This window comes from Myxocyprinus asiaticus, chromosome 17 (genome assembly GCF_019703515.2).
Source record: "Myxocyprinus asiaticus isolate MX2 ecotype Aquarium Trade chromosome 17, UBuf_Myxa_2, whole genome shotgun sequence".
Lineage (NCBI taxonomy): Eukaryota > Metazoa > Chordata > Actinopteri > Cypriniformes > Catostomidae > Myxocyprinus > Myxocyprinus asiaticus.
The window spans coordinates 25594684-25816374 of record NC_059360.1 but is presented as its reverse complement, the minus strand read 5'-3'; the positions used below and the strand labels follow the sequence as shown (position 1 = coordinate 25816374).

The 221691-nt window shown below is 37.5% G+C and overlaps 4 protein-coding genes across 4 annotated transcripts; all 4 read right to left on the bottom strand.

Moving 5' to 3' along the window:
- Positions 1 to 95143: 95143 nt before the first annotated feature.
- LOC127455083 (forkhead box protein G1-like) lies at positions 95144 to 107382 on the bottom strand. The gene is made up of 2 exons (XM_051722664.1): positions 105980 to 107382; positions 95144 to 95363 (listed from the first exon to the last, which is right to left on the bottom strand). The coding sequence occupies exon 1, from the start codon at positions 107253 to 107255 to the stop codon at positions 106002 to 106004; it is 1254 nt and encodes a 417-aa protein (XP_051578624.1). The 5' UTR covers positions 107256 to 107382; the 3' UTR covers positions 95144 to 95363; positions 105980 to 106001.
- Positions 107383 to 111460: 4078 nt separating this feature from the next.
- sptbn5 (spectrin, beta, non-erythrocytic 5) lies at positions 111461 to 164264 on the bottom strand. Its single transcript, XM_051722491.1, has 70 exons — positions 164142 to 164264; positions 158831 to 158998; positions 158489 to 158605; positions 157890 to 158047; positions 157446 to 157674; positions 151254 to 151888; positions 150166 to 150304; positions 149758 to 149981; positions 149254 to 149407; positions 148904 to 149104; positions 148600 to 148806; positions 147796 to 147937; positions 147562 to 147698; positions 147244 to 147447; positions 146983 to 147135; positions 146642 to 146772; positions 146230 to 146481; positions 145723 to 146010; positions 145406 to 145649; positions 145135 to 145274; positions 144907 to 145006; positions 144548 to 144718; positions 141489 to 141653; positions 141094 to 141320; positions 140724 to 140910; positions 140018 to 140218; positions 139791 to 139904; positions 139550 to 139707; positions 139139 to 139271; positions 138681 to 138826; positions 138382 to 138496; positions 137012 to 137122; positions 134304 to 134483; positions 133933 to 134136; positions 131962 to 132111; positions 131465 to 131569; positions 131189 to 131380; positions 130958 to 131113; positions 130629 to 130820; positions 130293 to 130382; positions 129705 to 129823; positions 129472 to 129586; positions 129072 to 129185; positions 128070 to 128191; positions 127702 to 127864; positions 127362 to 127550; positions 127155 to 127232; positions 126870 to 127042; positions 126692 to 126782; positions 126419 to 126565; positions 126137 to 126274; positions 125680 to 125936; positions 125284 to 125470; positions 123813 to 124025; positions 123470 to 123666; positions 123031 to 123235; positions 121961 to 122137; positions 121559 to 121714; positions 121174 to 121391; positions 120894 to 121083; positions 120024 to 120200; positions 119095 to 119202; positions 117629 to 118408; positions 117481 to 117546; positions 117253 to 117336; positions 112958 to 113049; positions 112730 to 112843; positions 112487 to 112590; positions 112279 to 112386; positions 111461 to 112034 (listed from the first exon to the last, which is right to left on the bottom strand). Exons 1-70 carry the CDS (start codon positions 164262 to 164264, stop codon positions 111889 to 111891), a joined length of 12171 nt encoding a protein of 4056 aa, XP_051578451.1. The 3' UTR covers positions 111461 to 111888.
- A 798-nt stretch (positions 164265 to 165062) lies between these two features.
- LOC127455468 (EH domain-containing protein 4-like) lies at positions 165063 to 196347 on the bottom strand. Its single transcript, XM_051723396.1, has 6 exons — positions 195929 to 196347; positions 191844 to 192020; positions 189889 to 189986; positions 175280 to 175692; positions 171720 to 171884; positions 165063 to 169290 (listed from the first exon to the last, which is right to left on the bottom strand). Exons 1-6 carry the CDS (start codon positions 196156 to 196158, stop codon positions 168733 to 168735), a joined length of 1641 nt encoding a protein of 546 aa, XP_051579356.1. The 5' UTR covers positions 196159 to 196347; the 3' UTR covers positions 165063 to 168732.
- Positions 196348 to 197263: 916 nt separating this feature from the next.
- On the bottom strand, positions 197264 to 221082 carry LOC127455466 (TNF receptor-associated factor 3-like). Its single transcript, XM_051723390.1, has 11 exons — positions 220804 to 221082; positions 205067 to 205323; positions 204040 to 204091; positions 203771 to 203875; positions 203075 to 203239; positions 202572 to 202652; positions 202332 to 202406; positions 201268 to 201360; positions 200888 to 201028; positions 199283 to 199466; positions 197264 to 198919 (listed from the first exon to the last, which is right to left on the bottom strand). Exons 2-11 carry the CDS (start codon positions 205318 to 205320, stop codon positions 198348 to 198350), a joined length of 1722 nt encoding a protein of 573 aa, XP_051579350.1. The 5' UTR covers positions 205321 to 205323; positions 220804 to 221082; the 3' UTR covers positions 197264 to 198347.
- Positions 221083 to 221691: the final 609 nt, after the last annotated feature.

The window sequence follows — 221691 nt, the reverse complement described above, 5'->3', positions numbered from 1 at the left end:
GTGTAGCCAAATATTTAATAGCCTAGTGAAAACATTTATTGCGGGTTTATATATATATATAACTTGTTTATTGAGATATATATTGTTGCTTGTATTGTGTAAAATATCTTGTAACTTGAATCAGAAATGTGTCGTTCTACAGTATGAGTGATTTAAAGAGGCGCGAGAACAGATCTTGACTAGCGCGTGGCAGGTATAGCTGTCTGGAAAATGTGCACGTGCAGGTAGTTGTGTGCTGCTGTACGCGCACCGTAGCCTCCCCACGAACACCAACACTCAGACATCCTCTGCTCCAGCAACAATCTTTTGGAAATTAAGCTAATGATGAGGCCTCATCATGTAAGAAAGAAATAGCTATTTTTATATTTAAATTCTGTCTCTTAAAAAAGAACAAAAATGTCTGATTATAGCCTAGCCCTGGACATAAAAATGAGAAAATCATTTCACCTCACTCAAAACTAAAGCGTTGTTTACTTGAAAACAGAAACAAAATTTACATCAACATTAATAAGCTGCTAATAAGACACATGAAATAATATGTACTGATGAAATAGCCAAAATGTAAAAAAGGGTGTTATACAGTTGTTATAATGACCATGTTAAAATAAAACATTGGCCTTGATCTAAATAACAAATGCAATGCTCGATTTGTATCTACCTTTAAGGAAAAATAGTATAAAGTAAAAAAAAAAAAAAAAAAAAAAAAAAAAAAGGAAATGACCAGTTAAATTTGAGTTTCAAGACATTTTATTACAGATTTTTGCAGGTTTTAACAATATTTACATTGGAGCGCTAGGGGGCGCTAAAACAGAGCATGATTCAGATCAGACACAGGCTATTTGACAAGCCTGACCAGGTGTAATATATGGAAAGAGTAGGCCTATATAATTAATTAATGCATGAAAATTAATCACAATTTTTTTATATTTTTTAAATCAATAAAGATATATTATATGTCTATTTTATGTAACGTAAAATAATAATTCTAAGAATATATCTGCATTAATCATTCATCTAAGACATACCGTATATGTTCATACATATTGTATATTACACAATTTATTTTGTGTCTAGTTATCAAATGAGATTTAAAGAAATAGAATGGGCCTATTTAAGTCATGTAAAATAATCATTATAATTACAATCAATTTAGAGTCAATGTCATATTACATAACTGTATTTTGTGTCTAGTTAAAACTGAGCAATATGTGAACTAAATGCTCCGATATTTTATTGGACGAATCCTGTGAAGCAAGCAAAGTTTAAGTCCTGTACCCTATTTCACACCTTTGGTGAAGTCCTCTGAAACTTTTTCAGGGAACTTACACACCACATCAACATGGCACTCTCATGGACTGATTGTTAAAGCCCCATTTCTTCGTTGTATCATTTTGCCTAAAAACTTTCATTTCATTTAAAATATATGCTCCTGTTCTGAATTTCTTCATTGGGAAGTTGTTCAGCTGACAAATTAGACTAGCTAAATATTATGATAACCTTTTCCATCCTAATTTGTACTGCAGCCTGCACACATGCTAGGTTCAACATCAATTACAGTGCAGCATTTCAAGTGCATGGTTCAGAGAAATGTCAGGGAGTTAGTGAAGGGCAATGTAGGAGTCTAGGTATTCGTGTCCAACGTTCTCCAATGTGCAACTCTGTGAATTCCTTACATAACTTAAGTAGGCCCAACCCTAGGGATCTCCTACTCAAAGCTTGAACATGGTGAGGATTTTGTTTAAAACCTGGTTATGCTTTCATGTTTTTGTTTGTCATTTCAGGCAGAGTTGTTTGGGCAACAGTGCAGATAAGAAGCTCATGCAGATTTTTGCACAGATGGGTCACCCAGCAGTGTTAAATGTTTTCTCTAGCTTAGCGAAAAAACAAAAATAGATGTATTCCACCACACCCAAAGTGTTGCTAATTTAGGTTATTCTGGGTTGACAGATCCCGCTGCCTGGACCACTGAGAAGTCCCTCTGTGGTGGTAATCCAATTGTTGGCACAGGCACGCACGCTCTTGCCTTGCACGCAAAGGTCTTATAGCGGAAGTGGAGTGATGGTCGGGTCCACTTCCGCTCACTGAAACCCATCCTCCAAACAAATTACCACCCTTTCATAGTAAAGGAGGCAAACGCTGTCAGATAGGGCACGCTCTGCTGGGATTGGGCCGAACGGGTGCACAGGGATTCTCTGCGTGTTTTCGTGCTATGTGGTGGAGATTAGTGGGATTACAGACTTGGCAGAGGGTGGTGGTGGGGAGATTAGAAGCCTTCCACTGCACAGCAGGGCAAATTTAGTACAGCTTCAGCAGGTGAGATTGGCCAGTCTTAAATGTAACATGAAATATCTCTGGTGTGCAGATGACTGCGGTATAGAAACCATGTGCAAGGCCTACATTTAGTAAAACAAACTATGCATCCATGCAAGTCTGCATGTAAATATAGGTCAACCACTGATGGTTACAGTGTTATTTAAATGCATTCTTTGACATTTTTCTCATATGCAATGGTAGGTTAATTCACTATAAATCTAGCAATGCAATGCTGCAACTGAGCACGTTAAAAGAGAACTATAAATGCGCCATTTTGCTTAAACATTTGCACCTGACCCTATTCCTTATTAGTGACAACCTACTTAGGCTAGTTGAGAGGATGTAATTATGTAATGTTTTTGGGTCTTGACATTAGTTGGAATTAACTATGGTACGAGCCAGGACTATTTACTCAGATACGCCTGACTGTAAAGTATCATGATGATAATACTCTACTAATTATGCCCAAAAAATAATACAACTGACCATGTAGATTCACATCTGCAGTTTTCAGTTCCAAAGGACTGCTATTCTCCTTTGTTCAACAAGTATTCACGCCTGATATTTACAGATGTATTTTGAAGACATAATGGCCATAGAAAGTGGACAAAGTTTAGGTAGCAGGAGGACACATTCCATAAAAGAGTTCTGAGATTTGTATACCCCAAACCGTTCTCAGTGGACCTCTGCTAATTCACATACATTATATACCCATAAATAACAAAGAAAATATAATTTGCAGAGTTAACCATTATGGTTAGCTTTGGGTGAAAGTTAATGTAACCCACTTGAATCAACACAATCACACATTTAGATTTACCAGTCTTCTTGCTTTGTTTGGATTTGTTTGGATTTCTTTCTTTAAAAGTTGGACTGGTGTTTGGCGCAGTGTGTTTTTTTTATATTGCTTTGTTTGGATTGACACACTTGCTAGATACATGGGGAGAAAAATCAATTTAGAATTGGCTGGCAAGAAACATTAATGCCATTTATCATCACAGATTATTTAAGGATAAAGGTTTAAACTTTAAGCATTAAACAACAATCCGTGCATCATACAATGTAAACCTACATGTAAATGTACAGTAGGTCAACCACTGATGGTTAATACTGTATATAATTTCAATGCATTCTTTTTGCAATGAATATTCTCATATGCCATGGTAAATTGATTTACTTTAAACCTACCCAAACAATACTTCAGCTGAGCACAGAGAAAGGCATTCCTTTGCCTAAACATTTGCACCTTGACCCTTTTGTTATAAGTAACAAGCTTTTTAGTCTATTGTGAGCATATAATTATATAATGTTGTTGGGTCTTAATGTTAGTCAGAAGTAACTATGACACCATGAGTATGTAAATGATAATATTAAAGTGATATTATCCTATTTTATAATATTTATTTTATTTGACCCGCATGTCTGCAAATTCTGTACAATAAACAAGACAACTGAACATGTAGTTTTAAAACATCTGCAGTTTTTGTTTCAAGGGCTATGATTCTCTTTTGTTCAACAAGAATGAACAAACATTCACATCTGATATGCATAGATGCATTTTGAGGAAAATTGCAAAAAATTGGGTGAAGAAAATGGACAAGGGTTCTATACTTCTTTTTGAAATATAACACCAATAAAGTTTTGGCTGGATCTTTAAATAATTTGTGTTGATATATAGTACAAATGTTTCTTGCCAGCTAACCGTAATCTATAAACATAGTTAGTAGATATAAACTATACACCCAAGATTAATTTAGAAACAAAACAAAATGAAGAAGAAAAAAACACACACACAACAAAACTAGATATAGGGAGAAAAGTCAGAGCACAGCTATGCATCAGTGGGCTTTCAATAATGGTTTACAGAATTGAATTGGCTTGCAAGAAACATTAATGCTATTTATAGTCACAGACTATTTACAGATAAAAGGCAAAATAATTCATATTAAAAGAGTGAGAGAAATCTGTTTAAAAAAAAAAAGTTTGTTCGCTAATTACATTTAATGTAGGTTGCAGTGAAGCTTGGCTTTGTAAAATAATACAAAATCAACTAAAGTGCTAAACCTTGTGGTATTTTGACACAAATTATTACACTTCATAACACTCAGAATTTGGGAAATTTATAAGAGTGTTTATTTGTAGAGGGACATGGCCTTCCAGATTAAATAAGTAAATGCAGAACGCAGAAGCTTTAAGGCAACATACAATTCATTTATTCGTTTATTTTTGGGTTGTAAGAGAACTGAAGCATCTCCAGCAATGTTGCTTACAAACTTGCAAACGTGCAAATGTCTCTAGTGACGTTATTTACACCCGTTGCATATGTTTTTAACAGCAAATCATTTGTTCATATTTAGAACACATTGATAAAAAGCGAGCTGGCACAGTGAATAAATGCTTGTATTATGCAAACTAATCACGGCAACTTTTCATACTTTTTATGCATATTGCATAAAAGCAGACAAGTGAATCACTGAATAATTTTTCAAATGTACAGCATGAAAAAAATTGTGATGATGTGACAAATGCACTCCTCTCTAAGAAAATTAATCTATTGCTTTTTGCAGGTATCATGTACAGTTGCAATAGCTGGATGCCATTTGTCATTCTGCATGTTACTGGCTATGTGTAGTCTTTTTGCATTGACCGACGGCTAGTCTTTTTTTTTTTTTCCAGTCTTTGTTCTGTCAGGTTTGTCTAAAGTCTAAAAGTTCTAAAACCTCTATTTAATCATTTGGCACATCAAGGAGTTGGGTTTTTTGAGGCAGTATTTCATTTCTTTTCTACTCTCTGTAACATTTCTCTCAGTGCCCTATTGTTTTGTCATTCACTGTCCACAGTTAAAATAATGCACCTGACAAGCAATCCAACCACTCGGACCAAATTAGACATAATTTTTCACAGAGACAAAAAGCCTTTCTTTCTAGGCTCAAAATGTCTAACTCATTTTTAGCTTTTGTTGGTTTGGTCAGTGTGTGTTTTTTATCCTAAAGACACATAGACTATAGTGTTTCCACACCTAAAAAGCTTTGCTTTAAGACAGTATAGTAATAAAATATTGCATCCTCCTGGTTTCTTGCATTACGTTCTTGAAGGATCATCATTTCTGATCAAATCAAGCAAAGTTTTTCTATTTATTACAGATGTACACTCAGGCCCTTTCAACAACAATCTCTGGTCTCAAATCATCTTGTTGGGGCTGCATGAAAACAGTAAATCCTATAAAATTCAGTAAACAGTTATCAAATCTGTCACTTAATACCTACAAATGTACAACACAAAACTATTTAAGTTACAAGCAACATGACTGCACTCACTTTCCTTTAGCATATCTTCTCAAAAGGACAAAGATCTTGAAAGTCATAATGAAGGGTATGTGCAGTGGTTGATTTGAAGAATTAGTAATTGTGCAAGCATCTCTCCAGACACTGGCTGTTTTAATGAGTAAATATTAACAGTAATGGCATGCAATTTCTTATGGTGGTGCTCACCTTGCACTTGGTTATTCACTCCAGTGACATTTGCTTTGTTTAGCCGAAGCTGTACCTTACATCACCTTGGTAACCATAATCATAAAAGCCCCCCTAAGTGCGAAGGAGAAAATTAGAGTCCAAGATTTAATAAGGGGTCTTATGACAAACCAATGTTCTAAGGGATAAAATGAGAGGACATTTTTTCCTCTCTCTCTCTCTCTCTGCAGATATGAACATCATTTTAATGGTAGTGAGAGAAATTCAAAAACTGTCCATTAGTAAGATCCAAGGATAGCTCAAATTTGATAGGAAAAGAAAATAAGAAAGTCTATTGATTGTTTTTTCTCTCTCTCTTCCCCTTTCTCTTCCTCCCTCTTGCTCGTTTTAGCCTTTGCAATATGCAATATAGTCCATATCTCCATAATAAACAGTTTTAAGCGGAATTTTAATGGAAAAGGACATGATTTCTGTCTGTCTTTGCTCTCTGTTATATTAGATAAGGTGAGAAAAATAGACTTTTTGCATCTGTGCTCTTAACATGCAAACAATCTCTGCTGAAGTTCTATATGACAATGTGCCAACTGAAGTGCCCCACGAGAAAATGGCATCATCTCTGTTATGTCTTTAAAGCTGTTTTAAGGACTTTTTTTCACATCTCAGTCCTAAGCAACTCCCGTTATACTGTGTGAGAGTCTTATTTTGATATTTCCCAAAGGTCAAAAGCCTACAGATATAGAACCACGCAATGACAGCAAAGTGAAAGGAAGAAATTATTTTTGGTTACTAAATATCATGGCTGTCAGCGCCCATACATTCTTACTTTAATTGTCTTACCAACCAGTCTCCAGTGGATAAAACTGTCAGACAGGTTTCATACTGGACTCTCAGTTTGACCAGAGCTCCCCTGAAAACCATCACGGCCTCCCAATCAATGTGTGATGTATTCACTAACTTTATTCTTCTCTGTGGCATTATGAGCGAGCCACACAGTGTGAGGCCAAGTGCTTGGCAAGAAAGAAGAGGAGCGAAAGGAGGAGGAAGAGAGCAAAGTTTACCTTCCACTTCAGTAGCTTTGTAAAGGACTGAAGATGAAAGGTGCTATTTGGTTAGAGGGACAAACTGAACTGATTATGCAATGAATAGAGCTCTTCATAGCCCTGTACACAGCTCAACACTTGTCTTAATGGGACAATTGTATTTCACATCAGAAGTTTATAGGTATTGGATCCAACTGGGCATGCACACAGAATAAATGTTTATTACTGTCAAAAAAGAATTGTTGAGCAAACTTAAAAAATCAAGGTAACATGATGCAGTAAGATTTTTGATTTCTCTCAACAACTGTTTAATAATTGTCTTCAGTAACATTGCTTTGTTTAGTCAATGAGAATTCTCATTTAGAGAACTACAAATTTCTTGTGCAGCCAACTATCAATTCACAATATGAGAATTTTCATTTGGTAGCCGTTTAAATATTTTTTTTTTACATGAAATTAACTGCAATATTTCCCTTTGAAGAGAGGTATGTCTAGCAAGACAATATGCAAAATGTGTTCACACAATTGACCTCAACCCTTAACACACAAACCTCACTAACGGTGACAATCAACAAACCTCATTAAGTTAAAAGATGAGCTATTAACATTACTACACAACAACTGACTAACAAATAACAACAATAACAGCATAAATAATGTCAATAAACAGCACAAAATAAACCTATTACACTAACTGCATAATTTATTTGTGTTGCAATGCATGCTGGGAACTCGCAAATCAGGAAAATTGTTTAACATGAAAGTGTTCGTTCAGACAACTCTGTTAGGCTAGTTAGGACAATATTTGGGGTAATGTTGTCTAACATGTGTTGTTATGTAGGTGAAAGTAATTCACATTTCATAGTATCTGTCACATTAATTACTCACGTAGTAGTATCCGGAAATACATTTGCGTTTACACCTTCTTCGAATGTGGTCAGAATCCGTCCCTACCCACCTCCGAATGTTGGTTTCAGTGATCCAATGACGATCCGATCAAAATATTTTTTGGGTGCATTTACAACTGCCATTTAATGTGGTCAAGTTCTATCAGATAGTGTTTTCTGATCACCGAAAACTCATGTTAATGCAAGGTGTAAATGATGCCAGTTGTTCAGTGCTAAAAACAATACAAGTTCTTGCACAAACACATGTCCCTCATGCACTCAAGAATGTGCAACGATTTTTACTGAAAAATTACTTCAATTTTGGGTTATTTTAAAGTTAGTTGCTATCAACTGCAATTGTTTTGAAAAGATGAACTGGTAGATTCATTTAAATATCTTCTTTTGTATGCCTTCAGTAAGAGTAAAGTAAATAAATTATGAAAGAATTGTCTATCTATCTATCTATCTATCTATCTATCTGTCTGTCTGTCTGTCTGTTGTTCTTCTGTCTGTCTGTCCGTACATCCATCCATCCATCATCCATCCGTCCATCTATCTATCTATCTGTCTGTCTGTCTGTCATTCTTCTGTCTGTCTGTCCGTACATCCATCTATCATCCATCCGTCCATCTATCTATCTGTCTGTCTGTCTGTTGTTCTTCTGTCTGTCTGTCTGTCGTTCTTCTGTCTGTCTGTCCGTACATCCATCCATCATCCATCCGTCCATCTATCTATCTATCTATCTGTCTATCTATCTATCTATCATCTACCTATCTGTCTGTCTGTCGTTCTTCTGTCTGTCTGTCTGTCGTTTTTCTGTCTGTCTGTCCGTACATCCATCCATCATCCATCCGTCCGTCTATCTATCTATCTGTCTGTCATTCTTCTGGCTGGCTGTCTATCGTTCTTCTGTCTGTCTGTCTGTACATCCATCCATCATCCATCCATCCGTCCATCCATCCATCTGTCCATCTATCTATCTATCTGTCTGTTGTTCTTCTGTCTGTCTGTCTGTCTGTCTATCGTTCTTCTGTCTGTCTGTCTGTACATCCATCCATCATCCATCCGTCCATCTATCTATCTATCTGTCTGTCTGTCTGTCGTTCTTCTGTCTGTCTGTCTGTCCGTACATCCATCCATCATCCATCCGTCTATCTATCTATCTATCTATCTATCTATCTATCTATCTATCTGTCTGTCTGTCTGTCTGTCTGTCTGTCTGTCTGTCTGTCTGTCATTCTTCTGTCTGTCTGTCTGTCATTTTTTCTGTCTGGCTGTCCATACATCCATCCATCATCCATCCGTCTGTCCATCTATCTATCTATCTATCTATCATCTATCTATCTGTCTGTCTGTCGTTCTTCTGTCTGTCTGTCTGTCGTTTTTCTGTCTGTCTGTCCGTACATCCATCCATCATCCATCCGTCCGTCTATCTATCTATCTGTCTGTCGTTCTTCTGGCTGTCTGTCTATCGTTCTTCTGTCTGTCTGTACATCCATCCATCATCCATCCATCCGTCCATCCATCCATCTGTCCATCTATCTATCTATCTGTCTGTTGTTCTTCTGTCTGTCTGTCTGTCTGTCTATCGTTCTTCTGTCTGTCTGTCCGTACATCCATCCATCATCCATCCGTCTATCTATCTATCTATCTATCTATCTGTCTGTCTGTCTGTCTGTCTGTCTGTCTGTCTGTCATTCTTCTGTCTGTCTGTCTGTCATTTTTTCTGTCTGGCTGTCCATACATCCATCCATCATCCATCCGTCTGTCCATCTATCTATCTATCTATCTATCATCTATCTATCTGTCTGTCTGTCGTTCTTCTGTCTGTCTGTCTGTCGTTTTTCTGTCTGTCTGTCCGTACATCCATCCATCATCCATCCGTCCGTCTATCTATCTATCTGTCTGTCGTTCTTCTGGCTGTCTGTCTATCGTTCTTCTGTCTGTCTGTACATCCATCCATCATCCATCCGTCTATCCATCCATCTGTCCATCTATCTATCTATCTGTCTGTCTGTCGTTCTTCTGTCTGTCTGTCTGTCGTTTTTCTGTCTGTCTGTACATCCATCCATCATCCATCCGTCCATCCATCCACTGGCCATCTATCTATCTATCTATCTGTCTGTCTGTCTGTCTATCGTTCTTCTGTCTGTCTGTTTGTACATCCATCCATCATCCATCCATCCGTCCATCTATCTGTCTGTCGTTCTTCTGTCTATCTGTCTGTCGTTTTTCTGTCTGTCTGTCCATGCATCCATTCATCATCCATCCGTCCATCTATCTATCTATCTATCTATCTGTCATTCTTCTGTCTGTCTGTCTATCATTCTTCTGTCTGTCTGTACATCCATCCATCATCCATCTGTCTATCTGTCTAGCTAGCTAGCCATCTATCTGTCTGTCTGTCAGTCTGTCTGTCTGTCGTGGCTAAGTACGCTGGTCAGTAAAGTTGTGCTTAGTATTTACATTAAACACATTCTTTTTCCACCATGCGTCACAAATAGTTTGCCTTCCTGACATCAGTCTTGGCATAAAGACTCTAATTAGAAAGTCACATGAAGTGAGCCACTGTGTTTCCAGCTTTAAGGACTGTCACATGGCTGAAAAATAGCTGCTGTTTCCGCAGTGTGACTGGGGGGATTTTACCTGTATTTCGGCATAATAAACACCTTTTCAAACCGCTGCTTTGACAAGTTCCTTGGCTGGCGCCCTGGCTGAAGTGCCCCTGGCAGTAGCTGTGTATAAACAGGATTCATTGGTTAATAAATTAGGGTGACCATACGTCCTCTTTTTCCCGGACATGTCCTCTTTTTCGGACCTTAAAAAAGCGTCCGGCCGGGATTTCTAAATTTGCAAAAATGTCCGGGATTCGGCTTTAGTTGCATTATGATGTGCATCTGGTCTAATACTTAATTGTGAGTGCGCGCATATTTGCATTGCTTTAATCCTCTCTTTGTAAGTCCCGCCTTCTCGCACTGCAGCAACTACTGGCCAAATTCCTGCCTGTCAATCTCTCCGCGAACGCGCGAAGCGCTGTTGTGTTCGGCATCAAACAGTTGCTTGACAGTAGCAGCAAATGACAGCTAAGTGGAAACAATGCCCAAACGAAAGTGCAAATTTACAGAAGATTTGCAAATTCCCATGCTTTCGTCCGGGTCGAGATCCGTGGGAAGCAGAATGTATGACATGTAAAGCTGGCACTTATGTGTCACTTATTTATTGCTAATAAATAGAGAATTAGAAGCACACGTTAGCTCTGCGAAGCATAAAGGTTCAGCAAAAGGTGAAAGTTCATCAGGTAAATTAACGGACTACTTTTTGCGATCAGGTAAAATTGTTATCACATTGCTTCATTTTCCATGGCCATTCAAAATAATAGTAATAGTAAATGAAGATACACTCATGGCATCAAATATTTTATTTTAGTACATGGACGTTCAAAAGAATGTTGGAAATTTTTATTTATTTATATATATATTTATGTTATGCTAATAGAGTGTCTTTTTCACTGTATTAAAGTTTGCATTCATAGTAACACTGTTTTAAACCCTATTATCGATTGAACCCTGTTTCGCTGAACATCACTTGTTTCGTGCCGCCAGTTGTGCAGATGTTAGTCAGTGGAGGATGCCAGATGCTCGCGCCATAAACGCGCACAGACGGGCACTACGCTTCTCGTTCCGCATCAGTTCAGTATCGTGCTCCCATGCTAAATTACCTGACCCTTCACTCCTTTCATTCCAAATCTGCTACTGTCCTAGTGAGTAACACTATCGGTCCCTGTGCTATAGCTTACTTCTATGCCCATCGGCTCAAATGCACCTGTCTGTTTGAAAAGCATTACAAAAGAATGGAATTACAAAAGAAAAAATGATCCACAATCCTTTCTTCAACTTTTATTCATTTTATTTTTTTAAGCAGTTAAGGGACACAGGACACCAACGTTTCAGCCTCACGGCCTTCCTCAGTGTGGAATTAAAATATTTTGGAATTTACTTTCAGTTTTGGCTGAGATTTCAGTGGCTGAGCTAAATACGTGAACATGTACACGCACACTTTAGTGCACTTAACTGAAAAGTATCAAATGCTTTCATTCTCACAGGCAGTCTGTCTGTACCATCCTTGAACCTGAAACATATCGTACCTGACAATTTGTATAATATCTGGCATCAAACGTAATGTGACCTGTCATGCAGTTAATGCATGTTTACAAATATCCCATTGGCTAAGGTTGCCTTGCTCAGCGATGTTTACACCAGAGATCCCAAAGTATTAATCTCCGGTCACTGAAAGAAATCTGAATAGACAGCTTGCATGTAAGAAAGTATAAACAAACCTACAGTGGCTTCATGCTTTTAAAATAAGTCCTGAGGACAAGAACTGTCAGACACTATCTGGAACTGTCCCCATTTTCACTGAGACCTCTGCGCTATTAGGTACGTTTCTGTGGTATGACACACTATGTAGTGAAATTAAAAGTGTGACAACTAGTCCCAGTCTCCGCTATAACATACTGCATGCTGAGCAAAATTTTAATGAAGAGAAATTTGGACAATTTTATAAAGAGGTGTTGGGATCATAGGTCACTTTAGGTGAAGAGTATTTCTGCAGTATTTGCTGATGAGCAAGTAAAAGAGTATTTCACATTCAAAAATGATTCTGCTTAACTGCTTTTTTATTTATCATTATAAAACAATGAACAACTCAAAATGATCCCCACAAATACAGCTTGATACATTATAAATCCTGTGAAATTGTCTACTTATGATAAAAGAGCATTAGTTGCTTTTTTCAATTTTAACAGCACAAAAGAAACAAACAGCATGAAATTTCAGGACACTCATAAGCTATGTAGACATTTGAAATGATTGCAGCTGGATAACTGCCATTTTCAATATTTCACTCTCTCTTTGTCTTTGAGGTTTTAGCCAATCAGGAACAATCACAGCTCATCAATGTGGTGCTTCAGATAGACTGACCAGTGTTTAAACTCTTACAAGACAATTTATGTGTGTGAGAGAGTCTATGTGTAATATGGGATGCTTGTGTGTTTATGTGTGGTTGGGTACTGGGGGCTCAACTAACTTAAAAAAAAAAAAAAGAATAATAATAATAATAATAATAATATATATGTATATATATATATATATATATATATATATATATATATATATATATATATATATATATATATATATATATATATATATATATATATATACATATATATATATATAGATAGATAGATAGATAGATATAGATATAGATATATTTGATCAATTCTTTCAATATATAAGTGCTTTTTAAGAAAGAAAGAAATAAATAATAGTTTATTTTACAACACAGTGGTTCATTTAAATATGCCCTGAAATATAAATAATATAAATAACATTACATTTTAAAATTTAAGAATTTGCTCCATTTCAATTCATGAGCTGGAATTTTAACTGAATTGGCCACATGATGTTTAATTTAATTTGAACTGAAATGACAGGGAGAGGAATTTACTGAATTGCATTTTAAAGAATTTGAATAGGCACCATTTTGTAGAAACCATTTTAAAATTAATATTTGAAGACATGATTGAAAATTTCATACTTTCTATGTTATTACATCTCTAGCCAACATTTGAGCATTTGACTTTCCTGTGCTGGTATTTCTTGAGCATTATCCACATTCTGCGTATTTTAATGATTGATGATATTACCTATTTTTTAAATTATATTATTTTATTACTGTATATATACACTACCGGTCAAAAGTTTTGGAACACTTGACTGAAATGTTTCTCATGATCTTAAAAATCTTTTGATCTGAAGGCGTATGCTTAAATGTTTGAAATTAGTTTTGTAGACAAAAATATAATTGTGCCACCATATTAATTAATTTCATTATATAACTTAAATGTAATTAAAAAAAATAAAACGTTTTTGAAATGGATGATTGGACCAAATAATAAAGAAAAGCAGCCAATAAGTGCCCAACATAGATGGGAACTCCTTCAATACTGTTTAAAAAGCATCCCAGGGTGATACCTGAAGAAGTTGGTTGAGAAAATGTCAAGAGTACATGTCTGCAAATTCTAGGTCGAATGGTGAGTACTTTGAAGATGCTAAAATATAACACAGTTTTGATTTATTTTGGATTTTGTTTAGTCACAACATAATTCCCATATTTCCATTTATGTTATTCCATAGTTTTAATGACTTTACTATTATTCTAAAATGTGAAGAAAATGGTTTTTTTTAATAAAGAATGAGTAAGTGTTTCAAAACGTTTGACCGGTAGTGTGTGTGTGTGTGTATATATATATATATATATATATACAGCACACACACACACACACACACACACACACACACACACACACACACACACACACACACACACTGTATATTTTATTATATTAAATTATATTATATTCTTATTAGGCAGCAATTAAATACCCCTTAACTTGTCAAATGTAAGCCATCTAACAAGAAAGAGAACTACCTAGGTGTTTTCCTTGACAGAGCATTACATATTTGACGTTACTTTTAAAGACTACGGTTAAGGTTAGGGTTAGCAACAAATAAAATTAAAGTGTATAGCACATATGCATTTGATTGCTTGCAAATTTCACTCCACAAACTAACAATTTCAAGGATTAAATTTCAAACACAATGAAAGACAAAATAGCCACACATCTATGATGGACTTCTGATATGCAACATAAACACCATGACTACCACAAAGTTGTGGCTTCTTCTGAGCCATTTCCATGCTACGTGAGCATATCCACCATTAACTCATCCGCTCCTCTTTGCTATTAAGTTAACACCTTGGCCCCTTTTAAAGAGAACTGTTAAAATCCACTAACTATGTCTTCTTCAGATGCACTATCCTTTTCTGACAGAAGAATTTTCCTAACTTAAAAATCACATTTTTTGTTAAATAATTACAACCACTCTCATAAGCAATTATTATTATCATTATTATTTTGTATAAATAATTATACCACTTATGGCTCTTATGACCATAATAGCTGAACAGTAATAGATGCATCACGATTTACTAAATGATATAGTTCTGATATTGCTTTGGAGAATGGTATGGATTTTTAAGCAAACCCAGAGCACAAACACAAAACAAGTATATAATCAATCTTCTCCTTTTAGCACCTTAACAAAAATAAACAGTCCTGGGCGAATAACTGAAATAGATACTCAGTCACTGAAGTGCAACATTAGGTGTGCACAAGTGAGGGTGACATGTCAGAAAAGTTTATTTTGAAGACGAGGCCTACACATTCCTCCTCAGCTCCATCATCACATATTGTCCTAGTATACTCCTAAATTCACTGAAAGGCAGGATTAATCCCAAATTTAAAAGCCTTCTCTAAGCAGAAATCTGTACAATTTGTTTACCAAACAAATTATTAAAATGCCGTACTATGCCGTTATATTAGGTATTATTAGTAATTTTAGTCTTATCTTTATTAGTTATCTAAACTGTTCTTCACTCACACACCTTCTGTGGTTATCAATTTGTTAGTATTGTTTATAAGTTACCAATTTGAAAATTATAAATCTGAATAAGTAAACAGCACTAAGGTGTCAAAATTGCACTCAGTGTATTTCTCTTTCACAGTTGGGTTTGTATGAGGGGCTGTTATGTGGCCTTTTGCAGTGGCCTACATAAGAATTATTTATGTTTGTGTTCCACACCTATCTGTAAGTGCATTTTGGAACAAACAGGTATTTACGGTTCATATTAACCCGGCGTGCACCACATCGTTTGTACCCTGGGAAAGGCCCATCTCCCAGAGGGCTTGCTGGGCCAATCTGGTGGTGTTGTTCCTAATCCTGGGAATCCTTGTCCACATTGTGCACACAGTGAGAAAGGTAATCTGGACGGATGGTCTCCATGAATCACCGCCACATTAAGAGCCTCAGCCCTCTCATTATCCCACACCACATTTCCCCCAGGGGGCCAGTACTGTGCCTGCCTCACCACATACAGCCGCTCATTACCAATCTGTCAGCCGAGGCCCAGCTCGGCCAGAGTCCCTGGTCTTGCACAGGTAAGGGGCCTGGTTCCTTTCTCCACCTCCATACAACATTTATAGACTCAAGGGTGAACAGAAACAGCATACCTTTCAAAGGTGCTGCAGGTGTCACCATCCCAGAATCCACCAGCAAAGCTCCTCCCCTCATGTTTGCTGTCAGGCAACACAGAGGCGGATGGGAGAGAAGAGGAGAGACAGGAATAATGGTGCGGTAAGTGTTTGCCTTGCTCGCACATATTCCCTCATGAGAATTTATATTCCCACAATTTCAAGATACTGATATTGGTGGGAGAGTTTGGGCTAAACGGCACTCTACCAATTAGGCTTTTTTCTCAAGGATGTTTCCCAAGTCAGAGATGATTGTCATGGCATAACCAAATATTAGGTCTTTGAAAATAAAATTATGAAGCCTCTTCCTGCAAAAGAGCATGTTAAAAAAAAAAAAAAAAAAAAAAAATTAAGAAGATATATTCAAAAATTCAGATTTTTTTTATTTTATCATCTAACATCTAACTCTTAAAAAAAAACAGTAAACATGAATTCAGAACAATTGAAAACTGGCAGTAATGATTATCCTTGTAATTAAATGTCCATTTGTGTGCATAAATAAACATCCCTTTAATGATGTACAGTATGTTGTTATAAATACTGAAAATAGATTATCAACAATAAGCAAATTGTTTACCTCAAATTTAAACCTATAGAGCTTCAGTAACGACAAACGATTTCGTTAGATTTGGAAGATGAAAGAGTTTTAGAAACATTTAAAGCACAAGGCACATTCATAAGCATAACCTTAAAAGAATAGTTCACCCAAAAATAAAACTTCTGTCATAATTTACTCAACCTCATGTCATTCCAATCCTGTATGACTTTCTTTGTTCTGTGGAACACATAAGGAAAAATACACATGAATATTCTAGTCCGTCTTTTCAATACAATGGCAGTTCATAGTGACTAACTTTAAAGCCTAAAAAGGACCCAAAATTATCATGAAAGCAGTCTAAGCAACTCGCGCATCATATTCCAAGTCTTCTGAAGGTATACGATACCCAAAAATGTAAGTAATTTTTCAATGAAAACCTTGACATCCGCTGCGTGTTCATGAGCATTATGAGAGAAGCTCATTCAAAATGGCATGCGTGCTCATGCGAGAAATTGCTTTCTTTAGTCAATTATGAAAGGAGTTTTATTTTTAGGTGAACTATTTCTTTTAATGCAAATCAGTAGAACTGATGGGTTCTATACTATGTGTTCCTCACTGAATTTAGCAGAGATGCATTTGAAATGCTTGGGATTCATGTTTGTTTCCAAACACATGGCATTGTTCAGGTGAAACTAGATATCGACATGCCAGCTGAGTAAATGCGTGGGTTTTGCAGCTGCCACTAATCCAATGTCTTCTGTTCCAAAGCTGAGTTTACCTGCACGGTCACCACTCATTGTCTACAACAGCCTCTACGCATACTTTGTCACTTCACCTGACACAAAGGCATGCATGGCTTTCCCAGGCCCTCACTGCTCCAATCCAATACTCCCTCGAGTGCTTTTTATAAAGTTCACTTAAGTTCTTCTGTCTACTCTACACTGCATTACTTAGCAGCACATACAAGAGGACACTCAAACAAAATAAAATATCCCTGACAATCTCACCCGGAGACACTACAACAGACTTAGCCAACATAAAATATATAAGATTGATTTTATTAGATCGGAAAAAGTTCTGATTTAAATTTAATCGAGAAACTTGATTGAGTACAGTGCAGAGCCAAAGCATCGTCAGCCGTCCAATAGGCAGAAAATCCTTATAATTACAAGTGATTACTCAAACTCTTCAGGTCATCCCATGAAATCTGAACAATTGGCCAGCCTATAGGTGTTCGATTGTTCTCATCAAATGAGATTAAAGGGATTGTTCTCCTAAAAATAAAAATTCTCTCATCATTTACTCTCCCTCATGCCATCCCAGATGTGTATGACTTTCTTTCTTCTGTTGAACACAAAGATTTTTTTAGAAGAATTTCTCATCTCTGTAGGTCAATACAATGCAAAGTGAATGGTAGCCAGAACTTTGAAGGTCCAAAAAGAATATAAAAGTAATTACATAATTACATAAAAGTAATCCATACGACTCCAGTGGTTGAATGCATATCTTCAAAAGTAGTATGATAAGCGTGGGTGAGAAACAGATCAATATTTAAGCCCTTTTTTACTTTAAATATCCACTTTCATTTACACATTCTTCTTCTTTTGTTTTTGGCGATTCACATTCTTTGTGCATATCATCACCTACTGGGCAGGGAGGAGAATTTATAGTAACAAAAGGACTTAAATATTGATATGTTACTCACCTACACCTATCATATCACTTCTGAAGACATGAATTTAACCACTGGAGTCATTTGGATTACTTTTATGCTGCATTTATATGCTTTTTGAACCTTCAAAATTCTGGCCACCACTCACTTGCACTGTATGGACCTACAGAACTGAGATATTCCTCTAAAAATCTTTGTTTGTATTCAGCAGAAGAAAGAAAGTTATACACATCTGGGAGGGTGAATAAATGATGAAATAAGTTAAATTTTTGGGTGAACTATCCCTTTAAAAATATTGCTCACATCAACCACAAATAACAGGATACCTAAGAGTTAATCAATGACAATCTCTCATCAGGTTATTATGCCATTAATTTCAGTGAATAAGCTGTCTGATGAACTCATGCTACTGTTAAACACTCACTTCTCAGGGTCTAGAGGTCTCAGGGGATATGCCCACCACAGAGTGGACTAATGATGTGTTTGAGCCAGCTGCTTACATGTTATGTGAATTTCATGATTTCTTCCGCTTATAAATAACAAGACCACTTAATTTTGTAGAGTTAAACAGTAGGTATAAAATTGCTGACCCTGAAATGTAAGCATTAGTCTTTTCAATGTGAAACTACATGCTTATACCTTAATTTTAATCTGCACAGTTATCCAGGGTGCCTTTAAAATCCTCAGCGTATATAAATCGGTCTTCTGTCTTGAATACTATATGCTAATAAATTGCAGTGAAGAGTAAGATTAGCTATTTTTTCTCCATCCATTTACCAAGTAATGTATGGAGTGCCAAGTGTTAATTTAGTCGAATAGTATCACGCTGGCAGTGATAAACATGCATCAGGGCAAAACAAGTATCTTCATTTCTTGACTGACAGATGGCTGTCAAATCAGATGAGAGTGATAAGTGCCTTGCCGTTTTGAAAAAAACAACTTCCTCTTGACGACCCCTTGACCCTTGACCTCTAACCTGACTCTTGTTCCGTTTTCTTAGCTCACAGAGGGGATTCTCCACAGGTGCAGGGCCAAGAGGTCACAGAAGTGACCACCAGTTGATGCCACTCCCAAACAAGCAAAGAGCAACAGGGATCTAACCCATGGGCTTTGTCTATGTTCCATGTCACATGTGAGCAAGAAGGTTGGTGAGATTGAAGGACTACAAGGAGAAAACAGCCCAAACCCAAGCAAACATCCAAGCTACTACCTTGCACTAAAGCAAAGGTGAATGCGCAAGAACCTATTTAAAGAAATAAACAAACACTGTTCTACAGCAATTCTGCATCAGAAATAATTACTGCCCATTTACTTTATATTGTGTAGGATGATTTAATTTGAATTGTTAGCTTCTCAGTTAATGTGTTTGCTTTCATTTTTACTGCACTTATTACTCTCCTCCACTATCTATGGAATCTTGTCTGTGCAGTTCTGTATTCACTTACTCTCTCACACACCCACTTACACATTCACTTAAGCATGTATGCGTTCATACAGTCAAGTCAAGATGCTTAGACTCCTTGTCTTTAGATTTCTCTTGCATCTAAACTACCAAAACATCATCTGATAGCTAATACATGGCTTGTGAGTTATCTGTATATTCTTGGGTCTTAAGACTGCTACAGTATGTGTGTCTCCAGCAACCGTTTTTCCCTGCATGTGATATTTGCATTCCATTCACTCACCTTCAACTCACGCATAAATAGGCTATGTTTATTCCTTCGTAAAGTCTCTCCCCATGGTGGACCTCGGAAAGATACAGAAAGATGAGAAAGAATGTAACATATCTACAGCAAAGTCATTACTAGAAAGTAGAATGTTGTTTCACAGTCACAACATTTCTTCTTTACTCATGTTGACACAACTGAAATAGGTAGCTTGACAACTCAGAGGTCGATAGTTTAGTAGTAGTGCAGTTCCTTGTTCTGACAAGTCGGTAATTAATTCTTGGGGTTAGGCTATTTCTTTGCATCTTTCAGCTGGTAACATGCAAAAACTGGAAAATGGAACATTGGATGACTGAATTTATTGTCGGCCAAATTTTCCTAGATTGGTAGGTGGGTTGTAGTGGGGTTTTTAGAAAACGTTTGAACACAAGGGCGTAGATTTGGCTTGAACATTGGGGGGGGGGCGGTGTTGCAGCATGAAGCATTTACATGTTTCCATTGATCATGGTATAAATCATAGGGGGTATGGGGGGGGTGTACTTGCTTGTTTTGATTATTGGGGGGTTACCTCGCCCCCATCCACCCCGGAATCTATGTCCCATTTGCACATGATCACTGCTCAATCAAGGTGTTGCTTACCTGCTCAAGTGGTGTATTCAAAGCCTCCGTCCCCCTTCAGTGAGACAAATTAATGAGTGCATGTTAAAACAGGCATGATCAAGCCATTTAAGATGTGTGAGCCACACTTCAACCACATCAAAGCAAATAACAACAATTATTTCTCTTTCAAACCCCGGCGATTATTTGTACTTATAGAGGTGTAATGAATAATAGCAGTTTACTAGAGGAGGGGAGGGCTCCCTCTCCCACCAGAGAGGAAGAATGAATTAATAGGCATCACACCACTCAGCACAGTGCGTGGTAGAGGAACAGCATGATTACAGTATGCTATCAAGAAAATTAGTTGTTTCATTTGAGTATATCCCCAGCATGCCGAAGCAACATAACAACTTGCTTTTGTTTACAGAATGCTTCATTATGTAAAGACAAGCTCAAGATTCCAAACACCTGCTCCCACCAAATCACATATTCAATTATTGTGCTTGCTTAAGATCATCCAAATATTTTGTCCACTTACCAAGAGCAAAAACAGTACTAAAGTGATTATGGCTGTGGAGCAGTGTAGCAGCAAACCTTAGAGAAATTGACTCATGTATATCTCCAGAGAAATCGTGCATATCTCCAGAGGTCATCTAGTGGGGTTAGAGGTCAAAACCTGTGGTCAATTTCACCCATAAAGTACTTTGATGAGTAATGTGACACTTTGTCGACAAGGTTTTTAGATAATTGTCCCAACAAAATACTGTGATTAAGTTACTCCCGGACAGCACAACATTTTGATAGAGGCATGTATTTAAGACAAATACTCTCAGGATTTTATTCTTTACAATCATTTTACATATATCCATTTCCACATCAACACGTGATGTAGGCTTATTTACAGGCAACTGAGGAGTTCACATGCACGAATAATCAGCAAGTGTGATATCGGTAAATGGGCTTGACTTGCTGCCGATAATAGACCTTTTTCAGAGTAGTGCCATATTTAATTTTTGATGGGAATGAAGTGAGGCTGTGAGAGATGGACTTACAAGTCTCTTACATGTATGAAGCTGTATAAAAGTCCTTGTGTTTTCTAGAGTTTCTGTCTACTGGAAGATGGTTTTTCAATGTTTTGTCAGTGTAACGATTAAAAACAATTAAAACAACAATACAACCCATTGGAAAACTGTAAATCTGTGCCTCACTGCCTCGCTTTCATTCTCATCAAGAGTTATATATGGCACTACTCTCAATAGATCTGATCAGCCATGACGCCAATTTGTAGGTGAACCCTGAAGGTTAATTCATGGGTTCCCTCTGAATTTTCACATGGGTTTTTGTAATGTGGTTTTAAAATGATATGCTAACATTTTGTTCTACAACATAAATTACAGACTTTCATACAACAAGCTTGAATTTTTAATCCTTATTGAATTGCATGCTTTTTGTAAAACACACGTTGGCTTCAAAATTCACATTTGAGGGTATGAAAGTGTGTAATTCATGTTGTAGAACAAAACATCCACGTATCGTCAAGCAATGTTTACCACAGACCTTATTTTACACATAAGCTGAAAACCCCCATTATAAAAACTCATAGGAAAATACCAAGGGAACCCATGGCGAATTCTCTTTTGGGTTTTTGACTACAACATGAGCAGCTCTATAAGGTCCAGAACCCTTCAACTAAGGTGAGCCTATAAGCTTAGCATAAAATAGCATAATGCGGCGGCCCCATAGATATTCTATAAACAGCTCATAACTTAATGAACTGACCACCTGTCCACTAATCTTCTACATATTTTACACTAAACAATCCTTTTGAAATGCACTATTTGTGGAGTTTACTATGATAAAATTGCTGTTTTGTAAGAGAAGAAGCAGACAGGCTCTCCCCATTCATTCGTATGGTATCTGCAAACGGTGACTTACTGTCAAGTTGACCAATACGCTCTCTCCTACAAAAGAGCTGCGTAGGTTGTTATCTCTATAAATAAAAGAATCTCTGATAAGGTCCATGGAGGACCAGGATTAGGTAAATTACTTTTAAAAGTGATCTACTACAAATTACTAATTATTTCTCTAAAATTGTAATCAGACAACTTTACGAATTACTTAATTGAAAAAGTAATCACATTACTACTTTACTTTTAAGTTAAATTCTAAAACTTTTCTGCTCAACAAATTCAAAATAATGTCTATATTTCTTTCTTGTTCATTGTTACACACAAGTCGTACACTCAGCACCTCACATTTCTCCTCCACGGGGCCATTATTCATGTATTCTACAAATAAGCATAACCCTATAATGTACCCTAAAAGTAATTAAATTAACTGAAAGTCAGTCACTGTAATCTGATTACAAGAATTTAAAATGTAATGCATTACACTACTTTTCTGATTAAAAAGTAATTAGATTACAGTAACAAATTATTTTGTACCTGTTGTACTTCCAACACTGATGAAGAACTAAGGGTCCGTTCAGACCAATTGCTAAAATAAAGCATCTAGACTCCAATTATGTCATTATATAAAATATGAACATCATTTTCTTGTCGAAACCCAAATATTATGCAACATCATAAAAATCAATCAGTAACTGAATGAACACCCTGCCAACATTAATAAAGCCATACTGAGGCTTAGGTCTAAATATAGTGACATTCATGTAAAGGTCTTGCTCAAATAAAAGCAATCAAAAACACATTGGTGTTGGTTTCTTTGTTTTTAAATCAAGCTTCTTCATTCAGAGAGAGCAAGGTGCTCATCAATCAATGTGCCCATGTCAACTGGTGTCTGTTTCACATTAACTGGTTGGTTAATAGTGTTATTCTGTCTACAGATTGGATGTAGCGCATGTGAACTGTGGTTTCGCTGGCAATGTGTTGGCCAGCCACCCGTGGATCAGGATTGCTACTGCCCTGCCTGCCTGTAGCAATGTTTTTAATTGTTCCACGTTGCAAGAATAAAATTGCAAGTGAAATGGGTTACATCTGTGTGCAGTCTTTTTCTATGTGTGTTCAGTTGGTTCACCCAGGGAAAAAAAACAGTTCTGTGGTAATGGAGCTTGACTAAAATGGTTTCAGCAGATTATCACGTTGACTATAGCATTGTTTTCAGTGCTAAGAGGCTGCGGGGGAAAGTGGTAAATGACATGTCACACAAAATTATTCCATAAAATAACTGGCCATGGCAAGGTGTTTTTGATTGCCTTTATTTGAGCAAGACCTTTTTGATGGGGTTGTCAACTGTCATTGACATCTCCTTTTAAAGTCTGCACAAATATAGTCTGAATGGTCTGGTACAAATGGCTACACTGTTAGACAAATTAACATAATGCATACCTAGATGACAAACCATGTCATCAAATGTTAAAAATTTAGTAAACTGTTTGACAATGGGTAATTTTGGCTACTTGTTTTTCTGATCTTATGATGCTGAGCTAAATTAATGTCACTATATTTAGACCTAAGCCTACTGAGCAAGTCCGCACTAATAACAAACAAACTCAGTATGGCTTTATTAATGTTGGCAGGGTGTTCATTCAATTACTGATTGATTTTTATGATGTTGCATAATATTTGGGTTTCGACGAGAAAATGACGTTCATATTACATATAATGTCATAATCAGACAAGACCATCATATTATGAACGTGAGGCACAAGTTAACATGGACACATCTGGATAATTCACACAGAACACACACTGATTTGAAAACAAAGATGCTCTTATCTCTTATCGCCATCTAGTAGTTCAGCTTGACAATGTACTGTGCTGATCGTATTATTGATGAGTGAGTTTGAATTTCCTGCCTCGGTGAGTTTTTATTAGATTTTTTTATCTTGCGTACTTCTGCCGTTCGATCTAATAATACAACTTATTTTAATCTGTACAGTGAAGCCAGCATCATTTAGTAAGTTTCCATTTAATGGAGTGCAATATATTGAGTCAGGAACATGATTTTCTAAATCAACTAATCTGCTGCCGGTCTTTCACATCTGGTGCAAAATGGAAGAAGTCACCAGTTAACATGAAAACCAGTTGAACCGTAACACCTGTTCTACGTTGCGTTATTGCGAGTGGCGTCAACACAGTATGCAAGCTTCACATTAATTTCACTGACTTCGTATAGACTCAATACGGGGTTTTGCAGAGGAGGCCAGTTTTTTTTTGTTTTTTTTTAACTGTGCTATTATGTGGAGATGGAGGGCACTGTCGAGAGATCTGCCATGGTTGCCTTGTGTGTTTTTTGACAGACAGGAGGCCTGCGGAAATGGGCTGAGATTGGGGGAAAGGCATTGCAATGGGAACTACACTCAAGATTTGAATTGCCTTCTCCACTCCAATCAGCTTGGTGCAAGTTAAATGAAGTGCCTTTCCCTCTCCCCCTCCATCCCTCTCACTCCCCTTCTGCAGAAAGAGCCCATGCAGGAGGCTGACAGTGCTACAATCAGTTTGCCATTCACCACTGCCCCTATTTTAACTTGTATGTCTGGAAATGGCATTGATTGTTAACTCAGACCTCGGCAATTAGAGCGAAGAGAAATATTTGAAATTGTCAAAGAGTTTCAAATGGAGCCTTGCGAGTGTTTTAAAGACAGTTCAGTTAAGCATTTATGAAAGGCAAACACTGTATTTGTTTTCATCCATCCTGTCTGTGCAATCACATGGAGGCTCCGCATTGTTTTCAAGTTCGATGATGAAGTCTCACCAAAATAAATGATGCGACTGGGGGTGTCTTCAAGATGATGAAACGTGTGTCTTGCCTGTGTTGAGGGGGATTGTGTGGGAGCCTGTGACTGAGTCTGGTATTAGAAGATGTACAAGGAAAATGGACTACTTAAACAAATACTTCCCATCGACTGCACACACAAACACATGCAAATGCATTGACACTCTACAATAGATAACTCAGGCTCAGTGTAGGAACAGGAGGTGCTGACTGAAGTATTTGTTTAAATGAATCGGCGGCATGAAAAAACAGATGCAGCAATTAGGAGCCCCATTGCCGCACACCGGAGACATGACAAGAGTGCATGACAGTGGCTTTCACCCTCACACCCCCTTGTCTTCAACATGAGTCCTCTAACAATCCCTGTCAAGAAAACTCTTTGAGAAGTGCTTGCACCAGACAATGGCTCTTCACCCTTATTTTGTGCTCTAAGTAGTGCTGCAGAATGCTGGAAGGAGCTGAAAACAGGCAGTAATGTGAGAAAGACAGGCAGCCATTGTGGGAAGTGTGAAAACCAGAAGGACCTCTTTTCAGAGGCTCGCCTGAAAATGCTATGAAGACCTTTAGTCCTTTGCTCTCCCTGAATCCCCAATTAGACAAACATTAACATCAATTAAGCCTTTATAGGACACAGGTTCCATATAATTACCTTAATGGGTTGACGCTTTCTTTAGCAGCAATTTCTTAAACAAACTTGAGCCTTTGTGTGATGGGCTAAGAAAATTTTCAGCAGGGAGTATTTGCTTTTGTCAGGCTTTCTAAAGAGACAGACGAATTGTTCTATTTAACAACAAACACCTTCAGAGAGGAGCCTCAAGCAGGCCCAGTTCCCACCACATCTGACTCGAATGTTCCAAGCTGATTATCCAGCGGAGACAAAAAATCTGACCAGCCGGGAGAGCGAGGACACATGCGGTGAGGGGCAGCACACAAAAGGGCCCAGTGAGCCCAGCCCAGCTATGTGAGCAGAGCACCAGAGAAAGAGCCCCTCCACTTGAATTAGCTCTCTATTTAATGTCCCAAAGAGCCAGATCCGTTCCCTGTCTGAGAAACAAAGGGAAAGAATTAGAAAAACAGGATCTCTCTTCATAAAACAAGGCAAATTCTCGTTGACCAATCATAAAGGAGGTGCAGTTAATTAAACACAGACCCCATTTTGTTTGTCCCCTTCCTGTCCCGCTGCCTATTATCTATTATCTAATGAGGCAGGTTCTGGTTAGATTAAAAAAAACATATATCAATCATAACCTTTTATCTGTAATTTGATAGAACTAACAGAAAAGAAATTCCCACAAACACATTTACTGAATTATAAATATCACAGAAATGCAAGTATACTCAAATGTACTTCTGACAGAGAAAGGACCGCTTTGACAAGGTGTTCTTGAAGGAGAATTGGTATGTTATTCTACTGGCACTCAGTGTCTCTAAAGCAAGAAGATTTTTAAATTTTGCTATACTGTACATTCACTTTTGATAGATCAGCCCATGACATTTTGGCACTATAAAATAATCTTTTTTATCACCACGATCACTGATCTGGAAAACTGAAACAATATACTTTTATTTTGGACATACAAGCTTAGTCCTTGTGAAACAGGTGTGGGTGTATGATCCATCATTAATGAGAGTGGGATATTAGATGGCAATTGTCCTCTAGAGGGCAATGGTTCCATAGCCCACTCAGTCAACCAACACCAGGCATCACATGTACAGTATCTGCCCCTAATATGACAAGGGCTAAATATGTAAATCATGCTATTTGGCATCTATAATTGGACATACCTTTAAAAACCCTGTCTAAATATGGAAAGGTTTGTTAACCATCACAGAGAAGTTAGGTTCTCAGAGATATTAGCATATCTAGCTAAACATTAGCATATAGATATTTGGAGCAAGCAAATGATTCTCATCTTCATTGAAAATAAACTGAGAGCCTTTATAATAATTTTGATGTGTGTGAAACCTTGCTAATGGGAAGTTATTCATTATATTGCCTCCAGTCTTCAAAAATCACAGTCCAGAGGGTGGTTTTGTTATTTGTCTCACACCTTAACAGTTGATGGAGTTGCAGAATGAAATACAAAACTGCTAGCATATAAAAAAATAAAAAAATAAATAAAATAGAAATAATGTAAAACTAGCTTTTTTTCAGAGCAACAAGAATTAAACGTGGATATTTGCATTTAACAACCCTTGATGATAAATATTTTTTATTTCTTTTTTAAAAATATATATTTTTTATATATAACTAGACATTTCCAGTTTCTGTAAACTTTTTAAAAAATGTACTTCACAAAACAAGACTGAAGCCAAAAATACGTTGCACTACTTCTGCCGTCACACATACTGCTGGGGTTTTGTTTATGATCATTTCTGTGTGTTCTGAGATCTAGCACGAGTTTGGACACAAACTGAGAAGCATTCAACACACAATTATGTCTTAGTACAGTGCTGTTTCTGTGACTGAGAATTCTTAATTCAAAACAAAAGCTTTTCAGCCAAAATTGTGACGTTGCCAGCCAATAAAAATTAAAATATTTTGCAATGTAAAATAAAACAGAGCTACTGATCTGAAAAACAAACATATAAAAAATTATGCTGGGCGTATAAAATATTTTACAGTCTTAATTTTAAAATCTTACATAGAGGAAAAGGAAACAAAGAAGATACTATTTAGCTATAAGTTCAGGATGGATTTATGTCTTGAATCTGAATATATTTCTTTAAAAAAGCACCTCATGATCTTCCAGAATCTTGATGAAAGTACATGCTCTGTACGTTTATTCCAATATGTCCAATTGTCCAGTAATGCCATTTATATTTATTTCCAAACTATGCTGCTGCTCTGAAGATTTTTGAAATTCACTTTAGGTTTCAAATTCATTTTTATTTCTTCGTTTTGCTCTTTTTCTCAATTATTACATTTATCTAGGTGTAGTTATATATTTGATAGCTATACAATGATGGGCACACAGCAATACCGTCTTTGTAAAAGCAACAGATGTCACATTTGAAACTTGGGTTGAAATCTTTCGACCAACAAGAGTTTATTATACTAGCACTAATCATTCTTGCCAGGTTTTTTAGAGAATTATCACTCATATTTGTTAAAAATCAAATTTGTTAGCAATTAATGTATATTTTGATTATGTTAACGAGTGTACTACTTCTAGAGTGGTTAAGCTGGTGGTAATAGGCTAGGTGAATTGACAGATCAATTGGAAATCCCAGCATGATCAGTCCATTTATTCAATCTCACAGTAAATAGCATTTTTAGATCTGTAAAATAAGGTCCTAATAATTACCCACTGCCATATTCTCTCAACTAATCTGTATGAATTTGTGCCTTAATTCAATATGCCCTTTTGTTCTAACCAGTAAAATGGGGACCAAATGGATGTGGTTATTAGCTCTTGCTCAATTATTACTTAAATAATTGCATCAAGAGAATAATCAGCAGTTAAATAGCTTTATCTAATGGATTTTTCTGGTTATATGGGTTCTTCTGCTTTTGCATGTGGCATCCCCAGGCCCCCATGCTTTAGCCCTGGAACATGCTCTAAATCACAGCTTGTCCAATCAAACCTGCTTTGGGCAAGCTGCAGTATTACCTTTCCTACACTGTTAGTCTAACGAATGAATACACATGCACTTAGATGACAAACACACTTTCATTAATGTTAAAATCTCCTGGACAATATTAATTTGCAGCCCATCTCTTTCTCAGTCGGATACACAGGGTGATAATAGCCGCCACCTTTAAAAGTCATGCTCCAAGGCTTAATCTTTACGAGCTGTAAGTGGCTACATGTCCTACAAATGCGCTGAGGTGATTTTTATCTAGGAGAAGAATGCCACTTGTGTTCAGCTGCTAAAGTAGTTACAGAGACTGGAATTACAGGGAGAAACAATCGTCAGCTCTGTGTCTGTGCTTCTCCACTCCACTCAGTGGCAAAGCCTGTGATTGGAGCCGTTTAATCAATGTATTTTAGATACATTCAAATGTTTAATGAGGAACGCCCGGATATCACACTTCATAGCTATTGTACAATGTACCAAACATGTACTATTTCTATGAACACATTTGTACAATTTACACTGACATTTGTAGAAATGATAAGATAGTATTCAACCTACACACTTGGAAAGTGATGTCCAAATTCTGTCATATTTTATATTTAATTCTAGTATATATTTTAAAGAATGTAGTTATCGCTGATTTCCATACAATAGCAGTTAATAGTGACTCACTTTAAAGCTTAAAAAGCATTAAAAATTTTCACAAAGGCAGTCCATGATGATTTGTGCATATGATTTGTCATATTCAAAGACTTCTGAAGGCATACAATCATGAACAGAAAATGTAAGTAGTTATTTACTATCATATAATTGATCAGCTCATGTATAGCCTATATTATATATGGTGACAATAAAAAATAAAATAAAATAAAAAATCTTTTTTTTTTTATGTAAATCAGTGATTGTGATGTACTTACAGTCATAGGAGTCTGGAACAATATGAGAGTGAGTAAGTAACATAATTTGTCATTTTTGGGTGAACTACCCCTCATTATTGTCCATCAGCTTAGGAAAAACATATGGATATTGATATGTAACCAATGACAAAATAAAATTTTCAGTGCTCTTCCTATCTAGTCAAGGGGATGATTGATGTCGCCTCATTTCTGTTGGTGACCGAGTTAATACGCAACATAAATAAAGCTTGAAAACAGTTCCCGTCCACATTTGCTCAACTAAATAAACACATCAGCACAATCTGTCAAGTCCTCAAATAGTCATCGTGGTTGACTTGCCAAAAAAGGGCTGGAAGCGTGGGGCTCTTTTTTTGCAGAGTGTCGGGTGTGCTTCTTTTGGAAGTGTTCAAACATGGCACCTCACTATCTCCATTCACACCCTCTCCTCCTCATCACCTGAACTGTCTGATGCCTGTCAATCTGGAGCCGTGGGAGGATTTGAAAGACGGCTTCGAGTTGTGGTGGCGTTGATGGGGAAGGGATGGAGAATAGCACACCAGTGGTGCCAGCAAGAGAAATGGTGCGGATTCCTCATTCTTCCCCATCAGCACCCAGGGCACTGTGAGGCTCTTTTAAAAGGCCAGATTGACTACCTCTGCCCCCCTCTTGAATGAAACCCCAGCTCTGAGCAGATGTCAGAGATGGTAGCCAGAGACAAGGCCGCTGAGCCGGCCGCGAGGTGTGAGGCTTTGTGACAGGTCCGCTGCTAAAGGACCAGACACAGCAGGGTTTTTAGCACATCCATTGGATAGCTGAAGTCCCTCAGAAATGGATGGAAGGGCTTTCAGGGGGGGTGGGAGTGGGGGGTGTTTCATTGTGAGAACCCCACCGGTTTCATTTAGCCAATGTTTACAGATGTATCCTGGGCCGCAGGAGAGCAGTTCAGCATCATGTCAAAACGATGATCGGTTTTCAGAATTGCCACTGACGGGATGGACAGAGAGTTACTTGGAGGTTAAGAAAATGATCCGTTTCCAAACAGACCAAGGGTAACCCAAAAGACTGACACTTAATGCGGATAATCTTGTGAATAAACAAACCTCAGCGAGTGTCCCCTTCTGAGCTGCAGTCTTACACTTACCTTGCCAAAACTTACACTGTCTCATGTATCCTTAAGAAACTAAAGCTCTAAAGAATTTGTTAAAATAGACTAAAATTGACCACAACTGAAGCTCTTAATATGAGCATGTGTGCCTCTCTAGAGATTGTCTGGTGGATGACTTACAAGCAGAAAGCATTCAACATGGCACTTCGTTTTACCAACTGATGGCAGGGACAGAATGTCTGTTATCGTTTGTGTATTCATGGTTGATTCTGTAAATGCAAGGGCTGAGAACAAACGCAATGCTGTGCGATAGATGTGTGTACTAACCGAGTGGGATACTGATGATCATTTGATTTCATATCAGAGTTTACTAATCACTTGAGGTGACGGGACTCAGAATTATTGCACTCCATCTGGAGTTCGACAACAGCAGATTTTGCTGCCCGCATGTTAGGACTACTATCTTAAAGGATTGGAGCAGTATGGATCTTTGTGAATGTTTGTGTGTGTTTGTGTGTGTGTTCCTTGTGGAATTACGTACCCCCCGAGGTGCTCCATCTCAGACAATACCTATCCATATCCCTTTTCTGGCGCATGAAGAGGCCCAGATGGTTTACTATTCACTTCTCTGCCAAGCAGATGGACCTGCAATGTACTTCAATGGTCTCAATTATACTGTATATGCTCACGACTACCAAGAAGGAAACCAGAACCAGAGAAGTTTAGGACCATGATTTCTCATATTGGCCACCCACCAAGCTTGGAGACCTCAGTGATGTAAGTGTGTTCTAATGTTATGTGTAATTAATAGAAAAATGTACACCCCACAAGTGCTGGTTTTCTTTATTCAAATGACACAAAAAATGTTCGCCAACAGAGATATTTTGTAAATTCAAAGTATGAGCAAATTTTTTAACAAACCAAGAATAGGGCCATGTAGTGCGCGCTGAAACAACTCAAAAAGCTATAAGTGCTACAGAAGAAAACAAAGCTGAAATGCTGTTAAACGAAAAACCCAAAATGCTCTGTGCGGTACTTCACAGCCATTACGTTTTGGACAGACTTGCTCTAGCCTTGTGGACATAATAAAGGGTATCTATGTTTTTGTTATGCTTGGTTCTCAGCTTCTTCAAGTGTAAATACTGGCCAAACTGATGTAAACACTTTCTGTTTTAATAGAGACTGGACAGGCCCCATCTAATTGGCCACTGTTGATGGACAATCCCCAAACGGAGAAACCTGAGAGACATGTGGAGGCTTTTCTCACCCCTCGCGTTCAGACACTGTGACTGTTTGTCTACTATATTTGTTGAGAAAGTTTCTTCATCCGAATGAAAGATAATCCTAATAAATGAAGGGTTTTTCTTTTTGTTAAATAGATTTGCTTGTAGCAGTGTTCAAAATCCATGTGTAATTTCGAGCATCACTCTGCAGTTTTATTTTGATAAGAACATAATGAGGCCACAGTGACAGCTTTTTAAACACGTAATTAAAAGCTGTATTTTGTGCACTCCCTTAAACATAGTTAACAGTTGTACCTTTTCAATCAGCTAAGCAATTAAACCATGTCATGTTAAAAATACAGGCATAATTCCCCAAAATGGACAGCCTATGCAAGACAAATAAGTGTTAGCATTGCTACTTATTGTTACATTTGAGTAGACTTGAAATTTCACAGTAAAATCTTGTCAAATGGAACTTCAGTATTTTTGGTTAAACAAATTCTCAGATGGGCTTCGCTTAGATGACACATAGTTTTCTATAGCTGAATTCTGCATAATGAAAACAAAAAGTATTCCATCATAAATGTAATTTAAGGAATAAATATTGTCTATGCAGCTGTCAGATACTTATAAAAGTATTTAATTCTTTTATTCACCTTCAAACACACTTGAGTTTTGTAAATTCCAAAAGCAGCTTTGGTTCTAGCTGCAACTGCAAACAGTTGACGGGTCAGTGGACTCTCTGCGCTAACCTCTTGAAGGCATGCATCAGGCACTGTGTAATTAGATGACTGTAATTACTACTATGCCATTTCAAATGTCCAGAATTCCTGCATTATAATCAACAAACACCCAAATCCACATGGAGAGGTCAGTGTGCAATTACTAAAAAGAGAAAAACTTCTAATGACAAATGAAATGTTTTTCAGGCTTTGACTAGTTATTCTTGTCATTGCTCAGCATTATGGTGAGGGAACATCATTTCTTGACTTTATGTCATACAGTTTGGCCAGCTAATCTGAGTTTAGCTGATCAACTAAATGATATACAACCTCTAAATATATCAACCTCTGCAGTCTAATACGCTCATATTTCATCAAATGACCTTGTGAGCGGTACCTGTCACTGAGTGTGATCCTGTATGCCTCAGTTATGAATTCTCCCTGAGACACTTTAAAGGGATTGTTCTCCCAAAATATACAATTTCTTACATCATTTACTCACCTTTATGTTGTTCTTCAATCCTATGACTTTCTCTCCTCTGTGGAGCACAAAAGGAGATGTTAGGCAGAATGTTATCCTTAGTCACCATTCACGTTCATTGCATCTTTTTTTCCTTAAAGTGAAAGAGAGTGGTAACTGAGGCTGTCATTCTGCTTAGCATCTCCTTTTGTGTTCCATGAATGAAAAAAAGTCATGTGGGTTGAGACACAACATGATGGTGAGAAAATTACAGCAGAATTATCCCTTTAATGAAACTGTGGACTGATCTAAATTAATGAGCTGTAGATTGTTATATTCTTTTATATTGTGACATGAAAGAACATGAAAGAGTGTGAAATCATTTTAGTTAGAATCTCTCTTCTAACTGAAACATGCTCTTAAAATATGATTGGACGTGGCGTGAATACATTTAGCAAATTACTGTCTTTTTTGTTTTACCACATTTATGTTGTTGTTGTTGTTATTTGTTGTCTCTTGCAGTTATTGAGCATGAAGTGATTGTTCAGAGCTCATCTTTTAGCTTAATGTGTTTAACTAAATATGTATAACTTTTACTCTCAAAGAGAAAAATAAATGAACCAACAGATATTGTAATTAATATTGTACGTTTTTTCCCCCCAAGTTTAACCCCTAAGCCAAATGTAAACATCTGGTTTATGAACAAGTGTTCTTAAGATTTTTCCTAAGTTTAACCCCTAACCCGAACCTCAAAGAGTCTCTCACACACTTTCACTCTCACGTTCTTTCACATGCTGAAAGTGAAAGTGGAGATTTATAGTAAAAAAGGATTAAAATATTGATGTTTGTCACCCAAATTAATTTTGTCATGGAAAATTTTTAGCTTTATGAAGGCAATATTTTTCTAACCATATAAAACATAAATGTGTCTCATTCGTTTAGTTTAATCAATTTATTAATACAAATTCAGATTTATTAAAGGAATATTCCGGGTTCAATACAAGTTAAGCTCAATCAACAGCATTTGTGGCATAATGTTGATTACCACAAAAAATTATATATAAAGTCAATGAGGCCAATCCGTAAATGATAAAATACTCACTGTTTCAAAGTATAGCCACAAGACATAAACAATATGCATGTTAACAGGATTTTATTGTGATAAAAATTGCTTTCTAACATTTTCTGTGTAAAGTTATAGTCCAATTTTACAACTTCCTTGCCATGACAATATAATGTCAACAAACCCTAAAATTACTGTAAAAATTAAACAACTTTACAGCTCAAATAATACATGAGTTTTAACAGAAGAATTCATGTACGGTAAGTGCTTTTATAAAATTATAAGCTTCATGTTTCTGCTTTTAAACTCCCATTCACTTTCATTGTAAGTGCCTCACTGTATCTTCGATTTTACTTTTTTAAAGAAAAGGAGGAACGAGTCGAAATTACTTTTTGTGGTTATCAACATTGTGCCACAAATCCTGTTGAATGAGCTTAACTTGTATTGAACCCGGAATATTCCTTTAATACAAGTTTCAAGAATTCTCAAAATTGAGAATTTATTACCTCTTTCTCATATTTAATGTGATTATTCTGTATGTATATGTAGGACGATAATAGAATATTAATGTCTCTATCAGATATTACAAATAAAAAACAGAATCATTTTTTGCCCACACCCTTTGAATTTCAGGGGCATTTTTGTCACTAGGTGGCATTTATGCCACGAACCCCCCTTAATTTCTGACCCTGGTATTCAGTGTAGTCTTAATTAAGATCAAGTTGATTGAACTAAGAAATTGTGTTTAAAAAGATACTATGCTCATTTAACAAGTTACATTTGTTTAAGTCATCTTTGTGCTCGGTTTAAACAACTATCTCAAGTTGCATGGAAATGTTATTTAAGTTGAATCGACTTTTTATTACAGTGTAGAAACCATTGTACTGTTGCAACAGAAATACATATTAGATTTTATAAACTAGATTCAGATTATGCAAGAAAATTAAGATGTTTTCCAGCAGCAGGCATAAGCTTTGTGACACCAAAATCAAGCTGAGGCTTAGTCATTCGTATGACTGCATAGCTCACCATTACGTCTGCACCCTTTTTATAAGTGTTTGCTGAATGAGCTCCTGCGTCTGATTCCAGCTACGACTTCCTCGTCAAGCGTTTGCTTCAGCACACACATCAGCACCCTGCTGTACCATTGTGGCCTGTATTCTCATATCAACACTGGGCATTCCAACTACATTTGGGCCATTACAATGGTGGCCCAGCATGTTTTCGCTTCAGTTCAGCTCAGCCCCTTCAGACTCTCCCATTCCTGTCCCTACATATTTTCTTTGACATCACATATAATCTTTAGTTATTTACAAGTATTTTAAGGAACTAAATAACCAGAGATATGATGGAGGTCTAGAGAGAACTGTCATATGTTGGCTGAGTGTCCTCAAACATCTCAGAAAATTATCACATTTCTTGTCGCTCCATGTGAGCAGGCATCTAAGGTTCTCAGTCACCTTGGACAGAATTACTGTTCGGCATCTTTTTGTGTGTGTGTGTGTGGAAATTTAAAGTTGCTTATAGCATAGCTAATCATCAGTCTATGGGAATGTTTTTTTAGGAGATGCATTTGAATAGAGCTTCAGGTATTTATGGTCTAGGATAGAGTTGCTGCCATGCATGCAGTTCAGTGACAGCCATGGAGTGGGACTCTGTGGGACTCAGCAGCATGAACAACACACCAGGCCCTCAGATAATGGATTCGCTGAATGTCCACCATCTGGTGTTTGTTTAATACACAGAGAGGGTCAAACGGCCAGCGATCCTTTTCTGCTCTTCTGCATTCAGTTCTTAGATTGGGGAAATCATTAATTTTGCCCCTCTACCGGATGATCTTTGTGTGTCGGAGCTCAGTATGACAATGACAACAACCTTATTGCTTAAAACAGCACTCTGTTGGACTGAAACAACCTGGATTCATCTAGCCAAGTGAATGCTCAGTGGTGTGTCTTTGCTTTGAATGAGGACCCCAGACACAAATTCACCTCATGTCTTCATACATTTTGGAAGGCTTGAATTATCGGACATTCATTTGCTATGATCTCTTTTGCTTATCCATAGTGGCTGGGTGCTTTAGAGCTTGACACAAATAAATCAAAGTGTTATATTACATTTTTCGGGCATTCCATATATAGTATTTTTTATATTGAACATCAGTAGGTTTATATTGCACGCATGCACACAAAGTAAATCTGCACAGAAATGTCCTTTCCACAACACATTATAGGACCTTGTGGTATTAAAAGAGTGAATGGATGCTCATTGCCTCTTTCAGTATTATTCATGAGGCACTCGGCTGCATCGTGTACCCAGGCGCGTTTGTTGGTGTCCTCATCGGTGGAAGTTACACATGCTAATGATCTCTTAAGTGCTAGACTGGAGAGTAAACCATGACTAACTGCAGAGCTGAGAGAGAACAGGACACGTGCACAGTCTCATTTGGCAACAAGACAGGCTTTCCTCTCGAATGTGAAGCAACTAAATACACTTCATTGGGAGTGAGTGGACATAGAGGACAAGGGTGAGGAATACAAGCTGTAACTTGGATTTACTTGATTACGAAAACAAGTTTAAGGACTGTTCTTTTTACGGTTGTTAATGAGAGATTTAATTTCGTGCTAATGAGATGGAAATATATTGTTACAACAGGACCTAAACAGAAATAGAGCTCCTCTTCACAAAGGATTAAATGAATCCTTTTACTACTACATAGAAGATTATTATGTGATGGCTTCTTCATAAAACTTCCAGGGGTTTTTTTGTGTGTGTGTGTGTGTGTGTGTGTGTGTGTGTGTGTGTGTGTGTGTGTGTGTGTGTGTGTGTGTGCTGATTTCTTTCATTGCACAGAAGACCGATGGAGTTATCAGTTATGTTTTATCTGAGAATCTTGTCTGGGATGTTTAATCTAAATTGCCTTAGGAGAAAGAAAAATAGATGAAAATGTGACAATTATTGACATACAGTGAAAGTATAGGGCTATACAATCAATAGTATAGCCCAGTTAATTTGCTTTTGCAAGAATTTGATGAGAAGTGTTTCATATTGAGTTCATATTGAAATCTCTGACTTTTGAGAGTGCAGTCTTTGGTATTTTGGCAAATCTGAGCACAAATGAGGCATTGCTGAGATCTCTTTTGAAACTCTAGAGGAGTCAGGGGAAACATCTAAGAAGAAGATGACTGAAGTAAAAGTCTCAATTTGCTCTCCATTTCATCTCATTGCTGTCTAGGAGAAATGGAGACATTAAAGAGATCTCAACTGGGATTTTTCCATTCTGTGGGTTGCTTAAAAAACTAAAGGTGCTTTAAAAAAAAAAAAAAAAAAAAAAAAAAAGTTCTAACAGAGTTTATTTCAACCTGTTCTCACAGAATCACATTACTATGTCAAAAATGTTTATGTGCCTCCTCCATTTGTATCAGATGCAGCTTTTAAGGTTAATGCTCTGTTATCTCAGGTTTGATTTTTTTATGACACTATTGGTTAGGTTTCGGTTAAAGGTTTAGGTTAGGGTGGTAGATTTTGTCCATTTAAAAAATTATCTTTTTGTGACCAAATTTAACTTGCTTCTAGCGCACCTCAGTGGACATTTCACCTCGAAACTGCAGCAATATGTAGGGGAGAGCAGGACACAAATTAACACTTTTTGATTTTCTTAAGTTTTGTAAATGCACTTGGGGTTCAAAGTATTTTTCATTTTTCACATTAATTTTACACGTCTGGTACCAATATCGGCTCTTGTTTCATGAATACTGCGTATACTTTTTCGCCATGTACATGGAAAGAAAGAAAGTGAAATGTTACAACGTGCCCCTCTAACAACTGTATCTGATCTAATTAAAATAAATGGAAGATAAACTAAAAGTTTATGTAAATAAAAGCCATGTATTTACTTTGTTATATATAATATAGCAATAATTTTGCACTTGACAGTGAATACACAACAAAGACACAGCACTGGCCAAAATAATGCATGGATTGGGGAATTATGTAATAATTGCAAATAGTTTGTTCCAGTTGGGGCACATTGTAACACAGTGCATTTACACATTTGGCAGAGCTTTTATCCAAAGCAAATTACAGTGCCCTTATTACAGGGACAATCCCCATGGAGCAACCTGGAGTTAAGTGCCTTGCTCAAGGACACAATGGTGGTGGCTGTGGGAATTGAACCAACAACCTTTTGCTTACTAGTTCAATGTTTTAGTCCACTACACCACCACCACTCACAGTGTTATTTAAACCTGGCTAGTCACTTCTACTATGCAAGACCTAGCTAACAGATTGGAGATTTAAAAAAATTCTGTGATTTTAATGGTAAAAGACTGTAAAAATGCTTCAGAAATTTTTTTTAATTGGTTAACGGGTAGTTTAAAATATACGGTAAAACATTTAAATACATTTAACAAACAATACATGTAATTAACATGTAAAATTATGTTTTTTTAGATGTAAAAATTATCATTTTACCATATATTTAATGGTAAAAATGTATTTATATATATATATATATATATATATATATATATATGTTTAACAAGAGAGTACATGTACTTTTTATGGTAAATTACTGTTAAAAATTACAGTAAAAAACAATAATCTGCCGTTCCCAGAACTCCCTGCGTGACCCATTACATTTCATTATATTTTATGGGAATAATTATGTTTCATCTTATTTTTAATATCAGTTATGTACTTTGGGGTGTTCCATGTTATATTTTATGTCATTTATTTAATGTTTACTGCATTATTTTAATTTCACATGTGTTACCCTCATGGCCTCTACATGTGTATTTATTGCACCTGGAAGGGCCACTCTTGATGAACTTTCATGTGCCTTGCTGAAATTACTGTAGTGATTAACAATACATTATAAAGTGAAAAGCAGATTTTTATAGTTCCAGAATGTATCAAGTTTATATAATTTAATAATATAAATGGTAATGTACCGTAAAATATACATGCATCAAAATGACATCCTGTAAATCCTGAAACATGGTCACCGTATTTTTTACGGTAAATGTTTGGCAACCACAGCTGCCGGTAATTTACCGTAAGTTTTACGGAATTTTTTATACAGTGCAAGTTTGCCTTGCGTGTGAATTTGTGCTGCTGTTAAATGAAATTTTGGCAATATTTTCCAACCTTTTTTGTTTTATTTATTTTTGCCGCAGTTTTTCTTTACCCAGTGTTGATAAGGCAACAAGTAAAAAAAAAGTTTTTCATGCCAGTGTGTGTGAAAAGTTTAAACCATGTGTGTTGCAACTAGCCCTGTATTAGTTTGTGCCCTGCTCTCCCCTTTAATATACCACCTAATTTCATTTAGCAAAAATGTTGCCATAGTCACGTCATTTTCATGAGATCGAGCTGGTTAATTTGCATGATTTTCTTTTTATAACATAAAAAGATTGTAGGGGTTCAGAAGACTTGGAATATAGTGCATTAGTTGTATCAATTACGTTTATTGTGGTTTTATAGTTTATAGGGCTTTTTTGAGCTTGGCAGACTGTACACTAGAATCACAATATTCTCTTGAATTATATGGCAAATAAACCCTCTAAAGCCTTTAAAAAGTCACGTTTTGTGTTCCAAGGAAGAAAAAAGTTGGTTTTGGAGCAACGTTATGGTAAGTAAATAATGACAGAATTTTCATTTTTGGGTGAACCATCCCTAGAAAGATGATATAAAGATTATTAACACATTGGCACCTGTGCATCCAGTTTCTAATCTAAGACCCTAAGCTGCCTCATAGCACTGGCCTCCTCAGGAGGGAAACAATGCTGCTCATTAGAATGGGTAGGGCTCCTCAGAAGCACACCATGCTTACAACCTTCACAAGCAGGAAACAACTTTGAGCCCATTCCCAGGAGGTCAGTAGAAAAAGTGGCAAAATCATTTAAATCTCCTTAATGAACTGTTAATAGGTCAGGTGTCAGTTTGTCCAGCCTATTTGTGCCCAGTCTGAACCCACCCTGCCCCCTTCAGTCCTTGAGTTCCTGTATCAGTCTTCTGGATCTGCTGGGGGGGGGGGGGGCTGGTCAGAAAGTTGCACTTAAACCTGTTACAATGGAAATAAATGCTTGTATATATGCTTTTTATACATTGAAAGTGTTTTAGAATTCTGACACAAGAAGTGTAGCTGAGAAAATTACAATGTTAGACATGTTTTTATCTCTTTTGAAACAAAAGTGAATAGAAAGCTACAAGCGATAACACCATGGTGATCTAAATGGAGGAGGGTGCGTGAATACAATGCATGATTTTTATTTAAGTTTTTTGGCACTGTAGTAGAGGCATACATGCTGGATATGTCACGGATCATGGCTGTGTGTTTGGTCATTTGCTTTGCTATGTTAGTACATTAATTTGTCAATAATAAGAAGGTCAAACAGACTATTTTAATAGTGCTGTGAAGTAGTTGGTTGGTGCTGTGGACTGTAAAATCAGCTTAATAATTTACTATAGAAAGAGGCTGCCATGAAAGAGATATTTGTTTTTTACAAGTATAGTGTTTTCAGTCTTAAGCCAACATTAACTTATATGGATTGTATTGTGTGAAATTCAGATGAAGCCTTTGGGGGATTTAATTATTTAATCAAGCAAGTTCTGTCTAGAATCTTTGGACTGTTTTCCTCAGAGCTTATTCAAATTCAATACAATTCATTTGATGAAACTCATACTGCAATATTGTGCATCATGGGATCTAGCACTTAGTTCCCAAATGAACTGACTTCATAAATATTATCTACCATTGTTACCATACGATTACTAGCTGTAATATAAAGCAATATGAATGCAACTACACAGTGAAGTCACTATCTTGTTAATGGATTGAAACACAGCATCAATTGAGCATTATTTTTGTTCATCTTGGGCATCAGCTGAAGAGGTTTTGAAATTCTTATTCAAGGTCTAGTTCAATTAATTATTCAAAGATTTTAACATTTTTACAATATTCAAGGAGAAACCATTAGCCATTTGTAAGTATTTTTTATTTTATTTGAGTTTGTACTGTGGAAACATTTGATGAATTTTAAGAGGGCTGGGGATTTAATGTTGTCCCACTGGGAGGAATTATTTGATTCCAAAAAGACACCTCTTAATGGAAAATGTGGAATAAAGGAGATTGCAATAGATTGCTGTAATTCAGACTCTTTTGCAAATGTCTTAAATCCTTGCAAGCTCCAATCCCAACCTTCAAAGAAACGCTTGACTACAGTGAGAACCACTGTACCACTTTTCACCACAGGTAGCGATATAATGCAGCCAATGATTTATTTTAATTAAACACATTTTGGAAAATGATATTGAATGTTTGAACCCCTGGTGCTTTAATTACTTTATTGCCTCTCAGCTCTAACACTGAAATGCTTTGGCTGGATGACATACTGGAATATATCCTGAAAAAAAAACCCCTCACAGCTGGCATGCAGAGAGCTTCTGATTTCTATAGTGCATTTGCTATAAGGGTGATACAATCTGAATATGTTGGAAATTAATACCACTAAATGCTAATTTGCTAGCAGCCTAAAAGCTGTTTTAAATTTGTTGTGAAATTAAAGAGAACATCTAAACTGTTGTCAGACAGCTGATGTTATTTGCGTTATCCTTAAATATTTACAACAATGACAGAAGTGGTGCTCCCCAACTAGTAGGGAACGCTGTAACAATTTTATCTAACTTTCAGTAAAGGTTAGGAATAAATGTTAAAAATAACGTTAATGGAACATCCTTGTGATATTTTTTTATTCCAAGTACAGCATTGGTCGTATATCCTTTAAACTAGATTTATTACATTTTTTTTTTTTTTTTTTTTTTTGAGAGTCATAACTGCTAAAGAAGCTTGCAAATTAAGTTTTCAGGATGTTTTTACATTTTCATGAATGTTCTGCTAGCTTTTATCTAGCAGAACACGTGTTCCGGTCATTTTGACCAGGATTTCTTTTTTTTCTTTTTATGAATTACCTTTTACTTCATTTAATTGGAATAAAATTTTTGACTTTGTTCACATATGGTATCTGAAAACACAAAAATTTGGACCATTTTCTTTACATTTTATTGGTTTTATTTCACTTTGTTACAGCTGTTGTGTTCCCAATCAAAAATGGCCGGCCACTGGAAATGAATGGATTAGACTACAAAATAAAAAATATTAAATGTTCAGGAGCATCCCGATCCATAAGATGACCACATATTTTATGTGGATGTATGTTTGCACACACAAACTCCTCAGGCTTGTGCACACACACACACACACACACACACACACACACACACACACACACACAACATGTGTTGAGCACCCTTTTGTGCATTGTCTTTCCATGCACACTCTTTGAGAAATATTTCAAGATCTACTTATCATATTATGTTGTGTTTGGACTTGTTTGAATTGGGATTGTCTGCTGTAAGTTATGATGTATCATTGTCTGTGTTATATGTATGTTTCAGTAAGTAATAATGATAAACATGACAAAAAGACACTCTTGTTTCTTATATTTATGTCAGTGTCAGTGGAAATTTCATACACTAATACTCACTACAGTTTGAGTGAAACAAATTTGCTCATTAAATTTTACTAATTGAGACCTTTCAAGTGATATACAACACATGGCTATGTGATCTTTTTAGGTTTTTACCAACTCTAAATATAATTGTTGAGAACAAAAAAGTTCTTATTTTTCAGCAAATTAAAAAGCATTATTTAAGAACTGGTAGGATCAGCTATATGTATTGCAAAGTAACAATTAATAAACGAACACAACACAAGGGTTGAATAACATTCTACTCACATTAAGTAAATTGGCAATTTTCACATTCCTACAACAACAACGTAACATTTGGAAAGCGTTGTATAAACATAAATTTGTTATCTGGGTCACAACTACTGCATCGCCTCAGAAGGTATTTAACTTTGCTTAGCGTTGTCATACCACTTCTCCCATTACACGTGGTGGACAGCTGGAGAAAGTGAAACATCCTCCAGAAACTTGGGTTAAGACACACCTTAAGTGTGGTTAAGAAGGTAAGGAGAGGCCAGCACTCCAGAAGCTTGAGTTTGGTCCTCATGAGTCTAATGACCTGACAAAAGTCAGGATTATTGAATGTGCAGAGAGACAAATGACATCTACAAAGAGTCTGGGCCTAAGCCTCTTGAAGATCCTCTACCCAAACAAGACAATTCCACCAAGCCCCTTTCCTATCCTTTGTCTATGGGCAGAGAAGTTGAAACCATTCAATGGGAGGATTACCCCCACTTGAGCTGTTCTGAGAGAGATGAACTGATAAGTTCCTGTTGGGGTTAAACCAGGTGGTAGCAGCAATGCAGATGCTTTTTGTAAGCCGGTCTACAATGGTCAAAGAGGAAGTTGTTTCACCATAGGGGAGCTGTTTGTAGTTTTGGAAGTATGCCATCTAACGACAGTTGGAGATGTCTTCCTGGCCATCAATAGGCAAAACTGAATAATGCATACGCCAGCTCAGCAAAATTAATTCCCAAGTCAAAATGGATTATAGTAATGTATGAAGATGGATTATGTGTCATGAGTTTTCCATGTTTAAAAACTTTTTAATCTGTTTAACAATTATTGCTTGTACCATGTATTATCTGGATGCCTCAAATGTTTGTCTTTACCTGGTTGTTGGAACAGCATTTTCCTATCGCACACTGATACACTGGTGTGTATCAAAAGAGATTTCCGTAAACTTAGACGTGCCGGTCTGAAAAGGCCATGGGCAATGGAACCAGAAGCTGATAAGATCTTCATACTTGGCTAGAGCTGGAGAGGCAGTAAAGAGTTAGACAAGGAAGGCAATACATCAAACCTTGCTCCATGGCTACCATTAAGAAAAGAGTGTAATAGACAGGTTCTCAGGGTGCCTCTCAAAGCCCAATTAGACAGACTTGCACTTAATACCTCATTTACTGGTGATATTTGTTTATTTATTTATTTATTTTGTGTAGGGTGTATATTTTGTATGACTTCCTATACTCGTCTCATAGGTCTTAAGAAATGTTTTTCTTTTCAACTTCAGTAGATTTAGTATTTTACCAAGTTTTGAGCTCCAGTGACATTATGTTTGATGACTAGACAACATTATATTTGCTGGTCCTGTATTACGTATGCAGATTCACACAATAATAAGATTCACACACACACACACACACACACACACACACACACACACACACACACACACACACACACACACACACACACACAAAACAAAACAAAACAAAAAAAGGTTTTTTTAATTTGACATTTTGGTAAAAGCTTTTTGTCCTTTGTCTCTTGGACAGCATTAGTACTATTACTGTATGTTAATAATAGGACTTTACATTAATAGTGATATGACATGCTATACTCCATCTAAAACAATTTCAAACAGCATTTGCTAATTCTTTTGTAATTATTATGCATGTAGCTGTTTTGAACTCATATTAATTGAGAGATTATTGGCATATTTGTATCGCACTACAGGAATCAGGACAATTTAAAATAAATTAATATTGAAGGCAAAAGGGTGATTAAAATGTATTTAAAGGGATAGTTCAACCCAAATTGAAAGTTCTGTCATCATTTACCCACCCTCATGTTGTTCCAAATTCTTTTTACACATGTCTTATGACACAAAAGGAGATATTTAGGTTAGTATTTAGGTCTCAGTCACCATTCACTTAATTGCATCTTTTTTTTCCATACATTGAAAGTGAATGGTGACTGAAGCTTACATTCTTCCTAAGGCTGAAACGATTAGTCGATAACGTCGACAATAAAAAAAATTGTTGACAAAAATGTTCATTGTTGAACAGTAGTTTGATCTAATTTAACATGAACAGGAACATGAGATCATGTGAAACTCTAATGATGGTGTGTGAGAGCAGCACTTTAGCTTGTGCCTGATTGAGGAGAGGAAGAAAACACAGCTTACAGTCCAGACACACTCCAAACTTTCCAAACAGCCTGAAAGGTGATGTAGCTCACAAAGTATTAGGGAATTATAATGCAAAAATACAAAATAAAGAAATACAGAAGCAGTGTCATTGTGAAATAAAGCGGAGCCGGATCTGGCATTCCACGTAAGCAAAACTTAAATGTCAGAACGTCTAAAAAGGAAACTCCCTGGCGTTATATCTTTAATGCATCCTTTATTAAAGTTCAAATAATAAGGAAGCGGGTTATGTAAATAAATTCAGAAACTTTCTCTGTGCAGTCAGCACCGCATCTATGAGTCGCGTGAAATGACCCAATTTGACGCTGAGACGCTTGTCCCTCGCGGGTGTTTGCTGCAGCTAGATTATAACGTGATGGCTCGAACGTATTGAATCATAATATACTGAATGTGTCTCTGTGTGTATATTATTGTGAAGAAAATCAGCGATATGCAGCTCTATTAAGAAGAGAGAGTTTGTTTTTTGTGAGTTAAAGATGGATCGAAGTTAATAAAATGTTGAGAGAGTGTAGTCTTATCCCATTATACACTGCTACAAAACAAATTTTTGATTAGTCTTTTTTGGCTTATTTTCCAAAATAATATCTAAAACTTCTTTACAACAATGTACATTTACTTTAGACACTATACTGCAGAAGAAAAAATTGCTATTGGAGAATTTTGGAAACAATATTTAATATTTAAATATTTTTAAATATCTAAAAATCCTTAAAACAAAAGAAGCAACATATAAGTTATTTAGACTTGCTTGTAGAGAACATATTGTGAATATGAGTATATTTTTTCTTTAATGCACTGGCAGAAGTATGAGCAAGTGAAAGACTTATATACAAAATACACTTATATTGAAGATACATTCTCTTAAATCAAGTCTAAATATCTTATATGTTGCTTATCAAGTAAATGTATCTTGTTTTAAGAATTGTAGATAATTTTAAATGGAAAACAAGACAAAAACTCTTGATTACAATAGTATTTTTTGCAGTGAATGTTTGACTGAATTAAACTTGTAATTCCTTATAATTCTGTGAATGTCATTTTGAGGTATTTTAAAAGATGATTTTGTTCTCTTTATTGTTAGTAAGCACGTTTAAATTTAATTCAAGGCACAAGCTGAATAGTCGGTTAAGAGCTAATGATTAATCATAGCAATAATTGCCTGAATAGTCAAATAATCTTTCTAATGATCATTAGATTAGTCGATTATCAAAATAATCATTAGTTACAGCCATAATTCTGCCTGACATCCCCTTTTGTATTCCACGAAAGAAAGAAAGTCATACTGGTTTTTGGGTAAACTATCCCTTTAAGAGCTTTAAAGAAATGACCAGTTACCGGCCATAAGATATACACTTTCCCTTATATATTCATATACATTTTAACCTAAAATCCTAAAGTTGATAAAAAAATAAATTAAAAAAATAAAAAAAACTTAATGAACACATTATGTGTCAACTAATCATAAATAAATAAACCCTGTAAAAAAAAAAAAAAAAAAAAAAAGGATGTAAAGAATGTTTCACCACAAGCTAGTATAGAATGGAGTTTGGAATGGCATACTACCATACTACTCTTACTATTTCTGCCATAGACATATATGGTAGAAGTAGTAAGGGTAGTATGCCATTCCAAACTCAGCAAATGTCTTCGGTGTTAGCCCTTCAACAGCAAAAGGCACAGACAGAGACTGAAGGTATTGATCGGCTTAAACAGCCCTGTCTTTAATAAATACTACATTATGATGGTGAGGTTCTGTTGGCGTGTTGGCTGATGAAGGCATGCCTCTCAACGTCGGTAATCAGAGGAAGTTTGGGGGAAAGATAATCTTTCACTGCTAGCATCCTCAGAGACGCAGACCAAGCAATCAGGGGATAGCGGTGATTGCTTGGGTTGCACTTGTGAAATCACAGCCTGCATCGGTCCCAGACCTGAAGGAGATGCTAAAATCGACCTCTTCTAAGTTTCTCTTTTCAAGTAAATACTGATTGGAGCCTCCATAAACCAGCTACCACCTTCTTCTCTTCTGACATCTTGGGGATTCTCACATACAGTCTGTCATAAACAACAATAGGAGTAATTTATTGCACTTCAAATACAAATGTATGGCGACTGATGATGTGGCTTTCCATAGCTCAGCCATTTATTTGGAGCAAATACAAATACATGTAGCTTTGCTCGATTTAAGATTAAATTAATGCAATGTCTATGAAGCATAAATTAAATATAAATTCCTGATATTTTACACCATCAGTTACATGTGAAAAAATGGGGAGAAAACATGTAAAGCATGTTCCATGTGTAGGTGTAAAATTGGCAAGTAGACAAGAAGAAAAACAAGGACCTGCTCCAAGATGGGTTGTGTTAAGATTTCACACATGCTGAAAAAGCCAATAAACAAATAGCCATCCCTTGATGGCCTGAAATCAGATGCTAAATGAAGTCACATGGGATGGAGCCGACAAATGTAGCCAAGGATCAGAGAGCATCTCCGACTTGGTTGTTTTCTTCTGACCCGACCCCTTAAAAAGCCTTTCCCTGTTTCATACTTCTATGATTGAATTCAATAGGATCATGTATCCCAAAGAAAAGGCAATTAGTAGATGACACTGAAATGGCACAGGAAACAAGCTTTAAACACGGCAGAAGACAGCTGTCCAGATATTACCAGTCGCCAGAGCAAACTGCACCCGATTAAAGTTTAATGTGGCTTTTAAGCGTGGATTTTGCTTATCAGTGCGATGGGGTCTGAGGGAAAATATTGTTATTGATTCCATCATTTTAGACGTAACCGATCCTTTAAGTAATTTCTCTGGGTTCCTGTGTGTCAGTTTTTAAGTGTCTGCTTGGGTTGGATCACTGAAGCCCAAGTTCATTTAGAATTCAGGGCTTAATGCACAAAGTGTTCCCAATACGATTTCAGTCACATCTGTTGGAGGATAACACATTTATTTCACTGGAGGACCAGCAAAAACATTGACTACAGTTCAAGTCAGGGCAGCTAAATTATGAAAATTAAGTGCTGTTCAGAGGCATCTTAATTGATCAATCAGAGAGAGAACATTTTAAAATATTGATACACCACTTTGTTAAAAGAGCCTTACACAAAGTGAGTTATTTATATGAATTCACTTTACCATATAATTAAAAAAATGTAGTGCTCTGTATTTTTCTCATGTACTTAGTATTTTTCTCATAATATCTGTTTAATTAGTATTTCTCTTTTTCTCTTACCAGATCATGAAAAGTGAGCTAACATAGATGTTAACATATTTTTAACATATCTGTTGTTTTGTTCACAACTTAACATATATTTTTTTTAATTATGCCTCTAATATTTTATTTTGGTAATCCAATTTACATATAAGCTGTTCATGTTTAGGACAAATAATAATACAATTGTCATGTTAGGAACTTGGCTATTTTGTTGTTATTTTTATAAATATGTAATTTATCTTAAGCTTATTGCCACACATTGTAATGCACTGACAGTGCAAAAATATTCCAAACATATCTTTCCTTGATCGTGTTGAATTGTATTTGACGTCGAAAGATCCAAATATCAACTTTAGCTGAACTTGTTATAAAAGTTCAGTTAAAAATAAAATATATATAGCTGATCTAAAACCCTGAAACCTGCTGATTACATACAAATGCTGTTTAAAAATGGAGCGAAAGAGACTCGACAAAGTTTGGCTCATTGTTCGTGTCTGTCCACTCCGCATGAACAGTCTGCAGCGATATACAATAGCCCAGCTCAGGGATGGAGGTGTGGGCTAATTTGTCCATCTCCTGCAGCAACCCCACTGCTGTAAGAGAAGAAAGACCACATTCAGACCTCAACTGGATTAGACAGGCCTAAAAGAGCAGGATGTTGAAAGAATGGGAAGCTTTTGTTACATTCCCTTTCAGATCATATAAGATTTTGATTAAAGAACAGTGGTTTTAATGCATATTGGTCGATTCAAATCCAATCTGAACTTTTTAGACATTAACCTACAAACCGACAACAGTAATCCGAGCTTAAGTAGTACATCTTTGGCACATTAAGGGTTCTTCAAGAAAGGAAACCAAAGACAGAATATATAGGTTCAGGTTTCAGGCTTCAGCCAGTGTGAAAATATCATCAATTTGATCAGAAATTTATAATGCAACTTTCCAGGTCTTAAATTTCCTTCATCTGCACTTGAAATGGGCACTTGTTTCCCCATTATGGCTTTTTTAATCTATTTATGTCCGACTTGTCTTGCTTAAAGATCACTCCACCGTATTGGATGTTCAGTATCTTAGGTGTGTGTTCCTTTGCCGGGCCTGATGAAATAACACAACAGTTTACATATTTCTAAACCCGATCTGCAGACCGATTGAAAAATCCATACCGACAATCAAATTTCCCTGAAAATATATACACACAAGTCTGCTTTGAGGTGACTGAAATGAGGCAAATTTGGTTTCAGGAGACAGGAAGAGAGTCAGGCCTAAGAAGAACAGATCAGGCGGTAAATGGCTACTCATTGCGACCAGGAACGAAACTCATCCATCCCAAGAGACACTTAGAGAAGGGTGAGAGAGGCAAGCGGTGAGGAAGGAAGAATATGCGCTGCTCTCTCTTCCTTGCAGCTGGTATGAATTATTCAGCTAGGGGGAGGGATCGCCTTACATTAGCCATCTTGTTTCTTGTGCCTTTAATGACAGTTGTTGTAAACATACACAGACAAACACCATTCCCGCTCCTACACATCCCGTCTCTCCTCTCACTGAGAGAAATATTTGAATTCCTTCAATTGTACCATCAATTGTCTGGTCCCATTCTTTCTTCTTTCATCGTTAGGTCCCTCTCCGAGACCATTGGTCTCATTCAGCTCGGCATCACTTTAATGTTCTGATGTGTGTTTTCGAAAGTCGGATGGGAGGGAGGGTCTCCGTACGAAACTGTCATCACCACCATTTTCCATCAGGCATAAAATCAGGGTGGTGAATGACAAGTAAGTGTTTGTATGTCCCCCAGCTTGAATTTGCAAGGTCAAGGGTAGACATTTGGCCCCCGCTAAGAACTAAAGCCCCTGGTATTCAAAACATTTACCCATTCATGTTTAAGAGATGTCTTGCTAAATAAATGATGACTGTTTACATTAAAGCTTAAGTGTCTACCTTTTCACGTGGAGGAAAAACATTTGGTCTCACATGAGTTCATATAACCATAGGGGTATCACAAACTTCACACAAAGTGTTGTTAATGTATAGGGAGAAAGAGTTAAAATGGGCTTGAGTATCAGTGTATCCCTGGCCTTGAGGCCTTTTAGAGAGATATTGTAGAAGGGGGACGTATGTTTTACTTCCTATCTACACCTTTGGTTTCCCTTGTGCTTTAATTGTTAATGCTTATTTCAAGATCAAGAGACGATACAGGATATTTGAGAAGTCCAAGATATTAATCTTGTCTACTGCAAACTTCAACAGTGCTGACGGCTGGACTGAATACTCATCACAAACAAAAACAGGACCTCAAGTCTCCTCAGGTACTACTCGAATTAATAAAATACAGTCCTACTACAGTAGTAATACTAAATAATATAAAGAAAAGGTTTGTTTATACAGATATCACAGTGAGCTTAAAGGAATGGTTTACCCCAAAATGAAAATTCTGCCATCATTTACTGACTTACTTTCTTCCGTGTAAGTATGTTAATCTCAGACACCATTCACTTTCATTACATCTTTTTTCCATACAAAAAAATCGAATGGAGACTGAGGCTGTTATTCTGTCTGTAATCTCCTTTAGTGTTCCACTGAAGAAAGAAAGTCATATGGCTTTGGAACAACGTGGGGGTGAGTAAATGATGACAGAATTGTTATTTTTGGGTGAACTAATAGGAGATATTCCCACATTTATAATTGGTGGTGCCTTCAAATATTCTCATGTGGAGAAAAGAGAAGTAACTTCCAGGCATTTGGTCTGTGGGCACTTGAGGTAGGCGTCTGTCAGCAGCCAGACTTGAGTAAGAGCACTGAGGCTGCTTTGTCCCAATCTGCCCTTCGCACTCAAGCAGACCAGAGGAATGTCAGGTCTCTGAGGTGAGATTGTGTGGATAGCTTCAGCTGATCACTTGAGGAAGTCCCACGTGTTAAATTGAGCCTCGGAGGCACCTTCGAGCAGCTTAGGTGAATTGTCATACTGATATATGATGAAAACCGGGGGCCCGGCAATCTCTCCTTAATCCTATAATGCAATGCTGCGCCATGGATTTGGTTATCGGCCGGTTCTCCAGTGTCGCTCGCAGAGGCGTATCTGTGTGACCTGACATGGTGACCACGATCGCTGACTGCCTATTCAACTTGATTCGCTCGCTTAGATCTAGAGTTTCCCTTTCTCCCTCTTGCTCTCTCTCTCCTGTTTCTATCCGAGTCCACACAGCAATGTTCCTACACCACATCTTCATTTGTTTGTGCTGTGTGTTTCAGGAAATGGAAACAGAGAGTCTGAAATTATCTTGCATTATTCAAATGCTTTGTCAACTAGTGCAAGCTATTTTATCTCGATTTACTCCCAGACCCTAGATCAGAAGTTAAGTGGCATATGTATATCCATTAGCTGTACGATTGAAGCTCACTCTCACACGCCACCGTTTTCATAATTAACCCGTCCCTGCTAAATGTCAGATTCTGCTGCTGTGTATCCATCCGACAGGCCCTTGGCAGCATATGCTAACTCCTAAACAACACTGATATGGCTAAGTGTTTCAGGAAGCGAGGCCTCAGTTCCAAGGGGTTACGTAATGGAGCCGGCTCCTTCATTAAAGGCTTCCTGCTTTGCAGTTGAGTGTGCCTCAGGTCCCTTGGCTCCTAGCATTGCGATTCATGCTGCCCACATGCAAACAAATATTAATTTTACCCCAGCACAAACAATAACATAAGCAGATGTCAGTCAAACACTCTTGAGCCTGACGGTGACCTGCAGTCTTGGGGAGGATTGGCTGGGCGGGACTTTGCAGGCCGGCTCTACAGAGGCTTGGTTATGTGTAAGAAAACAGTAGGCGGAGATTCTCCGGAGAAATCTGGGTCTGGTTTTGCTGTGTGCCATCTCCACCATTAGGTGGAGTGCATGCTGTCAGTGGAAATGAGTGATCTCACGTCTCACATCAACATTTATTATGATGGCTCCCTATGTTATTCAAATGAAAATGCACAGATACAGGAGCAAAATTATTAGCTGATATGTGTGCTGTAAATGGTTATTTATAATCATGTGCCAAAAGATAAAATGTAACTTAATTTAGCAATTTGTTTAGATTTAAAATGATATATATATATGATATATATATATATATTATTTTAAATATTATGACTATATAATATTAGATTTAGATTTCAATATTATGTTAGGTTTTTAAATTATTCTATATTAATTGGCATAATATACAATGAGCCAGTCAAAATCTCAAAATAAACCCTGGTATCATCCTGTAGGGTTTTCTTTTGCGATAATAACTGGCCGACTGTACACTATCCCACTTATTACATGACTAATTACCAAATAATTAAATAAATGGATTTGAGTTTAAATAATTGTATTATGTGAGAAGGAAGTGGCTGCAGAATAATAGGAGAGATGCGAAACTAGCACAGTTTAGGAGACTGGTTGCCAGGGACAACAGTATACAGTTTAAAGGGACAACATACAGTTTAAAGGAATAGTTCACCCAAAAATGAAAATTGTCTCATTATTTACTCACCCTCATGCCATCCCAGATGTCTATGACTGTCTTTCAACAACAGAACACAAACTGAGGTTTTTAGAAGATTATTTCAGCTCTGTAGGTCCATACAATGCACGTGAATGGGTGCCATATATTTTAAGCTCCAAAAAGCACATAAAGCCATCATAAAAGTAATCCATACGACTCCAGTGGATTAATTAATGTCTTCTGAAGCAAAACGCTACGTGTGTGTAAGAAATAGATCAATATTTAAAACTTTTTTTACTTAAAAAGTTTGCTTCCGTCCAGCTCGTTGACGAGGGTGGAGTTCAAACTGCCTCACACTTGGCATAAGCCTCCTCTGCATAGATATTCATTCGTATTAGCAGCTGTTCCTATGGGCCGTGATACTGTTTCCACACAAAAGCAGTTTAAGAAGTGGTCTTAGCAAGGAGCTCGGTCTGAGGCATCTCCTCCATTCACTTGCATTCAAACCGATTCAAACAGCTCTCCTTGTTGACCGCTCCAAGAAGGTGCTGCAGTTGACGTATTCAAACCAGCCAAATGAGGCATGTATGTATGAATATCTATGCTCCTCTGTTATAAACAACACTGCACTTCCATATTTTTTCATATTTCATGCGTCAGAATTTGCCAAGGCGCTTGAGGCTGCGTGACCTCGACCCTTCGGAATTTTTTGTAAAAAAAAGTTTTAAATGTTGATCTATTCTTTACACACACCTATCGTTTAGCTTTAGAAGACATTAATTAATCCACTTGAGTCATATGGATTACTTTTATGATGGCTATATGTGCTTTTTGAAGCTTCAAAAATTTGGCACCCATTCACTTGCATTTTATGGACCTACAGAGATGAAAAATACTTCCAAAAATCTTCGTTCTTGCTGAAGAAAGACAGTCATGCACATCTGGGATGGCATGAGGGTGAGTAAATGATGAGAGAATTTTAATTTTTGGGTGAACTATCCATTGAATGGTCATTATTTAGATATATTTGACTGCAGAGTGCTACAACTAACCACTCAGAATCAAGTATTCCATAGAGCTGTGTTATAAATGGCATAATGTTCATTTTGCATAATTGTGTTACATTCATTCTCTTTGATCATGTACGATTGAACATCTACAAGCAAGAGAGATGTTGCTTACAAACTGGTAGCATTGTCAGCAGTACTGGACTGTAGCAGGACTGAATCGCTTCTTTGCAAACTTGGCCCAGTAAACATGCAAAGACAGAACTGTAGACTGAATTGTCTTTGCATAACGCATCTATGGCCTTTCTTGTCTGCAGGTCAACATCTTGTTTTTTGTGTCCTCACTTTAGAGCTCATGCATGCTTGTAAGAAGATATCCGAGTACTAGAAAGACGTTTGGTATGACCAATACATCGCAAATACGGTTTGCATGACTGTTTGTTCGAGAGATAGAAGGCTTTGAGGAAAATTCCCTCCCCTCTTTTGGAAGAGAAAACGATTCAGCAATTGTGAGGTTGCGATAGATCTCTAAGGTGCTGATGCACAGAGTGGGGATTCGCTGCCCTGACGCTTGACAAAATATTTTGGTAGGAAATAAGTCATTACCAGAGCCAATAACAGGCGGACGATGAGTCTGGCATTGATCGGCGGTGGAGGGGGTGATGATCTGTCCATGCTTGCAAGTAACTCCATAGGGCACCACTCTCTCAGATTTCCAATCTCTGTCCCCATAACCAAGAAATGGCCTGTGAAAAAAACAACTATCGGGAAAAAAACCACTCCCCCCCCCCCCCCCCCCCCAGGCTTTGTGCAATTAAACACTCCATCTGTCTGAGAGGCTGAGAAGCCTCCAGGAACATTCGCAGCCTCATCTAATTGCAATTCTTATTAGAAATCAAGCAGCACACTGAAGACAATGCATGCATTTTGACATCCCCTCTGCAAAAAGAGACATAGACAAAAAAAATCAAGCGACTTGATGATTGACCCATAAGATGCTGATCTGCATAACTGCGCCTATCCCACTAGGGTTTCATTTAAGCCTGATTATGATGCCATATATCAGCTTACATTGTGCTTAATTCAGAAAAAAGCTGGGCAGACTCACTCGCAAAAACATACGCGCACGTATTCTTTATTTATAATGTATGTGACTTTGTTTCTGCACAGCACAAAGTGTGTGCATCTTTTTGATGTGTTTCTTTGGGTGAAGTGTGAATTAAGGAAGGCTGGCGGCCAGATGGGACTGCTGGATCAGGTTACTTGTTAAAACTGCGCATCTGCCCCTGCAGTCAATCTAGCTGATGTCTGTGACAGGTCGATGGAGCCTGTGCAGGAAGAGCTAACGCACAGGATGGGAAGAGTGAACTGGGACAGGTCGCTGACCATTAACCTCCCCCTCTGGTGTTTCACTGGACTGGGCAGGAATTCTGTCAGGCCACTCGGTGCACTGAAGTCAGTGGGACAGAGGGACAAAGGCAGAGTTCAGTTACACAGGGGCCAGGATAGCGGCACCCAGTCAATACAAAATAGATTTACAGAGTCTCTTACATGAGTTTTTGAAATGCCACAGGCTTCTCAGTCCCCTCTTTGTCTGCAAACATGGTGTTGAGTATTATGGCAGATTCGCTCACAGAATGGCCTTAGGGAAGATGAGACCTTTCCTATTCTGTTAACATTTGCTCACATAAATAAGAGCTCCAAAACAATATTAAATACTTCGCTTTACGTTACATGTTCTTTTTAATCACATTTAAAAAATTTGTTTATGACAATTCCTGTCTTTTTTTATTATTACGCATTTAAACATTATTGTATAAATACCTCTGCACTTACAATGGAACGTTTCAAAGGCTAGGTGGAATTATCCATAAAGCATTTCTCCTGTCACTCACATAAAGGTAAAAGATTGATCCTTGCTCTTGGAACATTTCAAGCAAGAAAGGGGCCCTAACCCCATCCCTGGCCTTACTTTTCTATTTTTGATATTCCGCTTATAAGTGATTCAAAAATTGAATGTGAGCAGACGGTCTGAATCTTTCCTGTCAGCTACTTTAAGGGTAAATAGATAGCCTCATGAATTATGCATTGGAGACAATTTTCTCTCAGTCACTGAGTCATCAATCAGTAAGCTTTCTGAGGACCCCAGAATCAGTGAGCCCAGCTACATTCAAAGCGCTAATATACGGGGGTGGTATGGGCGGCATTTATGAAATTCCTCACTTAAAACAGCAGCAGTTTGAAAAATTATTCTTTCTCGCCAACGATTGCATTGCAAGTCACCTAGCTTTCCAATGTGATGTTGTTGTTGTTGTTGTTTTTTATTATTATTATTTAAAATGCACAAACCACAGGTGAAAAATCATATTTGCACGTTTTGTCTTTTTTCTGTTGTTGCTAACAAAGACACGTGGCTGAAAGGACCCTCCAGAGTAGCTATTTGATCTATGATTGCATGCATTTACCCTTGTAATTGAAATAATGAGAGATGATTGCTTTGAGCTATTAGTCATAAGTTCCTGATCTTTTTGTTTAATCCTGGCATCAGCTGTCACTGTGCTGGTAGGAGCTTTGGGGAAGAGACATTAAGGATATCATTTGCATCACCTCAGACTGTAATTTTTCCCCTCTTTTGTTTTTTTGTTTTTTTGTTTTTTGTTTTTTTTTTTGGTTTTTAATCTCTCCCTTTGTTTATATGTCTTTTAAGTTGATGTTCTTAATTCTCTGTAGCTTTCGAGATGTTTTGATGGGAACACAGTAAGCTCTAGCCTAAATATGGTACTCTTAGCCAGGATGTTGTTAGCCGTAAGCAAAATAAAAGTCTTGGCAGCAGGTGTAAGGAAGGTGTAATTCTTCCACAGAGGCCATTTTGCCCTAATGGGGACACACTCTATAACAGCCTGTAACACAAGGTGTTTTGTATCACTCCACCAATGACAAACCCTCACAGCATTTTACAAATGAAGTAATAATTCCCCATTGTATCAGGACCAGCTGTCTGTGAATATCAAAACAACAAAAGAAAAGAAGCAGGGGGAAAAAATAGATAGAACAGCAATTAATCACAACCATTATCTTCAAGCCAAATCAAAAGGTGTCAAGCTGTTTTCTAAATATTACTGTGCCAGCAATATTTGATTATGAGTTTGACACAAGACAACTACAGCAGGTTTCATAAACATCTGGTAATTATACAGAGACAAAACATTCGCCTTGTTTATATCAGCTGCGGCAGGCAGGCTTGTTTAATTGACTTGCTTTTTATTGTTAGGCTCCAATTTCCATCTTGTTTAAAAACACATATGTGTGTGTTCACGTGGTTGGTAGAATGATGTTACTAATAAGGGTCGTTGTGACTACCAGCATAAAGTTAGGTGTTAACACATTGCATGTTGGTTTGAAACTATTTTTTTTTTATTCACAAAATACAATTTGTTTGTTGTGGATTTGCAATCATCAAAAGAACTATTCTGATGGGTATTCCAGAAAGCAAAGTTAACTTACCAGGACATAAACCCTGAACTCTCCGTTGATTAACCCAAAACTTCCTTACTCATGTTATGTGGGTTCCAGAACACCTGCACGGGGTTAGTTCACTCAACCGTAAGTTTGAAACTCGGAGTTTGTGCGCGTTCACACCTTCATGGTGAAGTTTTACTGTCAGTGGCGGAGCTAGGGGGTGGCCAGGTTTCGGTCCATGGTGGCCACGGCCACCCCATTGGCCACCCCACTCGCAATTGGCATTTTGGTAATTTTTTGTCTCAGGCACAAGTTAGTTTTTTTGAGGTGGAACCGTCTCTATGCAACCGCAACACACAAGAGACTTAACATGTGTGCACACCAAGGTCGCCGCACCTCTCCGTCCCGGCTGTCAGTGTATCCACTCCCCTCTGTTTTTGTATCCACGTGCCACCGCTTTCTACACCAAGGCTGATTAAACGTGTAATTTAGAGAAGGACCATAGCTTCTTATGGAGTAGAGGAGGCTGAGCATCAGAAAGACATCTTTTCATTGAATCACATGACCACCTGCTAAAGGAGGGCACTGTAGGTTACTCTCTAAGACAGCATGCCACATTTATATTTTCAGATAATAAAGAGAGTACACTGAACAAGTCTGGAAATGTGTGCATCTATATGTACAGTACATGAATTAAAGTGATAAGGAATCACATCTCTAACCTGCTACATCTGTGGTCTGTGAAATGATCACATATTATCTAGTTAGTGAAGAAGAAGAATGAGTGATTAATTGGTTAAGCTTTGAATTGGCAGACATTACCAGCATATTGATACTATGGAATGTAATGTTATAAATAACATGAATATTCATTGACTGAAGGAACTGTAAAAAGAATGTGGGTGCTATAATAATTGTATTCTTTGATATTCTCATTATCGATATGTTCATTAAATGAATAACATGAAATAAAATTATTTATTAGAAAGGCTAATATAAATACATAAAGCCTTTTCTTTACAGTGAATAGTGTGGAGGCCTTTCCAATTTGTTCTATGTTAAAATATTACATGATTAAAAACTTCCCATTAAAAGAAAAAGCACAATGTACACAATTTGTTCACTTCTGAATGCAAATCTGCGGTGTGAGACTGGAAATGCAGGAGAAGAAAATTTGTAAGGGTAAAGTAAAGATTGCATTTTACCATGATAATGCTTTAAAAGTATAATATTGTGCATAATCTGAGTTTCCATGCTCATTATGTCGCAATCAAAAGGGCACGCATGCGCTGACAACCTCTGAAACGTACTGACATCTACCTGAAATAAACGAACTCTGGAACATAACCTACTCTGGAGCAAGTTATGTTCAGAGAGTAAGTTGCTATGGCGACTTACATACCCTGAAAGTTAACCCTCAGTGTTTGGAACCGAAAGTTGAGGTTATCCACTTACTCTGAGTAAATTTACCTGTGTAAGTCGCTTAACCTGCTTTTTGGAATACCCCCCTGAGCTTTTTCTTTGAACTTTTGTTATTGCTTAGACTTAATGGCATTTGCTTATCATTATGTTCTCTTTGAAGACACATATTCTATCAGTAACTAAAACATTAAACCTTGCTAAACTAATACTTTTTTTTTTTTTAAACAAGTTTATTTTTCTTTAAAAGATAAAAAATAATAATATAATTAAAAAAATAATAATAATAGCCCACCAGCAAAGTGAAGTTATCACATCCCTCTTAATCTGGAAGCACTGCTGGCTTTTTTACACAGACATTAGATCCCTTGCTTTTACGGATAAAGCTTATGAATGCTTTGCCAGTTTTTTTTTTTTTTCCTGAATCTCTTGTGTTTTTGAGCAGGAGAGATAGTGCATTAGACAGAGTGACAATTCCTGCAGGTGAAATGTGTGTCAATTCTCCGATGAATGCTCGTGTGTCTCCCTTCACCCTCTATCCTCTCTTCAACCCCTTTCCCAAAGGTAACAGGTAAGAGATCTCTACATATTCCCCTGTAGGCTTTGCTTTAAAGTGCATCCTCTTCAAACACCTCTCCTCTTCAGCCAAATCTTTCATCTAAAGCATCCACTGCAGGCTATTATGAACTTGACACTTACAAAAGATTTTTTTTTCTTATCACATCCACCTGTGTGTCAAAGAAATGTGACACACATTAGGGACTGCATCTCTCTCCAAATGTGGGTGCCTGTCTCAAAGGGTGAAGGGAACACTTAGGCAGAATTCAGTGGCGAATTTTGCGAGGCCTGGATGATTCATTGCTATTCTGAAAGCGCTGCTGTTTGTCGGAGGGTTAGTTTCATTTCCTTCCGAATCTTATTCCTTCTGTCAGCAAGTCTGTGAGTGTAGGCAGGTACACACATAACCAAGGTCACCTCAAAACTCTCAGAATGTATGAAATCTCTCTACTTTCTGGCAATTTAGTGTTCTTTTCTTTTTTTGTTGCAGAGAATGTGAGATCCATAACACAATATGAAATACAGTCTGCGGTCACTTGCCTGAACTCTCGCATTCCAGGTGGCCCCTACGTGCTTTTCGGCTCAGCGGTACAAGGTTTTTAGAGGCATCATCTTCCCCCAGACACAGTTTCAATGTACAAAGCATTATGAAGAGGCATGAGTGAGATCTCACTGTTATCGCCTAACACTCTTGCTACCGTAATTAAATAGAAACGCAAAGCACAGAGCAATTTGGGCCCCAGTGAAGGCTGGATAGCCTATTTCCTTTAACAGTTACAATTTAATTGGACCATATCAATTTATTTCACATTTTAAAATGTCATAGCTTTGCAAGAACTAACAAAATTTGCATCCCGCACAGAATGTTATTGCACAAGAGCGAAATAAATATATAAGTCTAAATGCCAGTGTAAATGCCAAGTATTTCGAAAGCCGCTAAAGTAGGCTTGTAAAAGCACAGCATCCTCTCTCCTGTGTCTGCTCTCTGCAAAGTTTGCCAAATGCTTTCAGTGCAAGCAGTCGAGCTGGCTTAAAAGGATAGCAAACTGTGTCATGCCATTGTTAATGTTTTGACATCTGTTTTCAAACTCAAAGAATTACTCATCCACACAAGCAAGGAGCTACAACTTTGACACACAGCCAATGAGGACAAAGGACTACCAGTTTGTCACATAACAAATTATAAAATACACCAGAATCAACACTGTAAATTAGCCAAGGTCTTTACATGGCTCTCCAATAATGAGATAAAATGTGCTGGAGTAATTTAAAGAGGATTTTATATCATATGCTTTCCATTGCTGTCATTACACTATGACCCCTTGTGTGTGTTTAAACAGAATTCTCTGTTACAAACTGTTAAACATTTCGGCAGTCTTTCTCAGTAACTTCCACTTAAAAATTTTTATCTTAATCCTCTACATGTTTATTTGCTTATCAATAATTCAGGTAACCTAAATAAATTATAATAATTTTAGATTAACCGGTTTTATGCAAGCAAAAAAAAAAAAAAAAAAATTTGTTTTCACATTGATGTCCAATTCCCAATGCACTCTAAGTCCTCGTGGTGGCGTAGTGACTCAATCCGTGTGGCGGAGGACGAATCTCAGTTGCCTCTGCGTCTGAGACCGTTAATCTTATTACGTAGCTTGTTGAGTGTTACCGCGGAGACGCAGCACATGTGGAGGCCCACGCTATTCTCTGCGGCATCTACGCACAACTCGCCACGTGCCTCACAGAGAGCGAGACCCACACATTATAGCGACCACGAGGAGGTTACCTCATGTGACTCTACCCTCCCTAGCAACCGGGCCAATTTGGTTGCTTAGGAGACCTGGCTGGAGTCACTCAGCATGCCCTGGATTCGAACTCGCGACTCCAGGGGTGGTAGTCAGCGTCAGTACTCAGCGAGTTTCCCAGGCCCCAATGTTTAACATTTCTGATTAACCTGTCTACATTAGGTTACACAAACAAAACGTCTTGGTCGTAACCTCCGCTCCCTGATGGAGGGAACGAGACGTTGTGTCGATGTAGTGACACTAGGGGTCGCTCTTTGGAGCCCCAAACACCACTGATCATTGATAAAAGGCCAATGAGAATTGGCGAGTGGAATTTGCATGCCACTCCCCCAGACATACGGGTATAAAAGGAGCTGGCTCGCAACCACTCATTCAGGTTTTGTGCTGAGGAGCCGAGACAGGGTCCTGGACATTCTAACGGGTAGTACAGCATTGTGGCAAGAGGGACACAACGTCTCATTCCCTACATCAGGGAACGGAGGTAACGACAGTAACCAAGATGTTCCCCTTCTGTCACTCACTCGACGTTGTGTCGATGTAGTGACACTAGGGGTCCCTATGCCAAAACACAACAACAGCTGAACTGTGTTACGTGAACTGCCGATGCAGGTGCAAGTAAGCTGCTGCGTGCGTAATAGCAGGTGTGCTAGCCGCGGCCTTTTCTCTCTCTGTTTTCTCTCCACAGAGTATTAGATTCAGCTGGGGCCATCTAACGCTATTATTCGCACCAGGGAAGGTGTTCTTTTCCTTTCCTATTCTTTCAGGGGGAAAAGACCCCACGGAGACCACATCCTGCCCGACAGGGAGGTAACATATGGCAATATGTCACGTTGGCTTACCAGCCACACATGGAAGAGGTGCGGTGGTAGGTCCTGCCTCGAAGGGGAGGAGCTCTACAAACACAGCGACCGGGGGCAGAGAGAGCACTACCCAAGGGAGACATGGATCTGCCGACAGGGAGACTGTACAGCGGAAAATACATCACAGGGGGTTACCGGAGTAACCGGCACCTGTGGAGCACTTATCCCAGTACAGGGCATATTAGCACACGTACTGGGTCCGGCTGCGAATTCCTCCACTGAATTCATGAGCCACAGGGCTAGGGAGGAAGGACATCCAGGGTTCACAGATTCTTGAACTCGCATGGGAGAAGAGCGCACGTCTTCGCTTCATGGAGGGGAAAGGCGCTATATGCAAGTGATACACCCGGCCAGCTGTTCCGTATTCCCCAACTAACCTGTTCGTACCTGACAAAACACAGAGCGAAACCGGCTCAACCCGGAGACTGTAAAATCTCGCAAAGGTATTGGATGTTGCCCAGCCCGCTGCTCTGCAGATGTCTGCTAGAGAGGTGCCATTGGCCAGTGCCCACGAAGATGCCACACTCCTTGTAGAGTGTTCTCGTATTCCCAAAGGAGCAGGCACGGCCTGGGCCTGGTATGCCAGAGTGATGGCATCCATTATCCAGTGGGCCACGGAGAGATCCCATGAGGGGAAGAGGCGTGGCCTAGGAGGATTCAGCCTCCGGGTGCCTCTGAGGAACCTGATGATCAGGTCGTGCTTCCCTAGGGACTTACCCTCCACTGCTTCGTGGTGTGCTACTATGGCGGCCACATACACCTTCAAGGTGGAGGGGTATTGGAAGCTGTATTTCTTCCATCTGCTTCTTCACTGGCGAGAACTGCTTGGCAAAGTCCTCGATGGTGTTGCCGAATAGGCCAATCTGGGAGACGGGCGCGTTGAGAAAGCGAACCTTGTCGGCGTCCCTCATCTCTACCAGATTCAGCCATAGGTGATGCTCCTGGACCACCAAGGTGGACATCACCTGCCCGAGTGCTCACGCCGTGACCTTCATCACCCGGAAGGCGAGGTCGGTCGCCAAGCACAGCTCCTGCATCACATCAGGATCAGGACTACCCACGTGCAGTTCTTTCAGTGCCTTGGCCTGGTGGACTTGCAGGAGGGCCATGGCATGCAGGGTGGAGGCGGCCTGTCCAGCAGAACTGTAGGCTTTGGTTCCCAGAGACGACGTAGTCCTACAGGCCCTGGAGGGGAGTGCCGGACGATCCCGCCAGGTGGCGGCATTTTGCGGGCACTTATCCACCTGAGGGATCTCCGCATACCCGTGGGCCGCCCCGCCATCGAGGGTAGTGAGAGCAGACTAATTGGGAAGTCAGATTCGGGAAGAAAAATGTGTCCTCCACGACCCCGTCAGCTCGTCGTGCACTTCCGAGAAGAAAGGGACTGGACTGGATGGGAGGGGGGGTTTGCCCGAACCCAGGAACCAATCATCTAGCCATGAGGGCTCAGGGGAGGGTGGAGGGTTCCAGTCCAACCCGACACTCGCGGTGGCCCGGGCAAGCATCAGCTCTGCGTCAGACTCAGACTGGGCGGGCAGACCAGAAGGTGGCAGCCCAGTCGAGTCCTCGGCGTCCGACATCGCCAGCACGCTCTCCAATGCAGTGATCGAGGACTCATCCTGCTCACGAGCCCCGAAAGAGACGTCAAGCTGGCCGTGAGGCAAGCTGGTCTCATCTTGGAACTCAACAGGGGCAAATGAGCGTGCTGGGGAATGGGAGGTCTGCGGGGATTTACCCGGCGAGTCCGCGCCCATTGGAATCCCCAAATTGCCTCCAGCGCCAGCCGGGCTGGCCTCGTACCTGTAGATAGAAGGCCCAGTGCGGGGGGCGGCTGCAGTGGCTTTCCCCTGGAGGAAGGAAAGCCGCGACCGCAACGTTACCATGGTCATGTTCTCGCGATGAGTACGTGAACCATCCACGAATGCTGTCTCAGTGTGATCGTGGCCCAGACACGTGAGGCAGCACCCATGGCCATCAGAAGCGGAGAGATAACGACTGCATCCAGGAATCACACAAAGACGGAAAGGCATCTATAAAAAGATGCGTCTTTAAAAAGGTGTTCATGTCAATGTGTTGCTCTAATAGAGAAAATATACTCTTTGCAGGAATATATACTCTTTTTAGCGCTGTCGAACCACCCAGGGGCGTACTCTGCACTAATCATGCAGAAGGACACACAACCGCTCGGCTCCAAAGAAAAAATCTGAATGAGTGGTTGCGAGCCAGCTCCTTTTATACCTGTATGTCCGGGGGAGTGGCATGCAAATTCCACTTGCCAATTCTCATTGGCCTTTTCTCAAAGATCAGAGGTGTTTGGGGCTCCCAAGAGCGACCCCTAGTGTCACTACATTGACACAACGTCGAATGAGTGACAGAAAGGGAACTAATATTTAAGGGTTAGTTCCAGTAGATGTAGCTCCTTGAAGCGATAGTTCACCCAAAATGAAAATTCTCTCAGAGATGTGATAAGTGTTTTGGTGAGAAACAGAATTCATTTTCACTTTCAGAATGCAAAAGTGAAAATGGAGATTTATATAAAAAAAAAAGGACTTAAATATTGATCTGTTTCTCACCCACACCTATCATATCACTTCTGAAGATATGGATTAAAACAGTGGAGTCTTATGGATTAATTTTTATGCTGTCTGTAACGGGTAAAAGATGGGCAAGAAAGAGGCGGGAACAGGCAGAACAGTCAACATAACTTTAATTATATAACTGAACTTAAACAAAACAAAAAACACCTGGATCCTCTTTATCCCTCTCCCGCTGATTGGGCTGATTCATCATTACGGCCCGGCCAACCTGTGAGAGACGAGGGGTGGGAGAGGGGAAAGAGCAATGAGGAGACACAGAGAGAGAGAGAGAGAGAGAGAGAGAGAGAGAGAGAGAGAGAGAGAGAGAGAGAGAGAGAGAAACCCCCGGATACGCCATCGCCTGGTCCTCAGCCATTTCTCCGTCCTCTGGCAGACGACAGCCGCTCCTCCCCTGGCGGACAGCAGCGAGTCCTCCGACCCCTGGCGGATGGAATGGCTCCTCCCTTTCCAGGCAGACGGCAGCAACTCCTCCGTCCCATGGCGGATGGCCACGGCTCCTCCCCTTCCCAGCAAATGGCAGCGGTGAGGACTCCACGACAGCGCAACCCTTCTCCATCCCGTAATGGGTATATTATGGGCAAGGAGAAGGCGGGAACTGGCAAAATAGTCAACATAACTTTAATTACATAACTGAACTTAAACATAACATAAAACACACAGACAGCGAATGGGAAGCAAACTTATATAGAGTCAGCAATTACCAACAGGTGAGGACGATTACATCACGACAGAAGTTCCAGATTGGCTAACAAGCATATCAGTTTTTTTAAACTTCATGTAAAGCTTAAAATATAGTCAAAAAGAATAATCCCATCACACATAGCAAGAAAGACACAATTAAAAAAATCATACAACCGCGTTGCACTGCAGAGGTGCATATGAGTGACGTATGTAAAATGTCATATTTCATTGAAAAAGAAGGGAAAACTGATGGGAAATGACTCCAAACAGCTTTTTGGGGTCAAATAGTTGCTTTTTGTGAGCTGTTTCATGAAGTTTGCACAGATCTGTGTGGACATTCAGAATTATTCATTAAAACATTTGTTTATCTCTTATAATGTATGAAAACATGTTGTTGTGATGCATTCTGACTTGTAATGCTCTCTTTTGCAATGTATAGCTTCATTTGAGTGATGACATGTTTAATTGAAAAAGAAGTTAATTCTGATGAGAAGTGACTACAAACAGCTTTCTGAGTGAAATAGTTGCTTTAGGTTCCGTTGTTAGCTGTTTTATGATGTTTGCACAGTTCTGTGTGGACAGTAAGAATTTACAACATAATTGTGAAATTTCAATATGAACATTTGAACTCATGCGCCATCATTTGTTCAAGACACCCAATAAAACAATTCAAAGACAGACATTAGCATTAATTAATGATATCCACAATACAACAAAAAATTTTAAGCATTCGCCATCATTAATTTAAGACGTACAAAACAGCAGAAAACAGTTTAATTCAAAATCCACATTTAAGCCATGAGGTACCAGAGTTTTAACATATGTATACAAAAGGCTTCTAGTTTTAGTAAGATTTGATCTAAATCTTGTTAAAATTATTTTTACTCTTTTAAAAAAAAAAAAAAGTAATGTACTTACAATGGAAGTGAATTGGGCCAGTCCATAAACATTCAAATGCATACTGTTACAAATGTATGGCCATAAGATGTAAACATTATACGTGTTAACATGATTTTAGTGTGAAAAAATCAGGGATATACCAGCATTTACCATATTACTTTACAAGGTTTATGGCGGTACGCCATCATGACGGGTTGTATTGTTGGATATAACTTTACACATATAAGATTTGTAAGCAATTTTATCACACTAAAATCATGTTAACCTGTATAACATTTACGTCTTGTGGCTATACTTTTGAAATAGTGTTTATTGTAAGGTTAATGGACTGGCCCCATCCACTTCCATTGTAAGTGCCTTACTGTTACCGCAGTGTTTACTGTTTTTTAAATAAGCAAGGGACTAGTCGAAATTATTTTTATGGTGATTAATATTATGCCACAAATGCTGTTGATTGAGCTTAACTTGTATTGAACCTGGAACAGGATCTGGAACTAGTTTGTTGGAACATTTTGCCTTTAATCCCCTTATGGTGTCTTTTTTTTTTAGATTGATTATGAATCCAGATTAATTTATTTCAGTCCCGACTATTTTAAATGGGTTAAATGTGTCACATCGGCATACTCCACCAGAGCAGACAAGGAGGTAAACCTGCCTGGGAAAAAAACTGCCTGTTCAATGAGGCCTCAAATTCCAAAACAATTTATCACCAGATTAAATATCCCTGAAGAGGAGAAGGACTTGTCCATGGGCTGTTTGTAATTCAATGCAGCAGCAACATTGTCAAGTGCCAAGGCTGAACTAAGAGACTTATTACTCCTCTGTGACAAGTTTAGCCCCCGGGTGTCTGCAGAAAGCCTCTTGTTTCGTGTAAAAAAGTACCCCCCTTGTAAAAGTGTTGTCTGTGAGTATTTAAAGTCATTATCGTGCAGTATTTACAAAACATCTCATCAGAACAGTTTGACATTTGACCAGCTATTTTGCTGATTGTGTACAATAGAGGTGTCATGGCTCTCAAAAATGCTCTTTGGAATGTGTACAAACTTTGGGAAAAGTTTAGGTTATCATGTAGCACTCAACAGAAATGAAGACGTGCTAAAAGAGAGATAAGACAGAAAGCAAGTACATTCTCTCCCACATTCCTTACCTGCACCTTGTGGTAAGGAACCAGTTCACTGACACATGATGAATTAGCTAGCTCATTACTAAGGACAGAGGTTTTCCTTTCCAAACAGAGGAAAGGGCTCAGAGCATCAGTTTTTCAGGCCTTTGTCACTGGCGTAATGACTCTGTTGAGATGTGGAAGTACATACTGGTAAAAAACAAATAAGCTAGCACAGGCAACAAAGTACCAATAAGAATGAAATCCCATGTTATTTTTTTGCATTTCAGCATCATATTAATGTGTGTATATGTGTGTGTTTAGATGTGAGTATATACACACTATGGCCTCAAAAAGTATTTGGACACTTATGACTTTTATCAAACAGAGTGATATTAAAGAAGCACACTTTTCAACCAAAACAAAGTTTATTAGGTTTTAAATTATAAAACAATAGATATACTGTGCAAAATGAAGGCAAAAAAAAAAGTAATTAGTAAACATTAGTAGAACAAAATATGGTCCACAAAATATCAACATGATCTTTTCAAATATCTAATTAATAGTCTCCTTGGTCTTCTATAAGTCTGTAGAGTCTTCTTGCCTATAATTCGGTACATAAAACTCTTGATGCCTTTACATTTAAACAACAATTACATATGCCCGATGTGCAGAATAAAATCCCAAACTCTTCAGTTTAATCAGTAAAACGTAATCACAAAAAGAAGAAAAAGGAAAGTATGATAACAGCGAGTAAGGATATTTGTCTTCATTTGAAACAAATCTTTCTGTAGACTTCAGACTGAACTGTTTTATAAGAGACTGCACGATACCTATGAATGGAACCCATTGTCTTGAATAATGGCAAATAACACTCGCAACACAGCATCTTATCAGTTTTGGTAGTCATCTCAAAGCCGTGTTTAGCAAAAATGGTGTGTCAGGATCATGCAAGAAAAGAAGAAACAGTTCAAATATACCCTGCATCTGTGAAATCCATCTGTTTAGAATTAGGCTTGGGATTTAGGAGGCAGTCAGTCATAATATTTGGCTATCTTGGACCTTTTTCACTGGAAGACCTCCCCCGCTCTGTCCTGGGAATCGCCCTCCATTTGCTACTACAAATAAACTTTGGATTCATTCACCAAGTTTGGTGACAATTGGATGTAAACTGTTTTCATCACTTTGAAAGAGAGATTTGCCTCCTCGCTCTCTAGTGAAAACACCTTTTGACTTGAACCAACAGTGCAAATTATCAAGGAAAAACAAACAATCTGGGAGGGAGCCGACCTCTTTGTTTTGCGGATAGTTACGGATGAAAAGCCCCTGTTTTGGCAGATAAAGGGATGTGGTCACGGACACGGTGTACACACCTGTTATTCCGTCTCTCATCCATTATGAACACCTTCACGTCAACAAAGCTGCTCCGAGCAAAAGACACCGCCCATTCTTTCGTCCACTGTAGTGTTTTCTCTACAAGACTGAATAAACCCCATTAGCACCTTTAGCGTAATTATATCCTATCAGGTGTCGTTTAATGCCTCCACTTGACAGGTTTTCAAGTCTCGCTGTCAAGTTTTGGAAGGTCAAAACCCCTCATCTGACGTCAAAGGATGGGGCATTTGCATTTCGATGAGAAAGATATAAAAATAATAGTGACAGCAATAATAATTTCAGTGTTTTAAATTGTTTTAATTTGGGTGCAGCCAAGGAACACATGTATTATCATACGCACACTTACACAGACATGCACATACATTGTGAACCTGATCCCAGTCCTTGTTGTTGTCTTTGTTTCCCTCTCTCTGACAAAGAGCTCCTACAAACCATGTTTCACCTCCAGAAACACAATGTAAACAAGCGACTGATGTCTTCTAATAATGAATGTAAAGAGCCATTGTTCTGTGTGGAGTCATTGCCTCATGTAAAGATTTAGTGTCATGCCTCAGGGTAGCTTGTCTCACTTTTCCTCATAAACATCAAAGAGAGGTTGTCTTCAAAAGTCACAATAAAGCATATAGCTAGAGCCCCTGAATTTGCAGTGCTCATTCATCAGACACCCACTCATGTCATTGTGCCGATGGGTAGATATCTTAGATGTCAGGGGATGCCCTGCATGGTTTGCTTGAAACAAACTCTTGAGCAATGTCAAATCCCTACAGGACAAGAAAAGGTTGTGTGTTTGTTGATGCATGGAGGGCTTTGTAGAGGTAATTATCCAGTGTACAAACAAACTCTTTCAGGTGCTGTTTGAACACAGATGTGTGTTTTGTGTGCATCTTATTGATGAATATACCAGTATGTAAGGATTTCCGAAAGAAAGACCAAGACACAGGCCTGAAGTTCAGAAGTTCATGATTTTAAAAGGTTACTGTAACCTTACACTTTTGCTCTGTATTAGTTCTCCTAATTATAGATAAACACACAATTTTATCATCATGGTTAATTTTGGTGCACTACACGGTCATGTTTAAGTGAATAGATTATATTTATAGGGTTTTCTTCTCCCTTTATAGAGAATGGGTGCAGACTTTAAATGCTGGGGAGGTAAAAACTGAGGTTGTGAGAGCTCACCTCTAATATGTGCTTTTGAGGACAGTAGGCTGTGGGGGCTACTGGTTTCCATGGCAACCACTGATAAGGATCATTAGTGGGGTCACTGGTTACTAAGGAAACCCATGAGGTTGTCAGCAGGCAGGGGGCAATTGGTCAGATTCATGCTTCGGGAGCAAAGCACATCCTGCAAGAGGTTAACCATGGCAGAGAATGTGGTTGTTGGGGGTCAGAGATACTGTCAGTGGTGAAACTGCACCCCTCTTTGCAAGAGTGCCAAAAGCAAAGCTCTGATAAGTAAGCCCCAACAAGCAGCACACTTGATACCACTCTTTGTGGTGGTCTGTACCTGTCCAGGCATGTAGATCACAACAGGGGTCTGATGCTAACTCATGAGCAACCTTGAAAGTTAGCACGAGTTAGCATAGAAAGAAGTCCCTCTTTAAGGAAAATATCTAAATCAAAACAATTTTAAGACAGGTTCCTGTTAGGTTACCTGCATAAAGGACATTTATAAATTTGTATATCCTATTGTGCAGGTCATCACTGGGGCTTATACAGCAGACATTTTCATATTTCTTAAAGAGGTTTTAACTTAATCTCCCTTAATTTAATCAATACTTAAAGGGATAGTTCACCCAAAATTTAAAATGATCTTATGTCATCCCAATATGGGGGGGGGGTGGGGGTGTTTGGGGTATGTAAATAATGAGAGGATTTTCATTTTTGGGTGAAATCTTTTTTTTTTTTAATGACCCCATAAAATAAAAGTTACAGTTGTGTGTCTTTTAGTGTGTTTGCTTTGAGAAAATTACCTTGAGCTGAATTTACAGTCTCACAGTCTTTATGTATGAATAATGTTGCACTGAACAGAATTTTGTCCAATCAAATGCTATCTAGTATAAGAAGATCCAGTGTTCAAACTGAGGGGGGCTGGAGGATTTACAAGTTACAAGTTGTGCCCTGACACAACGCAAAATCTGTCCTGGTTTTCATAAGTAATTGGAGTTAGATTTTTTCCAACAGAAAATTCTAAACACGCCGGTTTAAAGTGCTCAGACACAATTCGAACACTGAGAATATCCCTCCCTGACCCTAATAGACAATCAAGTAGTAAATCAAGGTTCATGGCTGTGATGAAACTAAAGACAATTGGCTGATTTTAAAAAGGGATGATCCCTTCGATATGTCCCACCAAAACTTCCTGTTTCAATAGAAAGCATGTCAACACAGGGCAGAAAACTGTGTTTGTCAAGTCATTTTATGGGCTTTTTTAAATTCACAGCAATACCTATATTATATAGAGGAAATATTAGCATAATTATTGTTATACCACTGCTTTAATGTAATATCACTTTATTTCTGTGTAAATAATTGCTATTTTACTGTTAATGTAAAAATGGAAGATGTGAGGTTTTGTGCAGAACTCAAACTCAGGGAGGACAACATTTTTTGCACATGTACAGAATATTGTCTCAACATTTAATACTCTGTACTAACAATGATGTACTACCAGTGCTGTAGTTTTTGTCAGTGTGAAAAAGCATTCATCAAACATTCTAGGCCCTTTTTTCTATTAATTTGAACCTTAAATGGATTTTCTCATGACACAGAGCATGCAAAGTTTCCATGGTGACGGAAGCCACTGCTCAGCATCTCCTTAGTAAAAAGCCACCGTGATTGACATGCGGTGAATACTACTAGAATATGCACATAGCATTTACCCTGTGACAGCTCCCTGATGTGTTAAACCACAATTTGCTTCAAGTTGGGAAAGAAACAGACTATGTTTTTAAAACATGCACCCACCAAACTAGCCATACGTGATAAGAAAACTGATTAAACATATTTAAGCCCCTGTTTAGAATAACTACACTCCACCAGGACATTTGAAAGCTTTTGGAAGCACACATTACAATGCAGCAGCTAATAATAATTTATATTCATTGTTGACAAATAGATGTGAAGTGTTTGAACTGACAGCATTATTATAGATCTGTGACACTCCTTCAGAGGATTTGTAATGGATTGCATTGTGAATAGTGTTATGTGCTATTGTGAATAGCGGGAAATGCAGATAGTCAGTTTGTATACCGTAGATGTAGAATAAATCCCGGAGCTTTGTGCAATCACTATCATGACAACACCAGAGCATGTGGCCATGATGGAGAAATTGCCCCTGCTGACTGCCATCTTGTCTTTTTTCCTGGGGGACAAAGACTGTTGTAACTTTCAAGGGTGATTTTACATATATCCCGTTTCACCAAGAGCTCTCTCCCACCCATTTGTAAAGCCAAAGATCATTTGCCTCTTAAATTACGTTCCTCCTTTGCTACGGTTTTCAACAACCCAGTTTTTCTCCTCTCGATGACACCTAGACAAATTAAAACATACTGCAAATGAGATGCTGTCTCACCATCCACACCTTCTTGTAGTGTTTATTTTCATTCAATAGCAGGGATTATTCTGAGGTCTCTTTCTCAGGCAATCTTTTAAATGGTTGCTTGTCTTTCAAATCCGGTTTGATATAGTTCTCTGAAATGCCACCCACGTAAGGAAACAGTATCAGCGTTTGAGTGATCTGTAAACAATGTTGAGTTGTAAACAATGTTGCATTGATATATTAGATAAGAACCCATTTGATTACAGGCAGTGTAGTTTAGGCGTGATACTTCATGAAACGGTAGCTAAACTAAAGATTTCAAATTGTCAAATGCAGGGCTGTTGCCAAAACATAACATGACCAAAACAATGTCCACACCTCAATAAAAGACAACAACTCTAATAAAACATCTCTGGACACCAAAACGCCATACAAACAAGATGGTCCTGCCTTCAATAACTGCGATAAATTAACAAATTACACCACAGTCCATTTGAATTTATGTAAGTCTTTACACTTCATAAACATGAATCGCCACATCTAAAGCTCTTCAATTCCAACAACATAATAATAAAACAACAATAACCAAGGGGGAAAAAACTATAAAATCAACACCGCTATTGTTAGTATTCGTGATAGCATGCCCACATGCTGCTCTGTCAATGAGTGTGTTTACATGCACGTTCTTACACCGACTATGCTTAATAAGTCCACAACGCGTGTGGTCATGTAAACGCAATAAACAGCGTTCCTTTATCGGTGTAAGGTCATAAACGCCGTAAGAATAAACCGGTCAACACGCGTAGATTTCTGTCCATTACACCAATTTCGTGTGGCATGTAAACACCTTTACCGGTGTTCTCACCACCTTATCCAATGTGCGCACTTGTTGAGTGCATGTCACGGTTTGACGTCAAAAGCAGAGATAACGCGATTATTCCAAATCTCATGTAAACACGTTTTTTTTTTTTTTTTGCTTTTATCAGATTTTTGGGAGCAATCAGCATATTGGTGTGCATGTAAACGTGCTCAATGACGATGTTTTGAGTCTCGTTAGGCCTATTCCCTCCTCCTACCGCCATGTCTCCACTCTGATTCGCACTCTGTCGATGCTGGTTGAAGTTGATGATGACTCTTTAAACCACTATCTAATATCCATGCTGCTGCTACTCTGGGGTGCATTTCTCAAAAGCATCGTTAACCAACAATGGTTGCAAGTTCCATCGTTACCAATATAGTTTAACGATTTGGTGTTTCCCGAAACCGTAGTTCCAACGAACATTCACAAACAACAGTTACCAGTGGTTAGCAGCATAGTTCCTTGTTAGTTTGTTGAGTGGACATCATTTCACTTCACTGAGGTTTCTATATCTTTCATTACATATATATGTATTTCATTCTGTCAAGACTTTGACCACGTTTACATGCATGTTTGCAGAAAGTGGCGTTCTAAAATGTCATAACTCGAGTGCAGCCTTTTAAGGGATTAAAGGCTGTTAAGAGAAAGCGCTTTATCATACCCAGTTTCTGTCAGAGAACACAGCTATTAGTGCTTATGTTAACACATAAGTGGCGTTAATATGATTTTGAAAAGTGTGCGTGTGCATACAGGAACACCAAAGTCTAATATCCAAGGGTCTAAGGGAAAGCCCTCTATTGCAGCGCAATGCATCTGTCGCATTACAAAGTGCATGCCACTTTCATGTCTTCAGCAGCATGAAAATGCTTTCTGGTGTACGTTTCGATGAGCTAATATAATTTAATATTTGCGGAAGTTATTACTCCAGTCCCTGAGTAACGTCATTAACGACAGCTCAACCAATGTAATTCGAACAAAGGATGTGCAACATAGTTACTAAGGTTTCGGGAAACATTCGTGAAAAGCTAGTTAATTTCTACAATGATGCATCATACTATGGTGATCACGCAGTGAGTTACATTGTTGTACGGCAGACGCACCCCAGAATCATTGCACAGCATGGCCAAAAGTAGATTTTGAGACTGCAGCTCACACAGAAATCACATGTTACATAAGGTTTCGACAGGAAATAAAAATATTGTAAGGCCTGCTGCTGTTGATTATGCTTTGGGGCTAGCCACTGGCTGTTGTATTTGAATCATTAATGAGGCAGGTCTGTGCAAGGTTTGGGGACTGTTTGGGAAATATATTAATTGTCATTTATAAGTAATTTGTCAAGTTCCATTTAATGTTAAATATTCCATTTTATGTTAAATGACAATGTGTTATTTTAAGTTACCCTTGGGGAGATCAGTGTTCCTTTGAGTTACGTGTAATGCTGTTGCTGCAAAATGAATGCATAATCTGTAAATATTAGCATGTCAAAGCAAAGAGAGGAAAAAGCTTCCAAAGACTAACTTGTCAATTGATAATTTCTTGTTTTGGGCATGGTGTCACCTGGGGTGAGAGGGCACTGCACCTATTGCCCGCCCAGTTGGCAATGGGCCTGGTCACATTCTTTTTACTGTTTTTCTGCGAGTATTCAAATCAAATCAAATCAAATCAAATCACTTTATTGTCACACAGCCATATACACAAGTGCAATGGTGTGTGAAATTCTTGGGTGCAGTTCCGATCAACATAGCAGTCGTGACAGTGATGAGACAGTACCAATTTACAATAACATCAAATTAACACAACACAATTTAAACATCTGATATACACATAATTACACTCAACAATATACAAATAATAGCATACACTGTACAGTATACAATATGCTGTTTTTTTTTGTTTTTTTTTTACTATATAGATACACATTATTCAATAAAAAATTTAAATAAAAATATATAAAAAAAAGTATATATATATATATATATATATATATATATAGAATGTACAGTATTGTACTGTATTGACATTCAGGCTGTCGGTTGATAGTCAGTTGTTAAGAGAGAACATAATATAATAATAATAATATAATTTATAACAGTCCGGTGTGAGATATAAGAGTAAGAGTATTTGCACAAAGCCTAATGTGTGAGTCTATAAAGTCAAAATTAACTAACTATTATTAGCTACTCCATGTTATATTTATGACCATAATTCTCTAGGATTATTTTTTTGTTTCTTCGATTTGCTGCATTTTTATTTGGTGAAACTTTCTCTTCTAATGTTAGCAGTAAACAGATATTTTGTAAATTAGAATGACTGAGGACTTGTCCACACTAATACATTTTGGTTTGAATATGCATTGATTTAGCTGCATTTACTCCTCTTATCCACACTAGAATGGCGTTTTGCTCCACTGAAAATGGAGACATTTGAATAAGCCGAAAATAAATAAATAAATAAATAAAGTTGGGCAGCTCTTTTCAACTGCAAGGTATATATATACAGGTGCATCTCAATAAATTAGAATGTTGTGGAAAAGTTCATTTATTTCAGTAATTCAACTCAAATTGTGAAACTCGTGTATTAAATAAATTCAGTGCACACAGACTGAAGTAGTTTAAGTCTTTGGTTCTTTTAATTGTGATGATTTTGGCTCACATTTAACAAAAACCCACCAATTCACTATCTCAAAAAATTAGAATACATCATAAGACCAATAAAAAAAAACATTTTTAGTGAATTGTTGGCCTTCTGGAAAGTATGTTCATTTACTGTATATGTACTCAATACTTGGTAGGGGCTCCTTTTGCTTTAATTACTGCCTCAATTCGGCGTGGCATGGAGGTGATCAGTTTGTGGCACTGCTGAGGTTGTATGGAAGCCCAGGTTTCTTTGACAGTGGCCTTCAGCTCATCTGCATTTTTTGGTCTCTTGTTTCTCATTTTCCTCTTAACAATACCCCATAGATTCTCTATGGGGTTCAGGTCTGGTGAGTTTGCTGGCCAGTCAAGCACACCAACACCATGGTCATTTAACCAACTTTTGGTGCTTTTGGCAGTGTGGGCAGGTGCCAAATCCTGCTGGAAAATGAAATCAGCATCTTTAAAAAGCTGGTCAGCAGAAGGAAGCATGAAGTGCTCCAAAATTTCTTGGTAACGGGTGCAGTGACTTTGGTTTTCAAAAAACACAATGGACCTACACCAGCAGATGACATTGCACCCCAAATCATCACAGACTGTGGAAACTTAACACTGGACTTCAAGCAACTAGGGTTATGAGCTTCTCCACCCTTCCTCCAGACTCTAGGACCTTGGTTTCCAAATGAAATACAAAACTTGCTCTCATCTGAAAAGAGGACTTTGGAACACTGGGCAACAGTCCAGTTCTTCTTCTCCTTAACCCAGGTAAGACGCCTCTGACGTTGTCTGTGGTTCAGGAGTGGCTTAACAAGAGGAATACGACAACTGTAGCCAAATTTCTTGACATGTCTGTGTGTGGTGGCTCTTGATGCCTTGACCCCAGCCTCTGTCCATTCCTTGTGAAGTTCACCCAAATTCTTGAATCGATTTTGCTTGACAATCATAAGGCTGCGGTTCTCTCGGTTGGTTGTGCATCTTTTTCTTCCACACTTTTTCCTTCCACTCAACTTTCTGTTAACATGCTTGGATACAGCACTCTGTGAACAGCCAGCTTCTTTTGCAATGAATGTTTGTGGCTTACCCTCCTTGTGAAGGGTGTCAATGATTGTCTTCTGGACAACTGTCAGATCAGCAGTCTTCCCCATGATTGTGTAGCCTAGTGAACCAAACTGAGAGACCATTTTGAAGGCTCAGGAAACCTTTGCAGGTGTTTTGAGTTGATTAGCTGATGGGCATGTCACCATATTCTAATTTTTTGAGATAGTGAATTGGTGGGTTTTTGTTAAATGTGAGCCAGAATCATCACAATTAAAAGAACCAAAGACTTAAACTACTTCAGTCTGTGTGCATTGAATTTATTTAATACACGAGTTTCACAATTTGAGTTGAATTACTGAAATAAATGAACTTTTCCACGACATTCTAATTTATTGAGATGCACCTGTATATATATATATATATATATATATATATATATATATATATATATATATATATATATACCAAGAAAGTAGTTCCTTGTGATTAAATTGTACTTGTTTAAAAAAACAAAACAAAAAACAGAGTCAATTAATTGTGTGGTTATTACTAAGTCATATATTTGGGTCACGGGACAATGCCCACGTTCCCGCATGAACTATGTCCAGGAAATAATAGGACATAAAGAAGCATATTCTTCATCAAATGCAGTGCATACTCTGACAGTACGCAAATTCAGACACAACTTTGGTCTGCCTTGTAATGTCCAGCCTTAATGTGATATAAGTGAGATTCAAACCTGCTGTATGTGCTGCTGTAAATCGCTGCATTGCTTTAGCTCCCATGCGTCCATCTATAGACCAAACTATTGCTGTAATTTTTTTAATCATACCAATTTAGGTCTTTCATTTCACAGAGGTGCAGTTCAATTAGTGACTTGATTCGCCCATAGAGTAGCCATTTATACTTATTGACTGTGCCTGTGCCAGTCCTAGGGTCAAGTTGTTTTTAGTAGGTGGTGCCAAGGCAGGTGCTAAAGATTAGTGCCGCTAGGTTTCTGTACCTTGAAGAGGCAGTGTTTTATTTGCAAACTGAATTGTACTAAGACTTATTCAACACAAACAGTCAGACACTGCAGTAATACTAAGAGGAATTTTTTGTTTATATTTAAAGCCATAATCTGGACCAATATGAAACCAGCCGTAGCTGTGAAATCATTGTGCTTTTCAAAACAAAAACTAAAATAACATGATGGATGCAAACAATCATTTAAGCTTTGTAAAACTACATGAGAAATGATTTGCCGCTAATCATAAATTGCATGTACTTATTTGCTGTGATTTTAAGTTCTTGAATAAAAACAAACAATGCAAGATAATTTTTCTTATGAGGAATATGAGGACCTAAGGTAGACTGAGGTAAAATGTAAAAATGTAAATAAATTACCAAGTGGCATATTCTCAGAACTAACTTGACTTTTCTTATTTTCACTTTCTGTTAACTAACTGATCTATATATAATTTTTAGCGGATAAACAGTATGGATCCAGACCCCTCAAGTTCCCACAGGTGTCCTAACAAAATAACAACACGTGTAGTTCATCACATTAATAATGGACATTTTCCACAAATTTTGATAACCAAAATGAGTCCAAATAAAAAAACTATATATTGTTTCATAATTAGAAACATAACAAACTTCTTTTTTCGAAATGTTTTTCTTTTTGTTTCTTTTTGAAACGCAAAGACCTTTACATATAATTGTGTGGCCTATGTGTCCACATACTTTTTGGGGCCACTGTGTGTACATTTCAACTACAACATAAAACGCCACTTCACCTCACTGAGTTTGTGGGCTCTCTAGGGTAGAGAGGGAGCCAGGTGTTCTCCTCTGATCAGATACTGTATTTCTCAGTGAGACCTGAGGGAATTAGGCTAGCCTTTGACTCTCCACATGGGACAATTATAATGAGCAGCCAGTTATGTTCTCTTGAGGGTACAACATCTTTCTTGTCTTTATTCTGCTGATTTGTGATGTCTAAAGTAGTTGTGTCAGTCACTGCTGTATCCAATAATCACCTGTATATTGTGGACAGACACTCTGATGTTCCCCCACGTGGCGATTATTTAAGCTTTCTACAATCTGTTCATTTCTTTGTTAATGCAGCTGTACACATGCACTGACTAATAAAAACAAGATCTCATTATAAGGCCAGTGTTTAATGAAATCAGAGAGCTATGATTAAAATGCCATTTGCTTATTAGTGTGATTTTCTGTTCTGTATTTTGTCAATAAATTATATTAAAATTAAAGGACTACAATGAAATAAAAGTTAATATAAAAATGTGCTTCATGTGGTAACATCTAAATGAATTGGTCAAAAATAGTTTTACCATGTCTGAATCAACCTGACTGCATAAGGTTACACAGACAAAACTAATTTTAGGATAGATCAGGTAATAAATGTCTCCTAAAGGTAAAAATTAAAGGTATAGTTCACCCAAAAATGAAAATTCTTTCGTAATTTACTCTCCCTCATGCCATCCCAGATGTGTACGACTTTCTTTCTTCTGCTGAACACAAATGAAAATTTTTAGAAGAATATCTCAGTTCTGTAGGACCATACAATGCAAGTGAATGGTGGCCAGAACTTTGAAGGTCCAAAAAGCACATAAAGGCAGCATAAAAGTAATCCATATGACTCCAGTGTTTAAATCCATATCTTCAGTAGCGATATGATAGGTGTGGATGAGAAACAGATCAATATTTAAGCCCTTTTTTACAATAAATCTCCACTTTCACATTCTTCTTCTTTTGTTTTTGGCAGTTCACATTATTTGTACATGTCACCACTTACTGGGCAGGGAGGAGAATTTATAGTTTAAAAAAAAAAAAAAAAGGGGCTTAAATATTGATCCGTTTCTCAATCACATTTATCATACCGCTTCTGAAGATACGGATTTAACCACTGGAGTCATATGGATTAATTTTATGCTGCCTTTATGAGCTTTTTGGACCTTCAAAGTTCTGGCCACCATTCACTTGCATTGTATGGACCTACAGAACTGAGATATTCTTCTAAAAATCTTCATTTGTGTTCAGCAGAAAAAGAAATTCATACACATCCAAGTAAATTTTTGGGGTGAACTATCCCTTAGTTACCACTTACCACTCACCCCATACAGAGTAGTTTATTAATGCATCTTATTAATAATTGCAAGTTATTAAATGGAAAGTTCACTTAAAAATTTATTTCTATCATCATTTCCTCACACACATGTTTTTCCAAACCCTTATGACTTTCTTCCTTCCGTGAAACACCAAAGGAGATCTTTGGTAGTTTTGGTCACCATCCACTTTTATTGCATCTTTTTCCATATAAAAGTAAAAGGTGACTTATACTGTAGGTTTGTGTTTACTGTTGTAATCTCCTTTTGAAATCCACACAAGAATGAAAGTCATACAGATTAGGAATAACATTAGGGTGAGTAAATGAAGGCAGAATTTTCATTTGTTGGTGAACAAAACCTTTGAGAGAAACTTTAGCCCTTGCACTGTTTATTGTCATCCTTTTCTTTTTCTTTTTTTAAGTTCTTCGCACTTTTGAGAGAATGACCCATTCTATCACATGCCTAAAGGATCTGTGGGATTTGCCATCATGGTTTTGCTAATGAGCACAGAAGGAACTGAAAAGTGAGAGCCATAGATAGGGCTAGTGCCCTCAAGCCATTCTGTAGAGGTGGGGGGAAAGACTGCCTCCTTGGGGGAAGTGTGTGCTCATTGGAGTAAATCCATCCTTAGCTCTCGCTGTCCTTTCACCCACACTCAGGGTAGACAGGCTCAGACCTCGGCTGCTTCATGGCCCTGAATGACAGTGTCCCTCTCACTCTCACAAAGCCAACAAAGCTCCCGTCTGCCCTTACCACCCCTCCTGACCTAGACAATTCAGGTACGGAAAACGTCACACATTCATCGGGCCAGCCTTTACTCCCGTAGGTCAAGCCCTCTTAAGCCACATGTTCCTCCTGTGTTAACAGCAATTAACTAGAAATGAACCAATTTACAAACAAAATGGACTGATCGTAAAGGAAATGTCCTATCGGAGTGCAAAGGGTTGGTAGTTTGGTTCACGCCACCATCCCACCTCTTTGCACTCACTTTCCTCAAAAAGAAAGGAATCCTCAAGCTGTAGAGGAGTGTAAATTAGTTTTCTCTTTCTCCTTCCTGGTTTCTTCAAAAAGCCAACAGAACACCTCTCACCCCATTCCTGCTGTAATGAGGCAGGCTATACAAAAGCTTTCAAAGTCTGTAAAGGTGCCATGTGCTATGTAATAGAATTTTATTTTTTTTTTTTTTATATCACAATTTTGTGTGTTTTAATTTTAATTAATTATTTAAAAATAGTAAACTTATTATAAATCTATTTTATCCTGTTGTAAATCTAATCACAACTGACTAAATTAAATAATTAACTGCTTACTGTACATTATATTCTGGCTCTTCAATGTGTTTTTTTTTAAGAGATAAACATTTCTGTGTTGGATAAGCTCTGAGGATTTATACTGGTAAATACATAACCCATCAAACTGATAATTAAGTCACATTGCTTAAAAAACTGCATTTAATAACTTTTTTTTTTTTTTTTAAAGTCTACATAACAACAATTAAATGCAATCACAGAAAACAGACACATCTACATTATGGTATGCACATATTTAATAAAAATATAAAATAAAATAAAGTGCATATTTTGTGTCACAACACCTGCTTTGCTTCACATTTATGCACCGAAATATCTTTAATTGTTGTCACCTTTTCTGAATCAGTGTTCATGTGTTGTAGAGATTCTGCTCTCAAAAGAGTAATCTGTTTCTTTCTTTTGTGTGTTTTATTGAACAATTTCCATCTTGTCTTTATCCCAGAGGGGGGATCCATACAACTAGCATCAGGGGTGTTGCCGAAACACCTATCTAGATTGACAGGTAAAACAAGTGAGGCAAGCGACTTGATGCAGTGACCGGAAAGATGTGTTGAAGGGAGAAAGAGTGGGTGATGTCTTTAAAGGGAGAAAGTGTGGACTGTGGAAAATAGAGAGAGAAGGCCTAGATCCTGACTTTGAAAAATCTGAAGTGTGAATGTGATCTTGGCTCAAGTTGTAAGGCAGTTCACTGATGTCATATTCAGATGCTAACCACTAAATAACTCCAGCTTGTTATGGTAAGGGGACATCTCCAGAGAGGCTATTAATTTTGTACCTCCTGGTTTCCCCTGTCAGCAGGGCTGAATATAGCATATGCAACAGAAATGTTCACTTTATAAGAGTTAAGAGGCTAATTATTTGATTTTGAATGTCATTCAAATAAACCACTATTTCATTTTCCATGGAGTAAGACACATATTGAAGCAAAAAACTCTGTTAATGATGCATAAAATTAGGACATGATAATGCCCGTTCATCTCATGTTTGTAACTCACTCAGCCCAATATGTCTTGCAAAAATCATGTTAGCATTAAAACCAATATATGTTTCCCTAAAATAGGTAGCTGTTCATGATGTAAAGTTAACTTATCATCAACTGATTAAACAAAGGAAATTGCCCTGTGGAACTTATTCACACACCAAGAATGATGATGCTTTTCTGCATTAATTTAGTAGTGTAAATCTAGCAAACTTTTTTATTTTCAAATGTTTTCTTAATTATTTTATGTAATTTATAACATTATTCTTTGTGTTGTTTTACCCTGGCATTATTTAAAAAAAGAAAGAAAGAAAAAAACTAGTCAACACTTCTGCAGTCGGTTTTCTCATAACAATTCGTAGTATGTGATGGCGACATCATAGGAAATCGTATCAGTTGGCTCATACAAAAATGTAAATCCACCAAATGTATTAACGAACCAGTGAACAATTTTATTACAATTTTTCCTAAGTTTAACCCTTAACCCAAACCTAAACCTAACCCTAAATTCTAACCCCTGACCCAAACCCTAAAACTAACCAGGAAAATCACTGTTGTGTACAATGGAAAAATTAGAAACATCAAAGTTTTGACTGAGCCTTCTTATAATTTGTCATAAGATTATCCCAAACCCGAACCCCAAACCTAAAACCTAACCAGTATTTTAACAGAAAAATAACTTTTGTGTACCACGGGGGAAAAAAACAAGACAAGGGAAGGTTTTTGACATGCATTTGTCATTTGCATTGCATAAATATGGAATTAGTTACACAGATGCAGATTTGTTCACAGATGTTTCCTTTCTTAAAATACAGCGTTGGATAGGAGGATAGTTCAAATTTGATGACTGTATTGTATTGAATTTAAATTCATTTTGTTGATTAGGTGGTCACTATGGGGATAAAAGACGTACCTTTTTGTATGAGCTATAAGTCGTGCTATATTATTTGATTTCGCCATCTTTTCATGAGTTTTCATGAGACTATGTTGGCATCTTTCTCTATTCTAACTGCCACTTTTTATTTTTGCTCTCATTTGGAAAGTCATGGTAACGTAATAGTGGAAATTTCTATAGTTCCCCACTATAGTTTAGTACAACGCTTCAAATCCAGAAATGCGAAAAGGGTCCATTCTTGTGTTTGTGCAACTTTCTAGAACATTTGGATTGGGAATATTAGTGTGTAATATCGGATAGTTAACCTCTTAAAAATAGCAATATTGTTGAAAATGTAATATTCTGTCATAATCAAATTCTGTCGTTAGCAATACAACTTTTCAAACACTCTGCTGGGAAGCACCTTCAGAACAACTAGATAACAGTTTCATCCCTGTCATTCCGAATGTGTGCGTGCAAAATGGGGATAGTTATTTTCAGGATAAAAAAATGTGTGCAAATATTAAAAATGGAAAATGACACACATTCATCCTTCCAGCTCCCATGGGGGCAGGGTGATATTGGGCACACCACTCTGGTGTCAATTAATGCAGTCCATGCTTCTGTTGCATCAATTCATTACGATGATTCACACTGCTGAAATGCTGTAAGGAAAGAGACATAGTGCAACAGGGAAACATTAATGACATGTGACTTCATTGTCCATACTCTAAAAGACGCCCAAAGTAGAGCATGTTTTACAATTAGACAGATGTCTTAAATGAATACAAAGAGACAAATAATGATTGTAAGGTGTTTGTGCGTATCATAACCCATTTATAGGCTCCATAATGACCTTTAATACAATATTTTACAAATTTACTGGTTTGCTTTAGACTAGACATTCAGCTGTCCGCAGGGATTGCTCAGTAAAAGGTAAACAGTGCTGGGGAAATCAATACAAAACCATTTGAAAAGAGTTCATAAAAGAGGAGTTTCTCAGAATACAGTGGAGAATCTAATTAAAACCTAATAAACACAGTGTCTCAAAGCCCACCACAAAGAGAGCAATGCAAATGGAGCTAGAATTCATACTAACCACTCAGACCAATGAGCTCTGATCAATGAAAACAAACATCAGGAGGAGTCATTAGCTTAGCAATATCTCAGCTTCAGATAAAAAGCCCAAGACACCATCTAACCCAAGTATTTTAGCCATTTGTCCATTTACAGTTTGTTTTGCAATCTGATCAGGTTACAGTCTTTGCTCATTTTCTTTTTTATGTGGTAGCAGTGCTGCATTTTTAGTTGTTTTCTTTGGTTGACTAACAAAAATGTATGTGCATGAGCAACATTTTTTGTAAGCCTTGTGCGACCCTGCGTACACATGCGTGGACGTTGTATTTTGGCTTCGCTACACGCAACACATAATTTAAATTCATCTAAACTGACTGATCTCAGTTCAGAAGAGTAAACTTTCGGTGTACAGAGTCATGTGACAAAACAACATGGCGCTGATCACAGCGGAGTTTGTCTTTGGGAGAAACGCCAACAAAACTACATCTGGTAAGAAACCTAATTAAGTCTTTACATTGAAACTTGTTTGAGTCAAAAGATTAGAGTCTCTAATTATTTCAATGTGCCTTTTTTTTTATTTGAGCAATTTATCACGAAACGCCACACTGCTAAACACAATGTACACTAAAGCTTAGAAGTCCTACTTTGCATTATTACATTGAGAATCAATGGGTTCATCCAAAAGCTGAAATGGAGTTTCAGCTTTCAGAAGCTTTATATGGAGTTGGGATAGAATAAGGTGCATGTGAACTGTTCTGAGATTAGTACAGACAGACAGCACACTGGAGGCTGAGTCATTCACTAAATTGGGAGCAAGGGAGCATCCTAGAGCTTTCTTATGCAGCTACTGTAAGTGCATTCACTCCAAAAATCTGACCAAAAGTTCAGTTTCAGGCTAAAGATGATTTTTGGACCACTCAACATGTTTGGCAGACATGGGACAATGGTAATCAGTACATACATTTAGAATATATAATATTCAATTTTATTTTATAATGGTTGGCAGTGATTGGATGATGCTGGCCATTACTTTGAATCAGAAATAAAATAATTATGCTAATTTCTGATGTAATATCTGTAAAGTCTCAAAAATATTTACATAACATAACCAACACCTCTGGAAACATAATAAACAATTTGATTAAAACAAATCTGACTTTTGATAGCTTGGTATTATTAAAATTTCAAAACTTTGTCTCGTTGTCCACAAATGTTGCCATAAATTTTTTTTATTATATATATATATATATATATATATATATATATATATATATATATATATATATAATGTTTATTTGGAGCTAGTTGTTACAAACCAAAAAGGGAAATGAAAAATGCACACAGCAGTCACGCTCGGGTCTCAGGAGGCTAGAGAGAGAAATTTCTCACGTTAGTTGATGGGTCCTTAAGATGTCTTTGAGACTATGTTCTCTCTGACCAAGTCTCAGGAAGTGTTTGTCCTTGGCGAAATTGGTGTGGTGTCATCATAATTGCGAATAATTGCCTAAATATTTTTCTCCTGATCTCAGAATAGTCTGTGACTTAACTCTCTTGACCCTGTCTTCCTCATTCATTACTTTATCACAAGTAACAATGTTTTGCAATGTTTGGTATCATCCTTCTTCTGTTGCATGATAAATTCCTCCCCAGGGATTTCAAGCTAATACTCTCAAGCACCAGTCCACTCCCCAGCCTGCTCTTCTCTATCAACAGCCACTTGTTCAAATAATTAGAGAGTAATATCTCACTTTACCTCCATCTTCTCTTTCAAAATGTCTGTTGTTCAGTGTCAGTCTAAAGTCCAAGCCCTGCATTGGCCTAAGTGTGCCCACCCGGTGTTTCTTTCATTAGTGTTTATGCTAAAAGTGCACGTTGAGGACAGGATGGTTAGCAACACTGTCTCTGGTCTCTCTGTGATGTTTAATCCCAAAAAGTCTGTCATAAGTACTAATACTATTGGAAACAATAAGAGCTCAAAATCTGACCATCATCCTAAATATGTCATCCTATGACTTCAACACAGGTCTCTCAATATTTCTTTTAAAAAAGAATGGAAGAAATAAATAAATAAAGAAAGAGGACTGTTAAGGTGTCATCCAACTGGAATTTCTCTCCAACTCTGTGTTCTTGCTGGACTTTGCACCCTCACACTCTTCACCTCTCCAATCAGCCAAACCAATTGCTCATTGCCTTGTATATAACATCTGGCTTCTAAGGCTAGAGTTGATAACCATCAATTGTACTGAGGTCCAATCTATGTTTAGAAGTGAAACTTAGCGGAATAATTCTTTGAATGCAAGAAGCATATTTGTTTTTTTGGCATTCTGTTGAAAAGTTAAGGAGTTTTTAGTCACAAATCCAAGGCCCATCCAAAATAATAAAAAATATCCTTTCTTGACTGGATGCACATTTTAGTCTGTAGAAGATCTATTTATGTCCACTAGATTAGTCCAAGTATACTTAGTGTACTTAGTATACTTTAATTTTAAGAATAATTTACATCATTACTTTGACATTATATCAGCATAGTCAGCAATGATCAGTAAGGACATTTGCCCTGAAGAAGAGGCTTTAGAAATATACAGTAATATTTAAGAGCCACAACAACAAATATTATACTGACATTTAACCATAACAACCTGAAAAGATGAGTCATAAAGGGCTACAGTCTTTTTAAAAATCTATATGGAATTATTCAAATACATTTTTACAATGGACTGAACATTACAAAACACTCCACATCATATCTGCATGATAATGTTATGTATGTTTCACTGCTCACAGCCGTTTCCCCCTGGAAAATACAGAAAAAACATCAACCACAAACAATCCTTTAGCACTTTAAGAAATTAAGTAAATCTGTTCCACTTAAACTGCTTGATTGTTCAACTACCACTATTGTCCTAATACTTGTAGGCTTAATTCTGCACCGGTTAACTGTGTACCATTTCAGATCTTTGACTTCTAAAACATTGTAAAATGACATCTTTCAACAACTGTACGAGAGAATTTCTCATCTCTCTCCTACAGAGATTCCTGACAGTTTTAAAAGCTTTAATGATGTTAATGTATGCCCTCCCTCACCATCTGAAACCTATAAAATGGAATGTTACAAAGCAAAATGTCTTTAACAGTGCTCTAAAATAACAAAACATATTACGCTCACAGAGGATTCTCACAGTACTTCCGAATTAAGAATAATGACTCACATCACATTTTTCCTAGTAAAAGAATCTCTGAAGCTACTAGGAGACACTTGTTCTTGCAAAATCTCTCAGAGCTGATGTATATGTAAAACAAGTAGATTTTTCATCATCGTGTGTTATTTTGTGGTGAAAATAGCAGAAAAGATACATTCTACATTTAATAAGTTTAAGCATGATACTTGAAAATATTAAGTAAATTCTACATTCAAACATGTAAAAATGTATGCTCTAGCTTATTAATAAATATTATTTATGATTGTTTGCTGTCTTTACAATGTGTCATTATGTATCAATCCTAAAGTGAAAAAAATGGTCATATTTATTTGCTAATTTGAGGAAATTTCACTGGTAATTTAAATAAGTACATTTTACTTAAATTGCATGGTTACACTGATGCAAGTTTATTTCCATCGTTTTTATTGTTAATTTTGTTGTTAGGTTTGGTAACTTCTTGTTTTGTGCAGTCGAAAGTCCATTTTCTACTCAAATTTGTTCATGACCAAAAAAATTATCAGTTGATTGTCAACGTCATCGTGTTTTGTGCACCAAGTGTTGAGGTCTGCGTGAGCAGCTCTGAATCTTGTTTCCATCACCAGTAATGCAAGGTGATGTTGTCTCATTGACTACATAGCATGAATTAAGCTTCCCTGTAGGAGGCTTCTGTGTGTCATGTGTTTTATAATTAAACATGATTGTAAGAAAAGTTCAAAATGTGACCAAATTTTACTGTTTATTTAAGAACCATGTAAATCATATTTGTAAGTAAAAGTTAATGTATTTACTAAAATGTTTAAGTAAAATGTACACACTTTAATCAATATTATGTCATGTTAAGTAGATTTTACTTAATTTTATACCATTAAGATTTACTTAGAAAAAATGTGTGCAGAAACGTAACAATTAAGTAAATCGTACTTTTTTCAGTGTCCTTTATATTTTTTGTTTGAACAAAAGCATATTACATAAATCTTCAACATGACTCCCACTAACTCTTAATCTCACAATCTCTCTCAAGCATTGTTTGCTTCAATACCTGGTGGATTACACTAATGGACAAAGCAATCTGTCAGTGATATCTTTATCTCACAGCTGTTCCCAGGTCAGTCAGGGCACCCAGTCGAGTGGTCAGTGATACACCATTCATGCAAGCTGCAAGAGACATGAGGACATGAGACTCATGCCCCAGGACATGAGTCCTAAAACTGTGTAAGGCTCAAATATCACCCTTTCCAACCACCTTATTGGATACAAAAGTGTATGAATTTGGATGCACATCTGTTTGTGTCCTTTTGCAGTTTAGCTGTCGCTTTGAGGTCTTTGCGACATTACTGAAGCAGGCTGCATGGCCGTCACCTTGTTTGTAACTGAATGCTAACCTATGGAATGCCTCAGTAATGCACAATATTAATTAAGCTTAGTTTGCAGTTGATTTACATAGCAAAAAGTAAGTAAATAAACAGACACATCACATTCAACAGTTGCAATACATTCTATTTTATTGCATAACAACACAGAGATGCATAACTGTACTTTCAAGGTGGGTTCCAGAAAGGTTGAAACAGATGAAAACAAATGTTAATCTAAATTGCACCTTTAGTAGGAACTGAGCTGATATAGTGATACTGACTAGAAATTTACCTTAATTAACAAATTTATGTCAAGACCAGGTAAATTGTGTGGGTATAGACATTTATTCATCATTATTAATTTAATTAAAAATATACATTTGCTGTTGTTTTCAGTCTGGATGAAGAAAAAGGGGTTTTATGCATGACTTTTGGTCAACTGAAGAAACAAAATCCACATCCCATAAAGAAAATAATCACCTATGCTGCCCTATAAAGCCAATATGCAGTACATTGAAACTAAGAAAAATGTCACTTTTTGTCAGTAGTTTTCTCTGACTCTGAGCATAGTTGAGCCAAATCCATCTGTCACAGGACAGAGACTTGATTTCTGTCATAACTCAATTTTGACAAAAATGTAGTGTATATTTACTGAAAATCGAGAACCTCACAATCCTTTATTTTAATGTACTGTATGTTATTTTAACCTCAAACATGTTGTACAACTTTTAAAGTACTCTGTCTGAAGACAAGCCCTGCTATTATTTGATAGCCCATTTTAGATTTTCTTTTTTTTTTTTTTTTTGCAATTACAGGCTATTGTTGCTTATTTGGTCTGTTTTTTCTGAACTTTTGGTAATAGCAGACCTAAGTGTAACTGTCAATGTTGTCTTCAGTTTTCATAAATATTCTTATCCTCAGAATAGACACTCATGGTAAAACTTTTGCCCTCACAATTTCAGTTACACCTCCAAGATGTCAGGTATATATTAATCTGTCACATTTGGCTTAGAAGGTCCCTTAATTACTCTCTAATCAGATGTATTTCAGTGGGTGAATGACAGATGTACACTATTCTTACTGATGTTATTCCATTAGTGGTCTTTGTGACATACTGGTCCCTCCCTCCATTACATGCGCTAAATGATTGTCATTGCATGATAACCGAACAGGTGCTTTGCTGCAACAGCGCAGGTGCTTCTTGTAACAATCAGCTAGGGCTTTGTAAAAATTGTTGACTGTTGACAACACAGCATCAGTTCACATATACATACTGTAAAATGTATTCTACATTCATAAAAGCAAAGCTTACTGAAATGAAGAACTTTTGATAACGTTCCACAGTTTGACAATGTTCCACCGGCCACATGTCTTCTATCCGTGCCAACCCACACCCCCTGAATAGATCTCCCCCTCATGACCTCACAAAAACTCACTTGATTCATTATTTGTCTCTCCTGTTCACAGATTAGCTGTCAGAAAACAGAAACACGTTAAAATGGGATTGTGTATTCCAGCACATCTGTTTTGAATAAAGACTTCTCCTGTGGTCTTGCCCTTACTTAGCAAGACTCTCTGGTTGAATCCAAGTCTAATTTTCTGTATGACACCCTGAGGTATCGCTTACCAGGCTTCAGTGGTGCAGCGGCAGCTCTGTGTGGCCAGCAGGTCGATATATGAGAGTGTTCCTGCTGGAGCTGGGCACAGGTGAAAGCAGTAGATTAAGATAATGAGAAGAGTGAGGCTAGTCTTTGTGTCCCCTGTACACATTCTGTGGAGAGAGCACGTGAGAAGATGGTATGTGTAGTTTAGCTGTTCTGTCAGAAAGATGTAACATGGGAACAGATCAACATGTACATCTGCAGGAGATGAAGAGATAGGAAAGATTTAGTGTGAGAGGAAAGAGTATTACCAGGCCTACACTGTAAAAAATGTGTCACTTTAATGGTAAAAGACTGTAAAAATATTACAGAAATAAAACATTAATTGATTAACGAATATTAACTGTAAACTATTCAGTACATTTTTTTATATATATTTTAAAAGACAATACACAAAAGACAGTAAAATGATGTAAAAATTACATTTTTTAGATGTAAAAAGTATGATTTTCCTGTATAATTAATGTTTAACAAGAGAGTACATGTACTTGTTACAGTAAATTATTGTTAAAATTACAGTAAAAAACAATAATCGGGCGTTCCCACAATTCCCTGCATGACCCATTATATTTCATTATATTTTATGGGAATAGTTATGTTTCTTCTTATTTTTAATATCAGTTATGTACATTGGGGTGTTCTGTGTTATATTTGATGTAGTTTAGTTAATGTTTACTGCATTATTTAAATTTCATATGTGTTACTCTGATGGTGTTTATTGTTTGTGTGTCTCTACATGTTTATTGGTCATTGCTCCTAAAAGAGCCACTGTTGGTGAACTTCATGTCATCATGTGCTCTTCTGTCATTTTTACGGTGATTAACAATACATTATAAAGTAAAAAGTACATTTTTACAGTTTCAGAAGGTTAATATCAAATGTATTATTATTATTATTATTTATTTAACAGATTTCTTTATTTTATTGTTTTACAGTGCCAGCGTGGTCATGTAAATTACAACAGTTTTAAACTGTAAAATGTACATGTTGCTCTGCAAAGTTGTTTACATTTTTACTGTATTTATTTACATAATTATTCTGGCAACCACAGCTGCCAGTTGTTTATTTGTTTTTTGTAAAAACAACAGGATTTTTATTTATTTATTTATTACAGTGTATGGAGAGCCAATTGAGGATAGCATGACGGCCTTATATATGGATATCAGATATTAGCCTACATGAGGGTCCATTTTACCACATCAAAAATACACTCAATTTCAAATGTATTTGATTTTCTCTAATATCCAGTTTGGTTAAAAGGTATAAACCCCCTTTTATGCACAACTGACTCAAACTCCGCCAATAGCAACACCTGATGCGTCAACCAGGTTCGACTGTTGTCAGTGTAGGCTACTTCTCGCCATCTGAAATAGCAGCGCTGAAAGGCAATTTCTATTTCAGCCGAGCACGACGAAAGCCAGTGGAGAGCAGCTCTCCCTCGTTTTCCATGAGTCGACAATCATCGGAATTGCACGCAACTTCGAAAGTGATGGGCTGCCAGCTGCGGCGACGGGTAAGAGCAGGTTGCCATGGCAGCCGCGTTCGGAGGAGAGCTGCAGATTGGCAGGCAAAAGCGTGTCAACAATTGCCATGTTGCAGTGCGAGAGAGGAGCCGCTTCGTAGCCCTACACTCCTAACACGGCCTCGCGCCTCAGCCACCCCATGCTGTTCGATGTGATCGATATTGGACTGTGTGGTAAAGATCAACAGACAGAGACTTTCCATTTTCTTTCCTCAAAATTCTCCAAACAAACATAACTGCCGCAATTAGTAAACAAAGGTCTGCCTCTGGCTATGAAAGCGATTATAACAGATATTTTAAACTGTGTGTGTGTGTATGTGTGTGTGTGTGTGTGTGTGTGTATGTGTGTGTGTGTGTGTGTGTGTTTACCACGTGCCTAGACTATCTTAAATAATATAAAATAGTATCAAATATAAAGAACTGTGTCTGACATATTAGGTAACAAATATGGGTTATTTTATCGACTTTTGAATCGAAATTATCCCGCCTTTTTCAGAGTAGCGCCATATTTAATTTTTGACGGAAATGAAAGCGAGGCTGTGCTCTGTAGTAAATAAAGCTGTTTATCAACTGAATTTTTTTTTTTGTTTTTTTTTTTTTTTTGAAAGATATTTTGCAATGTTCAATTTAAAGTTTCAATTCATTTCAGTTGATTACCACAAATTATACTTGTCCCTCCTTTCAAATCTGGGTTAAAGTAAGGCATAAATAAATAAATAAATAAATAAATAAAAATAGCCACAAGACGTAAACAATATGCGTTAACATAATATGTGGAAAAAATGGCTTACAGCTTCTCTGTGTAAAGTTATATCCAATTTTACAACTTCGCTGCCGCATGCCGACATAATGCCGTAAACCCTGTAATCCTGGTAAACGACGATTTTAAATAACGTTACAGCTTAAATAATACATGAGTTTTAACAAAATAATTCATGTAAGTGCTTTTATAAAATTATAAGCTTCACATTTCTGCCTTTAAACTCTCCAAAAAATTGCCACATTCACTTCTATTGTAAATGCCTCAATGCCTGGATTTAGCCTTTTTTTTTTTTTTTTTTTTTTAAGAAAATGAGGGACTATTTAAAATTATTTTGTGGTAATGAACATTATGCCACAAATGCTTTGGATTGAGCTTAACTTGTTTTGAACCTGGAATATTCTTTTAAACATTAAATAGACTGTAAGTCTATCCCTCACAGTTTCCATTCCTGTCAAAATTAAATATGTCACTACTCTAAATAAGATAGTCGATTTAAGAAGATACTGAAATTAAGTGACGAGCAGGCTTATAAATGAGGCTCTAAATATTGTCTTGATCCATTGATCGATCTGCTTGTATTTTCACAATATGTTTTTTTGTGTCCACATTGTCCCCGGTTGTACTTGCTTGTTTAGATTATTAGAGGGGTTATCTCCCCCATCCCCCCCTCGAAATCTACGCCCCTGTCTACAATCATTCCGGATTTTAACACCTTATAAACAAATTTGACGGGGGATTTGTCCATTGTGTGCAGACAAGTGCGACTTATTTGCCATACACCTCGTCTCTTCCTGAACACTCTCGGATGAAACTGTGAATTTGCTGTCATCGGTCTAATCACGGTGGCATTGATTTTGCGGGCTCTGGAGCCATATAGGCAATGCCCTAACAGCCGCACAAGTGCAATTGGCTGTGGTCTGAGTATGACAGACTGCTGGGGGGTTTTTTTAAGGTAAAAGAGTATGAATCATAATTGCATAAACTGTTCGGGTGAGTAATTAAGACTAAGAAGATGGCATAGACAGAGCAAACACCTGTTTTAAGACACAAAAATAATCGATACATATAGGTGATGAGAGTGTAGGCAGTGTGATCATCTATGGCGCTTTGTGATGTAGAATTGATCTGTGCCGCAGCCTGAGAGGGACGCAGCGGGGCTGCTGTTTGTTTAGTAAACTCCTATGAATCCAAGTAGATAATTGCTCTGTGAAATTTGTGGCAATGGCAGCTTGGGTTCCGTGTTCCGCCCATCGAGAGTGGCGAATGCTGTTTGCATCTCTTTATTTTCTAAATTTGTCAAAAACCATCGCAGCATGGGTAGAAGGAGAGAGGTGTTTTAATGTGTTGCATGAGGAAGGCCGTTGTGTTGAAACTGGGACTCCCCTCTTCCACATTGTTAGGGCTTGGACATCAACAACGATTTTGGGAAGAAGTTACTGATGATGATGCAACTGTGTGATTTAAGACTTTAGTTTAGGTACAACACATGGGCTACAAATGATTATGTCATCAATTATTCAGAAAATCATCTTCAGAGCGTTTCATACTTTGTTGGTTTGTTTGAATTAATCATGCAGGACTAGTGATTTCCCTTTTAAAAATGTATTTAATAACTTTCCCCCCCAGCCTACTTATTTTAATAGTTTTTATAGTCTTACAGGGCTGTTGAATCTTCAGTGCTTATTATTTGTTTAGATCAATAAAAATGTGGTGTTAATATCCTGTAAACAGTTGCATTGGTATTAACAATGTCAAAATATTATATGTCAAAGCAATATGTTCATTTCATATTGTATATATATAATTTACATTTTAAGACATGACTTTTTTTTTTCTCCATCATCTCCATTATAATGTTTTCTCATCTAAGAAAGCAACGAAAAGCTCTCATTTTTTCTTCCATGATGTATTTGATGTCTTTGAAAGAGACATGTGTTGTTTACTTTCAAAACTGTAGACAATAAAAGACACCCTCAAGATGATATCTCTGGAGACCTGTAATGTCTACAGTTAGTCAAGCCTTTGGGTGTTGAAAGTGTGCTAGCTCAAACCTCTCATATCACATAGGGAAAATGTGTCATGGCTGGATACACTTTTCTTTTTCTAAATAAATACACAAGATCTCACATTAAGATAGCTGCTGTGAAATTGATCCACTGCATCTCCTGTGTGTGTTTGTATATGTCTATGGACACATTTGTTCAAGGTTTCCTTTAGTTCACAAGCTGCCACAAACCCACACACACACACACACACACAAATCAGACATTATTTACGCAGCAGTCTCACTTCTATCAGCAAACTGGCCAAATATTGGGAATCATTTCAAGAAATACAGAAAGAAGCTTTATGGTCATGCAAAGACTTTCCTCCACTAAGAAATCAATAAAAACAGATACATTTTAATCTCTCAAAGTAAAGTTTTGTGTCACAGTAATTCAACATGTTTTCTCCTTTACAGCAAAAACATTAGCAAAAAGGGAATACTGTCTCAGCATCAAACAAAATGTCACAAAACATTGCTTGTAAAATATAGAAAATATACAGATCTTCGTATGCAGAGCAAATTGTTGCACAAACACAATGCCAAGGTATTCATGTTTAATTTAAATTATAAGACTGTCTAAAGGGAGAAAAATAAAGGGATGCAAAATAACAGTCTTGTTTTTGTTCAATGCCTCTGTTTTCTTTTTTCTTTCTTTTTTGTACTGACAGCAATTTAATCAAACTGTGACTTCATACCCTACTATTTGCAAATTGTATAGCACCTCTAAAACATAAAGGCAAAACATTTCACAAACAAGTTACATGGACCTTGATTACAACTGTAAACATTCTCAGCATGGGTGAGTAACGCATCACAGGGTGGATTCAGGCTACTGCAGCACACACTGCCAGACATCTAGGAGGAAGACAATGACAAATTTAAGACTGTTATTTCTTTTTTCAATTTATGCACATCCCTCTATCTCCCTCCCCCCTCCCTCTTTGGCACTAAAAGAAATGGTGACACAGTAACACTAACAGATGCCAGATCATTCATCATAAGGCAAAATAACAGTAATATTGCTGCATTTGCCATATATATTTAAAAAAAAGGAAAAGCATATGCCACTAAAACTAGAATGATAGCATAGTGATAATAGCAAGCAACAGCAAAACATCTTTAATATTTAACATCTGTAAAGTAGGATCACAATGCAAATTAAATTGGACATTTATTTTGTATTAAAAAAATATACAAAATATTTTGTATTCAGAAATCAACAGGACATTTACTAGCTTTGCTATATTTTCAATAGATTTAATGCAATTTCATTAACTCTATTCTGGCATTATTCTGTCTGTCTCCTATAACTGAAATGGATATAAGGACATTGTACAATCAATCTCCTTTCTTTGTATTATTTAAAAATATATATTTATTATTTTGTCTTTCAATAAGCAGGTCTGATTACCTTGAATATGTGATGGAGACCTTGCCATGGACACATCCTAATTGTTTTCAGAATGCAAGTCTGCCTTGCATTATAAAAGACTATATAAATTCTCAGTTAATTCTAAACTAGTAACAATTGCTAATTTTTTAATTAATATTGCATCATTTTGAAATATTGATCCATTTCTTTGATGATGCACAAGAAATATTTGCACACCATAAAGCACCAAAAATATCTGACCTGTTGATAGTTTAATAAGGTTATGTCTTTCACTATTTCAGATACATTGGAGATTAGCCGACATTATATTACCAAAAAGTAGATACATAAATAGAATAGGCTTGTATCATTTGTCACAGATTTTATATATATATATATATATATATATATATATATATATATATATATATATATATAAAACAATAAGGCTTGGTGGCCTGTATGCAACATTTTCTGGTTACACTGAAATTTTTGTCTAATTAATACATGATAAAGCTGTCTACATAAAAAAAATTTAAAAAAAAAACTCTTGCAAATATACTGAATTACACTACATTTCCACCATATGCCATAATCTTCATGACAACAACATCTTCATAATAGTCACATCCAAATAATGAGTGTGACTTAATCTCTGTCCTCCTCCCTTCCTTTGGTCCTCCTTGAAGTGTATTCAATCTGACGAGGATGAATAGTGAAAACTATTCAGCGTGTCACGGGCTTGTGCACAGAGCATCAGAGGGACAGAGTTGAGGTCAGTAGGAGGCACCTTAAACACCCTTATTTCCTCCAAGCCTTAAAATCCCAGACTCATGGGCTCAGACTTGGATAACCTGAATTATGTAAAACTCTTCACACATCTCAATGCAGATTACAACTTTGTCCTACCAGACATAAAAAGTTAAACTTAAGCACATATTTGCTCACCTTCCCCATATTTCATCTTTCTTTGCTAAATTTTCATTCATTTAAAAACCTCAGCATGCAATACAGGCATTATTGTTTCTTCAAAAGAAGATCTCTTGCACCTCAAATCAAAAAGCCAGATTTTCTCACAATATCAATACTCTCATTTCCCCCACCTTTATTTAACCTGGGAAAACTCTTAGAGAACAGTTTCTCTTTTGCGGCAGTGCCCTGGATGGAGAAGGGGTTAAGGGGACCAGAGTAACATGATGCAGCACTCAACTTGGGGTTAAGTGCTTTGCTCAGGTGCACAATGGCAGTACTATACACTAGGACCCTTCTGTTACCCATTCATTCTCTTTGGTGCCCCACTAGGGAATCAAACCCACAGACCCCCAGTTTGTAGTTGGTAGCCCTGCGTGCTCAACTAGCTACCCTATATAGACAAGCATGCTCCCTCAGATCTCAGCATCTTGCCTCGCAATCCATCCTGCCGGATTCCTCCTTGATCTCAGTCAACAATGCCTCCCGAATTAGAGCGCCATTGGTTTGCAATCTCATCTCAAGTCCTTGTGCCCAAATGCTTTGGGCATGTCTCTGTAACATCCTCAAACAATCAGACATCTTAACACATCTTCCTGTATGCAATCTCCTGCAGGCTGGCAGTAGAAAAGTTTGGCTTGTTTGTTGAGCAGCCAAAGTCTGGCTCAGAAACCGATGCACTGATGAGATAGTCTATGGGCATGAATGACACACATCTATCTACTATCTTTGGAATGATGCCACAACCACCATTTGGGGTATTGTCCATTCATAGTATTTCACAGGTGTAAGGGTGATCATCAAGAGCAGTATTACAACACATTTGCATACCAATCAATTAGGATATCAAACACACACATATCAAAGAAACCCGAAAAGAAAAATGTTTGTAGACACTAATTGTTTTTATTGGTTAAGTTTGTTTGTCTTCATTTTTGTTTGTGACATTTGTTTTTTAGAATCAATGAAAATGAATGAAAATGATCAACAAAGAAGAGTTGGACATTTATATTTTATGGTTACCATCTGCTTTACAATCAATAAGCAAGGCCCTCTCAATTCAGATGTTAACTCTATAAACTATGATAGGAAAACTAAACACAATAAACGGACAGGTCGACATGCAGACCTGTATCAAAATGTGTAATCCAACTTAATTTCTTAAGTTATCTAAACACTATAATTTGTGTTGCTTGGCGATACATTTGCGTGTCGTTTGTTCATATTTATGGATATCATACGAATTAGCCCAATTTAGAAAGGTCCTGACGATTTAGCATTGAGAGTGTGTTGCCAAAGCATGTGTTGCGCGCCACATGGGTTGGCACCTGTTTGTTTCATATAGACTTATAGCTATCAGTGTAATATATGTGCGTATATGTGTTCAAATGAAATACGCTGGGGGAAAAAATTGTTACTTGTGCAAATGTTGTCAAATTTAATGTCTCTAACAAATGCACAATCATTTGCATCTGAGATGATGCCCTATTAACAAAGGAATCAAATTAGTCAGTGCAACATTTTCCTCTCTGGCTAAGTTGGCCGTCTGTCAGCAGCACCGTGTTCAAGAGGTGGGCCGTGCAGGGTTGTATGAATGAATCTGTGCGACACCACTGCAGACGAATAGTTGTACAAGATCAGAAAGTAATCTTGATATGTTTAACAAGCAGCCCAAAGCGAAGCCTGATAAATAATAAAGAAGCTTTTAGTGGATCCAATATATGAAACATTAACTGGAGGGGCATAATGGAGTAATTAGTTTTATCTCACGTCGGATGTTATTGGACACTGCCACACTGAATGACAACTTTATTTTCTGGCCTAACTGTAAAGACAACGGGGAGTAATTTTCTGCACCGGGAGAGAAGGGTGGTCTCTTATGCTTCTGGTGAGATCTGGATGTTCAGGTACAACACAGTGTTTATGTAGCACTCCCAAAAGTGTATCAAAGTTCGGATCCATGGAAATAAAAGAAATGTCAAACAAAACAAGCATCAGACTGCATAAAATAAAGTATGGACAAGGGAAACAGGTGAGGCTTTGTTTAGGTGGCTGAGGTAGATCAATATCTCGGCTTGCAGGCCAGGAATCTTGCCCGTTTTCCTCTAGCACTCTTCAGATCAGCTTACGGCATGTAGACAGACTGTCGCCTATACCTCACTGACAGACAACCTGCCTCACCCCAAAAGATGGAATAGGGGAGACGTCTTCATTCTTTATGGAAAGCGCTGGTGGAATTAGCGCGTCATTCAAAATAATTAAGAAATGTACAATAATCGAGAGAAATAAACAAAAAACATAACCTGGACGTGCCTTCATCGTAGCTTATTCCAACCTACGCCTGTTTTGACGGGCCATCTTCATGGCACGGCCCATCTTCCTCCGCCTCCCACATAGCATCTTCAATATTTGCTAAATGTTTAGTTTTAAAATAACAAACATGTGAGTTATACGTATTGATATACAATTTCATTCAAGACACCATGTCATGTAATGGTGTAGCTACACTTGTCTGGGCGGAAGTCTAAGGAATCGATGCATTTGTGCTCAACTGACCAAACTGACAGAAAAAGATGCTCGCTCTTTATTTCTTTCTTTCTTTTGACCTGATTTAATATTTACATATATAACATGAATAATAATAATGATAATAATAATAATAATAGTATTCGTATTATTGTTGTTTGTTTTATATTGATTACCATCTTATTCATCGCCCTTCTGCCTTACCATCACTATTTTTGCTCATTAGTTGTTTTTGCTGCACGTTAACAATTCCATTAAGTTTTAGAACGATGAAAACGGAATTGACACTATGATTTAATAGATCTACAGTGGCTTCAGAAAACCACAAGGGTGTACCCTACTTGTTTACTTTGAGAATCGGGATCGCTCGTGAAATCTCTAAATAACAATAGATCTAATTCAGCACTATTGCTATTGCATAATAATGTGAAGCACAGTTACATATTAGTAACGTTATTACACACATGTATATGTACATAAAAATAGAGTCTAGTCTACCAGTCGTTTCAGGCGCTTGTTGGTTCCGTTTCGGACACCCAACCCGCATTGGGAGTTTGCAATCTGATAGCACGAAGGCTGTGATTCCAGGTTTGTCTCGAGGCTGTTTTTGATAGATAGTCCTTTACAACTGAAGGAGTGATGTCAGCCAACAAGAATAATTTTAGCACCTTTTAGTAACGTTTAAGCCTAAAGAAAACTGTTTATTAAATAACAGAGTGGAAAAAAAACAACTAAAAAACAGGCATAAATAAATAAACAAAAAACACAGGCCTCGTATTTACATACAGAATAATAACTCAATAATAATAATTATTAGTAGTAGTAGTACAGTATAGTTTTTGTTCATTAGCCTGAATGAAAGTTATTAATATCATGCATCCCAGGTGGTGTCTCCTTCTTGAGACTAAATACACCAGACTAAACATATTGGTTAAGCGCATGTCTTTTATGTGTCACTCAACTCTCCAAAATTTGGGGTCTGCTATAAGGTCAAACTATCTTAATTTATTTAAATTATTTATTTAGTTGGTTAAAGTTCAGAATGATAGATAGACAGATAAATAAATAAATAAATATTTTTCCCCGAGGGAAAATGCAGGTGCAAAAGAGCAGTAACGTTAAACATGAAATGCATGATGCGAAACATACAACGGAGTAGCTAAATGTCCTGGGGCATTTTTAACACTTTTTGTAGTACCAGGAAATCTGGCAAATATATAAATGCATAAATAAATGCATAAATAAATAAGTATCACCACTGATATCACAGGTACATCACCCAAACGTCTATATGTGTGTTTACGTCTGGAAGACGTATTTTTTTAGGTTGTTTGATCATCTGCAATGCGTCTGTAGACGCTTCCTCTCGGATGTCAATACGACATTCAGTAGATGTCTTTGAGACGTTTCTGATTTAAATGTGTGGGAAATCTGATCTTTTTAAGATATTTAGCAGATTTTCCAGATGAAACGCTCTTAAACAGACATCTCGGAGATGTGCGTGTGCTATCTGGGATGCAGCTGATCAGAAATGGACTTCACCCATCAAAAGACGAGAACGTGCAGTGAAATGACCGCGCATAACCGACTGAACATTTTTTTCTTGCATTATTTCATTTTTTTTCTTTATAAGCTGTGACACTAATAAACTAGTGAATTTGTTCATGGTCACCATATCACGCGCAACGGGGGGGAGAGAGAGAGAGAGAGAGAGAGAGAGAGAGAGAGAGAGAGGTGAATAAAAGGAAACATTTCATAATTTTACATAAGCTAAACATGTATGGCATCCTGTGTTTATTTTTGGTAGAATTCTCCTTCGGGGTTACCGTCCATATGGCCTGGGGGGGGGGGGGGGGGGGGGGGGGGGGTATCTCAGAGGAGAGGCCTTTGTCACATTATTTTATCACTTCATTGAGTTTAAAAAAAAAAAAAAAAACAAGAAGACATTTTAGACCAAATAATTAGAAACAATTATTTAAAAAGGACTGATATTGCTCTTCTTAATATGGGCACCTGTGCCATAAGCAACACCAGTCACATTTTTCGTCCCAATACTTAACATAAGCACCAGTATGATATATCATATTTGATATATCAATCTGATAATAGTATACTATTTTAATTCTTAACATGTAAAAAGTGGCTAATTAGTCTAATTATAGATTTTTTTTCCTCCACCAATAATTAAATAGGCCTATAGACTTTATTCATAAAGAAGCTTAAGTATTTTCTATTTTAATTTGCGCTATTGTGTCGGCGCGTATAGGCTATGTTATAAAAAAGGCTGCTTTATGACTGCTTGTCATACAAACCTACATACACCTTTTAACAGTATGGTAAGGCCTACTTTTAAGTAATTGAAAAAACTGGAATTCCATATATGAAATATAGATTTTCAGAAAGACCATAGTTCAAAAGAATTACACAACTGTGCTCTGAAACAATCAAATTTCGTGACGATACAGGTTGTTTGTTTAACCCAGCAGCTCCCTTCACTAAATCGGGTGCGTTACACACTCTCATTAAAACGATTATTCACGATCTGTCAAATGTTTTCTTTCATTAGCAAATATTTTACTATACAGTATAGGCAGGGGACGGCACTATATTACAACCCCTTTTCAAAACATCCTTTTGACCCAAAGACAAAGAAGATAACTTGGGCTAAAGCATTTGTTATGGTTTTTGAAGCAGGTACATTGAAGAAGTCTTTTTCGATTTCAAAACATTTTATGCCCATTTTATGTTAAAAGTAACAGTGTTACTGGTGTTAAAAATATTTATTAATAACATTATTATGATAATGAATTTGCAACCATGAAATAACATCAACAACAACAATAATAATAATAATAAAATAGTCGTTTATTCCACATTGCTTCATGCAGTTATATATATATATATATATATATATATATATATATATATATATATATATATATATATATATATATATATTATGAGGCAGTATAATGGTTTAGTGGCAGCAACCTTCTGTATTATTGCTTGAGATATGTATATATCACAGCTTGTAAAGGATATTACAGTTCTACTTGCCACGGGGAAAACTAAGTATCCGAGTGGCCATGTATTTTATAAAGATATGAAGTTAATGCATACAGTTCTGCGTCATTCTAGCGCCCTCACTCTGCCTGGCTCATATTACTTTCAGAGAGGAAACGTCTTTGCATTTAATGGTTCAAACGTGGATCAGCTTTGTTAATGCTTCGTTTTACCTTATCATGGCAACAGTTATTTCTAAAAAAAAAAAAAATGACCCTAGTCATAAAATCATGCCAAGAAGTTGATTTATCCGTCATTTGGCGAGAGAGAATGAGCATTATAACACTGATTTAGATCACTTATTCTGACTTGACCTCTTCATAGGGCTGTAGTCACATATTTGATAAGACAACTGATAGCAAGCAGCAAGATTAGGCTACATACGCAAGACTGTCATAGGTCCCATGGCAGGACCCTAAGATTTTTAACATGCGTGTTTCATGTGCAAACAGCACAAAAAAAAAAAAAAAAAATGAACAAATGTCGCACGCTAGACATGCAAAAGAAATTTGACCATTTGTTAGTAGGCCTGCTATAGGCCAACAGCTTAGATATTTTATAGTTCATGTAGACCAAATAATTATTTCAGTGCCATTCCGTTAACATATAAAAACACTTTATTCTAAATTATTGTCTTAATTATCAGTTATATAATAATTATAGCCTACTCGAAACCAAATACTATACGATGCTTTATACATTATTCCTTTTGTAGGCTACACGTTTTTATTGAACATACAATTGGAGAAATACACTAATTGTATCAATTTACAACTGTAATATTATAACTACGATGTGCTTGTTTAACTCTCCTGAAATATATACGTTATTAATTCGCATAAACTCCATTGATTCTTGTGATTTGGTATCTCTGCGGCTGAAACACACACTCCCTGTGCCTCGGGGTAATAACCACGCCTTTTGTAGCTAAACCCTGCTTGTAAGATCTTGTGAAAAGACAAAAAGGAAAAATAACTATAATTTGCATAGCTTTATTAACGCTGCATTAATGTCTGTGAAATTCAATACACTCGTTTCGTGTTAACTATGAGTCCACGGCGTCGAATCGAAAAAGGTTTCTAAGCAAATTTCAATGACCAGTGCGATTCAAGGCCTTGTTTTTTGATTCGGGTATTGTTAATCGTTGTGCATTGAAAACTGTAGACCGGAAGTACAATTAAATAAGCACAAAGCAAACAATCACTGCCCGAAACGATAATCATTTTGCTGGCTCAGAATCGCTATGAAAAAATAAATAAATGCATCATGAAGCTACTCACGTTTACAATCCACCACATGATTGTACTGCTTTCGAAATTCAATCTATTAGTATCAATTATTTTATTGTGTGGGTCTTCAGCCAAACAGCTGAATAAAGTAGAAGCATAGAAATTTAAAGTACAAAAATGGCACATGATATATACATATACATTTAAATGAAAAGTCAAAATTTCAGTTGAAATATTTCTGCGTACAATACGTCTCTGTTTTAATTCTATTGTATATAAATTATTATAGGCTAATTATTTTGCATCCGTACGTATGCATATATATATACCCAATATATATATATATATCTGTATCTATCTATATATCTATCTATCTATATATCTATCTATATATATATATAGATATACCCAATCTATATATATCTGTATATTATATATATATATATATATATATATATAGGCGACCATATATGTAGGTGGGCAGAAAATACAGTAGCTCCATTAAAGATTAAGACATCTCCACATGTAGGCTACACCAAAAAAAAATTTGTTTTAAATGTTACATTTTTATTATTTTTACTTTTAATAAAATATCTTTCTTCTAAATTCTAAATGCTCTTTTTGCTTTTGTTTTTGAGTGGTCACCCCGTTTAACATTTGAGCGATAGCATCTTGCGAGGAGATATTGAGTTCCACTGGTCTATTGTATATAGTACAGAGGTTATTGCATCACGGTTGGACACAATTACCACAAAGTCTACTTAAAAAAATAATAAAAAAAGAACAAATTACTGAACTTAAAGTGTTGAAAGCTATTTTGTTGCTATGCACTGCAAATAATGACTATTGTTGGCCGAAAAACAAGAGCTGATAGTGATTATCAGGCGTTATGCATTGGTGTTTAGGGCCTCTACAACCAGTAGACGTTCGTAATAAATGTGTAATAGCTAAGCTACAGCAAAATATTTCAGAATTATTTTTGTAATTTTTTTTAACACAAAACAAGGTAACAGATTAACCCACTGAAACGATCACAGTACAAGGGAGAATTGAATTTTCAGCCATATGTCGGTTAAAGCCTTTGATAGGAATACCATTGTACAATGTCGAATGCATTTTTATTATTATTATTATTATTATTATTATTATTATTAATTGTTTACTACTAAAGTAGTAAGTACCCCAAAATATTGTTTTGTGTGTCTCTGTTTATGTCTGTTAATTCACCCTCCAAAGATCAATTTGTAAGTTTAGGTTTGCAAAACATTGGAAGGGCCTTCATATACCCGCAAACTGTCGCTTACATGTTTTGATAAACATAAACATACACTCATAATCAATATATTTTCAGACAGCTAAATGACAGTTCTTCAAAAAAGACAAAATGTTCTTAATCAATGTACTTAACCTACTTTTTTTTATTTTGTTCGGTGAACAGTTTAAGCGACAAAATCACAACCATGGAATTTAAAGACGACATAAACAATCACTCAATATTTTATGAGGCATTTACTCAACACGGGTTACATGTTCGCAAAGTTAACCTATAAGTACAACAGGTATTGACATTTCACTAATTACAAAAAAAATGTGACCTGCATGGTGGTGACACAAGCTAAAAGCATTCATTACGTCTGTCCCCTTCAGAACTGTCTGTAAAGTTATGAATACTGGAAAAAACAAAACAAAAAAAACAAAAACAACAACAACAAAAAAATAAAACTATATTTTGTTATTTGATACCCATTCTTTGGTCTACAAAGAAACTTGTTAATATAAATGCATTATAAATGGATTTATACAGTCTGTATTATTAAAATAACAAAATAACAAGGAGTCACGGATTTGAACGGGTATTGTGCACTTATAGAACATATTTATTTAAAAATGAAAATCAATTTGTGAAGAAAATCTCACCCCATATGTGCGCTCATGACAAGTGATAATACTGCAAACATGATGCCTGGTGGTTGTTTTGTAATGGTATTAGATATTTTAACATTTAAAATTAGACAAAACTGCAACCACTATTTAAATAAACATTCTAAAGTAATCATACAACCTTATAAAACCCCTATACTTCATCCTTTTTTACTCTGGTCACATTGCACGTTGTTGACAGTGGAACAGTTCCCCGACACTTGACGCTTGTATACAGAAATAAATGCACGATAATAATAATAATAATAATAATAATAATAATAATAATAATACAAAACACCTGGAATTCGGCTTGAATTGTCCTTTCTTTCTCATTTTTTTTTCTCATTTATATATATTACAGTGTAAATTGGTGTAAATTGTTCACTTACAGTCTGATCCTGTGGATGTTAGTTAGTGTATAAGTGGATTTGATGTTGACCCTTGATTCTGATGTGTAAAGTAGTCAGAAAGTCCGCTAGAAAGTCCGGAGGAGAAACTGGGTAGGGAAGGCCTTAACGAGTCACACTGGAGAGAGGAGGCCGTTTGCGGGGAGGAGGAAGAAACAGCCCGGGAGCTCATGGACGTGGTGCTCTGGGAGCTCATGGATGGGTGAGGAACGTGGGGGAAGAAATAACTGGTCTGGCCCGCGAGCAGGTTCACTGAACACGGATTCAAAGAGTAAGTCCCGGAGCAGGGTACGGAGAGCCCACATGGCACTGAAGCGGCCAAAGCGGCCGCTGTGAGGTGGTGTGTGGCGTAAGGAATCTCTCCATTCACAAGTCTGTCAACACTCAAGCCATTGGAGGCTGGGAACGAGTGATTGTTAGCCAAACTGTTTTGAGTCAACATTGTGCTATAGGACATTGGGTGACTAGGGTAACCCGACGATGTGCCGTTGTAACTCAACGCGCTGCTCGCCCTTGGATGGTGCAGTGAGAGGAAAGGCGACATGGGCCAATATAAAGAGCCAGCTCTATCCATAAACGTCAGCCCAGTGGAAGTTAGCCGTGCGCCCCTTTTAAAAGCCAGTTTTGCCCTAGAGGTGGTCGATCTCCGCCGAAGTTTGCCCGTCGTACCGCCAATAAACACATCATCACTAGAGGGGTCAAGCATCCAGTAGTTCCCCTTCCCGGGGTCATCGTAATGCCGGGGCACTTTAACAAAACATTTGTTCAGACTCAAGTTGTGTCTGATGGAATTCTGCCATCCCTGTTTGTTTTCCCGGTAATACGGGAAATTTTTCATAATGAACTCGTAAATGCCGTTAAGGGTTAATCGTTTCTCCGGACTCTGCCGGATCGCCATCATAATCAAAGCATTATAGCTAAAAGGCGGTTTCTCGTACTTGCCGTTTTTCTTTTCGCCTTCTTTGCCGCCTTCTCCTTCTTTGGAGTCCCCTTTCTCTTCCTGTTTCTCCTTCTCATCCGCGCACGAAGAGTCGTGGGATGAATTCTCACTTTTCGCGCAAGTGTTCTCCGACTTTTGCTCCTGGATTGGGGCAGGTAAAGGAATCTTTTCCTCTTCCTCATGCACCGTTCTGTGGTGGTGGTGGTGGTGGTGGCGGTTGTGGTTGTCGCTTTCGACGGCTTCGGGAACCAGACTGTTTATACTGAACGATGATTTAGGAATCATTTTGACTTCTTTCCTTTCTCCCATATCCAACATCACAAGTAAGATAGAGTAGCAACAACCAGCAGCAGCAGCAACAGCAGCACAGTTGGACTTCAAATCTCTTGCTCTGGCAACTCCTCTAATTAAAAAAAAAACGCACAACTATTCATGTTCCTGAAAAACACGTCGATATGAGACAGCTAGCTACAATTAATTACGGAGCCACAGACACTAAGCTGTAAAAAAAATTGGTTGAACCTTTTTAGAGACTGCAGCCAACCACAGCAGCATAAGTATTAACCGTGCAGCCAATCACTGAGCAGTTCTTAGAGCCTGTTCCAGTGCGTAAAGATACACAAGATCCACCAATGCTCATGCCCAGTCAACAATGGCTTTCATTTCACCCAGCAAAGTCCTACCAAGATTACAGACCACATAACCTCAATCAATTTTATATATATATATATATAATTGTAGAGTGCTGTTTCAACATATCCATGCGTCCTCCATTTGTTTTCATATCGCAGGGGGGAAACAAAAGGGACTCAAAGGTTGCCACAAAAACAGGTACTACTTCCTGTATTGAAAAAAAAAAACCTTTTAATACATGCAGCTATATAGAGCGCATATACCATTAATCCATAGCTAAATTGCACGGCATTTGCATTGAATGTAGAACGTATATAAGCTACTTATTCGTTCACGAGTATTTATAACAATTTAAGTATTTTTCTGAAACGTCATGTACGTACATGTAGCAACATAGCCTACTGGTTGCAAGTCTATGGGAAGGATTATAAACATGCATGACATTAATTCATGTTGTACTAAGACGCTATAGTATCATTATTTCTGGCGTCATCATGATAGGTTACTATTACTAGCCTACCACTCGATGATAATAATAATCATAATAATAATAATAATAAAGAAATAAATAATGACAATAATAATAAAAGCGAGTTATTAACTTAGGCTATTTCTGGGCGTGTATATATAGATGGGTTTATTAATTTAACGACAAAAACCAAGATGCATGCAGTTTCCTGTTGCTATACAGCCTAGTTATTCACCAGGCATAGAGATGACAGCGTATGTTAAATAAAAAAGGTAAAAAGTTTAAAAGGTAAATCAGTGTAAGATAAAAAATGTACAAATGCGCCCTTCCTCCCTAAGTGGACAAATCAATGTACTTATTTATATGGGATGGGGAGCATCTACTCTGGAGCTGGCTCCCAAAACACAAAACGAGGACAATATAGACCAGTGTAGTACTGGTTAAGGCCAATAATAATCTTCAAGAAATTCAGAATAGACTTGTAATACATTTCTTGTTGTTACATTCTATAAATGCTATATAAAATATGTCCTTATGCGGACGCAATAATAACCTCATTGATGCTGGCATCAGTCATCTGCTTTATATTTACTGTTGAAGTTTCTCTAATGGAAGGGGTTATAGGTGTGTATTTGTGCTGGGGACGTTGTAGGGGGGTTGACTGAACAACAGACACACGCACGGCACACACGCATTCATATGTGCAAACAAATCGTACACACGCACAAGCAAACACACGCAAACAAACAAACAGACCTACTTGAGTCCCACAAGGTGGAATTGTAGTATTACACACAGGCCTGCATAAGCATCTTAAGGTATATGATCAATTGTTGTATTGTATGGAGTTCTTTTTTTACTTTTTTAAACTATTGCTTATGTCGTTGTGGTTGTTTATTTTATTTAATAATGTAAAGGTTTAATTAATCTTCTAAACACTACCATTAGACTAAATGAATGACCTCATACTTTCTGTGCGTTAGCTATAATCAAACTAATATGTGACATTATTTCCCGTCAAAATGGGAAATGGAGAAATTTTGCGGAATAGGGAACATGTTTGAGGATTATTGAGTGACCTCTTCCTTTTATAGTTGTTGTAGCTAAAGGCTGTATTAGCTCATTGTTGCCTTACACACATTGTTATTGCATGGCATATATAGAGACTACATTCAATTTGATATCTAACAAAACCGTACAAAATATTGCACCAGTTGCACAGCCGGATTTAAATTTCTTTCTTTCTTTCCGTCTTTTTTGTTTTGTTTTAAGTTATAAAATTAATAATAGCATATTCTCAGGATAATTATGTCAACGCGCAACGACAGCCCACATGTTGCTTTTAATATACTTGTACTGTATGAAGTTGAACCTTCCAAGCCAAGGGAAATCAATAACAATATGACTGGGTAAGACGTTGACTCAATTATGTTTTTTTTTTATACATTCAATTATATATATATATATATATATATATATATATATATATATATATATATATATATATATATATATATATATATATTATTATATTATTATTATTTTTTTTAGAAATGGCACGTTTATAAGCCACCATCAGTAAACAAGTTGCATCATGTGTGCGTTATTAATGTAGATCTGTTTGTCACTGCCGAACTGTAGATGCAATAATAATAATAATAATAATAATAATAATAATAATAATAATCATGTTGCTGAAAATTCGGGCTTTTTTCGGAGGTCAAACAGGCCAGAAATAGGTAGGCGGATATTGCACAAGTTTTCAGACTTCCGTCACAATTACAGTTGTTCAAATATGTTCCTTTTAAATCAATGCATTTAACACATGAGTAACAGCACAAACACATTCCTCTTTTGAAAATGCCTTCCAGCCCATATCAGGCATTGGACTCCATTACTGCAAAGTACAAATTCATTTGCGTGTTTTTATATTTGTTGTGCTATGTTTGACAAATCATTATAAGAAATAAAAATGTATTACTGTTGCTCATTAACGCTAGATTATAGGCTATCGAAACTCCGGCCCCGTCCTGGGCATATGGATTGTAAAATATAATAAAATATGGGTTTATATAAGTTTGTTTTTATTTATCTAACTTAAGCAACCTGTATGCATAGTGACGTGCAGGTAACAATGTAGTTTAAGGTAAGTGTTAATGGTTGCATTATATAGTACGGCAGTGTTAGATATTTTCTGAAATGTTTCATCCCCACTGAGTAATACCGCAGTACGGTGTTCATTTATAACTTCACATCTCCTGTCTAACAGCAGCAGAACATTTATGCTGAAAACAGTAAATTAATGACGGTATTTTAGCGCGAGGAATCTCCTGAAAAGCCTGAAATGTTCATGAACACGTCGCTTAAATAAGCATGTTGTCACTAACCTCAACAAGCATACGCTTGTGTTGAAATGAAAACCGATAAACAGGGAGTAGGTAATTCTGGACTAAGTCAGTCCTGTTAGTCTCTGTTGTCTTGATTAGTGCGCCCTCTAGCGGCGAGAAAGATGCAAGCAAATCTTATCTTCTGCGCTTAGAATATATTCAGAGATGAATGCCACTTAAAACTTCAATGCTGCAGAAGTTTCTGATAGATTAGGTAAACACAACATGCACAATTAATATCATATGATTATTTGCTCATCATACCTCTAGCTAAAATCTGAAGCTGAAGAATTACATTCTGACTACCTTACTCGTTAAAAATCAATAATATTGTGCTGTCTTGTACTGTTTAAATTGTTCGTAACGTAAACTTATGGCGAATTAAAAGATTTTGCCTTACAGATTTATAATAATTAGCCTTTCCGTGCGATATAAAAAGATGTAGAAAAATAATGCTGTGCTTATAGTCTTTACTCTTGTTGCCACAACAGGCGACCACAAAAACAAGTTTTTACATCGAGATTTCATTAGCAATAAAAATACAAACAATAGATAATTACGTGTTTGTGCGTTATTGGGAGTATCAGTACATCCTATAACTAATCGTCATTTGTTGACTCGATAATAAGAATAATAATTATTATTACTATTATTATTATACATATTAGTATATACATATAACATATGGAGTAAGTTTTGTTATAATAGTTTAAAGCGGTAAATATGCGCGAGGACCGTGTGGCAATCCTAATTTGTAAATCGTTTCACCAGCCTTTTTTTTTTTTCTTTTTTTTTTTTTTTCAGTATTTACAATTCACAAACGAGATTTCACATTTCTCTTCATTAAAATAAGCATCGAAAATTATTTTTTTTAAAATTATAAACACGAACACGATTGCTTAGCCATTTTTCTCAATGACTGAGGAACAATCCCAAGTTTTATAGTCTGTAGTGCCATCATGTGGTAGGTCAACTTGAATCGCAGATTTGCTAGAATTACAAGTCTTAACACTACTAAATTACTTGACATTTACAGTGCATCTTTTTTTATTATTAAAAATCTAAAGACAGATCTAAAAAATACATACACCTTCATCAGCATTTTAGATTTTTTTAACATAATAAAATCAAAGAAAAACATGTGAATTTAATAAATATACTTTTAAGAAATAGATCGAATAGATTTCAGTTTTTAACTTTACCATAGTTGTGAAATGTACTTCTTTATATTTTCGAATCCTGTGCACACATTAAAAAAATTATTATGAGGTGTTGATTTAAGCCTGGAGTTACAGAAGCAGACTTTATATTTGTAGCATTACTTTAAGAAAATGCAGATGCTCGAATTACAGAGTATAATAACAATAATACATTCTATTCGATTAACTGAAATAACTCAACTGTCAGCTACTGCAACAGTAAGCTACAGTAGAGTGCAAATATAGCTACCACTACACAACATTTATTTTTTGAAAAATTTCTTGAAGACACTCCTGTTTTTGGACTTGTCTTTGGCTCCATTCTCTGTCTGGTATTCTGGTGGAGGTGGTGGGGGGAAAAGAGGAGGCTGGTTCCTCTGTAGACTTCTTACATTTTGTGCCTCAGTTACTGACAAATTAAAAAAAAGAAAGAAAAAAAGATTTGAAATGTAATAAAACATGGAAAATAATTTTTTATCTGGCACATAAACATTGAACCGATTATTTGATAGAAACGCCTAGTTGCATTTGAAAGTCATTTGTACTTACAAACTGTCCTACCCCAGATACCAGTTTGGACAAATTGCATTTAGTTATTTGGTCTGCAGCAACACTTTTCAAATACATGACCTATAACAAGCATCACATCTCACCCGAGTCTTGGCTCTCTCCTCCATCAGGGTAGCGGTGTTTGTTGTAATAAGTGTGGGGGGGTTTTGGTGGTGGCTCTCTCTCGGTCTCACAGCTGTCCATGTAGTCTTCTGTTAATACGAATCCATGGTGTGTTAAACAGAAACACACATACTCACACTGGCACACATAAAACACACAGAAGCACTCAGGCTCTGTTTGTTCTCTCACCCTTTTCCTGGTTTGACTTTGTGGCAGAAACTTGTGTGTCAGATGTGTCGGCTGGCACAGAATCACACTGCTCTGTGCTTTCTCTACTTGCTTCTGTGTTAATTCTATTTGGAGGAAAAAAATCATGACAAGCCTATTAGAGCATATAAGAAATAACAGCTCTTCTAGTAACTGACATACCCCTCTATTAATTGACAATGCACTGACATAGTACTATCATTACTGTTGTTTGTTTGGTTTTACCCAGGACTGTCTGAAGACACTGCTTGATTTGTGCAAATTTGAAGCTCCTTCAACCACTTTTGTTGTTCCCCTTGAGAGGAGGCGGCAAACAGATAGTGACTGCCGTCACTGAGTCTAAACCAGAAAGTGAAATGGAATCATAGATTTCTTTTATTAGACATCAGCAATGTGAGCAGATGTTCCAGTGAAGTCCCTTTACGATGGCAGGTGAAAAAAATCATAACTCACATCAGTTTGAAGGTGTGGTCCTTTCTTCTGTAGTAAGGATTATCTTTGCAGATTGCTCCAGCCAAGTTGATAGGTGGCCAACGTGTACAGTTCTGTATTAAATTATAGTTAAACTTTAATGCATTACAATATATGCTATTGCTATTATTAAGTTATTATATAGATGTATTGGTAACACTTTACAATAAGGTTCTATTTGTTAACATTACATTTATGCATTTCACAATTCCTGACATTTACATTTATGCATTTGGCAGACGCTTTTATCCAAAGCGACTTACAGTGCACTTATTACAGGGACAATCCCCCCGGAGCAACCTGGAATTAAGTGTCTTGCTCAAGGACACAATGGTGGTGGCTGTGGGGATTGAACCAGCAACCGTCTGATTACATGTTATATGCTTTAGCCCACTATGCCACCACCACTAACATTAGCTAATGCATTAGGTATCATGAACTAACAATGAACAATACATTATATATATATATATATATATATATATATATCATTTATTAATCTTTCTTAAAGCTGCACTATGTAAGATATTTTTGGTTACAAAAGTTCCTTATTGGAGTGAGTACATAAAAAAATCGATGTTCAAAACCATGTCCTTGTCTTACCCCGATTCACTACGGTAAGGCTACAATAATGATTTTTATTTTAAGCTGTCGGGTTGGATTTGGTGTGAAATTGCAGGCATAAATACAGTATTTAGAACATATCCGTAAGCTCAGAAAGAAGGTCCGGCTGTGTCGGAAGAAGCGGGAAGCGAGTGCGACAGCTGTTCAGTAAGTCCAGTCGCGGATTCAGGAGTCGGGAAATCACTCTCCTAATGGATTTAACTGTTTTTTACTGTTTGGCAAAGTTGTTTACCTGCTATAATGCTAGCATGTTTTCTGGTAGGGTTGTTGAAGCTTATTTTGTTTGTCAAGCTTTAATGAATTGAACTTACTCGTGTGCCAATCGCAATGACTTTATAAGTTTAGTTTTTTTTCTGGTGAAGTTACATGTATACTAATATTCATGACTTCTGAGTATTTTATAACATTGCTGTAGTTTTGAGATTCCCAAATTGTGTGTCTCTAAGTGTGTGTGTGCAGCTGTTTTTTTCTTCTTCTTTTTTACCTTAGTCACAGAAATGCAAAATTTGTTGTCACTTTCCATTGTCCTTTTAGTTGCCTGACAAAAACCTAATGGTCTAAAACATTGCAAGTAAGTGTAAGTCAATAAAGTATTTTTGGAGTAATAAACCAGTGTATGGACACTTGCCATTTTATCCTGTTTAAACAGATCTAAAAGCCACTAAAGGTACACGATGGTGAATGTATGCTCATCTCAAGTTGTTTATAATGTACAGATTTCATAGCACAGTAATGTTTATTCATTTGTTTAGCATGTAACCATCTCTCTGTTGTAAATTTACTTCCAAATAAAAGATTAAAAATGTATTAATGTAATTGTTATATTGCATATTTCTTCATATTTTTCATGTTCAATAAAGTATTTCATAATTTCTTCATTTTGTCTTATTGTTTGCAGTGCATAGACCTATAATTGTAGTATTACGGTTCACTTGCATTGTCCACTGAAGCTGTAGATTGTAATATTAAAATAGTGTCTTCAATTGGACTCATATCAACCATTTCACGAGTTTCACCTCTTAAATTGATATGCGTAGTACAATACAAATATTAATGTGTACTGTGTAGTGGATTAACGCTTTAAGAATCATATTAAAATTGTTGTTTATCTTCCTCAAAGTAAGTAATATTTCGGTTATACATTTTTAAGCGAATAACATAATATCAACATAAAAACTGCTCGTCATGACTCCAATCTACAGGTCATCTCCGATTCTGCCAGAAGAGCAGTGCTGTACCACAACTGATATAAAGTGTTCCTTCGCAAGTAACTTGCAGTTTTAATGTTACTTCATATTGCATTAACTAATGTTAACATATAAACTTTTTATTTTAAAAATGTATTACTATATGTTGAAATTAACATGAAGATTAGTGAAGGCTGTAAAATTATTGTTCATTGTTAGTTCATGTTAACTACTAATGTTAACAAATGGAACCTTATTGTAAAGTGTAACCAATATATTAAATAATTTAAACATTTTAAGAATTTATATTTTATATAAGAATATATATATTTAATTGTAATTTTATTATAAATTTTAGTTATTTTATAATTGTATTTTATAGTTATTTAATATACATATATACACATTGATGAGCCTAAACATTATGACCACCTGCCTAATATGCTGTGGGTCCTCCGCCTTGCCATTTTTAGAGATGCTCTGACCCAGTAGTCTGACCATAACAGTTTTGCCCATGTCAAAGTCGCTCAAGTCTTTAGCCCATTTCACCTACATTCAACATGTTGACTACGAGAACGGATTGTTTGCTTACCATCTAATCTACCAAGACCTTAACATGTGACCTTCTTAGGAGATGATCAACTTTATTCACTTCACCTGGGAGTGGTCATAATGTACATAACTGTGTATATATATATATATATATATATATATATATATATATATATATATATATATATATATACACACACATACAGTACTGTGCAAAAGTCTTAGGCACATGAGATGCTTCACAAAAGCATTTGTCTTAAGATGGTTATTTATATTTTCAGCTTTAGTGTGTCAATAGGAAATATACATTTTAGACTCCCTAACATTTATTTTGCAGATAGAATAGAATAGAAGAACAGGGAGCCCTGCAACAAATGGCATGGTCCCCACAGAGCCCCCCACTGAATATTGAGTCAGTCTGGGATTACAACAAGAGACAGAAGCAATTGAGACAGCCAAAATAGATAGAAGAACTGTGGCAAATTCTCCAAGAAGCTTAGAACATCCTGTCTGCCAACAACCAAGAAAAACTGTGTCCAGGTGTATCTAGGAGAATTGGGGCTGTTTTTAAGGCAAAGGTGGTCACACTAAATATTGATATAGCTTTTTTTTAATATTTACTGGACTTTGTATGACGTTAATTGATAAATGAAAACTATTTATGGCATTATTTTTGAAGACATCCTCACTATGCAACATTTTCCCCAAGTGCCTAAAACTTTTGCACAGCACTGTGTATATATATATATATATATATATATATATATATAGTCCCTCCTGCAGAAAAACACCCCCACAACATGATGCTGCCACCCCCATGCATCACAGTTGGGATGGTGTTCTTCGGCTTGCAAGTCTCACCCTTTTTCCTCCAAACATAACGATGGTCATTATGGCCAAACAGTTACATTTTTGTTTCATCAGACCAGTGGACATTTCTCCAAAAAGTAAGATCTTTGTCCCCATGTGCACTTACAAACTCTAATCTGGCTTTTTTATGGCGGTTTTGGAGCATTGGCTTCTTCCTTGCTGAGCAGCCTTTCAGGTTATGTCGATATAGGACTCATTTTACTGTGGATATAGATACTTGTCTACCTGTTTCCTCCAGCATCTTCACAAGGTCCTTTGCTGTTGTTCTGGGATTGATTTGCACTTTTCGCACCAAACTATGTTCATCTCTAGAAGACAGAATGTGTCTCCTTCCTGAGCGGTATGATGGCTGCGTGGTCCCATGGTGTTTATACTTGAGTACTATTGTTTGTACAGATGAACATGGTACTTTCAGGCATTTGGAAATTGCTCCCAAGGATGAACCAGACTTGTGAAGGTCCACAGTTTTTTTTCTGAGGTCTTGGCTGATTTCTTTTGATTTTCCCATGATGTCAAGCAAAGAGACACTGAGTTTGAAGGTAGGCCTTAAAATACATCCAGAGGTACACCTCCAATTCAGTACACCTCCTATCAGAAGCTAATTGTCTAAAGGCTTGACATCATTTTCTGGAATTTGACAAGCTGCTTAAAGGCACAGTTAACTTAGTGTATGTAAACTTCTGACCCACTGGAATTGTGATATAGTCAATTAAAAGTGAAACAATCTGTCTGTAAACAATTGTTGGAAAAATTACTTGAGTCATGCACAAAGTAGATGTCCTAAACGACTAAACTATAGTTTGTTAATATTAAAGTGGTTAAAAAATGAGTTTTAATGACTTCAACCTAAGTGTATGTAAACTTCTGACTTCAACTGTATATATATATGTATATGTATATATATATATATATATATATATATATATATATATATACATACATACATATACATATATATATATATATATATATATATATATATATATATATATATATATATATATATATGTGTGTGTGTGTGTGTGTGTCAGTGTAGAGTCATACCTCACTGGCAGCACCTTGGTCTTTAAACAGATTGAGTGTCTCTTCTTCCAGTAGTGCATAGACTGTTTCCCAGTGATCCAAGCCCTGTTCCAAGCCAACAGATCAATGTTCCACCATTAAGTGCTCTTACAGAAACAAAACCACACTACAAACAAAGAAGTGAAGCTAAATATGTTGGAGAGAGCTTTTTAATTGATATCATCCTTTGGTGTTGGTTGAAAAGCTTACTTTAATTCCTCCTTGTTTCAGTTTAATCTCCAAGGTACCCTCCATTTTGGCATGCTCTCCTCTGATCTAGAGATGTATATAAATTATAGACCAAAATAAGGTACAAAAACAAACTACAGAACAAAGCAACGAGATGAGCAGTGTTTACCTTGGTGGCAACAGTTGTCTGTACTGGAGTGTCAGTGGAAGACTCCTCAGGTAGTTCTTCTTGCTCTGAAATGGAAGATGGAGGAGATGAGTGAAGGTCTTCTGGAGGAGTAGATGGGGGAATGTTCCTCTCCTCAGAGCTCTGGTTGTTGATAGAGAGCATCTCTGTGTTGACTTTAGAGGGATGCTCAGGGGGTATGGATGTAGGAGGGCCCCACTTCTCAATTTCAGGACTTGATGATCTCTGACGCCTGGGGAAGGACCTTGGTTTAGGAACGACACTGAGGGGGGGTTTGCTAGCTTCATCAATCTGTCTCACAGAGTCTGCCTCATCTTCGGATGTGGAGGTGTGGTCAATCTTGAAGGCAGCACGTTGATAATGGGATCTGTAAACAGCATTGAAGTTTTCAGGTGGAGGATTTTCAACAGAGGAGGTGGGGCTCTTCAGAACGGAGGTGGACGGTTTGTCAGGGGAAGTTACTGTATCACTACCACTGCTGCTGTCCCTCCTGAGGCCTGATGCCACACGTGATACTGTATAGGAATCCATTTTACCACTACTGTTTCTCTTCAGGATGGCTGTGGACACTCGAGAGGCTGTGGATGAATTATCATTCCTGCCACTGCTGCTACTTCTCAGGACAGGATTGTTCAACGAGGGTCGCGGAGGTAAAACAGGATGCTCAGACGGTTTTCTCTTTAGGGAGGTCACACGAACAGGCTTGTCCCAACTGCTGTCTGTATTGTCAACTCTACGAGTTTCTTTCATCTTCTGTTGTCTCTGAGGGGCCAAAGAAAGAGCAGAAAAATCAGTTATTATGAGGTGAATGAAAACTCAGATAAACATGGTTGTTTGTACTCATTCTTGTGTCGTTTCAAACACATATGACTTCCTTTCTTCCATGGAATGCAAAAGATGTTAGGGACAAGCTCAGTCACCATTCACTTTCATTATATGTGAAAAAGATGCAATGAAAGTGAATGGTGACTGAGGATAACATTTTGCCCTTACATATTCTTTTGTGTTCCACTGCAGAAAAAAGGTCATATGGGTTTGGAACGACATAAGGGTGAGCAAATGATAACATTGAGTTTTTATTTTTAAGTGAACTATCCTTTTAAGCAATCATCTGAAAACATGTTTTGAGGGGTTTTGAGATTCAAATTTGAGATCTGTTCAAACAGAATTTTGCAAATTTAATTATGAAAATTAAAACAGCTATTTATTTATTTACAAAATGTAACTGAAAATGGTGACTGAGGCTGACATTCTGCCTAAAATCATTTGTGTTACACTGCAAAAAGTTCATAGGTTTGGAACGACCAAATCATGACAGAATTTTCATTTTTGGCATTTTACATGCAAATTTTGAGAGCTCAACCAAAATGCCATTATGAGTTTCAGTGTATATATGACAAATATTCAGTTCAAGTACATTCAGTTCTTTGTATATAAATGCATTTTACCTGAATTCTCCTAGCTTGCAAGGTATTAAATCTCTCACTTTGGGCTTGAATCATGGCCTCCAGATCCTCCTGCTTCTTTATCAACTCCAGAACATCTGAAACAGAGTCCTGTCCAACAGACAAATTTGATACAATTTTAGATTTGATGAAGCCGTTTTTGATTTGAGAGTGAATGATGACTTCAAATTCAGTCTGTTATTTGTAAAATGGTCAAAATGCCTTCAGAAAACTTGGAATATGAAACACAGGACATATGGACTACTTTTATGAAAACTTTGGGTGCTTTAAGCTTTAAAGGCCCCGTTTCCACCTGGTATGTGTCTCAGGTGATTCGATCATGTGTTCAGGTGAGACACCTGAGAGGTTATTTCCTTTTAAAATTTAAACTCTTGTTTTAGTGCTGCGTGACAGATGAGGGGTGGCGCTTCACTGCCGCCGGGACGCATACATGACTGATTAGCATTTACACCTCAAATGTGATCTGGTCACAAGCATTTTTGACAACATTCATATGTGGTTTTTGTGGTCTGATCACAAAACAATTTAGACCCCGTTTAGACCTTTATTTAGGGCTGTCCACATGTGATTGGATCACCTGAAATGCATCTTAATACCAGGTGGAAACGGGACCAAAGTGAGTCACTATCAACTGCTTTTGTGTGGAAATTAGCAATTGCGACATTCTTTAAAATGCCTCCTTTTTTGTTCTGTAGAAGAAAGACAAATGGGTTTGCAATGACTTGAGGATGCGTAAATAATTACAGAATTTTTATATTTGGGTAAATTATTCCTTGAAATATAAAGAGCAATTCAACAATCATTATTATGTAAAAATACATAAAGCAATGCCACCAAACATCTGCATTTGGATTTTAAAGAGTGCTTAGCTTCTGCAGTGTTTGCGTGTGCACATGTGTGAACAGCTTTACCCCATAGTCCTCTGCTCTGAGTGCAGTCTCATAGGTGCTGAGCCAGTGCTCGGCCTGCTCCAGCTCCCTCTGCAGTTGCTGTAGTTCCAGGTCTTCCTGATACTGAGCTCTCCTTTCTGCCCAGATCTGCAGAACCCGCACCTCCAGCTCCTGAAGCTCTGTAAGATGCTCTTCCAGCTGCACAGACACACACATACATACATACAATGACATTAAGTAACAAAACAGTGCAAATGCACAGTTTACCTTTAAAATGTTTATTTGTATCTGCTTTGACCTAAAAAATAAAAACACATTTTGGTACTTTTGTTTTATTTAAATGCATATCTTTCTGCATAATTCATTAAAAAAATTCATTTTCATCATGGTTCCCACCCTTTTAGACCATTGCATTTGCACAACTTCCACAATTTTTCCAGTTGCTTGTGATTTCTGGAAATAATTATTGATTCAAATAATTTTGATTCAGACTGATTCGCTAATCATTAGATCATTTAGTCAGATTTGTGAAACTTTTCAGCCAAATTAACTGAAAAGAACCTACTCAAAAGATGGATTCACTCACAAATCTGCCAGCAAGTTCTACTCTACACAAGCTCATACCAAGATTAAATATTTTAGATCAGAGCATAACTAGAACAATTTATATTCACTATAGAATTCAAATTTCCATGACTTTTATGGTTTGTTCATTTTCATGACTTCAAGCATGGAAAACCAAATTTTTTCCATGACTATGGGAACCCTGTTACATGTTTTGTTGAGTTAACTAAACATCATGCATGAAGCGAATGTTAAAATCAGCTAGATTTGGAAAGATGGTAGTAATGTCACAGGTTAATAAGTTGCAATATTAGCTGAGTGCCATACCTCCTGACTCATGAAGTTCCCCTCTTCCATCAGATGCCTCCCTTCATTTTTAACAACTTCTGATTTGTCCAGTTGTCTGTCAATCTGAGTGCGGTACTCATCGTGCCTTTTAATTAGCTGCTCCAAGTCTTTAACCTCACCTCCAAGCCCCTCTCCTGTCACTAGGGATAATGTCTCCTTAAGCCAGCCCCTGAGAAAACATTAACATCAATGTAAGATAGCAGAACAACACCTTCATACGGCAAAGAATCATTAGGAAGGCACAAAAACAGCAATTTACATCAGCTCTCTCCATTCGGTCAAGTATCTCTGAACGGCCTCTGCCTGTTGGAGTCTTTGCCTGCGCTGGTTGGCCTTCTCCAGCAGACTGCTCCACATGTCCTCAACGTCCTGTAGCCTCTTGCTCAGACTCTCCCTCACTTGTGGACACCTGCGGACCAAATCTTTGCCCTCCTCCTTTCGACGAGAAACATCCTCTTCTATCACTGCAAGATCTCTCTGTTGAAACCAAGTGAGTGTTCAGAATTCAGTTGCAGTAGTTTAAAGATTTTAGAGTAGGTAATTTATTTGTTTTGGTGATCGTAGATATTCAATAATGATTTACATTTTAGCTTGCTTTTTACATTACATTTCACAAAGAACCAATGTTCATTAATATATGGTACCTCAAGGCCTTCATGTTGGCGAATGAGAGCCTGGACACTGAGCAGATCACTCTCCTGCTCTTCAGGGTCCAGAGCCACCTCCTTCTCACTCATCCAGCTCCTTAGCTCATCCAAGTCATGGTCAAACTGGTGAACCTCTCGAGCGGAACATAGATTCTGTCAAAAGCATTTGATTGTTACTCTGAGTAGAGTCTCAGTCATTAATATCAGCCACATACAAACAAAAATCAGTGTTGCACTATTTGATTGATTTTTGGTGACTGGCTATGGTAGCTATTTTCCCCATATATGAGTGCAAAAGTACCCAGTTTTATAGGCATATTACATTTTCATGAAAAGAACTGCATTTCAGTCATGATGTAATGAAATATATCCTGAAATAATTCATTTTTGTCCTGTTACCTTTGCTCTTGCTTTCATAGACTTGTTTAAATCCTCCCACAGTGTGAGCAGAGCCTCCTCTTTTTGCTGTGCCTCTGACAATAGCACTGTGTGCTTCAGCTTTTGGACTGTTCCCAGCTTACTCTGACCCAGGGTGCTGACCTCTTCTGCAAAATCATCAAATTTCTTCTGCAGTGCCTAATAAGGGTGAGTAAATTGCTTTAAAAATCAAAAGATAAGGTCTTTCAGTGGCAAAGGTATTAATGTCTGACAAGTACTTTAAACAACTCTTTTAATGAGAAACTATGGTTATTGCATGTGTGTAGACACCATTACTAAACAAATACAGATTTTAGTGCTGTCAATCGATGTTTTTTTTTTTAATCGCGATTAATCACATAATTTTTTGCAGTTAATCGCGATTAATTGACACTATATATACTTCTTTTCTTGTCAAAATTCATTTATTTCCATCATATTCATATGCATATTCATTGCAATGGGCATTAAATCCCTCAAACTGTCATCCGCCACAATATTAATCTGCCGGTAGACACTGGCTATCCACATTGTTACAGCAATCGTGAAGCTGCATTCATGATTCGCGTCAGGACGGCAACTAGAATGTCTATGAAACGGCCGCATTATGCTATTTTTTGCTAAGCTTGTAGGCTAAACTTTGTAGAAGGGCTCTGGCGCTGTGTCTGTTTGTGGTGGGTGCGTCAGTGACTCTGGGCGATCACATTACAAAGGTTCCGCCCTTCACATCAGTGTTTCTGCAGTATTAACGGTAAATGCGTTAATCGCGATTAAGAAAAAATAACACGTTAAACTTTTTAAATTAATCACATGTGTTAACGCATTAATTCTGAAAGCTTTTATATATTTACATGATATATAATAACTTCTAACATCTTATTGCAATTAGCCATGTAGTGTGTCTTCTAATCAAAAGTAACTTATAATAAAGAATTTATCACATTTAACATATATCAAACTCAACATTTCAAGAATAAATTCATCTTAAAATTGTGTTTACTACCTTAGCATGTTACAGATCTCTTGGTAAAATACATTTGAGTCAATCTTACCTCAACCCCCTCCAAGTCTTTTCCATAATCATCAGATTCTGCGATAGTCTTGCAGGAGAGAAGCCAGTTCTGAAGATCTCTAGCTTCTCTCTCAAATATATAGAGATTGTACTGGTTCTCCAGCTCAGTACGACGTTCAGCAGACAGCTGCAACAAGGTCTCAAACTCGCTCTGCACATCTTTAAGGCTCTTACTCACTAAATGGCTGCAAAGGCAGAGTGTAATGTCAAAAACATTCCATTCTTTTGCTTTTCAACTTTCAACAAGACCATTCCACTAAATCTACAATTCTACCTTCAATTAATTTTAGATTTAAAGTCTTCTTTAATCAAAATGACCACAGTCATTACAAAAATATTATTTAGTCAATTAGTATTTAATTAATTAATCAATGCTGTCTGTTCTTGTAATCGCAATGAATCTGTCCTTATGGCTGCACCTGTTGGGATGTCCACACTTTTCTAGATGAGTTCCAGTTTTCAGGAGTGACTCTACTTTCCCAAGCTGGTTCTCCAACTCAAGGTCAACTGTGTCCAGTTTTCTGAGGAAAGCTTCAGTGGCCTCTTCGCTCTTTCCATAGTCTCTGGATTCTACTATAGGTCTCTGCTCCTCCATCCACTGCTCCAGTTGGGAGACCTGGGAAGGGTCACAATAGGGACAGATTTTAGACTTTATTTTAATGTGCAATTTTATCTCTATACATATTAATTATATGCATATGAATCACATTAAAGAGGTTTCGGAATATCTACTGATGTCAGATATATGAACTGGTAACCCACCTCTGAGAGGAAGGTCTGAATTTTCAGTGCTTCTTGAAGCAGGCGATCTTTCTTTTCTGACTCCTTCTTCAAAGTGTCAAAGTTCTTCTTTAGCTCAGCAAGTCTCTCGCTGATCTCATGTGATGCAAAGTGCCGTCCCCGGACCAGGTTCTGTCCTGCCTCCTGTACAGCCATTATCAGAGGGGTTCGGCTCTCATTTTCCTGCATCAGAACCTGTGAGGGAAGGTAGGGAAAGGTTGCTGTAAATTACTGTGAATATCAAACAAAAATCCTCAACCCATTCAAAGAAAAAAGCTAAAGCATACTCAGCAAGAAGCACTGTGGTGGTACCATAGCACAGTGACTGTAGAAGATGGTAAAACCATGGTAGGTAAATGTTTTTCCATGTACAGAATTATTACAATATTTGTGTACCGTGATATTTACAGTACCTGGTACTCCAAAGTACTTCAATGAATACCATGGTATTTCAATGGTACATGTCCATAAAACATTGTATTACCAAAGTACATGTAAAAAATGGTTTGATTTAGGGCAGCACCAATATGAAATTCTGCAACTTATCTTATTTTGTGATCAAATCACTGTTTTACTCAGGAATTATAATAACATTTAAAAATTTACAAAGAGGTACAAAAGCTTTTTATTGTTCTAAAAATAAATAATTTCCATTGAACATGGATTGGATCTAACTAAATATCAAAGCATGATGATTTATGTGAAAAAGGTTATTTTGTACTTCTAAAACATTTTTGCACTTCTGTTTTTGCAGTTCAAAACAACAGAACTCATGTTTGTACTGTATATATTACAGCCTCACAAATTCATATTATGCATATGTTGGGCAATTCCAAGGAAATGTCAACCACATCATGGAAAAATAAAAAGTTTTAACTAAAGGAACAAAACCCCCTTTTGTATAAAATTTTGAATCATAGTGGTATAATGGATAATGGCGTCCAGACCGCTAGAGGGCGCCACTTGCTTACACAGCGCTGATTGCAGTCTATTTTTAAACACAGTATTTCAAGCTTTAGCCATTTAGTAACAGCACAAGACCATATTGCGATTTCAATCTTAACTCAATTAATCATGCAGCATTAATGGATACCATACCATGTCTCAGAAGTCAAAGTTTAATGGTTTCAAAGTGTTTTTGATGGTTTTATCTTATGTATAGGTAAGTCCCACTTCCACAACGGTCATGTCTGTAACAATGCTTTTCCCTCATTATTGTGAAAATGAGAATGATTAAAAATTTTATATTTCATGTTTTCACTATAAATTAACCATCGGTTTTTCATATCGGCATTTTCATGCTTAAAACCAATTTACAGATGGATAAATATCAGCCATTATATATCGGTGGCCGATGCATCGGTGCTTCTCTAGTTTGATTCCCTTTTGATCGTCTCATCACCTGTTAATAAGCATAATAAGTAATAGTGACAGATTTCAATACTGGACTAACCAGATGTTTTTTGACTATGGTTTGTGTACTCTCCAGGGAGGTGCCCCAGTCTTTTGTAGCTGTGGCTTGCAACTTGTCCTGAATCCACTCCAGCTCATCCTCTAAGTCCCTGTAGAACTGAAACAGCAGCTGCCATGACTCCAGAGTTTCTCTGCGGGCCTGCAGTGGCTCACCCAGGCCATTATACCTGAGAGAAATGTTGAAATGTCAATGTTTTCTGTACATTCTTCTGTAAAGATAGCCTGCCAGTCAGATTATTTAAAATATACTATAACCATAATGATTGTGTAACATCACATGCAGTAAAAGACAAATGTCAAGGCTGAACTAATAATCTATAGTAGGTCCACCTATGCGCTGTTTTCCTGGGAAAATGAGGGCTGAACAAAAACTTACCTGTTGACGACCTCCCAGACCCTCTCCTGGATATTTTCTGCAAGGAAGTTGCCTTGAGAGCTGAAGTCTTTGGCTGTGTCCACTAGCCCCTGAACCTTCTCCATGTGCGCATCTACCATTTCCTCCAGACCCTGTAGGGCCTTAAGCAGTCGGTTAACTGAGGCCAAATCACTGCCATAGTCTTCATTTGCCAACTCTGCCTCCACTGACCCAAGCCAATCCTCGATGTCATCCAAAGAGCGCTGGAACTGCAATGCCTAGAAAACCAGATACAAACAAAAACAATATCACATGCAGTAAGATTATATTTTAGACTAGTGTGTTCTTAGTGACGATAAATCAGAATCTCAATTATTTATCACCAGAGAACAATGTGTAAGCTGTGCATTTACATGATATCAGTCATGTAGAATCAGGAAAAATGTGTACATTGTTGCAAAGGGTTACAATTCTGTACCTGATATGCTTGCTGTAGACGTGACTTCTTCTCCTTGCAGTTGCTCAAAAGCTGCTCCCAGCTGTCACTGATATCTTTTATTCTTGGTTTTATCTTACTTTTAGCAGGATGACCGGATACCAGCATCTTGTCACCCTCCTGAGGAAACATTTCCTGTTTTAGACCAAACTCTGTTGATTCTAATCCCAGTCTCATTTAAGTCTGAACTTCATACAAATAGAGAAAGATAAAGAGATATTCAGTGCAATAGTCTTAACATTCTTTAAGAGTCGAATGCCATACTTTTATGAGGGCATCCACTTGGTTGCGGTTTGCCAGTATCTCAGCCTCAAAGCTCTGGTGTTTCAGTAGCTTAGCCTGCAGGTTGATAGGATCTCTCCAGCTCTCATCAAGAGCCACAGAATTCTTCTCATACAGCCAGGAAGAAACCTTAATAAGCAAGAGGACATGTTGCCTTTATTTTGTGAAAGGATAGAGGTATTGATGTGCAAAAAAACCTGACTAAAATTAAAAGGCATCTCTTGACTTATTTGAGAGTTTTTTCACTTTACACACCTCATAGCTTCCTTCTAGGAACTTCTGCAGCTGTAGAGATTCTTCCAAAGCTTTTTGTCGAGCTTTGCTCATCTCAAGTACTTTGTGCTTTCTTTAATAAAGAAATCAAACAATGGATTTTACTTTATTTATTTTGATCTATGCTGTTGGTCAATTACTTATATTGCTTACTGCATACCTGAGCAGAATTGCTTTAGTCTTTTTCTTGATGTTTTCAGAGTCATAGTGTTTTGCCTGTATGAGCTGCTGAGCATATCTGTCAATTTCTTTCACCTGCTCCATTTGAGCTTCTAAAGAGTTTTCAAACAGAGCATGCTTCCTCTGAAGAGCCTCCACCTCTGACAAGGATCCCTATAATGCCAAATAGAAACATCAGCATCCACTTCCAAAGTTAAAAAAGATTCCAAAGATTGTTTGTAGTTTATTGAGCAAAATGATGCCATGACTGACTTGGAGCACATACCCCAAGATCTTCATTGACCAAGAATACCTCCCTGTTACTCATCCAGTTTTCACTTTGCTCAGCATAGCCCAGGAATATCTGCAAACAATAAAAGTCCCATTATGCCCCACATCCATCACCAAACAAATGTCACTGGCTTGAGTTAATCTAGTATAAACAGCAAAAATCCTCAATGAATCAAAGTCATCTACGGTCATTGAATGTTACCTGAAGCTTCAGTGCTTGATCCAGAGTTTTCTTTCTGTCCTCCCAAGCTTGAGCTAGCTTTGACTTGGCATCCTCTAGTTTGCGTAAGGCGTCTTTAATTTCTGCTGAATCGCTGTGTCCAGACTTAACAAGATTCTGTCCAAAACTCTTAACTGAATCTACACGCTCAGTGCGGGCATCAATCTCAACCTAAAATAATTAGAGCCACATTAGTATGTATGTTAGCTTTGTATTTTGTGACAGGGTTAGACAAACAATCTGGCAAACTACTAGCAATAACATTCAGTGGTAGGAGGACAAGAGCTGAGAAGTTCTCTCCTAATTGAAGTTTTTGTAATACCTTCCAGTCCTGGTGCTCTAGTATGAAGCTCTCAGCCTCAGTCTTATTCTTGGGCAGGCCCTTCTTATCCATCTCATCACTCCGCTTCAAGGTCCAGTCCAGAAGGAGGCGCTGGTTAGCTTTAAACAGCTGCAGCTGGTGAGATTCCTGCAACCGTTCCTTCCTACCAAAACACATTAAAGAAACAGTTCAATAGTTTAACATTTTTGTGTGAACTATCACTTTAAAATAAGTCACTGTTAACCTGTTGAACCAGTCTGTCCTCCCATATGGTTTATTTGAACTGTTACATTACTACTATTACTTTTATGTAAATATGAATGTTATTATTGTTCAATTCAATAACATTGCAACAAATGGTTGCATACCTTCGTTTGACCTCCTTGTCCAGCTTCACTAAAGCAATGTTAACCTCTTCCTGCTTCTTCTTAAGATTGTCAGACAGGTCAGAGTGCCTCCTTAACCTGTCTTTAGTCTCCTTCTCCAGGTCCTGTTTGTACAAATTCAAGACATTGTTTCCCATGTAACCCTTCCTTTAAGCAGAACAGCTTTAGTGATTTACATAAACCATTACTCTACAACATTTAATACACCATGAATACTTTATTTAAAGGGCTAGTTCACCCAAAAATTAAAATTCTCTCATCATTTACTCACCCTTAAGCCATTCCAGATGAGTATGACTGACTTTCTTCAGCAGAACACGAACAGATTTTTAGAAGAATATTTCAGCTCTGTAGGTCCATACAATAAAAGTGAATAGTGGCCAGACCTTTCAATCTCCAAATATCATATAAAGGCAGCATAAAAGTAATCTGTATGACTCCAGGGTTTAAATCTGTCTTTAGAAGCAATATGATAGGTGTGGGTGAGAAAAAGATCAATATTTAAGTCTTTTTTTACAATAAATCTCCACTTTCATGTTCACATTCTGAAAGTGAAAGTGGAGATTTATAGTAAAAAAGGATTTAAATATTGATCTGTTTCTCACCTAATGTGATCATATAGCTTCAGAAGACATATATTAAACCACTGGAGTTGTATGAATTACTCTTATGCATCCTTTATGATTTTTAGAGCTCCATTTGAATTAAAAGGACCTACAGAGCGGAGATTTTCTTATAAAAATTTCTGTGTTCAGCAGAAGAGAGAAAGTCATATACATCTGGGATATTATGAGGATGAGAAAATGATGAGAGAATTTTCATTTTTGGTTGAACTATCCCTTTAAAGGCTTTTGTACATACAACAGTTACACTCCATTGGAATGTGCTAAGACATTTCTATAATGCTTTTAAACACGAAGAGAAGTACGAAATAGACATTGTATATGAAGTGCTCTTTGTAGAACCATTGTCCAGTCTACTCACAGTGCCTCTCTCTTGGATGACTCGAGCCTCCCTTTCCATCTCCTCGTGTCTGCGAATGAGGTTCTCCACACTTTCCACATCCACTCCACTGCCTTGGCCCTGCAGCAACAGCATCTACGACCCCAGAGACCAACATTGCTTTATTTGACTATCCTGGTTCTTTTTTTTCTTCAGAATTATGATTCTGGACTATAGAGATGGAGCACCCCCCACACACACCCTAATGCAGCTGGTTTGATAAACTCTGAAATAAGCAACGCACCGTTTCCTGAACTCTCATGTTGGGTGAGAAGTATCCAAGCCACAATATAAAGGAATATATCACATTATATTTTCCAGCACAATTTATCAGTGTAGATATGCTTTCTTAATGTCAGATTTAAATACCCCACTTTCTCACCTTTTCTCCAGCTCTGTCTCTGACTTCCTCTAACTCTCGGATCAAAGCGTGGACCTCCAGTGCTGCCTCTAGCTTCCGCTTATAGCTACTCAAGTTGCCATGGAAATTACTCCATCTGTTATGAGTGCGATAATAAAGTCAAAACAAATGAAAATGTGCTAGATATAACAAAGCATGAGTGTATTGTCTAAAAATAAACAATGTGGATCTCAATAAAAACATATATAATGGACCGTTCATTGAGCTGCTGTCTACGCTTCCTCACAGTCACCAGCTCATCACTGTTCTGTCTTTCTAGCCGAGCAGCCAGAGTGTTGATGGCCTTGATGTGAGCATCATCCACAGTCACATCCTAAGGGATAAAAACTGCTTAGTGATAGAATCTAAAGTACTGTACTAAGCTATATGTTGTTACAGCTGTATACAATTTCAGTCCAAGTGAACACACACTAATGTTTACAAATGTGCTTTTTCAGTTTACCCTTTTTTGTTTCTTTGCTGTTTAAAGTTGATGTGTGTTTAAAACATTCTTGTATCCCAGTTTAATATGCACAATCAATTATAAGTAAGACATTTGTAGGTTGATTTCACCTAAAAGTGTAACACTGTTGTGCTAAACATTGCTCTGTCTCTTTGAGTGGCCTACCCAGCCCGACATTGCAACATCGGCTTGGCCTCGATCAATGGTGTGAGTTTATGGCGGTACTATCTTTTTGTACATCCAATGGGGGGCAACGCATTCCATTTGGCAGTGTTGGTAGCGCCGAATTTACACACTTCAGATTTAACATTTTCTAGACCAAGCAGAACACAAGACTTACTCCAGAGCCTCTAAATTCACTGAGCTTCTTCAGCAGCTGCTGACCGTGTTCATAATCCTCCCCAACATCACCAACATTTATCATCACCTCCTTTACACCAAAGAAACAGAGGCTAATTAAACCAAACATTAAATCAAACCATTTTTGTGGGATAACCACAGATAGTAAAGCAATGTCGCTGATGTCTATGTAATAAAATAGAGGGAAAAAATCAATAAACATCAGTGTGCAAATATTTTACTATTAAAAAAAAAAAGTAAATATCATCATGTGGACACCCAATTTAGGTTCTTCTAAAATGTCTACAATGGAATGGAATAGCTTCATTTTCTTTACCTTTTGTCTTATCCAAACTTCAACCTGTTCCACTTTCTGCAGGAACTCAAGAAAATCACGGTTATCCTCCAGAACTTTTCCACGAACTGCAACTGCTTGCTTTAGAGCCTCCCAATGAGAGACCAGAGCTGAAACAGTCTGCCGTACTTCCTTTGATTTTGGGTGACGCATGGTCACCAGCTCTTTTCCAGCCTGGTAATCAGCATTGTGACAAGTCAAAACTATGTTAGGTATATTAATGAAGACCAAAAGGTATAACATGGTGATTAAAATAGGATCATCTCTGACTGACTACTAAACCACTTTGTCTCTTGAGTGCAGGGGCTCACCTTCTGGACAGAATCAATGATCTTTCCATGGGCCAGAATCTCTGCCTCAAACACCTGATGCTTCTGCAGTATTTTCATTTTGGCCTGAAGGTTGCTGAGGTCCATCTTTGAGTCTTCTTGAATCTTATTCATACGGTCTGTGATCCATTCCTCTGCCTAAAATACAAATCAACCAATTAATTTATTGACTTCTGGGTTTATAAAATCACCTGGATTGGATCTGACAGGTACCTCAGACACATCCCGGTTGAAGATACATAGAAGCCTAGAGATCTCAAGATCCTCCTGGCGTTTAGCAGACAGATCCTTGATGCGTTCCCTCCTCTCCTGGAGAGCTTTCAGTTTGTTCTTAATGTTGCTGTTTTTTTCTCTGTTCAAACCTTCTGCTTTTAAGCGCTCTGCTGACTCCTGAAGAGCCATCATCTGCAATACATTAATTCAGTTTGTCTTAGTCTGAGTACATCAGAGCATTTTTAATACTTCAGGTCATTCTGTTGGCTAGCCCACCTTGTCTTCCTGAGAATTAAGAAGTTTTTCAAAGGCTTCATGGCGTTTGATCAAAGTTTCTGCATCATCCACTGTTGTTCCCAAAGCACTGTTCTTAAGCTGGATCTGCAAAATAACAGCTGTTGTTAGCTTTAATAATATGAATGTCTTATGACTAACTTGATTGTCGAATGAACTTGTGAACTTTTAGTCCAGTCATTGTTTGTAACTAAATGGGTGATAAGAAACGCTGCCTTCAATAAATGCGAGCTTTCCCCAAGCTTTGCTTTAGTAACTGTGGATATTCAAACAAATATGTTATAATGTCATATAAACGAATTCAATTTTGTTTGCCAATTCTTGACCCTAACCTAACTGCTAAAATTAAATTAACTGTTAACCTAAACATCTAACACTATAGGGATATTTCAAACATTTAAGAAGTCATCAGAACAGATGCCTGTTACATGCTGCAATATAAACAAATGTCACATTTGCTAGTTTACAGGAGCACAAACCTCTTGAGAGTTAGTGATCTTTTCCATGTATTCAGCGTCTCTATAAAACATCTGCTCTAGATAAGTGTTCTCCAGCCATTTCTGCTTGGACTGCCAGTTATCAGTCAGCTTCTCTCTTGCTTCTTGCAGAGCTTTCAGTTTCAACTGGATCTGATGGTCACACAAAATGTTTATTAAATCACTGATTCTTGAGATAAGGGACAAAACATGTCTTACATTCAACAGTCATCTTTATTTTAAAAATCAAGAAATTCAGGGGGCCTGGGTAGCTCAGTTGTAAAATACGCTGCTACCACCCCTGGAGTTCGCTAGCTTGTTGTTCGAATCCCAGGGCGTGCTGAGTGACTCCAGCCAGGTCTCCTAAGCAACCAAATTTGCCCGGTTGCTAGGGAGGGTAGAGTCACATGGGGTAAACTCCTCGTGGTCGCTATAATGTGGTTCGTTCTCCGTGGGGCGCGTGGTGAGTTGAGCGTGGTTGCCGCGGTGGATGGTGTGAAGCCTCCACACACGCTATGTCTCCATGGCAACGCGCTCAACAAGCCACGTGATAAGATGCGCGGGTTGACGGTCTCAGACGCGGAGGCAACTGGGATTCATCCTTCACCACACGGACTGAGGCGAATCATTATGCGACCACGGGGACTTAAAAGCACATTGGGAATTGGGCATTCCAAATTGGGAGAAAAAGAAAAAAAAAAGAAAAAAAAAATCAAGAAATTCATCAAAAATACTGGAAAAGTTCAATCTGAAAGGGAAACTCAGGGCTTTATATTTTAAAATAATTTCATTAGAATTTTTTAAAATGCATGCTCTATACTTGGAAGCACATGTAACTTAACCTGTCCTCAGCAAGAGGTCACAATGTTAAACTGCTAAACAAAGTGTATAAAAATGCAACAAATTCATAAATATAAATATCAAATGAAAGGTGGGGATCTGTAAGATATCAAACAATACATTAAGAAAAATGTAAATGATATTTTCCATAAAAAAAAAACTGCCTATCAAAGTTGTGTCCTCACTTTGCGTCAACTCCGTCAGCAAATCAGAAAATGTCCTGGACAGCTTTAACTCTGAGTACCCCTTTCCCACTTCCTGCTCATGGTGGATGCAACAGTAGGACACGTGGTCTGGTACATTTGATATTTTTCATATTTTAAACAAACAATCTATAAGTCTCTGCGGTCACAGCTTCAACTTGTCAACTCCGTCATTCTCATTATTATAATTTCTGTTAAAATTGTGGGATCAATTTTGGCATTTTAGTTTATAGATGCATCTTCAACTGAGGGAAAAGAAAAATGGCTCCAGTGTACAACACATGGTTCAGATGGAAAAATATAACATTTTGTCAACTCAGTCTGAATTTTCAAAATAGTATGAAAACAGAAAAAAATTAAAATAAATATTGAATGTATTTTATCACATAACTCCTTTACTGAACAATATTATTAGATAATTAAGACTTTAAACTTGTTGGATGAATCAAATTAAAATAGCACACTTTTTGGTGTGTCTAACAGAGTTGACACCAATGACAGTAAGATGCAAATTATGAAGTGAATAAATGTAAATTTTCAGAAAGAAAAAAAAAAAGCGTTTTTATAAAAACCTGTTTCCCTTACATCGTTCGTTAGCTGAGACCTTTGTCTACAAATATATCCATTTCAAATTAATTTAGTATTAAAAAATTAAAAATATAAGTATTTAATGCTTATATTTGTGTCATTCTTTTCCACTGTAATTGCACCTTAGATGATGTCCTCAAAGTTCAGAGCACAACTAGTGACACAAGTTGCAAATCTGTTATTATGTTATTTTAAGATCAGATGCCCACAAAATAAGAAAATGATGTCAAGTTTTGGAAAGATATTACAGTTTGCAGTGTTGTAGTTTATGCATCACATCTTAGTTTTGTGGTATAAATGTCATTGTAATAAGTAAAGCACAAAATGCAATGCAGTTTTTCACCTCTCTAGCATTAGGTATGTCCTGCTCCAGCAGGTCCTGGCCCATGGCTACAGCCTGGGCATATGTCTCCTCACGTGCCACAATCTCAGCCCAAAGCTGCTGGTGCTGGAACAACTGCAGATCACAGGTGGCAACATCTCGAATGGACTCCTCTGCCTTCATCCCACTCAGCACCTGGCCACACCAGAGGGAGTAGTCCTGTGCCTAGAGATCAAAGCAATGCATAATGGTGGTAAAATAGTTCCTACCATCAATATTTAACCAAGAAGTAAAAGTTTAACTTCTTAACCCTGGTTCTTTCTTGAATTGCTACCTTCATTGTAAGTTTGCAGCTCTAAGCATTATAAGCTGTGTGTTGATGGCAGGTGTACCGTATTGAGGAACATGTAGCGGTCCTTAGCTGACCGTAGCTCTTCCTCTCTCTGCTCCATGTGTGTACGGAGCATCTCCCAGCTCTCCACCACCTCCTGCTGCTGCTCCTGCAACCCCACCCGTAGCTCAGGAGAGCACATGTCCAAAATGGCATCAGCTCCATCCAACAGCTCCTGCAGCTGTAACAGGCAATAGATAAAGCAGTCTAAAACACTGCAAACTGCAAAGTAAATGACAAGTGTGTTGAAGTTTATGGTTAATTGCATTGAATTGAGGGTTTTTTAATTGCATTCGCAATTAAATTTAGATGATAGCATGTGCAGTTTCTAATTTATTTATCCATTTATAAGAAATGTATATTCATAATTTATAAATAGAGAATACTTTGAATATGTAATTTTCATTAATTCCATCATTCATTCGTATATTTATTCATCAGATGACAACCAATCAGAAGCCAGCGCGGGTAAAAGTACTAGAGTGTGGATGGCGTACAGTGGAGAAAAAGAGATGGGAGCATGAATACAAAGAAAAATAATTATTTAGTTGTCGAAAGAGAATTAAATTTTTTTTATTTTGGCAGTATTCTGGATGTAGAATGGAAGATATGTCTCAGTCAGGTACTTTTCACAAAATGAATACAATAGTTGTATAATTTCGAGCAACACCACAAACCTTATCCAGCGCCACAGAGAATACTAATAAATGGCTAACAGAACTGAACCAGCTAAATAAAACCCCATTATTTACTCAGTATGAGGTTATCATTTTTAACCGTACACCTTTAGTTCACAACGAACGCGTTTTCTAAGTATTGTTTTTCTATGTAAACGTGCGCTAAACGGACGTCTTTGACCGTTAAGTCACGTCTCAGTGTTTGCTTTTTTGAGCGTCTTGGGCAGGAGCGGCAAAAAAAACATTCTTTGTTTTTTTGCATAACCACGCGTTCGGTCGGAATGGCCCTTTATTAAGCACTCATAGCAACCAGAGCCCTTCTACCCAGTTGAGCCTATAAGGTTAGCACACTGATATAGAACTGGATTGCTCATGACGTCATATCAGTGAAGCCAATGCGCCGCCATATTGCTATGCCCAAACATTCCAATGTCCCTATTGACTTAATAGGAAATCATCTAATTTCAGCGAGTAAACATTAGTCATTTTATATCTGAAATCTGCATGTACATCCCTACAATGCAGATGTCCTACACATGTAATTATTTATTTATTTAAAGTCGGGAATTTTTCCTGTTTCTTGAAGGCCAGAGTGAGTTATGTATATCTACTGTATATCAAACAGTATCCAACTTTAACCAAATTCATCGGCGAACAGATCAGCTGAATGTAAACAAGTTCACTGAAACTGAGGCAGGATACAAACAGACATTTTCAGACTTATTGTGATAATCGAAATGTTTGTTCAGAGTTACTCGTTTTATGTTTTTATCAAAAAGTGCCTTGTTCTCGTGATCACTTGAATAAGAGCGTGCGCTGTCTCCCGCTATCACACATGCAGGGGGCACTGAGATTGAGGGAGACATGCAAAGCAAAGCTGGTTAAAATTAAACTGATACGCTAAGTTTAAATGGCAAATGAACATGTAAATTATGACATGTATCCATGTATGACTACAACGAGCGCTTCAATATGAAAACAGGCCAATCCCGGGCATTTTAGGCAAATTAGGCATTTTCGTTTTCCCGCTTCCTTTGGTGATTGTTGTGCTGCACTGATAGACTGAACACCGGAGCAGGTGAATGCTCTGACATCGCGATCCACATATATCTTCTCCCTCGTAATGAATATTATCCATAACAGCTAATTAAACATTAAACATGATTGTCACTAGATGGCGAAACGCAACTGTCGTATCCGGAGGTCGGAGATGGTGAAACGGGGGTGTTTTCGCCTGTCAGTCATTGATGCTCTATGGCAGTTTGGGCATACAAAGAAGGCTGCTCAAACACTTCTGGTGGCTTCACCTCCTGCAAGCAGTTCACCGTTGCATCAGCGATCCAGTTCTATACCGTATATATCAGTGGGTTAGCAACACGATGCATAATGCAGCAGACCCATAGATATTCTACAGGCGGTACACTGGCGAGAAGAACAGAGGCTCTTTTTTAATAGATGTCTATGGAGGAGATGCATCAGTGTACTGAATAAACTGCTTTTGTGAGGAATCACTTAATGAATTGACCGCCTGTCCGCTAATCTGGAACATGTTTAACACTCAACAATCCTTTAGGATTGACTTATGTGTGGTGTTTTCTATGATAAAATTGCTATTTTATAAGAGAAGGCATGGACAATTTTGCGACAGGTAGGTGTTGGTTTATGGCTCTCCCCATTCGTTTGTATGGTATCCTCAAATGGTCACTTACTGTCGTAACATGCTAGTTGACCGTTACGCTCTCTGCTATGGTAAAAACGTGGAAGTTATTTCAGTATAAAATATCTCTATACCCACTAGAATCCCGCAGATTTGCATTTAAAATTAAAATATATACCCTCAAATATATTAAAAATCTTTGAATAAACTAGGACTACTGTTTCGCTGATTGTACAACACGTTTACAAAAAAAAAAAAAAAAACTTCTGCTTCTGCCGATAAAGCAAAATTTTACTAAAAGTAAAAGTAGTTTCTGAACCAAAACCTGCCCTACATACCATGTGGTAGGTGAATGAATGCTCTCACTCTCAGTACCTGTTGCTCTGTTCCAGCCAGTTCATGTACAAGAGCTTCATGTTTCCGTAGTTGTGACAGCACCCCCTTAAGATCTTTGGCTATATCATCCGGAATGCTTTTGTTCCTTTCCTGTTAGGTAAGTGACATGTAAGCACCAGTGCAGTTATGTTTTTTATAATATTTCAGTGTTTCCCCTAGGATTTTTTTCAGCAGCGGTGCTGTTGTGCACGCATCCACAAGCCCACAACGCCGGACCCATGTTAACGCGTGTTAGTTGAGGAATAGCTTAAAACAGGGGTGTGAAATTCAATTTCATCCTGGGCCACATCAGGGTTTATTTGTGCCCTCAAAAGGCCCGTTGAAAAGAAGGCACCAGCACATGCTTTGGTTTGGTAGCACCCATGCAATTACATAGTATGTGCATTGAAATGCACATTTGACAGTACAGCATTGATTTTGAGGTTGGGATCCAGATGAAAATTATGATTAACAACAGTAACATCTTTGGAAAAAATAAACACCTAATTTTTATATGGCTAAATTGAAATATTCTGACAGTCTGACTAAGTTGGGTCTCCGTTACAGATTCCTTTTATCAAGCTCCTACTGATTAAACTACAGTCATCTCTTGGAATTTCTGAAGGCAAACAAAACAATGAGAGAGCATTACAAGAGAACACACTTTATACAGTTGGAAAACTGATAGCTTGGTCCATAATAATTATGAACATTTACCATAATATTGTTTTAACAATGATATTTGTAATAATTCCATGGTAACCATAAGTAAACCATGCATGGCTCGTCACTACCATGATTAGTAACTATGGTTTCTATATAAAGAACTATGGCATTTTTGTAATGAAAAACAGCAGTCTAAATACATTTAGAAAGCTTTTCTGTCACAACTACCATAGTTAATACAGTACAGTTAGTGTTACTACAGTAAATCCATGGTACATTTTTATAAGTGTTGTGATTTCAGAATTGAAAAGTCTTCTAATTTATGTTTTCTCCTGTTTTCTTTGTCAGTGTCATTTAGAATGTGTAGCTGTTTGTTTTAAACTAGTTTCATCACCAATACATAAGAGTTTTGCAACAGACAACTCTGTACCACATTCAGAAAGGTTTTGCAACCCCCGCTGCTCATCTCACTGGTATACAAGTGCATTTAAAATAGTCTGTGAGGTTAAGGCCAGCCCGCGAATGACCTCACCTGCTCTGCGCTCGTGCTGCTTTATCCATGATTGAGCCTATTTATAATTGATCCATGTAGCGCTGTTTCATTCTGCTTTTGAAGTGAGCATAATACGGCAGCACCACTGCAAAATGCATATAGGGGAAACACTGTATTTGATAGACCTTGAAGCACACCTGGACTCCAATACCTTTATCTGTTCAAGTGCATCAGTCAGGTCTTTGTAAAATTTGTGACATTCTTCAGATTTACGTAGCTTCTCCTTCCGGTCTTTGGATAAATCCTGCAGCTCTTCCCATGATTCTCTGCCATAAAACAATAGGCTTAATATAAGTATGAACTACCAATGCTATACTCAGCTGTAAAGTTATGTAACAAGGATCTGATGCATCATAAACACAATCCTAGATATTTAATTATAATTTATACAAATATTACATTTCTCTATTTATTATTTTATAATATTTTATGGTTTGAACATGCTGCTACCTGAGTAGATTCTGTGTTTCTCTGATGAAGCGGCTCTCAGGGTGATTATTTTTGATGAGTTTATCAGCCAGCTCATAACAGGTGTGCATCCTCTCCAGTCCCATCTCCAGCTGCTTTAGGAATACCTCAAATCTCCCACGCAGTTGCTATCACAAAACAACATATCCTAATCACAGAAAGCTTGCATAGCGGTTTATATTATACTGCATAATGCAAGATTAACTCTTAAAATAATAAAAACATTTTAAAAACATTTTAAGGCATGAAACAAATGACAAAATGTTTTATATATATATATATATATATATATATATATAAATCTTACTCAGTCCAATAAATTATAATTATAATATCTTATTTACTTTATCATTTAAATACTTTTTTAAAATGGTAAATATAAAAAAACAAATAGTGGCAAATCTTTGGATAGATGGTCTGCCACAGATCACCAGTCTTACCAGTACATTTTCATTATCACTCCCAAAGTCATTTGAGGAGGCAATCTGTGTCTGTTGAGCAATCCATTCCACCAATTCTGAAGACTCACGCTTGAATTCATGCAAGTGTAGAGTCTCTCGAAGCCTCTGCTCTCTGTTGCAATGAGACATTTAGAAATTGAGAGGTTTTGTATGTATGTGGTTGTGTACTTTGATATATACTGCTATACAAAGCAAAAACGCAGTGACTATGTGAAATATCAAATATCCATTGTTGATAAATCTGAGCATAGGTGTGCCAAAGCCATCTGTCACAGGACAGATCATAGTCTAATTACACCCCATTCCAGTCATTATGTAATTTTGACAAAATATGTAGTTACTATGTTTTGCCTTGGTATGGCAGTATTGTTTATGTTATTATTAATTTACCTGAGTGTTGCTGAGTGCTGAACCTCACATAGCTTAGATTTAATATGGTTGTAGGACCTATTCAACTCCTCTAAACCCCACATACGTTCAGCCTGTTTTACATTGGACTTGAGTTCATCTACCTGGGCAGTAAGTACCTCAATCTGCCCCTCCACTGCCTGGAGAAACAATCATTAACAAACATGTGAGTGTTAATGTTTACCCTAACCTATTGCATTAGCAGACACCAAAGATTATTTACCTGGTGTTGCTTCATTAGACTTTGAGTGGCTAATTCATTCTTGCCATAATCAGTGCTGACCAAAGCAGATGTTTCTGACAGTCGGGTCTCTAGATCCGTGCAGTCAAGCAAAATCTGACCATCAGAAAAAATAGAAAAAAAAAAAAGAAAAAAATGTTATTCATAGCATGCATAATTAATGGGTCAAAAAAAAAAAAAAAAAAATACAAACACTGCAATGCTTTTACCTGCTCCCATGTAACTGCCTTGTTTAGTTCGGCTGACCGTTTCTCACATGTCTCCTCTAGCCCCTCCCACTCCGTAATCAGTTGCTCACACCTTTGCTCCACCTCCTGACCATTCCACTGATTGGAGTGGGCCATGACTCTTCCTCTGTCCAGTATTCGTTGCAGGTACTGGCTGTGGGCATTAACCTCTGCCTGTAGGTCCTAGAGGGGGGTTTGGGAGGGTTTAACAGTTATAATGTTCACCAATACATGTACAGTTATTATTAGATTAAAGCAGTGGTGTAGTGGTGACTGAAGAGGTGAGCATGCTGTAAATTTATCAGAACTGCCTGCCTCAGCTCCGTGCGCATTTAGTGAAAATCTCTGTACACTTTTTAAGATAAAAAAATCACAATTCACTCAACGGCACTGTGGCATCGCGTCAGTAGATTGAAAAGTTATGGGTAAAAGCCTACTCATTGTTCTGCCGATGATATGTATTATCTCTCATTTTAGGTGAGCAAATGCAAAATCCTTAGAAAGAAAGGTGGGCATACCGCATATGATTGTGTATGCGCTTGACTACACTACTGGTTTAAAGGTATGAAGAGCAATTAAATAACAATGTGCAACACTATGAGAGCTGTAAATTACAGCCCTCAGAGGACACTGACACCTTTTTGAATAGATGTTTTCATTACAAGCATGCACATAAATCTGACCCTACCTTGTGTTTCTGAAGCAGATTAACTGCCCCAGCCAGGGATCTTTCATAATTTGTAGTATCAGGTACAGGGTGATGCTCTGATATCCAACTTAGCTCTAAGTCCACATCATGGTAAAAGCTATATAGTGCAACATCTGCCTCTAGCTGGCTTCGGCGATGATCAAGAGGTTTTTGTAGAGACTTAAATCTGGGAAACAGAACAGAGGCAAAGGCTTTACTGATTTATGCTTGCATATACATATTACTGATTATCAATTTATTGGTCATTCTGTTTCCTTAAAAACAGGTCTTTCTCTGTTTAATTCTTCAATTTGGAAAAACATTTGGAAAATCTGGAGAAGACTTTTTGTGAAACAAAATGGGTGCTAACAGTTTCAGGTAAGTGTCAGTCTCCCTGAGAATGCGATGAGAGTCGAAATGGTTGGTGGCCAGGTGTTTGGCATGGGTGACAATGGAATTTATTTTTTCAGCAAGCTCTTGTGCTTCCTCCTCCAGCTGCTTGTGTTCCTTGAGGAGCTGTCGGCTTGAGCGGAGGTCATGACCTCTTATAGCATTCTGTAACATTCTCTCAATAGCCTCAATCTTCAATTTTGCATCCTGAAAGAGAGCACACACTTTTAAGTATACAAAAATGAGAGCATACTTAATTTTTTTTGTATGTGTGAGCAACAGACAAAAGTTTATAAAGTGGTGAAGTAGATTCAATCCTTCTTCCAGTGCTATCCTGCAGTAGTCAAAAGTAGAACAGAGCTTGAATATAAGTACCTGAAGCAGCTCCATGAGTTGCTCCTGCTGGCCAGCCTGTCGTAGCTTGTCCCCTCTTTCTGCCATCTTTCTCTGGAGCTCAGTCCACCTATTGAGCACCTCTCGAGATTTCCTCTGAATGCTCTGGCTGTTGTAGTGATCATCTGCTAACATATCCTCTCCAGCCTAACCACATAAAATCCAAAATTGACAAATTCATGCAAAAACACACTTACATTGCTTGAAGAATAGTTGCAGAGACAACATTTTGACTATGGACATAAAGTGTAATATTTCTAGGGGTGTAAAGGAATTTCCATCTCGAAGGACCATGTTAAACATTTGGGGGATGTCAGGGAATTTTGGATTGTACGGGGATTTTTGCAATGGGTTCAGTCAAAACACCATAATACGTGCTTCCATTTGCATAATTTATTTCATGGCCAATGCCAGTAACTTCACAGATTTAATCATTGCAGGTGTTCAATTGTTGGAACAGGTACATATTTCTGTGAAGTTATTGTTGTGTGGTTGTTAATGGTATTAATATGGTTGCGAAATATTGTTGTGGCTGAAGACGAGTGGCTGGGACTACCAAGGAGGCTAAGGAATGAGTGGCCGGGACTACGAAGGAATGAGTGGCCGGGACTACGAAGGAATGAGTGGCCGGGACTACTGAGGAGGAGGCCAAGGAATGACTGGCTGGGACTACCAAGGAGGAGGCCAAGGGCTGAGTGACCAGGACTACAAAGGAAGCTGAGGGTTGAGGCATAATGATGGGGACTACTGAGAAAGCTGAGAACTGTGTGTCCGGGACTGCCGAGGAGGAAGCCACAGGCTGAGCGGATGGATTTGAAGAGGCAGAGTGCTGAGCAGCCAGGACTACTGAGGAGGAGGGCAAGGGCTGAGGGGCCAGGACTGAGGAGAAGGCCGAGGGCTGAGCAGCTGGGACTACCAAGGAGGAAGCCATGGGCTGAGCCCGAATGGCTGGGACTACTAAGGAGGCCATGGACTGAGCAGCCGGGACTACTAAGGAAGCCAAGGGAGGTGCAGGGCCAGGAAACTGCTTATTGATCAGGTCAGGACTGGTACAGTAGACTGAGTGGACAGAACTGGGAAAAATTCCTAGTTTATCCAGATCAGGGATATGAGGTAATTCTTGATAGGCCGGGACACGACCAAGGAAAGGGCAGGACCAGAAGGAGATTGAGGAGGATCAGCCAGGACAGGACTAAAGAAAATCTCTTTGTTGTCCAGGTTAAAGCCGGGAGGAGGTTGAGACGGATCAACTGGGACACAACTGGGGTAACTTTCTAGGTTTGCCAGGTTATGGCCGGGAGGAGGTTGAGGGCAATCAGCCAGAACATGACAGGGGAAACTCTCTAGGCTTGCCAGGTAAAGGCTGGGAGGATGTTGAGTTGGATCAACCAGGACATGACCGGTGCAGTTCTCTAGGATGGCCAGCTCATGGCTGGGAAGAGGGTGAGGAAAATCAGCCAGAACTAGGAGAACTCTCTATGTAAACCAGATAAAGGCTAGGAGGAGTTTGAGGTGGATCACCCAGGACAGGACTAGGGGAAGGCTGTCTACTCGGACCTAATGACATCTGGTCATTGGTAACTAAAATAGCTTGTCTCTTTTGCATGTAATCAAATAGCTCCTGGGCTAATGGTACTGTAGGCTCGTTCATGGAAGTTTGGACTGGGGAACTCATTAGGCGAGGGAGGCATGAACTGTTGACTGCTCATTGTGGAGGACCGCTAACTTCCTTAAGAGTACATTTGGTTAACCTCATTACTGTGCTGCTTCACACTGGGTTCTCAGCTCTGGAATGGTTGGGGTGAAACACTGGGGCCTGGTCTGAATGGCATTGGACTAGAGCTATGGATTTGGTGGATATATTGTGCTTAGGACCAGCAAGATTAATCTCAATCTTCAAGGTTTGAATTTAAAGACTAACTGCATTGTAATGATCTTTCCGGCTCGAAGGACCATATTAAATATTTAGGGGTGTAAAGTCATTTCAGGTTTGAAGGACCATGTAAAATATTTGGGGGATGTCAAGGAATTCTGGATCATAGGTGGATTTTAACAATGGGGTGTCAGTCAAAACACCATGAGAGGTGCATCCATTTGCATCATTTATTTCATGTCCAATGCTAGTAACTTCACAGATTGAACAATCAGATGTTCAATTGGTGCAACAGGTTGATATTGCTGTGATGTTATTGTTGTGTGGTTGTTGATAGTATGAATTTGGTTGTTGTGGTTGTTATATTATTCACAAAATCAAAGTACCAACAATAAAGTTCAAAGCTGGAAATCTGGAGAGAACAAAAAAGCAGTTGCCATTTTTTTCTCTCCCCTTTTTCTCCAAAATTTGGAATACCCAATTCCCAATGCACTCTAAGTCCTCGTGGTGGCGTAGTGACTCGCCTCAATCTGGGTGGCGGAGGATGAATCTCAGTTGCCTCCGCGTCTGAGACTGTCAACCCGCGCATCTTATCACGTGGCTTATTGAGCGTGTTACCGCAGAGACATAGCGCATGTGGAGGCTTCACTCCATCCACCACGGCATCCACGCACAACTCACCATGCGCACCACCGAGAGCGAACTACATTATTGCGACATTATAGTGACCATGAGGAGGTTACCCCATGTGACTCTACCCTCCCTAGCAACCGGGCCAATTTGGTTGCTTAGGAGACCTGGCTGGAGTCACTCAGCATGCCCTCCGAGGGTGGAAGTCAGGGGCTTTACTCGCTGAGCTACCCATGCCCCCAAACACACTCACTTTTAAGGCTGCCATCTAATGCCTAATAGCTGTTGGTGTTGGTGGGGCTGATTTTCTACATAATGTCTGGTCTAAATTGTAGCTTTTTCTGTCAAAGAGCCACCCAGTTTAGAACTGGTGATATTAGCCAGCTCTTGCCATTTTGGCCTACAATTTGTATCATAGAGTCCATGGATGTGCCATCTGATGCTGGGACAACATGGATAAGACTTAATGAAGACTAAGCAAAGACTACATGCATATTACAATGAAATGGTAAACAATACATATGATGTGGCCCTGTACCTCAATCAGTCTGTCTATGCGAATTTGATTGGCATGCATCTCTTTTTCTGCTGCCTCATGTTTTTTGAGCTTGCGAAGAATGTTGGTTGGATCTCTGTACGATTCATCTTCAGCAATCTCAAACTTCTCCTCCATCCACAGCATCATCTCCTCTGCATCCCTTAAAAATTCCTATGAAAGGGAAAATAAAATATTTTTAACCTGCCCTTGGTATTGAGCATTTTTATGTTTTCTTTTTTTTTAGTCTGGTACCTAAACATTTTTACTTCCATAAGCATTTGACATGGTACTACATATTGTACAAGAACTAAAGATCCGTCAATCAGGCCATCACATTGCAAAACAAACTAAAAGCCTACCTGATATTTATTGGAAGCAAGTAACTCAAGTCGCCTTAATTTAGAACTTTCTTTCAGGCTCTTGTATCGATCTTGAATGACCTTTGATTGCTGTTGAATCCTGGAAAGGAGAATACCAGTTAAATACCTTTACTTATAAAGATAAAAGCATATGTAAGAAACTAGCTATTATAATTATCCAATAATGCATTTACAATATGGATAAACAAGTAAAAAGTGTGTACTCACTCTTTGGAAGCAAAGTTACGCTTGCTGATGAGCTCCTGACTCTTGTCTTGAAAGAGAATGATGGATCGCTCTAGAGCCCCAAGCAAAGCCTCAAGCTCTTCTTGTCGGCCCAGTAAACTGTGAACACTGTCCACAGAGTCCTGCTCAAGAAAAATCTTTAAATACTTATCTCTTACTGACCAAATTGTGCTTAGAGGCATGAAAATAATTTACTAAATAAATGAAAATAATAAATGGAATTTACTGTAACAGCATCATCTCTTTTATTTACCCCCAAGTCTCTGACTTTCAGCCTGGCTTCATGACCAGAGATTGTGGCTTCCATGCGATCTGCTTCCTTATTCAGCTTTTGAAACTCCAGTGCTTGCTCAAGTCTTCTGTTTCGACTAGACCACAATTTGTTCAGCTGGCCCCACTGAAGATCCAACTTTGTGACCGTCTGCTGAACATCCATAGCCCCCTTCTTTCCAGATGACATCTCCAAAGACTCACCAAGCTTCTTTATATCTTTTAATCTGAAATAATGTTACTATCAATCCTAGGCACTAATTAATTACTATAGCAAGATAAAGCCCAAACGCAACTAACTTTTCTGTCTGCTGCTCAATCTCCAGCTTCAGATCCTGATTCTCCTTCAGCAGGGCTTGAACAGATGCTACATCAGACCCGGTCTCCTCTTCCAGAAGGTGCTCCTTTATTGCCTCTGCCCACAACAACAGGTCTCTAGTCTCTTTCTGAAAGAACTGTAGACGCCGTGCTTCATCCAGTTTTTGTTGTCTCTGAATGGCTTGGGCCTTCACCTGCTGCAGGAGTTGCTCCAGAGAATGTACTTCTTCCATAATAGCGGCACTCTCTGCAGGACTGCAGTCCTGTTTCCTGTATCACAGCAATGAGAAGCATATTCAACAGGCTAATTATGAAGGATGGTAGAATTACTGTAATAAGTGGCAATATGGCCATTTAAACCGAAACAGAAATTCTCCTGCATTTTTGTAAGTAACTTCTGATGTGCCAGGAATAAGCAGTCCTAATTACCAAAGCATGTAGACAATTAAAGAAATCTGGTGTTGTAATCTTATTTTGTAGCAAACTCACATTTTGGCCACACTTTTAAGATACCCTATTTTTCTTTCCAGGGCTTCTATGTCCCTCTCAGCTTGGGCTTGTCTTTGTTCCTCAGCCTGCAGGGCTGATGGTGAGCTGCCCACATCAGGTGTGTCAAGTTGGGCTAGCTTGTCCTGTAGCTGAGCCTGGACATCTTGGCAGGTCTGCAGAAAGGACTTCACATCAGCAGAGCTAAGCAGCTCATGAGCTATCTCATCCTTCAGTTTCTGAATGTGTTCCCACCTAGTGATGCAAAGTAATACCTTTAAGCATAACGAGTACATATAATTTTTTTTAAGAGGCATACACATGTTTGGCCATTTTTGGTATTTTGGCCTGATTATGCTTTAAACCCAAGCTGTTTTAACAGCCCTACAGTATGGTGGTATGATAGCCCTCATACCTGCGTGTTATATTCCCATGTCTGAGTTGAATCTCTCTCTTCTTGCTGTGCTGTTTTTTGACAAGCTCCTCTCTGAGCTTGGTGATATCATCAAGCTGCCCTCTACCACTGGCTAGCTCGGTAAGAAAGTTCTGTGTATGGAATTGAGAAACATGAATTGAATGCCTTTAAATCAAAACACCAATGTCTCAGACAATGAATATGAGCGCATTTATTCCACTAAACAATACTGCATAATATGTAAAATAATAGCATTATGATATGGTCTGCAGGTGATTTATGTTGACTTGCATAATGTTTGTTGGTCTGCTCAGCATGTATTTTCAGAATGGTGGACTGACCTCGTATTTGGCTTGAACAACCTCTAAGTTGTTGGAGTTGGAGCTGAAAGTGTTGAGGACATTCTCCTTGTCCCCCATCCAGGACTCAAACTCCTCACAGGCATTATAGAACCTATGTAGTCGTGCAGTCTCATCCAAGATCTTATTTTTTGACTGGTAGGAGAAAATACTACTTAAAATCCTCTTAAAGATAATGAATAGAGCTCTTGAGCTCTTCAGAAGTTCATTAGAGCAATGCCAGGAAAAGGCTTGAATGTTTACCTGTGCTAACTGATAAAGGCTGTTGAAATCCTGTTCCAGACTGCTCTGTGTGCTCTCTATTGCATCTTTTTGAAAATGTGGGTCAGGCAATGATGAGGTAGAGATTTCAGCTGTGCCACGGCGCATGGAACGAGTGCGGCGAGGGCGACTCACTTTTCTTTCCGGACTCTCGGATACTCCATTTGTTGGTTCTGGTGGTGCTTCCTGCATTTGGTTGCATCGAATCAAAAAAGTTTTATGGTTCATGAGTTGACCCGTGATTTGAAATTTAAACTGATTATTTGAAGTTAGGCATTGTCTCATGATGGAGAGTCTTACAGAAGGCAGCAACTCCTTGATGTATGTGGAAGACACTAGTTGCTCATTTCCATTGCTGTCTCTAAGAAGTATCTTATCACCTTTCTCCCTGCTGACAACTGTCAATATTTCTCCTCGGTCCCAGGTTAATTTATCACCTGCAAAACAGTCAGAATAATGAGCAAAACCAATTGCATTCACAAAACCAGACCAGCAGCATTTATACATTTTTAGCACTAGAGGATTCTTGTATACCTCTGTATTTAAACCTGATCATTGCTTTTTCTTGTTGTATAGCCTTGGTAAGGACTTTGCTCCCTTTGTCGGCTCTTTTTTTCTCATCTTCATCATCTGATGAATCACTGTAGTGGACCATTCTGCTCTGCTGGGGTTCAGTCTTAAATAGGTAAAACATAGTGTTAGTGCAATTTATTAATCTTACTATAATAGGGGCCTGGGTAGCTCAGCGAGTATTGATGCTGACTACCACCCCTGGAGTCGCAAGTACGAATCCAGAGTGTGCTGAGTGACTCCAGCCAGGTCTCCTAAGCAACCAAATTGGCCCGGTTGCTAGGGAGGGTAGAGTCACATGGGGTAACCTCCTCGTGGTCGTGATTAGTGGTTCTCGCTCTCAATGGGGTGCGTGGTAAATTGTGCGTGGATCGCGGAGAGTAGCATGAGCCTCCACGTGCGGAGTCTCCGCGGTGTCATGCACAACAAGCCACGTGGATGCGCGGATTGACTGTCTCAGAAGCGGAGGTTTGAGGTGACTAACCGTGCCACCACGAGGACCTACTAAGTAATGGGAATTGGGCATTCCAAATGGGGAGAAAAGGGGATAAAAATAATATAATCTTATTATAATAATAAAATTACAAGCAATGATACACATTTATTGGATGGATACATGGAACTATGACATTTCTTCACCATTACCCTACCCAAAGCAATATTAAAAGATGATTCAGATAGACTTAATTGTTTATTGTTAAAATAATCTTTATATTTTACATAACAAGCTCTGTATGTAATTAATGTTCTGTTTTGATGGTTACTCACAGTAAGAGAAGCAAGTTGGGCAGCACTCTTGGCCTGCTCCCCCAGTCGTTTTATTTCTGAGTCATAGGCTTCCATTTCCTTCTCTAGTCTCTGGTTACGCTGGAGCAGAGCAGTAGTGCTGGCTTCATCCTTTCCATAATCCTCATCAATTAAAAGGGGCTTGCGGTCAGCAAGCCATGAAATGGCTTCGGTAACGTCAGCAAAATACTGAGAGAAAGGAAGAATACTGTTTAAAACACATTTTTATGGAAACCTATGCTGGGATTTACTGTATACTAAGATCTCCTGGCTACTGATAGAAAACCTGTTTAATAACGTTGGCTGCATGCAGTCTGTTCTTTCGGATAGTGACTTGGTCTTTAAGTTGCTGCCATTGCTTCTGAAGAGTCCGAATCCACTTCTGGATGTCTCTCTCATTGGGGTGTCTTCCTCTGCACAGTTCTTGACCTCTGGATAAAACCCCAGAGCACAGAGATTCCTGTGATTGTATCTCTGCCTCCAAAGCCTGCCACAGACATGAAATGTTTGCAAATCTTAGTAGCTCTGATAGTTTAAAGATTTGTGATAGATTGTTCTGAAAATTCTGGGAAGTAATGGGTTCGTTCAATAATACAGTTTGGTATTTTTATCTTCTGTTATATGATGGCTGTATACCTTGTGTTTCTGAATGGCCTGCTGTATCTGACTGAGGTCTCTCCCAAGATGTGCTGCCTGTAAGAGGACCCATTTTTCATAGATCCACGCTTCTACTTCTTCACAGTCATGGAAAAACTCAAAGAGCTTCAGCTGTCCCTCCAGGGCTTTTCTCCTTTTATAACAAAATGCAGACAATATTATTCCTGTATGTTTCTACAGTGGGTTTTTTTAACCTCTTTAAACCCAGTATTTACTGTAAATTCAGCTTCAAATACTGTCTGCATTTCTTAAAGATCACATTTAAAACACAAAGAGAAGCACTTAAATTGTATGAAAGTTATTTATATGATAATTTATGAATTCATATTTGCAACAGCTTTTATTATAGTCTTGCAATCTACAGTCTAGCTAAATTTATGTGTCTTAGTGTAGAGCTCTTGCCACAAGTGAGGTCAAAAGTTAAATTTTTTGCAATGTGAAAAAGGTCTAACACATTTCTGCAAAGAAAATGGAAGTGTTTACCTGTTCCTGCTGAGAGCCAGTAGGGCGTTGTACTGGGCATTGAGACCTTTAAGTTCTCTCTGGACTTTTGTGGCACCTTTGTGTTTACACTTTAAGGCACTGCTGCTAATAGCATTTAAGGTTTCCCCAAGTGAAACGATCTGAGTGTCTAGCAGGTCCTGCTTTTGCAGAAGAGCCACTACCTCTGGCAGCTGTTTTCCTATATCAGATGAAACTTCCTGTGCCTAAGAGCAGGAACATTAGACTGTTAAGCCCTGCGTTTTTTTATACATTCTGAATTCATAATGCTCATAATGCTAATGTCTACTTGGTGAATTGTGTCTTTCTGTGCCAAGTAAAACCAAGACCATTTACTGGATTTATACTTTTTTTTAAACTGCAGATTATTGTGAAATGGTCTGTGTTCACCTGTAATTCCTTGAGGTCCAGGGAGATTAACTCAATGTCTCTAAGGACAGCGAATGTATTTACAACATCTTCAACAAGCTCTCTCCGCTGCTGCAGCTGCTGAAGTAAATCTTTCCATCGGTTCATGATATCCACCTGCCTGTCATACACAAGATAACAATGAAACAATAATGAGATAATGTAGATAATAATTAAATACGTCCACACCTGAGATTATCAGTTAGTTTTTACTCTGAAAAATTTGAAGTCTGTTTCGACACCCACTTTACTAAGGATTAACAGCTGTTTAAATCCAGTTTCACCAATGGCTCAAGCACTTTATGTTAAGCTAAACCCTTGTGTTCGTTAATAAGCATTTTATATAAATATTCAAAGAGCTGGTATGTTCAGTTGAAAGTTACCTTCAAATACATTTCTTTCAGAATTGCATCAGTAAGAAACCACAAAGCTCAGAGCGGAGTGGAAAACATTTGACATGTCTCTTCCACTACTTCTTAACAGACAAAATAGTAGTATAGGAGACCAGGGCTAGTTTTCACTTTTTGTGCTCCAATTCCCCCCATCACAACCACTAAAACTAAATCTTCACCTCTCTTTAAATCTACACCTATTATTGGCTTTTCAGCTAAATTAAAAAAGTAAAACAATTATGAGGCACAAAACGATTAATGAAACAACAAAATGGAAAAGGTAATGATATCAATATCAAAGCATTGATCACGTTTAAACCTTTAAATCTGAATACCCTCATAATACACAGGTAGTTGACCCTTGCCTTAATGCATGCCAGTGTGGTTTGATTATGTTCGCTTATTTACCCAAGAGCTATAAAAAAAAATATGATCGTGAAAATATACTTTGGAGGGTAATTATTCTAATTTATGAGGGCTTTTAACTAGCTGTTTAAAACCAACATACAAAACCACTGTTAGAGAAAACACACATTTGGACTTGAGTTTTGTGACTCAAAATCTTATTGTTACAGATATATAGCCCTTGTGATAACTTCCCCGTGTTGCAGCTAGCTTCGGTCTCCCCTATATCAATCAACTAATTATATACTACCTGCAACTCCTTTTCCCTCTCACCTGCGAATCACTTGCACCTTGCTGTGGTAGTTCCCCCTATCAATGACAGCAGCCATTTCACTTAAAGCACGGAAACGTGGCTCGCGAGCAAGCACATCCGTCCCCAGGGCCTCCAGTCTGTGAACTGTAGTCTCTGCCTCCTCAAGGCTCTGCAACACTCCCAGGTCTTGTTGTTGGATCAGTTGCAGAGTATCCTCTAGGTAGCTCTCCCTCAGCGTAGCCTTACGCCCAAACTTATGGGCCAACTGTTCCAGCTGCTCCAGCCTCATCAACGCACTCTGTAGGTCCCGATCTCGATGGTGCTCTGCTCGCTCCAGCAAGGTCCAGTTCCTTTCGATGTCCCCCAAGGTCTTGCCTTCCGGAGGAATGTAGTCCCACTGGTTGTTTGCCCTCAGCTTTGTTCGCAAGTTGAAGAGGTGGGCTTCGATGGCTCCTCGCTCCTGGTATTTGGGAGGCTTCTCAATAGTGCGGTATGTCTTAAAGGCAGCCACCAGATGCTGCATGTCTCTCAGGGAGTTGGGGAAAGAGCGGTCATTGAGCTCCACCACTTTGGTCTTGATCCAGCATAGTAAGTCCGACACCATGCTCTCATACTGGCCCTTCATGTCATCCAGCTCTTTCAGAAGGCCCACAATCTGCATACAAAAGGCAAGTTTTTTAATATAAACAATCTTGGTTGAGGATGAGGGTTGATCATAGATAGCCATGTATTTTACAAACCACAGCAGATGATGGAAATTCATACTGCAGCACAGAATACTTTTAACTTAAGGCAAGTTCAGCATTAAAGGAATAGTTCACACAAAAATGACAACTGTGTCATAATTTTACTCATCCTCATGTCATTTCAGACCTATATCAGTTTCTTGTATATACGATACACAAAATAAGACATTTTAATTAATATCATGGGCTGTCTTTTCAATACAATGGCAGTGGCTCTTGCCTCACTTTAAAGCTTGAAAAAGGACCCAAAAGTATCATAAAAGTAGTCCTTGTGACTCCTGCGTCATATTCCAAGTCTTATGAAGGGACACAGCTTTGGTGAGAAACAACACAGAATTTAATTCATTTTGCAGTGAAAATCTTGACGTCCTTGACAAACGGAAAGTCTGCATCCAACAAACGACTGGAAGTATTCCAGTATTCCAATGGAGAGTCAGACTGGGGCTGAGTGGAATTCCGATCATCTGCGGATGCATAATTTTCAGATCCGATTTGAGCTTCGGCTGCATTTAAATATTTCAACTTGCTACTAGACCAGTTGTGACCGCCTGACCGAATGTGAAGCATTCATTCAAAACTATGAGCATGAAGTGAGAAATATCAACAGATTTTGTCCTGAACTTTATACTTAACGCCTGCTACTTTTGTATATGGGACAGTTATGAATGTAGAAGTCATTGACGTTACAAGTAAATCATAAAAGGCTTTTGTAATTACAGTAAATGTGTACATGTGTAATTTATTTCTGCACATGCAAAACTTTCATATTTAAAATCACATCTATGAATTTCTACTTCCTATTTGCTGAACTGTTGTTGTTGATAATTATCATAATAATAACTATAAAAACTATTTTAAAAATTATTTACTAATAAATAATAATAATAATAGTAAATACTGAGTGAATATTAATCATGAATTCCATTGAATTCATCCATCTGCTCAACAGAATCACACACAGTAATGCCATTCTAAAGTTTGGTAGCAAACCTTTGATAGGTTCTCCACAGCAAATTAACAGTTCATCACGACTGACACTAGGTGGAGAAATACACCAGTCATATGTGAATGTTGGAGACAATGAAAAGGCAGCTTCAGGAACAACATGAGGTAAATCAATTTTGACAGAATTTTCATTTTGGGGTGAACTGTTTCTTTAAACCAGCAAAAAGCAGCAGCATGATTTTATACTTTTTCTTCTTCTTCTTCTTCTTCTTTTTATTTTTAATAGCACAACTGGAAGTTACAAATCAAAAAAGCAAAATATATTAAATATTTAACAAACAAATTTTTTTAGTATTTTAGTCAACAGTGGCTCCATTTATTGGCTCCTGACTGGGATCTCCACATATCAGCACACATTGTGCAAAACCTTTGGTGGATTATTTGATTTCAGTTGTTGATATTTGAATACAAAATGTTCCTACAGTATGTCGTATATGCCTGCGTATTTATTGTTACATATAAAAAGGATCTTTACAATTCAACTGAAACACTCTCAAATGGCCCGAGATGCATACTGACACAATAACAGAAATAGTAGGCTATACTGTATATAGTGTAATGAGAAATGACCATAAGTACCTATTTGTTGTAGAATAGGTGATTTGGGAGCACCTGTTTTTCTTGAACTACACTGACATCTGTCTACATTTAGCAACACGTACATCTATCTACTTAATACGAACCTTTCCCACAGCTAGCACACTCCTTTGCGGCGTAATTATTGTGTGTCTCATGTTCTGCCATCTCAGCCACTGACTACTGAAATGGCCACTGAAAGACATTGTCATCTCGTAGCCCAGTAGCGTCACTCCTGAGAGCTGGAGGTCTTACCACAAAGTCTCACCATCTCACAGCCTTGCTGAGTTCCATCTATCCGCTTCTCCCAAAGAGATGTCTGTCATTGTTTAATACACTTTTGTGACAGCTAACACTGTTCCACAGATGTGACCCCATTCAACACACACTTGCAGTTCTATTCACACGTGTGGAAATGGTGAGTGAAAGTGTAGTACTGCACTAGCAGAACAGGACAGTTCACGCCATTGTTTCTCTCCAGGTGTTCCTTGCCACCATGTTAATGGCATCGACTCATCTCTGACCTCATCTCTCATCTCTGCTGGATCAACACATATTCTTCCTCCATAATGCCAACATATTCCAAAAGCTGTTTGCTCACTATGCAATGCTTTCTTGTTAAGCAGCATTTACAGCAACAGAGTTTACACTGATCTGATTAAGGCCAGGGCTCCTCCTTTTGCCCACTGTAAAATCCACTAATCCCAAGGAGTCATTTTCCAGATTAGAGCAAGTATACCTGGATGCAGTTTGCAGAACAGGCCGAGGCAACATATGGGGCGGGGCTACTCGTGTCGCTCCGCCCAGACTTTACTCTCATGGGCTCGGTCATATTTTATAGGCGTACATGATAGGAAATGCGTTTTAAAATAGTTAGTCCCGAAAATTCTGATTATCAGTCAGGCTGAGCATGCAGCATGTTGTTGTTTTAGTCTTGTTGAAAACATGAGCGGAGGGCAAAATTACTAATCCTACTATGGTGAAGATCAACTCTTAATATCACTGCGGTCGTAGTCAGTGTTAAAATTATGAGCAAGATCATTTTGATTTTAGTGCTATATCTCGCAAGTGATGTGACGTTGTGTTGTACCTCACAAGTCATTTAAAACAAATTTAGCAGGACTGAGTCTCATGGAATGATGAACAAAAGTGTTGATGTGTCTGCCGTCGTTCAAATCTGTAATTCAAAAAGTTGCAGTTTCACAAAGCCTTCATTATAACGCATGGTTAGAGAAATGAATTAAATTAACAATACAATATGTTATTTTTTTTAATATCACCATAGAGTGAAAATGAAAAAAGTGTATTAGAATTGTTGTAATATAAACATTTTAATATATGTGACATACACACACACACACACACAACTGTTATTAGGTCTGATGCACCCGACAAATGGGTTATGAAAACCAACAGCACCATCTTCTAATTAACTGTAAATTGCACTCTAATTCTCAAAATAGTTTTAAAGACGTAATGATTCTTAATATAAATGTGTATATATATCGTAATATTAGGGGACAGAATACAAATACACATGTTCGTTCATTCATAAGGCATGTGTTTGAATGCTATTGGCTATTCTCGAAAAAAAACCGAGAGCAGTTATGCATGCACTTTTAGGGGCCGTTTACACGACAACGTTTTCAACTAAAACGGAAAACTTTTTGGCTGTTCGTTTACACGACAACGCGTTTTGGGGCCTAAAAATGCAAACTTTTGAAAACGATGACGTCACGCGCACGCGTATTACGTGTTCAGTCTATAGGCATGCGCGCGAGTACTTCAAAACGGCGCGCGAGAACTTCAAAACTACAATGGCGGACTACGGGACTGTGTTTGTGCTGCTCAAGATTGAGTTTATTGACGCATCTCCAACAAAGTGTAGATTTACTGCATCACTACTACGACCAGCGATCGCCATCTTCACTGTTTGTATTCACCGCTCTGTGGAAGAATGCTTATGTGCGCAGGCGCGTAGTGTTTCTTTACACAGTGACATCGCCAGCTACTGGCCTGGCATGCATAATACAGCGTTTTTAGTCGTTTACCCAGTTCCGTGTGAACGGGGATCGTTTTGACAACGCTGTCGTCTGTACGCGAAACTTTTCAAAAACGCAAAGGAAAAACTTTTCCGTTTTTAGTACATCGTTGTCGTGTAAACGTACCCTTACTTTCCCGGTTTCTGCCATAACAGCTCATCATCATGAGTGTTTATTTTGCATAATTAATAATAGATTAATTCATTGACCAAGTTTGCTTTATGCACGCCGTCTGTACCTGCTCGATCTATTACGCTGCATTTTAGGAATTTAATCATTTGAGATAGTTGCGGTGCTTTCACTCGTATTCTATATTGATCCATATTCATTTCTTTGAAGGAATGTAAACGATTATCTCTCCTCCTCGCTCCAAAAATGTGTGCTCCATTATCTCGTCTGTCTAAAAATTACTTTCTAATTGACATGCACACAGAAACTGACAGCAGGTAATGAATAGTCTGTTACAACAGAAAATAATGCATAGGCCTATTGCATGAGGCATAAATAATCTACTGTTAATACTGTACTGATGGTGCATGAGCACAAAAAAAACCACATGCTTCATACATGCTTCTCAGTTGGCATTTCTTTAAGAACATTTTCACATCAGTTTCAGCCTTTAAATCCCGATTTGTTCCTCACTTTTAACGTAAGATAAAATCCATGAAATTTAGGATTGAATATCACATAAAAGTAAGCACTATAATCAGATTGTTTGGCTCAACTATTCAGTTTCTCTCAAACAATGATAACACCGGCAACGATGACAACATCTCCTTTCATGTATATCTATGAAAGATGAACGAGCCAATGAGAGTAGGGTGTGGGCGGAGCGACAGGTGTAGCTCTGCCCCAAATGCAGCCCCGCCTCGCTCTGCGGGCTGCAGCCAGGTGCTTCTCTAATAGAGTCCTCATTCAACATTGCAGTATCGGCAGTTTATACTTTCACAGACAGAAGGTACCCTTGCATCACACATGCTATATGTGAGCGTGTACATGTGTCTACAGGAACATGCTCAGGTGACATTGGCTTGTCCCAGTGGACTAAAGAAAAGTGGATATCTTTGTACATAATCACATTTATTCCCAGCCCAGCATTCAAGAGACTGGAAAAGGCCTTAGAGAACAAATCTTAAACCACTGATGACTATATAGGCTTTAAAGAAGGTCTAATCACTAGCCACTATAATTGAGTAAGTTGTTTGCAGTCACAATTTCATGGCACTTTGAAAACCTTTTTGCACTGTGTGTATGAACTCCCAGATAACTAGATTTTTAGTTTTTCAGAAGAAAATGTGAGTGGTGCTTTCCCATGCAAAAGTTGCCTTAACGATAATAGGATGTTGTCAGTAGCTGCAAGGGCGTTACTACAGTATGTGGTTGCTGGGGTGTTCTGAGTGTTTTTTGTTTTGTTTATTTACACATTGCAATGCAGTTTCTAAGGTGTTGTGGGTGGTTTCCTTGTCAAAAGAGCCCACACCCAAGTCTGTAAGATATTCTGGTCCATAGATATGGCTTTGGTCCCTTCTTCAGTTAAGTCTATGGGATTTTTTGTCTGTTTTATCATACACCAGGCTAAAATTGTATGTCCAGTTGCTAAGAAAGTAATTGACTCCACTCAACAAGCTGCATGATTTGCATGAACTCTAACAATGAGCAATGGTAATAGTGATGCTTGCCTTAGCACCACTGACAATAATTATAATATAACTAATTTCATATTTCCATCATTGACCATTGGCAATATTGCTTAACTACCTTTTTTTTCATGTAGTGGCAGTTTACCATTGTGACTGCTGATGTTTTACCATTTTACATTCTCTAAAAGTTTTGGTTAACTGACCTTAGCTATCCTTTTCTGGATGGTCTGGCCCTGCTTCATTTTGGAGAAGTAGTGGTAGTACAGAGAGACATAAGTCATGATGGACTTCTCATCAGGATGGGGCACCATGACATCTTCCACATCCAGGAGCTGCATAATTCCAAACTCGTCCTCTGCCAGACTAAAAGCATGGGTCAGGTTCCTCTTTGCATCATCCTGCCGTAGTCGGTTGTAGTCGAAAAGATCAGGCCTGCAAAAAATAAAAATAAATAAATAAATAAATAAATATGATGAGAAGCATTGTAAAGGGAACATGAAACTTGTTGAAAGTCTTTTGGTTTAAGTCCTAACCTACAATACCCTTTGAATAATTGACTTCTGCAAATTTCATCTGATTTTCAAAAGAGATCTATCCAGTCAAAGTACTCTGTGCAAGAATAACTTAAATGCACAAAAGAGACCTACCGGTGAGCATGAATTAGAGCATTGAAGGCCAGTCCATCTCTCCAGCTGCCTGAGAAGTCTTGCACATCTACATTGGCATAACCAGCAGTCTTACGCTGACACCAGATCAGTAGAGCTTCTTTGGCTGAGCGCCGAGCACCACTTGCATCACCACCAGCCTGAAACCAAAGCACACTCTGGCATTATCTCTTAAAGGTGGCAACACACCTTATGCCATTAAGGGTATCTAAAGGGGCCACAAAGTTGCTTTTCCACCATCGGGCTGAAAAGTCTACCGTTGCTGACTTCGGCCATTCTGTAACATTCCAGGCCTTTTGGCATGGTTACAGTTAATTTTTTCAATGCAAAATCGGGATAAAAATTAAATGGCTGGGTGAGTGACCAATCAGGAGTCACCACCTCACTACAGCCGTTCCACATGCACAGTTCTCTGTCCTGAGCTAACCGTGCTGAGAAAACCGGACTGGGAACAGTTTGTAATCATACTGTACCGAACCATGCTCAAATGGAAATGCTGCTGAATTCGTTACCATACTCAGAACATCTGGCATAATGGTTAAAAAGCAGTTTAATGTTGTACTTTAGGCCTTAATAACTACCTCAACAAGATTGATGACTCCGATCTGAAAGCGAAGAATAATGATCCAAATGAGGCCCAGGATCAGGGTTCGGTCTCCATCCACAACATTTTCTGGACCAATCAAGTCTACCCGGATCTATGGGAAGATAAACAGTCTGAAAATGCATCACTTATTATCATTATATGTAAAGTATACCACCAGTTTCTAGTATTCATTCAGTTTATTTGAATCACTTTGAAACTATGGAAGTATTAGAGGAAGTTGCATTGTTGTAACAAGCAGTTTTAAAAAGCTTTACATATTGTTCTCTACTTTTAGCTGTATTTCTGTCCTTCCATTAATTTATTGTTTTAAGTGTACCTTGGTTTTAAGGAAGTTAATGGCAATGCTGTTGTTTTCCAAACAGTGAACTCTTAGGGTGCGTCGACTTGGGGTGGGCAGTTTCTCCCCAGAGATGAGTTCCAAGAGTCGTACCAGATGCACACCAGTTCTCAGGTCAGTAAATATATCAGTCAAGGCAACCTTCTCCTTTAATGTGAATGCACATTGAAGCAGTTATTCACATTTCCATACACTCTTCACATAATCCACCCCACCCAGTTTATACAATGAAATAATCGTAAATTGGGAATAAAGTACAATGGCTATGTAGTATGTAAAAAACTGTGCCAGGTGACAGTGAAAAAAATGTATTCTATGATCTTTTTCATTTTTTGCAATTCATATTCTAAAATGTGCATTTGTTTTATTCATTATATAGTTTAGGTTGAGCAGGAAACCAGCAGCTGTCTTTGTTTTAACGTTGTGCTTGGCTAATTGCCACTGTATTTCACTATGGGGTGACTCATTCGCACTGCTCTCCATAAAGCCGTCCTGCTCTCATCTTTCAAACTAGAGCCTTGCAGCCACTCCCTAATCCATGTGCTGTGGGAATCTAATGTCTCTGAACAGATCTGCTTTCTGCCTCCAATAGGCTCTGCTTACCCGGGGAACGAGCTGAGCACACCCTGCTCCTCTCTTAGGTCTTCAGAGATGTAGTTCCCATGCACATTTATCACACCAGAGCAATGATACAAATCTGCCTGCACTTATTGCATAACTATTTTTTTAGAATCTAAAAAGATTGATTGTCTACTGCTGGCCCATTAACAACATATAACTGATAAAGGACAAAGGGGTACATCAATTACATCATGAATGATGAAGAATTTTCATTTTTGGGTGAACTATCCCTGTTTCCCAATCTTTTTTGCTTTAAGTACCTCCACAGCACCATCAGTATGGCTCAAGTACCATTTCATCAATACAAAACCAAAGATGTGTACCAAAGACTAAATATCATTTAAAGTTACCATTAATATTATTATTGATCACTCAGTATTGGTTTGATCTATTGACATCCCTATTAGGGCTTGGTATTGATAAAGCTTTCCTGATTTAATTCCCATTTACAAGCTCTCAATTTGATTTCAATTTTGATTCAATTTCGATTAACTTTTTGGGTATATTTCAGTTATAATGTCCATTTTGTTTAAATATGTAACAAATTATATTTCAGGTAATGCTGTTAGGCTAATTGTGCAGGTGGCAACTTAACTTGTTATACAACTTCATATATAGTATACATGAATATATTTGTACTATTTACATTGATGTGCAGAACACGTGCTAAAACGGTACTGTCTCTTTAAGAATGGTGGAAGTTCTGCTATTTTTAGAGTATCTCACAGTGTTTTGGTTGAGCTAACAATAGTGGAGTCCCATGACTTACTCCATGCTTTGTGATTAGAATTAAATGTTTCTCTTTTATTTTGGTTTTGATCAACAACTGACTGTAAAGAACAACAAAAAAAATTATTAAAAGAGACATTATTCAATGACAAATGAATTGAATGAATCTCATATTTGGACTCGCAATTCGTTTTTGCTGGTTTTACGTATGCTCAATATCTGTAATAAATGAGACCGCGTCTTATGCCAGGGGTATTCAAATTCTTAAACAGTAAGTCTGACCCCCCATCTGACCTTAATAACCTTAAATTCAGTCTGACAGAATTATTTGGCAATGTGTCATACTGGTGCTTGATTAATGACTATAATAATTTCTATTTATAATATGAAACCTAATTTGTTAGTTTTTCCTAATGACAATGGGATTTACATATCTTTTTTAAGCCTATATTTGAGAACTCGCATCACACGCATAAGTCTTTGTCTCTATGTGAAACTGCACTTGTCACAAAAACATGGAGACACGTCGACACAATATCATGTTGAACTCGTAATAATGGACAAGTTGTAATTTTGTTCCACATATTTTCTGCCACATAATCTCTGAGAAAATCCTTTATGCATCCTAGATATACTTGTGCAGCTAAGTTTGCACAGGACAAATTTTGATCACTCTGCAAAAGCAGGGACCAGTTTTGTGAGAGAGCAAAGGAAATCTGCCTGAGAGCTGAGAGATTCGCGCAACCGGTACATGGATACATATTCAGTATTATAATGCCATAGAGCTACGGCCTATTAAACTGAACTATGGTCTATTAAGCTATTACATTTCACTTATCTTCACAATACATTTTTATTGTATTTATTTATCATTTGATTTCACTTTGAATTTACTTTAAATTTATAATAATTTTCCGCTTTAGCCACTTGGGGCAGTGCTTCGAATTTGTGTAAGCATTGACCCATTATTTTCAAACTGGCAGGCACGCCTCCCCAGGGTGGCCAGAGTATGTCAGGGGAGGCGTGCCCAAGGAACTCTAAAATACCAAGCGCGCCCACCAGTTTGAAAACAGTGGGTCAGTGCTTACACAGATTTGAAGTATTGCCCCCAATGGCTAAAGTGGGAAATGTTTTTGAACGTAAAGGAACATGTGAGCTCCAGTTTCTGAGTGAAATGCCCACAGATGGGCACCAAAAGCGAGTTCTAAAGCGAGTTGTTTTATGTAAATGATGTAATACAGTGAAGAGGAATGCATATTTGATTAACTCTACACCCAACTCTAAACCTAACCATCAGTTGAGTACAAATGTATTCTTAGATGGAAAATTAAACCTCAGAATGGTGCTGGCCACTGATAATGCAAACACGATTACTACCCAGTTTCAACATGGGAGGAGAACCCAGGTCGCGCGCACAGCTGATGCTAAGCACTTCCAGTCGAACCACAGGAGAAGGTAAACACAGTAAAAATGTCTGATGGGATATGCCGCTTGTCAGTAACTCTGCATAATGGGGTCAATTCCAAGGTACTGGGACATTCTGACTTCCCATGTGATCATGTTGCACTGTGTAGTTTATTAAGTACTGTACCTTTGCCATGAGTTTGGTAAGTTATGTGTGAATAAAAAGTTAGAGATTATATTTTAACAGAGAACAATATTTAGTTATTTTTAATCAGTGTGACCTTTTTTAATAAACATGTTATGAACAATGCTGGTTTATACAGAACAATACACAGGAGCAACTGCGGAAGGGGAAAAGGAAAAGGAAACGTTTAAAACATTGTTTTAAGAGTTGCTTGTACACAGCTATTAATTATTATTATTTTTATTTTTTTTGCCTTAACAAGCCAAGAAAGGTTGATGTAGAACCACTTGTCTGTTTGAACATCTTCCTGCTGTAATGATTAGTGTTTATTATGTAAGTTTCTCAAAGGTTCACATAACATTGTTTGTACTTTATCGAGATGAGGATTCTTATTGCTGGGTACATTTGTCATGCTGCCATGTTCTACCATTGTTAAACATACCTCTCATATGGAAATATATACAGTGGACATGTATCTGTCATAAAATACATTTTGTGTGATGACATTCAAGGCGGTACCATTTCCTTTCTATATCTAATTGATGTTGATGTAAGACCATACATTATGGTAAATCTTTTTTCCTGTGCTCAACCACCAATGGTTTGTAATAACAGTGTCTAAAAATTAACTATTGAGTTTTTCTTCCTGTGTGACTGCCAATGCCGTGTTCATGGATTATTTTTAAACTCAATCGGTGAGTGTCTCTGAAAAGCAGTGTCTGAATTGCATGAGAAAGCAACTTAGTATGTTTGTCCGCTTATCATAAGATGAGCACATAAAGGATATAGATGGTAATAAACAATGATAAAAATAATAATGGCCATAACTGGGTTCAAGGATTCACTTCTAAAGGCAATCATGCTTGACTGAACACATTCCGTTGGAAAACTAAAGTAAATCACAAGACTGGATTCAGGGTAGCTAACATTATATTATACTAGATATCACCATAAGTTATTGTGACAAAGTGAATGTTTGTTTAAACTGATTACTGCACTGTCGACAGTTATCCATCTATCTACCTACCTACCTATCTACTTACCTTCCTATCTACCTATTTAACTACATTTCTACCCATCAACTTACCAGTCTATAAACATATCTATCGACCGACCAACCGGCCTACCTAGCTATTGTTCCTACCTACCCACCCAACCAACCAACCACCTACATACCTACTTACCTATTTATCTACCTTCCTATCTACCTGTTTAACTACATACCAACATATATACCCAAGTACCGACCGACCAACTATAAAAAAATTATCTAACATGGATTTTCTTGATAAAAAAAAAAAATACAAAATGGCTAAAAATAGCATTTTAGCTTAGCATAAAACTAAATGTTCACAGGTTTATTATTTCTATTTCTGCTGCTCCAAACTTACTTCTCTGTCTGCTTGTATGAATGTAACACATCTTAAGAAAGTGTTTCACCACTGTTCAAACGCTTTCAGGATCACATCATTTATATATATAAATGTTTTCCAACTGAATAGACTAAATATTTAATGGAACAAATGACAATAAAATGCAAAGTAATCTCTTCAGTAATCAAAATATTTTTGAATGTAACTGTATTCTAATTACCAATGATTTAAATTGTAACTGTAGTGGAATACAGTTACTTATATTTTGTATTTTAAATACGTAATCCCGTTACATGTATTCCATTACTCCCCTATCCATCTACCAACCTCTCTATCTACCTACCCAGCAACATACCTATCTGTCTACCTACCTATCTACATATTTACCTATCAACCTACCTACCCACTCATCCAACTATAGTACATACATACATACGTACATAATGTTCCAGTCCTCTAATATGATTGGACAAGCAGGGCTCCAATAGTTCTCATATTTACTAGAACTTTTCTGTGTTTGCAGCGTTCCAGACAGGCTGCCAACTGTTGATTCTGTTTTGCACTTCATTTAAAACTATTTATGCATTAACAGAGCAAATCAGACATGCAGTATTAACTGCATATGGTGGCAGCTTATGTACTGTAAATATACAGTAAATTGGAAATAAGCCAATACCTAAGAGTTGTTGGTGCTTTGTGGTGTGTGATGTAACCGGTCCTATTCGACCCGCTCTGAGCGGGATTCGAACTGGCATCTCTGGCATGGGAGGCGGGCGCACTAATGAGGAGGCTACAGCCTCTAGTGTCAGTCGCTAGTGCGCCTCTTGAGGCCAGGGGAGTGAGGTTTACACACTGCACAGCTACCTACCAGCTGGCTACTGTTACATGAACAATGTTTTGAAGCAAATATTTGTTCTCTGAGCTTGTTGCCTGAACAAGCACTGTGGTTCAGTAATGCTTTGGAAGGATTTGTTCATACCCCATTCTTTGAGAAGACACTGTTCATCCATTTAGTGTAGGTCTTCTTCTGCACCACCATCCGTTGCTCCTGGAGCTCTCGGAATCGGCCATCCGACTCCTCTCCGTCTCCATGTCTAAACATCTCTTGACTGTGTTAGCTCCTTATAACAACACATGGACGTAAATGTACTGGATCAAACCAACACGTACAATCAGTTTATAACTAATGTGATTGGCTTTAGTGCAAAGTTTAAAGAAGAATCTCATATTTAAGTACCTGGTCTCATACCCGTGGCTTGTTCATTTACAATAAATACCCACACAAAATGGGCTTAAACATTAAGCCACACACATGATTGGTGGGGCCTTTGCTGGATTTTTGAGAATTTAATTTATCTTCTGGAAAGCTAAAATAAAACAGGATACTACAGAGGAAATGTCATTGTAAAAGTGCTAAATATATTATCTGAGAGATGTCATTTTCAATTTATAAAACTTCTACTTTATTCTCTGGTATTCATGAGGAACTGAAAGTATAAGGGCAATCACGCCTCACATGCTGACAGTGTAATTATGTACAAGTCTGACTTTACAGACACATTTTAAGGCATCGTAAAAATTCCAAGCATTTCCAAATCATTGAATCAACCAAATTAAAATATTGGTTATATACTGTAATCTACTGAATAAATTGTGATCAAGCATGACATAAACAAAGGTAGTGAATGGGCTATTTTAATACTTTTCAGATCTTACCCACTGTGTACCAACATCTTAGTAGCATCTTTGGTGCTATTATATACAGTACTGTATATAGGCCCATATTTGAACTATAGCTCCATTGACACCTTGTTTAATGTTGTTTAAACAAGTAAAAGCATGTATACAGTACTGTGATATTACACATCTTTGCAGGCAAATCAAACATGTGAAACTAGAATCGAATAAACTCTCCATTTTATTTTTGTATAACAATTGTATTCCATAACAAGTAGCACATTTTCTTTTACACATTTTAGTCATGTCGTCATTTGTATAGATCACAGCTGTTACAAATGCATCAACAAAGTATGAAATTATATTATGTATAAGTTGACTATTTACTTTGAATCAAGGCACAGCACATACAAGAGCACAACATACAATAAACTTTTAATTCACTTACCCTTCCCGAGTTTTGCTTTCAGCTCTCAAACACAGTCGGTGTGGAATTGGCATTACGGAGTGAACTGAACTTTGAAGCTGTTGTAAGTAACAGAATGAAAGGGAGGGTAACTCTCACTCACCTGACAATATGCTACTAGAAGGTTAAAGGTTGCAGTTATATTCACGATTTCATGCAATTCAGCAACACACACCTCTCAACAGCCCAATCCATGTACATCTGTGCCAGGATTTTAATTGATTCAGGGTTAAAAACTGCTCTGATTCAGTCCAGATTAAAGTCATGCCCACTTACTTGTTTTTCATATCACACAAAGTGTTAGAGGCAAAACATTTTTGATTTGAAAGAGTATTTATTTAATTCCCTTATTTGCATATAAAAGGTTGTAGAAAATTGTCATCTTTTTACAATGAATTATACATTAACAGGTGGCATAAACCTCCACATACTTTAAGGGCTTGTTAAAGCAAATGTGGAAAACACCTTAAAGCAAGGCAAAGTCTAACATCATTTATATAAATGTAATGCCCCAAGAATGTGAACAGTATGGCTGTAATCACTTTTTACATTAAGCTAAATTTCACCAGTTTCTTGCTATAGCACAAAAACACACTGATCATTCTGCTAATTAATAATGACCTAATCAAAAAGTCACAGTCTAGTTCTTGTATTCCACCTCTGAGCTGACAGAAGCAATCTATAGTAGTTTAAATTTACATATGGTTACAGTGACACAATGATTAGCATACAATTACATTCCTCACTATTAAGTATATACAGCATACAATTTTCATAATGAAAACTATTTGCATCATACAATAAAAACTTTTTTGCACCCCAGTCATATAAAGCATTATGTAACAAGCCTCCTATAATTTTATGTTATCAAGGAAAATACCTCTATTACTGTCAATGCATATGTTTTCTTTAAACAAAAATTATTATTTTAAAAAGGCAGAAAATACATTTAGTAGTTTGGGTTTAGTTGGGTTAGTTTGAGTTTGGGACTAATGAAGAGACCAATGCCTGAATACTGAAACTGTAGAATATATTATATATATATATATATATATACACACACACACACACACACACACACACACACACACACACACACATACACACACACATACACACACACATACACACACACATACACACACGCACACACACACGCACACACACGCACACACACACACACACTGGTGGCCAAAAGTTTGGAATAAATGTACAGATTTTGCTGTTTCAGAAGGGAATTGGACTTTAATTCACCAAACTGGCATTCAACTGATCACAAAGTATAGTCAGGACATTACTGATGTAAAAAACAGCACCATCACTATTTGAAAAAAGTCATTTTTGATCAAATCTAGACAGGCCCCATTTCCAGCAGCCATCACTCCAACACATTATCCTTGAGTAATCATGCTAAATTGCTAATTTGGTACTAGAAAATCACTTGACATTATATCATACACAGCTGAAAGCTATTTGGTTCGTTAAATGAAGCTTAACATTGTCTTTGTGTTTGTTTTTGAGTTGCCACAGTATGCAATAGACTGGCATGTCTTAAGGTCAATATTAGGTCACAAATGACAAAAAAGAAACCGCTTTCTCTAGAAACTCGTCAGTCAATCATTGTTTTGAGGAATGAAGGCTATAAAATGCTTGAAATTGCCAAAAAAAAAAAAAAACTGAAGATTTCACACAAAGGTGTACACTACAGTCTTCAATGACAAAGGACAACTGGCTCTAAAAAGGACAGAAAGAGACGTGGAAGCCCAGATGTACAACTAAACAAGAGGATAAGTACATCAGAGTCTCTAGTTTGAGAAATGGATGCCTCACATGTCCTCAGCTGACAGCTTCATTGAATTCTACCCGCTCAACACCAGTTTCTCAGGGGTGCAGGCCTTATGGGAAGAATTGCAAAGAAAAAGCCACTTTTGAAACAGAAAAACAAAAAGAAAAGGTTAGAGTGGTCAAAGAAACACAGACATTGGACAACAGATCATTGGAAAAGAGTGTTTGGATCTTAACCCCATTGAGCTTTTGTGGGATCAGCTAGACTGTAAGGTGTGTAAGAAGTGCCCGACAAGACAGCCACATCTATGGCAAGTGCTACAGGAAGTGTGGGGTGAAATGTCACCTGAGTATCTGGACAAACTGACAGCTAGAATGCCAAGGATCTGCAAAGCTGTAATTGCTGCACATGGAGGATTCTTTGATGAGAACTCTTTGAAGTAGTTTAAGAAGTTCTGAACATCGTTTCAAATTGTAATAGTAATTTTTCGTGTTATTAATGTCCTGACTATACATTGTGATCAGTTGAATGCCACTTTGGTGAAGTACCAATTTCTTTCCATAAGAGCAAAATCTGTACATTATTCCAAACTTTTGGCTGCCAGTGTGTGTATGTATATATAATTTATTTTTTTATTTTTATTTTTTTTAAGTAGATGTTTTTGTCCGTAAATATTTGCTGACATATCTAAGTTATATCTAAAACTTTAAAAATACAAACAATTTTAATTGCATCATAAAAGACTGAATACAATCTTGATTTCCCTGCATTACAAAATGTTCATAAAAGGGGTCGAAAAAGCCCAATTCAGAATTATGATGCAATTATTTTTTCCAGTTCAAACAACTGTGCCATCAAGAAGTTTTAATCACAATTTAGACAAAAAATAAACTATATTGTGCTGCAAAATTAACAAATATATAGGTAAATCAGATACTGATTTACATTCATACTGTGTCAAACTGAGTAAAATGGATGCTAAATTTGTCAGTGCCCTTTGAGATAGTGTGTCATGTACAAAAGTTTGTTACACATATTATCAATTACCTGAAAAAGGTTATTTCTGTTGAAATGTTATCTAAAAATTCTAAGCACTGTACAATGATCTACAACTGCAACAAAATAACTGCAAACATATAGTCAAATAACAAATAAACAGGAAAAAAAAAAAGTAACTAATTTTATGGGCTGCAATATGAATGTGTATAAATTGTCTGTCATAAATCTGTGTTGTTCTCCAAGTTAAGCAATGTCCATTTCTTTGAAAAAGTTCATTTTCAGTTTCCAAATGTCATCATTTTTCTAAATATAGGCTACAGAGTTATAGAAAGCATTTTCGAAAGTCTCCATTTCCGGTGAAGAAAAACGAATTTTTTCAGAGTGGATGAGAGGCGTAAACGCAGAAAAACAATGCGTTTTCAAACTAAAACGTATTAGTGTGAAGTTGGGCATATTTCCTTGTGTGAGAGCTACACTTAATTTCAACAGTCAAATGCAGTGGAATGTGAAAGATGGCTTAACCAATAAAATTTGACCCCTTTCAACGTAGTTTCTTTAGATTTTAATATTCCACTCTGTGCAGCTGGATGATAATGCAGATATGAAGGAACCTCTATTAATGGGCACAGGCAGGTAAAGTGATCAATCCTCCTGCTGGTTGTATAATATGTCTGCAGTGGGGTTCTTCCTGTGGGATGGAGGCACTAGGTGAATTGGTAGGTCAGTTGGAAGCTCAAATCCTTCTAGCTTGAGCTTAATAAGGTGCTGAGCAAGAGCAAATTCTTCATCATCCAGCATTCCGTCCTTATCACAGTCTGCAAGCTTCCAGATCTTTCCTAGTACAGTGTTGGGCAAGTGGGAATTCATCATCTCCTTCTTGGCATTGATGCCAGTAACCTTCCCATTGATAGGCATCAAGGTGTAAAAGATCTCGTCATAACGATGCTTGTCGCGGCTTACGATCCAGTCCTCAGTGTCAGCCCCTGCACTGATACCCTCACCATAGCCATGGCCGAAAGGCCCATCAGAAGAGTCCTCAAAGGCTCCACCCATTACCATCTGAGTTGGCTGTTTGCTTTCTTCCTCTCGGATCATGTTCAACAGACTTGAGATTTTGGTGGACAACATCTTGTCCACAGATTCAATCAACTTCACCTTCAACGAAGGGAATTTGCTGAAGTCGTATTGTTGGAGTTGCTCCTGCATGGATAGATCCAGTGACAGAGTGAGACATTTTACAAACTAATGTCTGTTATAATTTATATAAACCTCTGTATTAATATTGCAATAACAGCTAAAACATATTGGGTAAAATATTTGTTCATTATTCATTACTTTAAATGATTTGTGTTCATTATTTATAACAGAGACATTGAATTAAAATGTAGGGCTGAAAAAGGATGCATCAAAGCTCTGACATGGTTATTTTGGTGATATGTTGTCTAAAGTGGGAGCTAATCAATGTTCCCTGTTGGGTCTAGAGTCTATTTAAAAGCATAGCCTTTATCTTTATAAAGTGCTGCCAGGAAGCAGTCCAGTCTGAAAGGCCAGTGTAAGTACATGTGCAGCACAATTTGTATTTGTGTTATCTCATACATTTATGTACGAGACACTTATTGTGTATTGTATACGACTATGGCTATGTTCACCCTGCAGTTGAATGTGGCTCATATCTGATTATTTGAACTCGTACTGTATGTGACACAGATCTGTTAATGGGATGACAGTGTGAACAGCCACAAGCGCATTGAATCTAACATTTTCAAATCCGATCTGGGCCACTTTCATATGTGGATATAAATGGGATACTTATCTGAATTTTTCCAACATGCCTTCAGTGTAAACAGCCCGGTTGGACTTAATGTGATTTTAACATCAATCTAACCCGACATTCGTCATTTGTCCGCTTAATTTACAGCATAAATAGGCCTGTTATTGTTTAAAACATAATTGCGAGTCATATATTTTCTAGTTAAAACATTCAGTTCCATTTTAAGGAAAGAAAATACAATTATAGGCTTCAACAGTTGGGTTCAGTGATTTGTTTGGATTACGCATAAAAAAAATAATAATAAATAAATAAAAAAAAAAAGAGGGAAATTTATGTTACAGCACTCTTTGCTCATGTCACTTCCACTGAAAAACACAGGTTCTATATTTCTTAAACTGTATCGAATTGTGAATGCAAGCCAATGTAAATCAGAAATAATTAGAGATAATAACTCTTCTTACCTTACATACATGTAATGCCATTTTCCCTGTTCTTCTATTTTATGATTTGTTTTGCTTGTAAATACACCTAATATTACATTCTTGAGCTTTGATAATTAAATTCCACCATACGAATGCAAATTACTTTATTTAAAAATAATTTATCCATCAAGACGGTCTTTCTCCATCACTTGCTGATATATTATTACATAGGCATCAAGTGTCTGCGTTAAAAATAATGGCTAATTACAATTTTAATGATCATTTAATTCATTATACATAATATAATGATGAACATGCCAGGGTTTGTTTTACGCATGATCAGGGAGTGTTAAACGCATCTGAGTCAGTTTAGGAGCATCAGCTGTTCAGACCAGTATCCGATATGGGCTATATTTAAGGCAAGAATTTTTTTTATTTTGGCCACAATCAGCTGCGGTTTGAAGGTAGCCTATGAATATTTATGTTTAAGATCTACATACAGTACTGTGCAAAAGTTTTAGGCACTTGTGAAAAATGTTGCATAGTGAGGATGTCTTCAAAAATAATAATGAGAAATGTTTTCATTTATCAATTAACGTCATACAAAGTCCAGTAAACATAAAAAAAAAAGCTAAATCAATATTTGGTGTGACCACCTTTGCCTTTAAAACAGCACCAATTCTCCTAGATACACCTGGACACAGTTTTTCTTGGTTGTTGGCAGATAGGATGTTCCAAGCTTCTTGGAGAATTTGCCACAGTTCTTCTATCTATTTCGGCTGTCTCTTTATGTAATCTCAGACTGACACGATGTTCAGTGGGGGGCTTTGTGAGGACCATGCCATCTGTTGCAGGGCTCCCTGTTCTTCTATTCTAATCTTTTCTAATTGCAAAAGAAATGTCTAAAATGTATTTTTCCTATTGACACACTAAAGCTGAAAATATAAATAACCATCTTAAGACAAATGTTTTTGTGAAACATCTTAAGTGCCTAAAACTTTTGCACAGTACTGTATATATACATAATCTTATTGAGCACTGCAGTCACTGATCTGGCAGTAACCTCTACTGCGTGAGTCATGCTGGGTAAACATCCCCAGGTGAGACCTAGAGAAAGTAAAAGTACCAACCCTGCTTTACAAACAATAAAAGGGCTAGGACTAATAGTTGTCCTCAGGGACAACAATACCATGTCATTACATTAGTTTATATTAATTCTTAAAAAGAAGGAATGAAAATAATGCAGCTGTTACAAATCCAAAGAAATAACAAATAATCTGCTTTTAATGAATGGTAAGAGGAGCTGTATAAACATACATAAACCAAAACGTTTCTCTCTCAAAATAAAAGATACATCCTGGCTAGTTTTGAACACATATATAGCAGTCATAATACTGCATCTTAAGTTTGCCCATGATCAACAGTTCTGGCCTTACCTGCATTTTGATGACATTAGGGAAATCTCCAGGTGAGATGTGGTGCTCCCTCTGCAGCATCTGATAGATCTCAGGCAGGTGGGCAATCAGCTCTTCCTTCTTCTTCTCTTTCCCAAACAGGGATGGCATCTCCTTTTTCAAGTAGCTAATGATGTAAGCATGCACCTACAAGACACACAGCGGATTAGGATCAGTAAATTGGATTATGGTGAAGCAATGTTTATGGAATAAGAGTTAAGTCTATTGGAAATGTATATCTTTCTACTGTATCTATAAATACTTTCCTTGACTCTTTACTACACAACATATTTTTCAAGGTAAAAAACATTTTTTAACAAATATTATGAATTCAAATATCATTTTGAAGTCACTCCATTTGACCTGAACAACATTTTCATAAAAAATGTCAAAAATATCTTTTATTTTTATTTTTTCACATTCACATACAGTCTTGCAGGTCTAAAGTGGTCTTTTCTGATTTAGCCTGTTTTTTTGGTCACATGAGAGCTACCCATGTTGGTCAAATTACCTGACTTTGAATTTGTGGACAAACATAAAATATAATAAAATAAAAGTAATTATAATAAAATATTATTCCAAACTACTAAGGCTACCATTTTTTCAGCTTTTAATAAGACTATTTTTTTTTTACTGTCTTTGGACAATTACACCACTTAGACATTTTTTTACTTTTAAGTCCCAGAAAGTATATCAAAATGACTTTGAACTCAGAAATAGTATGCATGTTTATCATAGTAGAGGATTATTCACATAACTGTTTTGTGTGAATTGCATTTTTATTGTACTTTTGAATAACTTCGATTAGAGCATCGTCACTGACCAATATACAGTATGTTTGTTTGACCATTCCGACAAGCCTGACATCCTGGAGCAACATTGTCTCAACCAATGGCACGAATTTGGGGCAGGACTATCTGTTTATCAGACCAATGGCAGTCAGGAAGTGTTTGGGAAATACACCGATCAGCCACAACATTAAAAACACCTGACTTATATTGTGTAGGTCCCCCTCGTGCCGCCAAAACAGCACCAACCTGCATCTCAGAATAGCATTCTGAGATGCTATTCTTCTCACCACAATTGTACAGTGCGGTATCTGAATTACCGTAGACTTTGTCAGTTCGAACCAGTCTGGCTATTCTCTGTTGACTTCTCTCATCAACAAGGCATTTCCATCAACAACTGCCGCTCACTGGATGTTTTTTGTTTTTGGCACCATTCTGAGTAAATTCTGAGTGTCGCTAGAGCCCCAAATATTTGTGGAGCACAATTAGGTAATCCATCCTAATAAAATTCAATACAAACGTTCCATTATTCAAATATAGGACTGATATCAGGGATCAATAGTGGGGGCAGTCTTGCTGTTTAATGCAGGCAATTCTCTCACATCTGCAAAATATCCACCTCCTGATTCTCTAAGCCAGTTACATAATCAAACACTGTGTGTTCACACCTTGGTAACGACCTTGCCAAAGGAGCATCCAGAAGCATCTGTATTTACACAAACATTTTCCTCAATATAGAGGAAGTACACAGCAAAAGATCCAAAATAAGGCTGGCCTTTTCCCCTCTAATCCATGTTTCTTCCTCTGACGGGCAGAGGAAGACATGAAAGGCGTAAACATGACAAGTGGCAAGACTGAGTGGGGTGGAGAGGTTAGGAAAAATAAGGGTCGTGCTCTCCTAAAGCACATTAGACACATTCCTTTGTACCATGGAAAGAGACTTAGCTGGGCCTTTCCAGGAGATGGAGGAGGCGTTTAACTCCCTGCCTCACATGGCTTTAGCATTAAAGGAAGGCATGCACACAGCTACAGGATTCCTGTTTGCTGGACGTAATTTGAAAATACAGCGGTAGAGATAAGACACACTTTCTTTCATGGTTCCATGAGGAGATTGTTTATAGTGTGCAGATTTAAGTGTTAGTGTCATGTGGCACAATGTGTCAGTTTTTATAGTGCCAAAAACAATAGTGGTTGAACTAAGGTCAAACACAAGACATAACAATGAGTAGTGATGCTGGAAAGTTTCAGCATAGGTTTAAATTCATGAATCAGTAAGTTTCATCATTTTTTTTTTGCTATTACAGTTATTAATTACAGGCTATAAAAACATAGATATTACTATTAGTGCTGTCAGTTGATACATTTTTTAAATCGCAATTAATCGTGATTAAAGGTTTAGTTAATTCAAAAATGATAATGCTCTCAATAAGCCATCCCAGATGTGTATGTCTTTCCTTCTTCAGTACAACCGAAATGAAGATTTTTAGAAGCACATTTCAGCTCTGTATGTCCATACAATTAAAGTGAATGGGTTCCATGAAGCTGCTAGCTTTTTGACAGTCCAAAAGGCATATTTAGCCAGCATAAAGTAATCCACATGACTCCAGTCGATCAATTAATGACTTTTTGAAGCAAATCGATAGGTTTGTGTAAGAAACAAATCGACAATTAAAACGTTTTTAACTATAAACGTTTTAACTTCCCTGCCAGAGCTGGGAAACTGTTGAAATGACCTAACTCTCGCATGACGGTCGTTCCTCTGTTGTAAACAAAGCGCCCGCTTCCAACTTCTCGCATGAATGCGCCATCATGGGTCGACTGGTAGCAGGAAGCGTATTTTAAAAGTTAAAAATTTTAATTATCGATTTATTTTTTACACAAACCTATCGATTTGCTTCAGAAGACTATAACTGATTGACTGGAGTCGTGTGGATTACTTTCATGCTGTCTAAATTTGCCTTTTGGACTGTCAAACAGCTAGCAGCCTCATGGCACCCATTCACATGAATTGTATGGACATGCAGAGCTGAAATGTGCTTATAAAAATTGGTTCAGTCCTCACAAAGGTTGCATTTTCATTGCAATAGGCATTAAATCTCTTAAACTTTCATTCTCCACAAATTAATCAGACGGCAGACTGTGGCTATCCACATTGTTACAGCAATCGTGCAGCTGCATTCATGATTCGCGTCAGGGCGTCAATGCCAGTGTCAAGCGCTGCTTTGAACTCCACATGAAAAGTGATTGCAGACAAAAAAAATCTCATTCTGCATTTTCATGGTAGTTAAGACTTGATGTACTTCTGTGGTAATAAAATGGTGCATTACAAAGGCTGCATGCACTTGATTTTTATCACAAGTCCCATCAGGGCTTGTTTTGTAGAACAAATAGCATTAAGAGCTCCTTTCACCATCACTTGATCACTGACACGGAATCACTGCTGTGTGCGTTTGTGATGTGTCAGGGAACGACTCCGGGCAGACACATCGCAAAGGTTCTACCCTACTCCGACCAGTGTTTAAGCTGGTTTATGCTGTATTGTAAATGCGTTAATTGCGATAAAGAAAAACATACACGTTAAACGTTTTAAATGTATCGCATGCATTAACGTTAACTTTGACAGCTCTAATTACTATACTATATAAAACTATAGAAATATAATATATAAATGCATTTTCAAGCATGAAGAGCAGGATTGTGGACCACTACGATAGGGCAACTATCACATCTACCAACTGCTTCTAGAAAGCCTACCTTGGCAAGACGAGCTCTTTTGATGAGGTCATTAAGTTTGCGCAGGGCAGCGTTTCGAGGCAGATTTTGAATGTCTCTGAAGAGATCCTGTGTTTCAGCTTCAAATAGGCGGCGGTTGTCTGAGTTCTGGAGAGGCTTGGCCCAAAAGGAGCCGAGATAGACCCTCACCACCTCTGGTGTATTGATCACCTTTCCCAATGACCACATCAGCGCACCATAAACCCGCATCAACTGCTGAGTGTCCACTTGGTCAGCTTTGTTCAGCACCACACGGATTTTGTCATCCTGTCCACGGAAAGCTCTGATCGCTTCAGAAAACTCATCAGATATGTCCAGCTTGTGAGCATCAAAGAGGAGGATGATACGGTCCACTCGCTCTCCAAACCAGCGCAGGACTTCAGAGAAATCATAGCCTGTGGTGGAAAAATAGAAGATTATGCAGTCAAATAATTAGAATAGAATTCGAATATACACTCACTGAGCACATTATTAGGAACACAAGTACACCTACATATTCATGCAATTATCTAATCAGCCAATCATCTGGCAGCAGTGTAAAACATAAAATCATGTAGATACAGATCAGGAGCTTCAGTTAATATTCACATCAACCATCAGAATGGGAAAAAATTTGATCTCAGTTATTTCGACTGTAGCATGATTGTTGGTGCCAGATGGGCTGGTTTGAGTATTTCTGTAACTGCACAACAGTCTCTAAAATTTACTCAGAATTGTGGCAAAAACTAAAAACATTCAGTGAGCGGCAGTTCTGCGGACGGAAACGCCTTGTTGATGAGAGAGGTCAACGGAGAATGGCCAGACTGGTTTGAGCTGACAGAAAGGCTACGGTAACTCAGATAACCACTCTGTACAATTATATTGAGCAGAATAGCATCTGAGAATGCACAACACATCGAACCTTGAGGCAGATGGGCTACAACAGCAGAAGACCATGTCGGGGCACTTTATTAGGACCATAGTGTTCCTAATAAAGTGCTTAGTGAGTGTATTTAATTGTCACAGCAAGGGAAAAGTGTCTTGACTCTGTGAACAGCAGCCTTTTAACTTTGGACTTTGTGAACACTATGGACGTCAAACATGATCACAAAGGGCAATTGACATGTTGTTTCCTGAAGTTCATGTACCTCAATCCCAGTCAGACAGATTTTTGATACACGCCATACCCCATAAGATAATTTTGCATAATTTCAAATGTGATAGCATGTCCTGATAGCAACCTCTGAGACACAGGTTCAGGTCCCATGACAACCAGGAAGTAATTGCATTCACATAAACAATCGTAAGCATGATACAGAGGTTGCATTTTCATTTTTACTCCACTGATGGTAAGGTTTAGGGTTTGGATGAGGGGGATGCATTACATTATTTACAACCAAAACTACTACACGATTTTGGTGCAACTCTGTAGATATTTCCTTGAAACTGAAACTCACATGCCCATATGTTCAAAAAAAGTTTCTAGCTTCGGCCACTGGGGGGGTAGTGATTTGAATTTCGGTAAGCACAGGCCAATTTCAACAGCAAAAATTTTGCTGAATTCACAGTTCAATTAGTCTTGACATGAACAAGCACACACAAATACACTAAAAACAATAGTTTACCATTGTCAATATAAAATAAAATGACACAATAGAAAAACATTGTGAAAACAGTATAAAATATTGATAATAAAAGGGATATTTCAGACTCTAAATTCTGATTTGATAAGCCACGTACAAGGCAGTTTTAAAATTGTATAAATAACTCTTCTTCGCGCTGTGACACCCATGGTAAAATCACTATGACGCAATTGTGGCTTAATGTTTCAATATAATATTTAATAAATAAACATTCTAAAATAACACACTGGGTCAATAAACTGAGATTTTAGACTCAAAAATAACCACAGTGAAAATAATCATGGAAATATGCTCAAATGAGAGATCAGGTACCTTCATATTACACGCACACACAAAAACATAATTAAATCCATTTAATATACATTTGTATTTGTTTTCTTCTTGTGGTTCTTTTCTGACATTATTTACATTATGTTTTGTATATAATACGCTTTGGACACATTATCTATTTAAATATTTATTGTGATTTATGTTTACAGTGCGGCTGGTTGGGCCTTGTCTCTTTGTTGACTTTGATTCTTCTACTCTGATTTGATGAATCTCCACTTCTTTATCTTCAACTTATGTTTTTAAATTGTTATTAGCCAATGAAGAACATGTGGTAGTCATGTGACATACTCAACCCTACAACCCTACAAATTCCTATTTGTTCTTTGTAATTTACACACTGATGAAGGCTTTTAAATTGTAGTAGCCCAATTTTTGATAAAGGCTTTTCATCCTTATACCATACCCCATGTGACTGCCTTGGATTTGTTTTTCCTTCATACTCACAAAACTGTATTTGAATTCTTGCTTTAGTATTTACAAGTGTTGCACCCTTTGACAAAAATGATTTAATGACTGGAAAATATGTTGTTTAACTGTACAATTGTCTCATTCTTCCCTCATGTATAAATAACACCTGGTTACACCTTTTCTGTGGCTGAAATAAACAGGTATAGAAGAGAGATGGATGTAACAGATCAGTTTTGAAGCTGTGTTTTAGTTTGCATGTCCCTGAACTAGCATGGCCATAAGAACCTCAGAGAAAGGGACTGCACACCAGTCCTCATTCAGTGGTTGATACATATACCTCATTATAATAAACTCATTATAAACCTCATTACTGGAGTTTTGGATGAGTTTCAGCACGTTATGATAAATTCAGCTTTTGAAGTTATGAGATGCTTTTTCAACCACCCAACAGCCATGAGGAAATGTAGCTACTCCAAAAACAATGCCGTGGATTACACACAACATAAAAAAAAATAAAATAAAAAATAAGTAAAATCATTTTTTTTTCCATTCCGTGATTTTTACAGGAGGAGCTCAGTGCTTAAGTGTGTGGGAACCATCAATGCTATTCCATATACAGGAACTTACTACAGTATATTAGTATGAAAGGCTTATCCTCACTCTAAATTAGTCTCAAACCTTAATATAAAAATATGTTGCCCTCATTTATAGTATCTGCAGATTGCAACATGTTTCAGAATTTCTACGCTATAAATTCAACAGGCTGTGCACAACAGAATTGGCCAGGTGTAAAATTCAGTTAATTTCAAATTCATAAATATTCTATTGAAAATTCATAGTCATATTAGACATACAGTTGTGCTCAAAAGTTTGCATACCCTGCCAGAAATTGTGAAATTTTGGCATTGATTTTGAAAATATGACTGATCATGCAAAAAATAAAAAAAAAAACGGTCTTTTATTTAAGGATAGTGATCATATGAAGCCATTTATTATCACATAGTTGTTTGGCTCCTTTTTAAATCATAATGATAACAGAAATCACCCAAATGGCCCTGATCAAAAGTTTACATACCTTTGAATGTTTGGCCTTGTTACAGACACACAAGGTGACACACACAGGTTTAAATGGCAATTAAAAGGTTAATTTCACACACCTGTGGCTTTTTAAATTGCAATTAGCGTCTGTGTATAAATAGTCAATGAGTTTGTTAGCTCTCACGTGGATGCACTGAGCAGGCTAGATACTGAGCCATGGTTAGCAGAAAAGAACTGTCAAAAGACCTGCGTAACAAGGTAATGGAACTTTATAAAGATGGAAAAGGATATAAAAAGATATCCAAAGCCTTGAAAATGCCAGTCAGTACTGTTCAATCACTTATTAAGAAGTGGAAAATTCAGGGATCTCTTGATACCAAGCCAAGGTCAGGTACACCAAAAAAGATTTCAGCCACAACTGCCAGAAGAATTGTTCGGGATACAAAGAAAAACCCACAGGTAACCTCAGGAACAGAATACAGGCTGCTCTGGAAAACGACGGTGTGGTTGTTTCAAGGAGCACAATACTTGAACAAAAATGAGCTGCATGGTCAAGCTGCCAGAAAGAAGCCTTTACTGTGCCAATGCCACAAAAAAGCCCGGTTACAATATACCCGACAACACCTTGACACGCCTCACAGCTTCTGGCACACTGTAATTTGGAGTGACGAGACCAAAATAGAGCTTTATGGTCACAACCATAAGCTCTATGTTTGGAGAGGGGTCAACAAGGCCTATAGTGAAAAGAATACCATCCCCACTGTGAAGCATGGTGGTGGCTCACTGATGTTTTGGGGGTGTGTGAGCTCTAAAGACACTGGGAATCTTGTGAAAATTGATGGCAAGATGAATGCAGCATGTTATCAGAAAATACTGGCAGACAATTTGCATTCTTCTGCACAAAAGCTGCGCATGGGACACTCTTGGTCTTTCCAGCACGACAATGACCCTAAGCACAAGGCCAAGTTGACCCTCCAGTTGTTACAGCAGAAAAAGGTGAAGGTTCTGGAGTGGCCATCACAGTCTCCTGACCTTAATATCATCGAGCCACTCTGGGGAGATCTCAAACATGCGGTTCATGCAAGACGACCAAAGACTTTGCATGACCTGGAGACATTTTGCCAAGACGAATGGGCAGCTATACCACCTGCAAGAATTTGGGGCCTCATAGACAACTATTACAAAAGACTGCACGCTGTCATTGATGTTAAAGGGAGCAATACACAGTATTAAGAACTAAGGGTATGTAGACTTTTGAACAGGGGTCATTTCGTTTTTTCTTTGTTGCCATGTTTTGTTTTATGATTGTGCCATTCTGTTATAACCTACAGTTGAATATGAATCCCATAAGAAATAAAATAAATGTGTTTTGCCTGCTCACTCATGTTTTCTCTAAAAATGGTACATATATTACCAATTCTCCATGGGTATGCAAACTTTTGAGCATAACTGTAAATGCACAAGCCCAATATGTATCTTGAGATGTGTCAGAAAGGCTAGCCTAGAGGAATAAAATCTCAGCTGAGTGGAGCTTAAGCAGGAACAGATGTGTGGAACGCCCATGCATTTTAACCCTTATAGCCAAAGCAGCATCTGTACATCTGTGGTGTTCTAACGCTCCGCCAACAGGCCTAATCTGAAATCTGTAGACCCTCTATGTACACTCATGCTGCACCTCTGCTGCATTGCATGTTCAAAGAAAAGACTTGCACACATGCATGACATGTCTCACTGTTTCAGACCTGCACCCTACCATCTTTGCTACAAAAATATACAAGTATGCTGCGGTATCAGAGTGCTGATGTAAATCCTGATGTGTATTTTGCAAGCTAAACCCAAGCTTGTGAAATGAGGCAAAGTGAGAAATGCTGACATAACATGACAGTGACATCAGGGTATCCAACGTGTCTGCTGTTGCCATGTACTAGGAGACAGGGACGGAAACGATAGAAGAAGTTTACAAAGAAACAGGCCTGCATCTGGTGACTGAAATGAAAACTAATGACTAAAGCATTTACACTGGAACACTCCCCGAGTCCTAAAGGAGTACTGGCCTTCAGTGAGGGAGTGAACCAGCCTGGCTGCAGTAATGCATCACACCAAATCTATTTTCAATGGGAATTAGCCCATGCTGTGCTGGTCATGTGGAATTTCTTACCCTCCACTAAGCCATCCAATCTGCATAATAAAAGGGTAATTCGCTCAAAAATGAAAAGTCCATGTCTTTCCAAATGTGTGTAACTTTCTTCCGTAGAACACAAGAGGAGAAATTTTAAAGAATGATGATGCTGGTTCTTTGTCAGAAAATAATCTCCTTTTGTGTTTCACAGAAGAAAAAGTCATCGTAAGGGTTAGGAATGAGATGAGAGTGAGCAAATAATGACAACTTTCATTTTTGGTTGAACTATCTTGTTAACTACCTGCATTATGGACCACTACTGAGACTACCTCCACAGGCCTTTGCACGTGACAATCTCATGTTTACAATGCACATATACACTTTCTCTTGTACACTATTTGTAATTTATAGTTCTAATGTTTACGCATATGTATGTGTATAAACTTTCACTTGTGCACTATTTGTAATGATTGTTGTGGAGGGTTTTTTTTTATGTCCTGTTTAAAATATGTCTGAGGTTGCTGGGAGGATTCACAGAGTAAGAATTTCATTGTACTGTGTAACACTGTTTCTTGTACATATGACAAACTCTTAACTTAATTTATCAATCCAGTATTTAAGTAGCTCTAAAAAACATCTTTGGAGGAGCACTTGAGAAGACTATCATAGAATAATGGGGTATATTTGAAGATGTCCACTTTGTCATTTGATATCCTATTGTACTCTTTGACCACCGTAGCATGTGGCTGGCCATGTGATTGAGTCAGTGTGTACCTCCCAGTCTTTGTTTACCATACAATACAGTATGGATTGGCTCCTGAGCACACAGAGACACTACAAAGTCATATAAACATGGCTCAAGTTGAGGGAGGATGCCATCCCACTTGTTGAAAGAAATGACAAAAAACAGCCCTCTTGTAAAACGGGCATCTCCCCTTACCATCTCCTTTGAATCAACTGTCATAATACTTTTTTTTTTCCTTCTAATCGTGAAAAAAAAAAATCTTTACGTATGATAACAGACTTTAAATAATGGCAATTAGCCAATCAAAATTGCCAGATATCAGAGGTGCAATCCCCTTATCAGAGCTTTACATTTGGACAGTTTGGAAATATTCTGCCGGGTGTTATGCTTAATTTGTACGATCTGGCATCCATGAGCATGCATGCTCTCTCCACTGGCAGTTTATTTACTACATGTTCCATCAGTCAAAACATTATTTGTATTCTTTGTATGAAGGTTTTAAGGATAATATTGTAATATGGGATATTTGGTATGACAAATCATAACAGCGGCCTCCCCTGTTCTGGATGCATGTAACACATGCCATATGAGAGTATAGCAGTTTAGTGTTTCAGATTGCATAATTCAGTGGAAAATAGACATTAAAGCTGTCAAATTAAAATTCAAATAGAACATTCTAATGCTGAAACTGTGCATTACAATTTTGGATGTGTGCCAAGCACTGAGTGACTTCAGACCGATCGCATTCTTGCGCTATAAAAAGCTAAATGCAGCGCAACAAATCCAGTTTAACAAAACGCAGGTTTCTCGAGACGAGTTTTTAAAGGTTGAGGTTCTTTTTAACTTGATATGTCATCTAAAAAAAACACACTGCTCCTGAATGAGACGCTAAATACGAAAGCGGTCAAAGATGTCCGTGTAGCACGTTCACATGGAAAAACTATTGGAAAACTGTGTGGATGGACACAAAAGCGTTCGGTGTTAACAGCAATCTATCAACTATCAAATTATCAATTCAAAACTTATTTGAAAAAAGTGTCATTTTTACCTTTGAAAATAAAAATAACCCAAAAATGCAGGACATGTCGATAAGAAAAATAACAATTGATTAACAGGCAGTTTGATCTGAGTTTAAGTTTTTATTCTCTATGCTGTTCTGCGCATGTGTGGTAACCCTTCGTACGTGTGTTGCCAGCTACCTGCTTCATATGAATGGAGAAGCGGCTGTGCTGCATGTATGTCATAGATGCATCCGGAGCCGGAGGCAGCAAACTTTAATCAGTGGCTTACTTTATCTCTGTTTCATGAAACATCCCGCTATGAAGGTATTCTCCATGATTTTTGACTTGTTTGCTAGCCTACATTAATGCATTCGATGTCTAAGGAAATTTGCCCTCTCAAATTAGCTAGTGGTAGTTAATAATCATCCAGTTTATAATTCAAGATTGCTTGGTCATGCTTTGCAAACTGAAGTAATAGTCATAAATTACAGATTTCTTGAATACAAAAGGCTATATATTTTGCCTTTAGCTAGCTAACAGTAATACTGGCTAATAATAATAATAATGATATGATGACTAACAAGATTATAATGTTTACATTTGTGCCGTTGTGAAATTTGGCAGTGGCATTCACAATACCAGAGTTTAACCTACACAAATGAAATTTCTGTCTGTAGCCCAGTGCTCACACTCACAAATGTTGTATACCACACACACACACACACACACGAATCAGATAGACCACAAACAACAAAGTCATTTTTTAAAACATTTTTTTTAAACGTAAATGCTGGAGGACAGGGAGAGCCAACATGTGGAGAAAGAGGTAGACAGATTGAAGGAGTCACAGGAGAAAGAGTCAGAGCCAGGTAAGAAATTATCAAGAACAGAGTGAACATTTTCTAGTGTTCTCACAACTAAGAACACTTTGCCATATTGCCCAGTGCCCACAATTCAGTAGTATTCCAGAAAATGTTTTCTTGCTTTCCATTTCTCTAAACTATTTGATGTTCAAATATGGCAGTTTCATAGTCATGATACATCTTTTAACAGGCTAATTAACTCCAAAATAAAAATCCTGACATTATTTTCTCACCCTTAGGTCACTCCACAACACCATACATTTTTCCCATCTTCAGAACAGTAATTAAAGGGTTCATGGCATGATTAATTTTTTCCCTGAGGCCCACCTTTAATGATAGTAATGTTGTTTTTTTTCATCAAAAACAGTCATAATTTAGAAATACAATACTACCCTAATACATTGCCAAATGCATTTTCTATCCTGTTTTTGACCCTCTGTTTAAAAAGCTTGGTTTTGCGGATGTTTCCCTTAAAGTCTTCTTTGTAACCACTGTTCTGATTGACTCACTTCATTGCTTGTGTGCAAAGTGGGCAAAGACATAATGTCTTTGTTGTGTGTTTGACTTCGTCTTGAAGCAGTGCATGGTGGTTACAAATTCTGTTTGACTTTTTCATCTGCACCTGCACAATGGCATGGTCACATGTGTCATCAACACGTAGCGAGAGCAATTCGAGAGCAGCCACCTGGCTTAGCCTCTGAAGATTATCCATCTCATTTCATGTAATATTAATCTTATATTGTGTCATGTTTACCAAAATAAAAAAGAATGATATAAATATCACTCCACTTCGATGGTGTTGAAATAATATAGGTTTATACTAAATATATGATGATATTTAAATTATAAATTATAAATTAATGCACATTAAGGTAAAACCATCGGGTATAATAATATAAGGGATATGAGCACATAAAATATCAGCACAATTAAAAGAAAACACAGGATCACTGTCTTGAAGTTATAACTGTTTGTATGACCCCTTTAAGATAACTGAAAAATGTCTGCATGTAATGAACGGCAATGTATTTAAGTTCCAGAAATGGCATAAAAGCATTGTAAAAGTTCTCCATGTGACTCAAGTTGTATATCCCAAATCTTCTATTTCGATACGATCACTTTGGGTGATGAACAGATCAAAATTCAAGTCATTATTCACTCTCAAATCAAATCAAATCAAATCAAATCGTTGATCAACTTGTGCATACACAGCCGAAATAAAAAATGGCAGCATGCTATTTTACATCAAACCTCATTGGTTCTTAGATGTCAGTTACATTTGAGAACCAATGCAGGTTGATGTTCATTTTTGAATCTGGCTGTGTATGCTATATTTTGATTTGATTGGAGAGAAAATAACTTTAATTACAGTCTGTTCATCATACAAATTGATAGTATTCCTACAGAAAACTTAGAATATACAACTCGACACATTAATAACTTTTACACATTAACAAAATGTCCTTTTTGGAGCTTGAAAGTTTTGGTCACCATTGCTTTTCATTATACAGACAAAAACAGCAAAGAAAATTCTTCAATTATTTACTTTTTTTGTCTGAAGATGAACAAAAGTCAAAAAATTGTAACTACATGTGGGTGAGTAAATAATGACACAATTTTCATTTTTTGGGTGAACTATCCCTTTAACACTTTAAATAAATAAAAGGTACTGAGTTGCCAAAACTTGTTTCACCCTCATTAATACTACCCCAGTTTATGTGAAAGTGTGTGTTCTGTCTCCCCTTCCCTCTACTTTTTGAAGCAAATCCGATTGTCTAGGCCAGTGGTTCCCAACCCTGTTCCTGGAGGCCCCCCCAACACTACACATTTTGGATATCTCCCTAATCAAACACACCTGATTCAACTCATCAGCTCATTAGAGGAGACTCAAAGATCTGAACTGGGTGTATCAGAAAAGGTAGATATACCAAATGTGCAGTGTTGGGGGGCCTCCAGGAACAGGGTTGGGAACCACTGATCTAGGCTAATGAGGAAGAAGAACGAACAGTTAGAGAGAAGACGAGTTATTTTTATTTAAAATTGTCATGAATTCATAAAGATAACTTATTACTGTGGTACGTTTGCTTTTGTTTTACTTAAATATATTCATGTAGTTATTCTGAACAGCTGGCATGCCATTACTATAGCAGTTTTGTTTCATCTTACAGTACATGGAAAGAAAGGAGAGGAAGAGAAACACAGAGGAATCACATGTGAAGACAGGGAAGGAAGGGACAGAGAGACAGCACAAATGCAGATAGAGGAGGAGAGAAGGATAGAGGCAACATGTGAAGACAGAGAGGAGGACAAGTCTGTATGTGAAATGCAGACAGCATCATCTCTTGATTTGAATGATTTGGGGGATAAAGGTCACAGGTCCCCAAAAAAAATCAAAATTGTCATTTTACCCCCAAGAACAGTTTGGTTCACAGAAAAAGGTCCTTTCAACCAAGTTGGTTCCAAAGTTTTATGTGGCTAGCATACTCCCAACAGAAAAATTTTACATTCTGCTTTCATGTTGAGTATTTGGTAGAAACCTGAAACACAATGTTTGTGCATGGTGGCTACAAAAATTACAAAAAAGCTTTGAGTGCATTTCATAAACATGAATCAACGCAATCCAATAAGGAGAGGTTAGTCTACTGGCATAGCTATAAGGCAAGTGCATCTCAAGGAAGTGTCATACAGCAGTTAGAAGCAGCAAATGTAGAGGAGATATGGCAAAGAAGGGAGTATGTGTGGCAGATTGTAGCTGTGACCTGCATGTTGGGGAAACAAGGGATACCTTTTAGAGGTCATGATTAAAGGGAGGACAGTGATAATAAGGGTCACTTCCTAGAGTTTATATCCTTGTTGACTCAGTTTGATCCTTTTTGCAGAGGTACACACCCCCATCAAACACTACTTACCTCTCTAAGGCAAGTCAGAATGAGATGATCACTTTGCTGTTCACAAGAAGCGACTGCAACAATAGTCAGAGAAATGTCAGAATTAAAGATGCATGCTATTATGGCAGTTGAGGCAAGAGATGGGAAATAAGAACAATTGGCAATGTGTCAGATGTGTCACAACAGAGGGTACTGTAAAGGAGAGGCTCCTGGCCCTGACAGAACAGACCGGTTTTGATGCAGTGTCAATAACTGCTGCAACAGAGAAGGAGCTACAAGAGAAGGGAATTGGCCTTTTAAATTGTGTGGCACCGACTCATGATGGGGCTGCATAAGTGGGTGGGGTGACTGGGGGTGTTCAATCCCACTTCAGAAGGCAACACCCTGAAGCAATTTGTGCATTGCTATGCACACGAGTTAAATGTTGTCTTATGTCACACCTGCAGAGCTGTAACTGAGGCCAGTGAGTTTTTTGAGATGTTGGAAAGCCTTCGTTCATTTTTTTAGCTGTTCTCTAGTGAACCATCACAAGTTCACAGGGACCCAAAAGCAATTAGGATTGCATCCAGCTGAACTTGCGCATCTATCAAACACACGCTGGGCATGCCAGGTACGTTCAGTAAAAGCAGTGATGGAGAATTTGATTGTCATCATTGAGTGCATGTCAAACATTAGCACTCCCACTGCAATAGGACTTAAGGCAAAGCTCTGCAAGTCCTCTCTGTGTACGACCTACTGTCAGTAACAGCAGGCCTTCACAAATATCTGCAGAAGAAAACCACTGACTTGGCCCAGGCAGTGGCACACAAAGATGCAATATGTGATTCTCTTAAGGTGAAACGCAGTGATGCCAGCACTGCAGATTTCCATGAAAGAACATTGGCCATATGAGTCGTAACGATCCAGAGCAGCTTAAAAGGAAACCATTATTTCCTTGCCTGGATAGAATGATTGCTGAGCTAGAGAGATGATTTTCTGATGTAAGTGTTGAGATGATCAAAGGCATTCAGGCGTGTAGTCCGACCTCTCAGAATTTCCTGTCTGAGCCTGATTTGGAAGTACTGGCACAACATTACAAAACTAAAGCCAGAGGAAGTTGTGGTAGCCAGAAACTTACTGAAGTGAAAGACTCAGGCTGGTGGTGGCCCTAATGACATGATCACGGTGAATAACCAACTGCATCCCTGAAAGCTCTTATCCAGGCAGCCATAACTATACCCATCAGTAGTTGTTGCTGTGAATGGTAATTTAGTGCACTACGTCGCCTTCACACCTGGCTCAGGGGAACAATGGGTCAAAACAGGCTCCATCACTCGGCTGTGATATCTTTGGTTGCATAGACCAGGACAAACTTATTGACCATTTTGCATTTATGAAAGACAGGAGACATAGCTTAAGGATACCATCTAAAAAAAATAACTGGACCACAAAAAGGAATTTGCCCAGGTTCAGGGGAAATGGTCATCTTCTCAAGAGATTGTAAAAAGTTTTGCTATTTGTGTTTTACGGTTTATAATTATTTGCAAGGTTGTGTTTTGTTCCTATTTCTCCCACAAAAGCATGCATTTTAAATGAAAAAAATATTTCAATTAGCCCACCACAGTAGTTCTCCTTATTTAAAGAGACGTTTTAAAAATAAATAAATAAATGTATTGAGTATTTGTGAGGTTGTATTTTATGTGTTTCTCCCACAAGTAAAAGGTTGTTGGCGGTAATAAAAAGTAACATCTTACAGTAGAATCTTCACATATTACCTTTTCAAAGTGTAGTATTGTTGTGTGAGCATTTTCAAGTTTAGATTGCATGTTTCTCCCATAGAAGTGAGATTAATGTACAGTGGTATGTGTGTGGTTTTAATATAGTATATATTGTGTTGTCACAATACCAAAATTTCAGTAGTCATACAAACACTTGTGAAATTTATGATTCTCGATACAAATTTTGGTCCTACAGAAAAAAAAATATATTAATGCAAATAAATAATTCATTCATAAATAAATTCATTCATAAATGATAAAAACATTGGCATTGGTTAAAAAAAAAAAGTAAAGATCAGTCAGTAATACAATGAAGAAAAAACATTGCAAGCAATAAAACAAAGAGTGCTAAATTTTTAATCTAAAGAAAAACTTTAAAGTAATCCAGCCACGAGCACCGATTTTGTCTTTCTTGTGAATATTGCTTTATTAATGACTGCATTCATACTGTAACTGCAACATGTAATGCACAGAGATTATGTTGGTTCTTCACATATGTGATTGTTTGCATTTATATGTGCTATCGACGTGCTGAAATACACAGCCACAACACTAGTTGGCGGTATCAACATAGTAGTGAAGCAACCGCAGCGCAGAGCATGTGCACACTGTTCAGAATACCACTTATTTCCTTTTCGATCCGATACCAAGTACTTTTAGGCCAATATCGCAGATATCGATACCAATTCCTCCATTAAATTAAATTTGTATAAATGTATTTGGATAAAATGACTTTAAATATTACTTTTACAAAAAATTGTTCTGGTGTCATGCAACTATTTGCTAATATAATTCATTTTTTCCCCCCACTTCAAAGCTAATGAGATGGATTAATATTCATGGCATCTAAATAATAAGATCACTAGTTTAAAAAGGAAAAACTTCAGAATTGATATTTTTGTGAGGATTGATATTTTTGATACCATATCAGTATCTGAAGTATCGATACTTTAGTATCGATCCGCCAACCTTAGCACACACATATAGACAGTCATCTGTCAGTCAAACCGTAAAGGTGTACTGATTTGAGCTGGTACTGCAGAAAGACTGGTATTATTATATTTATAAAATGTTAGTATCGACTTGGTACCAAAGTACCGGTACTTTTGACATCACTATTATATATATAGTAATATAGTGGTCCCAATTTACAAAAAGGCACCACTTAGGCAACAGTCTCTTGCTTCACATCCTGACTGAGGGCTAAGCCCCCCTAAGGATGAAATCCTAGAACCGCCCCTGATGAAGCTCGAGTCTGGGGTAGTACTGTGGCCAGTGCAACACCATGTTAACATAGAACTGACTATTGACCTGTATATTTGTTTTACTTTTTACTTCGCATTTGAGAATAAGAACTAGCTAAATCTTTTACTTTTTATTTTAATTTATCCACTTCGTTCATAATGGAATGCACTGTTTTAATAGCCAGGAATGTACTTTGCAATAATCTAGCATAGTGCTATGTATTTGTTGTATACTCTTGTGAACTAAGGAAGCAATGTCAATTTAAAAATCTGGTGAATTTGAAATTCAAATTTTATATAAAATTCAAAATGTAGTTCCTCAGACTGTTGACAGCCCTAATGGACATATGACAATTCTTTCTAATGAAATTTTACATAAACAAATGAGAACCATCAATATCTCTGTAAATGAGCACAATTTTGGAATAAACGTTCATAACGCAATAACATTTCTATCATAAATCAGTGGCGAAATATTGAAGCTGGTGTATTACATCTTTATCCCCCAAATCAACCACTACATATAAATAACAGGATTATTATCCTATACAGTAAATGCTCACTGTAGTCACTGACCTCTGCTTAGGCGTTGCTTCTCGCCAGACAAGATCCCCGGGGTGTCAATGATGCTAATGCTCTGCAGGACTTGGTTGGGCATTTGCGAGCAGATGAACCTGGTGAAACAGATGGAGGGAGTTCATCACCTTATGGTATCACAGCAAACACTGGTAGTACCACTATATTTGTTTGTTGACTCAAATGATCCGAGTCATGAGAAAGCAAAAAGGCGGAGACAAGTTTTGTTTAAAAAAATCTTTACATTAAAATTCAATCTAGTAATGCAGTAATAAATTGTGTAAAAATTATCAAATGAAAGGAGTTCCAAATCAGATTATCAACAAATGTACAGTTGTGTACAATCGGATGCATGGTGTCCACTACTTTAGACAGATATTTAAATGCCATTTTTTTCAATTCAGTGTGTGATGTTATATCAATACAACTATAGGCAATTACGTTTGCCCCTTATCGATAATAATATATGACTGTCCTTTGTATATTATTACGTTTTTAATTAATGACAGCATAAATTCAACATGACATTGAAAGTGATGCACCAAGTAATTCTGAATTTACCATTGTGTTTTATTGTAATGGACAGATGTGTATCTCTCTCGAAATACAGAATTTTGGAAAGTAAACAATTGGAAATGATTCGATTCTTGTTCTGAAGTAAAAAAAAAAAGTTTAAAAAAATACATTTATAATTCATGCATCAGATAATTAATGAATGTGGTTTTTACAAATCTTCATGTTAAGATAGAATATATAGGGTTATCAAAATAAGTTTAAAAAGCAGGATTTCAACATCTCAAGTGAATTTGAAGATTTCTTATTCTTTTTTAATAAAACCTAAGAGGAAATTGCAACATCTGTGACCAAACATCATCTTTAATCTGCAAAACGGAAGGATAGATTGAGAAAGAGGAAGAGAACTAAGTTTCATTTTCAATAAAATTGTATATACCTATTTATTCATAAAGCCAGTAGGATTAATAGGGAAAGACAACGAGAAAAGAAACTGTTGTGCCATCATGTCATCACATGATGCACAACGAGGTCCACAGGAAACAAAGTGCATTGTTTTAAGTTCCTCTGCAGGAGAGGAGATGTTCTGTCAAGCATGCCTTTGACCTTTATAGTGGTCACTGATAAAGTATTACTTACTCATTTCCCCTCCACATAAATATCTAGCAAACAGGGGAAAAAACCCTTTGTCCAACTGTCTAGGTGCTAAAATTAAACATTAAAACTTGTGGATGCTCATGCAACAGCTATAGTTACTTAAAATGAGAAGTGACCAAGACCCTTTACAGTTTGTGTGACACTTCGTGGAAAATATTTGCCTTTTATTAAAAATCAGATTGCAGGGGATAAGCAGAAAAACTAAATGGTTGTCAGAATGAGCTGTGTTTTTCATGAAGTTAACCTAGTTGAATGGAAATTACAAAACTGCACAAGCAAAGTGTATTTACTGTTCATGCATGGTCTTTAGTTATTTATCCGTAGTTGTACTGTAAACCTTGAATTGTACACGTGTCATTCCAGACAGTTTTTCCTTGTCCTAAGCCACAGCTCAGACGTGTGTAAATGGAAAGTCCTTGTTTTGACAACGGCACGAGCAAGAGGGAAGCCTGTTACAACATCTACTGAGAGAGAACTTGTGTTTACATCCCAGATCTCCCAGCCTGTATGACATGGGACATGGTGTTTTACGACCACTCTCATGGATCAGATTTTACAGAACATCTTATAAATAATGGAATGGGGTGATAATCTGACCTCCATCAGCAATTCTATACCATCAAACATGATCAATTTGAGCAGAGATTAATCTCCCATGAGCAAGTAAAGAGCCTTTGAGTCAATCAATTGTTTTAGAAATTTGATTGAAATACTGTCACTCTTAAAATGGTTAAAATCATCAATCTTGATCTAAAAATAGGAGAGTGTGTGCACCTGATCATTACCTGTTTAAGAAGGCATTTCCAAAGGCATTGAGTTTCCGGAAAGGTTTCTTGGGGTCTACAACCAAGGCATTTCCAGGAACAATTCCCTCGTTCTCATTATACATCACAGCAATGAATCCATCGGTCGTTGGTTCGGGGCCAATTCGCATCCCTGGAAAATCCTGCTCCAAAAGATACCTGCAGGAGGGAGAGGTTAAGCATTAACTTTAAACCACTACTTAGTGGATAAGCATGTGACAGCACAAGTAAACACCAAAATGTCATGGCTGAATGAGAACAAAATGAACGGAATAAATATTTGATAACAATTTTCATTTGAGGTGAACTCTCTTTTAATCAAAAGCTTTTAGGTTGAGACAATGCAATCACTAAAAAGATGGTCATGAAATGAAAGCCGACCAAGCATCAACACTAGTGGTCAACAAAATAGGTTTTTCAATGGCCGATGCCGATACCGATATCTATAAATGCAGATAAACATAATACAGTTTAACAGCAACAAATCAGATATACACAAAATGTACTAAGTGAAACTAACACTTACTGTATGCAATGAAAAGAAAAAACCTTGAAAACAGAAAGTGTTGACCGTCCATTGACAAATCTATTGGTAGATTTTGAAACTAAAACTAAGGAAAGTTAAAACTTCTGTTAATCGGCCAAGCAAACATGGTTATCGGAGAGGCCGATAATTACAAAATGGCCAAATATCGGTTAATTAATCAGCCTGACCGATATATTGGTCTGTCGCTAATCAAAGCTAAACAGTGGACTAGATGAATGGCATCCCTAGAGAATGGCATCCCTAGAATGTGAAAACAGACCTTTTCATCAGTTTTGTGCTTCCTGTAACTTCTAGCCATACTATAGAACCTTACCGCATCCTGTCAGAGGATGAGAAAGTGTCAAAGGTCTCCAAGCAAAGAAACGCACATGGGGTGTCATTAAATCCTAACATAAATACAAGGGAACTATAAATCAGGTTGAATTTCTCTGAAGAAAAACCGAACTATTGGGAAATACATTTTACTGGAGAAAAAAAGCAATGCAAACATAATTTGTATTGGCTCGTCATAATATATTTTTGAATGCTATACAAGCAAGAACTTTAAACAATGTTTAGGGTATGATGGGGCTAATTTTCCTTAAGGAAAATTTGCTTGTATCTGGTCACAAAATGTATCAAGATCGAAAAAATATATTTCTTTATACGCAACAGTTAGTTCTGGTCCTCGAATCTGATGATCTCACACCATCATCACTCGGACACTTCACTGCGTGAATCACTCTGTTTGTGAACGTGCCATTCTAAACTAAAGTGTAAGAGCAGTGCAAATGTGTTAAGAGCTACTGCATGTATCTCTTTACATGTAAATTTTTGACATTACATATGTTAGCCAGCATGTGGTAGCAAAAGGCCATTTTTGTGTGTAATATGAGCCAGTTAGGTGATGTGAAGTGAGTCAGCATCAGTCCGTGTTTAAATACAACAGCACTACATGATCGCTTGTATTACTACTACACTACTAAAGCTAGGAAATAGCTTTAAACGAACAACTTCAGCATTATGGCTCATCACAGCTGAGACACAACAGACTGATTAATTACACAACTCAAGGCACTTACCTCTTATCAGAGTTTCCACATTTGAGAGGACCTACAGTTTAAAATGCCGGAGAAGACTGCAGTTTCTATAGTGAATGTCTCTTGCGCACCGGCTACCGTGAAATAGGGAGACATTTTTCCACCGAGAAAGCTGATCTTCAGAAAGCTGACAGCATCTCTGCTTGGGAGTGGCAACAGGTGATGGCACACACCTCTCTCTCTCTCTCTCTCACCTATCCTTGTTTGTCCATTAACTTGTTAGAAACATCACAAGCCGTGATACTATTTCTGAAGTGACATTTTTGAATTACTAACAGAGGCTTGGACACATCATTTGGTTTGAACCAGCAAAGGCAGATTCTGATCTGTCGCAGAAGAAAGTAGTTCCATGCACAAATGTGTTTTTATGATCGTACTCAGTTTTACTTATTTTTAAAAAATGTATTTGCTCAGTGAACTGTTGTATAAGCAATATCACACTCGCAATCGTGCTATATGGCCCTAAATCAGTACTGCTGTGATTGCCTGCAGCAGAATAACAGCAGTGCTGATGTAGGGCCATAATCGCACTCTTTGTCATGTGATATTGCTTAATTATTGAATACTTATGAAACAACATCCGGATAATGCTTACTCAAAATAACTACTTCAGAAAAGAGTGCACAATTTCCCGTTAATTTCAGACACATTTTGCATTTTATGACATCTCAAGTATTCTATAAACAAATTAATATCCATTGTGATTGGATAAGTCAATGTGAGCCCACTTTGAACATTTTCAGAACAAATCTATTTGCCCCACTTAAGGCAACAAGGAGAGCTTTTTTTTTAAATTCCAAATACCATCCTTTCAGTTATTGGGCAGTTATTAAAAAAACTTTTGATTTAATGGCCTTGAACAAAACTGAAAATTATAAGTTTTGTCTCATAATTATTTTTGTAATTTCAGGGATTCTCATTAGCTACATAAATGTGCAACATTTAAAAAAACAAAAAACAAATACAAAATATTAAATGAAGTTAATATGTAAAAGGGTTGCCAGATAATATATGCATCACCCCAATCAGAGATTTATACATGCACAAATAGGAAATATTTCGCTTTATGTCATACCTAATTTATGCAATCTGGCAACCATACATGCGAGTGCACGCGCTTTCTCTCCTTGTTATTTGTGAAATACTTAAGTCCCTCACACCTGTATGTGAATGTTACTCTGACAGTAATCATTTATCAGTGTCATGCAGCCTGTTTTATGCAGTTGTGTGCTGAATGGGGTGCCAAACAAACCATTGACGAGACTCACATCATGACCCATGAGCGTGTAAACTTGATGTTTTGAACATAAAAACAAGTGAACGGGTCCACTTTGCGGCCAACATTAAAAGAAGCTTTTAGAATCTATAATTTCCGAATATTTTATTTTACTCTTAAACCAGACTCCTGATGTAGTGTTAAATTGAATACTAAATTACCACTGCATTGAAGTATGGTAAAATAATCAATTAATAATTGTATTCAGCCTTTCAGTTTTACTAACACATGATAGAAAGTATAGCAGAATGGTCCCATCAGTATTCACTTCAGAAAATTGTGCATCATTCACTGAGTGCATGTCTGGGCTTAAAAGATAAAACTATGCAGATCTTTTTATCTTCTCTGTTCAATGATCTACTCAACGGCTGATGTGGCCTCAGTACCAAAATAACTGCACACCCCTGCTCAATTGAATATGTAAGACTAATACTGTAAATTGGCAAGCAGATTTTCTTGAATACCAGCAAACACACAAAAATCCCTGCATTTTGTGAATGCACAAAATGCTGTATCAAAACTTATAAACGTGTATGATTTTGCAAATCAGTATGTCCTAATCTGCGCAGAATTGTGCTGTCATTTTCATCGACAGATCATGGAGGAGTGAGTCCCCCACTCGAAGCAATACATTTATTGTACATTTAAAAAAAAAAACTATTCTTTACGTTATTTAAGTAGCATTTAAACGATTGAATCTATTAAAAATGTGTAATTATGATACATCACTATTTTCAGAAGCACCCTCGGTGATCTGGAACCGGGCCTGGCTATTGGATTTTCTCATTAATTCTGGGACTCCCTGTCTAGATATTGTCCTGATGCGACTCAACACAGAGACATCAAAGTGGGATGGTATTGACTAACAGTGAAAAATCAATAAGAAGGATGATTCTGTCATTTATGAGTTGTTTGCATACTCTCCAGTCATCTGTATCTCTGACTGTGAGCTGGCACAAGCTGTTTTTCCACACTCCCATCTGAGTGTTTGCAGTAACCACAAAGAGCTGACTGTACTAAATTTCACACGTGTATAAGCTGTTTTTGCGTAGATAAAAATATTTAATATGGAAAAGCCTTTCTCTACTTGCAAGACATTAACTTACATTTATTTTAGCAATTGTTGGCGTTTCAGAAAAGGTAGAAAACCAAAAGAGTTTATTACCTTATAAAAGTGGTTTTCCCAGTGGAATACTGTCCGACCAGGAGGACCATGGGTTTGCTCTGGAAGTCTGCCTCCTCCAGCGCCGGTGAGTGGAAGTCGTGAAAGAGGTACGTCTCCTCTAACGGCAGCAGTTTCTTGGAATAAAGACTCTGAAGTCCTTCTGTCACTGTCTGAAACATATCGCCGTCCTTGATCCTTCCACCCTGTTCCTTATTTACCCAAGTGAACATGTTGCCGTTCCTCTCGAAGCTCTCTTTTATATGTTGTGTAACCTTAGTTCCCCCTTTCTATTCTCCAGGAATTTAAAACGGCCAAATGTGTTTTTCTTAAATTTGTCTATAAGGACGTGACACCAGCCTGTCTTCTGCCAGCTGCGCGTGCTGTCCAGTTGTGACGCCGTGACCTCACCTGTTTACACTTAAGAGACGCTCGTTCTCATTAATATTCATGAAGTAAAGTGACGCACGGGTTTCACAGTGCAGCGCTCCCTCGTGAGGGCGGGTTGTTGGGTGGAGTTGAATACATTCAGCCCTGAAAGCCCTTAAACCGTTTGAATAGACACCGTTGGATATTTTAAAGAATGTGTGGCTTTTTGACAAAGCAGACATGCATATTATCAGTATATGTTGTGTAAATCCTGGCTATGGACTAGCACACTCTTTACGGTGTTTAAGAGACTGAAATTCTCCGCTATATAAATCGAGGTTGTGCATTTACGCCACCTAGTGGCCAGTAATTAAATGACAAAGTACTGTATTTTATCACAGATTATATTGCATACAGTTGAATAGGCTTTTAAAGGGTTATGCCCCTACGGATCAACATTTTGTCTGTAATTGGTCATGATATGGGGGGGGGGGGGGTCTAAACAATAATTGTCTTATTTGAACTATTCGTTGTGTATTTTCAATTCAGTGGCTACTAAAGCTTCATCCTTCAAGTGTAAATTGTCCAGACCAAGACACTGTTGTCAGGTGGTCACGTGTTCCTTTTCTCAGCGCTGGCAAGATATTTTTTTTTAAATTATTATTATTATTATTATTATTATTATTATTATTTTATTTGTATTTTTTAGTAATTTCTGGGGTGGGTTTTCTTTTGCATTTCAGATACTAATTCTTTGGAATTTATTGATTTAAACGATTATTTATTATTATAATAATGATTTATTTTTTAAATTTTTAAAGCTAAAGTGTGTAATTCCTGCAACACTAGCACCATGTCACTGACAATGTAATTGCAAAAATAAACATTGTTTTCAAAACAGCTTTCTGTGAAAACACTCCAAGAGTCAATGTTTTTCAACAATTTTATATTGATATATTTATACATATATTATACACATTCAAACAATACTTGTGCAAAAACCATCCCTACCATGAAAAATGATCTGGATTATTGTATGTGTCTCTGGCAGCATGGCTGGAGACATAAAGGCATTATTTCAAACGGTTTTAAAAAATAAAATACAAAAACACACAAAAAAAGAACAATATATTCCGATGCATAGCATCCATTAATTATAACATTACAAAAAATAATGTGTCAAAGTGTTAAACGTAGGGAAGGTTAAATCATGTAAGAATAGGTTTTACATGCATAAAAATCTGAGGTTTTTTTTCTTGACAATTGAACCCCTTCTGCAGGGTCATTGTTTAGTGCCAATGTAGTCCATGAATGCTCCATAGTCAGGTTCTTTACAACTACATAGAACAGAGACACATCCACCCCTGCCCACAAAATCAAAACTTTCTAGTCACAAATCTCCTCTCAATATTAACTGAACACCACCACACAACACTTACAACAGATGTTCGCTCAAGTACTTATTTGCATATTGTGCAAAACCACCGGATACAACCAAATACAAAACTTGTCAAGATTACCAAACATGAAGGGTTATCTTCCAAATTAACCAACTATAAGAGAGATGACTATTAGCCTCAAAATTCATACTCATTTAAGGCTAACACAATGACAAAGAGTTAACAGGTTCCTCTCACATTGGGCTGGTCATTAGTTCCCAAACACATTACACACCGTTTTCTTTTCCATTTCTCCCTGTTTTTTTAGCTCCAGAGACAATAACATTCTCTTGTTTATTTAGAGTTGAAGGATCTTTACTCTCTTAATGAGGCTGGCACTGGAGATCTCATCTAATTAAACAGTGTAACAAACACTGTCCGGTCAAACTTCCTCTTAAAGGCGTTAAAAATCTAGCCCAGCAAGGCACTATTGTTTCCCGAAGAGCGCACCATCTCGCAAGCACAAGCATACAACTCTGACTGTTATGATCGCTCTGTTAAAAACCCACACTTGTCATGGGTTCCTCCTCTCTCAGCCCTGCTCTTTGAAGCCTCATAGTCTTGGCTGGGATGGCTGTGTGACTTTGTGTTAGTTGGACCCAATGAAATTGCACTCAGGGGTCTGGCAGGTCGGAGGTATCAACAGTCACCTTGATAAAAATGGTGTCGTCTTTGATGTAGGTTCCGTTCTCCAGCACAGTCTGAGCCACAAAGAGCGGACAGCCCGAGGCAATGTTCATCTCACCAGTGGGCCGGCGAAAGCTACTGCTAATGGGGTCCGGTTTGAAGGCATCACCTAAGTGTTTCCGTGCCGGCCCCTGGTCCATTAGCATCAACGTTACTTTCTGTTTGAATGGCCACGGCAACAAGGCATCATATTCGCCACGCATGACCACAAAGAAGAGGGAGAGATGTGTGCCTTTACCCATACCATCCCCATTTAGATAGACGCGAGCGCACATCTTGTAGCCGAAATAGCCTGTGTAGAAGGGCTGGCTGTAGAGCGAGAGGGTTTTGGAGGCAACAGCTTCCTGTTTCCGCCTCTTGTAGTCACGGATCTTCCAAATGAGCGTACCGTTGAAGCTGGCCGTCTCTAGCACCTGCAGCTTCAGGTCCATCTCTGCCAGGCGGATGTCATGGACACTCAACATGTTGTCGTGGCTTGAGAGCTGCTGATCTAAGGAGCCTGGTGACAGTATTGAAAAGGGTTACATGTCATTTAGTAGATATTATTGCTTAAAGACACAACAATGATAATAAGTAACACTCTAACTCTCCAGTTAATGGCTTATTTAACCACTCCAACCACTCCAGTTAACAACTCATAACAAAATATAGCAATATAAACCAAAAATGTAAAACAAAGGCAATGTGAGGTTAATAAAAAGAATTTGAAGGCTCTCAAGATCCATACAATTTGTACAATATGTGTATGTGCAGTTATGCATAGCAGGCCTACAATTTTGGAAGTGCAATCCAGTGTGTTGGGATCAAAAATCACCCATATATTGAGGCGCTTTTAAAAATGGTACAAAAACGTTTGCCTTACCCAGGGTGTGAGAACCAGAACTGGATCCGACACGACCAGAGTCCAGAGATGATACAACTGAACGCATGCTCTCAACTGACCCTCTGAGAGCTTCCACCTCCTCCCTTATAGCTCGCAGTGGACGAAGCTCCCGCAGCTCCATCTCAACCTCGAGCAGTTTCTCTGAGTGAGCACTCATCAGTTTCTACATACATAAAACACGCACAAACATATACACCACAAAACGGTCAAATTACCATCGAACTGCATGGCTAAAGTCATAATCAGACAGAATAATTCATAAATAACATTTCCTGTGACCCCCAAGTCTACACTGGGCAGATTGATGAATTCGATTGCAAATTGGATTTCTACAGAATCTAGGCCAGTGATAGACTTACGTTCAATGATATGGAAAAAAAACAATATATTGACTTCTAAGGCCACATGTTGTATTGCTTGTCAGCCACAATAAAATCTTATTTTGGAGATTTTCTCAGCAAATATTGATGTCTGTGAATTAACCTGCATAAATATATGTCATGTCATTAATTCTTAATACAGTTTTTAAATTGATTGACAGCCCTAAAAACAAATAACACACTCACTAAGCACTTTATTAGGAACACCTGTACACCTACTTATTCATGCAATTATCTAATCAGCCAATCGTGTTGCAGCAGTGTAATGTATAAAATCATGCAGATATGGGTCAGGAGCCTCAGTTAAGGTTCACATCAACCATCAGAATGGGGAAAATATGATTTCGACCATGGCATGATTTTTCATGCCATATGGGCTGGTTTGAGTATTTCTGTAACTGCTGATCTCCTGTGATTTTCACGCACAACAGTCTCTAGAGTTTCCTCGGAATGGTGCCAAAACAAAAACATCCAGTGAGCGGCAGTTCTGCAGAAGAAAATGCCTTGTTGATGGGAGAGGTCAACGGAGAATGGCCAAACTGTTTTATGCTGACAGAAAGGCTACAGTAACTCAGATAACCACTCTGTACAATTATAGTGAGCAGAATAGCATCTCAGAATGCATAACATGTCGAACCTTGAGGTGGATGGGCTACAACAGTAGAAGACCACATCGGGTACTTTATTAGGACCATAGAGGTCCTAATAAAGTGCTCAGTGAGTGTATAAAAAAAATAACGTGTTACAAAACAAGTAACAACAGAAAATTACATATCGGACAAAAGTATTGCTCAATACTTTTGATATTAGCAATTATATAAATGGACAGTTCACCAAAAAATGAAAAGTCTGTCTTCATTTAGTCACAACTTGTGTTGTTCCAAACCCATATAACTTTCTTCTGAGAAACACAAAAGGAAATGTTACGTACTATGTTAGTCTCAGTCACCATTCACTTTCATTGCATTTTTTTGTCCATACAATGAAAGTGAATGGTGACTGAGGCTGTCATTCTGTATAACATCTCTTTTTGTGTTCCACATAAGAAAGTAAGTCGTATAGGTTTGGTACTATATGAGGGTGAGTAAATGATGAATCATAATTTTTGGGTGAACTATTCCTTTAAGTAGAGTGGTATTATATAAGTGGAATTTATTTTTAGCTACACCAAATGACTCAACCACTACATTCTGATTTCTCTCACCTGCATGCTGACTAGCTTCTGTTCCAGCTGTCGGTTTTTCTCTCTCATCTCCTCATATTGTGTTTCTACCTCCGCCAGACGACTGCTGAGGCTGGGCAGAACCTTATAACGCTCCATCAGCTCACTCTTAACATCTTCTACCTACACACATAACACACACCCAGACTGCATTTATGAATGCTAACACTGGTAACATTAATAAATGTACAGTATTTGATGTATGATCTGACTACATGCATGGTGGAAAAATAAAGAGAAAAAAGGATTCATTTTCACACAGGAAACAACTGAAGTTATTAAAAGAAACAAAACTGTCTTTTGCTTCTGATATGTAAATCCATTAATAAAATCTATGAGATGCAGTTTGTGTTGACTCGTACCTTGGCCTCTAGTGTGGTGTTCCTGACTGCCATTAGTCTCAGGTGTTCAGAGGCATAACTGGCCTCATGTTCCCTCATTTCTTGATTCAGCCCCTTTAAAATAATCAGACACATTATTTAGAAGAAATCAGTCTACACTTTAAAAAAAAAAAAAAAAACTTTAACAATTCCAATGCATATGTAATATTATACATATTTATATACATATAATGTATAATTTGATTTAAATTATGACTTTTCAAATAAACTTTGGTCATTGCATATTTAACACTTGGTGTATTCTATATTAAATCATTTATATGGTGACATAATTAGCAAATAAGAAGAAAGTTTTTCTAAATTTAAATAAAAAAAAATGTAAAAAAAAAAATTAGCATTTGTGTTTAGACCTAAATTCTAAATTCTATGTATTTATTTTTTGTTTTCAAATACATTAAGCATTAAAGTAATTTTCCATTAAGTTAAGCTCAATCAACAGCATTTGTGGCATAGTGTTGATTACCACAAAAAATATTTTTTAACTCGTCTCTCATTAAATAAAAAAAAAGCAAACATTGCAGTTACAGTAAGGCACGTACAATGGATGTGAATGGGGCCATTCACAAACCTCCAAATACACACAGTTTAAAAAGTTTAGTCACAAAATGTAAACTATATTTTAACATGATTTTAGTGTAATAAAATCACTTTCTAACCTTATCTTTGTAAAGTTATATCCAATATTACAACTGTGTTGCTAAAACGATGCAAAGCAGCTAAACCCTATCAGCGATTTTATCACACTAAAATCACACAGAATAGAGATTTTATCACACCAAAATCATGTTAACAAGTATGTTTACATCTCATGTCTATACCTTTGAAACAGTGTGTATTGTAAGGTTTATGGTGTGGCTCCATTCACTTCCATTTCAAAAAAAAAAAAAGCCTTATTGTAACTGTGATTTTTAAACAAATAAGAGATGAGTTGAAAAGACCATTTCCGTGGTCTATTTAGCCTAACTTGTCATTTTAGTTGCACTGCAGTACAGCTAATGTTAGTAAATTTCAAATGTGAAAGTCACCTTGTAGGAACATCCGTAGCGAATGAAGGGGCAGGTCACCTGGGCCTTTGGACAGTCGTGCTGGTGACTGGACAGCTATAGGAGACATGTTGATCCTCATGAGTACATCACAATAAAAAAAATAAAAAAATCTGCCTTTACCATTCATTAACAATTCAAGTAATCTGTCATGCATTTAAAAGCAAAACATGAAACACACGTTATTAAAACAAAGTACTGCTCTGCGTACTCCAAGCCTACCTCGCTTCTTAAAATGGAAGAAAAAGAGCAGTGATTAGGACATGCTACAGGAAATGCAGGACAGACGGTTTCTTTGTGTTTCTGTGAAGAGAGATGGCTATTAGACTAGAATGCACCAAGATACATATTGTATACTAATACTTTCATGGTTCATGACAATCAAGGCTAAACGATGATTAGTGCATTGAGTAATAATGACAGGTTTAACTAGGTGGAAAGACAGCAAGCATTCTTGAATTGAAAACATACATCAGTCACTCTCTAAATGACAGTCAACATAACGGGAGATTCCCCGAAGTTCCTTGTACAAATGTGAAACTAAAGGTCATGGGACATTAATGACAGCACACAAGGGTAATATTTCTCATAGAGGAACTGAGAGGTTCACTAATTACAATCAAGGAAAAAGACTCAAAAGACTGTCATGATTTTCTTAGTACTTTCCATTACATTTCAGGTCCCTTTTATGGGAACTGGGGGGGATTTTGGGAAATATGTGTTACCTGTAACTCGGTGAGGGCCATCTTGTGATTGCAGAATTCACAGGTGATCTCTCTGTGTTTGCATTTGCGGCTCAAGTGCTCGGGCATGTCTTTCCTCATCATCTTCTCCTTACACTTTCCCAAGGGGCACGGCACCTCGAAGTATGGACAAACTTCCAAGTGATCCTGTTCAAAAGCGACAAAATCGGATTATCTTTGAAAAACTCTATAAACTTTATTTGTATTACTAATTTATAATAAATAATAAATAAAAAAGTGCAAATTGACCCATATTTGAAGAACCAGTTACAGCCTTTCAGCAAGTTATTCAGTTTTAAATACATATACACATATATATAGTATACATAATACAATCTATTGTGTTTATTTGTTGTAAATCTATTCATTAAATTTGATATTAGAATATTTTACATACATACAAATTTCTCTCAAATTTGACACAAGGATCACAGGTGTTTCTTAGGACAATAGGATGGTTAACTGAGCATGCTCTGCTCTTACATTACATACAATGACATTTAATATTCAGCATAAATCTTTATACAATTCACATTCTACATGAAGGACATCTGTAAAAAGAAAGTTAGTTTAAATCTTGTCTCCTCTTTCTTTGTGCATGGACAACTCCTGCAGATTCTAGATGGGAGGAATTTCATGTATATGTAGACTATTGTGGCTAAGAATCATATGACTTACCATGACCCGTTGTAAAGTCATTTGTTCTTTACATCCATTTTTCTCACTCCGGCAGTAGACTTTCAGAGCCATAATTTCCCTAAAGCAGCAAACATCCCGGAATATCTGACAAAGAAAGAAAGAAATCCATTACCTGGCCTGTCAAATACAGATGTGTTGTGTGCTGCCTTATTTATAGCCCACATTACTTTCACTTGGAGCTGTGTGAGTGAGACTTAATATCAAACAGAGTGGGTGTGGTCTTGACTCTTTTGAATTCACTTTCTTACCTTATCTTCAAAGAGTGGTTCTAAATCAGCTGGACACACTGGGTTAGGCTTACTGAAAAATAAATTCAGATCCAACTGTAAGCATACTGTATCCGTAGTTCAAAAAAATCTACATTATGAAATAAAAAAAAAGAGAAATACTGGAAATACCCAACATTATTTTGCTACGACATTTGAATAGAACATATCCAGCAACACTTTTTTTGTAGACCACTTTCAATAATGTTGGCTTTGTAAGACTAAGCATTCTGTGTTGGTTTTGACCAACATGCATGAGAGGAGTTCACTGTCAGCAGTTTAAACATCCGATTTGTGACAAAATATCTACATTAATTCCCCAAACTTATTGAAGTTTGAATTTCCATGATTTTCTATTACCTTTAAAGTTGTTCATGATTATTGGATTCTAATTATAAAAATAATTGTATACAGATTGCCCTCACAAAAAGCAATTTATTGCCAAATATACATTTTTGAGCTGCGTCTAACTAGGAAATTGTATATTGTCTATAGAAATTCCTCTGATTTCTCATGATTTAAAAAAAAAGGTGCTTTTTTGGCGAATAGCTAAATAAGAATGTAATATATTTTTATGTAAAAAAAAAAAAAAAAAAAAGGTTTAAAAAGATGTACACTCACATAAGATAAAGACTCTGGTTATATCAATCTTAGATAAAAAGCTGCTATATTCGACCAATGGTGCTGGGCGCACAATCATGCGTGCTGCCATGTTGAGATCATATGACCCACCAAATATTGCTCGCTTTATCTCAATAATCCCTTGTAATTAGACACTTTCACTTGCAGAATTATTTAATCAACAGCACATTTTAACAATGGCATCGGAAATGGACACCTCTTTTTTGTGTGTGATGCTGAATCAACACCGCAAGATGTCAATGTAACAAACACATATTTTACTGAGTGCACCTAATTTCCATGACTTATCCAGGCCTGGAAATCCTTATTTTTTTTCATGACTGTGGGAACTCTGCCTTATTATAACTACTACAGAACCCTTGCCCACCTAAGCAGATCTTTGATGCAGCTCTCGCAGAAGCGATGTCCACATTCAGTCTGCCAAGGGTTACACAGCACTAGCCTGCAGGACTCGCAGCAGTACTTGTGCTCAGGTGTCGTGACAAAGTGGTCCCTGAAGCCGCCATGCAGGGGCTGGAAGCCTGGTTCGGGCCTAGGCCGCTGGGCCATGGAGGGCATGGCAAGAGAGGGAGGACGCTGCTGCATGGGAATCTGCTGTTCCACATTACGCCCTGCGGACATGACCTGAAGAAACAAACAGATCAATTAGGGTCAAAATGTAAAAGAATTACACAAACATCATGATCTCCTGACATGAATACGGTGCATATCTTTGTTTGTAGACAACACTTACAAGTATTTCCAAAAGTTACGAATATATAGTAGATCCTGTTTTCATAACAGGAGATTATTCATAATGGATTTCACACATTTACATACACAGACAAAATTGAGATAATACATTGAAAACAGGCATACACAGAGAGCACTCTACTGTCATCTTTGGCATATTCATTTCCCTCCTCATCCAGATTGTAGCTGTCATGAATTCTGCTTTGTCTGAGAACAGAACTGAAACTAAAGCAGAATGGGCTGTTGTCTGATTGGGTCCAGACTCCCATGGCAGAAACAAATCTGAGTGGCAGCCGGGCTGCCATTTTTTCAAAACACAAGTGGTGTTAAAGGAATATTCCGGGTTCAATACAAGTTAAGCTCAATCAACAGCATTTGTAGCATAATATTGATTACCACAAAATGTAATTTAGACTCGTCCCTCCTTTTCTTTAAAAAAAGCAAAAATCTGGGTTACAGTGAGGCACTTACATTGCCTTTTTTTTAAAGAAAAGGAGGGACGAGTTTAAATGAATTTTTGTGGTAATCAATATTATGCCACAAATGCTGTCAGTTGAGCTCAACTTGTATTGAACCCGGACTATTCCTTTAAGTGATTAGTGAGAATGCTTTTCAGAACTAAAGAGTTTGACAGATGGATTTAAGTTATGACTACTTATACCATACCATATTATATATACACCGATCAGCCACAACATTAAAACCACCTGCCTAATATCGTGTAGGTCCCCCTCGTGCCACCAAAACAGCTCTGTTTCGGCAATGGCACCAAAACATTAGCAGCAGATTCTTTAAGTCCTGTAAGTTGCAAGGTGGGGCCTCCATGGATCGGACTTGTTGGTCCAACACATCATATAGATGCTCAATTGGATTGAGATCTAGGGAATTTGGAGGCCAAGTCAACACCTTGAACTCTTTGTGATGTTCCTCAAACCATTCCTGAACAATTTTTGCGGTGTGCATTATCCTGCTGAAAGAGGCCACTGTCATCAGGGAATACCATTGCCATGAAGAGGTGCACGTGGTCTGCAACAATCTTTAGGTAGGTGGCACGTATCAAAGTAACATCCACGTGAATGCCAGGACCCAAGGTTTCCCAGCAGAACATTGCCCAGAGCATCACACTGCCTCCACCGGCCTGCCTTCTTCCCATGGTGCATCCTGTTGCCATATCTTCCCCAGGTACCAGCCCATCTGGCACCAACAATGATGCCACGGTCCAAATCACTGAGATCAAATTTTTTCCCCATTCTGATGGTTGATGTGAACATTAACTAAAGCTCCTGACCCGTATCTGCATGATTTTATGCACTGCACTGCCACATGATTGGCTGATTTGAAAAATCGCATGGATGATTGTTGCTGCCAGACGGCCTAGTTTGAGTATTTCTGTAACTGCTGATCTCCTGGGATTTTCACGCACAACAGTCTCTAGAATTTACTCTGAATGGTGCCAAAAACTAAAAACATCCAGTGAGCGGCAGTTCTGTGGACGGAAATGCCTTGTTGATGAGAGAGGTCAACAGAGAATGGACAGACTGATTCGAACTGACAAAGTCTACAGTAACTCAGATAACCGCTCTATACAATTGTGGTGAGAAGAATAGCATCTCAGAATGCTATTCTGAGATGCAGGTTGGTGCTGTTTTGGCAGCACGAGGGGGACCTACACAATATTAGGCAGTTGGTTTTACTGTTGTGGCTGATCAGTGTATTTATAATCAGTGTTAGGTAAGTTACTTAAAATAGTAAGTAATCCACTAAAATTTACTCATTATTTCTCTAAAAATTGTAATCAGATTACTTCACTAATTACTTTAAAAATAACTTTCTAAAACACTTTTCCACTCAACAAATTCAAAATAATGTCTATTTCTTCCTTGTTTATTGTTACACACAAGTCATGCACACAGCACCTCACATTTCTCCTTCACAATGACTCATTACGGGGCCATTCTATATGAATAATATTTCATTAAAAAACTACATTAAAAGTAAGCATAACCCTATAATATACTTAAAAGTAATTAAATTAATAACCCTAACCCTCAGTAACTGTAATCTGATTACAATTATTTAAAATGTAATGCATTACACTACTTTTTTGACAAAGTATTTAGATTACAGTAAATAATTACTTTGTAATTGGATTACACAAAACACTGTATAAAAAAGTAATATATACATTATACTGCATTACCACTAAAGTTTGGAAACACTATGACATTTCTATATTTGTTCAATTAAATGATCATTTTATTCACAGAGGATGCTTTAACTGATCAAGAATTACAGTATAGATGTTTATAATGTTAAAATGACCATTTCTATTTAAATAAATGCTGTAATCTTCAAACTTTGTTCATCCAAGAGTCCTCCACTTGCAGCAGACACTTTAGGCATTCTATTCTAGCAGTTATTTTATTGAGATAATCAGGTCAAGTTTCATCCCATGCTTTCTGCGGCTCTTCCTAAAAATTTTTATTTCAAGAACAAAAATGTCTTAGTGTATAAATATTTGTAATTATTATTTTTTTTACCACTGGTCCCAAGGTAATTTATAGTGGATGTATGAAGTCAGATCCCTTCTAGTCTCACACAGCAAAATTCTCATCAGAAATACGGAGCACTGCACAAGCATAAAATGTCCTGCCTGCCCTCAACCGGTAATCCTGATGCAAAATGCAATGACAACCCCATTTGTGTTACTGAAAAACATTATGAAAAATGCCATAGGACTATGAAACAAAAAATGCTTAAACATTACACATTTTATTTATTTATTTAACTTTTAAGGATCTATAAAAACATCCTAAAAACGATTTTTAAAAATGACATAAGAAACAACATTTCATAAGTTAGGTTAGGTTTATGCTTAATACACTCAAAAATAATTTCCCAATGGTGTCAGAATAAGACATTTAAATAATATAGGCTTGTCTAACAATAAGATATATTCTAGAAATAAGATGTATTCTCTGCACAATTATGTTTCTCAAGTAAATGGATCTTGTTTAAATCATGTTTAGATATTAGATATAATTTAATTTAGATATAAGCGAACAATCACAATCGGTTTAGTCATTACATGCTGTTTGGGGGCAGGGTTACCCGAGATATAATATACAACAATAAAAGCCTGGGAAAATGAATTAAAATAATGGTGCGGCAGTGTCCAATGAGTGATTGCACAGAAAACACAGACAAATAGAACTGTTCAGCCATGATGTCAATTTGTAGGTGAACCTGGAAGGCTAATTCACTATGGGTTCCCTCTGGATTTCCTATAGGTTTTTATAATGTTGTTTTTTTTTTTATTTTATTTTTTTTTTATAATAAAATAAGGTCTGTGATAAACATTACTTAACGATGCGTGGACATTTTATTTTTCAACATAAATTACACAGTCATACCTCAATGTGAATTTTTATGCCGCTGTGTTTTTTAAAAATGTATGTTGCTAACAAGTTGCTGAATAAGGACTACACCACAAGCATATGAGTATACATGCCTGATATAACGGAAAACCATTGTGGTCCTTATATAGCAACATTTTAGCAACATACTTTAAAAAATATAATACAAAAACTGCTGTATAAAAATTCACCTTTGGGGTATGACTGTGGCTTGGGGTATCCAAGTCCAAGTATCTTCAAGTAATATTTATCACAAAGCTTATTTTACTCATAAATCTAAAACTTGCATATAAAAATTCATAGGAAAATTCAGAAGGAACCCATGGCTCAAAAATGCTCATTTACTTCCATTTTTTGGACTACAACCTTAACAGCTCTATAGTGGAAAGTCTCAAGAACAGCACAGAAAACCTCAGTAAAGACTATTCCAGAGAATATAAAGTTCGGCTCGTGGATGTCTACTTTACTTGCTACTATGAGCCTCAAACGAAACTCTAAACACCTTTAAGGGTGTGTTCACACTTGTAGATCGTTTCTCTTGGTTCTCTTGGTCTGGACCAAAAAAGAAAATTATACATTTAGTCCTGGTTCACTTAGCGTTCACACTGGCATTTTTAACACCGAACCTAAAGAGACAAAACAAAAGGCATAAGGATAAGGTCACAACTTGATTGGACAGCTTTTATGACGTATATTTTGCGACTGAACTTGCAAAACATCCAAAACAATGCTGGGCTAAATGTGCTCATTGGAACTACTTTCCCTTAACCTATCACTGAACATTTTGAACATTTGAGCATTTTTGTGCGTTTTTTCCAGTATACTGGAAATATGCTCGTCGGACCAAATGTTAATAAGCAACTTTACCTCCACATTGCTCCATGTTTGCCCTCTGCTCATTTTGTTTTGCGTACACCGCTCTTACCGCTCTATGTTATCAAATCACGTGATTTTTAGGGTCGCATCTTGTGACATCACATCATGTTATTGGTCCGTTTAGACGTCTTTGGTCCATGCTGCGTTCATATATCTGTCGAACCGCACCAGGGTTCGTTTGGAAGCGGACCGAGACCCTCTATTCAGGGGGTCTCAGTCCGCTTGTTCACCGCCAAGGTTCAGATGGCAGTGTTCACACTTGTTCAAATGAACCGCACTAACAGAGCAATCGCACCAGAGTTCATTTTAATCGAACCAAACCTGCCAAGTATGAACACACCCTAAAAGATTTTATGTCACTAAACTGGAAAACTTTGGAAAATTCTATGATTACATCTGCTTCAAAAGTGCTCGGTATATCAACCTAGAACCTTGTGAACACGACTCCATCAAATCGAATTTCCATCAAATCAGCCAACAAAATTGGCATTTAGTAAATCAAGAATGCAGTTTAGAGTTTTGTGTGCAATATGCATCAGATAGTTAGTGCACAGATTGTGTGCGATCTGTGGGCACGCCATCCGTGGCTGATGGTGCGTTCAAGTTATGTCAAAATGATCGTATTTATGAGTTGAATGGCACCACAAAGTTGTAATTACGAGTGGGGAAACTCTGGATTTTCTTCGAGCCTTGACTTTCCGAGATGGGGGCATGTCAATTTAAAAATCATGGCGGAAGCAAATTGTTATTGGTAATAATTAGGGGTGGGTAAAAATATTGATTTCCCGATGCATCGCAATCTTCATCTCGATATCGATTCTTAAATCCCAAGACTGATCTTTTACTCTATATGTGCAACCCTCCACTACAATGAGAGGAAATCATTCTATGTGACTAAAAATACATGTATTTGGCAACTGGCTGGTAAATGTTCAGATTTCACTCACCAGTGACTGAACTGTGTAGTATAGTGGAGGAGTATTCAGCAGCGAGTTCCTTTCACTGCGTGTTGAGAGTAAAAGTTTTTCTGTGTAATGTGTGTGTGTGTCCAAATACGAGATCCACGCAAATGATCTGTCATTGAATAATGTCTCTTTTAATTCTGTTCTCTACAGTCGGTTACCACCTACAGTCTAATCATTCATGGCACAGATGAGATAAAGCCATTCATGTCTCTCTCGTTAATATGCGCTAATTTAAAGACACTGTTTACAGAAATGCCTAGTTTCCTTAGAGACAGTACCGGTTTTTAGCATGTGTTCAACAAATCAATGTAAATACCTGTAAAATAATTATGCAATTAAACAATAAACATTTAACAAAATATAATATATGCAATATATCATATTTCTTGATTAAGTACATTGAATTGTTCAGTTTTAAAAAGCTTAAATGTGACAAATGATGAAAACGAATCAAATATAATTATTAAAATTAATACTTTCATATTGTACCTAGTTAGAAGGTCCGCTGTATAATTAACAGCATAAACTGGGAGATAATTTTTTATATGTAAGCAAAAGAGACATTCAATTAAAATATACCCATATGAATCGATATCGAATCGAAACTGAATCAAAAGCTTGTGAAACAGAATCGAAACAGGAAATCTGTATCAATACCCAGCCCTAGTAATAATTCAGTTTTACTTGAGGATTTTGATTGTGCAGTTCAGTTTGAATGCATGTTTTATACTGTGAATGAAGAATAATGATAAAACTTGCCAGGAAATAAGCCTCATTTAGCTGGTTAATGCAGTGACAATTGTTTGAAACAAAACTACATGTCCCATCATTATATGTGGCCACACAATGTACAATAGGTATATAATGCATTTATTACACAATTAATGCGTGGCTTTGCTCTTCATTTTGTTGTTCTGGTGCTAATAAAATCTTCCTGCCTTCAGTTGTAAGTAAAAAAAGAGAGAAAGAAATATTACATTGCAAAACAGGTCCGTTCTTTCAGAGTAAAATCACTTGAACGAACATCACATCGTATTTACGATTTCCAACCTCGTAAATATGAACTTCCCAGGAGAACTTGAACACACCATGAGAATAATTCTACTCAATTTCACATAGGTGTCCTAGCAAAGTGACAACAGGTGTAAGCCTAGTTCATCACTTATACTATGTACACTTCAAATGCTTTGGTTATTTTTGTAGTCGCATACCTGTATATCAGAGTTTACACAAGCACATTTTTGTGCAGGCCAAAGTGTCCAGCAATGATAACGTTTGTCCAGTCATATCATTTTGGTGTTTATTTTGCGCTGTAAACACAATGGACTATTCATAATAATGCGATATAGGCTAATAATGACACAATCAAGTCAAATGAACGATAAATGTTTGTTCATTATGGCTGCTTTTCATAAAAACCAATTATGATTATAATTTTTATAATTTTATAACTTCTTTTTTTTTTTTAACAAAAATACATTATAATTTGTGGGGAAAAAACATCTGAAATGAATTGGCCTGGAGAGTAAGCCAAAAAAACAAGTGCACAGTATGGAACTCCCTCAAAAGTGCTTCACATAAAGTTAGTTGGGAAAATGCCAAGAGTTGAAGAAACTGATATCAAGGCAAAGGGTGGCTACTTTGAAGAGGCTAAAATAAAAGATGATTTTGGACAGTTTTTGATTTGTTTAACATTATTTAGTCACAATTCCCATATTTCCATTTGTGTTATTTCTTAGCTTTGATGACTTAAATATTATTGTAAATTGTGAACAGAACTAATAAAGAATGAATGGGAGAAAAAACCCTTTCCCTTCATAAAAAATAAATGTAAATATACCAGCCACTTTACTGCGGAACATATACAGTTGAAGTCAGAAGTTTACATACACTTAGGTTGAAGTCATTAAAACTCATTTTTGAACCACTCCACAGATTTCATATTAGCGAAATAGTTTTGTTAAGTCATTTAGGACATCTACTTTGTGCATGACACAAGTAATTTTTCCAACCATTGTTTACAGACAGATTTTTTCACTTTAATTGACTATCACAATTCCAGTGGGTCAGAAATTTACATACACCAAGTTATCTGTGCCTTTAAGCAGCTTTGAAAATTCCAGAAAATTATGTCAAGCCTTTAGACAATTAGACATTTAGCTTCTGATAGGAGGTGTACTGAATTGGAGGTGTACCTGTGGATGTATTTTAAGGCCTACCTTTAAACTCAGTGCCTCTTTGCTTGACATCATGGGAAAATCAAAAGAAATCAGCAAAGACCTCAGGAAAAAAAATCATGGACCTCCACAGGTCTGGTTCATCCTTGGGAGCAATTTTCAAACGCCTGAAGGTACCACATTCATCTGTACAAACAATAGTATGCAAGAATAAACACCATGGGACCACGCAGCCATCATACAGCAGTTTGGTGCGAAAAGTGCAAATCAATCCCAGAACAACAGCAAAGGACTTTGTGAAGATGCTGGAGGAAACAGGTAGACAAGTATCTATATCCACAGTAAAACGAGTCCTATATCAACATAACCTGAAAGGCTGATCAGCAAGGAAGAAGCCACTGCTCCAAAACCACCATAAAAAAAGCCAGACTACAGCTTGCAAGTGCACATGGGGACAAAGATCTTACTTTTTGGAGAAATTTCCTCTGGTCTGATGAAACAAAAATGGAACTTTCTGGCCATAATGACCAGAAAAAGGGTGAGGCTTGCAAGCCAAAGAACACCATCCCAACTGTGAAGCATGGGGGTGGCAGCATCACATTGTGGGGGTGCTTTGCTGCAGGAGGGACTGGTGCACTTCACAAAACAGATGGCATCATGAAGAAGGAAAATTATGTGGATATATTGAAGCAACATCTCAAGACATCAGCCAGGAAGTTAAAGCTCGGTCACAAATGGGTCTTCCAAATGGACAATGACCCCAAGCATACCTCCATATTTGTGGCAAAATGGCTTAAGGACAACAAAGTCAAGGTATAGGAGTGGCCATCACAAAGCACTGACCTCAATCTGATAGAAAATTTGTGGGCAGAACTGAAAAAGCATGAGCAAGGAGGCCTACAAACCTGACTCAGTTACACCAGTTCTGCATGGAAGAGTGGGCCACATTTCCAGAAACTTATTGTGAGAAGCTTGTGGAAGGCTACCCAAACCTTTTGACCCAAGTTAAACAATTTAAAGGCAATGCTATCAAATACTAACAAAGTGTATGTAAACTTCTGACCCACTGGGAATGTGATGAAAGATATAAAAGCTGAATAATTATTTCTACTATTATTCTGGCATTTCACATTCTTAAAATAAAGTAGTGATCATAACTGACCTAAGACAGGGAATGTTTTCTATGATTAAATGTCAGGAATTGTGAAAAACTGAGTATAAATGTATTTGGCTAAGGTGTATGTAAACTTCTGACTTCAACTGTACATATAAATCCATTTTTAATGTTATATTATCTTGTATCATTCTACTATTATTAATCTAGAAATGATTATCAATGATTTGATAAATTATTTTTTGGAAAAGTGGATTTTTTTTTAAATTTCAGCATCCTTCATCTGGACTGCGCGTACTTCACGAGGGCAACAGTGAGTATATTACACTCTCAAACACCGACTGATATCACAACTGCTCAACTTCTGTCTTTCTATCTATCAGTCTTACGGCAAACAATCTCAAGTCAAGCCTTACATTTTCATATGCTGATGCCTGGCATCGAGGCAACACTTTACCATTGTGCTTGCATTGCCACATCAACAGCTCCTGACCGGCAGCTCTCAGGCTGGGAAATCCCTTCATAACATGCATAGTTCTCTAGCTCTAATAATATCTCGCCTATGAGCCAACTACACATTAACCACACATGCAGGAAGAGTCCCGGTTCTGCCACTGACTGCTGCTAGACTTCCTTCAGTGCAGTGGATATTACAGTTATTCCACAAGAGCGCCCACCGCAGATGCCTTTCCTTCAGTACGGAGATGTTGACACCATAGGAAACTCAAATTATATCAATTTATGGTACATTTTTGTGAACCGAGGCAAACCTCGAAAAAAAAAATCTCAAAAGGGAAATTAGCAGAGTGCATAAACCAATTGAATCAGTCAAAAAACTTGAATCAGTATGCCATACCTTCTTTGACATGTGAGATTTAGATCTAGCATCCAAGGTAAAGGGGTAAATCTCACATAACCTGTCAAGAACATGTCTTTGTCACATTTCACCACAAAATCAGATGGAAAAAAACTTTTATAAACAACTTTTTTGTTGTTTTTTGCATCTTCACATTATTTTTTAATGATAATCAGTCATATTTTTCCTAAAATTGCTGTAATGAAAAACACATCTCATTCACATCTCAATAATGATATATTATTTCTATTGTAACATACTTACTTGTTGTACTGGCTTTCATTTGTGCTGATTTAAAAAATATTTTTTTATTATATTAGCTATTTGTTTTGCTGTAATAAAGTTAAAATAAACTGTAATATAGTAAGAAGAATCTAACGATAATCACCTAAAAAAATAACATGTCCAGACACATAATGGTAAAGAGAATTTGGGGGAAAATGTACTTTACTATCTTAAAAATAATGTGACATGTTGCATAAAATCTTTTTTTCTTTTGATTTTGGAATGAATTGGGCCTGGACATTTTTTCGTGAGATTCACCTAAAGGCAACTGGTTCATAACAAGTACTATTTGAATTGGAAAACTAATTTGACCCTCCTGTCCTTATCACAACCATTAACAGTGTCTGTATCATAAGCATTTTATTTTATTTATTTTTTTATTTTATTTTTTTGCATTCAAGAAATTAATTAGTATAAATATAGTAATCACTATTACTATTGCTTACACTTCAGGGTTAGGGGTTTGTTCAAATCCATAACCCTAAGTATTAAACTTCGGCACATAAGGGGCAGCTCACACCAAACACGTTTGTGCGTCCACCTGCGCTGTTCAATAATTGTTTTTATTTGTAAACATGCACTAGACGGACATCTATGACCATTGCACCTTGTCTTGGTGTTTTTTTAGCATCTTGTGCAGGAGTGCCAACTTTTAAAAACACGTGTCTAGCATTTTTTAGTGCAAGAATGTGTTCAGTCTGACCAGCCCCTAACTTTTCCTGAACTGTTTGTGCTACAGACATGAATGACACCTCAATTTTTTGTGGCTTATTAAGGAGAGATGTGTTCTTACATTTCTAAGTGATCTGACTTAAAATTTTAAAGAGCGTATAAAAAAAACAGGCACAAAAATCCCATAGTATAGACTTACAAAGAGGGACCTGAGCCATATCTAGCAAGCAGAATATGCTATTTGCGGTCAGGCTCTTTTCACTTAGGCCAGAAAGCTCTAGCAACCAGCTAGTAACCAGCTAGAAAGCCCTAGCAACCGCCCTTGCACCATGGCAGTGAGTTTTGCATAGGCAAGAACCCCTCCCATTTTCTTTAGAAAATGTAAAAATTAGTGATGTCAGTCGATTTTTAGTTGCGATTAATCTCATAATTTTTCATAGTGATCGCAATAAATCGCTAAATATATTCTATTCCTGTCAAAATTTATTTATTTCCTTCTTAGGAAAGAAAACAAAAAATTATGCAACAATTTTATGCTTTATTTACAATTTCCAAACAAAGCCTTCCACAGTATAAAGATAGAAATGCACTAAAAAAAAGCACCAATACAAGTAACATTAAATGTTTCCCAAAGTCTAAGTGGGAGTTTGACTAATTGACAGAACTAGTCCCTACATAGGTTTCATATTCATTGCAATGGGCATTAAATCCCTCAAACTGTCATCCTCCACAATATTAATCAGCAGGCAGACTGTGGCTATCTGCTTTGTTACAGCAATCGTGCAGCCGCATTCATGGTTCGCGTCAGGGCATCAACGCCAGAGTCAAGCGCTGCTTTGAACTCCACATGAAAAGCGCTTGCAGACAAAATCTCATTCTGCATTTTGGTGATAGTTAAGACGTGCCGTACTTCTGTGGTAATTAAAATGCACCTTACTTAGGCAGAAAAATACTTGATTTCTATCACAAGATCCATCTAGGCCTGTTATGAACAACAAATAGCGTTAAGAGCCTTTCCCCATCACCTTATCACTAACACTAAATCACTGATGTGTGTGTTTGTGGTGTGTGCATCAGGGAATGACTCCAGTTGGAAAAATTGAAAAGTTTCTGCCTTTCCAACGAGTGTTTATGCTGTATTAATGGTAAATGCGTTAATTGCGATTAAGAAAAATTAACACCTTAAACTTTTTTAATTAATCGCATGCGTTAACGTGTTAATTTTGACAGCTAAAAATATAGTTTTTGATTTTTCTGCTGCCTCTCAAAGGTTTGGTTGCCCAGAAAAGAGGGTTATTGGAAGGCCAATGACAGCCATGTTGGATGCTCATACACACACATTCATACAGACACACACAGTCACACCCATCCAATTATTCACACACTCAGCAAAACTTTTAAATCCCATCTGACATATAAAACAAGTTAAAGCCTTAGTGAGGAGCGTTTCACAAACACTCCATGGCTCAAGACACCTTACATAAAATTAAATGACAATAACTCTTTCCAACCCTTTCCTTACTGTAACTTACAAGCAAATATACCCCATTACAAATTTGTTGAAAAGTTTGGTGGAGCTTGTGCCAGTTTTTTTTTTTTTTTTCTGTTTTAAGGTATCAGCCTACCTACAGTATATCCTACTGTATAAGACTGCACTACAATGAATTCAAATGTTAAACTTCCTACAAGTGAGAATAAAACTGTCCCTAAACTAGTATGCTTGTTCCTGAAACTTTGAGAAAGAAAAAATGCACAAAAAGAAACATTCCTTTACAACGAAGTGAAAATAAGAATCTACCCCCTGTACTGGTTGACCAGTATGTACAGTTCTCTAGGGATTTCCAGGAATATTTAAGGGGCTTTTCCATTTGCTGCCTCATCCCTCTCTGTCACTGTTGACAATACACATACACACCCATACTCATAGTCTCTCTCTCTCTCTCTCTCAAACACACACACACACACACACACACACACTCATTATGGAAAAGCAGTTGGTATATAAGTAATTATGCAGTTACCCTAAATTAAAAGAAAAATTCAAGCATCTTTTTTCCGCACAATATATGTGAATGGTGACTGAGGCTAACATTCTACCCACACTCAAATTATTTATCCTATTTTTAGGATTTACGCATTTCAATTTCATAACAAAATTCCATCAAAATGAATTGTGTATTTTTCATTTATTCATGTAAATTTGTAAAAAAGAAGACAAAGAATTTTGAGTTTAGGTAGAATGTTAGCCTCAGTCACCATTCACTTTTTTTTTGTATGGAAAAAAGATGCTTGAATTTTGGAATTAAAATGCATAAATCTTACAGTTATATTTAGAGTGTAATATCTCCTTTTGTGTTTACTGAAGAAAATCATATGGTTTTGGAACAACATTATGGTGAGTAAATGATGACAATTTTAATTTTTTGGTGAACTATCCCTTTTTTTATGTGCGCAAACAACAGTACACAAATATTGCTTGACTTTAATGACACACAATACAGTTAAGGTTAATTGCATGGTGTTAGTTAGCTATACCTTAAAAACATCTATTAAGGCCTTTGTGAACTAGTCAAAGGTTTAAATCTATAATTTAGGTATATGCCTAAAGAAACTAGATGAAAGACAGAAAATAATAACAATCTAATTCAAAAATTATAATTCAATCCAATGGACCATAAAATAAAATGTACAAAATTAAACCATCACTCAAGGAGAGACTGAAAATAACAAAAGACTAAGAAATACTAACATAAAGCCAACATCCAAGTCATATAGAATTTAAAACCAGTAAGAGCTGCAGGTGAAAAGTGTAACACAATACATGTCAGACTGTAAGTTTAGCGCTGAGAAGCATCAAGGTAATACAGCTTCTTTGAATGTATTTGCACTGCAGGAGATCTCATAACAAAAATGAAACAGAAGTAAGAAGGGGAATATCGCTTCATTCTCATCTGACCTTTAACCAGAGGAAGACATATGTGACTACCATAAGTCACTTAGAGGAATAAAAAGCCATTTCACATATGAACATATGGTAAAATTGTGATGGGTAAAATGCATTGTCGAGGGGTTACTTAAAGGAATAGTTCACCCAAAAATGACAATTTCTTTCATAATTTACTCACCCTTATGCCATCCCAGATGTGTATGACTTTCTTCTGCTGAACACAAAGATGTTTTAGATTTTTTCAGCTCTGTAGGGCCATACAATACAAGTGAATGGTGGCCAAAACTTTGAAGCTCCAAAAGACACATAAAGGCAGCACTGAAGTAATTCAAATGATTCCAGTGGTTTAATCCAAGTCTTCTAAAGTGATCTAATGTATATTGGGTGAGAACGGAACAAAATGCAACTCCTTTTTAACTATAAATCATCTGCAGTCTCCTTGGCGATCATGATTTCAAGCTTGATTACACATACTAGCGCCATCTAATGCTCTGTGCATGCCAAGCACTAGGAAGTGTAATTGATCTTGAAATCGTGATCGTGCCTAGAGACTGCAATGAGTTACATTTTGGTCTGTTCTCACCCAAAACCAATTGGATCGCTTAAGAAGACATGGATTAAACTACAGGAATCAAATGGATTACTTTTATGCTGCCTTTATGTGTTTTTTTGGAGCTTAAAAGTTCTGGCCACCATTCACTTGCATTGTGTGGACCTACAGAGCGGAGATACACTTCTAGAAAAATTATTTTGTGTTCTGCAGAAGAAAGAAAGTCGAACACATATATGATGGCATGAGGGTGAGTAAATAATGAGATAATTAAAATTTTTGGGTGAACTATCCCTTTACATGAGAAAACGCAAAGACAGAAGTCTGGCTTTTTTCGTTCTCTTATTCGCCTTTGCCGTCAGGAGAATGTATACAATCTGCATGGTCCAACTTCTGATGAAATCAATCCCCCAAATGTGTGTTCCCTGTAGCATATCAGAGCACTTTACTGTGTTATTCTGAGAGTGAAACTAAACTGGATTCAAGCAGTCTCAGTTTTGGTCTGCACAGAGCAGCACATGTTGAACTTATTTTAGAATTCAAACTACTTTCCTCCCTGTCAATATGTTCAAACTATATCAATACAGTAGCATCTATGTGTTAAAAATTAACAAAACAGATCAAAAGATATTATCATATTAATAAACACAGCAGCACACCCATTTCTCTATCTTAAAAACTGCATCCAACAGTGGAATACAGTATGCCATCATGGTTTTTTCCATCAGTAGCGTACACACAGACCTAAATCATGCAAGAATTTTGCAAGTTAGGTATTGCCCCCAAGGAATAAGACCACAGAAGATTAAAGGGTGAAGAAAAATTAAATATCACACTGTATGAAGGGGTGTGTGTGTGTGTGTGTGTGTGTGTGTGTATACACACACACACACACACACTTTCATACAGTGTGATATTTAATTTTATAGTCTAGAGGCTTCAGTTCCAAAGCCTGTATAAAGTAAGAATCCTTGTAAAGTCATAATCACAATTATGATCATAAGCGCGCGCGCACGCGCACGCGCACACACACACACACACACACACACACACACACACACACACAAATACAGTAACAGTGTAAAACACACACACACCCACACACAAACACAGCAACAGTGTAAAACACACACACACACACACACACACAAAGACAAAGGTTAGAGGCTGCTTAAGGTCTTCTAATGGCAGCAGTTCTTGCACATCTATCATGAATTTGTAAAGGAGCCGTTCAGGATTTAATCTGGAAACATGTTGATTGCCTTGTTTGTTTTATAACTTAAAGAATCAGAACCAAAAAGATCCATTCTTGTCCTGGAGACAGCTGAGAGAGCAGGTGAACATCTCAGATGAGAGCAGAACATTAGACTGGAGTAAGATGTGACTTTGATCATAGAGGGTGAACCCAATACACCTCAGCACAAAGTGCTTTGGGTTTGCCTAGCCATACCTTTCACTTATATGAGCTACATGATATGTTACATGCAGGCTAAATTAAATAGCAATCCACTTACATGAATCAGTTGGTCAACGATGTCGTCCGATGATCCAACCGTGTTTCTCTGAAGAATTTCACGAATGGAGCCACGAATGGTCCACACATATGACAGACGCCGAGACAAATTCACGCGGCCACAGCTCCGTCCTCGCTTCTCAAATAAGCAACAACGGCCATATGATAAAATCCTTTCATTTTTAAATCGGAATGTTTCAAAAACGGCTCGGTGAAGGTAAGCGAATAGGTAGAGAAGCCGCCACTGTGGCAGGGAGCTGTTGATATCAAGTCTAGTAACTGGAAAGCCCCCTTGGTCTGACTTCCTCAGGAAATCCCCGTCATGAAAAAAAAAAAAAAAAAAATGTAGGTTGTAAATGGACGCCATAGAAAAAGGGCAGGCTGTAACCCGACGTCTGGTCGCAAGGTGGCGCCAGAGCTCTCTTTAGAACCTCTTTTATTATGGCGGGAACTCAGTGCCAAAACCCAAGCGACCGAACGTCTGCCCCAGCGGTTACATGGTTCATGAAGCTCTCAATAGTTCCAAACAAATCCGCACTGTCAACCTGTTTGAATGGGTTTAAGCTGGACAGACACCATCAGCGACTATATTTGCTGCAACTTTCGGTAAATATTAACACATAATGTGCATTGATTACTACGCTGACTACATTTATAGTAAAATAAATTCTGGGGAGTGATGGAGAGACAGCATTAAACAGTTTTTCTGTGTTTAATTTTGGAGGGAAGGACATTTACAGTATGTATGTATTAATATTTTTCTCGCACTTCTATGGTCATAATTACTCACATCCTAATGTTATCTTATGTTAAGACATTCACATAAGCATGCACAACAAGTGAATGTCAATGAATGCAAGCAACTGCTCAGTTTAACCCAAGAAAGAAG

What these genes read in the sequence shown, in the direction of transcription:
- LOC127455468 (XM_051723396.1), bottom strand. Translation starts at nt 196,158, where the DNA reads ATGTTCACTTGGGTAAATAAGGAACAGGGTGGAAGGATCAAGGACGGC. An exon ending in GGGAAAACCACTTTTATAAG is followed by an intron (nt 192,021 to 195,928) that starts GTAATAAACTCT and finishes TCCCTCCTGCAG; the next exon opens with GTATCTTTTGGAGCAGGATT. An exon ending in GAAGCAACGCCTAAGCAGAG is followed by an intron (nt 175,693 to 189,888) that starts GTCAGTGACTAC and finishes TTTCCACCACAG; the next exon opens with GCTATGATTTCTCTGAAGTC.
- sptbn5 (XM_051722491.1), bottom strand. Translation starts at nt 164,264, where the DNA reads ATGTTTAGACATGGAGACGGAGAGGAGTCGGATGGCCGATTCCGAGAG. An exon ending in TCCAGAAAAGGATAGCTAAG is followed by an intron (nt 151,889 to 157,445) that starts GTCAGTTAACCA and finishes TTTTGTATGCAG; the next exon opens with ATTGTGGGCCTTCTGAAAGA. An exon ending in AAGTGGATGCCCTCATAAAA is followed by an intron (nt 126,275 to 126,418) that starts GTATGGCATTCG and finishes ATGTTTCCTCAG; the next exon opens with GAGGGTGACAAGATGCTGGT.
- LOC127455466 (XM_051723390.1), bottom strand. Translation starts at nt 205,320, where the DNA reads ATGTCCGCAGGGCGTAATGTGGAACAGCAGATTCCCATGCAGCAGCGT. An exon ending in TGCATCAAAGATCTGCTTAG is followed by an intron (nt 204,092 to 205,066) that starts GTGGGCAAGGGT and finishes TTTATTTTTCAG; the next exon opens with TAAGCCTAACCCAGTGTGTC. An exon ending in AACCACTCTTTGAAGATAAG is followed by an intron (nt 203,876 to 204,039) that starts GTAAGAAAGTGA and finishes TTTCTTTGTCAG; the next exon opens with ATATTCCGGGATGTTTGCTG.
- LOC127455083 (XM_051722664.1), bottom strand. Translation starts at nt 107,255, where the DNA reads ATGTTGGATATGGGAGAAAGGAAAGAAGTCAAAATGATTCCTAAATCA.